The following is a 263,244-nucleotide window of genomic DNA, read 5'->3' as shown; positions in this document are numbered from 1 at the left end:
ACATCATACATGAACTCTTTAAACACCAACCTGTTCAGAGTTTGACGTTATGTTATTGTCAACACAGCTAAAAAAAAAAAAAAAAAAATTACATGTGTGCAGAGCAGACTGCTGCAGTATTGGAAAAATACACAATAGGCCTACTAGTAGGGTTGGGTCGGTATGAGAAAAAAAAAACGGTCCGGTTTTTGTAAAAAAAAAAAAAAAATGCATCAAGTCGGTAATACCAGATTTTCGCCACTTGGGGGCGCAATTGACTCATTTAAAATAAAAAACGACCTTAGGACAACAGAGTGACAGTAACAAGTTGTTTCTTTTATTCCTTACAAATAATTTGATACAAGGCAGGATGGAGCCATGCTTTCATGTTGTGAAATCTGACTCATCAGACCAGGCAACGTTTTTCCAATCTTATATTGTCAAATTTTGGTGAGCATGTGCGAATTGTAGCCTTAATTTCCTTTTGTTAGCTGACAGGAGTGGCACGCCGTGTGATCTTCTGCTAGCCCATCTGCTTCAAAGTTCGACGTGTTGTTCATTCAGAGATGGTCTTCTGCATACCTTGGTTGTAAAGAGTGATTATTTGAGTTACTGTTGCCTTTTTATCATCTTTAACCAGTCTGGCCATTCTCCTCTGACCTCTGGCATCGACAAGGCATTTTTCACCCAGAGAACTGCTGCTCACTGAATATTTTCTCTTTTCCAGAACATCCTCTGTAAACCCTAGATACGGTTGTATGTGAAAATCCTGGTAGATCAGCAGTTTGTGAAATACTCAGACCACCTCGTCTGACACCAACAACCATGCCACGTTCAATGGCACAAGCAGTCCTGGGGTCCGTTTCACAAAGCAGGTTTAGTGAAAACTCAGATTCTGTTAACCATGAAATGAGGGAAACTCTGAGTTTTCCGTTTCAAAAAGGGAGGTAACTCAAACCAGAGAAAGAGGGGTAACTCTAGCCTGTTTCAGAGAGAGAGGTAACTTAAGCTCTCGGTCAGTTACCGTAGTAACAGACTCTATGAACCTAACCTGGTCGGGACCAGGTTTTCTCAATGAACCGAGGAACCTCGAGTTTCTCTCTGTCTCCGCCCTCTTTCAGACCCACACATTCCATTTGATTTCCTCATTCATTCAGTCAGCAGGCGAGTTTTGGCATAGCCTAGTTCTGCCCTCTGTCATTTTAAAAAATCATTAAAGAAATCAGAGTCAGTATATTAGAAGTCCATTGGGCACAGTAGGTGGCGACTTTTTTCACTAACATGGCATGTCCTTTTGATAACGATCCCGTGGATGAAGATGCAGCATTACTGCGCAGAGAATTAAGTATTCTTCGAGAGATGGTTATCAGACCGCGCATAGATGTTTTAGCATTTCCACACAATTATCTTTTTCAGCTGTACCATTTCACATCACACTCCATCATCTACATACACAACCTAATCCGTCCTTACATTTGCAACATTACCAATCGTAGTCATGCTCTCACATCCCAGCAGGTATTGTGTGTTGTGCTGCGTTTCTTTGCAAATGGAAGTTTTTTGTACAATGTCGGAGATGCTGAGCACTTGAGTAAGGCAACTGTATGCAGGGCGGTCAGAAAAGTGTGCTCGTTTTACAGGCATCTGCCTTCTTTCTGTTGGCTGAGTAGAAGTCTGTGTTAGTTTAAATAGGCTTAATTATTTAACAGAACATGATATAGATGAGAAGACATTTATGTGTGTGAAAACAGCATTATGTTGGGGATAAAACAACTGCACAGTCAAACAGCCACTTAATATTTACTTTACAATGTAAAACATGATCAAAATGAGGTAGCCCCATGAGATTATGCCGAGGTCTTACCTGTTTGAACAATGTTTTTATATTTCATCCTAAACTGCTGCCAAGTGTGCTTCTCCCCTGCGGGACTGCACCTAAATTAAATAAATTAATAGGCTACCATTCAAGCAGTTTTCCCCTGTAATATTATTGTGATTGCAAAGGACTACATTTAAACTTATGCACTGACCCGAGGAGCAATGTTCTCCCACGCCGTCTCCCTCTCTTTTGCAGGTGCAGCGGTGTTGCATTTCTTTTTGAAAACGTGTGCAAACTCGCCATATGAGCGCATTAAGATTTCTAATTCTAGTGGGGTGAAAAATGCAGCCCTCCTCTTCCCCGTTGCCATGGTGACTCGTCGAATCGGGGCTCCATTGATGCTGGCTTTTTATACTTGTGGTGCACGCGTTTAACTCCAGGTGAAACTACTCCGAGTTGATTAAACTGATTCAAATCAGCTGTTCTGGAACCAGAAACTCAGAGTTTCCTATCTCAGAGTAGATCAACTCAGAGTTCAGGATTAGACTCAGAGTTTGTTGAACCTGCTTTGTGAAACGGACCCCTGACCTCTAAGCCCGACTAACTCTGCATTAACAAATGCCAACAAAAGAACTGCTGTTGCCTATCAATCCAAAATAAGCCATGATACAATGATGATGATCAGGCTGCATACCCTATAGACCAACGGCCCAGCTGAAGGTGGCACGATAAAAACAAAAGAAAGCATTCAAACAAATGTGAAGACCCACAAGAGTCCTCAGCTCTGTCGCAACAAAAAACAAAAAAAAAATGTTGGTGTCGTTTGTTTCTGCAAACCACAAATACATGTTGTATCAACTTTTATGAAGTGAAGTATATGAGATGACTTTGTCATGCAGAGGTGGAGGGGATGTTGGGTGGCGTGACACCTGGGCAAGATGCCTGCCAAGTTACAGACCACTGTTTGAGACCAACAAACACTGGAACTGGTTGTGTTTTTGAAAGCTATGGCTGTATTTCCAATATCTGTTTAAGCACCAAACTCGGATGTTTTTTTAAAGACCCGTCGCTATTTTTTCAAAGGCAATAGTGCCGGGAAATCTGGGTACTTTTAGCCAAAACATGACCATTTCTCAAAATTACTAAGTGGGTTTTATGCCTAACCTGGTTAACCAAGATTAAATGTCAAGTTTCAACATATCTGCTACATGATAATGTACAAATGTAACATATTGGTGGTTTGCAGACACGTACAATGCCAACATTATTTCTGGACTCCTGCCGGACCCCGTTTGCAAACCAGTACCCATCTGCAAAACTCAACGCCAGGACCAACATTTATCATAAATTATCTTGAAATCAAATCTGGATCTGAATCCGACCCCTTACTATACAGTAGCTAAGACCTGCAGCTCATCAAATGGGCTTAGAGCTGCTGCTGTACTGTATAAGAAGTATACAGTACAGCGGGACACCACTATGCTGTAGGGGCATTCTGCATGTTTCAAATGCTTTAACAGTGCAGAATGTGGCTGTATGTAATAAGATTGTGCTTTTAAAGGACATTGTTTACAAGATCATTTTGGTAGTTGCATTACAGTCATGCACATGTGCACAATTTTCATGTTCAAGAACCCAGAAACCCAGGTTTTCTATGTTGAATCTTTCTGAATCTGTAGATATTTTTCTGGAAATGTGAATGTGACAGTGTTCCTGATTAGCATTGGCAAAGCTGAGTAATGCAGCAGAATCATCTATATGATATTGTTAACTGATGTTGTATCTGGATTTGCTGGTCAGCATTTATACACAGGTGAATCCCTAATATAAAATGCTGAAGCAAGTTGCTAACAGCCTGCCTCTCTCCTCTAACACTGCTCAGTTTTTGTTTAAAGCTGTACAATCATTGCTGAAACCCTTTAAACCTCTCAGTTAAGCACCTGACATGCCAGGAATACTAATTACTTGCCATTAGGTGCACTTTGTGGTTCTGCAGCGTTTAGCATGTATAATATATGCTAATTTATACAACACCTCTGTGATATGAGGTGATGTAACCAGGAACTGTTATGACCGGAGGATTGTAGTCAACAAGCTGCTTATCCAGTTTCAAGCAGCTAACCAATGTGGCTCATCTCTTGAGCGTGTACATGTGAATTGATGTTCCACGCAAACAGCAGGACATTATGTGAGTCTGTCTGAGTGATGAAGAATGCGGGTGGTGTGAGGACAAATGAAACATGGATGCCCAACACTGGTGTTTCTCCTCAGTGTCAGCTCCTACATGAGAGATGGATAAAGTGGCTTTACTTGGCTCAGCAGCTTATGAATGTTACTGATCTAATCAATATTTATTTAAATTATTTAAGGAATACTTCACCCACAAAATGACCATTTGTACATCAGTTATTCATTGCATATTACCTTAAATTTGCCAGGAAAACTTTGTTTTTCTGGCATGCCTCCACAGTGTATGGAGAATCCCAAAAAGGCAAACATTCTTCATGAGTTGAACTAATCAGGGTCCACAGTTAACAACAGCAAACCCAGTGGTGTAGTAGGGGGTATACGCAAGTATATGGGGTATAACCACCTCTTCTTCTGGCTGTTTACAGTATACCCACCTATTAGCCAAAAAGCCAAAGGATAGAAGAGTATACCCACCTCCTCCTCAGTAACCTCCCCATCTACCTAGTATTACACCCACCTCATCAGCTAGCACTACACCACTGCGCAAAACTATACCAAAACATCTGTTCACAAACTGTCACACAACTTGTGCAGTATAATCCAAGTCTCATTATCCATTCATATGCTCACTCAATGCTTCTGAAACACATTTTTGCTAAACCTAACCATTGAAAGCAAGTTAGTACAAACACTCTCATGCACGGCTGAGCAGCGTGCCTGGGCACGCGCGTGTGTTTGAACTCTGCTCAAGTGGAGCTCATACACACGCGCCTGCTCAGGCATGCTCAGGGTACACCACTTGTGGGCTTCAGTGTTTTAAAACAGAATGTTTTGATGAAAATGCATGTGTCTGGCAAGTACTGAGCATACGACTGGATAAATAAGACTTGGATTATACTGTATGTGTTGTGTGAGAGTTTGTAAATGGATGTTTTGATATAGTTTTGCTGTTGTTAGACACGGCCCACGTTGTTCAAATCATGAGGAATGTTTGCCTTTTTTGGATTCTCCGTTCAACATGGAGGCATGTGAGAAAAGAGAGTTTTCTTTGAAGGAAACACAAAGTGAGTAATCGATGCACAGATGCTCATTTTGCAGGTGATGTTTTCCTGTAATCCAATCTGAAACTGTGACAAATGTCCAATCTTTATTGACCAAAGTTTCTTTACATTGGTTAATTTATCTGACTGATTGGTTGATTATTGATTTCTGTCAACTGACAGAAGATTAGTGAGCAACTATTCTGACAGCCATGCAACATTTTTCATGCAAAAATGCCAAACATAGATTCCTATTTCTGTGAACCTGAAGTCATTGCTGTGCATACTGGTCCTGAATAGATCCCTTCTTGTTGTGATTTATAATGTAAGTGAACAGACTTTGTTAGGGTGAAAAATGCATTCTAAAGTTCAGCTAAAACTAATACGAGTCTGTTTAATAAAGTCTTCTCTCTCGGTTTCCCTGGGTAGTGTTTACAAGATGAGCTGCAGAGGACCGATAGTGACACTGGGGGGTTACAACCAGTAGTAATAATGATGAGAATTGAAGTTTATTAAATTTCCTAATGACTGTTTTGGACAGTGGAGAGGAGACAGTGAGGAGGCAGGGCCTAAAAATGTACTACTACACAAATCACACCCTTTATAAGGATTCTGATACAGGTTACCTGTAAACTGAACAGGTGTACATTTGTGTTAGTCCCACTATCAATCAAACTACTTCACAGTAGGAGATGAAGTGTGTGTGGGTAGGTGTGTGTGGGTGTGGGATGTGCAAAAATTTGATGCAGGGCATTTGCTGTAAAATAACCTTTTGCATCTGTGCAATTACTGTGTGTAGGGCACTTGTGCAATAATTTTGTATAAGACATTTGTGCAATGACCAATACACCATGCAATACTAATGTAAAGGCCTACATGTGGGCATGTGTGTATTATAAAACTAGCTGTAGATTTTCTGTTCTCTTTTATTTTCTTCTTTGTTCTCTTTTGCGTTTTGGATTGTTGGTGGGCAAATTTACGATTTGCATTTTCTAAACCATTTTCTGGCGTTCTGATCAAACACTGGGAAAATAATCAGCAGATATCGATAATAAATTTAATCATTAGTTGCAGCCCGAATTTAATGCCTGGTGGTATGACCTGTAAAAACAAGAAAAACTTTGCGTTTGAGATCCTAAATAAGGGAACACGTTGATCACGTAGCCTTACTAATTAGCTCACAGTTATTTACTGTGGATTAACCAGTCAGTATTTTAGCTCCAACAGTGGGCAGATCAGTAGACAAGTGAGGCCAACAAGTAGCATATCTTCATGTGGCAATACGCACAAAAAAACAATTTCACCTTTGGTTAATCTCTTTATAAAAAGGAAAGTGACATCGACACTGATTTGTGATGCCAACATTACAATGTCAAATATCAACCCGACATGTGAGCTGATTAACAGATGACTTACTAAACCTAGTTACTATACTAATGATGTAATTCATTTAGGCTACAAAAGGAGTGTTGAAAACGCCATTACCTTCAGTGTCATGGATGTTTTGGAGGATGTCTTCAGTGTCCAAGCGATTATCGTGGTAGAAAGCGTATGTTTTAATGTTAAAGTCAGCCATCAGATGATAGACTCCCTCCAAAGTGAAGTAACAGTTCCGCTCCTCCTTGTCGTCTTCGTAAACCAGCAGCGCGCTCTTCCAGGTGAAGTGCTCAAACATCGCGGTGAAGGTCTCTGCCATTTTCACGTAAGACGGAGCGATGCGGGTCAGGTGGGAGTATTCGGTGTTCTTGTTGCTGAAGCCGGCAGCCAGGGCACCTGCCGAGATCACCGGGATGTCCCAGTGAGATGCCAGCCTCACCACCGCCGCCGCCTCGTACTCGCACACCGGACCCAAAATCAGATCCGGCTTTTGGCCGCACGACTTGTCCACTAACATGAACAGAGCATCATTGACACAGTTAGAGTTCTCAAACTGGATGTTGAAGTGGAACCCGGAGTACTGTCCTCCGTCTGTCTTCAGCCTCTGTTGTGCGTAAAGGATCGCCGGCGCGACTCTTGTATGTGAAAAAGGGTAGGAATTATTTTGTGGCAAAAATACCAAAACCTCTATGTCCTCGGTGATGGTGTTTGTCATAACTGGCTTCAAGACCATCAAAAAGTACACACACAGTGTGCTGAGATGTGGCATGATGCGACTTCCCAAGTCCCACTTCAAGTAAATGAAGTGTGTTGGAGAGATGTTCCTCAAATGTTTCTTTCCTCAAGTTGGCTCCACTTGGCAGTGCACATACAGCTGCAAACAGAAAGCCCTCCGCTGTGAGTAAATGGCTTAGTAGTAAATAACTGTATTTGTCTTTTAAACAAGCGAATCGGTCTGAATGTGTGTGTTTTATTCTGCATTGAGAGTTCCTTCAAAGGCTCCTGAACCTGCTCAAAATATTCTCCCAACAGCTGATCCTGCCAGGCTCGGAGATTCTTCCAGCTCAGCCAGCAACCACCACACACGCTGGCTCCGGCCTGGAGTTTTGAAGCATCTTTTCAGGATTATTCCTGCGTCATCGGAGCGCTGCCCACCTCCTTCTTAAAGCGACACTGCAGCCGAGCTCACAATGAGCCACTTCAACACAGCGTCAGTTAATGGAGTTAATAGGAATTATGGTTCTGTAAGCCTGAAACAACAAGCCAAATACAGAACTTTCCTAGGTGTTTTTCAAAGGTGCATTTATTCATGATGCGCATATATCGGGCTGCAGCCAGGGTGAAAAAACACTGCTAATGTGTTACACCTTAAATACATTTCTTTTTTCTCCTTCTTTTTCATTTTGGGGTTTTAGGTATTTAGGACACTGAGGAAAACACGCTATTGTTGGTCCAGCTGGCATGTAATGCTATATTACTGACTGTTGATATATAGTCTCACATCACATAGACTATTATTATATTACAAATATATTCTTTATATTAGACACATTAGAGTTAACCTACATTTTGTCACAGAGATATATTTGTAGGCTAGTTGATTTAGTGACTCTCATAGGAACAGCAAGTTTTACTCCTTGAGCAGCTCCTTTGTCAGAAATACAACAAAAGAGAAGTCGTACTATCTGTTTACTGTACAACTTAACAAACTCAGTTATTTTTTGAGAATACCTAAGTCCTCTGTGTTTTTTTAGTGCATGGTGGGCTTACAAGGATAAATTTCGTAAAATTTCAAGAAGGCTACTTTATGTACAGGAACAACAACAACAACAAAGCCTCCTTGGCACTCGAATCTGCATGCAAGGTATTTCACATAATCTAGGGCCGTAACCACATTTTTTAACAGAGGGGGCTGATCCAACTCTCCAGGTAGAGTTCCCCCCAAGAGAAATTTTAAGAAACTTTGCAGCTAAGTTGATCATTTTATAGCATTTTGAAACAAACATCTTAGATCAGGAGTTCTCAGTGCTGTGATGAGACAATGACATTTTAGGGGCCGTAAACATGCATGGAAAAGGGGTCGGGTGCTGGGTGCTACTTTTGTGCCTTTTCTGTGCCAGCTTTCAAGAGCATGGCGGCAAGTTGCGTCTGAGGTTGCTAAGCAACTTTAATAAGCACTGTATCATAGCCTGTTTACCCGAAATCCTGAGTGCAGAGCTGATCTTCTTCCAGGCGCTGTTTGCGTGTAGGCCTATTGTCTGTGGGACAGATGTAAAGCTCTGGCAGCCCTGCACTAAAATGATCAACCCCTTTTTTCAATATTTATCACAGACTGATATTTACAGATGAAGGGAAACATTTCTGTCAGCTGGAATTGGTTGGTCTTTGTCACGTGATATGCGGTGCACTCTGCTGCATTTCAAAAGTTTAACTTTATCTCAGGGCGCAGCCTTCACACACTGAAAAATAGGAGCTCAGGAATGTGTGCACACTGCGACTGCGTCGTTATGACATTTGAGGATGCCTTCCACACATCTACATTAAAAACAATGAATTTTAGGGCACAATACATGTGGCATGTGTACGGCCCCTTAGGGAGCTGGCATATGATTGAGGACCGCACAGTATGACATAGCCCACTACACTATGACTTTTTTATGACTCTTCACAAAACTAAGACAACTCACACTCACCATATCATGTCAACAATTAATGTGAATATCGACAGTTTTCTCTGTGGAAACTGTATTATTAGGCTATTATTGTTATTATTATTATTATTGTTATTATTATTATTATCATTGTAATTATTGTTTTCATGATTATTATTATTATTATTATCATTATTATTATTATTATTGTAATACAGAGCAAATGTAAAACGATAAGATACTGTTGTTTGAATCAGTTCTTAAACCAGCTTCATATCTGAATCAGATACGAAATACTTTGAATGCACCAACTGATATTTATATGAGCATTTTTTTCTGTTTATCCCTCCAATCAATAAAAAAGTAACTAACCCCCGAAATCACTTTTTTTCCACTTGAAAACCAATATATATGGGTATTTAGTGGTGTTGCTGATTGATTCAGGTCCAAGTCTTGACTCGTTAAATAACATCTTGAATGAAAAAACATGTAAAGTTTAAATGTAACACAAGTAGATTAACAATAAATTTAATATACCAATAAATACAGTCCATACAAAACACAGGTATGATGACTGAAAAATGAAGATGTATGCTGCACACTGAAAAAAAAATCACCTCTGCATAAACATAAAACCTACTGATATTTACTTAAACATTTTCTGCTGTGAGCAACCTGCTGTGTGTCACAGGTGAGATACATGCCACTCGTGTCTGAATGAAATTATATATTTGGTGTAAAATAAAAACAAACAATTCATAAGATGTTTGACTGTGTGTGTGTAATGTTATTATAAATCTGTTTCTGAACAAACTGAAGTATGTGGTGCCTTTGGTCACATGATATGTGTCCCCTATACCACAGCTGTGACTGGATCTCTCCAATGAAGCAGATGCAAAATACATTGCTCACTCATCCACTTGCAAATGAAAATGCCTAAATTGGTATCAGTTAGTTTTAATTTGGTCCAGAGCTGGCCTTTTGGGCCCTTCTTCATGATTTGACCAGCAACAGCACCCTACATAAATAACAGACTTGATGCAGTGATTAGAGATTGTGTGAATCACCCTTTAAAGACTATTTAACAATCAATGCAGCTCAACCCAAAACTTCATCAGGTAATATGTTATGAAGTCACATACATGGTGCCACAGTCCCTAGATCAGGGGTAGACAACCTGCGGCTCTTTACACCCTCTCCATTGGCTCCCTGTGGCCTTGACATAAGATTATATGGAAATTAATTAATTATTTTAGGCCTTAAGTGATTATTGTTTTCTACAGTTGTGAAAATGTGTAGCCTATACGTGAAATTTGAAGTTTCAATGTTTTGTCAGCTAAAATGTGCATCATGTGCTACAGCCTGGTGCCTTTTCCTCTAAATTTTGCTGAACTTCAGTAGCTGTGGCTAGCCTGGAGTCTCTCAAGGCTAGCTATAGATTCCAAATCCAAAAAAAGAAAAGTCTTGGAGGAAAATAGAGGATGTAATAGTTTGTGGACAGATTCATTTGCTTTCACCACCAATGCTGCAGAGTTAAAGTACTAAATAATTATAACTAGTTGACTGCAGAGTAGCTGCCTTGTAGTAAATCATATTAACGAATGCTCATTTAGACCTAACTGTAATGTTGATGGGCTAATTTAGATTTATTAGGCTGTTACCTATATTCAAATATGTTTTGCAGCTCCAGACAGATTTTTTTTTTCTTTTTTGGCCAATAATGGCTCTTTTAAAGGGCCAGTGTGTAAAATGGGTTGAAAACAGTGACATCAGTGGTAAAATTCTAGATTGCAGGGCTCACTCGCTCACCCCTCCCGTCGGGTAAATGACGGCGGCCTCGTAGGGACAAAAAGCCTTGCGCACGAGTTTTTCAGGAGTAGGTCTATCTAGCAATGAGGTGAATATTTATTTAGAAATCTAAACCATGTTACGATACTGTAATGAATCCCTCACGAGCGGGAGACCAGAGGAGCGTTTATTTGAGCACTCCAAAAACTCTGGTAACACTCCAGGGGGTAAAAGACTCCGTCCCAAACTCTGACTCTTCTAGCATAACAGACACACTTCATACACACATACTCGTTTACCATGCCGAGTGGGGACCCCCCTCCCCTCTCTGCTCAATCTCCAGCCCGCACACTGACTGACAGTGTAGCCGGTAAACAGAGCTCAGCTGTTTATTTAGCCTAGCAATATCTCCGGACTATAGTAGCTGCAATGGACGACTTTGAACGCGATTTTGAAGAGTTTCTTGTAGCGGACACAGACCCAGAGCCATACCTGTTTGAGCCGGAGGATACAGATGAGGAACTCCATGTGTTTGATGCTGAGCGGGTGAGAAGAGAGGCTGAATGCACAGAATGGGATTTAGTGCTACCATCGTTGGGGAGATATATCATCAGGAGGAAAAGCGCCGCAGAGAGTGCATCACAAGGAGTGAAGTTGCATCTTCTTTTCCTCGCAGATGACGGTTCGGGTTCATTCTCTCCTGTTGTGTGGTAAGTCTGGTCCATTCGCAAACTTTATAACTAAAAAAACTTTTCACTACTCTCCATCGACAAACTACTAACACTCTCTGCTGTTTCCTCCTCCTTCTTCCTTCCTTCCGCTGTCTTCGTTGGTTTATTTATACACGTGAAACGTGTTCTCTGGCTGGCTGGATTGTCCGCTTGGTCTGCCGTACATACATGGCGGTGCAAGATGGCGACCTCTCTAAAGCAAGGCCCTTGCTATATATACATATATATATAAAAGCATAATTATAAGGCTATGAAAACCAAACGAATTTTATTTTATAGCGATTATACACTTGTATAAACATATTAATGGGTAGAAGATTCAGATTCAGATTGACAATAAACCATGCCAAATATTACACACTGGCCCTTTAATAGTAAAGGTTACTGACCCCTGGCCTAGACTCTGCCTTGTGTTTCTAATCCAGCTGTATACCTGTCCCATCAAAGGCATCATCAAGTTGGATACACAACTAATATGAAACAGCTGTGCCAGTGGCTGAAATGTAGAACAATGACTGTTGCTCTGGCCCATTTTAATGAGGTTCCTGCAGACAGTGACAAAGAGACAGCTTACATAATTTTATTATATTTTAGATTTCAGTGTAAGGTTTTCCCACACACTGAGCCGGGCATTGCATGAACTTCTTCCTCTCTTTGCAACAACTTCACACTCTCATATAAACAGTTTTAACAAATCTAAATAAATTTACTGTTGTACCATGACATACAAAATGATGCTGGACATCTTGACAGAGTGTCATAATAGAATAGAACAGAATAGAATACTGTTATTGTCACTTTGTACAACGAAATTTATTGTGCAGCTCTTGAAACGGTCCATTAACATTCCAAACATGCATGCACGCTCACACCCACACATCCACACACACATGCATATCCATGAACACACACACACACACACACACACACACACCTGCTATACAGATGAGCAGTAATAATAATAAAGATAAAAACAAAGTCACATACCAGAAGTTACGATTTATTCATTGTGCCACATACTTTTGCACACCAATAAGATATTATTGCACAATTGAAAGGATGAATCTGGATACTCTATATTTTCCTTTTCTCCAAGTTGTAACAAGTATTGTGTGTGTGTGTGTGTATGTGTGTGTGTGTGTATCTACAGCCTGGCATGTCTTCTTCCTCTGTACCAGAGAGCTCAATTGTTGGTCAAAAACTATTAAAAACACAGCAGTGAGCCACACTGTTGCACTGCGTGACATGGTCCTTACTATAAATATATATATATATAGATTTGTATTAGTCTTCTGTGAGATTTGTTGACAATAATCAAAATATAGCATAACACCAACCTTATGGTGGAGATGGTGGAGATGGTGGAGACCCAAGACGGAGCTACGAGAGCATGAAAATTGGAGTTACATTTATCAGGTGGACACAAAAAACACTGTTGTTGCTCTGTGTCTGCTGGATGTGTAAATAGGCAACTGTTTGCTGTAACAACAGCTTACCATGCTGCCCCCTAGTGGCCAGAAAATCAGTTAATGCAGCTTTAAATAAAACTTTCAGCAAAGTGGACGTGTAGAGGAAAGCTAATTTGAACTACTTTTTAAATTGTTGGGTAGTTTAATCTCTTACGCTTAATGTGTTTACATGCACAGTTAAGTGGAGCTACAGTTACAGCTTGACCAGGTCATTTACTTGGGCTACTGTCCTTGTCCCAGTATACAAGCATGGGAGGGGAATCAGTTTATTGACTGAAATATGTTCCACTCCACTATAATAGGTGGTAATATGCCCCCTTTCAGCTTGTTAGTACTGAACCTTTTTCCAGTGATCTATTACACCACAGACCAAACAATCGACAAACAAGCTAGCCGTGTATTTTAAAATACAAACTCTTTCAGCTGACATGGCATAAACTGTGTCTCCTTGTCCGTCCAAAAATGCACGGCTCCGTATGTAGAGTTCTCCATGTTGTTACCAGCTTCTTCTTCTGTTACGCATTTAATGCTATTCGACTTCCAGGTCAAAGCCCAGGGCAGAAACTATGGAGCATGCGCAGAGTGCCTAGGCCAGTTTGGGTCATCTTGACTGTATACATGCGAGAGTAATTCGACTCCCAACCGCATTATCTAGGTGTGTTAGTCCATATTTGAGAAATTCGATTTGGTATGATTTCATTTAGACTAACATGTTTACATGTATTGTAAAAGTCTGGCTTTAGGTGGACCAACACAATAAATCAATTTTCTCTAATGTCATGTAAACACTCTGAGTGTATTTTCTAGATCATTTTAAGGGTAAGATTTGATACTTTGCAGTAGAAATTGAAATGTGCATCCATCTGAAATATAGTTGACGACAAGTATAAATTTGCATAGAATGGAAATACTCAAGTACAAGTATGTCAGAACTGTACTCCTGTACAGTACTTGATTAAGTGTACTTAGTTACATTCCACCACTTGTCTCTTTATATCAGTTAGGTTTAGGGATTAGATTTGTCTTGTACCAACAGTACTTGTTCTGACTTTATGAAGAAGACGAAACACAGTAATGTTTTAACAAAGCATAGAGGTTCAGTTTTACAGAATGACTGACTTCTGCACAGTCCTACAATAAAAAAATAACATAACTTTCAGCTTGAATCCTCGGCTTGAGCAGCAGCCATGCACTTATCGTGGCTCATTAGCATGTGTCACTAATGACTCACCAACCAAGCCTCTCAGAAGACACATTTTGTTTGCTGGCAAGTGGAGTGGAATTTGCTGACGTACATGCCAATGTTTTCCACAGCTCTCATTACACTTAAAATCATTAAATCATTACATGAAAAGGTAAAGTATTATACTGAATGTGAAGCACAATTCTGTGCTATCTTTATCTGAAATGTCCAAATTGCACCAATGAATACCACTTGGAGATATTCTGCAATTATGGTCATTAAGCTGAACTCAACACCTTGTCATGTAATGACATTTTTTAGCTGTGCATTTAGCTTAGTCTGTGGGAACTCAGTCTGAAAATTTTCCAGGATATGAGACGACATCCTGCTGCACCATACCTGCAGGCTCTGCTCTGTTTGTGTGTTTTAGAATTCTCTGTGTAGATGGCCGTGTTTTTCTGGCCACTAATGTTGTTTTCTTTTTTTTCCAGGCATAATGACTACACCATTTTAATATTTAGTGCAGTGAGCATGTACACTACTTTATATGGCCATCAGTATATTGCCAGCTCCATAAAGAAAAGGTTTTCCTAGTTTGGAAGAACTTGACTGCCCTGCACAGAGTCCTGACCTCAACCCTATCCAACACCTTTGGGACAAACTGAGAGGCAGACTATGAGCCAGTTCTGATCAACCAACATCAGTGTCCTCACTGATGCTCTTGTGTTTGGATGGACGCAAATTGGTGCCATCCATGTGGACTGAGGCTGGAAAAAGGAGTCTTTTTTTATGACATATCTTGGTCTTGGAATGACCTGCAGGCTAGATTCAATCTAGACTCCCTTATCTCTCTAAAAAATTTAAAAGAAGGTTAGTTTTCTTTTGATGCATGCACACACAGTAGTTTTTACTCTCTATTGTGTATTTTATGGTATGTGCGCAATTAACAAGTACTTGACATAACTTTGCTGCCCTCTTGGCCAGGTCACTATTAAAAAAGAGATATTTATGATCATCTTTGTCAGATTTCAGAGACCCAAATCCCACTGAGGCCACATTATTTATTTTAGGTGATGAATGAGACATACATTAGAACCAAGGTCCAAACTAGTATTATTATACACAGACAGATTCGTCTCAGAGAATGGACAACTGAGGGCTGCCCTTAGTCCAAGAATGGGCTGCAGACATGGCATTTGGAAATATGTCCTATATGTAGTTTGGAAGATTGACTAAATGAATATTTTTAAAAAATGGGGCAACTACTTAAACTTTTTAGAGGGTTCCTGATAGTTCCCTTTATTTATATGTGTGGCCTGACTGTGTATAAACAGTATGATCACACTGTAATGCATTCTGCTGCTGGTGAGCAGCAACTGTGACATATCAAGATGTGTTTTTTATATGTATATATGACGGCAACTTACTAGATCATTTCATGACATAATTTACATGTATAATATACATGTAAATTATGTCATCTGTTATTGGATATAAAATGTGTATATTCTGTTTTTTTTACCCTTATATATGTATCACAAGTAGCTCTGGTACAATTTTGGGCTACGCAGGTACATATACATATTTTCTTGGTTTATTGTCATTATGAATATGTTCAACAGGTGTGGCATGTCACCTGACTGGTCCGGGCACTATGGGTATTAAAGATGGTGGCTTTCTGTCTTTTATCAAAAGTCTGAGGAAGAGCTGTGGGCTCCAAACGTCACTCTGCATTAAAATCCCTCTAAATGGATGGATGCTTGGTGTGCAGACTTATTTGTTCTCCACTTCTCCTGACATGTGCCACACTTTGTGGCACTCAGTGCTTAAAATGTATGAAAGTTTCTTCAGAAATAAAGTTCATTAATGTTATTATTATTTTTGTTGTCATTATTATTATTATTATTATTATTATTATTATTGTTTGTGAGGAGTTGCATTTCCTATGCATTGACAAAATATGTTTTTGTGTTGCATTTCCTTGTTTTGCAATGATTTATTTGATGAGTTTTGAGTTGTTTTAAATGCATATGTCTCTGTTGACATCCAAGGCCAATTGTGTGTGTAGTGATGACAAGACTGTGTAGTAAAGTTATGCTAACTGATTCATATTTTTGGTCATTAATCAAATAAAATATGCAACATTTGCTTGTTTGCTTTTGCCTTTAAAATGTGAGATACCTGCAATCCTCTACAGATACATCCAGACATCAAGCACTTATTGTGTTCGAGAGGAACATTTGATTGTGTGGCTGGTGGTCATAAATGTTCCACCTCCGTTAGGAAAATAATTTCTTTAATGGGTTGAGGAATGGAGTGTAACGTTGAAGAAAAAGTGACAATATCCTGGAATGAGCTGTCAACCACTTTGTGACTAGAGCAGAATGGTGAAACACCACATCTCATACATTTACAAAACGCTATGGATTCCACATCACCTTCCCTCTTTCCTGACCTGGCAGAAGTCTTTCATAATTTTCCATGGAATGACAATTGCTGCTCAGTGTTGTATGTCCCTTTTAGGAGTTTGTGCATTTTCTGTTGTATTTTCTATGTCTTAATAGATAAAGTAGAATGTAGAAACTTACAGTGATTTTATATATAACGTTTGGTTGGAAACATAAATGAAACAGTTTTACAATGAACATGCAAAATGGGGCTTAAACATGAGGAGGTCTGGTGGTGGTTGACTTTGAGTGACAAAACTGTTAATGAATTGTGAAAGACCTGGTCACCGAATGCATTGCGTGTCAAAGCAAGTATAACTGATCCTCAGTCTAGTCCACAGTGACTTTTGTTGTGCTGACTGAGTAGAGTTCTGAAAAAAGAAACTCAAGGCTGATCTTATGATGCATGTTTACAGTTGTAAAAAAAAGAGAAGAAAAAAACAAAACTGTAACATACAACAGCAGGAGTTATAGTACCAACTGTAGCAACAGTAACACACAGACAACTGTGAATAGTTCCTCACCTGTTTGTGTGCTTTTACTGACATCTGATGGTCATTTTTTATAACTGGACACTGTCGTAACCATTTTCAGGGCATGTGGTCTGCTGTAAAATGTTTATACTGTGTTCAACTTATTAGTTATTAGAAATAAAATGATATCATGATATAGTTAGAAGCTTCCTATGGAGGAAGTGATGAGGAATAATTAATATAAATTAAGTGTGTGCCTTATAAAACAAGAAAAATGAGGTTTATGCAATGTAAGACAAATTCTCTGATAAAATAGCCAAACTTTTAGTGCATTGGGTAGATTAAAGAGTAATTTAGATTGAGTATAAATAGAAAATATGCATTTATTTGCAACATAAACACAACTCAAACTCCTCTGGCAGTATGGGAAGGTTAATATTTGCAATGCTGTCAATGGAAGTTCCTGGAAGGTTTGATAAAATGATGGGTATCTCACAGTGTTGCACACTGTGGTTTTATCTAGATGTGATTTAACCTGATTTGGCACATGCCTTGCTTTTTAAAATGCATTTATAAAATCTGATTAGTGTGCTGTGTCTGCCTTCCACTAGAGTCCTCTTAAATCATCTGAGACCCGAGACCAGGGGCGTAAATATAGACAGTGCAGGCAGGGCCGTTGCACTAGGGCCCATGAGGTGAGGAGGCCCATAGAGAGAGTGTCACCTTATGTATGCCAGTGTTAAAAGAAAAAACTCTCATTAAACAAAAAACAGTGCACTTTGCTGGGCTATATATTCTTAATATAGGTAATATAGGTATAATATAGGTGTTGGTGTTATCCAATGTCAAGTCTCCATTTGATCATGTGACGAAATGATAAGACTATGCGGAAACTAGTTTAGGCGCATATATAGCAACTATGATGCACTGGAACCTGTTGTAATTACCTTACTCTACTGCCTGAGACAAAGTCTTAACTCTTGGGAACATTGATAAAGTACAGTTTTTCTTAATTGTAAGCATTAGGGAAAAGAATTACATCATTTTCAGAATTTTGAGCTACTGAGCTACATACAACATACCAGCTCTGATCCACAATGTGGTTGACAGAGCTGATAGACAGTCTGCAATTGGCCCTACTATTAGACATACTATCTCACAGACCAGGGCGGCACGGTGGTGTGGTGGTTAGCACTGTCGCCTCACAGCGGGTGTGGGAGCCCTTCTGTGCGGAGTGTGCATGTTCTCCCCGTGTCAGCGTGGGTTCTCTCCGGGCACTCCGGCTTCCTCCCACAGTCCAAAGACATGTAGATTGGGGATTAGGTTAATTGGTGACTCCAAATTGTCCGTAGGTGTGAATGTGAGCATGAATGGTTGTTTGTCTCTATGTGTCAGCCCTGCAATAGTCTGGCGACCTGTCCAGGGTGTACCCCGCCTCTCGCCCGATGTCAGCTGGGTTAGGCTCCAGCCCCCCCCCCGCGACCCTCAAGAGGATGAAGCGGTTAGAAGATGAATGAATGAATGAATGAATGAATGAATCTCACAGACCACAGACCTGCAGCAACACAACATGACCCTATCAGACCTGGTTTGGACCCTGGTACATGTACTAGGAGCTAAGTGAATATATGAGGATCTGTAATGCAAGCTTTAAAGAGATAGTTTTTTTTTTTTTTTTTTTTGAAGTGGCGTTGTATGGGGAACATATCCATAGTCAGTTTTTTACATGCAGTAGATGTCAGCTGGCATGCCCCAAGTTTGGAGAAGCAGACTGGAGTCTGACACAGAAGCTAAGCAATGTACTGCTGTGGATCGAGGTCAGCAACAAAACATATTTTAACCACCTAAAAAAGTCCCACCTAAAAAGTGTATGATATATTGACAGTGTTTTTAGTGCTTTACTTTCCACGAGACAGCCCTTTCCGACAAAGAAGCAGTTAACACCTTCAGTCCATCTATGCTCTTGTCAAAGCCACCAGACTCCTTAGAGAAAAAGTCATTTTAGCTCGCTGAACACAGGAGCTTCTGATCTACCACAGCTTCCATTGTTTAGTTAGTTTATGTTATTGTGTGACTTTAGTGAATTTGAACTTACCATTTTAAATGCCAAAGTCACACAGTAACAAAAAATAACAGATTGAGGAGGTGGTAGATCAGCAGCTCTTGTGTTCGACAATGTTAAATCACTGTTTTCCTTCATGGAGTCTGGCTTTGAAGAGAGAGTGATGTAACAGTTTAATTTTCCAGTTGAAAGTCACTGTCTGATATTAAGTTAAGCAGTGAAAGTACTATCAATATAGTGTACATTTACACTGATATTGATTCTTTTTTTTGGTGGCTAAAATATGTTTTGTTGCTGACTCCTCCACAGCAGTACATTGCTTAGCTTCAATGTCAGACTCCAGTCTGCTTCTCCAAACTGGGGGCGTGTCAACTGACATCTTCTGTTCGTAGTAATCTGTCTTTGGATAAGTACCCCATACAACCCCACTTAAAAAAATTCAAACTTTCCCTTTCAGTAACATTAAATCAATAAAGATAACTCAATTCCAAAGTTGTGTATATATTGTAAAAGCTTTAAAATGTTGGGAAAGACTTTAAATTGTTTGTAAGACAGTAACATTTTTAAAGCTGAGAGTGCAAAGATGTTCAACAACAATCAGTAACAATTATTTCACAAGTTAGCCTGAATGGTATAAACACAAGCAGCCACAGGTCTTTTCACAAACTGACTTTATTTAAAAAAAAACAACAAAAAAAACCAAAACAAAACAAAAAAAAAAAACGTTTTTCAGTTCCCAAAGTTTATATAGTCCAAAGTATATCTATTGTAAACAAACTGCATGTCCCATCTGAAATAAATCATGATTCAGCAATTTATACATCAATAGTTAGTGGTCCATCCAATGTGACCTAATTCTAAGTACAAACACATGTAACAAGACAAAACACAAAATCTCAAATGAAGTCCATCTGAAAATCTGTAAAAAGTGTGAAATTTCTTTTCCTCGTTTCTACTGCTCGTCCGTACCCTGTATTAGAGGGCTGCTTCACATCAGGATGTTTCTGCCTCTGTGCTCATACAGTCAGGACCGCGGCTTGCGGATGAGGAGGTGGTTAGGTCCTTCGTCAGTGGCTTTGATAATTTTCCAGGCATCATGGTGCATGAGGCCCTCCAGAGAACAGCCGTTGACAGACAGAACTTCATCACCAACTTCGATCAACCCGGACAGCTCTGCAGCACCTCCTGTTGTGCGAGTACAGCAATTCAATTAAAACACCTTTTTGTCATATTTGCTGTAACTGTCACTACATCCACACAGTAGTACAAGAGACAGTCTGAAAAATGTCCATCTTCCTGCTCGTAGTGCTTCTAATGGCATTTGCCCAAATTTATCGCAGCTGTTGGAAAACAACTAATCAGGGCAGAGGAGTCTCTAACACAGCTGTCAATCATGTTGATCACTGCTCGGGAAGTGCTGTCAAACTGTCAAACTAGGCAGTACTGATCAAATATGAATCAAGATAGAGTTACTGTATTGCCTACTTTTCTCCTCAGATCTTTTCAGAAACATATTTTAGCGTACTGTTTAGCTGTAAAATGAGAGTTTGTTTCAGCCAGTGGGTGGTGCTTGATTTCAGCTCAGCTGTTAACGTGGCGGCTGCTATGCTAAAATATGTTTCTGAAAACATCTGAGGCAAGAAATAGCATGTTTGATCAGGACTGCCTGGCTTGATAGTTTGACTGCAGTTCATGAGCAGTGGTTGACATGATTGACAGCTATGTTAGAACCTACTCTGCACTGATTGGTTGTTTTCGTTCATGTGCAGTCATGCCATTAGACCATTCAGAGGACGGAGTGGAACATGTTTTTTTCTTTTTCCACAAATTACCTGCTTTGTGTAACACTGTGTGAACATGGTGACCAACTGAGCAAATATGACAAAACTACCAACTACAGCTCAGAGCACAATATTGATATTTGATATCGCTCACACTGCTTTGAGCTACAGAAAAATGTCAGCCTGAAAGTACCTTCAGATGAAACATGTTGCTGTATCATAGCAAGTTATAGAGGCTCTTGTTATCAATTATTTCCACAGCAGCATCCACAGTTCTCAACCCAGACAGCAAAAAAAAAAGAGCTACCCAAAAATACTGACATGGCCAATTTAAATTGAAATATTGTCTTGGTCAAAGGTGGTGATGAACAATGTATGATAATTTAATTTTGGTTTAGTTTCTGTCACTGTGATTCAGGTACGGCCTGCTTCCTTTCTTTATATTCATGTTTTGTCAGTAGCTGGTACAGCCCAAAGGCTTAATTCCCTAGACTAAGCAGCAAATCTTTTTAAGAATACTACTTTTGCCATGACACTATTATAGCATGCTTGCAGATTATGGACATGGCAGATTTGCACAAGTTTACAAAGACAAAGTTGACACCATAAAAGGAGGGTTGCAGGTACACTCCAGTTCACCATGAATTGGCCTACACACCACTACCATGTCACTAAAATACAACCCTGATTCCAAAATAGTTGGGACACTTTGTAAAACCTAAAAACCGAATGCAATGATTTGCAAATCTTTTTTGACCTATATTCAACTGAATACAATCCAAAGACAAGATATTTAATGTTAGGCTGATAAACTTTATTGATTTTTGTAAATATACACTCATTCTGAATTTGATGTCTGCAACACGTTCCAAAATGTTGGGACAGGAGCATGTTTACCACTGTGTGACATCACTATTATTTTAAACAAGTAAGACTGGGTGGCAGTACATTAGGGACTTGGGTTGGGAACCGGAGGGTTGCCGGCTCAAGTCCCCGTCCGGACCAAATGCGGAGCGTGGACTGGCGGCTGGAGAGGTGCCAGTTCACCTCCTGGGCACTGCCGAGGTGCCCTTGAGCAAGGCACTGAACCCCCCAACTGCTTGGGTGCCTGACCAAGGCAGCCCGCTCACTCTGACATCTCTCCACTTTGTGCATGTATAGGTCCTGTTTGTGCATGTGTGTGTATTTCAGACCTGTGTGTTAATGACAACCGAGTGAAAAAACTGAATTTCCCCTCAGGGGGATTAATAAAGTATATAAATCAAAAATTAAATTAAATTAAAAAAAATAAATTAAATAAAACAACACTCAGTAAGTGTTTGTGAACTGAGGACACTAAGGGCTCTAGTTTCCCGGCGCAGCGCAGGGTGGCGAACCCCGCGCAGAGCTAGTTTTGAGCAGCGCAACCCGAGGCGTGCTCAGTCTGGTAGTTTGGCAGACCGAGACCGAGCAGGGAGAGGTGTCGACAGATCCAGCTTGGCGCAGTGACAGTTCCGTGCCAAAAGGCTTCGCAGAAGGTGCGCTAAAAGCTTGCCAACTGAAACCAGGTCTACTGTCAGCGCAGGCGGAGCGCAGCCAGTGTAAGCCGAAGTTTGGCTGACCGGCGGACAGTGCGCACACGTCACCAAAACCTCACAGGCAGGTCTCCAGGATGTCAGGCACATTAACAATGAAATAAATACCCACTATTCAATGCAACTATCTGCAATCAGCACATAAATGTATCTCTATATCGACTGTCCCGTCACATCTGATGTCAGATCAAATAGGATTGGCACCGTTTGGCACGTTTGGCACGCGTAATGGAAACCCAACCTGATTTGATTAACACAGCTGCAAACTAATGAGTTCACATCCCTCTCAGCCAACCACAAACAGCCACAGCATCAGATAGGGAGTATATATTCAGCATCTGTCATCTTAGAAAAGTCAAAAGAAAAGAAATAAAGTGAGACTGCGAGAGAGAAAGAGAGAGTGCCCGCGCACGAGAGAAACGCAACATTGATTTACAATTGTGGTGACCTCCTCCGAGGCTACCTTTGCATCATCAACCCGTGGAGGTCTGCTCGCGGTTCCGTATATTCGGACACTGTGAGCTTGGACCTCCCGGACCAAAACATCAGTTTCCTCCTGTGAGAAGTTTGGCTGTCTGACGCTGCCGCTCTCTTCTGCCATGGCGAATTGAGTAAACTCTCATTACGCCTTCGCGCGGCGCATTTAAGATACGATTTAATACAGTGTAGGAATGATACGATTCGATACGATTCTATGGTTAACATTTGTTGATGTAGACATTAATCATACATTATAAAATAAAGAAGCCAATTCTATAAAAGTGACATTCTTACAGTATTTTCAAATTTGTAAAAGACCACATCCCCAAGCATTGTTGCTGTATGGCACTGGGAAAAATAAAATAAAAAGTCAAACAACAACAAAATCACATGTCAAATGTATTTATTTTTAGACATGGACCAAAAAAAGTCTTGCTGAATGAACATCATTTTGTTGGACGGGATCAATATAAAAATGAGAAGACGTTTTAAACTTTAAGTGAACTTTAAGTAAAATTTAAGTGTTTTAAACCTACTTGTTGTGTTGTTTTTATGGTATTGTCTGTGTTTTTGTATGTATCTTATATGGACTTGAGTCTGGAATAAAGTTTATTATAACACTGTACAACATAAACATAAAGCAGAATAAAATAATAACATGCAATGTAGGGGCAGAATCTGACATCTCCTGTTATTAGTTGATATCATGGACTGTGATGACTAGCAGCTTATCACTGACAGCATGTCAGACTATTTCTCTGTGTTTGCTACACTCTGTTATCTTGTCATTTATAAAAAGATAAATCACTTTTCTATAATACATCAATGATATTTCAATGGAATAAATTACTTATTGACTTATTCATACTTCAAAAACAGCATCAATAAGTGATTAACATAAGGGGGGATCAAAATAAAATAAATAAATAAAATCAAAATCAACCAGCCACCCTCCTCCTCTGACAAGTAAAGAACAGTCCCTTCATAAGTAAAGAACAGTCCCTAAAGTGCAGTGAGGTTTGTGGAAATGTGAACTGCTCGTTTCGCCTCTGACACGTCACATACCTGTGTGCTGGTGCTACTGCAGCTCGGCTGTTCAGGTATTTCTGGGCAGTCATGACACCGACGAAGACTTCTTGGACCTGGAGCCGGGCTTGTCGGTCGCCGGTAAGCCGTTATCATGCGCCGCCGTATTTGACAGAATACGTATTTCTGTCTGTGTCTGTGACCCCCGTTCAACCCACAGCTGGCAGGATTCGCCGTTTAGTTTCTGCTGCGGCTTGGCTGCTCCCTGGTTTATCCAACCAGCATTAGCTTCTGTTCCTCAGCTCCACCGGTCAAGCTGGCGCTGATGTTTACATCCATTATCGTTGTCAGTAATGCCTGCTACGAGCATGCTGCCGTCTCTCGCGTTGTTTTCGAGATGCAAACTGTTAAAGTCAGTCAACCGGTTGCTAGTCTCGCGATACCCGAATCCATGACTCTACAATCGATTCATCTAAGGATTCATGGCTGATTCGTATCGATTGAGGAGGCTGCTACCGACGTAGCCATATCTCTCGCTTGTCAAACCGGATATCCAGTCGTATTGGTTAATCGTTCTCAACCCTAGCACCAACACACCTCAATACCATCACAGATGCTTGAACTTTGAGCTGGGAACAATCTGAATGGTCCTTTTCCTCTTTCGACCAGATGACACCACGTCCATGATTTCCTTAAGCAGTCTGAAATGTGGACTCGTCAGACCACTTCACACTTTTCCACTTTGTGTCAGTCCATCTCAGATGAGCTCGGGTCCAGAGAAGTCAGCAGTGTTTTTGGATGTTGTTGATATATGGCTTTCACTTTGCATGGTAGAGTCTCAGCTAGCATTTAAAGATGTAGTGATGAATTGTGTTTACTGACAGTGGAACACCATTGTGTTCCTGCCCATGTAGTAATATCCTTCATACAGTCATGTCAGTTTTTAATACGGTGCTGCCTGAAGAGTGAAAGCTTACGGCCATTTAGTGATGGTTTTCAGCCGTGCCCCCTACTTGCAGAGATTTCTCGGAATTCTCTGAATCTTTTGATGATATTATTGATTGTAGATGGTGAAATCCCTAAATTCTTTGCAACTGTGCGTTGAGAAACCTGTGCTTAAAACTGCTAGACTTTTTGCCTTCAGAGTTTTTCACAAAGTGACAATCCGTGCTTGTAAACAACTGAGCATTTTGAGGATGCCCCTCTACTACCAATTCACCTGTTTATCAGTAAAATGTTCCACACAGGTGTTTTTTGGAGCATCACACAACTTTCCTAGTATTTTGTTGCCTCGTCCCAAATTTTTGGGAAGATGTTGCAGGCACCAAATTCAGAATGAGTGTATATTTACAAAAAACAATGAAGTTTATCAGTTTAAACATTAAATATCTTATCTTGGTACTGTACTTAATCAAGTATGTCGAAAATGATATGCAAATTATTGCAATTTGTTTTAATTTCCATTTTAAACAGCTCCCCAACTTTTTTGAAATCGGATGGTAGATTTTAGATGAATATTTAGCTTTAACATATACCTCCTGAGAGACTTAGAAAGCATTTTACCTTTAAAGATGCGTTTGACAATGAGAGGCCTGTCTCCTTGGCTTGAGGACTTCCCCCCTTCCAGACTAAAGCCCAGGCCAGCAGAAGACTTGTGAAGCTCCACCGTTACAGCACCGCCTGGACCCACATCCCCTACTGAGAGATATCCAACACCCAGAATTACAAAGGTGACATATTAAAATGGGTAGTTTATAGGATGTTGCTACTGCTTACTTTTGGAGCCAAGTGAACTTACTGCCAGTTGATGACAGCTAACACTGCAACAGCATAGGCTGTTTATAGAGGTCATTTTATGTCTGAAACAGTGAACTGGTCTATATACATGACCTGGACTGGTGGACTGACAGAACAAGTAGATCAGAGTGCTTAAAAATAAGTTTCATAGGTAAAAAGTATTCAAATGCAATGTTACTGAACAGGTTAATGTTAACAAAGACAGGTACAGTAAAGGTTATTAGGTTCAAACACAACACTGGAGGAAGACCTGTTGCTGTGGGGGATAAACTACTTTACTATTATGCAGGTTTGCCTGAATTGTTGCAAGTGTAAGCCTCAGCCTTACCTGCTCCAGGTTCCAAAGAGTTCTTCCTGTCAGAGGTCTTCCTCTTTGGCTGGCCAGCCGAGTCATGTATGTCAGAGACGCTCAGTTCACGGTTCTTGTCTCTCCAAATGACAACTAAGGCTTGATTGGACAACCTTGCTTGATGAAGGCAAGATACAGCCTCTCCATGGGTTTTACCCCCAAGACTTGTGCCATTTATGGATAAAATGCTGTCACCTCTCTGAATCGTGCCTTCAAGGTTCGCGGTTCCTTTGGTGAAGACTCGATGAACCTGGATACAAAGATACGTGTTACAGTATTACCACCTGCTGCTCAGAGAGATTGGCAAGATCTATTAAAACACATCCAGCATTGCTTCACCTACATTCAGTTTCAAAACAATTCAATACACAATTTGCCTCAGAGGGCTTTACAGCATATGACATCCCTCTGTCCTTGGACCCTCACAGTGGATAAGGAAAAACTCCCCCAAAAACCCTTTAACGGGAAAAAAAAATGGTAGAAGCCTCAAGAAGAGCAACTGAGGAGGGATCCCTCTTCCAGGACAGACAGACGTGCAATAGACGTCGTACAGAACAGATCAACATAAAAAATTTACAGTAATCCGTATGACAAAGTGATACATAAAGAGAAGGAGAGACAGAGAGAGAAACTGAGACAGAGAGAGACCGAGAGAGATAGAGTCAGAGAGAGAAACAGGGCAGACAGTAATGACAATAGCTACAATAACATTTATTTTAGTAATAATAATAATATTAATAATAACAACAACAACAGTAATTGAGGTAGCATATGTTGTAATTATATATCAACATATAATAGTATATGTATGTGACAATAATAATCATGTGTATAATAACATTATAAGTATGACTAATAATAACAGCAGTAGTAGTCAGCATCAGGCAGGACAACAGCAGCAGCACAGCCAGGTGACATGATCCAGACATAGCTGCGATTCGAGGGAACCTACGAGACAGTGGAGCACAAAGGCTCTGGGTATCATGGGAGGTCCCCGTCAGACTAGGCCTATGTCAGCCTAACTAGGGGCTGGTCCAAGGCAAACCTGAGCCAGCCCTAACAACACGCTTTATCAAAGAGGAAAGTCTAGTCTTAAATGTGGAGATGATCTGCCTCCCATACATCCCACATACAGTACATTATTTTAACACCTTAACATTAATATCATTTTTCACTTCTAAATCCATTTTACAATTCTAAATGCATTTTTATCAAGCAGGTGATTCTCCTGAGACACTATAACATCAAACCCCTTGCAGACATGCACCCCTTAATGTTACTCTGATTAAGTTAACATGATGGTACATTGCATTCATGAGGATGAGACAGATGCAAGGTCACAGTGACCTTGACCTTTAATGTGTGACCACCAAAAACTAATCAGTTCATCGCTGAGTCTACGTGGACATCTGCTCCAAATTTGAAGAAATTCTCTTGAGGCGTCCTTGAGATATCGTGTTCACAAGGATGGGGTGGAAGTATGGACAACCCGAAAACACAATGCATCCGGCCATTGCTATCGCCTGTGCGAAGGCATAACAAAACTATTTACATACAGCACGTAAATAAACAGAGGGCTGCAACCTTGCATCCTGTCAATAATGCTTGTGCATGATTCAAACAGGCAGCAGAATTCTCTCTCTAATACTAATGTGAAAATGTGTGAAAAGAGGGAGCTAACTTCCTGCACTCACATTGGTCATTAATGAAAGCTTCAACTGCAATATACCATCAACCTGCCAGGGACTGCAGATGAAAATTAGCCTGTATGGCTAAATCTGGCACATTTACGTGACTTAAGTGGTCATGTTAATTAATGTGCACTGTCCCTTCTTAAATAAAATAAACATAAATTTTAAGTGTCCTCTCACATCTAAATAAAGCTGTCACAAACTTTGAGGGGGAAGACGACCACCTGGATTAAGAATTCAAATATGTTATTTCCATGGCCTAGGAGGGTTCAGTCAGTGTTTGTGAACATGAGCTACTCTCCAGATATCAGATATCTAAGTCTCGGACTTGTCTCAGACTTGTCATCAAGTATAAAGTCTGGAGCTGCACCATAGACAATGAAATTTAAAAAACAAAACAAAGGACAAATACAGCTTATGCATAAGTTAAGAATTTAAGCTCCTACAGTATGTGTAGGATTTAAAAGTTCCTGACTTTGTTACCCCCCATCAAAAAAGACCAGAGCAGCTTGCAATAATCAACTCTCGACCCAGTCTCCAAATGTTGGCATTGCAATTTTGTGAAAACCATGGATATGTTACATTTGCATGTTATTATGTAGCAGATACATTGAAACTTAAAGGTTTCAGCAGCACTGTGGTTAACATGTGGTTTGGTTTAGGCACAAAAAACACTTGATTATAGTTAGGAAAAGATCATGTTTTGGCTTAAAATACCTGGTTTTGGGGACACGAACCCAGCTGAAAAAAAACAGGATGGGCCCCTGACAAACACCCACATTTGGTGGCTAAAACGTTGCAAGAAATCCTGAAATGAGTTGCTAAAAAACAACCACTTTTGTTGTTTGTTGGTTTGGAACAGTAGTCTGCAGTGGTCTGCAGCTTGGCAGGTGTCTTGCCTAGGTGACACACCTTCCACCATTTCCTTGACTTCCAAATGACAAAGTCAGCTCATATACTATGTCACTTTAGAAACACGAATATGTTACATTTGCATATTTCATCGTTGGAAATGTGCAAATGTAACATATTCGTGGTTTGCACTAATATACAATACAAATATCTTTTGGCAACTGGGTTGCAACTATGTCCAGTGTTTCAACAGCAAGATTCAGAGTCTCTACAGACTGTACTTACTGTTACTGCCTTCTGCTCAAGGTCGACTCCACCAGCAATACTAAAACCAAGTCCTGAGCCCTCTTCTTTACTTAGGACAACAAGGTGAGTATTATCGTTAACCTGCAGAGAGTTCAGTCAGAGTCAGTGTGACAAAAAAAATCATACAGAAAGTAGGACTGAAACAATATGGTTTTCTGAATGTAATAGATATTTAACTTTATGTGAAATAGGTCTTGTTAATGTATCTATCAGCACTATATAGTTACCTCTGAGAGGGCCCTGGCCTCCTGAAGCAGGGCCGACACATATGATTTCACTGTCTGGGAGGACAGCAGTGTTTGCAATTTACACTGACTCACAGGAGAAGCAGCCAGCCCCTTTAAACTGCAGAAAAAGGAGACAATGTTTTATTTCCTTGACTCTGAATATTCGAAAAGGTTTCTGTACTCATCTTCCACAGCACTGATACACTGGTACCAGCTGTGCTTTCATACTGTCTCTTACTGTTAATGTTTACTGCAGTCATTCTGCTGTTCTCTGCTACTAATCAAGAAAAGTTGCCATTATTGTGTTGTAGCCTTGTTGTCAACAAATTCAAATATTGCTAAACTCTGATTGGTGCATGGACCCACAAAATCTCAGGTTTTTTCCACTGAGCTCTGTCCACTAAAAACTAGTAAGAACAATGCAGAGAAAACACAAATTTAGAACTCTCTTGTGATTCAGAAAATGAATAAATGTAGATGACCTTTATACACTACTAATCCTAGTCATAGAAATTTCTCAGATTGCCATGCCTTTATTCTCTCTATAACTTTTCACATAAAATTACAATACAATATCAACAACATTAATATGACTATTTCTTGTAAAACCGCAATATTATGAACATATTATGAATTCATTGTCAGATTTTTTTGGCCTCCAAGAGTTCCTTTACTCTCTCATAAGCCCTTTTTAATACTGAGATTGCACTATAGGACCGCTATGAAGTCCCTTCTTCAAAGGCGGTGTGCCTTTGCTTTTTTTGCACAGATTCAAACAACAGCAGCATCATGCAACCCCAGTGTATGATTTTTAATAGCATGGTGGCGTACCAGAAACAAATGAGGCATGACAGGTGTGACATGTAACATATGCTTTGGCAACGCTTTATAAACAATAACGGCATACCGTAGCAATATCAATCATTAACCATCCCTGTTAGATAGCGACTGATTTCATCCTCTGCACCAAGGGTAAGGAGCTCCTGGACCCCATTGTTTTCCCATTCCCAACATTTTAGGCTGATGTTCTTCTTCAAGTTAGCTGCTAAGTGCTGCTTGATGCTTTTTAAATCTCCCACAATGGGTCGTCTATGGTCCCATCCTGCTGTCTGTGCATCGATTTGGAATTGTTACTATCTTTGCTGCCGGCTTAAAGGTGAGACAACTCCCCACTACGCGATCATACTTTTATAGAGGAGGGCCAGGCAAAAGAACAATGCAATATTCCTGCCTTGAACAGGTAGTGTAAAAGGGGCTATAGCTTCACTGTAGTCTGCTATAGTGTCTTGATGAAACCACTGGAGGCACTAAAGTCCAACATTTTCAAATCCTACACACAGTAGCTTGAATGTGCTTTAAATATACAGGATTTTAAATGAACAAGTTCCCACCTGATTGACCAGCCAGGTTGTTGCCCATGGCTCTCTGGGTTTCTTTGAGGAGTCTCTTCAGTGGATCCAAGATCACCTCGGCTCACCCTGTTCACATCCACTTCTGTCAGGGTTGCAGCAGGTGGAGAGCTTTTAGTCACTGTGGCTTTCGTAGGCGTAGTCATAGTTGAATCTACATCTGTACCATGGCTGACTGTAAAGTCCTCTGTGCATAGTTTTTCCAATTCAGGCATGCTGAGAGCCCTGAGCTGGCGCAACCTGCTGCGGGGAAGTCTGTCGTGTTTCCTCCGCAGTACCTGGGGGGTCTGCGGTCTAGTCCCATCTGGAGCTTTATGAACTGGAGCCTCAGGATTGTTTTCAGTCATGGGAGCCGTGTTACAGCTGGATTTTGGGAGCTCGAGGTTTATGGAGTTAATGCTTGATGGTGATTTACCAAGAAGAGGTGAGCAGGGTGTGGGTGAGATTAGATTTTCCACATAAGAACTAAAACTCCGCTGACGTGCCCGGCAGTCAATAGAATTAACCAAGCCCATATAACCAGCAATCCTTTGGTTAAGCGAGGCTCTATATGCCAGAGCATAAGACTGAATGTCACTGCTTTTAGCCACCGGCTTGTCAAAGTTAGCCAGGTTTTCAAAGGACTTTATCTTGTGTCTGACAGAGAAGGGGTTGTAGTCTGCAGACAAGGCAGTGTCTGTGGAGAAGCTTCGTCTTTCCATCGTCTTTATGTACAGTCTGGATGTGCTGGACTTCAGGGTCTCACTTGTCTCCACAATAAGTTTTGAGCTATTACTTGTGCTTGAATTAGTTTCTTTAGCAGGACACAGTGAATGAAATACTGTGTTGACATGAGAAAGCATGGGAGCTAATCTTGCATCTGCGTCTCTTTGAGTGGGTTTAGAGTCTTTTGAATTCACTGTCTTGCTGCGAGCCATAACTGGTGATGATGAACCAGAAAAGGAAGACAGTCGAACTTCAATAAATGTTCTCTGAGTGGCCAGGGTGTGTGATTGGCCCTGTGATTTGGCTGGTGCTCTGGAGCCTAAATGGATGTCCTTCTCCTTTGCCAGTTGCGCACTTGGTAATGTGCCACTTGAAGGCCCATGCTCAACTGGAACTTGCCTGCTGTCACTTACTTTAGGCAATGAAAGACAGTTATTCATATCAGGCTGGTTAGTGGTCTTCAGAAGGCTGGCTGTGGTTACTGTTTGTAATTTCGTTGACTGGTTCACGGAACCATTGGTGTTCAAAAGAATTGGACTTTCACTGCTGGTAGGTTTTTGGAGAGGCTCCATCTGGGGTTTGTTCTTATTCTTAATACTAAGGCCCTTCAATTTGGGGGCACTAGTGTTTGGTCTGATTTGAGTTTCAACCTGGAGTTTAGAGTCCCTGCTACACACAGGATGGTCTGAATGATCAAGTTTTACCCCAGAGGTCTTCTTAAGCATGCTAGGGTTTAAATTAGTTCCACTCTCCACTACTTTTTCTTTGTTCATCATTGATGCTGACTTGCTGATGCTTGAACCTGAGGTCTCTGATTCCATTGAGGGTAAATGGGGTATTTGTGTATCCAAATACTTCAATAAATTTGAGGTCACATTTGCAGTCGTACCCTGAGTGATACTGTGCGTATCTGGTGGGGAGGGGCTGCTGGAAGTGCTTTGGCTTCCAGGACCGGATGCCACCATTGCTTTAACTTTGTCACAGGGTTCAATGGCACTGTTAAGGTGGCACTCTATAAAAGACACAGGTATTGTACTGTTGGCAGATTGGCATAGTTGCTCTGTAGAGAGCTGAGAGTCTTGGGTTGTTGTAACAGACTTTTCTTTGTTAATCAGTGAGATTTCAGCAGAGACCTGCAACCCATCCATGGTCTGATCCAGGCTTGTTTTTTGGCTGCTGGCATGCTGAAAAAATGGAGACCTGTTTGGTGACTCGCGTCCCCCAGCATCAGGTTGCTGGGCATCACGGGAACAAAACTCTACTTCTTCCTCATCTGAGGAGGGCTCATGAAGACTACCACTACTGCCGTCTGTCTTATTGACCATTACACTGCTGTCAGTGGTGGAGTCACTGTTTGAATCACTGTCATCTCCTATGGGGTACATACATTTAGAACCAGCATCAGGCCTTCTGAAAGGTGAGCCATTGAAAACAGCGGAGCAGGTTTCCTTTTGTTTGTTCACTTGTGTCATCTCCACAGGGAGCATGGCACTTTTTTCATTTCCTGTATCCAAGATGACAGCCTGAGTGCCAGCTTTCTCAGACAGGGTTACAGTATTTTGGCTTGAACAGCAGGAAACAGGCTCATTAGGTAATGTTTTGTAGGGGAATTGGGTCTGTGCATTTGTATCACTACAGAGGCTCACTTCTGATAAAATGTCATCTATATTGGTGATGGGTATTTGAAAGTCATCGTCTGCTTGGGTTGTGTGGTTCCCTGATTTTGCATGTATTACTTGTCCTTCATCAGACGTCCCCTGAACTGATCTGGCTGGGTTCAGTCTAGCAGCTCCATCACTGCTGCCTGATGACATTATCAAACTGGACAGTCGATCTACAGCTAGGACCAGAGAAAAGAAGGAAGCTGTTTAGTTAGGACTGCATGACAGGGAAGTGTTGAGTTAATCATTTTACATAACATATACATGTTTTTCCAAAGTGGTAAACAGACCGCACTTACAGAGAACTTTTCTACCTTATAACATACAAAGCACCTTACAATCAGCTTCTCACTCACCCATTCGCACACCCACTTTCACACATAGAAAAAACTTCTAAAAACTAAAAATTCTATTTTATCTTACAACATTGTGAGGTTACATAGATGTCATGCTATAGAACACAATAATCCAAAAAGAATGTCCAGGGTGATGGTTTTCAGTAATGCTATGTCTGATCTTCACGGAGAAGAACCTTAGAGACCATAGCACTGAGTCATTCTCCACTGAACAATTCTTTCACTTACATCCTGCAACCTACAGAACATTTAGAATCCCCAAATCTGGTTGTTCTTTATACTGTAGTAATATACACCTCCAGGCAGCAACACAGCTGTCAAATTAAATGGATTTGAATCTGAATTTAAATATCTGTTCACCAAAAGTCCCTGAAAATTTCTTAAAAGTCTAGTGTGCTGGATTTAGTGCCATCAAATGGTGAGGTTGCAGATTGCAACCAACTGAAACTTCTCCTGTGTGTAGGAGAACTATGGTGGTTGACACAAAAATGTGAATGATCCTATCTAGCCAGTGTTGGGTTTGTCTGTTCTGGGCTACTGTAGAAACATCATGGTGGACTCTGTGGAAGAGAACCGGCTCCATATGTAGACATAAAAATAAAAAGTAACAAAGACACTTTGGATCTCATTCATGAAATGTGAGCAGAACAAATTTGTGTGTAAACTGCTGGCAGAAGGAAATTTATATGTATTTAGGCATTAATCAATATGTTAGTAGCTCTGATTGTTTCGTAGGCACTAACAAAATCTTCTCCTGCTTCTGTGTAAATAAAGAATGCATATAAATATTGCTTGTCATTATTAGAAATTACAATTTCACTTCATATTGTGCTGTTATGTTCATAATACACAAATGCCTTTGAAACACATAAATTAAACATGACAAAAGATTATTAATATAACATATTTAGCTTAATTAGTTGGCATTTAGCAGATTTAAACTTCAGATTAGGTTTCTCAAAAATGTCGATGGGTTATTTAAATCCACTTAATACACTTCTACATTTCTGACATCCTGTTCCCACTCCCAGAACTGTTTGAATGGCGAGAATGTGAGACTCATGTTACTGACCAAACACTAAGCTATCAGTGATGGCTGTCAGTATGTATAGAGATTTAACATTTAATATAACACATGTATCACTGTACCTTCTATATATATATAAAATATTTTTTCTCATCTCCACTTCAACCAGGCTAACTTCAGTCTCTGTTTGCACCATGTTTGCTGGTCTGCTGGTTTGCAGCTATATATAGTACCTATCACCTCCACATATGGTAGTCACTAGGTATTCGTGGGCGGGAATGTATGCTAATTGCTGACTAGAGGGAGTGTGCATTTTAAATGGTATTCATGAACATACACACGTGCCCATGATCAAATCTGGGTTTTCTGCGGTGTTCATGAATCCGGTGTAGGTTTTTAGCACCAAGGCTAAATCGACTCTCAGATCTACTAACATTTCATGAATGAGACAGAATGATTATTATTTCTGTGTAGTTATACACTAATGAAAATATTCATATGACTACTGTAATCTATTTCTGCCAATATATCTCCCAAAATCCTACACACTGGACCTTTAAGATCTGTGATTTAAATAGAGGCAAGCTCAAAACCTCTTTAATGGAACTAACTGACAAAGAGGGCTGATTGCAAATTTTTAGACCAGAGCAATAACAATCTGCCCAATGAAACTCACAGGCAGAAAAACCTCAAATAGAATGAGAGCTATTGCATAACAGATTGCTTTAAACATCATTGTAACTTTAGTCAAACTGAGACTTCATATAGACTAAATATATTATTATAAACAGTTACTGCTGGGCCATTGAACTATCAGAATGTACACTTTGGGGATTCATAAAATAAGAAGAAGCCATGCATGCAGGCATATCATAGAACATTGTAACTACATACTATATGCTCCATCAGAGGTGTTAGATTATGTCAGCAAAGACTTAAAATCTGTGTGCATGTGTCTATGGTTGGGTTGACAGAAATTAATTGATTAGTTCAGAAAAAAAGGTACCAAAGACATTGCTGTGGTTGCTCCAGGATGTCACCTGAGTAGTTCTTATGTTGCTGTCTCTCATTTAACAGATTAATCTGATAACATGTAAAGAAGAGGACTTAAGGACCTGTCTGTTAAAAACTGAAAAGAACAGGTATTCAGTGTGGAAACGTTAAGAGTCAGAGGAGTGACATATCTTTTTTCTTTCATCATATAAAACTGTAATTCTATCTGTATAGAGCTACTAAATTAAAGGGATAGTTCAGATTTTTTTAAGTGGGTTGTATGAGATACTTATCCAAAGTCAATGTATTACCTACAGTAGATGGCGGTTGGCATGCCCCCAGTTTAGAGAAGCAGGCTGGAGTCTGACATGGATACAACCCCTCTTCAAAAAATCTGAGCTATCCCTTTAAATTAAACTCTTAAACAGCAATCCAAAAATGTTGGAATTCATGTGTAGATGTTAATTTTTTTTACAAAAAGATTCTAATCTAATAGAAAGCACCCTGTTTGGTAAAATCCTTGATAAAACTCTCTGTTGGCAGCCAAGAAACAGTGATCCACAGCAATATCTATGCTACTCTAAATTAAGATTTACACTACTCCACCATCAAATTCTCAATATGAGACATACAAGGACATACAGGGAGTTAAGCTACGTGGTAAATATGGTATAGGTAACTAAAGGTAAAAGATACTGTATGAAATAGTCACCATGGATAGAAAGCCAGAATCTTGCAGGTTGCTTTGGGGAGGTAAATGAGGGAGGGTTGATCCTACATCTTAGGTCGGCATAAAAGGGAAAGAAATGGTGCTCTATTTAAAGGCAGACTGTGTAGGATTCTGCCACTAATGGCTTGTAAGCACTAGTCAAAAGATGCATCATACACATAAAATAATATACGCCATCACACCACATGAAGGGGCAAGGCTTTAGAAAATAACAGCAAAAGGAAAAACATCTGCACACTGCATCAAACCACAAATTTATTTGAAGTCCAACTGAAATCACATTTAGCCACCCCTTTTTGGGGTCTAAAATGTATCAACATGTTTGTTAAAACCAACATTAACAGTGCACTTTTCCCTGGTGCACGTTTGTATAGTCACTGGCTCAACAAACTAAATTTTGTATATATATTTGTATTATATATATATATATATATATATATATATATATATATATATCTGGGCCAGCTGTGGCAGCTAAGAGCAGGTGATCCAACAATCAGAAGATCAGTGGTTTGATCCCCAGCCCCTCCAGCATGTCAAAGCATCCTTGAGCAAGATACGGAACCCCAATGGCTGTTCCATCAGTGTGAAAACGTGTTAAAAAAACTGAGTAGCAGGTTGCACCCTATGTGGTGGCCTCGGCCACCTGTGTGTGAATGGTTGAATGTGAGTCATAGGGCTCTAGTTTCGCAGACCGGGCGAGGCGGGGGCGCAGCGCACCTGCGCTTTGCCAACTGGGTGTGGCCAGGCGGATTTTGCAAGTTTGGCACACCGTGCGCCTGGCGCAACTACTCTAACCCTGTAAAACCCATTGTTGCAAATTTACAACATCACTTTTAACAATTCTAAAAAAAGGCCTGCAAATGTTTTTTTTTTCTCAAAACCACATTTACATAGTTAATGGGTCCTACTGTTCGTCCTCACAATGCTATTGGATAGAAGAAGTGTTTATAGGTCTGGTCATCTGGCCATGAACTCACTCTACCTGCAAACTTCCCGTTGAGCTCATCTCCTTTTTTTGCATGACTGGATTTGTCAGGATTAAAGTAAGTAAAATTCCTTAAATATTTTTTTTGTGTTTATTACAATGTCTAGAACATGTACATATTTAGTTATTTTGGAAAACATTCATCAAATTTGATTTATAGCTTGTTATGTCTATGTTGTAATTCTACAACGTTGGGTCAGTGTGGTAGTCAAAATAGCCTGTGCTTCCTTACACATTACATAAGGTCACTGCACTTCTCACATGGTCATAAATTGAAAAAAATGTAGTAGAAATTTAAAGTATTAGATGATTCATTGTAACGAAGCTCTAAATGTGCTTTTCTGTTAAATTTTTACTTAGTTTAGCTTAGACCATAATTAAATACATGAATAAATTGTATGGGGTATCTGAAACTCCAACATCTATAGCAGTATTTGAAACTCCCTGTATCTTTGTAGTTTTTTGTTTGTTTTTTAACTTCTAAATGATCCTGAGCTATTTTTCTCAGTGTTGCCCAAGCAGCAGTTTGTAGCATTAGGAGATCGAAAAACGGGTTCTGAATGTTCTGGATTTGTTGGGGGGATGCCTGTTGCATTGTTCAGGGACAGGTGCTAATGGTCTTGAATGTGAACCTGTAAGTGCTCTGGGGGGATGCATGTGTTCCTTTAGTGATTCAGTAACATCTAAAGAACTGCTTTGCCCATCACTACACCAAAGTGTAACAACATCAGCTGGTTCAAACTAACTGATGAACAGAGGCTAATACAAAAGTGGTAAAGTGAGCTCAGCAGTGTGACATCATGTGGTATATAATATATATTTAAACAAGAGTTTAAACTGGAGAAGGATCTGTGGCATGAAAAACAGAAACTGTTTGTAACTTTAGAGTAAATAACACCAGAATTCCTGAAGTCAGTGAAGATGTGACGGGCTGGACAGAAACCAGAGGATCTGTAACCTCTGTGATGATGATGACGATGATGATGGTGTGGGACATGAGTTTCATATTCAGTTTGAATGTCAGAATGAAGCTTAATGACTTCCAGAGAAAGGTATTAGCCAAAGTATTATTTGAACCGTCCATCTAAAGTCATCTGTTAACTGGGTGTTTTGTCTAAAGGACGTTCTTCCTCTGTTTGAGTAACATTGGTTGTACTTTGGCCACGCCGTGTGCCATCCTTCTGTTATTGTATGTAATGTGATATGGTCTTGAAAATGAAAATAAGAGACTGAATGTATTTGCCATCATCCAAAGGTTTTTATCACCTTAATTGGGATCAGTGGACCAACAGTATCTCTTTAGCCCATGAATTTAACGATCCAATGCCTGTTGCATTGTTCAGGGACAGGTGCGAATGGTCTTGAATGTGAACCTGTAAGTGCTCTGGGGGGATGCATGTGTTCCTTTTAGTATGATAAGCAGAGAGCATAATAGGCCAGCCAAACAGTATTGTTTGAATGTAGTAAACCACACTGAAAGTGACGGAGGAAAAAGTTTTGTAAATATATTTTTTTCCAATATTTTTATTTATAAATGCTTATTCATAAAACTATGATTGTTGTGTGATTATTACTCATGATATATACTGTTATGGGGCTAAGTAAGCAATCAACCCTGCAAATGAATACTTAAATGTTCTGTATATCTGTTCAGACAAAATGAGTACAAACAGAAGTTCTGCTCCCAACTATGCCCAACGTTGCAAATTTACAACATTTCCCTAAAAACTTACTAGAATGTAAAAAATTTGAACACTCTTTGATTTCTACATCAGAGGCCTCCTAAAACAATATCTGAGAGGTCAAAAAAAAAATTGCTCATTTTTTTCTATATCTGGGTCTTACAGGGCTAAGCTAAGGTGTGTAGTGGGTTTTACACACATCACACCAATCAAATGAGCCCCTCTCCTCGCCCTTAAATGCACCGCACGAAGCGTGATGAGAGTTTACTCAATTCGCCATGGCAGAAGAGAGCAGCAGCGTCAGACGGCCAAACTTCTCCCAGGAGGAAACTGATGTTTTGGTCCGGGAGGTCCTCCACGGGCTGATGATGCAAAGGTAGCCTGGGAGGAAGTCACCACAATTGTAAATCAATATTGCGTTTCTCTCGTGCGCGCGCACTCTCTTTCTCTCTCGTAGTCTCACTCTGTTTCTTTTCTTTTGACTTTTCTAAGATGACAGTTGCTGAATATATACTCCCTATCTGATGCTGTGGCTGTTTGTGGTTGGCTGAGAGGGATGAGAACTCATTAGTTTGCAGCTGTGTTAATCAAATCAGGTTGGGTTTCCATTACGCGTGCCAAACATGCCAAACGGTGCCAATCCCCTTTGATCTGACATCAGATGTGACGGGACAGTCGATATAGAGATACATTTATGTACTGATTGCAGATAGTTGCATTGAATAGTGTTTTTTGGGGTATTTATTGCATTATTAATATGCCTGATATTCTGGAAACCTGCCTGTGAGGTTTTGGTGACGTGTGCGCACTGTCCGCCGGTCAGCCAAACTTCGGCTTACACCGGCTGCGCTCCGCCTGCGCTGACAGTAGACCTGGTTTCAGCTGGCGAGCTTTTAGCGCACCTTCGACGAAGTCTTTTGGCACAAAACTGTCACTGCGCCAAGCTGGATCTGTCGACACCTCCCCCTGCTGCGCCGCCACACCCATTTCAGCGCACCTCGGTCTGCCAAACTACCAAACTGAGCACGCCTCGGGTTGCGCTGCCCGAAACTAGCTCTGCGCGGGGTTCGCCACCCTGCGCTGTGCCGGGAAACTAGAGCCCATAGTGTGAAAAGCGCTTTGAGTGGTCAGATAACTAGAAGTGCACTATACAAGGGAAGGTCCTTTTACCATTTACCAAATATTTCCCCTTCTGTTCCTGAGATATGACAGTGAATAATGGCCAGAAAAGTGTTTTATGCAGAACATTATGATGTAAAGGTGAAGCTGACCTCTGACCTTTTGGATATAAAATGTCATCACTTCATTTTTTTAGCCAACATGATTACTCCAGGGTGATACTTTCTGTGTCCCTTTCTGTCTGTTGCACAGACTCAGAGATGAGTGCTTGAAATGATTATTTGTAAAACTCTAGCAGGCTTATACAGTTTGCCCAAATAATGCTGTTTTTGTGAGTGCTCATTTCCTCAAATGTACAACAGAGTTTGTGAGTGCAGAGTTAGCACAAGCCATAGAGTCACAATAGTCATACTTTTGGTAAATACACCAGGTTGAAATATATCGGCATTTTGTCCATTTATATGCCAAGGCTAACAAAGGGCATTGCCAGACAACATCACACTGCCTTGTTGCAAACCAGGTTCAACTCTTTGTTTTGATGAGCTTCTCTGCGTTTTCTTTGCCTCTGTCTCTACATCAGGAACCCTGTGGAGTCCTATGGTAACACAAGAGTAGCACACTGATGCTGGATAACTCCAGAGTGAAGTGATTCTAATTCAAGCTCTTACCTGAAACTGGTCTCTTAATTTCCAAAGACAGCATAATGGGAAGGTTGTGCATGAGCTCACAGATTTCTTGGTAAGTAGTGGAGCACACCAATGATTCTCCAATTTTTACAATCTCATCTCCAGGACACAGTTTGCCTGTAGATTCCTAGATGTCCAATTAAACAAAAGAGATAAAATTAAGGTTTTTACTGAGTGAAAGTATCGCCAGTACTTAAGCCGCAAACACCATGACATGTCAAATTAATTTGAAATTGAGAGGTTTGGCATAAGGTCTATTCATTCACTGATACTGGACTGATATGAAGATGAAAACATCAGACGTACCCTTTCTGCTGCACCTCCAGGCTTTAGCCCAGCAATGACAACTTTCAGAGGGGATGACATTATCTCCAAGTCAAGCCCGAACGACTCGTCCTCACTTCTCCTTAGGGTCACAGTGTCTATGGTACAAACGCCTATGAGCTCACTGCCATCTCCCTTCTTACAGTGCTGATGGGGTACCAACCCACCAGGAGTCTGAGGGTTTCTTCCACACTGTGTGGCGTTGGGAGGGGGTGGTGATGGGCCTGAGCCTGGAGAGGGCTCATCAGTTTTGGTCTTTTGCTGCTGAAGCAGGTTTGGTGCTTCAATGCTCATCATACTTTTGACCCTTGTCACTGCTTTATGCTCAAGCTTGGGGGAGCGCTTTGACTCCAATTGTCCATCATCTTGATTTGTATAGTTCTCATTACTGATGGTCAAATTATGTGATCCACAGCCCGGACTACCTGCCACCCCTGCTTTGTGGTCCACGGAGCAGCGGACAGGTATGAGAGGTGACTCAGAACCAGCTGACTCAGAATTGGTAATACCTTCCACACACTGTGACAAACTACCACAGAGTGGTGTTGTCACATCACGGCTTCCACACCTCTGCAAATCCCCACCATTCTCACTATTTCCATTTATATCTAATGATGATGTAGCAGTTACAACTGCTGAATCAGTTTTGGAAATTTCGGATGTTTGGGCATCACTGAAGTTAAGACAGTCAGATTTTGTTGGCCTCCTGAAGAGCCCAGTGTTTCCTGCTGTGTCGGAGTCCTCATCATCGCTGAGCCCATCATCAAAGCACATCACCCGTCGCTGACGGAGTAGTGGGCTTCGTGCTGAGGTGGGGCTGGAGACAGCAGTGGGCTGGCAAACTGTCTCTACATGGTGATTTAGAGGAAATGGGGTCTTGTCTTGTGATGTGTTGTAGACACAGCCACTCTCCACTTCTGACAGAGAGGAGGTGAATGCTGAGAAACAGATGAAGGTAACAACAATTAACAGGTTAACAAATTTTCATTGCCTAATAAATCAGACAAAGTTGACATGATGTCACAAAGCATTTAATGTTGTGTCTCCTCAAGTATGTTAATTTTATTCATGTTCATGTTTAGTGTTTCATATTTTATGTCATGCCTTAGTTTAGTTTCATGTTTAGTCCTTTGTTGTCATGAGCACTTTATGTTAAGTTAAAGTCACTCATGTCCAGTCTCGTCGTGCACTTCCTGTTTTATTTTGTACTCACCTTTTCCCTCTCATTTCAGACCCTGACTTCCTCCCTTTGTGTGATTTTCCCGCCATTGTGATTGTCTACCCCACCCCTGATTGGTTTCACCTGTGTTCCCCTACCTCATGTATAAATGTCTCCCTTGTCTCCCTTTGTCTTGTTGCCAGTTCGTCTTGTTCAGTCTGTGTGATGCCAGGTTTTCATGTTATCAGGTTTGATTCTAAGTTGTGATTTTCTTTTTATCCTCATTGTGAGTGTTTTGTTTTGAACTTTGTATATTCTCCTTGAGAGCGCCTTTTGTTTAAATTGATTTTGCCAAGTAAAATACTTTTGTTAAACCTACTGCTAGTCGTGCATTTGAGTCCACCAGTTTCGTGTCTGAGGTCGTTACATTTAAACCTTTTTACAATATGAGGCCATTTGGGGTTTGAATTAAATCAGGGCTAGGCGATAATGTAGAACACTTACTCCTTCCTTTTAATTTGGCACACACTATGTTTGGATTAATGCCAATTTTGGGCTGTTCCATACAAAAGTTCAAGAAAAACTTTAGACCCAATTTTCCATATATTATACTTTTTGACTATCGGAGACAAGTTTTGAAATTGGTCCAGTATAGAGAGACTGCTGCAGCTGCAGCAAAAGGCTCACATTTTTATTAGAAGCATCTGACAACATTACAGAAAAGACCCTACAGAGATATGAACCTTTTTTCCATACGTTCCATAGTCTCTTGAGAGGTGACTTGTTGCAGGAAAAACAATGATGGAAATGTTAGTGAGAGTTGGAAAGAATTTGTTGTGTTGGAGTACAGAAAGTTTAGCTTCGTGTTATCTCTAACAGATTTTTAATGTCCATGAGATTTTAGAACCAGACGTCTTCTTGAGCAAGACTTAGTTACTCCAGCGAAAGCATGAGCTTTGCTCACCCGTATTTACATCATGTGACACGTGCACCACAGGGAGAGACAACGGTAACCACAGTAGTTAAAAGATAATTTGCACTACGGTCTTTTAGCAAAGGACAGCCCAACATGTCTGAAGACTTTGAAACTGAGGAGGAACAGCATTTCTTTGTTGAGCCGTATTTGTTTGAGCCCGAGTATATGCATGGAACTCAGGCTACTGGACGAAGCAGCCGCTACAGCTCATGAGCCTAACCTTCAGCCAGCCGCAGAATACCGGAGTCGGCACTGGAAACCTGGTGGTGTAGTTGTTTCAAATGCAAAGCAATGCCAACGGATGAGGAAAGTCTTTGCTGCTCAGACTGGGAATTGGCGATGCCTGCACTTGAGAATCTGGACATCAGTACTGACGAGACTGCTGCTCTTCAGAGACCGTGTATCACAGATCACCCTGAGCGCGCACACGTGAGCGCGGAGCACAGAGAAGCAGTCAGAGCTACAGGCTACAGTGAGGCTAAAAACAGAGTTCAAATGACGTTTTTCGAAACAACTTTTTATGTCGGGGCTGCAGCACACTTGGATCACTATGGATGAGCAGTATGGAGATACTTTGTGGATTCAATTTTGTGTTCTTGGACGTTAGTCTGGGGCGCTGTCTGCCATTAGGTGTGCTGGCCGCTTCCCCCGCCGATTTCCGCAAGGGATGTGAGGACTCTAAAACTTCACCAGAGTCTTCCTCAGCATGAGGGTGAGTAGATAATGGCTGAATTTTGATTTTTGGGTGCACTATCCCTTTAAGTTGCCCTTCAACACATCTTTGGCCATCAATCTGCAACAGGGTACCTTAATCACACTGTGGGGTATGCCCACAGATGACTGATTCAGAACTTTGGCGACCAATAACCAAGTCTGTGTTATAATTCTGACAGTGTGAGAAATAACCACATTCGTAAAGTGTGACTGCTGCTATGAGCCACTTATACAAACAAACCAATCACACTGTAGCCATGTTTCCATCAGCCTGTTTAGATGCGCATCTAGAAGGATCACATAGGAAAATTATGATAGAAACGCCAAAATTCGAATTAAAATCCCCTGATTCGCACAAACTAAAATACGCTCGCTTTAGCCGGGTTTTGGTTGATTTGAAAAAAATTTGATTGGCAAAATGGGGGATGGAAATAGTTATGTTCAAATTAAGTTTGACGTAGCGCACCTCTCTCCATGGTGATATCCACACTCCGGGTCGGGAAGGCGGTAATGCATTTACAAGCTGGTTGCCAACCGCCAGAAAACGTAGAAGAAGAATGCAAGACTTGTTTTGTTTCCGGTTCTGTGGAAAACTCGCGCGAGTTCGTAGTTTTCACCATAGTCCATACATTTAATGAAAACACACAGGATTCATATTTCTTGTAATGCGCACATCCCACTGATTCAAATCACTTTTGGATGGAAACATAGCTTGTGACTAAAAATAAATAAAGTAAGTTTGGAACAAGAAAGTACTGTCACACCACCCAGTCCCATAAGATCCACATCCACAGATGCACATCCACTGGTGAATTAATAATTCCTGTATGCCTAATGACAGATTAAGTAGTTGACTGTAATTTTGTGATTTATAACCCTCATTTTAACATATCCACACCAATTTTAGTATGTCTTAAAGTAAAAGGGTAACGTCATTATTTTCCAACCTGGACCCTAATTTCCTATGTTTTTGTGCCTAAGTGACTAACTGGAGCAACGATTTTTTAAATTCAGTACTGAGTAAGGCTGTTGCAGCTGGCAGCCATGAAGCAGAGTGCAATGTAACCACTCAGGGCATGTCTGCACCCTCCACCTTTTGAAAGTATTTGTTTTTGCCACTAACAGGCTCAGATTGTCATTCTAATGGTCTGACAACATTATTGAAAGAATCCCTATAGAGGTAGACCTTTTGGTTAAGGGATAACATCCTTTTTGCTTAACCAGAGGTGGCCTTAAAATCCTCATCACAAAACCCACCACAATCCATTTAAATGAACAGTCATTTAGGCATGTCTTACTGGTTGAAATAAGGGTTAATTTTAACCAAACCAGAGTTGGTGATTTTTGGAACAGTGGAGAGATGAACGGGATTCTCTTTTGAGTTTTCTTTTGCTTTTATTGACTTTGAATGAAGTGTGTTACAATGATAAAAGTATAGTTAACTAAATGGAATCTGTTAGGTTTGGTGATCAAAAAGGATCTTACTCTTTAACAGAGAGGTTGACCTCTGTAAGGCTCCTTTCCATGTTGTCAGACACTTAGAACAATGGTCTGAACCTATTAGTGGCAAAACAAGCACTTTTAGTGGAAGTACATTGGCGGTGCTCAATTGCCCATAAAAGTTACATTGCAACCTGTTTGTAGCAGCTTCACTAAATGCTGGACCAGTTTTAAAATTGTTGTTCCCATTAGTCACTCAGACACAAAAGCATAGGAAAATAGGGTCCAGGTTAAAAAAATGCAGAAACTACCCTTTAAATAAAGTTAAACACTTGCTGTCAATTTTTTAGAGGCAGGTAACCTGATACGGTTTGACAAGCCTCAGTATAGACTGTTTACATCTGGTCAACTGTGGGGAACAGTGTGAAAAACAATCATGAAACAATGGCCTTTCAATTTCACGAGCTAAAGATAAAATACCTTGAGGGGAGCATGAAATGAAAACATGTTTGATTGAATTTAAAGTGATGCTAGAATAGTGAAATAAAAATGCAAAAACAGTCAGTCCTAGTTTAGGTGAATATACTCCTTTCTACTGCACAATATAAAAAATATTGTCATCTGAACACACTCAAGTCTTCCTCAGCATTCTTATTAACAAAAGACATGGGTCTCAGAAACTGGTCATCTAACTGAGTGCAAGGCTCTACAGAGGGCCATCCGTGTTGGCCACTGTAGTTCTCCTACACATTTGGAACACTGGAAAATTTCAGTTGGTTGTAATCTGCAACCTCATTACTAGATGCCACTAAATTATGGACATTAGACCTTTAAACCTGTGTCCACTAAGATTTCATTTAAGACTATCTTTAATCCTGGGGTAACTAAAATCTTCCTTCAGGGTTTCATTTGAGTCCATTCTAAACTGGCTAACCCATACATGACAAAGCCATTTTCAGTTAATCTGGTTTCAAGGTCACTTTAGAGCTAAATTTAGTCCCTGCCCAGGGCACCAGGATTAAAACTTTTCTGTGGTATTTAAATGGGTGAAATTTTTACCATGTGGCTGTGTTGAGTTGTCATCCATTGAGGCACTGCAGCTCTGCTGGTGGAGCGCCTCATCGCTGTTGGAGCCAATCAGCATGGATTCAGACAGGAAGGACTGGCTGGAAGAATCCTGAGAGAAGTACTGAGATAACTCTGTCTCTGAGCTCAATGACCCCTGCTACAGACATGTGAAAATACAAGAACATATCAGGGGAAAGAAAAATCAGAAAAACACACCCACAAATTTTCTAAGTAGTTTTTCCACAATAAGCTATTCAAATGAAAATGTTCCTATTTGGCCAAACATCCACCGAGAATGAACTACTGAACTTTAAATATGTTGCTGGTCAGAAACAATGGTCACAACCTGTGTCTATCAGATGAAAGGCTATCTGATGCCTTTTGATTTTATTCTATTTCTCTGATCAACAACTGTTGGTGTTAATACAACTGGAAACAGCATTGTGCCATCAAGAGGCAGGGAGGAAGAAGACTGCTGGCTGTACCCTTAAAGTGATACCTATGCCAGCAGCGTACTTCATTTGTCACCCATAATGAGAATATAGTGGCTAGGGTTGCCACCCGTCCCGTATAATACAATCAGCCCATATTGAAAAATAAAATGCACTGTCCTTTACTGATTCAGTATGAGGTACAATTTATCCTGCATTACTGTGCAAACCCTTCCCTACTGCACAAACTATGCTTTCACATGCTTGGAATGACATGAGTAATATTAAACCAAAAGAGTTTCAAGAGACACAGCAGGAAAATATCAAATCAGAATTTGCAGAGGAGAATGTCACAGAATGACCAGTCTGTCACTCAGCGTTATCGTTGCCATAGTTACAGAGACTCCGACCCTCAGGATCACGGGTAGCATGCTCACTGACCCGCTGACTGACTGCTGCCTGATAAAGCTTTGAAAAGGTTCCTTATGCCCGGGTATTAAACTACAGAACTTACATGTAGGCCTACTTGCAAACAATCATTGCGGTGATATTTCAGTCATTATTATAAAACACGAGACAGATAATTGATGATTAATTTATAGCCCTCACATTAAAACAGACTTTACAAATTGCTGCAAAATTCAGGATAAAATTAAAAGATTAAGAACATGGAAATAATGGCTTCAATGTAAGTTAATTTAAAATAATGATAATGATAAATTCATCATAAGCAAAATATTTAATTAGGGCTATGCCTAATTAAGTTTATGAATGTGCCTACAGGTAATATTTTACACAACACCGTGCAGACTGCAAAATAATACCATAATCACTAATATTGGCAAACCTACAAACAAGGCGCAACTCTAGGAGGATATAACTGTAGAATATGAAAAGTTATTTTTTTTCAATCAATCAAGTTCAATCAATCAAGTTTATTGAACAGACTCGGGTTCCATAAAAGCACATACAAAATTTAAAAACACACAAAGACATTAAAGAAAAAATTCAATGAACAAGGCACTGGTACCAATATGTCCAAAATTGGGAACCATATCTGACAGTGCTAAACTTGGGGTTAGTCAGCACCTGGATAACACCATTCATTGACCCGTTTAGACGGCATATAAATTTATACATCAAGTTCCTCAGCAGAGCTTCAAAGTTGTGAATTCTGGCCATGCACAGTTCAGTGGCACTATTCCACCTGGACTTGTTTAAGAGAAACCTAAAACAGTCATTGTATGCAACCCGTAGTTTGTGATGGCTCTCCTTCCTAAACTTCACCCACAAAGGGGCAGTATACAACGGTGTACAAAAACATCTAAAAAGAGTGAACTTGACATAGTCAGAACACCAGTGAAATCTCCCAGCCAGCATATTAGCCTGTGCATATAACAAGTGGTGCTGTCCATACATGTCATCATCATCTAGCAGTCGATCAGTTATGAAATGTCCCAGATACTTAGTTTTACTGCAATCAGATAAAATTTGTTCTCACAGCTAGAAAGATAGAAATCTGAGGTCCATGCCCCCCTTAGCCCTACAGATCAGAACCCCACTCTTTTTTGCATTGTATTTCACATTAAATTTAATGCCATAATCAGAGCATATATTCAGCAGTTGTTGAAACCCTGCACTACTAGGAGAAATAATAGCCAGGTCATCAGCGTACAGCGTGCTCTGATTGGCATACCAGAATACCAGGATCCTAATTATGGTAACAGGCACTCCCCTTTGACTCAATTTAACAAATAATTTATGGTGATTTACCCTATCAAAAGCCTTAGAAGCATCAATAAAACCTACTAAAACAGAAGAATTATCTTGTATATGTTTCAACCATCTCTTTTAGAGCATAAATACATAAATCTGTGCTGTGCTTGGGCTTAAAGCCGAATTGGTTGTCTGTAGTAAGAAGAAAAGAATCTAATCTATCTAACAAAATTTTCTCCAGTACTTTGGATAACACACTGGCTAAAGCAATAGGTCAGTAGTTATCTAAACTCCCCACTTTGCCAGCTTTGTCCTTAATTGCAGGAACAAGAGTGACAGAGAGCATGGAGCCTGGCAGTGTGCCATGGGACACATGTTTAAGGTGCTCAACAGAGATGTCATCTGAGCCACATGACTTGTTATCAGCTAACTGGGAGATAGCTAGGTAGACCTCATTGGCTGATATTCCATCAGAGTCATGAGATTCAATATTACCCACTTTAAAGGGGTCACTTTTAATACAGTTAAATAAATCAGAATAATGTTGCCTCCACAACTCAGCAATGTTACCCGCTCCAGAGACTCCATCTATGGTATTAGGTAGAGATGTGTTACTCGTATTAAAGCTTTCGCCTCCTTCCAGAAGCCTGTTACATCATTACCCGGGAGCTTTTCAGCCATCAGTCTGCTCTCATTACTTGTTCATGTTTGCTGACATAACACACTACATTTTTATATTTAGAATTAGTTAACTTTTTATGGTCAAGGACAGGCCCCTCTTTAGGCCTCCCTGTGAGGACCCAGGCCTTATGGGCCTCCTTGGCTACATTGTGATGGGCTGCCACATGTTTATTCCACCCTGGTATAATGTTTTGTCTGTTATTATGGTGGGTGAGGCATGGTTTACCGGCCTCAATAAAAGCACCAACTATACAGTTATTCATAGTACATAGGTTCTCTCGTTGTGCGCTTCAATTACAGTTCACATCAGTACACAAGATGGCGTCCTTGGGTAAGAACACATCACTCAGCAGTATATCTACCCTCCCATAATATAATAAAACATTCTCACTATTGAGCTTGGACCAGTTTAGCTTTGGAGTGCAGGCTGAGCGGACCTCCTGAGATAGGTCAGGAAGAGTCACACTCTACAATCGTAACAAAGGGATCATGATCAAACATGGATGCATCATACTCAATTGTCATTGAACTAATGCTAGCATGGACATCAGCAGTGCTTATACAGTGATCGAGCCAGGATGTGGAATGCCAGGCTTCACTAATAGGAGAAGCTATCAGCAGGCAAGAGCTTTTGGCTAGATAGGATAAGATTGTTATCTTCACAGAGCTGCACCATATGCTTGGCAAACATTGACTTACTATCCTACTACTAACTATACAGACCACCTTTCAAACTACAAAGACCCCCTCAGTGCCACCCGGTCCAACTCCTACTCACAACTCATTCACTCTGGCTCCAATAACCCCAAGACTCTCTTTTCCACTGTCAATAAACTCCTCAAACCCTGCGACAACACCCTGTCCTCCATCACAACTGACAAATGCAACTCCTTTCTGGCATTTTTTCAATCAAAGATCGAAACCATTTACACTCAACTCAGCAACCCCCAAATCATGGCTCAAATCATGCCTCACCGACAGACATCAGTTCATCCATGTCAACAACTGCACCTCCTCCACCGTCCCCCTGCTTCAAGGTGTTCCTCAGGGCTCGGTGCTTGGTCCTCTCCTCTTCATCATCTACTTACTCCCCCTTGGTTCTATCATTCGTCATTGTCTCCATTTCCACTGCTACGCTGACGACATCCAAATCTCCATCTCCACAAAATCCATCATCCCAGCCACCCGCTCGACCCTCACCAACTGTCTGACTGAACTCCAATCATGGCTGCAAACCAACTTCCTCAAACTGAACTGTGACAAATCTGAAATAATACTCATCAGCCCAAAATCCCTCTCTACATCAGCACAAAACTTCACCCTCAGCATCGACAACACCACCCTCTCTCCGGCCCCATTCATCCGCAACCTTGGTATCATCTTCGACAATAACCTCTCATTTGAACATCACATCAGCCGCCTCACCCAAACTGCCTTCTTTCACCTCAGAAATATTGCCCGTCTCCATCCATTACTCTCCTTCTCTGCCGCTGAAACTCTCATCTATGCTTTCATCACCTCAAGACTGGACTACTGCAACAGCATCCTCTACGGCTCATCATCCAAAGTCCTCAACAAATTCCAGTACATCCAGAACTCTGCTGCCCGCCTCCTCACCCACACCCGCTCCTGTGAACATATAACCCCTGTCCTGCAAAACCTACACTGGCTCCCTGTCCCGTACAGAATCAACTTTAAGATCCTCCTCCTTACCCACAAAGCCCTCCACAGCCAGGTCGCCACGGACATGCTCCACCACCACACTCCCTCCCGCAACCTTCGATCATCCGACAAAAACCTCCTCTCACCTCCACACAGGACCAAGCAGCAAACCTGGGGCGACAGAGCCTTCTTCATAGCCGCCCCCTCCCTCTGGAACACCCTCCCTATACACATCCGTGACTGTCCAAATCCATCCACCTTCAAATCACTCCTCAAAACCCACCTTTTCAAATCTGCTTTTAAGCTTTAAACATTAGCTTTTCGTTCTCTGTTTCTCATGTACCCCTCTTTTTTTCTTTGTTTTGCTCTATGCTTTTGCACCTTGTTGTTGTATTTTGTCCTTGTCTTGTTTATCTCTTCGCACTTATATGTATGTACTTCTTTTCTTTGTTTTAAATGAAAGGCATCTTTGAGAGCTGTAAAAAGCACTATATAAATAAAATGTATTATTATTATTATTATTATTATTTACTATCTGACAGGTCAGCATTCATGTCACCCACAACAAAGATGCTCGTGGACTGGTTCTCAGAAATGAAAGAGTTAATAAAAGCAAGTCTGTTCAGGTATTCATCTTCATTGAGTCTGGACTCATATGGTGAGTACACATTCAAGACGACAAACTCACTGTTATTCATCTTTATCTGCACACCAATGCACCAGTCTGCTTTGAGTTGGATGACACTGGCTACGGTTACATGATGGCTTCTCATTTGTAATGAAATAAATCTGAATGAAATCATTCGGAATTAAAGTTTTTCCAGGTAGTTTACATGGGAAATATTCATTCCGAATGAGGGTTTACATGGGAGATCAGTTCAATCGCCTTTATTCAGGTCTGTGCAAGGTTTGGGGCAGGGAAGGTTTCTGATTGGATAGGGGGCGGGGCGGATGTTACGTGTTTACGTTTACCGGAAGAAAACACTGTAGTCCATGCTCCGGATAACAAGATGCTTGACGACGCCGTTCTTAGTGCCTTTTTCGGGCTTGTTTTGCTTATATTCTTGAAGCAGCAGTACGACAACAACCTTGTTCTGCTAATGCTTCATCTGTTGAGGAGGAGAAGGGAGGTAGAAGGTCGAAGAAGGGAGGTAGAAGACCGTGCTGTGGCGAATGGAAACCGGTGAGTGCAACAAGTCCGACTGCTCTATCTCAGCCCGTTGCTATGCAGCCCGTTGCTATGCGCGCTATATACGTCATCGCGCCAGAAGGGCAAGGAAACGAGCATGCGCAGAAAGACCGGAATGAACTTAAAGAGGAATGAGTGTATACATGCACACAAAATTCTTTCATTCGGAATGACGAACGGAATAAACCACCCCCTTTAATCGGATTTAATTTTCAATCGGAATGACCGTTTTTCAATCGGAATGACCGTTTACATGACCACTTTTAATCGGAATGGCCTTTCATTCCGATTAAAAGTGGAATTAAACTGTGCATGTAAACGTACTGACTGACCACTGGGTCATACCTTTTGTGCCAGAGGATGGCTACACCCCCAGGAATTCTTCTTCTGACGATGCGCTGCGAGAAATCAATAGTAGCCTCCCCAGAACCATGAAAGTTAACATTAAAAGAGTTAACCCCCCCCCCCCAAGTCCTGTTTGGATAGAAACGTCTCCTGTTCTTAAAAGGTTTAATTTCAGGATTCCTGCATAAAACCTTCCCTATCTAGCTTCTTCCAAATTTACCAAACAGTTTCTTTTGACAGATCAAACATTTTGCCCATGTCTCTTATCAGATATTTTCATCTTCAATATAACCGATGCAACTGATTACTATAATTGACTCTTTTCCCTTTACATATATTTTGAGAGAAGCATAGGACTTTGAACTTTATACATTTAATAACCCAAACTGGTGCAGAATGCAGGAAACTGAGTGTCTGACATTAAAAATCCTCTTGGGGAAGACCAGGTCTAGGATCAGGCTGCCAGCGCAGAAAGGATCAAATACATCAAAGGTATCGAGTACCAATACCCAGTGTAACAGTCACTGGATCTAAACATGTTAAATGAAATCAAATTTTTTCGAATGTTTTATGCGGACAAAAATCTTCAAACACATTTGTTAGGCCTACAGGATACACAAGTGTGCGTCAGTGAGATATACCTAACAGTAATAAAACTGTTTATATGAATGCTTCTCAATAAATATTCCATTGTTACTCTTTTTTCAGAAATTGAATGCTGTTATTATTTGGGATCAGAAAAACCTATTCATAATAACAATAATAATAATAATACCACTATTATTATTATCATCATTATCATTATTATTATTATTTCAGAGCAGAAGTTATGCACATAGTATGTCCTCTATCATCCCAAGTCACAGGTTGTTTTTTTGTTGGAATGAGGGCTCAGTGAGTGCCTGGGTGAGCGATTAATACTAATGTATTTGTATTAATATTTTTTTTGCCTTCTCCAGATTTCTGCCTAACTTGGCTTTAAGAGCAATAAAACTGAACATAGCATTGTGGGTGTACGAAATAAGCAATAATACAGTGTTGTGTGAAAACTTACCCTACTGGCCGGCTCCAGGAATCTCTTCATTGTCCAGCTGAGAGCAGGGGAACCTTCTCCCTGCTTGTCCTTTGCTGTTGGGTAGGGACTCTTACAGGACACACCTACAGATTACAAGCAAGACAGATCAGATACCCCGAGCCATGCTGCTGAACTTTCTTTCAACAGTTAGCTGAAATATGGTGCTCATATTGTAACCTGGACACCTGTAAAATGACTGCAGTGCAGGAGTAAACAAAAGAAGAGAAAATAAAAAATGTAACTGCAGGTAAAAAAAAAAAAAGTCACACCTTGGGAGTAAGACGAGTGCCTGTTCTTGCTCATTTTGTCCCTGTGTGTAGATCGAGCTATGATGTGATCCATCTCCTGTTCTGATACCTGAAAAAAGACAATGAGATGCAAGAGCTTTATCAAAGCTGGAACAATACAACGCTGACAACTACAAAAAAACAAACAAACACAACAGTAATTAAGGCATCTTCATCCATATCCATCTGCCAGTTTAATATGCAACTCAGTTTTATATAATATGTGTAGTAGGGGGTCACTATTCCATCGCTGTTTGAGCCAAGGGGTCCTTGGCCTGAAAATGTTGAAGAATCTATAAAAAAGAGACAGACATCCTCTTACCTTAGGGTTAGGGTGCCTGCTTATAATGAGACTGACAGGTCCAGGGCCACATTCACTGAGGATGGCATAGGCCTCACTTAGAGCAGCGTGACGGAGACTAACTGAGTCCACCTCCAGTATCTGATCTCCACGACTGCACAGAGGAGCACAGGCATTAGCACAACACTATCAAAGACCTCTCTTTGACCCAACTTAAATGCACACATGTACATTCATATGTAAACATAGAGTGCACCGGGAATGAGTCCTAAAACCCATAACTGAGTTAGCATTTTATCACACATGGTTCCATTGTCTTTGAGTCAGCAGGTTCTTTGAATGGGTTTTTGGTTAGATGCCTGAAAGAAGGTCTGTGGTTATCACAGGCTGAAGAGATTTTCATGGTTTGTTTTACAAGATAAAATATGTCAGTAAATATCCCACTTGTGAACTTTGAAGCTTCTATGTATCTTTAAAAAGGCAGTTGCTAAGAAGTGGCTAAATGAGACTACAGAACGTCATCATGCTGAGCTGCACCCAAAACAGCTTCACAGTCTTGTTATGGTGGTGACGTAAGATTATGCGACAGTATGTTTATAGCCTAATGTTAGCTATTTAATTCTGGCGACTGGATTTAGGCTTCCATAATCATGAAAATGATGCTCATTTGTGAAGATTATCTTGTTGAACAAAATGTGTAAGTATCCGGACGATGCCATGCTAACTTCTGCAACGGCCTTCAGAAAAACATCATCCCTTGAGCATTCTATCACATGACCAATAAAATACTTCTCAATCAATGAGTTCATATGAAAATAATCTGCTTATCTAGTATCTTGGCATCAGTGTGGCTTCATATTAACTTCAATTGCATCCACCAGTTTCAATTCAAAGATGACCCTGATGTTTGTACCTGAGCCTGCCGTCCATCTTTGCAACAGATCCCAGTGCCAGGCTGTGGATGTAGATACTAGGAGCAGAGTTCTCCAGGGTCAGACAGCAAACCCCAATCCCAAGACCAACACCAGGCTCTAAAAAACAAATTAGCCATCATTGCAAAAATCGTACAAGACCTCTGTCTAAAGTTTGACAGCTAACGCACATATGTAATTCATATTGGGATATTATTACAGCCACAACAAGCAGTCATGAATTCACTATACAAAAGCATGAGGACGTACTGCCCTCATCAAAATCTACAGCTTACAATGATATTTAAATCGCAGGGTTCTTGCACATTTTTACCAATGAATTTTCTAAACTTTTCCATAATATTGGGCCTACATGGTGATACAGCCATACATTATTAAACACACACTTCCCAGGTATTTATGGATAAGCAAACTGCTAGTGCTACTTATCTATACTCAATCATTAGACATTCAAATAGCTGCATATGCCCAATAGACCAGAGCGGCACATACAGTCACTTAGCAAAACAACAAGGCCCCGCCCCTTTTAGGGAGAACTGAAAATCATATAGATGTCAATGCAATTTGACATCTGTTTGGATTATAATTTTGACATGTTTGTGTGCATTTATGTCTAATAATTGATTCGTGATCTTGCCTGAACCTAAGCGTATACATGCCTTAATAAATGAAGGTTGATCAGTGTCATGTCCCTTCAGTCTTCCCAGGTCCAAGTGGATCAATGACCCAACATGGTGGCCTGATATTATAGATGTCCAGATCACGATACTTAGAGATTCAATCAAATATGAATATGTGATTGAATCGCTATTTATCCTTAGGCTATCCATCCATCAGTAGTAACTGTCATCAGCATCATTTAGCAATTTACCACACTGACAGTGAATATTCACATATCTTATGTGCCTCAGATGTTGATGTGTAAGCCCTGGTAAACCTGCTACACAACAACTTTTTGCCATTTTCCTGTTTCTCTCCTAATGTGACAGCATGTTTCTTTCCCAAAAGGGGGTGTGGCCTTGGTGATGAAATGATCCCAGTCTGGTCTATGTGTATTATTTGATACTAATGACGTTTCAACAGTCATGCAGCACTAGATCTGAAATTAGTTGTATAAGGGATGTATTTGACATAATGTCAGACATGTTTGGGGATTTTTATGAACAGATATCAAACCTAAACCAAAACAATGCATATTTAATTTTTTGTTCCAAAATATTCTTCCAAACCATATTCAGGCCTTGAAAATAGTTTTTCTTATTTCAAAACTTTTTGAGACATTTTATGACTGTAATAGCGCTCTTCCAACTTCTGTTTCAACATGACAAAATGCCAGCTCCGTTTTCTAGTTTCCTAGTTCCTAGGAAGAATTTCACTGAACCCCATCCAACACCTTTGGGATCAGCTGGAACTCTGTCTGTGAGCCAGACCTGATCACCCAAGATCAGTGCTTTTTCTACAGCTCCACTGTCTTTATGTCTGTGATTGATTTTAGCTGTTTGTGATGCATCTTGTGATACTGCTTGTTGGTTTGACATGTGTATAAATACAACACAAATTCACTGTTTGTCTGTGTCAGACACCAGCAGGACCTCTCCAAACAAGAAGTGAAGCGAAAACCAAGGGCTGCTATCTGAATGTATCTTGGGGTTCTCCATCAAGACAGCCAACCTTTATTAAGCGTGACTTCCATGATGATGCAGTCTTTTGGACCAGGACCGGGGCCCTTGTGGCCATCAGCCTCTTCAAACCCTGAGGGGACAGGTGTTCCTCCACTGGTGTTGGAGTTGGGTGAGCTGGAGCGGCTCAGGAGGGTGGGGGTTGGACAGGGTGTCAAGCTGGGACTGCGCAGACGAGTTCGAATCGTCAGTGTCACAACACCTTTCTTCAGTTGCTGTTGGAAGAATAAAAATCAGGTACAACATTAGGGAAGAAAATATGAAAATGGTCTTAGTTTAAACCTTTAAAAAATGCAAAGAGTAAAATTAAAAAAAATGCTTATTTCAACAAGTCCTTGGTCTTTTCACCCAAAGACATGATCAAGTCAGTTCACTTGCCCACACTGTGAGCAAAAAAAGAAACTTAATAAATTAGTCAAAAACATTCTTTTGTCTGAAGGAAATACATACAGTATTTCATTTCGATAAATAATGAAAAAATGTAAAAGTTTGACTTTCTTCAGCTTTTCATGTCTGATTCAAAGCTACACCTGGGAACTTAATGAAAATAACTTTTTGACAAATTTGCTTAAACTGTTACTATATCTTGACAGTAGTGCATGAGACAGATAACTTGTGAATAAAAAGTCATGTTCCTCCTCTAATGACATTTGCAAGAATCTACCACGGCTCATGCAAAACAACCAATCAGAGCTGAGTAGCCTCTAACGCAGATGTCAATCATGTCAATCAGTGCTTGTGAACTGCTGTCCAACTTTCAAACTAGACAGCGCTTATCAAATTGTGTGACAGTTTAGTGGTAAAATAAGAAAGTTGGTGTTTGCAGTGCTTGGGTTTCACTTGACTGTTTTTTCAATATGGCGGTCGGGTCACAAACAGACAGACAGATCTGTCTCTTGTAATACTGTGTGGACACAGTGGCAGTTTCTGCAAATCTGACAAAAAGAAGTTTAAAGTTACCGACTACAGCTTTAACAACACTGTTCAACAGAACTTATCTTCAATCATACAGTTTACCTTGAAGGTCTGGATGGCCTGTTGGTGTGTGAGTCCCTGCAGAGACTCTCCATTCACCTCCAGAATCTCATCTCCTTCACAGGGAAGCACAAAATTAGCATCAAATGTAAATGTTGAGCACAGTTTCTCTTATGATACATTTTACTTTCCAACATAATCTCTTAATTCCATTCAGTAACACAGAATGAAAGAAGTGATTACCCTCTTTCAGTCGTCCATCAGCTGCTGCAGCTCCATGAGGGAAGATGGTCTTGACAAAAATCCCCATCTGACCACGTGCTGAGTCTTGCCCACCAACAATACTGAATCCTAGGCCCTGTAGAAATTAGATCTCAATTAACACTAGAACCACCGGGGGTCGCTGTACACCTAAAACTGTGAACAGGTTAAATTGACCTGCTACTGGAATGCATTTATTTTTGAGGTACAAGATGTTGTAGAATAAAATAATGAACCTCATCACCCATTTATTTATCACTCTACCACACATGGGTGTATAACTAGATGCCACAGCTGTAGTGACAATATTACTAGAAATATATAATAATAAACTTGCACTGGAAATGTCTAATGCCTGATGTACATCCATAAATCTTTTTCTCTTGTCCATAGTGAAGGTTAGCCTATGACCTATGATGCTGCTCTATCACACATAGTTGACAAAATGCTTTGCCACAGCAGCATAAAATGTTTATCTAAATGTGCAAAATGAATGGTGGGAAAATGAATCCATGTTTCTTTTAGGTATAAGTGGACATTTTTTTTTAAAAAAATCTGGCTTTATCTTGAGAATTCGTAACAATAAAGCGTGCTTCATGACACACTTTAAGAAAAAGTCACAGACTGGGCAACAAAGCAACACACAGTTAAAATACAGCTGCAGGTAAATTTTACCAGTTGGTAGGTCTAGCGTTAATGTCTGAAAGGACTAACAAAGTCACAGCAGTCAGTGTTTATTGATTCTGTTGTTGTTTTTTTCCAGACAATTACTTTTGGGATTTTGTTTTCTGGTGAGACACAAGAGAGAAGGGGATAATAAAGATCAGAGGTTCTGCCCTACAAACCTACATTTCATGCTACCTAATACAGGGTTTTCCTGTATAGAGAATTAAGAGGCGGCCGTCTGTCAAATTTTGTCCTGCCCCCAGCTATCTACAAAACTCTGACGTAGGTCATGACAGAAAATGCTCTTTTAAGTGTTGCACTTAATGAATTTATCTCATTTGTAACTGCAATTGTGTTAGTAAACAGATGTAGTGGTCAGTGGTGTAACAAAATTATGACGGGCCCCAGTGCACACTATTATGATGGGCCCTAGTGCACGCTACCTTGCATGTATTGTCATTATACAAATAGAGACTTGACATTGGACAACATCAACATACATATTACCCAGAAATCATCACTACTTACCTGACAAAAAAATATCAAAGAAAGTAAGAACTGTGTAGTTTAATAGTTTTTAGACTTGATTTATAGATTTTGTAGCTTATGTAGAAAAATCATATAGTTTAGTTTTTTTAGCTAGTTAGTTAGCTGGTAGCAGTTTATTTTTAACATATAAGTAGCAAATAAACCAAAACAGGTTCCTGGGAGTGGGAGGAAGTACAAACTTATTTAGTCCCCCCCTTCTCCATATATCAATAATAGTCAATTATGTAGCTCTCTATTAATTTAAAGCTGTACAATACTTGATTTTCCTAGGGTGTAAATAATTATGAAAATACTTTAAAAGTCCATATATATATATATATATATATATATATATATATCCTATTTAAAAATAATATTATAATAATAATATTAAAATAATATTATCTTTATATCCTTATCCAGTCATAAGAGATATTTTTAGCTTTGTCAAACTATGTATATCCAATCCAATCCACTTTATTTATATAGCACATTTTACAAACGGAGGTTTCCAAAGTGCTGCACAGAAACAGAAATAAAATACTAAGTGTATATATATATATATATATATATATATATATATATATATGTGTGTGTGTGTGTGTATACTAACAGGAAAAATCATCTCATACTCAAGATAAAAAAAAAGAAAGAACAAGAAGAAGAAAACAAACTGGAGGAAAAAATCAAACAATTACACAATTCCTATGCAGCCAACCCCACAGAACAAATACTAACAGAAATTAGAGAAGCCAAATTCCAACTCAACAATATAATCAATAAAAAGACACAATTCATGTTACAGAAACTACGATATAGTCATTTTGAATGTAATGATAAATCCAGCAAATACTTAGCAAATCAGCTTAAAATCAATTATCTCAACTGTCAAAGATTCAACAGGGAACATTACTAGCGACCCGCAAATTATAAGCAACATCTTCAGAAAATTCTACTCTGAGTTATACAGTGACAACAAGAAAAAGAACTTAACAGCAATAGACAACTTTTTAGATGGCATCACACTACCCTCACTAACTAATGACCAAGCAGACTCCCCATTAGCATCCACAGAATATGAAAAAGCACTAAAAAACATGTCAAATAATAAAGCCCCCGGACTAGATGGATTTCCCACTGAATTTTATAAACACTTTTGGCAAACACTTTCACCACTATTCACTAATGGCAGACGAGACTTAAAAAAAAACCAAATCCATCCCTTATCATATGAACACAGCACTAATCTCAGTTTTACTCAAACCAAATAAGGATCCAACTGACTGCACAAGTTATATTTCTTTAATAAACACCGATATCAAAATCATTAGTAAAGCACTAGCAACCCGAACTGAATCAGTAATTTCAACACTAATTCACCCAGACCAAAGATGCAGATGACATACTTTTATTCATACAAAACCCAGACAGATCAGTCCAAGAACTTATCAAAACCATCAATACATACTCCAATATTTCTGATTACACAATAAACTGGAATAAATCCACCACCTTACCAATAAATGGAGATAGCTTTCATACTATGCCACAAATCCCCCATTTACCACCCACTACTGGTAACATCACCTATCTAGGCACAAAATTCTCCTCCGAGCTGTCAGAGTTATTCCACCTGAACTTCACACCATTAAAAACAATAGAAGATGACTTAAACCGATGGATGACACTACCACTTTCCATTATAGGACGCATAGCAACAATAAAGATGATGGTATTGCCAAGAATCCCAATCTAACCTACAGTAAAATGGTTTAACACACTGGACACATTAATAACAAAATTTTAATTGGAATTTGAATTTAATGGGATTATCTGAATCAGACAAATGCACTCATTGTACACTTAATACAACTGACAACTACCTCCACGCACTCTGGTCATGTCCACCAATACAACATTTCTGGCAACAAGTAATCACCACACTATCCCAATTGCTTAGCATTACCATTCCATTATCCCCCTCTCTATGTATACTTGGTGATCTAAATACAATTGATATATGTCCAAACCAAATCATAACACCACTTCTTGTGGCCCTAACTATCGTCAAGGAAACAATACTACTTAACTGGAAAAACAGGAAAAAGTCAATATCTCACAATGGTCAGATCTCCTAACACAACACATATCACTGGAAAAACTATCAGCTTTGCAAAAAAAAACCCAACTTGAACAATTTGATAAAATATATTCAACAATTCTCAGCACTGTCCTTTTGCCGGTGAGCTGATGCCACAATACAATACAATACAATATAATACGGATAAAAAAGTAAACACAATTGTGTAGCTAAGGGAAGGGAAGGGAGGGGAAGGAAAATAATTTTTGTTGTTTTGTCTCTCACAGTCTGTGGTTTCTCCCCAAATTTATCTGTTTTTGTTTGTTTTGTCTTTAAATATGTTTTTTTTATTTATTGTTATCCATACTATTGTTGTTGGTTTCTTACTTTCACATTTACTTGACATCACTCCAGTGTCATTGCTTGCTTGTTGACTTTGTATTTGGCTGTATGTATGCACTTATTGGTGATTAAAGGGTTAATATAAAAAACAAACAAACAAAAAAACTATGTATATATACACAAACTATGTACATACACCCAAACTATACACATACACACAAGCTATGTATATATATATATATATATATACACACACACACACACACACACACAAACTATGCATATATACATACTCACACATACACATGCATACACAAAACTGATGGTACTAAATCATCTCTTTATACCTCTTTTTAAACTGGTTTATGTTTGGACATTTCTTGAGCTTCACATTCAAATGGTTCCATAGTTTCACTCCACAGATGGAAATACAAAAACTTTTTCTTGTCATATGCACAGACAGAGTTAAGTTATAACCCCCTTGCCTTTCAATGAATATTTGTTTTTAATATTTCCTGGCAGTAAATTGTTTTTTGCTTAAAATAGTATTTGTGCTGTCTTAAATCCCACAAGATCTTTAAATTCTAAGAGTTTTGACTATAAGAATAATGAGTTTGTATGATCCCTATATCCTGCCCTATGAATGATCTGAATTGCTGTCTTTTGCAAAATAATTAATGGATGTATTGTACTTATGTAGTTGTTGCCCCAAACCACTTAACAGTATTTTAAATATGGAAGAACTAGTGAACAGTATAGAATGTGGAGTGACTTGTGATCCAGGACCTGCTTTGCTTTATTTAATACTGCAATACTTTTCGATACTTTGGTTTGTACATGCTTAATATCTGATTTTCGGCAGATTTTAGGCATCTATTGTCACCCAAAGGAATTTGATGTCATTAACTCTTTCAATGTTAAACCAATCCAAATGAATCTTTATCCATGTATTAGTTCTGCAGTTCCCAAAAAGTATCAGTCTTTTTTTTGTTCAGGTTCAATGATAATTTATTTCTATCAAACCATACTGTTAATTTACTCAATTTTGAATTGATCACCTGCATTAAAACTTGCAAATCACTGTCAGAGCAAAAAGTATTTGTATCGTCAGGAAATAACTCCAGTTTTAATACTTTTGATACATTGCATAAGTCATTGATATAAAGAATAAACAATTTAGGGCCCAATGCGGACCCCTGGGGGACACCACAAGTAATGTCCAAACATGTTGAACAATAATCACCCAGCTTCACAAACTGCCTTCTGTTAGACAAATAATGTAGTCTGTAGTTTGTGAAGTGGTGTTTGTTCCCAGATTCACACAGAGGTATGACTTTGTATGTATGGTATGACTATTTTCAATTTGTTTGGAAATGTACCTGTTTGAAATGATAAATTACAGATATACGTTAATGGTTTTGAAATTCCCTCAATTACCCTTTTCACAATATCAATGTCATCATAGTCAGTAGGTGTCTTATTTGTATATATAGCAACAGTATCTAAAATTTATTTCTCATCCATTGCAGTGAGGAAAATTTAACTCTATTAATGAAATTATCATTCAGCTCCTCAGTTCCTGGATCAGGGATTTGTTTTGCAAGATCAGGTCCAACACTTACAAAGAATTTAATGAAACTGTTAGCCACTTCATTTATATTATACTTCTCAGTGCTATCAATAATAAAATATTTAGGGTAATTTACTTGTCCAAAAGCACTTTTTATTACAGTGTTCAATATTTTCCATTTACCTTTAATGTTATTCTTATTATAATCTCATAGTTAATTATAATATTCTTTCCTAGTTATTCTTATAATATTATTTAACTTGTTTTCATTTGTTTTCCTGCCTTCTTAGTTTTCTGTCTTATAAATTCTCTATAAAGTGTATTTTTCTTTTTGCAGGCAATTTGTAACCCCTTTGTGAGCTAAGGACAGTCTGCATATTTTAGTCTCCTATTGATTATTTTCATAGGACAGCTTTTATCATATAATCTTCTAAATGTTCTTAAGAATTCCTCATATACATAAGTGATGTTATTGCTGTTGTATATGGTGTCCCAGTTTTGTGCCATTAAGTCCTTTTTGAATGTTATTATTGATTTCTTCTGTTCTCACTCTTCTGTATACTGTTTTATCATTAGGTTATATGGTCTTGTAGCTGTTGTTTAATACTGTAAAAATTGCAAATGATCATAGTCCACTTATTGTGTTGTTCATAATGTCATTTGTGAATATACTGTTGATTAGAGTGGCACAGTGGGAAGTTATCCAGATGGGTCTGGTGATTTTTGGATATAAGTTCATACTGTATATTGTATTAATGAAACCATATGCCATTTTGTGTTTATTCGGATTAAGCAGGTCAATATTAAAGTCTTCACAGATGAAAACTGTTTTATGACTTTTTTTTTTTTTTTTTTTTACAAACATTTCCTCCATCCAGTCCTTGCACAGTTCAATACTGGATCCTTGATGGTTGTAAAATGTGAATACCAACTCCTGTTGTTAATGTGTATAATTTATAATTTACCATCTTTATTTATGTGGTTATATTGTTCATTAGTGTAGTAGCAGCAGTTATTGTTGATGGAGTTGAAGAAGTAGTTATACGGGTCTATATCATGTTCCATATCCAGTAAATTGTTATCAGTGAATTGAATTGTTTGCAGTTCCAGGTTGTCATGCTCACTGATCCTCTGAGTTGTGCTACTATTGCCTCCAGATGTGGAGTAGTGAATTCTTTAAGTGTTTCATGGTTGTGTGTAGGTTTGTTACCTTCCAGTCCAGCTTATGTTGATCATGGGTATTTGTCCAGCTCATTGATACTTCTTACCATCAACATATTTACGCTCCTGTTGGTGGCGCTATCATAATGAGCAGAGTGCAAAGGGAAAGGCGCTGCCAAATTTTTAAAACAGGTGACTGTGATTTGGTTAGCAACTATCGCCCTATCTCTATTCTGCCTGTGTTGTCAAAGGTGCTTGAAAAGGTTGTGGCAGCACAGGTTATTGAACACCTAGAAACCAACCAACTCCTTCATCCTCAACAATCTGGTTTTAGACCAAAACATTCAACTGAAACTGCAATTTTTTTTTTTTCATTGAAAGTATAAAGCAATCTCTTGACAGTGGTGATGTTGTGGGGGCAGTGTTTCTAAATCTTAAAAAGGCTTCTGACACTGTCAATCATAACCTAATTCCCGTCTAGGTTAAAATCTTTCGAATTTTCTAAAGAAGCAGTTGCATTGGTTTGAGTCCTATCTTCAGAATAGAGAGCAGTGTCTAAAAATTAACCAAGAAAAATCCTCTTTTTTAAACAATAGAATGGGGATTCCCCAAGGATCAATTCTTAGTCCACTGCTTTTTATTAATGATTTACCCAAAACCTGTCCTGAGGCCGGCTTCCAGCTTTATGCAGATGAAGCAGTCATTTATGCTCCTGCTAAGTCACCTAGCAAGGCCTCAAACACAGTGGCTGGAACACAGTAATCTCATTTTGAATTTAAATAAAACTGTGTCAATGTGTTTCTCTATAAGGAAACCAAGCTCACATGAAAGTTTAAATGTTAAGATAAAGAATGAAGAAATACAAGAGGTCAATGAATTTAAATTCTTGGGAATAGTTTTAGATCCACAGCTTAAGTTTGATAAACACAAAGAAAATCACAAAAACTGTGAAGAGCAACCTTAACTGTTTGTAATTAGGCATTATATACCAACTCAAGCAGCTCAGATCTTCATGCACTCTATGATTTTTTCTCATGTTGCATATTGTTTGACAGTATGGGCTCAAGCCTCACCTTCTACAGTAAGGAATATTTCCTCATTATACAACAAGGTTCTGAAAATAATGGATTAAAAAAACCATCTGGTGGCATCATTGCCATATACTAAAAAATGCAATCTTATGAGTTTTGTGCATTTGTGTTTTCTTAAGTTAGTATTCAAATGTATAAATAACCTTGTTCCTGAACCTCTTCACAGATATATTCAAAGACAAGACAGTAACAGAGTAACAAGAAGCACAGTAGAGGGAAACTGCAAAATTCAATACTGTAAAACCACTTTTGGGCAGTCAGCTTTCTCAATTAAAGGCTGTAAACACTGGAACTCATTACCAGCTGAAATAAAATCAATAACTAATCTGAAAACCTTCACAACAAAAGTTAAGTGTTGGCTTAAAGCAAACCAGAGCTGTACTAATTTTTAGAGTGTTGTAGTTTAAGTAGTTAAAGCAGCTCTTACCTTTCTTGCATTTCACACAGCACTTAGAAAAAATGTGAACATCCACAACTCCCGCCTCCCTCCAAAGTCCCATCCTACTCCTCCTGCAACTCCACCTCCCTCCAAAGGCCTACTCCCCGCTCCTCCATTACGTCCTCATTACGTCTATGATAGACATAGGCATTGGCATGGTAACGGGCTGGCAGAGGATGTACAGGCTGGCAGAGGATGTACAGCGTGGCTTTAATAAAAAAGAAGTGACGATTGGAGTCTTCTTTGATATTGAGAAGGCATTCGATAAAATGTGGCATGATGGACTTGTATACAGGTTGCTGGATCAGAATCTAAAACTCCCACAACAAATGGTGGTGCTTTTAAACAGTTTTTTAAATGACAGAGAAATCGCAGTCAAAGTTGGAACCTCAATATCTTCCAGATTCAGCCCAGAAGCCGGTGTGCCCCAAGGCTCAGCCCTCAGTCCTCTACTGTTTTTACTGTATATTTGTGACATATATTATCCACCTAGAGGAAAGGGACAGGTCTCGCAGTTCGCAGACGACCTCTGTTATCGGGCCACTGCAAAGAATATAAAATATGCTGCCAAAAAGCTCCAGGTGTGCATCACAGAGATGGAAGGCTGGGCAAACATGTGGAGAGTGAAACTGAATCCTACAAAAACACAATGTGTAATATTCACCAGACACCCACGCAAAAACCACCAAATAAACCTCAAGCTGTATGGAAGAACTCTTCAGGTCACACCAACAGCAAAATTTCTAGGAGTTACCTTCCAACAAAACATGCAGTGGACAGCACATATTGCTGACATGGAAAATGAGGCCAGACGAAGGTTGAACCATCTGAAAGTGCTCTGCAGAAAAGAAGGAGGAGCAAATCCAGAAATGGCTTCAAGGGTGTACCAGTCTTATATTCGACCTCTGTTCGAATATGCAGTGCCTGCCTGGTGTAATGTAGGGGCAGCACAACTAAAGAAACTCCAGACCATACAAAACATTGCAATAAAAATGTGCTACAGAATCCCCAAATACACAAGCAACAAATACACCCACCTTCTCTCTGGCTTCATGACACTGCAAGAACGAATGGTCTATCTGGGAAAAAAGTATCTTCACAGGGCTGAAACAAATCCATCACTCCAACCAATCATTGAGGAAGAAAGAACAAACCTACCCAGATTAATTTGCACCACTCCCCTGTCTGTTCTACTGAAACACAATATAGAAACCCAACACAACCACAACACATTTTAGATATTTAAAGGATTTTGCTCTTACTTTTCTTTATTGTCTTTATTGGGGGGGGGGGTATTACGCGAGCGCTCACGTCTGTCAGAGGCCTCCACGTGGGGAAGACAGGACAGGAGAAAACTCCGACCAGTCATTGCATTCGGTCCGAATGCAATGACTGGTCGGAGTTTTCTTAGAACCATATGAGAATGGTATAATTATGAGTTTTCATCTCTGGTGGAATTCACTTACATTTCAGTGTGCCATCAGCTTATTAATAGCATTTTAACCTAAACAAAGAAAAGTGTAAAATTTCCAGAAAGGTAAGTGTTGCTTTAATTTGTATTGGTTTGTAAGAATTGTTTTTTGTTTGTTTCTCTCTTCCTATTGTTGTATAGAGTTGTGATGATTTTGAACTTAATTTTGCAGGCTAAGTTGTAGGGACAGGAGTCGAAAATTAGCTGTGGCTGTAACTCTATATGCAGCACATCAGGTTCATGCTTTATGATGAAACTATGTTAACTGCATTGTCCCTATTAAATAAATAAATTCAAATTCAAAACTGCCAAAGAGGGAGAAAAGAGCCATCCAAAGTCTTTGCCACCACAACAAAACAAAACAAAAAAAAAACACTAAATAAAACAAGACTTCTTTTCCCTACTGATTGATAACAGATATATATCACCAGTTAGAGTATGTAAATGCTGTAGTAAATGGTAGACTGACTGACTTGGCATTTGTGAACGCTGCTCTGTGTGCACCACACGTAACAGCCTAATGGTGAGGCCAGGTAAAGCCATGGTAGCTTAAATAGTAGATAAATTATTGCCTCCAATTAGGCCACAATGTATTAAAAGCTGTATTTTTTATTTCATTCAATTATAAATCAATTATTAGAACTCTTTAAAGACGTTGCTTGTAAAGTGTGTTTCCTTGAGCCAGTTGAGGGCATGGTACACATGTATGCATGTGCACATGATCAGAATGGTACCTCCTCTGTTTAATTTTGAGCCAGGAAAAACCCTGTAATAATACCTCCCTATCTGGAATCTTACAACACTGTGATGTCGCTGCAGTGTATTTATATGAACTCACAGTCCTGCTACATGACCAAAACAAAATGAAACAGTGTTGCACAGCAGCTGGGCTGGTGTGAGATATTGAGGAGGCTGCTGTAAAGTCAGGGAGAGGATGATGAGAGGATTTTTTAAGGAAAACTTGGATAAGAGATGGGGGATAATTATTTGTTTATTGACTTTCAAAAGTTTTTGTTTTATACACACAAAATAAAGACTGTGGTGTTACGCAATGCAGAGTGGAACACGGGTCATTGCAGTTTGCTTACTTTGTGATTTTTGCATTCATTGTCGTTACATAATAGATATTAACATCCAAAAATATTCCTGGTGAGACCATGATGTTAATAACATCACCTTGTGCTAACTGGGACCCTCCATGTCTTAAAAGAAAATGCCACTGCAGGTTCATCTTTGATAAACACTGTAAAGGATGTAAAGGAGATTTTTTTTCACAATTTCTAGAAGCAAGACGATGCTGTCAAAAAACAGCAGAATGGGTTGGACAGTCTAGGTGAACAGTGAGGATGACTGATGTAGGAGTGTGAAGGAGGATTCTCTTGGTCGGCTCTGGAATGTGACATTTCCCTGCTGCATGTTGCAGCTGTTTGCTGAAGCTTGAGCCTTTGCCTTATTCTGACAGTCAAAGATGCTATTTTCTCTACTTCATCCCACACTGTCTATGAAGTCCACATTATTACTTTTATGTTGTGTAATTTTCCTCCAATCTTCACCAAATTAAACACATCAACTTCCAAATACACAGTACAGTACAGCCTCCTGAGTGATGATACCATCATTCATTCTTGTGTACTACTCCAGGTCAGCGACCCTGCTTTCTGAGATGGACCGACACAAAGTGGAAAAGTGTGCTGTTGTCTGACGAGTCCATCATGGACATCTTGTCCTCTGGGCTAAAGAGGAAAAGGCCCATCTAGACTGTTACCTAGTCAAAGTTCAAAGCCAGCAACTGTGATGGTAGGGAGGTGTGTTAGTGCCCATGGCATCATGGGTAACTTGCATCTCTGTGAAGGCAACATGAATGCTGAAAGGTACATACAGGTTTTGGAGCAACATATGCTGCCATCCAGATGGAATCTTTCTCAGGGACGTCCCTGCTTATTCCAGCAAGACAATGAGACATATTCTGCAAGTGTTCCAACACCATGGCTTCGTATTACATGAGTGCAGGTACTAGACTGACCTGCCTGCAGTCCAGACCTGTCTCCCATTGAACATGTGTGGAGCATTGTGAAGTGTAAAATTTCACTTTCAAAACTACAACAATTAGTGTCCTCAGTTCCCGAACAATTAGTGGGTGTTGATAAAAGAAAAGGTGATGTAACACAGTGGTAAACATGCTCCTGTGCATCTGTTACTGTGAGCTCACAAAACCAATACATACAGAAGTGCATTCTCGGAATTTTATTCATGCGTATGTGTCAAAGGAGTGCACTCACCTTGCCCTGGCCTTTCATCAGCACTATACTGGAGATAATGGATGGCTGTGCCAGTCGCCATGGAGACTCCACTTGGTTGGTGCTCAGGGAGCGGGCTGATTTCTTAATTATCTGATATTCCTAAAAGAGAGATTAATATAAAACAGCAAAACAGTCAAGACAAATCCTGTAAAAACATCAACAAATTTGTGCTGTGATGACATTCTTCCTTTTTTTTTCACTGACTTCCTGTTTATTCTAATAACACATTTGTATTATTGCTTCATATTTTAGGACAACATCTATTTTTTTCTGTCTTTTTGTCACATTAAGGACTGATGCTGCAGCTTCTGGTGGGAAATATGCATCTTGATGAATTCATTCAGCTCTATAGGGTCTGCGGGGATATCACCAACACAGCCAGTGAGAGTCTGTGATGCTGAATATCATACCCTTTTATTTAATTTCCTTTTCTCAATTAACCTCTCATTAACACAGCAGTTAATGAAGCCCTCCTTGTCATTGTTGTCATGACAGTCAGGGCACAGCGAGTGACCAGGCTTTGATCTTGCTCTGTGTACTTGTGTGTAAGGGGGGGTGATAGTCATTGAAATACACGTGTGGTGTTCTAAGCAGTGCTACCTACCACCCTACCATGTGCATGTACATCCATCTACCTCTTTCATCTTTTTTTTTTTTATCAACACACATATGTGCTGGTGATTATGTTGCAGTATACATCCATGTCGCTCCAGACTTATTGAATATTTATTGTGATGACTTTTATAAGAATTCCATAAAAGCTACTACATGTATGTTTTGGTAGAACATAATTGTTTCAAACACATCTTTAACCTGGCAGCACAGAAGATCTAAACAACCAACACAGCCAAGACACCCAAGATTAGTGTCACTTTTTCACTATCAGACCAAATGTCTCCCCTTCTGTTCCTGAGTTATAGTATTGAATAATGGCCACAAAACGTTATGTCACAGTGAAGGTGATCTTAAAATACACAAAATGTATATAAATGTATATAAAATGTCATAACTTCATCATTTTATTCTGTTAGACATTTGTGTGAAAATCAGTGTGAATCAGTGAATTATTGAGTTATAGGCAAAAAATTGTTTGTGAGGTCCCAGTGACCTTTGACCACCAAATTCTAATCAGTTTATCCCTGAGATAATGTTCATGAGAATGAGACTGATGGATGGACAGACAGACAGACAGACCAATGAATGGACAACCCAAAAATAGAATGCCTCCAGCCATAGCTTTGGATCATAGTTTACTGAGTTTAGCAATTTAAGCCCTGTTTAATATTCCTCTTGTATCAATACAGCAACTTGGTGCATATAGGCTTCAGTCACTAATGTCAACATAATATGTTATATATATGATGTATTCTGTATTACTAAAATATTCCTACTGATAGTATTTAGTAGTAGTAGTAGTAGTCATATTTCTTGGCTTTATCCATCATAAATAAGCTCGGTGGTGCACTATAGCCTCACAGCTGGAAGAAAAGTGAATGATAGGTTTGATGATTGTTTCATGGTGGTTATTTTCTTTCTTTCTTTTCTTTTTTTTTAAACAGCAGTTTATATAACAAAACATAAATCATGATGAACACAGAGGAACTTCTGCTCAGACTTTTTCAAAATTTAAGAACTTTGGACATCTTGGGAGAAATAAAGTGTAAATACAAGTGCCATGAAATATATGTTAGTGGGAGACTAACACAATTGCAGTCAATGGGGTTTGCTAGAATGAACATCATATGGTCTTTTGTCCGATACCCCCAAATATCAGGCCATAAGGGTCTTAAGTATTATAACCACTTGGCCTAGAATTTAATGAACACATTTTTCTGAAGATGAAGATATTTATGATATTTATGTTATGGAAAAGATTACTTCATATCTTTTCCATAACATAAATATAATTTACAATATTTAGCTGCTCATATACTGTGGGGGGTTCAGGAAGCAACCAGTGCCTTGTGAAAACTTTCTTGCAAGCAGATATCAAAATATCAAACATATATTTGTCACAGCGCTTTGCTTTAAAATCAGTGATGGTGGTTCTAAACCAGCTGTATGAAGAATGAGGTGATGCATTCACTGACCTGTCTCACTCCAGCAGTGTCTAGTTGTTGGGGTAGCGAGTGTTTACGTCGACCAGGTGGAGGCTTCTCCAACACATCACAGCCACTCACACCATTCTCCACTAACAGCTCATCATCCTCACCCACTGACTGCAGGCGACTGCTTCCCCCTGAGCCAGGAACAATAATCAGGTCATTCCCCTGAACTAAGGTAGCAATTCTATATAACCTGATATGACATACTGAATGCAGAAACTGATACATTTAATACATGTTAAATATGTACTGACAGCAGTCTGGATAAGCGAATATTGTGGTCAGGAAAATACCAAACTCTAGCAGCACTGGTTGGAGCGCCACTATGGAAATAGAGCCCTATAGCACTCTATTGTTGATTCTATCTATCAACATGAAGAGGAGCACGAATCTAATTATTTCTTAAGTGTTAAGATGATGTGTATGCTGGTGTCGGGAATAGATGCACTGTTTCTATTCTGAAAGCCATTTTGATCTTAATGACAAACGTGTTTCTGTGAGGAACCTACCCTGGGATCGACTGCACAGTTTCATGGGTGTGGGGCTGCAGCAGGATCCTTTGGGTGCCTCTCCCTGAGTTTGTCCCTCTAGTTTTGCCGAGTTAGTCAACTGTAAGAACAAAACCACACAGATTTCAGTTAATCTCTTCTTAAACAAATGTGTGACGTCTGGTACTTTCTATGATTCATTAAACCAAGCAATATTTATTTTATTTGTCAATTCATAAACCATTTTCATTTAACATGACCTTTAGTTTGATAACATTCGAATTCTGTTATGTACACTGCATATACTGTATTGACCAGGATTAGGCAACCTTTGGCTCTGCGCTTTCATTTATCATAGGTGTAGGCCTAAAGTGATTCTTACATTCTCCAATTATAAAAATATGTAGCTGTGTACAAAAAAAAAAAAAAATAAAATAAATAAAATTGTCAATTTCACAACTAAAATGTGCGTTGTACGTCTATAACCAGGTGCCTTTTCGCAAGATTTTGCCTAACCTCTGTAGCGGTAGCTAGTAGGAATGGGAATCACCAGAAGTTCATAATACAATATTACCAAGATACTTAAGTCACAATTAAATATTATAGAGCTTGTAAGTTCCGGTAGACACCCATGGGACCTCTAGGCTTGGAAAATATGAATGGGAGTAATGGAGAGAAAATTATTATTTTCTGGTCCCAGTCATTAAATGCCTTGGATTACACAAATGTTTTGTGAGGGTCTAAATAATATTTTTTCATGTTAAGAGTTTGACAGTTCATTGTATGATTCTTCAGTTAAAGGCTGTGGAAACAACGTAATGAGAAAGACTACATGTCGCCAATGTGACGTCACGTCATCACACTTTCCCTCCACTTCTCAACTCACAGTGCTGCTGCTGCGTCTTCTGCCACGATCTACGGAGCCATTAGATCAAGATGCCGGTGTGCTGAAACTTTCCACATGTCCAGACTTGTAGTGGTTTTTGCCACGCTTAAGGCTTTTGTCCTCTTCTTGGAAGAAGGCGGTGAAGTGTACCAGAGACACAGCCATGTTCCCAGTGCGAGTGGTGACGTATATCATAGGCGTCGGGAGCAGCGAAGAGCTGTAGTCCACAAAGCGCTCTCTCACACAAAACCTAACAGTATCAAACTTCTTCCTGCTAAATTGTAGCCTTCTGTGCACGAAAAATTACATTAAAAATTCACAAACAACATATGTGAAATTCAAGGCACAATTCAAACGGGACCAGAAAATAATTTTCATCTAGCCATTGAAACACATTATGAGAAATCGATTTTTAAGGTCCCGTGTACCGGAAATGGAAACACGCAACTTACGAGCTCTATTGCAATTTTATGCTGCAATATGTTGCTATATTACAATTAATTACTTTTTTTCAATTGTAAATTATGTCCCCAAAAGAAAACATCTGTTTTATTTGTTTTATCTAATAAGATACAGCTTTCAGCCTGTTCATCTCACCTCAGCCATTTTTATAACAGCTAAATGTATCTTATGACCTAAAAAAGGAATGATTATATTATTCTAGCAGACTACTAAAAGCCGACTTGTTTTTGTGATATTAATAATTTATATAATGAAAAAATCGATACTTGGCACTGTCTGACAATACGATATTGCCACACAAAAATATCACAATACTATGCTGTATCGATTTTTTCCCCCACTCCTAGTGGCTAGTCTTACGTTTACCTAGCTAGGCTAGCTGTGGATTCCACATCCCCCCAAAAAAGTCTCAGAAAAGAACTAGAATTACTGCCCCACAGCTGTATGCCTCAACATACCAGTCAAATTTTTCTTTTAGTTTACATCCATGTCTGTGAAAATATGGATGCTTCACACACATCTTCCCCCCAGTAGTGCATAAGATCTATACAATCAGCAGGTTCAAGATAAGTGTCATGAATTAAGTATCTGACCAGATGTCTCCCCTACTCTGAGATATGACATTGAGTAATGGGCAGAGAACATTTTGTAGAACATTATGATGTCACAGTGAAGTTGACCTTTGACCTTTTGGATATCAAATGTCATCACATCATCATTTTATCCTATTAGACATTTGTGAGAAATTTTGTCATAATTACTGAATGAGTTATTGCCAAAAACATGTTTTTTGAGGTCACAGTGACCTTGACCTTTGACCACCAAATTCTAATTAGTTCATCAGTCCAAGTGGATGTTCTTGCCAAATGTGAAGAAATTCCTTTGTGGTGTTCTTGAGATATTGCGTTCATGAGAATGGGACAGATGGACAACCCAAAAACATAATGCCTCCAGCCATGGCTAAAGTGGCCACCTCATGGTAAACACAATGAATGCTTATTTTGGTCTATTAATAATTTCAATGGGGTAATTTAGGCTAAGTAGGCTGAATTACCCTCTCTATATGGCTCAGATATGTTTTTTCACTACTGGGAGATTTTTTTTTCTTGCAAAAAATGACTTTTTTGACAGTGAAGGTTGCCGACCCCTGGCACAGACATATGATGTACGATTGCCAAATGAACATTTTGTCGCTGCTCTGTTGTACTGAAAGGAGTCTGCTGAGGTGTGACCAGGATGCACCTTCCATCTGGAAGAAAATTGGATGTGTTTAAATTGGAGTAGGGCCCAGGACAGACCAAACACACTAGAGGGATTATATATCCCATCTGGCCCAGGAACACCTCAGCATCCTCCAGGGGGAGATAAGAACAACAACTGGGGGGAAATACGTTTGGCCTGCTGCCACAACAACCTCTGCCCAAATATCACACTGACCTCCAGCTGGCCATTAATTCTGCTTTGTGAGACAGGTTGCTGCTATCTAATAGATAGGAGTCGACTAATTTAACACACAGACACACACACCTCTGTACTTCTAAAGCCTACTTGTGGGCACCCTCTTTGACATAATGCATTCCCTCGCCCCTTAACCCTTACCTTTAAAAACTAAATTATACTTCTGCGTTGAATTGACACCTTAGCTATGGCATAGGCTCCACATTGACATAGAGCCTACACTGTAAACTACGCCGTAGCCTACACCATAGCCTGACGTGCACCTCCCCAGAATTGTAACTACGTGTCGCGGTGATGCAGACCTCCTGTCTGTTTCTCTATACTGACACCTTTTCCCTCAGAGGAAACGAAGCTTGTATTTTCTTGTATTTCACAGATAAGAAACAATAAATTGTGAAGACAGCAAAGCCTCCACTAAAATAGCATTATAAGTCTTGTCTGTGATTTATCCTTTATGTATTTATACTTCGGGATTTATCCTTCTGCTTCATATGAGCAGAGGAAATCTCCGTTGTCACTAGGCTAATTTATACAATCTAAAATGCCATAGGCTGGCACTAATAACGTAAGCATGTTGTATTTCTTTGGAAAACGTGTTTAGTGTGACAGTTGTTTTGTTGGTGAATGTTACGAGTTGTAATGGAGCCAAATTGAGTGCTGTTACCTTTGTTAAATGTTGCTGTTGTCCCTGGTTTTATTTGAGAAGAGGAAAAGATCGCTAGTTGCTAGGCTTATTTATACAATGTAAAATGCCACAGGCTTGTGCTAATAACGTTAGCATGTTGTATTTGAGAGGAAAATGTTTCCAGATAAAGACAAGTGTTTGTCTGTGAATGCTGCGAGTTATAGTGAAGCTGATTTGTGTACTTGTGTTTGAAATTGTCTCTATAAGCCATACTTAATGTGTGTTTTGAATCTAAATTTACTAAACAAACTAAACTTAACAGCACTTCACAGAAACCTCCACGCCATCTAGCGTTTTGTAGGTCTAACTGCAGAGTGACACAGACACACCACCGCAGAAGTAAAACGGCGAAGGCGATGTGTGTAGGCTATGTGCATAGGGTCCATGCACAACCATAAATCCCCTGTTACCATAACAACTAAGTAACTAACCATACCCCTTCAGCCTGTTCTCCCAGACTGTCAAATGCTGATACTTTGTCATGCCTCTTGACACATGATATCAGTGCTAAAGGCACCCTATGACATCTCTATGGCGGGTTTTCAGCTAACTTCTATGTAAACCCATCCACAGCAATATTTGATGCTCAGAGCAACTGATGTAGTATAAACAGCAAGAAAGTCTGTGCAGGGCTGAAGGGAGGGAAAGTAAACAGGTCAAACAAACACAGACTTTCACCCAGAAGAGACAACTGCTGGTGTCCTGTGTGAAAAGCAAAGTCAGTGCTGTTTAAATGCAAAGTCAACACTGTTGTAACGTGATGTGACGTGACATAGCCTAATGTAACTCATGTCCTTCCATCACATACTGACATCACTCAAGTGATGCATTTAAGTCATGTTGCACACTTATTTTTACCCAAAACATGATGTCCCTTCTAACCCTAACCAAGTAGTTTTGTTATCTTAACCTAACCACAAGCATTTAACAACTTCTACCGCATGTTACAGCGAGTTTCATCCAGGAGACAGCTGTTCATCACATACAGATATTAAAGGATGTGTCTCATAGAGACAGCAAAGGAGACCCTTGATGCTGAATGCATGAGAAAGCATGGGTATACTGTATGCTGACCTGGGATGAGACCATGTTGCCTGATTCTAAACTCAACTTTAAAATCAGGCTATTACCCAAACAGGACTTTGATGGTCTATCCAAAGGTGAGGACCAGCCAAAATGCCCTCACTTTTCAAAAATTTTGTCACTCACACAGACATGAAAACATAATGCATGTAATGTATGTGTGTACCAGGTAGGAGTTCTGTAAACTGGTGCTGCAGTTGGAAGTCTGCTGGGAGGGAGGGGGGGCAGTCTGAGACAGGGAGGAGAAGGAATTGCAGGTGCTGACTAGGTCCGGCAGACTGGTGGATGGGAAGCGTTCAAAACCAACATCTGACTCCTCCTGCAGGGACGGACAGAAAGTTTAGAGAGAGCTTATGATATTATTTTTTTTAATATGTGCAGTCAGTATTAGATATGTAGCTCTGAGAGAGGAACAAAATGATGTGTAGTATGGCAAAAATACATGTTTATTTTTGTAAACTGGCCATCTCCAACAGAACAGTACAAAAAACCTTAGCTGTATCATTTAATGTAGCTATTTTCACAGCAGAAGCCTCTGTATGTTGATGTTCAGACTTTTGTTACAACCCATGTTGGACCTCTGCCTGAAAAGTGACCAAAGTTGTCCCTGTAATGGCTCTTTTCTTAAAGTGGCTTCCCACATGCAATAAATACACCCAAACTTCTTCCCACAGTGAGGACTAAGGACACTTTTTGCACAGCCTCATGCAGCTGGAAGAACTGCAACACTGTTTAGAATGAGAGTGTTGAATATTTTTTTTTCTGGAGAGATGAGGATGTGGAGTGTTCGTGTTTGTCCTCAGTGAGTCCGTAATTGTCTTGAATGTTGTCCAGGGTGATGATTCGCACTGATATCCCCCTGGCTGATGGTAGATGTGAAAGCTCTTGTCAGAGAACCTGCTATGTGTGAAATTGCACACATAGCAGGTTCCCTGCACTTGGGTGCAGCTTTTAGGCAAAACTGTCTTCAAAGTTTTCTTATAATTTTTGGATGTTTGCAGCCTTGTTCCTTGTCCACTGTTTTTACCTTATCTTAAAGGGTAACATCAGCGATTTTTCAACTTGGTCTCCATTTACCCATGTTTTTGTGTCCAGCATTGAGAGACAGAGGGCTGCAGTCTGAAGACATGCAATGCCTGCAATGTAACCAGATGGGTGTCACTGTATCTCCAACAAAAGTGGCTACTGTTGCCACTGACAGGCTCAGATTGTGATTAGCATTATCTATTGTGTCTAAGTCTTGCTCAAGGACAGTGTTGGGCAGTAACACAATACAGTAATAATATTACTTTTCCAAGTAACGAATAGCGTAACTAATTACTAATGAAATTTCAGAGATAATATTACAGGTACCCCAAAACCAAACAACTAGTTACAATGTTACTTTTGTTACTACATCACTGCTGATTTGAAATACAACAATAATATCAGCAGACTCATTTTCATTATTGCCGCGCTGCACAGGCACGCCACAAAGCAGCAAGCTAGTTTGGAGGTTGGAAACCATTATTTTAAGTGGCTGGAAATATTCTCATTACTTTGATTTTGTCGGGAGAAGAGATGACAAGAACACTATTGCTGCAAGTAGTCGTACTAAAACTCTTTCCACTGTGAAAAACACATCCTAAAATCTCCTGTCTGAAACACCTACTATGACCGACAGCACAACAACGTGAAGCTCCAGGAAATACACCTCACCAAAGGTGAGCCCTCCTTGGCCATGGAGGTCGGCTGTAGCGCTACACTGGCTAAACTACCAAAACTAGATATTACTCGTGGGCAGCTGTAGCTACAAGAAGTAATGAAGCTTGCATATGTATTTGTACCGATTTTATGGAGTGTAACGGAAAAGTAATAAAATGAGTAGTGTCGTGAGTTACTGTTGGCAGGGAGTAACAAGTAATGTAATATTATTACTTTTTAAAAGAGTAACAAGTAATGAGTAATATATTACATTTTTAGAGTAATGAGTCCAACACTGCTTAAGAAGATGTCTCATTCTGAAATCTCACAGGATGTGACTTGTTGCAGGAGGACAAAGCTGACAACACTAGTGAGAGTTGAAGAGAGTAGTGCTGTTATTAGTGTGGTGCGTACAAAAAAAATGTGCTATTTCTTATTTGAAATATTAGAAAAAGAAAACAAAAATATGGTTTGTGTTTGCACGTTTCCAAACTGTACCAACAAAATGTCATTCATTCCAGATCAAGCAGACAGTAAAGGTAAAGTGACACTTAAGACACTTATAACAATAATGTGACCCTGTCTGTTGCAAAAATAACCAATTTAAATGGACGTAGAGTGATGCTAGAAAAATTTCAACATCTTGATTCTGGATGTTGTGCAGCTGCCTGCTGTAGCCCTCTGTCTCTCAATACTGGACTGATTTCAAAAATTGTTGTTCACATCAATCACGTAGACACATGGGAAAATAGAGTCCAGGTTGAAAAAGTTACGCTTTAACCTCATAGCCTGCACCTTGGCACCTATGGTAAAGCCACATTATTTTTCTTTAGAAAGACAACTGTGTGTGTGTGCGTGTGTGTGTGTGTGTGTGTGTGTGTGTGTGTCTGTGTGTTTATGCCTGTGTGCATGCCTGCGTGTGTGCACTTACCCTGCTGGCCACCACCAGCTGGACCAGACCAGTAGTGGAGCGGAGGATAGAAACAGCCTCCTGATGAGTGAGACCCACCAGAGACTGACCATTTATCATCAGCAACTCATCACCAGCATGAAGACGACCGTCCCTGAAACACACACACATTTAGACAAAAACTCAGACACATACTGTACATACACATGTGCAAACTAAAGCTGAACTCTTCTCCACCACTTCAGGCAGGTGAGATGTCACGTATTGGATCAGACTACATTAAGAAAGACTACGCTTCTTTAACTCTTTATTATTTTAAAACAGAAAATGTCTTTTAAAAAATGTAACTTGCATCATGATGTGGATTAGCATCAAAAAGGACATAGTGAGTAACACTCGTGAATCACAGATTTGTTTGGTTTTAACAAGTGTAGTAGCTGAACTAATACAAAAATTACAAAAACTAACACAACATAACACCAAATGTCTGTTAAGTCATTTTGAGATATTCAACCATTCAAAATAAAGACAAACAAAAAGGACTGAAAACATAAGCTTCTTGGTGAAGGATTAAATAATCAGGACAATCAAACTGATTGAAATGTACTGTAATAAGTAAAGTTTTGAAAATATAAAAGCAATGAGAGAAAAACATGCCTTTATAGAAACATTTAAGACACTTAATTTAACCAAGAACAGAGATGAATATTGCACTGTAGGGAGGTCCTTATATGATGTAAACCTTGACATTATTCCAAAGATGTACTGGGGAGTTCAGACAGAGATGACGGAATATGAGCTACACTTACAGAAACATCGTACCATAGCAAGACTTAGTGGGGACTGACTGTACCTGTGAATGGCGCCCGCCTTCTCCACATGGGCTATAATGATGCCATGAGGAGAGCGCTTGGAGCCACGCCCCCCTGTGATCTGTATGCCCAGGCCCTCATCACCCTTCACCATGTGCATCTTCCAGATGTGGCTGCCCTCTCTGGGCTGCAAAGGAGCACAAACAAACACACATCAGACAATATATCATTTCAAAATTGGAATACAAAAATATGAAGCTGAAAAAACAACAGCACCAAAATAAATCACCATGTGACCATATTGGCTTAGTCAAAACATGAGAACTCTCATGTGACATGAGAACCAACAGATTATTAGCAAACAATAAATCCAAGATCATCATCATCATCATCATCATCATCATCATCAAAGAACAGAAGCCCAGTCCATAGATCAGGGCTATTCAGTTACAATTTCAACTGGGCCGGATTTTAAAACCAGATAATGTCGATGGGGCCACATTTTTAGCAGCGAGCAACCAATCCACTTTTTTTTTAGCATATATATATATATATATATATATATATATATATATATATGTAGATAGATAGATAGATAGATAGATAGATATGTAGGCCTATATGTATATGTATGTATATACACACACACACACACACACACACATGTATATATATATATATATATATATATACACACATATACATACATACACACACACACGGCCCTCCTCAACATAACGCAGAAACAGAATAAAAAAGAGAGATCAATGCACAGACGCATAATAAGTGACATTAACAGTATCACCACACACTATCCCTCTACCAGCATCCCTCTCCCTCCTCTCCTCCACACACACATGCACACACCTCCTGACATTTTCCTTATAGGTCATTTACACAGGTAGAGGTTTTATTGCACTTACTTACAGTAAGAAGCGTAGTTGTCGTCAACTAGAGTAATCCTGAAGTTATATTCCCTTCATCTGCACTGCGGCCTCTCTGCTGTTGTCCGACTTCACTCTGTTGTGTGTGTGTGTGTGTCTGAGTGTGTGCGCGCGCTGTAAGGAGGAGGTCAGCCCTGACATGCAGAGAGCAGGAGAGAGGCTGCAGCATGATGATACATGAAACTAAAACTTTAAAAAGTAACGATAAGAGCCGATAGCGTCTGAGCTTACTGTTATTATGGTCTTGATTAAATTTGCCTCAGGCCATTTAATACCGGGTCTCCGTACTGATCCCTGCCAGGGCCACTCAAGAGGTTGCTTCTGGGCCGCATGTGGCCCGCGGGCAGCTAATTGTATAGGCCTGCCATAGGGACTTGGCTTGGGAACCAGAGGGTCGCCGATTCAAGTCCCCGTACGGACATGGAGTGTGGACTGGTAGCTGGAGAGGTGCCAGTTCACCTCCTGGGCACCACTGAAGTGCCCTTGGGCAAGGCACCAAACCCCAAACTGCTCTGGGCACCTGTCCAAGGAAGCCCCCTCGCCCTGACAGCTCTCCATTTAATGCCTGGGTAGGTCCTCTTTGTGCATGTATGTGTATTTCCAGCCTGTGTATATTGACAACAAAGTGAAAAAAACTGAATTTTCCCCAAAGGATTAATAGAGTACATCTTGTTCTTAAGTTCCAAAGTTCAAGAGGCTGATCCTCAGGTGGTATTTTTTGGCCTTTTTGCTTTTTGCACTCAGGTGCAAATAACCAAAAGCTATCATATTCCTGGGTGTCCTAGTGACGTTGAAATATGATGTTAACATGAACAGGTCAATTTAGCTATTTTGCCAAAGTTTATATAAACAGTGTCCATTCAGCAGCTTTATACATCCTAAAAATGATAATAATCAGTCAACTTAGTCTAAAAATAACAACTTGGCCCTTGTACAGACATGTATGGACCCACAGGATAAATCCTAGAGACTCTGGTGATCCCCTGATGTTTTCTTTCCCCTCCAAAATCAGGTTGACACGCAGGAAAATGCTTAGATGGATTGCTATGACCCAATTTATGTATATTTCACCTCATCTAGTCTGCACATACATGAACCAAAATAGCAGGTGTGGCTGGAGATGCCCATACACTCTATACACCCAAGAGTTGTGTACTGGCTACGGTGCCTGTGCCATTAAAAGAGGGCCCCTGGTCTTGTTTAACCTTTGCACTGCCACTGCTGACAGCTTTATCAGCCATTTTGACGACTTGTGGACCTTAAAGGATTTATATAAGAGAGGTCATCCCCATCTAGGACACAAACATGCTGGCTACAGACATTATACTTTACAATCCCTCTGATGTGCTGGGATGATGCACCAGCTGTCTGTCTCAATCCTCTGACCCACATGTTAAACCACTATCCCATCACGCTCTGGTTTCCTCATACCAGTTGTTGGAGAGTGGTGATCCCATTTATCCTCTCAGACATCTGTACACCAATCTGTGGACCACAGAACACCTGGCTGCTGGACCTGCAACACCGAACCAAAGTTTCTTCTTCTATGCCATCAATGTGTTAACTGAGCTGGATAAGTTGTGGCCAGTCAGCCTTGCTGCTAATTCACCGGTAGCCAACTGCACTACTGCAGCTAAAACCACTGTCTGATTTTGTAAAAGAGACACATGTGAAAGATGAAATTACATTTAAAAATGTGTTACTTTAACCGAGCCGAGTGCAGTGGGTCACACAACACATACTGACCGCAGGAGGAGAGAGAACTGTCTTGAAGGAGCAATTTATGTCTGTATGAAGCATAGACTGTAAAAAAATGGACAAAGCCACCGTGACATCTCCCATTGGTTTGTGGACTCCTGTTCTGAAGCCTCGAGTCAGGCATTTCAGCTGTCACCATCTTGTGTTTTTTGGTGCCAGAAGTGACCATATCTGGGCAAGAGGCTGGCGCTGTAGAGGAGTGAGGGGTTGATCTGACTGAGAAGCCAAGGACACTATTAGCAGACAGTGTGCAACCCAAATTGGCCCGCACCAGATGAGATATGTAATCCCTCCAGCGTGTTCTGGGTCTGTCTTTAAGCCTTAATAAAATGTAAATGATTAACTTATATAAAGATTCACCCCCTGTATAGTTGTCATGAATGTTGAAATTAGCTTTAGAGACCAAAACCATTTTTTGTACCAGGCTGTAAACATGTTTATTTCTGCTGTAAAAATCCACACTTTAACATGAGGGGTCTATGAAGATTGACAGGTTTTTGGAGCTAGTCTCAAGTGGCCAGTCATAGAACTGCAGTTTTTGGCATTTCCATGTTATGTTCATTTTTCAGCCATGCAGGATGCTGCTTGGTATGAAGGGGCACCATCAATGGTAGATAATGCTGCTGTCAGTTTTTTATTCTCCTATGTGCTGCAATACCCCGCTGGGTTCTATTCGATGTACTCCAACATTCACACTGATACAAAATGTTTGTCTCTTTTAGTTGCTAAGTTTTGTTTTATTCTTGTGGTACATTGCATTTGTACTGGGAAGTCTGAATTTGAGCAGAACCTCACCAACCCTGACATCAAAATCCAATATGCCTGCTCTGCACATCAACTCTAGTGAAAGCTGTAGTGATGTACAGTTTATTAGCCCTTGTATCTTACTTGTGTCTCACTTAAACAGTCATACTCATAATGCTGTCCAACTTCTATCTGTGGACATGTTGCTACCATGTTAGCTATACCAGTTCACTGGTAAAGCTGACGACATCTTGGTTTTCCGAGTTGTACTGGAATGCAATCACCTCGGGTGTGATGTCCCAGCTCCGACCTCTGTGGTACATGAAACGCAGTACTGTTTTCAGTTTAGTGGCAACTGAACTGTTGCCAGTGGCTTGTTGCAGGCTGTTGTGCCTTTAATGTTCTTTGTTTTCTGTGAAGCTCATTTTAGTTTTCTTGACATCGGATGCAATATATAAAGTGTTGCATTCCTGTCAGTTTACAAAAGAAATCAAAATTGAACACACCAAATATATAAAATTTTAAATAAAACATTATTTGAAGATGGGCGGCATGTTGTCGCCTCACAGCAAGAGGGTTCCTGGTTCAATCCCAGGAGGTAGCCCTTCTGTGCCGAGTTTGCATGTTCTCCCCGTGTCAGTGTGGGTTTTCTCCGGGTACTCCGGCTTCCTCCCACAGTCCAAAGACATGCAGGTTCGGGATAAGTTAATTGGTGACTCTAAATTGCCCGTAGTGTGAATGGTTGTCTGTCTCTATGTGTTAGCCCTGTAGTCTGGCTGTCTGAGGTGTACACTGCCTCTTGCTCAATGTCAGCTGAGATAGGCTCCAGCCGCCCCACAGCCCTCAAGAGGATAAGCGGTTACGAAAATTTATGGATTGATTATTTAAAGATATGTTTTTTTTAGTAAGAGAAAAAGTCAATGGTTATTGATTATTTGGATTTTTCAGTGTGGTAAAGGGCTGATTTTACAGTTGATGACTAGTTTAAGTCCTTGTCATTCCCACTGCTAATATAGTCCTCATACTCGTCCTCCACCTCCTACTGCACTCCTTCATCCACAATACTTTTGACTACTCAGCACACAACAGCTCTGTTGCAGAACTCTTTGCTGATGCAAATCAATTCCAAGTGTCAAATGAGGCTGAGAAAGCTTTGATGTCTGATGTCTTATTTTCTCTGGATCAGCTTCATTACCAATGTGCCTATAAGGTAGTAGAGTTAGGTATAACGTGAGAACTGGAAAAAAGAACATAATGTTAGGTTTCCCTTTAATAAAAATTTGTGGAATTCTTTAACACTGTATTGATTCATTTTGGCCACTATGGGACAGAAAAACATAAGACCCTGACAAATACCAACCGTGTCTACTGAAAATTCTATTCATATACAATATGTTTTCAAGTAAATGTATGTTTCCAAGATCCCTTTTGTTCAGTGATGTACTTGGATGGGTTGATAACAAACATATCTGCAAAACATTCACTTTCAATGTATTTCTGGTGTTTTCCTACAATATCTGCTCCTGACAACTAAAGCCTGATTAATGGTTTTGGTGTTTAGTTTGGACAATTCAAAGCACCAAAACCATTTTCCCTGAACCTTAATCAAGTTCGTTAGTAGTCTAAATATAACTGCATGCTCACGTATGCCACAGTGCGGACATTCCAGTCGCCTCTCTGTCAGCTCTGTTAAATTTGTGCTCTTACTTCTATTTTCTGAGTTTTGTGGTGCTTTTTGTGGTTGACTCTGGATGGTGGTAGCGTGTGGCTGCCAGTCACTCAGAATGAGGAAAAATATCAACTCACCAGTTTGTAAATTTCCCTCCTGCTACTTCTGCTAGCTAGCCAGGTTGAGGTTTTCAATTGTAAACATCAGTAAACATCAGGAAAAAGATGGAGAAGATGGGCTCCAGCTGAGCTAGCATCCTGCCAGCCATTTTACAGGCATTGGAAAAAAGAACTGGATATCAGGAACTGTAATATCCTTTGATTCACTGAAACTTGGCTAAATCCTTGACAGGGCCATTCAAACATGTGCCTCTTTTTCTGTATGCTGATGTGATAGAGCAGAGCACTCTGTTCCTGCTGTGGATCACTGCTATATACCGCTCAGAGGTGGCTGCAAAGCAAAGTTGCTGCTTGTGTTTGGGGGAAGCAACCATACAGCCACTTTGTTGGGGTCAGGATGGGTGGACAGTAAATCATTCCACAACTAGAAACCGTAAACATGGACGATGTAGCAAAATAGCAGCCAACAATGTAAGAAGACACAAAAAGACTAAATTACTGTGCACAACGTAAAGCTGAATGGTGCACATTTCACTGGAGTTGTACCTTATAATGCCATGTGACAAATACATGATTGACCAAGTGATTGATTGACTATTCACCCTGACCTCCTCCATAAGATTTCTGTGCATATGTCACATTTCCGGGATTACCAAAAAGGTAATAAAAGGTGAAAAAGCTCTGCAGAGTTGCAAAATTCCTCACCAAATCACCAAAGAAAAATGTCACTGTACGTTTCTATAAATCATCATCATCGGCGATCACTCGAAGTCGAGTATGATGGTCCTCCCTGGGTATCCTTGTTGTGAGTCTTCAGATGGCTGAAGTAGCCAATTCTAGAGCCACAAACTTTCAGCAGTGTGGGCATGGATGTTGGGTGCTGGCAGTGGGATGTGTGGGGGCCTGCTTGGTGGAGAGCCTCTCCTTCCTTTGCTGCTGCTTGATTCTTGCAGCCTGTTAGAGATGATCTTCATGGAAAGTGGCACCTTTATGCAGGCAGGCTCTACATCCAGGTCTTTGACTGGCAGTAGCTTCCCAGTTTGAGCTGTTGATGTTGAATTTTTTTAGATTGGTTCTGATGTTGTCCTTGTAGAGCTTTTTCTGGCCTCCAGGTACACGTTGACCGGTGGAGAGTTCAGAGTAGAGGACTTGTTTTGGAAGGTGGGTATCAGGCATCCGTATTACGAGGCCTGTCCATCTGAGTTGGTGCTTTGTGATGGTGGTGGTGATGCTGTCTGTATTTGCCTCCTGCAAGATGCTGGTGTTTGTCCTCTTATCTTCCCAGCTCACACACAGGATTTTTTGTAGGCATCTCTGATGGGACTCAAGGTTTCTTAAATGTCTACTATAAGTGGTCCATGCCTCTGCACCGTAGAGGAGCGTTGGCAGTGTGCCTGACTTTGTACACAAGCAGCTTGGTCTTGGCAAGTAGGTCAGGATTTTAAAAGACCCTTTTGTGAAGCTTTGAAAAAGCGCCACTGGCACAGCAGATTCGGTGGTTTATTTCACAGTCAATGTCCGCCTTAAAGGAGAGGTGGCTTCCCAGATAAGGGAAGTGGTCAACATTTGTGATGACCCCTGTGTCATCTAGGGGTGTGTCTGCAGTGAGTTTGTCAAGCCTGTCTCTCCCATGCTGACTTGATTGTTATTGTTGGCGGGGATACAGAGGTGTCTGGTGGGGGTTGGTGGAGGACCCTGGTCTTCTTAATGTTCATGGTGAGAGCAAGAAGCCGGTAGTCCCTAGCGAAAGCATTGAGGGTGGCCTGAAAATCTTCTTCTGTATGGGCTACAACAGCATTGTCATCTGTCTGCATATTGTAACTCCGTGATGGAAGTATGGAGACCTTAGATTTAATAAAACACCATCCAACCCGGCAAAAACCTTTCCTCGCCTGCTCTTCCCTCCAACCACCCTGATCATTGGAGACTCCATCACAAGGAATATCCGCTTCTTCAATGCCACCACCTGTTGTTTCCCCGGAGCCACAGTCCCGGTAATCCTGGGAAAATTCCCTGGGCTGCTGCAGTCACTCCCATCCTCCATTACCCGCATCGTGCTGCATGTAGGGACCAACGACCTGGCTCGGGGTGCCTCTGAGCTGACCAAAAGTGCTTTCACCTCCCTCCTGGACCTCCTACGCACTTGTGGAAAGTCCGTTTTTATCTCTGGTCCCATTCCCACACTTGGTTGCGGGGACGCGCGCTTCTCCAGACTGCTCCTGCTGAATACTTGGCTCATGCCTGCCTGCTACGCTCGAGGCTTCAACTTCGTGGACAATTTTAATATTTTCTGGAACCGTCCCTCCTTCTTCAAACACGATGGCATTCACCCTACCACCCTGGGAAGCCGCACACTGGCAGCCAATATTCAGCATGCTGTACATCACGCGCCACGTGCATGACTATTTACATCACACGCCCCCTCCACTGACACTCTTCCTCTCCCTGTGCAAACAGCAGCACAGAGCACAGCCCCGCTCACCAGTGCCCCCGTCCGACCATATCTATCATTAACCCTCCCACCTGAGATATTCCCCATACAGTCCATCATAAAGCACAGACCACCCCGCCCTTACTGCACTAAGACTGTGAATAACAAAAACTTGTGCCCCATCTTCTGCTTTCCTGCCACCCCCTGTGCTACTCAAACCCTACAACACCTGAAACTGGCTCTACTCAACACCCACTCACTGACCAACAAAAGTGCCACCCTACATGAATTCATCACTGACAATAAACTGGACTTCCTCTGCCTCACCGAAACCTGGCACAAACCCCTGGATTACTTCTCCTTAAACCAGACCACATCCACTGACTACACCTACACTGACAAACCCCGCCCAGACGGACAGGGTGGTGGCGTTGCTGCCATCTACAGGAAATACTTTAAAATGTCCACAATCTCCATACCTCCTGCTCAGTCCTTCGAACATGTAGCCCTCAAACTGTCTGGTCCCACTTCCCTGGTCATCATCTACCGCCCTCCCAAACCTAACAACTCCTTCCTCTCAGACCTCGCCGAATTCCTCACCCAGCTATCCGCCGTATCCCTCTCAATTCTCCTGCTTGGGGACTTCAATATCCACATTGATGATCCAAACTGTAAAAGTGCAATAGACCTCCTGGAACTGCTCCACTGCCTTCACTTCACCCAGCATGTCAACTTCCTCACCCACTGTCGCGGCCACATCCTGGACCTAGTCTGTTCCACTGGTCTCACCTTCCACCAACTCTCCAGTACCAACCTCCACATCTCGGATCACCTGGCCATCACTGCGGACTTCAAGACCCCGCTCCCTCCCCCAAAACTCACACGCAACATATCCTTCAGAAATATCAAGTCCATCTCCCCCTCAGCTTTCTCTGACTCACTGGCAAACACGCTGTCCGCATCCACCACCCCGCTGACCCCAAACCCCTCTGACCTGGTTACCCACTACAACAACACACTGTCCCTCTGCCTCGAAAAACTGGCTCCTTTAAAGACCAAAACTGTCTCATTCACTCACTCATCTCCCTGGTACACTCCTGAACTCCGTCACATGAAAACCCGTAAACGCCAGCTTGAAAGACTTTACAATAAAAACAGTCTCACAGGCCATCTCCATGCCTATACAGACCACCTTTCAAACTACAAAGATGCCCTCACTGCCGCCCGGTCCAACTACTACTCACAACTCATTCACTCTGGCTCCAAAAACCCCAAGACTCTCTTTTCCACTGTCAATAAACTCCTCAAACCCTGCGACAACACCCTCTCCTCCATCACAACTGACAAATGCAACTCCTTTCTGGTATTTTTTCAATCAAAGATCGAAACCATTTACACTCAACTCAGCAATCCCCCCCCCATCTCAGTCTCTCCACCGCTCACCACCTCCACCACCACTCAACCACTGTCACACTTCACCCCTGTCTCCCCCCTGGAACTCCTCCCCATCATCTCCAAGATGAAGAGCTCCACCTCCGTCCTGGACCCCATACCATCCTCCATCATCAAAGTCTGCCTCCCAACAATCTCCCCACTCATCACTACCATCATGTTCCCAAATCAAGACCCACCTCCGCTCTCATGAACTATATGAACCATTTCAATCCGGATTCCGCCCTCAACACAGCACCGAAACCGCTCTCCTCAAAATCACTAACGACCTCCTCCTCTCTGCCGACTCTGGCCACCTCAGCATACTCATCCTCCTTGACCTCACTGCTGCCTTTGACACCATCAACCACACCACTCTGCTATCCTGCCTACAAACTTCCCTCAACATCACTGGCTCTGCTCTCTCCTGGCTCAAATCATACCTCACCGACAGACATCAGTTCATCCATGTCAACAACCGAACCTCCTCCACCATCCCCCTGCTTCAAGGTGTCCCTCAGGGCTCGGTGCTTGGTCGTCTCCTCTCCATCATCTACTTACTCCCCCTTGGTTCTATCATTCGTCGTCATGGTCTCCATTTCCACTGCTATGCTGACGACATCCAAATCTCCATCTCCACAAAATCCATCACCCCGGCCACCCGCTCGACCCTCACCAACTGTCTGACTGAACTCCAATCATGGCTGCAAACCAACTTCCTCAAACTGAACTGTGACAAATCTGAAATAATAGTCATCGCCCCAAAATCCCTCTCTACATCAACACAAAACTTCACCCTCAGCATCGACAACACCACCCTCTCTCCCTCCCCATTCATCCGCAACCTTGGTATCACCTTCGACAATAACCTCACGTTTGAACATCACATCAGCCGCCTCACCCAAACTGCCTTCTTTCACCTCAGAAATATTGCCCGTCTCCGTCCATTACTCTCCTTCTCTGCCGCTGAAACTCTCATCCATGCTTTCATCACCTCAAGACTGGACTACTGCAACAGCATCCTCTATGGCTCATCATCCAAAGCCCTCAACAAACTCCAGTACATCCAGAACTCTGCTGCCCGCCTCCTCAACCACACCCACGCCCGTGAACATATAACCCCTGTCCTGAAAAACCTACACTGGCTCCCTGTCCCGTACACAATCAACTTTAAGATCCTCCTCCTCACCCACAAAGCCCTCCACTGCCAGGCCCCCTCCTACCTCACGGACATGCTCCACCACCACACTCCCTCCCGCAACCTTCGATCATCCGACAAAAACCTCCTCTCACCTCCACACAGGACCAAGCACCGAACCTGGGGCGACAGAGACTTCTCCATAGCCGCCCCCTCCCTCTGGAACACCCTCCCTATACACATCCGTGACTGTCCAGATCCATCCACCTTCAAATCACTCCTCAAAACCCACCTTTTCAAATCCGCTTTTAACCTTTAAACATTAGCTTTTCGTTCTCTGTTTCTCATGTACCCCCCCCCCCCTTTTTTTTTTTTGTATGTACTTCTTTTCTTTGTTTTAAATGTAAAGCGTCTTTGAGAGCTGTAAAAGCGCTATATAAATAAAATGTATTATTATTATTATTACCTTAGATTTGGCTTTGAATCTGTTTAGGTTGAATAGTTTACTATCTGCTCTGTAGATTATGTAGACACCACTGGGTGCACTGTTTCCAACAAAATGGAGGATGGCGGCTATGAATACTGTGAACAGGGTGGGGGCAATGATACAGCCTTGCTTGACACCAATTTCCATCTGAAAGGGTTCAGTCTTGCTGCCCTGGCAGAGGACAGCAGCTGACATGTTGTCATGTAAGAGTCTCAGGACCCTGATGTACCTTTCTGGACATCCAAATTTGGATAAGATTATCCAGAGGGCCTGAGGGTTGACTGAGTCAAAGGCTTTAGTGAGATCTATGAAGGCCATGTATAGGGGTTGCTTCTGCTCCTTGCATTTTTCTTGTAGCTGTCTGGCTGTGAAGATCATGTCAGTTGTACCACGGGCAGGACGGAAACCACACTGGGATTCAGGCAGGATCTCTTCTGATAGAGGGAGAAGTCTCTTAAAAAGGATGCGAGCAATGATCTTCCCTGTAGTGGACAGAAGTGATATTCCCCTGTATTTGTCGGTGAAGATTCTCAGTCATCCAGGTCATGGTAAGTGCTATATCGTAGGCAACTGGACTTGCTTGTGTTTCTTTAAGACGTTTCGCATCTCATCCAAGAAGCTTCTTCAGTTCTAAATGACTGGTATGAAGTTGCAGGCTATAAACCCTGTGTGGGTGGGAACCCTTGCAGAGTCGTAGGGGTCACATGAGCGCTTAGTTTCAGAGTTGTTAAGGTCACAATGTGAGTCGTTGACCCACCTGGCCACCATGTGAGTTGTTAGGGTCAGGTGGGACCAGGGGTGAATGGGTGTGTCTGGGGAGGGATCCCAAGACTGCATTGTAGGTGGGGGATAAGTAGTGTCATAAGCCACCCCCTCTGTTTAACGATGGTCGTTCCAGCTTGACGTAGATGGCTTCTTTTACTCCTCTTTCAAACCATCTTTCCTCTCTGGCCAAGATGTGCACATTGCTGTCCTCAAAGGACTCCAGCTGGAGAGCCAGCTCCTCGGGTCGAGACTCGGCTGTCCACTTACATCTACAGGAGAAGGGACACTCCTTTGTTGATAACGAATCAAAAATTTTGCTCAGGTTCGGCCCACTTGACATGCTGCTGTGTTGTGCTATGGTCTATCCAAATGCTAGAATATGTTATTTACGTGATAACACCTGAATGCAACACAGGCTCCACTGCAATTGAGTCTGTGCAGCGGCGTGTTTGACTGTGCGTAACAGCAGCCTTTTGATGGTCAGTTACACACCGTCCATAACAATAACTAAATCAGGTAACAAACTGCATTGGACTCGGGTCGGGTTCAGTCAAGAAAATGCGTTCCTAGCCGTGCTCTAGTGTGCTCACCTGTGTGTGTGTGTGTGTGTGTGTGTGTGTGTGCTAGAGATGCGCGGATGGCGTTTGAGCACACCCGACTCCTTGTGCACTTATCAATCATCCACCCGCCATCCACCTGACGTAATTATCTTCTAAAATTTACAGTATCTCACGTAAGTGAGTACACCCCTCCCATTTTTGCAAATATTTCATAATATCTTGCCATGGGACAACACTTTGATATGACTTAAAGTAGTCAGTGTACAGCTTGTATAGTAGTATAGATTTACCTTCCTCTGAAAATTACTCAAAACACAGCCATCAACATCTAAACAGCTGGCAATATAAGTGAGTACACCCCACAGTGAACATGTCCAAATTGTGCCTAAAGTATCAATATTTTGTGTGCCAACCATTATTATCTAGCACTGCTTTAACCCTTTTGGGCATGGAATTCACCAGAGCTCACAGGTTGCTTCAGGAATCCTCTCCCACTCCTCCATGACCTCAGCTTCCTCAGCAAGGCAGTTGTCATCTACTAGGTGTGTTTTGGGTCATTATAGCTAAAGCTTACCTGTCGAGGAGAAGAGTAGCCACTTTGGCATCCGATTTCAAATTCTTCTCCGCTTTCAACCGTCTCCATCGTTCAAAAGCATCTCCTATATAGACCCTCGCTTTGTCTCAAGTTTTGTATTGGCGTTTTTGGGACTCATAACGAGGTCGTTTGGGTTTAGTTGCACTGTCAGCCACTGTAGCTCAGTCGTAACTGTAACTGATGCTGAGACTCTACTGACTGTGTAACTGGTAGACGGCGGTGGGTGGCGCAACAGGCCAAAACAAGAATTCAAAACATAAACATGATTTGCGGACAGCAAATAAATTTTTTAGATGCAAATATTCTGGCTGTACTATTGTACTATTGTTGTCGGTGAGATCAGTATGTTATATTAACATTATTCCTTAGTCTCTGTGACATATTAGTATTATTTTTACGACTATTTGCTTTAGATTTCTTACATATAGCTCCTTTAAGTGACAATAATCTATGGGCGCTAGAATGATTCAGTATTTGCCCATCTGACTGTGGTGTTTTCTGATGCAATATGATCACAAAGTGGAGTTGTGCATGGGCGGTAGGGGTTAGGAAGATATGGGAAAAATAAAATGAAAAAATAAAGTAAAATAAAATTTTATAATTTTGTTTTGACATATTATTTGTATATTTTAACTGACATCTTAATTATGCCTCCACAATATACTTGTAGGCTTATTTGAGTGTTTTTTTCCCCCTCCTCAACCACTTAAGGCAATCTTTTATTTTTATTCTCTTATATGTTTGTCCTGTTTGTTTGTTGATATGTTTAGGCTTATATGTGATTGTTTAATGTTATGTTGTGTATTGTATTCCTTTTTTGATTCTAAAAGTTGGCCAAATATGAGAATGTTCCCTTTATGTTCACGTAATGCAGACTATAATCTAATACGATTTTAATTCACCCTATGAATAACAACGAGCTGGTTATTGGTAGCTATAATTGCAATGGTTTAGCCAATAGAAAAGAAATGAGTTTTTTAAATGGCTTAAAGATAAAAATATGTTTAATATTATATGTTTACAAGAGACACATTCTATGCCAAATGACGAAACTAAATGGATGAGAGAATGGGGAGGACATATTTGCTTCAGTCACAGGAGTAGCAATAAAAGGGGGGTTTCAATTCTTATTGAGAGAAATACTGAATATGTAATCCATACAACTTTACGAGACTCAGATGGAAGATAGATTATTGTAGATCTCACAATCAAATCTATATGATTATGTCTGGTTAATTTGTATGCACCTAATACTGATGATGCTATATTTTTTGAAAGTATTCAGGAGGCTGTACAAAAATTAAAAGATTGTGGGGCCCATGTTATTTTTACAGGAGATTTCAATATGGTGATGGATTCAATGACAGATAAGTCTGGAAGTTACTCAGTTAATTATCACCCACAGGCATCAAAAGCCATTCAAACTCTTATGTCTTCTCTTGACTTGCTTGATATATGGCGTTTGAGAAACCCTACAAAAATTAGGTATACATGGCGTAGGAAAAAACAGACCAGTTGAAATGATTATTTCCTTGTGTCTTTCTCACTCTGTTCCAAGATATCAATGACAGACATAACTGAACATATGCATTTAGACCATTTCCTTATAACCCTGCATGTGATGACTGATGATTCTCCCAGGGGCCGGGGGTTCTGGAAGTTTAATCAATCCTTATTACAGAACGATTTGTTCATTGAAAAAACAAAAAAAAAAATTCTGATTTCTTTAAGCATAATATTGGTAGTGCCAATCCCCATATTGTATGGGATTCATTTAAATGTTCTTTTAGGGGACATTCCATAAAATACTCTTCTTGGAAACATAAGTTATGTGTGCATTATGAAAATTAATTGCTACAAGAAATAAATAGTTTGAATGAAGAAATTGACAAAGATAATCAAGCACCCCCAGATCTCTATGAGAACTTGGAGACTTTACCATAAAAAAGCCAATGGAATTATAAATAGGTCTAAAGCTACATGGATGGAGAAGGGTGAGAAATGCACAGCCTATTTTTTTTTAAAACTTATGCAACGAAATCAAACAAGAAAAAATATGACTCACTTGGTGACTGAGAATGGTTTAGTGCTATCATCTTCAGATGAAATCTTAGAAGAAGGAAAATCCTTTTCTCAAAATATTTACACCCTAGGAGAACAGAGCAGACCACCACCAGATCTCTACCAATCCTTTCCCTGCTTTATATCACAAAAAATTATCAGAAACACAGAAACAAAATTGTGAAGGTATGATTTCTGAGAATGAGTTGTATGAAGTAATTAACTCTTTTAAATCAGGCAAATCACCAGGTCTAGATGGGATTCCAATCAAATTTTATAAGATATTTTATGACTATATAAAAGATCCCTTGCTAGCATGCTTTAATTACTCATCTGAGACTGGTAGAGTGACTGGAACCCAGATATTATGCATTTATTTTGGTTTTGTCCTCATGTAGCGAGCTTTTGGATCAACTTTAAGAAATGGGTCGCTTTGCACTCAATTATGTTAACTATGTGCCCTCAAACAATAATAGTTGGTGAACTGGGAAATAGATGTCCTAGCATTGTAAACACTGTTATTTTATTAGGCAAGAGCCTAAAAGCAAAGGAAAAGAAAGACTGACTCTTCCCACTTTTCTTGCTTTCTTAAAACATTATTTTATGTTGGAAGGTATTATTGCTAACAGACAGGGAACAAGGAATGATTATGATAAAAAATGGAATTCATTAAGGCCAAGTCTAGAAGAAGGATGCGATTTTTCTATTTATTTGTTTGTCTTTGGTTTACGTTTTGTATGTTTGTGAAGTTTTGTTGTGTTCTCGTTTTAATTGTTGTATTGTTTTGGAGTGGCTTTGTTTTGTTTTTGTGCCATTTCATGATATTTGTCTTGTTTGGATTATGTTAATGTTTAAAATAAAAAAATAATAATAAAAAAACACCGCAAAGGGTCGTTCAGAAACAACCAGTTTTGTTGTTTGTTTGTCTTGAACAGTGGTCTGCAGCTTGGTAGGTGCCTCCACCCATCCCCTTCGCCTCCCAATGACAAAGTCAGCTCCTATACTAAGTCACTTTAGAAATGTTAATATGATATGAATGAAACATACAAATGTTTCCTGGTTTGTAGAAACATACAATGTGATAATTTTCTTCTGGCAGGTGGGCTGAGAATTACATGATAATCATTTGGTTCATCACCAGAGGTTTCCTGTTTCCCTCTAAATAATGCTCAAAGGAGAAGGGCCCACTGCCATAACCTGGGGTTCAATCTGCAGTACAGAGAGACATAAACTCAAATGCTTATTGCTCTGAATGCAAGAAGAGTCCTGATTGTTATACAGACTTATTCCCTACAGACATCTTCAGAGGCCTCATTTATCAATGCGTGTTGTAAGACATGTTCTAAATGTCTGCATGGAAACTGTCTGCACAAACAAGAAAATGTACACACCTACACACAGTGAACAATGATCTCACCTGTTCTACATCCATCTGCTTGTGGATGTACAGACTTATTCACATACAGAAATGGCCCCCAGAATGTCAAATATCACATTATGTATACACTTCTCCATTCCCGCCACCATCTCCTGACAGATTACCTGACATAAGGAATGATGGTGGGCTAAATGACCAGTGGTAAGTTCTGCTGTGTATCTAAATCAAGTCACCCACCCTTGAAAACCTAACAACTCTTCCTGACTAGAAACCACTGTCAGCTGTTTTCCTGCTAAGTCATAAAAAAATGCAAAAAAATCTAGGGACTAAACTTTGGCAACTCATTACAACTATCATGCCAATAACGCCTATTGAATTAATTTGAATTGAGTGAGTAGTGTGATCCCTGACTTGTCCCATGTGATCGTGCATTAAGGCCCTGACACACCAAGCCGACGGTCGGCCATCAGTCAATGTTCATCAATCAATGAGCGTCTGACGCCCTGGTCACTGCTGTGTGTCCCCACAATAAATCGACGACGGTGGTGCCTGTGGGTAAATGAAATCACTCTGATTGGCACTTCAGCTCAAAGCAAAAGAAGAGAAATGGAAGTGGGGAAAGTAAACAAAGAGCTTAAGTCCAGAGGGAGCAAGATCAAACTTGTTCCATGAGGTCAGACTATTTTTCTTTAGCCATTGAGCTCTTTAGCAGAAATGTTTCCTAATGGTTTGTGTTACTGTTCACTGGCACACTGTAAATATGCTCTGTTCTTTCAACTTTCTTGGATTGTGTTGTTAACGTGATAACTGGCTAATTAGCATCAAGACGGTCTTCTGGTTTCCCCTTTTAAATGACGATTACAGACTACCGCCGTCTGCTGGTGTCGCTTCCTCTCATGCAGGCGCAGAACATATATGCTGGTTGGGTGCCAGCTGTAGTCTTTGCAGTGTGTTAATGTGCAACTTTCTGACTGAGACACGGTGATGTCAGAAGACACAGCAGAGGGCCTTTTTCGCCACTAGCTCTGAAAACGGTTTGGTGTGTCTGGGCCTTTAAATCAAAGTCCTGTATGTGAGCAGCGTGTCTTACCTGACTTGAAGGTTCACTGCTGAATGAATCCATTTTGAATTCTATCAGCTGACTGTGACACCTTGCAGGCAGAGTGGCAGTGCCTCCACTGTGTTGACGCTGAGGAACAGTTCTCATTTGAGGAAAGGTGTCCAGGCTTTCCTCATTGGGCGTGTGTGTGGAGAGAATGCAACCTGAGTCATCTCCTGGAGAACTGACTCCTGCATCAGAGGGAATTGAAGAGTTGTAGCCATTGTTCCAGCTCTGGAGCTCTGAGTCAGTACTGTCCCTGTTGTCTCGGTTGAAGGATGATCGTGATATGACACCAAACTTGCGCATGCGTTTGCAGTTTGCCGAGCTGTCAGAGGGCTCAGAGGTAGCTCTGGCCTGCTTCTGCTCTTCACAGCCATCACTGCTGACAGGGGCACTGATGCTGCCATTGACGTTACAGGGAGGGAGAGGAGCCTTTCGCTTGACTCGCCGCAGCATGATGAGGTAGATACAGCCTCCATTCCAGCACTGGTCAGCCAGGTAACTGTAAGAAAATATTGTGGGATAATGTTGTCACTGCATCCAGGTTCAATTATTATAAGAAAAATTACAGTCCTAACATCTCCCCACATTTTCACCTCTGTGGGAATAGATGAGCGCTTGATGCATTTCTTACATCCTCGTCTTACATTTCTTATATAAACTAACATTTTGTTTTTAAACGTGAAAAGTGGACTTGGGTAGGGTTTTACAGTTGGGGCTGGCTCAGGCTTGCCCCTAGTTAGACTGCTATGTAGGCCTAGACTGTCTGGGTGCTTCCATTGATAAAGTGAGCTCCTTTCTCCTCCTTTCTCTCTCTCTCTCCATCCGCATGTATTCATGTCCCATTAATGCATGTTACTAACTTTCCTGGAGTCTTGGCACTTTCTCGCTTTGCAGGTTTCTTGGATCGTGGTTGAGCCTGCTGCCATGGTCCTGCTCAACCCCTACTGCTATTCAACTTTCAATTCAATTTTATTTATAAAGTCCAATATCACAAAACACAATTTGCCTCAGAGGGCTTTACAACATACAACATCCCTTTGTCCTATGGGGTTTGGTATAAGTTTAATTTACCAACTGACCCCATTGATCAGGAAAAAGATGGGACTCAGTGAAAACCCAGTGGCTATTGTTGTTTCTCTGCTAGTTGCTCTCATGGAGGAGCAGGTCAGAGAAGCGACCAAGCTGGGAATCACAGCCATGCAACTCGGGAGTCCACAGTGAGGAGGAAATCTGCAAAGACGGCAACACTCTTTCCCAGACATCATCACAGCTCATCTCCGCTGCACGCTGCACTTGCTTGCTGGTCTGTTTACAGTGGCTCTGTGCTAGCCTATGTCACACGTTTCATTTACTGATTGGTTTTTCGTCTTTCCAACTGCGTGAAGGGGCACTTTGAGTGACAGCCGTTGATACCGCCCCTCGAGAATAGAGGAAATGTTCACTCCGTGTCCAAGACCCATTCGCGTTTTGAGAATGGGTCTTGGACATCTCTATGAGATGCAACAAGCTTTCACTTAACTTCAGTGTAAACCCATCCATGGATGATGGTCTTTGTGTATCTATGTTGGGGGAAAAAATTGATACAGCATAGTATTGCAATATTGTTGTGTAGCAATATCATATCATCACACAGGGCCAAGTATTTTTATTTTTATTTTATAAATTATCAATATTACTAATACAAATTAAACATTAAGTAGCCTACTAAAATAATATAATCAATTGCTTTTTCAGTCCACAAGACACATTTTTGCTGCAAAAAAAAAATGGGTTATGTATCATGAACAGACTGAAAACTTTATCTTATGAGATAAAACAGATGTTGACAAAGTTTACCTTTGGAGTAAGGCTGTGCAATTGATCGTTTGGTGATCGCAATTATGATTTTGAGGTCAAACGATTTCAAAATTAATGAAATCAAGGGTAAAAAATTTTTGGTCATGGACGTCTGGAGATGTTATTTTGAGGGGTTGGTCTGTGTGTGTTTGTGTGTGTGTGTGTGTGTGTGTGCGCACGCATGTGTGTGCATGCACACGTGTCTGTGTTTGTGTGCCAAAATGGGCCAAACTCTGCCGTGCGCGATACAGAGCAGAGGAGAATTGTAAACGTGCGACCATGTAGAGACAGAAATGACATGCCGTCGTGTAAACAACATCACGTGTGCTGCATAATCATTTGCATAATCATGAGTTAATTTTTTTAAAGATATTTTTTAGGGCATTTTTGCCTTTAATTGATAGGATAGTGAAGTGTGAAGGGGGGGAGAGACATGCAGCAAAGGGCCACAGGCTGGAGTCAAACCCGGGCCGCTGCGGCAATGGCCTTGTACATGGTGCGCCTGCTCTATCCACTAAGCCACTGATGCCCCCATGAGTTCAATTTTGACCAAAATAATCGTGATTATGATTTTTTCCATAATCGAGCAGCCCTACTTTGGAGACATAATTTACAGTGGAAAAAAGGTAATAGATTGCAACATATCGCAATATATTTTATTGCAATATTCAGCATATTACAATATATTTAAAATTGCAATATTGTATCATGACTTAGGTATCGTGATAATATCGTATCATGCATCCTCTGGTGATTCCCACACCTAGTATCTACTATCTACTTACATACTTATTTTAATCTAAAACATGATGCTTTTTTCTCACATCAAGTGATTTTGCTGCCTAAACCTAACCATGGGTGTTAACCACATGTTCCAACGTGCTTCACACAGGTGACAGCTATGTGTCACATACAGCTAAAGGGTGAGTCTCATAGAGACACCAAAAGGTACCTTCGGTGTCGGCATCACATTCCAAGGGGTGTGAGAAAGCGTTGGTATTTGATGACCTAGGATGAGAACAGTTGCCTGTGCAGCAAGCGGCTTAATTTTTTGTTTTCTTCCTCTAAATCAGTAGTTTAGAATAGTTCAAATGTGAATCTGGTTCCTCCTGTGCTTGTGTACAAAGCTGTGTCTACAGAGTCACAGCAGCATCTCTGGAGCTCAGCAGTGAAGTTAGTGAGTGAAACTGTATTACAAGTAATAGAAACAAAGAAAGAAGAAGAAGAAGGGAGAGAAGAAAAAGCATTGACTTTGAAAAAGACCCAGATCCACTGCAAAACACTTCAAGCTCATTCAGCAAATGCTTAGTCACACATCACAGTCAGATTTACTTTTCAGCTACATTTCTTAGTTTGAAGAGTCAGTTGCTGTGCTTTTCTTCATGTGTTCACATTCTATGTATACAGCTTGTCATTTGGATTGTCATTACTCTGTACTCATAACATCTATTGCATGTCTGTCCGTCCCTCCTCAGTTGCTCTTCCTGGGGTTAAAGTTTTTTTCTGCCAGTTTTTCCTGATCTGAAGGGAGGGTCTAAGGACAAAGGGTTTTGTAAGCTGTACAGACTGTAAAGCCTCTTGAGACAAATCTGTGATTTGTGATACTGGGCCATATAAATAAAATTGACTTTCCTTGACCTTTTACCACAACACAAAGAACACCAGAAGGTGGGGCGTCGGTGGCTTAGTGGGTAGAGCAGGCGCCCCATGTACAAGGCTGTTGCCACAGGGGCCCGGGTTCAAATCCAGCCCCCCTTCCCCCCCACGCTATGCCTACCTGTCCTGTCCATTAAAGGCAAAATGCCTTAAAAATATCTTTAAAAAAAAAACCAACACCACAAGGTGCTCCCAGTGAAGTGTATGGAGGTAGTGGGGCTAAATCATTGTATTCATCACTATCAGATTATGATTTAGGTCAAAACAAATTAAAAGACAAACATGATAACATATGTTTCCTTAAAACTACAAGTTAGAAGCCAAACTATACACATTGGGAAGCCTGCTATTACTGTATGCTAATCATGTTTGTCAGGTGTCTTGCATTCCTAACAGTGCAGCGTAGAGATGGCAAAGAGATCGCTCAAAGGAACAAACTAACTGTAGTGAACATTTAATTTAACAACACTGCACATGTCAGACGGAGCTGGATATCATGTTCAACCACCATGGGTTATAAAAGCTCTCTATCTTCACTCCCACACAGTGGAAACACCCCAGCTTGGAACAGGTCCACAGAGCTGCTGCCCATGCAGCCCATACTGGATATTACAGGGGAGGAAAGCAGAAAGAACGAAACTCATCTGTATGTAAATTATATTTCTAAATTAAATTTACATGGGGGCTAATACCTTAAATTTGAAAAATAAGAGACGTGATCAAATGGGGACCCGGGGATCGTTAGACCTCTTTTTATAATAACCCAAGTGGGATGAAAAAGGCAACTGAATTAGTGAATGAAAAAAAAAATAAATAAATAAATTAAAAAAAAGAATAACCAACATTTATGATGATCAATTATTCTTTTCAGGTACTTATTAACCAAAAGTGTCAAGACATCACTTTGGCTCTGGGAAATATCGGGGGACAACTATCATTGTTCACTATTATTTGTTGATGTACGTCGAGATGCTGCTAATGTGTCCAATTTTAAACAGAAAATGACAGGTGTGAATGTTTTTATGCTATTGGCTACAACGCCTTAACAAAAAATGTCTTTAGATCAACACAAATCATGAGTGTGCCACTTCATGCATTTTTCATTAAAAATGGAAAAAATAAAAAAATATTCTCATAAGAAGAATAGATAATAAGAACAGAGTGCCCCAAGATTGAGTCCTAAAACCTGTAAATGAGTTAGCATTTTAGTTCCCTCATCTGGGAAGTCAATGGGTTTTTTGAATGTGTTTTTGGTTAGACATCTGAAACAATGTCTGTGGTCAACACAAGCTTAAGAGACTTAAGAGAACCCAACTCATGAATTTTGAAGCTTTTATGTCTCTTAAAAAAGGCAAAAAGGTGGTTTCTAACAAGTGTCTAAATAAGACTGTATCATCACACTGAACATGACTTTACAGCCTTGTTGTAGTCATGCAATTGGTATCATTCATTTTTATCCTAACATTAGCAATTAGGCTTCAAAAATCATAAAAGAAGCGTTCATTTGTAAAGATTACCTTACTGAACAAATCATGTAAGTATCATAAATGCTCCATGCCACAGAGCTTATTTTCTGCAGTAATTTAAAATTCAGGGGGAAAATCTCATAGGCTTTTTGTCCAGGTAACCAGTACCAAGTTAGCTTCTGCGTCAGCCTACAGAAAAAAGTCATCCCTGCGGCACTCTATGGGACTAATAATATAGAAAGCTGGATCTAATAATCTGTCATTTCCCCCTTGTGGGGGATCACTGTATGAATAAGGGAATGTTGCACATCGATAAGAAGAACTACTTTATAGCAATGTTGGATTCACAGGATTGTTGCCTCAATGTGATAAAGTACAGTGATTTGATAAGTAATAATTTCCTTTACCATCTTTTTACATTGAGCTTACAGTATATTATGTGGATGATCATTGCAGTATTTATTCCCTTCACATGATTGGTTTCAGTTTTCATTTGAGTGGTTTTACCTGGCTCCGCTGACATCTACTCCAACCATCAGCTGGCCGTTCAGTGACAGCAGTTCGTCTCTCAGTTTGATGCCCCCACAGCGGGCTGCTGGGCTCTTCTTCCTCACCTCTGTCACCCAGATGCAGCCTACATCCATGATGGGGCCGTGGTCCCTCCTCCTCCTCGGGCCTCCCTTCTTTCTTCCGTCAGGGTCCCCAAAAATAGGGATATTCCCGAAGCTGAGGCCAAACTCAGAGGTATCACCCTCATCTTTACTGATGGAAACGGCATGAACCTCAACATCCAACCCCTCCCTGCAGGAGGATGGGCTGGCTGATGGAGTTGTGTCACCCTCCATGAAGTTGAACTTAATGTACTCCACCAACTTCTGAATGGCAGCCAGACACTGAGACAAGTCCTCCATATTAACACTATTAACACTGCTGCTACTGCACACACTATCTCCTTCCCCATTCTGGTAGGGGTCCTGATCCACATGCTGGAGGAAGAAGAAGAAGAAGAAGAAGAAGAAGAAGAAGAAGAAGAAGAAGAAGAAGAAGAAGAAGAGTGACCAATCAGTGAATGAAGGTGGATAATAACTTTTGTTAAAAAGTCTTTAACAACTAAACATTCACTTCCTATAAAGTAATGATCATGTGTTTTAGCATTCTGAAGTTCTGCATGGCTTCCCTTTTATGGTTCGGTTTTTACCAGGAAAATCATTTACTTACTCAGACTCAATTACAAGAGAGCCATTTACATTTGAGACTTATGCAGGGAGTTTCAGTCACATTTTTCAGTTGTCTTTCTGATGTCTGTCTGACAGAACAGACATTTTCATTTTAACCAGTGCAGCTGTCTACACTAACAGTTACATGTGTTTGACATGTGTAACTTTTGGAGTGTCATGAAGTTGGTCATTTCAAATTTGACATTCAGTACCAGTGACAGTGTTCTTCTACACATAACAACATCTGACAAAACTAGAATTATTGCCTCCACACACCAGTCAGGCTTCTCTTACAGTTTCCATCCACGTCTGTGAAAACATGGATACTTTACACCCATTGTCCCCCCGACAGCACAGAAGATCTATACAATCAGCACAGTTTCAAGGTGGGCACCCAAGATTAGAGTCACCAATTCAGTATCTGACCAAATGTCTCCCCTTCTGTTCCTGAGATATGACATTGAGTAATGGCCAGAAAAGTGATTTATACAGACATACATTCTCTTTGGGTGTTCTTGAGATATTGTGTTCACAAAAAAGAGACAGGTGCAAGGTCACACTAACCTTGACCCTTGACTACCAAAATCTGATTAAATTGTTGTTGAGTTCAAGTGAATGTTTGTGTTAAATTTGAAGAAATACCCTCAAGCTGTTTTTGAGCTATTACGTTTACGAAAACGAGCAAAGTCAAAACAACCTAGACCTTTGACCCTTGACCACCAAAATCTAATCAGTTCATCAGAGTCCAAGTGCATGTTTTGCCACATTTCAAGAGATTCTCTTAAGTTGTTCTTGAGCTATAATGTTCACAAGAATGAGACAGACAAGTTCACAGTGACCTTGACCTTTGACCTATGACCACCAAAAACAAAGGATAACTTCGGTATTTTTCAACCTGGGCCCTATTTCCCCATGTGTATATGTGCGTATGATTCATAGATACAACTCGTTTTAAAATTGGTTCAGTATTGAGCGAGGCGGATGCAACCGGGAGCCACGAAACAAGCTAAAATGGTAATGGGGGCAAATGCGTCCCGTATAAGTTTGCGCATTAAAAGTGCTTTTTTTCGCCACTGACCAGTTCAGATTGCCAGTGTAATCTCTGTAAACAGCATTATACCATTTCCAAAGGTGACCTACCACATACATGGTCAGAAGCAACCATATCAATCATTCACAAGGAAGGCAAAGACTTGACATGCTGTGAAAGGTACAGACCATTAGTCTGCTGTGTAATGATCAAAAGTTGCTGACCAATATTTTGGCAAAAAATATGACAAGACACTAACAACATAAGACTTTACTTCATATTATAACGTGCTAAAAAAACATGCAAAAGTCTATGTTGAGCAGTTTTGACACACAGAGAGCATACTGTGAATTGGCAATTTTGGGATACAACACTGGCCTCTATGGGATTCCACCCAGTGTCTGTGGACTGGGTCAAGGTCATACACAAAATTCAAAAGTCGTGTGTCAGAGTAAATGGGTGCTGCTTGGATTTATTCTGCCTTGAGAGAGGGGTAAGACAGGGCGATTATCTTAGTCCATTACTTTTTGCTATAAATATTAAACTACTAGCAGCTTTAATTATACAAAATAAGAACACCAAGGGTATAAACGATACAAGTCAAAGAGAACATTCACTCTACGCAGACAATGTGTTATACATTAGCCGCTTAATTCTGTTCCTGCTTTGACAGAAAGTCTAAAAGAATAAGGAAACCTCTCAGGGTACCAAATTAACCAATCGAAGTCAGAGGCGATGATGCTGGTGGGGTAATAGCCTGCAGAGCTGACAGGAAAATTTGAAAATTCACTCATCTAACAATGGGTTAGATACTAAGAAATAATTACAATTCCTGAAGCTTCACAATTGTTTACGGCTAATTATGCAAAATTGATGGGAGAAAAATAAGAAATGACCTTAGTAGATAGGAAGTCCAAACCTGGAAAAATATTACTGGGCTGCCCAGCTTAAATCAATGGTTTCATAGTTGTTGCATGGAGTGCACTTGGATACAATCCCATTTATGAATGAAAATTAAATAATCAATAGGCGAAAACTACCTTAAAAATATGATCAAAGGTGAGAAATAAGTTAGGTCTCCCCATGCCCACATCTCGTGCAATGAAGATTGCAGGTGATACTGATTTTTTACCATCCACACTAGGAGCAGGGTTCCAGAAATGGGAGGACAGGGGTTTAACCATATTGGGTCAGTTAGCTGAAGGAGGAGTTCAGATGTTCAGCTATCAGGCTCCTCTCCTGTGGAATCATCTTTCTGTTACGATCCGGGAGGCAGACACCGTCTCCACATTTAAGACTAGACTTAAGACTTTCCTCTTTGATAAAGCTTATAGTTAGGGCTGGCTCAGGCTTGCCCTGTACCAGCCCCTAGTTAGGCTGACTTAGGCCTAGTCTACCCCCCTATAATACACCGGGCACCTTCTCTCTCTCTCTCTCTCTCTCTCTCTCTCTCTCGTATTCTATTTCTGCATCTTGCTAACTCGGCCATTCTCGATGTCACTAACTCAGCTTCTTCTCCGGAGCCTTTGTGCTCCACTGTCTCTCAGATTAACTCATACCGCAGCGGTGCCTGGACAGCGTGATGTGTGTAGTTGTGCTGCTGCCGTGGTCCTGCCAGATGCCTCCTGCTGCTGCTGCCATCATTAGTCATTAGTCATACTTCTACTGTTATTATACACATATGATTATTGTCACACATGTATACTGCCAGATATTAATACATACTTTCAACATATTGTACCACAGTAGCCAGAACTATAACTATAATATTATTACTTTCAATAATGTTGTTGTAAGCTATTGTCATTACCTGCATCTCTCTCTCTCTCTCTCTCTCTCTCTCTCTCTCTCTCTCTCTCTGTCTGTCGGATTACTGTTAATTTATTATACTGATCTGTTCTGTACGACATCTATTGCACGTCTGTCCGTCCTGGAAGAGGGATCCCTCCTCAGTTGCTCTTCCTGAGGTTTCTACCGTTTTTGTTCCCCGTTAAAGGGTTTTTTTTGGGGAGTTTTTCCTTATCCGCTGTGAGGGTCATAAGGACAGAGGGATGTCGTATGCTGTAAAGCCCTGTGAGGCAAATTGTGATTTGTGATATTGGGCTTTATAAATAAAAGTGATTGATTGATGTCCTTAGAACAACTTCGGCATATACTGGCAATATCATCTTCAAGCCCATGACTTCTTTAGATATCTCCAACTGAGACACTATCTACAGAAACATGAAGATTGGGAAAAATTCTGTACTTTATCATCTAATTTAGAACACTATTGATGTTAACAATTAAAGGAACTGTTAAAAAGAATATTATATCACAGATAAATACAATATCACTAGTCCATACCCATTGGTAACTTTGTCACCTTCTACCTATGCCAATCCTCAATGCCTATGTGCAGTTTCACATAGATTGACCACGTCAGTGAGTAGGAAAATGTGGGACAGACAGAATGACTGACTGACAGAATGACACACTGACAGTTTCCGTCATTATGTACAGCATACCATGCCATGACTTAGTCATACCAAAAATAAGAAAAACAAAACATTCAGCCACAGGGGGAGCCACAGCCATCGGTCGCATTTTAGCCATTTTTAAGCATTTTTCTGTTGTTATAGCGCCACCCAGTTGCCAATTAGAGTTAAATTTCTCCAGTCACCTTGAGGCGTCCTGTTCTACATATCTACCAAGTTTAGTAAAAACCGATATGGCGGTTAGGCCTAGATAAGAAATTAGCTCTGTAGCGTCCCCATTTTGTTTGATTGGGTCAATAATGGAGGGGTCCCCTCAGATTATGTGTGGTCATATGCCTACAAAGTTGTGTGGTGATCGGTGAAACCCTTGAGATGTTATACACCTTTATGTGATGAGCCACGCCCTCCGCAATATTCATTGCCTTATAGAAGCTCAGTTTTAGTAAGTTTTCCAACTTTTTCCAAGAGGGAACTTTAGATATTGGTCCCTAGATTATGTTCAGCGAGTTTCATGCAGATCAGTCAAACTTCCTAGGAAGAGATCGATTTGAAGTGTTTTTCAAAAAAATCAAAATGGTGGAAAACCTATAAAACCATAAGTTATGGGTTCTTGAGGCAAATTTATTCCTCATGAGGAGAGGCATCTCTGTGCAAAGTTTCATATCTCTACGACATACGGGGCATGAGATATGCCCATTCAAAGTTTGCAATTTCAATTGGTTGCTATAGCACCCCCCTTTGGCCAACTGATGTAATATTGCGTCATTTGCATCCTCCCATGACCCTCTACCACTGTGCCAAATTTCACATGGATTGACCAAGCAGTGAGGAGAAAAACATGGAACAGACAAACAGACACACCAACAGACAAGAGTTTTCATCATTATATAGACAAGAAGAATCTGTGGATAACAGCTTGGATATTAAGGAAAAATGGGAACTGGAGATGAACATCATGATTCCAGATAAAGAGGGAATTATTCTGCAGAGAGGGACATAAAGTAACAAATAGCCCTAGAAAAAGAGAGAGACAACTGGTAGTTCTGTATATGCAAATGCAGATCAAAATCTTGTGTCGGGTGCTCATGGAGATCAGGAAACAACAGGATCGACAGGAAGGCAATCCAGGCACTCCGAAAAAGACATATAGAAAAACAAGGAAAGAAATATTATAAACTCTTTATTATAGTGGCTAAATCATTAAAAGAGCCAACATGTTTCGACCACTGCAGGTCTTCTTCAGGGTTTTGAACAAATAGCCCTATTTGGAAGGAGTTCAAATGGAGGGGTGTTGGAGGGGCTGTGGCCTGGTCAGAGAACATACACACATATTCTGGGACTGTTCAAAATTAGTCGGATATTGGTGAAACATCCAACATAAGAAACAAATGTTTGGATAGAGAATTACCATTAGAACCTTCTTACTTAATAGAAACAGTACCAAGGGATGTATGTGATAACCGGACATCATTACTGAGAATACTTTTTTTGATTGCAAAGAAGATGATGACAATTTCCTGGCTAAGGCCACAGCGCCCCACAGTAAGGCAATGGAGGAAGACAATTTCTGTATGGAAAGTATAACTGCTAGACTGCAAAACAGATATATTTCAAACTAAATGGGCACCTGTTATTTCGTACCTTTTTAAATGATGTGATCTACTGGACTCTTTGACCTCCCATTTAGACAAGTTTAGTGTTAATTTATAGTTCACTTTTTCTTCACTGTTCACTCTGTACAATGTACACTTTAGTTCAATGTTACGTATGTTAGTTTTTTTTCTGTGTGCTCTTTTTTTCTACCCATTGTGTATTTTCCTTAAACCTGAGGATGGTGGGAATCAAAAATTGACATTGAAAAGATTCCAAGCTCCACGGACTCTTTTGCAAGACATTTATGCATGGGCTGTGTCTATGAACATAATAACTGCACCGTGAGACAACATTTAACTTGTGAAACTATAAATATCAAATAAAATAAATTCCTTTGATGAACTCCTTTTACCCATTGCTAGATGTATTTCAACACACATAACTACTGAGCAGAGGACTCATCCATTTCTCAAGTAAAACAAAGTGATTTTTAAGCTTGTATATTAAATTGTAAACTGTCAGCCACATCACCACCATCCAGCATTTGTCCACAAGTCCGTTTTCCATAAATAGCTATCATGGACAATGAGACTTCCTGTTTACACTGCTGAGTTATACTTAGGGGCTGGTTTAGGGATTTCGTAGTTAGTGTCTTCACCGGGCCTTATTACACCCTTGTGGTACTGGAAGTGATGGAAGAAGATCATATAATCAAGTAAAACTATTGATATCACTGTAAAAATAAATAACTGATTAAAAATGAAAGTCTTGCATTCAAAAAATGGACTTATAAGTCAAGAAAATGCATTTATGTTTACTTACTGCTTCAAGATGGAACTATTTCTGAGTACTTAAATACCAAACCACATACTGCTGAATAGTTTAACCTAAAATAATATGTATTTGTTGACTGTATGTTGAGTGTGTGAAATCTGAATGTGCAAAGTAACTGGTAACATGCAGTCAGATACATGCAGTACCATGTTTCCCTTTGGCCCAGAAGAAACTGAATCCTCAGTAGAAGTGAAAATACAGTAACTATATTTCTTTTCTCATATTATTATTATTATTATCTTTGTCTGTTTTCATGAGGATTGGGGAGAAAAGGAAGGGCAGTGCTATCATCATCAAACAAGTGAGTCCATGTCACAGGGAAAACATTGCAAATCTATTCTATTATTGTGTAGTGCACAGGAGGGTTGCATGTTGATGGTGATAAGAGAAGCACTTTGAGGCTATTTTTAAGTTACTGCAAAATATGTCTGAGTTATAATTGTAAAATCATTTTCCATTTTTATATCTAAATATCATCATAAATCTATGACTGGTATGGGCCTCTTTTAGTTAGGAGCTCCAGGCCTTTCTTGCCTAATGGTACAGTCAGTATTAGATCAATCACATATTAATATACTCTATATTTCAACCTATGTGCCCTGGATGTACACGTCAGTGATTTTCTGAAAGATCTGAAAGTAGACAACATATACACTGAACAAAAATATAAATGCAACACTTTTGTTTTTGCTCCCATTTTTCATGAGCTGAACTCAAAGATCTAAAACATTTTCTACATACACAAAAGATCATTTCCCTCAAATATTGTTCACAAATCTGTCTAAATCTGTGTTAGTGAGCACTTCTCCTTTGCTGAGATAATCCATCCCACCTCACAGGTGTGGCATATCAAGATGCTGATTAGACAGCATGAATATTGCACAGGTGTGCCTTAGGCTGGCCACAATAAAAGGCCACTCTAAAATGTTCAGTTTTATCACACAGCACAATGCCACAGATGTCGCAAGTTTTGAGGGAGCGTGCAATTGGCATGCTGACTGCAGGAACGTTCACCAGAGCTGTTGCCCATGAACTGAATGTTTATTTCTCTACCATAAGCCGTCTCCAAAGGCGTTTCAGACAATTTGGCAGTACATCCAACCGGCCTCACAACCGCAGACCACATGTAACCACTCCAGCCCAGGACCTCCACATCCACCATGTTCACCTCCAAGATCGTCTGAGACCAGCCACCCGGACAGCTGCTGCAACAATCGGTTTGCATAACCAAAGAAATTCTCCACAAACTGTCAGAAACCGTCTCAGGGAAGCTCATCTGCATGCTTGTCGTCCTCATCGGGGTCTCGACCTGACTGCAGTTCGTCGTCATAACCGACTTGAGTGGGTAAATGCTCACATTCGATGGCGTCTTCTCTTCACGGATGAATCCCGGTTTTCTGTTCAGGGCAGATGGCAGACAGCGTATGTGGCATCGTGTGGGTGAGCGGTTTGCTGATGTCAACGTTGTGGATCGAGTGGCCCATGGTAGCGGTGGGGTTATGGTATGGGCAGGCGTATGTTATGGACAGCGAACACAGGTGCATTTTATTGATGGCATTTTGAATGCACAGAGATACCGTGACGAGATCCTGAGGCCCATTGTTGTGCCATTCATCCACGACCATCACCTCATGTTGCAGCATGATAATGCACGGACCCATGTTGCAAGGATCTGTACACAATTCCTGAAAGCTGAAAACATCCCAGTTCTTGCATGGCCAGCATACTCACCGGACATGTCACCCATTGAGCATGTTTGGGATGCTCTGGATCGGCGTATACGACAGTGTGTTCCAGTTCCTGCCAATATCCAGCAACTTCGCACAGCCATTGAAGAGGAGTGGACCAACACTCCACAGGCCACAATCAACAACCTGATCAACTCTATGCGAAGGAGATGTGTTGCACTGCATGAGGCAAATGGTGGTCACACCAGATACTGACTGGTTTTCTGACCCCCCCAGACCCCCCCAATAAAGCAAAACTGCACATTTCAGAGTGGCCTTTTATTGTGGCCAGCCTAAGGCACACCTGTGCAATATTCATGCTGTCTAATCAGCATCTTGATATGCCACACCTGTGATTATATTTTTGTTCAGTGTATATTATCACTCCCATATCTAATGTTAGATTTCTGCATAGCTCGACATCATATTAAAAACTACAAAGGGAATGCCAAGCTAAGCCATGTAGTGACTCTGTCAGAAGTGTGTGAGTAAAACAGCCTTGGGTTAACTGTCTGTAAAATATATTGGTCATCTACCCCTTTTCAACAGTCATGGGCTGGCTTGGCTTGGCTTAGTTTTGTTTGGTTAGGGCCATTAGGGTCATCAACCAATGATGTCGTTTAAAGGCAGGGGCTGATCCACGACTATTCACAATCCTCTGTTACTTTTGCTGCATGTGTTTTTCACAGCAGGGCAGGTAAAAGAGGTTTACCTGTTGAAGGTGAGCTGTTTGCAGGGCACTAAAGAAAACATCTCACTGTGGCTGCCTCTGCTTTTCCGTTCCTCCCTGTGGCATTATTAGACTTGACTTTATTGAAGAAAGGCCCAAGTTTGGCTAATTGAGTGATAAACACATTAATTTCCCATTAATTCTTCACAATAAAAGTCCCCTGTTATTTTGTTGTGTAAAAACTCTTAAGTGTGAAGCAGCAAAATAAGGAAATGTTGAGTTTTCGAGCAACAACTTCATAGAAAGTCTAATACAGCTGATAGCTAATCAAGAAATAGTAAAATAAAACAGATATTTAAAGTAAAAACAGGACACAGGAGAGAAACTAAACTCCAAACCACAGAGATTCAGTTAGAAGCTACAAAAGTACTAAGAGCTGAACACACAAAGACTCTAAATAATGCCTTTCTCTCTGATCTCCTGCAGACAGAGGTGAGGAAAAGGTCTGGAAAAGGTTCATCTCTGGCGCAGCTCAGCATGGCACGGCATGTCTAAACTGATAAGTTAAATCAACTGCGTTTTTTATAGGTTCTTCAAAAGTTATTATTAGTTATTATTTGCTGTCTTGTACGGCGGCATATTGGTTCCACCATGATAAAACCCAATATTCTGCTCACTATCTCATTATAATGAAAAACTTTTCAAGTTTAACAATACTCTTTTAATGCTATAACAACATATTTTTCATGTAATGATACCAAATTATTGAGTTTTTACAACCTCTTTTTTTTTTTTTTACAACAAATCACTTAATTTGATTAAAAAAAACAGCAAAAAACAAACAAACATGTATCTCATTAAAACAAACTTTTCTCAATATAATATGATAAACTGTTGTTATAGTAGGAAACTTCCATATAAGCCTGTCCTAAAAACTACTTTTGGTGGATGATACATTGTCCCAGAAATAACTGCGATAAACAATGCTGAAGACCATTTTATGCCACTGATATTTTGATTATAAAATCGCAAATACACACTCTCAAAAAAATTCATTGGGGATTGGAATATGAAAAAAACTCAAAATATCCTCAATAAATGAAACCTAAAAAAATACTACAGAATTTTTTTTTTTCAAATTGACTCTCTGGTTCTGGTAACAATTTGCACTTAAATAAATACGAAACATTTGGCACGGCGGCATAGACAGTAATTCCTTAACAGGCAAAACTCTGCTGTTTATTCCGGCATCTTGTTGGCTAAAATGTTGGTGACATTCTGATGTAAACACAAAAGCATCTGAACACAAGGGGGATATCGTATAATATATGGACATGACCTCAATAATTTTTTAAGAAGTTAATAAGTCGATGACATAATTATCCTGACAGGCCTACTTACATATGGCATTTACAAGAAGATGGAGAGACTGTAGCCTACATTGGCCAGAAAAAAAACTATAATGTGTGGTCAAAATGTTGTTTACTCTGGTTTTTTCTTTTTTGTTTTGTTTTTTATGCTTGGGACTCAGAAGGATGAAGTACCATCGGGGCTGCAGTGTGGTTGAGCTTGCTCTAGGACAAAAGGGTGTGGGCATCCTGGACAAGTCACCAGTCTATCACAGGGCTGACACAGACAGACACACAAGCTTCTCTTCTCTTCTTCTTCTCTTCGTATTTCGGCTGTTCCCTTTAGGGGTCGCCACAGCGAATTATCTGCCTCCATCTAACCCTATCCTCTGCATCCTCTTCTCTCACACCAACTGACTTCATATCCTCTTCCACTACATCCATCCTTCCTCTAGGCCTTGGCAGTTCCAACCTCAGCATCCTTCTACAGATATATTCACTATCCCTCCTCTGAACATGTCCAAACCATCTCAGTCTGGCCTCTCTGACTTTATCTCCAAAACATCTAACATGAGCTGTCCCTCTGATGTACTCATTCCTGATCCTATCCACCCTTGTCACTCCCAAGGAGAACCTCAACATCTTCATCTCTGCTACCTCCAGCTTTCCCTCCTGTCTTTTCCTCAGTGCCACTGTCTCTAAACCAAACCACATCGCTGGTCTCACTTCCGTCTTGGACACCTTTCCTTTTAATCTTGCTGGTACTCTTCTATCACACATCTCACACCTGACACTTTTCTCCACCCGTTCCAACCGGCTTACACACATTTTTTCACCTCTTTTCCACACTCTCCATTGCTCTGGACTGTTGACCCTAAGTACTTCCTCCACCTTAGTTACTAGTTAGATATGTTATTATTGTGTTATAACAAAAGTTTATTTTTAAACATGTTTCTTGTTAATAAAATGAGTGATGAGTGAATGAGTGAGTTATCTAGTAATAATGAGAGCATATGTCTTAACTGGAAGAATATCTTGCTATGTAAAAGGGATCTTTTAAACACTGAGGAAATGTCCTCATTAAAATGACAAACAGCAGATTTTTTTTCGTCACAATGGCGGCAACGCACTTCTCTATGTTGTATTTAATATTCCATACATAAGTAGAAACATGGGGTTGAAGATGATGAAGTACCTTGTATCCAGAGTTGTCTTGATTTAGGTTGTGGTCTTGCTGTGATCTTGTGCTCTGAGGCCCATGCCAGGTCTCCAGCAGTGGGAGGATGCTGAGGGCGTTGTCCTGAGTGATGGGCATCCTGGCATCCTGGGCCTGTTGGGGAGTCCCTCACCAACAGCCGCTCTGATGCTTCCAACAGTTAGTGCAGACACAGGAACCAGTGTGGGCTGATGGCCCCAAATCCATCTCTGAAAGAGGAGGGCTGCAGAGTAACTGGACAAACTCTACTCAGAGACTTCCAGATGAGCCAGGGTGGAAAAAACTGGATGACTGACTGGATAGGTCTGCAGCATCAGGCCATGTCCTAAAGACAACACAAGAACATTTTACATTGAAGTAGGAGATAAAAAGGTGTATAAAAATAAATAACATCAATGAAAATATTTTTCCAATTTTTTGTTTTTGTAACTCTGCCCATATCTCCTCTTTTTGTATTTAGTAGGTCAGCATAACAGATGTAATGTTAATGAATAGTCCATATTTAAAAAATACTTGATTTTTAAGAATAATTCAAATACCAGATAAAGGCCAATTAGCTAATGATTCACAATTATGAATGTCTGCCAGAATTTTCCAGTACATGTATTTACACACAGTATATCTTACAGTTTACATTTTGCAGAAATCTGAATTTGTGTCAAAGGCAATAAACTGGATGCCCAAGACAAAAAAAACTTTCTCTGGTATAGAATGCCACTGAACACATCTTGCTTTCACTTTTCTTAGCTGAACACGTTAATACTGACCATCCTCAATAACCAGAGCTGGCCATGCCCATTAAACCATGTAGGCAGTTGCCTGGGGCCCCATGGAAAATACTTTTTTAATGAACAAGAGACAAGAGATCATAACAAAAAAAAAGCACAATTTTGTGCTATTTTTGTTAACAAATATTGCCAAAACCACATGCTCAGAGACAAAATGGATGATTTAGGTAGGCTAAGAAAGTAATTTATTGTCCCCCTCCAGAACAAGCACTCCCAGGATTCTGTAGTTTAAAAAAAATCAGTTGAATAAAATTAATAAGCAAGACAACAACAAAAGTCCCAAGCTATTGCTCAACAGATTACCAACATTACAGCCTATGATTTAAATTAAAGGAATAGGTCAGATTTTTATAAGTTCGGTTGTATGAGGTAGCTACTTATCCACAGACAGTATATTACATACAGTAGATATCAGTCAGCACACCACCAGTTTGGAGAAGCTGTCTTAAGTATGACATGGAAGCTAAGCAATCCACTGCTGTGGAGGGGTCAGCAACAAAGCATATTTTAGTCACTTAAGCTTTAGTCACCAGTTTCAATGTACATTATATTTAGAATATTTTCACTGTTTCACCTTAATGTCAGCCAGTGATTTCCACCAAGAAAATGAAGCCATTATATCTCTCTTTAAAGCCAGATTCCATTGACAAAAACTGTATTTTCACATTGCTGAACACAGGAGCTGCTGGTCTACCACTGCCTCGATCAGTTAGTTAGTTTTTGCTATTGTGTGACTTTGGCATATAGAAGTGTAATTTCAGATTCACCAAAGTCACACAATAACACAAACTAACTAACTGATTGAGGAGGTGGTAGACCAGCAGCAATGTTAAAATAGAGTTTTTGTCAATGGAATCTGGTGGCTTTGACGAGAGCATTGATGGGGAACTGAAGCTGTTAAGGTAAAGTGGTGAAAATTACCCTCAAGGTAGCATACACTTAAACTGATAAAGACTTTTTTAGGTGGCTAAAATATGTTTTCTTGCTGACCCCCCACAGCAGTACATTGCTTAGCTTCCAAGTCAGAGTCCAGCCTGTTTCTCCAAGCTGTGGAGGAGCAGACTCACATCTACTGTATGCAATACACTTACTATGGATAAGTATCCCATACAACTCCACTTCAAAAAACCCAAACTATCCCTTTAAATAAATTACATTTGAAGTTCAGTTCAAAAAGACCATTAAGAACATTAAATCTAGTGTTGCTGCTGATAGATCCCACTTTAGTCTTTAACATGCTTATTTGTCCATTATGTTTCCTTAAACCAATATTTACATTACAAAAGTTGGTTCAGTGCCATGTAAGGTTCCAACACATTTCAATGAGGAGGGGCCCCCAAACTGAATCCTGCTTAGGGCCCCCATAAGTCTAGAGCCGTCCCTGGTGTGAACTTTCACTTTATCTGAGGTTGAGCCATGACAACACTTTTTAAGTGCCTCTTATTTTAGTTTATTTACGCTAAGTCTATCCATTTATAGCAATGTACAACATCCTGAAATACACCAAAGCTAAAAAGTGCCTGGTCTCACCCCACTGAAATAAATTAAAACCAACAACTGCCTGGTTGATAAAAAAGAAATCTATAAATGTATGCTTTACTTCCATAACTTATAAGGCTATGCTTTGTAATTGGCTAACAGTAATGTTAAGTTCACTGTAAATGGTGTGAAGCACACTAAACAAGCAAGAGTCCTTCAGGGGCCCCATTCACAATGAAAGGCTCCTAAGTGAGGAATCTGGGTTGACCCTTCATCTCCATGCTTAACTATAGACAGAGAGCTGAGTGCAGCCACATCTGTGGCAGATATAGACAAAAACGCAGGCTACCATGAGACCACACTTTAATGACTATGCAGAGCTTGGGCTTCAAATAAACTGTTGGTCTTTGTGGTACCATCTGCCTCTACTATTCCTGTACACTCCAAGTGAAGGCAAACAGGGCCTGCCCTGCTCTGGCCTGAACTGAACCACAGACTGGAATAGGAGGTGTGAGTTTACAAGAAGGTAGTGAAGGTGAGGGTATAGTAGGAGCTCGGGGAGACGGAGCTTTTACACTGTGTCAACAGTCATATAATAGATGACTAAGGAAGTCCAAGAGATGAGGGGGAGCTTTTCTGGGTTTAGCTAAATATGCAGCATTCTTAAAGGGCAGCTCCTCCCATTCAGGGGGAGATCAGCCAACAGCCATATGTTATGCACATAGTCTGGTACTGGCTCTTTCTTTGACTTTTTTTTTGCATTATTGCTGATCTTATTTCTATCTTACTTACCAATCATTTTCCTTTGTATGACTTATTCTCCTACTTCCACTATCGCTAGCAATCTAACTCCTAAGGCTTAGACCTCCACCACGTCCAGTACCTGAAATATTTAAATCCAATGTGATAGATTATCATTTACACATCTCCAAATCTGTAAGCCGAATATAGTATATGTACAAGAAACAAATCTTCATAAAACAGAACACTGCAGACTTAAGTGGAACTGAAAAGCCCAAATAAATCAATCTAAATTTAATGCCTGAGCCAGAGAAGTAGCAAATACTCATTAGCCCATTTTACACAGAGAGCGCACAATATATACAGGGCCACTAAGAAGTCCTTCCTTTAGTCCTGCCGGCTTCATGGAAGCCAGTCAACATTTGTATGTGTGACCCACGTGCGCTGAAAAATGGGCCCTATATGGGATTACTCACAGGTTCTATAATTGCTTTATGCCAACTACCCAAATGGGTGGGTTTACCTGAGTGGGCCCCACATGGGTTATGCTAGGATTACCAAGTGGGTATGGGCCCAAAATGGGAATCTTATCTGGGGCCCACTTGGGTAAACCCATTGAAGTGGGCAGTTGGCATGTGGCCATCATGGACCTGTGGACAGTCCCATATGGGGCCCATTTTTCAGCCCATTTTCTACCCACATGGCCCCAAATTTAAATGTTGGCTGAGCAGCGTGACGGGTGTGACATGTAACATACGCATCTGCAATGCGTTCTAAACAATAACAATGGCATTAACATGGCAATAACAATTATTTACCATCTCTGTTATATGGCAACTGATGTCCTCTTTTCTGAGAGTAAGGAGCTCCCAGACCCAGAAGCTAGCTGCTAACTGCTACAAGCTACTATCTAAACCATCCGCAGTGGGACGCACACATAACATGTCATCAAAACATCACAATCACATCGTCCATGATCTTGTCCTTCCAGCTTTCCCTTTTATACAGACATTGTTTCAACGCTGTTATTACCCCCGATGCCGCCTTCAAGGTGAGACACCTCTGTCCCCCCCATTCCGCACTTTAAACTTTTATACAGAACACTGAGGTGGCACAACAGTGTGAAATTCCCACTTTGATGAGGCAGTGTGGAAGGGGCTACTTAGAGCTAGAATTACTTAGTCACAGTTGTATATCTCTGCCAACCAGTCAAGTAAAAATTTACATTTATGTTCCTCCAGACTCATATGTAGCCATGACAGTTGACAATGCTTCAAATATGGATGGCGCTGCAAAGATGCTGGAATTTCTAAAATGTGGATGCTTCACACACATCTTCAGCCTAGCATAGAAGATCTATATAATTAGCACCATTTTAAGGTGGGCACCCAAGATTAGTGTCAACAATTCAGTATTTAACCAAATGTCTCCCTTTCTGTTTTGAGAAATGTTTTTGCAGAAAATTATGATGTCACAGTAAAGCTGACCTTTGACCATTTGGATATATGGTTTCATCACTTCATCAATATATCCTATTAGACATGTGTGTCAAATTTTGGCGAAATTAGCACATGAATTCTTGAGTTAAGGCCAAGTGAATGTTTGTGTCAAGGCACTCTTCAGATATTGCGTTCACCAGTACGCAGAAAGACATAGTGACATACATACAGACAGACAGCCAATCCAAAAAACATAATGCGCTTGGCCACAGCTATGCAGAAAACATTTCTAAGTTGTCAATTTGGCTATCCGCATTTCGTGATGGTGAGGGTCCTGTCCGGTCCTCTTCCGAACTACACTCAAACTTACCATCTCCCCTATCTCCTTGTTTTGCTCCCTCTTATTCTTAAAGTTACAAATCCTTAGTTCAAACTACTGTTGTCATGTAGGTGGGGGAAGTGGAGGGATCCAAATGCAGACAATGCAGACGGTCTGGATCCAGGCAGAAGAATTCAGTGATTTATTGATAAACTAAGCTTACAGGCAAGTACAGGTAGAGGTTGTAAAACAGAGGCATGAAGCAACATGGCAACTTGCAACACAGAAACTCTGATGATCAGACAGGGGGTGGAAATGTGCTCATTTAATACTGCAGGGTTAATGGGGGCAAGTGGACACAGGTGAGCAGGTGGGTGGGGAAGGTAAGGTGACTGGGACTGGAGGCTTTACTTCACGAGAGATAAGGGAAGGTGGAAGAGTCTGAGGGCGCCTGGTGGACAGGGAGAGAATGACAATGAACTGGCTTGGGGCAGGGATGCACTGATTTATCAGCCAAATATCTGTACCAGTCAACATTCACATTACTGCCTGCCATTCGCCTGTGTGAATAAGACGACATTCACTGATGGCAGTGGCCTAAGTTTTTCTGTTGGGTCACATTAATTTAGTGCAGGCTAAAAAGCAGGGCTCAAAACTGATGTCACTCATTGTCCCGGAGACAAAAGAAAACATGTTTGGGATGAACAGAGATCTTCCCTGTGATGCCTTTGGAATGAAAGGACACAGGAAACTTATTACTGATGCCTCAGGGGACCAGCATATCATTTCCCTGATAATGCTACATTGAGCTCAACAAATCTGTGTTGAAATCAGCAGGAAGAGAACTTGTTAACCCTAGCTGTTATCTGTTAGCAGTCAGAACTAACACCTGACAGAGGTTGCATTGAGTTATATTATGATGTGTTCAAGCTCTATTCAGTAAAATGAGCACTGAGTGAAAATGAATCACAACATTGTTATGGTGTGTTCAAACTTAAATAAATACAGCTGTTTAAACATAGTGAATGTAGCTTTAGCATGCTGTGCAGCTAATGTGGCTTTGATTGTAAGCCCACACATTAGCACCAAGTTGCTGAAAGTTAAAGTGGTCGGCTGGACAGACAGTGTAAAGCTATATGGGGGCCAATAAGACCATTATGATTCCCATATGCATTTAGCTTTACTGTTATACTAGGGATAATAAGACTCAATTGCAGCTCCATTGCAGTTCCAGTGTAACATTACGAGTGATCCTAGTGATAAGAAAAGAAAAACTGTTTGCCAAACAAATAGGCAGGCAAAAAATGTTCAGTGACTTTGTGACATTTAAACATGTCCTCCAATAGCATGACAGCATTAGTCAGCCTATTGCTCTCTCGCTTTCTTTCTCCTCTTCCTCCTTAATGTAGCCTATGTCTCTGTCTTGGCTTCTTTCAGTAGGCTATCTGGCTATGTCAGTAATTCAAAAACAGAATTCAAAAATATATTTTCACTCAATAAAACCAGAATAAATAAAAGACAGTAATATACACAAAACAAATAACAGACTTTAATGAAAACGTTCCTTTTTGGGACAAAAAGATGAACATGTCCTGCACATAAAACGTAATCACTATGTCACTCTCTCTCACTCCTCTCTTCCTTCTTAATACTGTTCTCTGTCTCTCTAGCTCTTTTCTTGGCCCTTATACAGTCTATGGGCAAAACACATAAGAGACGTGACAAAAAGTGCAGTGTAGCCAATCAGAGGGAGAGTAGGGCGGGTCTTGTCAAAACAGCCAATAGTGAAGCAACAAGCATAATAAACTGAAGGATTAGTATGTGATGTGATGTGGAAGTGCTTCCCTCGTCTACATGCCTCAGTGTGGCTCTGGCATCAGTCACATTACCTATCCTTAGTTTTATTATCCTTACTTTTATCCAGACCTCTGAAAAAAAGAAAAAAGGCTGCTGCACAGGGGTGAAAATCCTATTTCATAGTTGGGGGGGGGGGGGGGGACAATAAACAGTAAAATTTTAGAGAATAATTCCTGTAGCCTGTTGTAGCCTGTCTTTTATACAACATCTTTTACCGCAATTTGACGCTTTAATCTTCTCTCTATCTCTCCAACAGGCAGAGTGAATATCTATACTAACTAAACTAAAACTAAAACTAAACATTTCCTGCAATTAAACTGGTAAACTGGTTTATAAACAGTGTGCTGTGAGATCTGCCGCTGCGCACCTCACAACCGTGCGTAATAGTCGCGCGTAATGACCGCTCCTCGTCTGCACGTCTTTCATGTTTGTCTCACTGACAGGTGGAGAGCCTACAGACAGGTACCCATACGAGCCGCTCCGCCACAACCGTGCGTAATAGTCGCGTGTAATGACCACTCCTTGTCAGTTAGACTGCACGTCATTCATGTTTGTCTCACTGACAGGTGGAGAGCCTACAGACAGGTACCCATTAGCTACGAGCCGCTCCGCCACTGACTGCTCTTGTCCTGTCCTCTCCCTCTTCTTTCTCTCCTGTCCTCTCTATCACTAAACTCTGAGCTTAATCATTAGCTTTTAGCTTAGCAGCACTCGTAATTGAGTAGGCTTTTGAACAATGCAGGAGAAATGTTGCAGACAGTTTATATTATCAGCCTGGGCCTGGGGCTTGTTGTAACAGTAAATGGGATGTGTTGTAACTTGTGTAAGTTAAACTGTGTCTGTGTGAGTGTACATCTTACCCTGCGATGCGCGATGTGGGCAGCGGGTCCAGCCACACGCTGCTACTGCTGTCAAGCAGCCCTGCCCGTTGGAAAGAGTGTGGGATATACCACTACTAGGAATGGGAGGAGGGGACTAAATCTTTTAAGATTTAAATAGCACATTATTGCGCGATTATAATGAGCACCGCTTACATTGTGTTTTTAATAAATACTACATTGTTCAAAAATTATTAATTGTGTCTCAAATGATTCTAGGGGGGTACAGCTTTACTGAAGGGGGAGTCATGTCCCCCCTGTCCCCCCCGGGATTTCCGCCCCTGCTGCTGCACTTAAGTTTTTCCTGGGAAAAAGAGCTTGTAACTTTTGTGGACACTACCACACTACTCAGTCAATTAATCAACTTCCCTACTGAAAAGCTATTTGACTCAGAAAGTAGTGACGTTACAGCCATGCTACTGAGAAATGTAGTTAAGTTAGCAAAATCAGCATTTGTAGTGACGCTACTGCCCAACACTGATAATGAACATGTAAACGACAAATCAGAAATTTGCAACAACATTTTTTTGCTGACACCAGATATCAAACAAAAGCCAGAAACTGTATCATATAAAGTTGCTATGAGCTGTAAATTCCCCACTTCTACACAGAAGGCAGAAGATAACATGATGTCAGAGCCTTTCGGTGCAGTCTCTCCGTTTCCAGGCCGCAGCATTTTGTCCGCAGCTGCCTGTACTAAAGAGCAGCATGAGAATGAAGAGCACTCACTCTGCAGTGAGATCTAGTGACCAAAACGTCCCTAAAAGTACAGTGCACAGCACACTGACTGACAAAAAAAAAGATTGCTCGAATTACAGCAATCTCAAGACTGAGGGGTCTCTGCCTGATGATTTAAATCTCAAATTTCAGGGGGCAGCCCTACTGGTTTAATTTCTCTAGCATAACCACCATGAAAGACAGACAGCCAGACAGACAGACAGATGTGTTTACATTAACTGATAGGTAGTTGTTCACTAGCTAGCGAAAGTGTTTTGTTGTAACTAAACTGCTAAATTGCTCATGGGTTAGGGTCTTTGGTTACCAAAACAAAATATTTGCTTTCTCTGGACTGGAGCAGAGTGGACCTTGTGTCCACTGAGCCCAGAAAAACCAAGACAGAAGCAATCTGGCCAATGGAGACGTGTAATCACAGTGTGTAAATGAGGCCTTTTGGAAAGACTTTCTATTCTAATCTTCAGACAGACATACAGACAGACAGAGGAGACAGAAGCAGAATCAGTTCATCAACTGTTGACACACATCAGTTAAATAACAACAGTATTAACATGACATTTCCAGTAATGGCCTAAATCCCTCTAAATGAAGCCCTTCCCCCTCTGCACATAATCTCTAGCTCACTGCTCGACACTACAGAAAAAGACCCACAGTCTACTGATACACATTCACAGCAGGATTTGTCCGCTGTCTCTTCTCATCCCTGAAAGTGGTACCCATTTCAAATATATCTGTTGCTGGAAACGGTAATAAAATGCTTTGAACCACGCTTAATGTTCCGACTTTCCTGTGCAACAGCATAAATCCTGGAGAAAAGGAACAATTGAAGCAAAGCAGTTTAAATTCTGAGGTTCAACACCTGAGTACAAGTGTGTTCTCATCAAGGACATCTACACATTTTGATTGGTACTGAACCTTTCCTATTCTATTGTCTCCACTCCTGATGTTGACACCATACATCATATCATCCAACAGACAGACAGAATTTGGTGTGTGTGCAGGCCCAGCCACCTTAAATGGTGCACCTATATGAAAAACTGATCGGAAGATAAAGTATATGTACTGTACCTCCAAGCGGGAGTAGCCTTTCTCTCCAACACTGTACTTGTCTTTGTGGACTTATCAACAGCTAACACATGTAATTGCATAAGTTTGAGTGCGTGCAGAGCAAGAAGCAAGCAATGGGACATCTGCAACTTTGAACTCATTTGCTCTGCAACAAGATGAAATCAGCAACAGGGATGCATGATAATATCGGCGACCATCAGATTCGGCTAACATGCTTTTTCTTGTTTTGCACATCCATCCATCCATGCATTTTCATCTGCTTATCCGGGGCTGGGTCTTGGGGGCAGCAGGCCAAGCAACGCACCCCAGATGTCCCTCTCCCCAGCAACTCTTTCCAGCTCCTTGTGGGGGACCCCAAGGCGTTCCCAGGCCAGATGAGCCTCCTACCAGTGGGACATGCCCAGAACACCTCCAACGGGAGGTACCCAAGAGGCATCCTGATCAGATGCCCAAACCACCTCAACTGACCCCTTTCGACGCAAAGGAGCAGCAGCTCTACTGATGTCTATGTCTGAGCTCCTTACCCTTTCTCAGCCACCCCACAGAGAAAACTAATTTCAGCTGCTTGTATCTACAATCTCATTCTTTCGGTCACTACCCAGAGCTCACGGCCATAGGTGAGGTTGGGATGTAGATGGGCCAGTAAATAGAAAGCTTCACCTTCCAACTCAGCTCCCTCTTCACCACAATAGTCCTGCACAGTGCCTGCATCACTGCAGAAGCTGCACCAAACCGCCCATCCATCTCACGCTCCATTCTACCCTCATTCGTGAAAAAAACCCCAAGATACTTGAGCTCCCTCACTTGAGGCACTAACTCTCACCCAACCCCAATCCACTGTTGCATTGAGGCGACCCTCTCATTCTCCACAGAGAACCCCAACACAGTGGTGCTCAGCCAGGGGCTCATGAGTATCCCCACACTCGCCCCGTTCCTCTTATCCTGGGAAAAGGTGAGATTCCAGCCCCTCTCCAGGAGTTTGGTTTGAGAACCTGTGCTGCGGAGGTGAGTCCAACTATATCTAGCTGGTATATCGCATTTCATTTCTCAATCTGCTAGTGGGCAGTCACAATAAGAATATGCATGAATAGTATGATGATATTTCCACTAAATGACTTGTTATATATTGGCATATTGAATATCTGCAAAAAATCCAATACCATGCATCCCTAATCAGCAATAACTTTTTTCCTATAATGACCAAAAATGATAGAAGCAGTGAAAATTTACCCAAATCTCAGTGCACATTAGAGAGGTTCTACAATACTGCCTATATTATCAAACATGTATACAGCCTGCATGTGATGGACTGTATGCTTATTAATAGAATACTAGAACTAGAAAAACAAAGGATGTGTTCACTTTACAAGCAAATATGGCCCAAATCCACAGATAGGATTTTATCAGTGTGGACATAGAATTTTCCAAATAGATCTGGCCTACTTTTTATAAGCTGTCCTTAATCTGAAACATATCTGATAACTGGCCAACTGCTGTGAGAAAGGTCATATCAATTCGTGTTTTTCAATTCATCCTTTTCCACATCATACTTCATTGTGCAGGTGCACATCACTCACCACAAAGGGTTGGAGGAGTACACTGAAACTACAGAAGGCTGCCGTAACCGTACTGCTGCTGTGGTAGGTTGCCCCACATGCCAGTCAATAGAGACTGACTGCCAGACGCTTTCTGACAGGTACAGCTCACCTGCATGCCATGACAGCCTTGTCATGAGGTGCTGACAGAGATACTGGAATGTAGCCCTGGACATCCAAAGGTTTGGAAGAAGTGTTCCTCTGTGGCTGCCCCACCACTCCTGACTCCTCTCCTGGCCACACCCACATCTCCCTCTCCACAGAACAACTGCTGACCGAGCTAGTGGACCGAAAACCCATTTGTATGACAGCCTGTTATCACAAAAAGAAAAACACCCATTTCTCCAAAGGTCCATTTCATGCAACAAAAAAAAACCCTACAAACTCTCCCAAACAGAAGCACATTGCCTATTACTATGCAAAATGATGTCATCAGACATTCCTCCTCCTGCAATGAGAATAAAGCCTGCACTGCAGTGACAGTGTAGAAATAAATATGACTTAAAATGTGCTGCAGTGTTTCCAGTGAATGCTTAATTGGGCCTGCATTTGCATATAATATAGTGTCACCTACATAGAAATATAATTGACAACTATTAGTTGAACACAAAACACAAAACACAGGTCGGTTGCATAAAGCACTTTAAGTTTTACCTTTAAATCGGAATTGAGGTTTCCTGAAGAAAATAAAAATCAGTTGCACAAAACATCCTTAAGTCTTCTCCCTAAGTTTCCTTAACTTTTTCTCCTGATCTTGTTCTTACACTTTAGGAGTTGCTTAAATTTTTGTTTGTTAAACCATTGCACAGAGGACCTCAGCAAGCAAAGTAAGGAAAAAAACATAAAGTACCTCTGACTGCATCTTAACTGCAACATTGCATCTCTGAGTATCCTGAAAAGCGCTATATAAATCCAATGTATTATTATTATTATTATTATTATTATTATTATGGCTTTTGTTTCTGGCGATAAATAAGGAAAATGAAGGCAACCTGAGAAGAGTGTTCCACGACAGGGAGAACTTGATGGACACCCTTAATGATGAGCAACTTATTTTGTATTATAAATTTGACCAGAGGTCAATTTATGATTTGTCTCAACGTCTGAAGTTGGATTACTCAACTTTCTGAAGCTGCGCTCTTTCAGCCTTGTTGCAATTAATGATTGCTCTGTGGCTTTATGTAGCTTCCAATCAGTTGTTGGTGAGGCATTTCATGTATTTAAGTCTACAGTGTGCATTTACCAGGTTTTTAAACGCCCTCACCTGTCTGCTGAACACTTTGGTGAAGTTTTTGTCCTAGCAAGAGAAGGATTAAATAGTGATAACAGGTAGGCTGTCACAAGCGCAAGTGCAAGCAAACAAATGGTCTTCATGGAGACAGTAGAATTTACTTGTGTAAAATCTCTTTCAGTGCAGTAAATGCCTTAATGTCTTTCCGTGACTAAGGAAACCTCTGTGCAACACCCTTAAGTCATTTCCTCAGCTAAGGAAAAACTAAACTTTAAGTGTAATATTTAAGGAGCAAACTTGTGCAAGGTCCAGGGTCCTTAAATTGTTCTCTTAAGTTTCAGTTGCACACCTTGAGCCACAAAACTACAATAGAATTATCCAAGTAATTTCCAAATCAGGTTATAGTAGTGTTGTCAAAATGATAAGGCACTTAAACAACATATTGTGATCTACATCTCTATTACTATTGAAACTTGAAACCATTTTTTAAAATGGAAGTTTGTGTAAAAAGTCTCCTGTTTTGAAAATGACTAAAACATAGTTGAGATTTTCCTTCAAGTTGCATTTTTTGAAAAAAATCTTAGATAGGAAATGGACACAGTATGATAATCGTCAATTTTTATATCACGGTATACCTTAAAACCTGTATATCACTGCAACCCTAGATGTAATACAAACCATTAAGTCCTGTTTCACACTTTTCAATGCTTCACACTTCCTTCCAGGACTTCCTAAGTTTGATGCCACTGCACCTCTTTATATTCAATACTGCACAAACAACTATCCATGGACTTAAAGGTCTCACTGTGTTTTTCAAGGTGTGCACACGGTGCTTTACTATTCGATGTACAAATTTCAATACAGTTTGATACCAAGGATTAGTTCCATACTTATTGTTTTATGTTTCAGGCTGACCTACATGTCTCATCCCACCCCTCCCCCTTTCCCCTGCTCTTCTCCAAGGCACCATATGGCCAAGGATTACAAAAAGCCCCATTTCAGTACATCCAAAATGTCACATTGTTACAGAATAAAGGAGGAAGCAATGCTAATGTGGTCCACTGTAGTCTAGACACTTAAGCCAGCTAGTGACACTGACTTACAAAACATGTTTTGAACCATTTCAAACCCACTTTAAAAGCATTAAACCCTTTTAAAGATATAAAACAAAACTTTATTCCCAACAAAGATTGTTATTCCTGTAATTATTGCTATGAACAGCTGATTTAGCTGCTCTTTCCTTTTGGGCTGTTCTGTTGCTGAGTTATTTTCCAATAAAATGACATAATTTTAGTTATAGGAGGGTTTTGGCACCCCTGCAGTTAGAGTGGTACAGCACTGTCATAAATATAAATTGCACCTGCAGGTTGCAAACTGTTTATGTAGTCCTGATTTAAGCTGTGGTGATCTGTCTCACAGCCAACAGACAATTACTGTGTACATCCCAGCCAATGCTATTTTTGAAAGATTGCGATGTAGGTTGTTAGCTCATGGGTGTCGTCCCTGTCTGTTTTGTAGTTTTCCCAGATAGCAAAAGTCACATTCAACAAGCAGTGGGGATAAGGAGCTGAAGCCTGTTTTTTGTTTTCTTTTCCTTCTTTTCTTCATCTCTGGTAATGCGGTCGAATGTGTGTTAGCATGTTAAGTGTTTCTACTCACATCCTTACTACGATGAAGCAACACCGACACAACATCTTCGTCCTCTTCCACACAACTCTCTCCCCTTTGCTGTTGTAGCTGACCAATCTGCAGGCAGGTCTCCTTGCTCCACCATTTCATTTGTGTTTGTCATAGTGTAACTGGATCACATGCCAATGTGTTTGTTGTTCTCACCTTTGCATGCGTCGCTAACGGCATACCACTAAAGGTTTTAAGAAGGAATTCATGCTTATGGTTCTGCATTACGTGCATTAATCTACATACCACCACTGCTATCCAGCTGTGGCATCAGGCCAGCATCCGACCCAGGCAGCCTAATTTCATGGAGGGGAGGAGGGGTCAGGGGGAAACAATAACATTGTTGGAATCTGATTCAGATTCTGATGAAAAGGAGGGATTTTAAAAGCAAGAGAGGGGGTGAGAGCAGGCCCCCAGGAACGCGGTATTGCAACAAAAATCCCCTGTGGCCCATAAAGCACTTACCCCATAGGCCACGATTATAAAAGAGACATCTGTAAAGCTGTTGACAGGACACCGCGGACTGCAAAAAAGGTCAATTATGATTCTTTCTATTATTCATTTTTGATTAATGGAGGTTTAATATGTGAAAAACTTTCCTGGAGCAGAGAAAAGTGATTTAAAAATCTGTGACGTTTTCACAATGTAAAGCCTATGAGCCGAGTAGGAACATACAAGCATGGCCAGCAGGGCGAAACACTACCTATTCAGTGGGCCATATTCTGCTAACTCTGAAACTAAAAACTGTTTTTGCTGTATGCGCAAGGTTATCCCATCCAGTATCTAGGTATTATTAAAATCTATGGGTAAAAGACTCTGTGTGTGTGTATGTGTGTGTGTGTGTGTGTGTGTGTGTGTGTGTGTGTGTGCGTTAGATTAAAGTTCAGATACAGTGGCATGCAAAGTTGGGCACCCCTAGTTTAAATTTCTTTTACTGTGAGTAGTTAAGTAAGTAGACAATGAACGGATCTCCAAAAGGCATGACGTTAAAGATGAAACATGCTTTTCAACATTTTAATCAAGATTATTGTATTATTTTTGTTTTGTACAAATTTAGAGTAAAAGAAAGGAAAGGAGCACCATGCAAAAGTTTGGGCACCACAAGACATTTGAGCTTCTGAGACAATTTCTCAAGACCTCAAGACGTCTCAGACCTTCATTAGCTATGGGTTGTTCACAGTCATCATTAGGAAAGATGATGCAAATTTCAAAGCTTCATAAAAACTCTGACTCCTGACAATCAGAGGCCATGGGCTCCTCTAAACAGCTACCTAGCACTCTGAAAACTAAAATAACTGATGCCCACAAAGCAGGAGAAGGTTATAAGAAGATGGCAAAGTGTTTTTAGGTTGCTGTTTCCTCAGTGCGTTATATAATTAAGAAATGGCAGTTAATAGGAACTGTAGGGGTCAAGTTGAGGTCTGGAAGACCAAGAAAACTTTCAGAGAGAGGATTGTTAGAAAGGTAAATCAAAACCCCTGTTTGACTGCAAAAGACCTGCAGGAAGATTCATCAAACTCTGGAGTGGTGGTGCAACTGTGCAGCAACTTGAACAAATATGACCTTCATGGAAGAGTCATCAGAAGAAAACCTTTCCTGTGGGGAAATGCTTATATCCAGCAGCTCACATAACTGTATTACAACAGTTTATTTAACTGTATTATACCAGTAGTTTAATTACCTTTGTTATAACAGTACTTTATTTAACTTTATTCCAACAGTACTTCAGTTCAGTTCTTTTTTGCCATCATTGTAACAGTACTTTACTTAACTCTAACAGTACTTTAACAGTATTGTGTCAAAAGTTTATTTAACTTTATTGTAACAGTACTTTAACTGTATTATAACAGTGGTTTATATAGTAGTTTAACATTTTAGTAGTCTACAGTAGTTTGGAGGAGTTTCAAAATTTTAAGATAAATATTTTGCATTTGCGATATAGCCTAAAATATTGCAACATTATTTAAAGTCCGTATCGCCCAGCCATAGCTCAAATCAATTACGATGGGAAAAGCTCACCACACAAACAAAGAAGGCCAATGGGCTCTGTAGATTAAACAGGCTCAATTAAGTCTGACACGTTTTTACCCAAGAAAGGCTGTCAAGATGAAGTTGGTTTAAAGTTATTTAATCAGCATTTTCCTCTCCTCTCTTTAACAAGTTGTAAAATTTGTTATAAACCATGTAGAATGGGAGATGCTTTGTCGGGGGGGTGAAACTAATTCAGGGCTCTGAGGCTGGACAGGGGAACTAGAACATGCCAGGGATTAGAGATATTTATTGTTTCAGGCTGTGGTGAGCTGCTGTCAGCAGTTTATGTGAGCGGTGTGCAGAGGGAGCAGAGCACGCTGATTCGGCCTTGAAACCGAGTGAATTTTCACCTCGCCATGTAAATATGACCACAACAGTCTCTCTGTAGTGTGCATCTTGAACACAACAGCTAGGTGCGTGTGTGTGTGTGTGTGTGTGTCAGATAGACAGTTTCATTCCAAAACTAGCATCCAGGTGTTTCCCTGTTTTCCTTCAGACCCCTTTTGTTTTGGTTCAGTCCTGACTCTGTTTATCAGGTGGAATCCTTCAGCTCAGGAATTGAAACAAGTTGAACCGAGTTCAAATTAAAACAAATTTACCTTAAGCTACTTTATCTTCACCGCAATTTGTGATACCTAGGGGTGAATCTGTAGGCCTATGTACTGACATTCAGGAAAGCCACAGAATTTTTGGGGACCAAAACATGGGGTGGTGGGAGTGCAATGATAAGAGAATCTGTAACCCCTATGGAGGCCAGAGTCAGAAATGCAGGTCAGTTTTGAATACCTTTTCTAAAAGGATCCTCTTTGCTGTTAACACAACAGAACACTCAAAACTAATTGACTTATGAACTTATGACCTATGAACTTATGAAACTTATGAATGTATAGAATAGGTTCAGGAATTTGTTTATATCTGTTTACAAGAGGGGCGGATCATGGACTGTATATACAGTACAGGCCAAAAGTTTGGACACACCTTCTCATTCAATGCGTTTTCTTTATTTTCATGACTATTTACATTGTAGATTCTCACTGAAGGCATCAAAACTATGAATGAACACATGTGGAGTTATGTACTTAACAAAAAAAGGTGAAATAACTGAAAACATGTTTTATATTCTAGTTTCTTCAAAATAGCCACCCTTTGCTCTGATTACTGCTTTGCACACTCTTGGCATTCTCTTGATGAGCTTCAAGAGGTAGTCACCTGAAATGGTTTTCCAACAGTCTTGAAGGAGTTCCCAGAGGTGTTTAGCACTTGTTGGCCCCTTTGCCTTCACTCTGCGGTCCAGCTCACCCCAAACCATCTGGATTGGGTTCAGGTCCGGTGACTGTGGAGGCCAGGTCATCTGCCGCAGCACTCCATCACTCTCCTTCTTGGTCAAATAGCCCTTACACAGCCTGGAGGTGTGTTTGGGGTCATTGTCCTGTTGAAAAATAAATGATCGTCCAACTAAACGCAAACCGGATGGGATGGCATGTCGCTGCAGGATGCTGTGGTAGCCATGCTGGTTCAGTGTGCCTTCAATTTTGAATAAATCCCCAACAGTGTCACCAGCAAAACACCCCCACACCATCACACCTCCTCCTCCATGCTTCACAGTGGGAACCAGGCATGTGGAATCCATCCGTTCACCTTTTCTGCGTCTCACAAAGACACGGCGGTTGGAACCAAAGATCTCAAATTTGGACTCATCAGACCAAAGCACAGATTTCCACTGGTCTAATGTCCATTCCTTGTGTTTCTTGGCCCAAACAAATCTCTTCTGCTTGTTGCCTCTCCTTAGCAGTGGTTTCCTAGCAGCTATTTGACCATGAAGGCCTGATTCGCGCAGTCTCCTCTTAACAGTTGTTCTAGAGATGGGTCTGCTGCTAGAACTCTGTGTGGCATTCATCTGGTCTCTGATCTCAGCTGCTGTTAACTTGCGATTTCTGAGGCTGGTGACTCGGATGAACTTATCCTCAGAAGCAGAGGTGACTCTTGGTCTTCCTTTCCTGGGTCGGTCCTCATGTGTGCCAGTTTCGTTGTAGCGCTTGATGGTTTTTGCGACTCCACTTGGGGACACATTTAAAGTTTTTGCAATTTTCCGGACTGACTGACCTTCATTTCTTAAAGTTATGATGGCCACTCGTTTTTCTTTAGTTAGCTGATTGGTTCTTGCCATAATATGAATTTTAACAGTTGTCCAATAGGGCTGTCGGCTGTGTATTAACCTGACTTCTGCACAACACAACTGATGGTCCCAACCCCATTGATAAAGCAAGAAATTCCACTAATTAACCCTGATAAGGCACACCTGTGAAGTGGAAACCATTTCAGGTGACTACCTCTTGAAGCTCATCGAGAGAATGCCAAGAGTGTGCAAAGCAGTAATCAGAGCAAAGGGTGGCTATTTTGAAGAAACTAGAATATAAAACATGTTTTCAGTTATTTCACCTTTTTTTGTTAAGTACATAACTCCACATGTGTTCATTCATAGTTTTGATGCCTTCAGTGAGAATCTACAATGTAAATAGTCATGAAAATAAAGAAAACGCATTGAATGAGAAGGTGTGTCCAAACTTTTGGCCTGTACTGTATGAAACGTATATTCTGCTCAGACATGACTACACTTGTGTTGTGCACTTGTAAGAACTTGCATTCTGATAGTAAGCTAGAAGCAACTAGTGTCCCTCCCTCTAAACCCTGTTGGCCCTAGCTGAAAAATGAAAATAAATCTCTTAAGCCTGTCTTAAAACAATACCCACATGCCCATATGTGCATTGACACCAGTTTTATTTGCTGAAATCATTCTTCCTGTTCATACTGGTTGCTAATGTAATGTTTAGTGTAACTGTACCTTTGAAAGATAATCACTTTATTTGTCTCAGCTCAGACAACTGTAGTGTCTCTGAGCTGTCAGCTTAATTAAAGAATGCGACTTGACTGTGGATATTTTCTGCCATCTCGGTCATTGGAATAATGCCAGTATATCCCAAAGACCAGTGTGAACAGGAGGAATGACTGCAGCAAGTAAAACCAGTTTTAATGTTTTTATGGACACCTGACTGCTGTTTTTATACAGACATAGGAAAATAAACCAATCCTTAAGCCAGCACTAGACCCTTGCTGATTCATTCCCATCCAGCCTGGTTCTGACAGCTAAAACTTTTCAGCAGACTGGAAGCTGATGTTTTCATATGACAACTCTCCTCCCTTACTTTCCATTTCTGTCTCTGTCTCTGTCTCTCTCTCTCACACACACACACACACACACACACACACACACACACATGCACGCACGCACACACACACACACACACACACACACACACACAGAAACCCTGAGAGCAGGCCAGCCACAGCCTGAAAACACATTCAGTGACTGTAGAGCACCACTGCCAAAACTTAAGAAAGGGAAAATAAACCAATTTTCCCAATTAATACTTATACTTGTGTGTTTCTTCAAGATGTTTGTGAAGCTGTCTCAGCCTGTGCACAAGTGTACAAACATCAAGATATCTTTATATTAATATTGAATGAAAAGTCTATGAATGAAAGGGATCACTAATAGTTACAAACTCACAGAGAAGGACAAACTGTAATCCACTCATCATTACAGGCCCAGCATCAAACAGCACAAAGACACTTTAAAAGGCTCAGTGGTGAACATGTGGAGCGTTTAGCAGATAGAGACAGGTATTTTTCTCTGGACTTGGTAGAGACCAAACCAAAGCTAGACTGTCTTCCCAAAGCTGTCTGATAGCAGAACTTTAATAAACAAAAATAGTTTCCACTTAAGAAGAAAAAACAGTTACTTATAGAGTCGAAAATAATTTGACCAACATAACCACATTAGAATGTATAAAAATTATATTTCACCTACTACAATCAGGGTTGGGCAATATATCAATATTACATCAATATCATGATATGACACGACACTATTTCTTCTTAGATTTTGGATATTGTAATACCATAAGTGTTGTCTTTTCCTGGTTTTAAAGACTGCATTAAAGTAAAGTGATGTCATTTCCTGAACATACCAGACTGTCCTTGCTGTTCTATTAAGCCCCACTAATTTTAGCCCCTTAACCAGCAAGATACAATGAAGCGCCACCACAAATACTGTCCATCTTCACCCAAGCAGCGCTCACACATTGATCCAAATTGGTCCACACCAAGTTATAATAGAGAGTCAGGATAAGTATGTTTAAGTTTATTTACTTTATTAATCCCCCTGAGGGGAAATTCAATGTTTTCACTCTTGCTTGTCAATTACACACAGGTCTGAAAGACACACACGTGCACAAACAGGACCTATACATGCACAAAGTGGAGAGATGTCAGAGTGAGGGGGCTGCCCTTTGGTCAGGGCTGCCCTTTGGTCAGGCGCCCCGGTTGGGGGATTCGGTGCCTTGCTCAAGGGCACCTCGGCAGTGCCCAGGAGGTGAACTGGCACCTCTCCAGCCACCAGTCCATGCTCCATATTTTGGTCCAGACGGGGACTCGAACAGGCGACCCTCCGGTTCCCAACCCAAGTCCCTATGGACTGAGCTACTGCCGCCCTAACCACCATAAAGTTTTCACAGGACCTTCTTGCTGCTTTCTAATGTTTACTAGCCTGTTTTCTGGCCTGACCCTGACATGACACACCTATTTTTAGCAGGTTTACACATGTTTACACAGTGGTATTATTTGCCTTTACCCACTTAGTCATTATATCTACATTACTTCTAATTATTGATTAAAAAAAAATCATGGAGTGCTGCAGGAATGAGTCCTGAAACCTGGAAATTAGTTCATATTTTTGTACTAATAGTCCCCTCATCTGAAAGTCAATGGGTTTTGAATGGGTTTTTTGATACCAGAAATACGGCAAGACCGCAACTGAGAATAATTTGCTCCAAGGCGTAGTGGCTTTCCTGTGGGCCTGGAAGCACTCTATTGTGTAAATATTTCACAAAAGCACCAACATTCAACCCTACAGTTTTGTCACAACATCACTTTTGAGGTATTTGGTCAGAGATGTTGTGATTTATGATTTTCATCATATTGCCCAGCCCTAACTACAATAAAACCACAACCACATAATATTATTTGTCTGATAGATAGTCCCAATGGAAACTAAAAAAGTAATTTTTAAGTGTCATCTTTCTGATTATGTTAACATAAACAAAATGTCAGTCATGTGGAGATTTCTGAAGGACTGAGATTTTGGAGTTTTTACTAAGGTATACCTTAGTAAAAACAAAACCCAAAACTATCTGTGTGATAGTCAGATACCACTAGAGGTAAGAGGAAAATGTTTTCTCTCATTTGAATGGCCCAACTCATTCACATTTCTAGTGTCGCCTCCATGTTCCACTTAATGGCTCATATACACGATGTTAAGTGACATAATGTCCATGCAGAATTTCTGTTAAACTATAAAGCACTTCTGTTTGGTTCCTTAAGGTGGTAGGCTAGGAATGATCAGTGCAGCCTGGATGGCAGCCTCAAGATGTGAAAGCTATCACATTATTTCATAGTGAAGTCATTTTGAAGCTGTAGCCAAAAAAGCTTGAGAAAAACACTGAATGGAGTTACAGAGAGCAGAGGTTTCCTCTGCAGGAATGCAGAAGGTATACTGATCTAAAAGCCATTTGCCGACTTAATGTGAAACATGACAGAGACAGAAGAGACATTTAAATGGTGATGTGGGCCCAGAGAGGAGACAAATGTAACTATTTTTCTGTCATTAATCGTCTGTCTAATTGCTGCACATTTCTTTCAAGTTCGTGGACATAAACATCACTACACATTTAGTATGTACATTTGTTGTTGTTGTTGTTGTTGTTGTTGTGTGCAATACCTCCATTTATCTTCTGTTATTTGCCTTTATCCACCTATAACATGGCTGTAATTATCAGAGGAATGCATTAATACGGAACTTATCTTAACTTATCTTATCTTATCTTAAATAAATTACGCAAGAAACGTTTTATTCACATTTAAGGTCAAATTTAATCTAGACAGCAGATCCAGCAGTAAAGCTGAATGGAACCAACCAGACTCCAGTGTTTGGGGTTGACGATGCGTGTCTTTTGCATCGTGACAAGAAGTTAAATTGTAGCCTGTCCTAACTTTATTCATCTGCCTCCCCGTGGAAAACACGCACTTTTAAAACACTCTGATATGAATTGTAACGTTAGGCCTAATAACTACACTGTAGCTACCAGTAGCTACACTCGCTTCACTGTTACTCTATATTCCAATATGGTCAGACTGCATCATAAAGTCTCAGATACATAAATATCATGCAGAGTCCACCCTACCTTTGGACTACATGGTCATGCACTTCGAAGGCTCCCAGTTCCAGGTCAAACCATTACAAGATTCCATGTTTTTACTGATCCCGAGGTCTGGTCCACCAAAAACTCCACATTCACAATTTATAAACGCGTCTTAACGGTTAAATCCGTGCAAGAATAAAGTAGCGTACGCTTAGCTTGGGAAGAAAAAAAAGTGGCTCCAGAATTGGAAACCCCATTCAACAGATATCCACTGCAGGAAGTCCCACCCAAGAAGCGAAAACAATGTCTTAAAGTACAGCAGTTAATGTGCTGCGTTTCTCTTTCTCCACAGGTATGGGTGATAGGCTTTAGGGAATTGATGAGCTTTCATTCGGCCGCCCCAGTCTCGGCTGCGGAGGGCGGAGTCAAAATGTCCACAATTTGTTGAGCCGGCTGTTTTGCCCTGAACTCCGCCTCCCAGGCACCACTTCCTCTCACACTGTTTGCTGCTCTGTGACCAACCAGGCCACCGTGGATAGCGATGAGGCTACTATCGTATGTATATTAGAATATTTTGGGTGAGTGTTCTACTTTGTAAGAAGAAAAAAAAACCAACTAAATTATGGGATAATGATATTTTTATGTGTTTTCAAAGTTATGAGGGGGAAAAACATTTTTTTTGTCGGCCTACACTTAATTTTATCATTGGGGAAAATTCCACATTAACCGAAAGAGATGGACGGACTCCAAACAGGATTTTGCAGTTCAGTTTTCTATCAAGAACTACAACCATGTGGCACAACAATAATAATGAATAAAAAGGTAATAAAAAATAACTGTTTGAGAAATTCCATGTGAATCAGTGAGACAGCATTCTGCATCTTTATTAGAGTCTGTTTGTTACTTATGAGCTGGTGGTGCAAAAAGGGGGAGGCATATCAAATATTTTTTAAGTACTGGGGAGGGACTTATGTTTTTTAATTTTGGCTTAAAAGAGGGCATAGAACTTAAAATGGCTGTATTTTGCATTTATTTTAATGCTGATTGTCATTAGATTTTCAAATTAACAATGGTCCTTGGTCATATCATAAAGGACAAAAGCTCTATCACAAAAAATACAAAGCCAAATCCAAGCTTAAAGTAGTGATATTTCATCAAAATCGCTTTATTCTACACTTCATTTAAAATTTTATTAAAACTAAACCATTTGCACAAATTAACCAGCATGCACTTTTTTAATTTCAGGATTTTGTCTTCAACTTTCAATCATCAAAGAGTATATTTTTAAAAATCTAATTACTAATTTATGGTCACTCAGGGAAGCTCAAGGAAAATATTTTTTGCTTAAGGGATGGTTAAACAAAATAAAGTCACACTCCAGCCACCCCTCTGATGAGTAAAGAACAGTCCCTTACTTTTTCTTTTTTTTTCCCTATATGTACCCCTGGCATGGAGAGTTCTGTTTGTATATATTGTTAATGTATTTATGTTTGTTAAATAAATCATATATTATTAAAACAAACAAACAAACAAACAAACAAAAATGGTCTACTACACAGATCACATTACATGATCACAAAGGCTCTGGCATTAACAACCATGACAATTTCCTGAGTATCACACATTCAGTATTTATCATGATTTTATCATAATTTCAACCATCAGGACTTATCAATATCAAGAGGACACCAAGAGCTGTATTCTATTAATTCACAGGTGCAATGGGCCCAAATGGGAAAACAGAAACAAGCCGAGACAAACAAATGTGGCTTGCAGAAGTGCTAATGTGTTTTAATGCAGAAAATCATGAATCTGAAATACTTTATTGTTCCCCCCAGGGGAGGGACTGGGACATGTTACAGTGGCTTTTATACTGTATATAGGCATAAAGAAATAGAAAATATAAATATAAATACTAAGTGTGTATGAAAAAAGTTTCAATGTGCAATAATATATAACACAATATATACATATATAAAAACAAGAAACAAGTGATATGTAAGAAACGGCAGGAATGACAGGCTTGTATGCACGGTCAACACATGTGCACATAGGCATATATGAGTTTGATGGGCACAATAAGAGAAGTTGCACCAAGCCAAGCATCTGGCAGGAAGCACCATCGCTCATCTAAAGATGGGTAGCAAGAGGGCATAAAGACTGGGTCTGTTGCTGTTTCTCTACCCTCCCCACTTCAATAATAGGATAACGGTGGTGATCCCAGCTTAGGTTGTCCCCAAACCCTCACCCCCTGCTGGTGAGGACCACACCCATGAGGGAGAGTGTGTTCAGTTCAAATTAGCATATCCATTGTCTGTAAGATTTTGTTAGTGTTTCATCAAGTTAATAAGCCGCTCTCTAACCACACTACTGGTTCCTGGTCAGTGGAGGCCCCTAGTGTTATCAGGCTAGAAAGACATACACCAGCCACACCAGCGTCATTGTTATTATTAGCATTAATAAGAATAGTTCTGATTGATACATTCACATTAGAAATTCTGGTATCATTTTGATACACTTTAGAAAAGTGACATCATAAAATAAAAGGCTTTGTGGGTGAATCAGAAGCCAGCATTGTAACATTGTTTTCCAGACACATGGACAGAATGTTAAGAAGTGATAAGACCTTGTCAGATCTTATATTAGTACTGAAAGCCAGGACACACATTGTCACATAGGCTGTGACAGAAGGCAACAAAGAATAGGCTTATTGCAGGGCAAGGTTGGCAAAATCTGTGTGGGCCACTCTTTGTGATAACAGATTGATATAGTGTTATTGAGCAGAATGCATATTACTGACAATTAAGTATAACTTCCATCTGTTTACTCCATTGTTCAGATGCAATACTGTATTTACTTAAAAAGGGGTAAATTTTTTAGAACTTTTCTCATAATTATGAGATCCAAATCACGTGACTATGACATCATTTTTTCTTCTTTTGGAGATTTGAATCCCGTAATTATGACATAATAAACCATAATAATTACATAAAGAAGTCACATTTGATTTTTTTTTTCCTTTGGTGAATGCAATGCACTTTTGTAAGTACAAGGTAATGTTTCACAAGATTAGAAGCTGCAGATGCTAGTAAAGGTGGATCTGTCTTGTTACACACATTCTACCGATTGTGTGCAAAGTGTTGTCCCTTAACAAAACAAACAAACAAAAAAATAAATAAATAAATAAATAATAAGATTATTCAGACATAGATATTTACAAAGATTATGTTATGACCTATTTAAACCCAGGACATTAAATGAAAAAAGTGATAAGCTAAATATATACACAATCACCATTTATAGGGTGCTTTCTGTTGGGAAGTAGCTGTCCCTAACCCTGACCTCTAAAATTCAATTGATGTAAATATCACTTAAAACATTTTTCATATTTTTTTCAAAAGTGTAATTTGAAACATATTTGTGATTAAGTTTAAGCGGAAAGATTTAGATGTATTGTAGGATTAATTTTTAAATTAAGAAACTATGCTAAAAAAATAGTGTCCCTTGTTTTCATGTCACTACCGAAACACAAGAGTTTTAATGCACTGGTTGAGTCTGGATTTTAGCCACACCCCTGAATTTCTGAGAAGGGGGGTAGTGCTGCACCCCCGTCCCACTCTATAATCTGCTCTACTCTACCCTGGTCTACTCTGCTCTACTCTATACTCTTCTCTACTCTGTTCTGCTCTACTCTGCTCTGTTCTTCTCTACTCTACTTTGTTTTACTCTGTTCTGCTCTGCTCTACTCTACTCTGCTCTACTTTGCTCTACTCTGCTCTATTCTACTATGCTCTGCTCTACTCTATGGTATACTCCACTCTTCTCTACTCTATTCTGTTCTACTCTGCTCTGTTCTACTCTGCTCTGCTTTGCTCTATTCTGCTCTACTCTACTCTACTATACTCTGCTCTACTCTACTCTACTATACTCTTCTCTACTCTACTTTGCTCTTCTCTGCTCTAATCTATTCTGTTCTACTCTATTTTGCTCTACTCTGCTCTACTTTGCTCCACTCTTCTCTACTCTATTCTGTTCTACTCTGCTCTACTCTACTATACTCTTCTCCACTCTACTCTACTCTACTCTGCTCTACTATGCTCTGCTCTGCTCTACTCTATTCTGCTCTGCTCTACTCTACTCTCTCAAAAATTAAAATGTTTTATTAACCATAAAACATTTGTCTTTGTAATATTCCCACCATAAAGCATACATTTGAGGGAATATGATGCAACCTTGACAGAATAATGGTCACTACCGAAACAGGACAGTCACTACTGAAACACTGGGTGTTTTGTAAAAAGTATATTGAGTTATCAACTAAAGTATTATGATGCTAATCGGTTACATTTATGTTCTGTTTCATCAATTATTAACTCTGAAATCAATCTGATCAGCATTATGCATTTTACAAAGAAAGATTGCATTTAGATTTTGAAGAATTCTATAATTTGCACTTCGAAATTTGTTAAAATATTAATTTTTATAGATTTAATTATGAAAACCTTCAGTAAAAAATTGTAAAAATGTAAAACTTTAGACAAGGGAAGGAACAAGCATAACAGGTTGATATTTATTTTTTTGTATAATACTATATGTTTCGGTAGTGACAAATTCTGGAAGAGGAAAAACATTCCAAAACAACTTGAAAATACAATATAAAATTTACAGTCATTTTACTAGATATGTGACCTTTACATATGGTACAATATATATAGGGACAAAGTTTTGGAAATAAAACATACAAAATTTAAAAATTATTCCAGCCTAACTTGCACACATTCGGTAAGATACTGAAAAAGTATTTCTTCCACTGAAATACAATATTCAACCTCTGAACAACGATGACGTGCACAGTAGAAAGCACAAGAAGTGTAGACTACATTTTCCATAGAATAGATGGTGCAAGAGCGCCAATTATTGGTCAGTTTAGAGTACTACCTTACAGCATAGTTAATGTTGATTTTTAATGCAGTTTTTATATCATGTGGGCACCACAAAATAAATTACAGGGGCGAGTAATCTCATATTATAAAAAGGTGTTGGATCATTTGAGTGACCTGGGGGCATTTAGAAACACACGGTTAGCTGATGGTTGAGGTGTGGACACTTTGCATTGTATAAAAATAAGGTCGAGTTTCGTTGTGTTTCTTGTCCTCTTGCCTACTCAATGATGATAAGGGGTGTTAGAGAAATGTAGTAGGTCATAATAAAGCGTGACTGCGCCTCTGGGTAACATAGAAAAAACATGACTGTTATTTGCTTATGAAATTAGCTGATGTGGCAAAACTTGAAGTTACTTGGATGCTGTTTTTGGGTGTTGAGATTATCTCGGCCTCTACCTGCTGGATAAGTTCGGTACCACAATCACCACACGGCGCCATATTAGATAGACATTATATTGCTGCAGACGAAGTCAAGGAAGGGGATCAGTACTCCAGATGACAAGGGTACTCAGGCCGCTGTAGTCAGTTCGCAAAACCCTCGAGGTAACTGCTATATGGTTTACAACAAATAATAGTGTCAAACATCTCGGGCAGCGTAGTCCGAGGCGTCTTGTTTTCGTCGTTGTTTCGCTAAGTTGCCGGCAGACATGACTACCTTGGTTCAGCGGAATTCGGGCCTCGTGCAGAGGCGGACCGAAGCCTCGCGCAACGCCGCTGACAAAGACCGTCCGTCCGGCGAGGAGGACCATGAGCCCCGGCGGGGAGACGAGCAGGACGATGATGATACCGGAGACTCCAAAGAAACACGTCTCACCTTGATGGAAGAAGTGCTGTTGTTGGGACTGAAGGACCGAGAGGTAATAGCACGTAACACTCTGGTTCCGACACTGTAAAATTAAGGTAAATCTATAGACTATGGGACGTTCCCTAAGCTAACGTTAGCTCTATTTCTCTAATAGACATAGCGTTAGTAACCGTTAGCATCCTCGTTTGCTGTAATGCTATAGCTAACAACAATGATGGGCCTCAGAGCCGCAGACCGAATTGGTTCATGTCTTTTGGCGAAACAAGGTTATGTCGAGAAGAAATGTTTAATATATAAACAATAGTGGTGGTCAGTGAATTGGATGTTGTCTTGTGACAACATTATTATCCCGCGACAGATAGTCTGTCTTGTGATGTTTATGCCTATCGGTATACTCACGTTAGGGAGTTAGCATAACAGGATACAGGGAAAACGATTACCAACAGTGGCCAGGGAAATTCAGATAAATGGGTTAATGGTCTGTAGGAATAACTGTAAGTTTCCAAGCATGAATGTCGCACAATTAGCCTAAGCTGCTGCCATGGGGTCATTGTGTAATGTGACCTTATCACTGGTAAAAACAGCAGTCGACTGGAAGAGAGTGGTACAGTACCACAAAAAGTAGTGACACCTCCTTTTACCATTTTCTGTTTTTTTTTATAACCACACGCTATAAGGATTTGTTGAAACTGATCAACAGAAAAATGTGTAAAGCCCAAGTGAAAACCAACAACAATGAACCAACAACGCACTGAAATAATCACTGCTACAGTTATTTTTTTTATAGAACTGTCAGTTGAACATCATCTGTCTAACTGAGGTGAGACCAGTGATTTTTAGTTATAGATGTGTGTGAAAGTTTCAACAGGTGGTTTGTCCATTTCCTTTCCAAAACTTTAGATTAACTACGCTATATCATGAAGACCAATAAACATGCATAACAAATCCATGACAGGTCTACTGCAAATTACCAATCAAGGAAGATTTTTTTTATCACTGTGAAAACATTGTTATGAGTCCTTTTACAGTACATTTTAATTAATTTTAATCTTGCAACCAATGCTGATGCAGTACTCCAGAGAAAAAAATGTTGCACATTGTAACTAAGTACATAACTAAAGGCCTGCATGACCAGCATGTCTTCTTTTTGCATCAAGAAGTCTTCTGCCCTTCACCAATAGACTGACTGAGCAAAGTGATGACACAGTGTTTGATCTATACCAATATTTATTTATATATTTATAAGTATTTGCATTTAAAGTATTATTTAGTGCTTGCACCAAAAGGCTCAACCAAAGCACTGTTGGATATTCCTTAGGCAGTGTCGGAGTGCAATACTGTGATATGCTCAGGTTTGTTTTGCTGCATCAAAACAAAACATAGACTAATAGATTAGAAGGCTGTTCACCTGTCAAGGTATGTAAGGCTGAAGCTGCATCAGACTTTTCAGACTGTGTCTTCTGTTTTATTTACTTTTGTTTCTGTCAAGCTGTCTTTACTTTTTTCTTTAACTGAAGCCACATACAGCCTCACAGGTACTGAGGCATTTGGGTACAAACTACTATTAACTATGTCATACTAACTACTGTCTGTGACTTATGAGCAATTTGTCTTGATCAAAGATAAGGCGTTTTAAGCTATTCACAAATGGGCATTACTTGCCTTAGACTTTGCAGTAGTCTGTCTGCATTTAATATTCAGTCTGTAGTCAGATGCCTAGAGGAGAACATGCACATACAAAGGTGGTGTTGTCAAAATGTAATGCCAGCTCAGCAGCTGTAATATTTGGGCCAGTGAGTACAGATTCGGTGCCATACTAATGATGCCAAGAAGTGTTACTATAATTTCATCTGAGGGTGCTTAAAACATTGTAACTAACAGGCAGGACCTGCAAGTGTTGTTTTAGATTAATGTTTCACTTAGCATGTTTACTCACTGGCTTAATTGGATAGACCAACAGGAATTCTCCTGACAGCCAGTCTGGGTTCAGAGAGCCCTCTTGTTAGTATACAATAGACTGTTGTAATTGCATGGTAACTTATTGACACACCCAGATTCTGATATGTGCTTCCATTATGTAGGGCTACACCTCGTTCTGGAATGACTGCATTTCATCAGGTTTGCGTGGTTGCATGCTGATTGAACTGGCCCTGCGAGGACGTCTTCAACTGGAGGCTTGTGGCATGAGGAGGAAAGGTCTGCTGGCCAGGAAGGTAGGACACGTATTTCTGCCTAATCTTTACTGAATAAATAGTTCTGCTGCTGCTCTTTGTTTTTTACCTCGCCTTAACTCACGTTAGGAGGGGCATTTGCATATTTACAGAAAGGCCTGACCAACTCCTGCACACTTGTACCAACACATGGGCTAAACTCTTAACTGACCCATTGTCCATTAAATTTATTGGCAGCCTGGCATTGCCAGAGCAAATTGCAAATGCAAGCTAGTCTGGAACGTCTGAGTTCATTTTAGATATTTACGGGGCATGACCGACGGCAGTAGATCAAAATGCCTCTTGACACAACTGGATAGAGCTACAACCAATCAGAGCAACAAAATGTATTGCCATTTTTACCATCAGAATTTGAAAATAATATTTCAGAGAAAGTTCCACATCAGCTGCAGCCATCTTGGTTATTTTTGATAATGCCTTTTCAGTGCATCTCTTTACTAAGCTAGGTTTATGCTAGCTGTTGTGTCCCAGGCACAAAAAACGTCACATATCATCACATATTTTGGGTAAAGCATGAAGGCTCCCCTGGTTGTCAGTCATCGTCTGAAACATGCCCCATATCAGATAAACAGTTGTGACTGGCCTGAAATGGGCCGGGTCTGCTGGAAATCTGTCTGAAGGGAAGGGGGAACAGATGCATGAGCTGGCAGGTGTGTCTGGTTTCCAGAATGGGAGTGAACGAATCTATTGACAACAGTTTTTTTTAAGTAAAAATGCCCAATAATCTTTGGTTGTAGCTTCTGCAATGCAAGGATTTTGTGGTTTTCTCTGTTTGATGTCATTGTGAACTGAATATCTTTGGGTTTTGGGCTCTTTGTTGCACAGAACAAAACATTTAGAGATGTCAGTCTTGGCTTCTGGGAAACTGAGGGGCCTTTCTTTCTTTTTTTTTAACCATCTTCACCACAGTTTATTTTAGTTACAGTCCTAGTTGAGTAAGTGAACTGCAGAGCACATGATTTACAAGTTAGCTGTTAGCAGTGTCAGTGTCTGATGTGACAGTGAATGCCACTCAGCAATGTGAGCAGAGCCTTGAATTGAAAGAAAAGAGACATTTTGTGTGTATTTCAGTGACTGTCCTCTGATAACAACACCTTGTAACTGGCTGTCATTTTTCTAAATGTAATTCGCAGGTGATTTGTAAGTCAGATGCTCCAACAGGTGACGTGCTCCTGGATGAAGCACTAAAACACATCAAAGATACACAACCGCCAGAGACCGTGCAGAGCTGGATTGAACTGCTCAGTGGTGAGATCAGCTGCTTCATCGGCCCACAGCCTCACAATGTTTCTATATGTGTAAAGAGATCTATAAACAGTGACACCAGACTTTGTGGGGATTCTCAACTTAAGGGCAACAACTGGTGCTGGGCAATATATTGATATCCTGATTGTGATGATAGATTTTGTCTTTGATTTTGGATGTTGTGGTATTGTAAGTATTGTATTTTTTCTGGTTTTAAAGTAAATATTTTATTAACCCTCATTGCAAAATATCATTGCAATATTAATATTGAAGTATTGGTCATAAGTATCATAATGTTTTATTTTCTCCATATCGCCCAGCACTATCAACAAAATTAACACCCTTTGGGACCAAATAATACCTGACTGATAGGCGGTAAAAACCTTAAAATGTAAAACACGACAAAGCAACATCAGAGTCATTGTGTTGTTTTACGGTTGTGTGTGTGTGTGTATATGATGTTTGAATATAAGTTGCGAATGAGACATACACCGGTGGAACAGCAGAAAATGTCATAACAGCAGACTTCAAAGAAGTGACCATGTTGAGTGAAGAAATTATTTATTGAGTGTTTTTATTTATTAATTTTTGTAAATTTCTGCTTTAGTACAAAACCCCCATTGAACCTCTTGTTGACCTCCTGTCTTTAACGTGTCAGGAAAATCTCAGATCAGTGATAGTATTGGAGCACCATCGTTTCATTGCAGCTTTAATGAGTTATGCCAGTCGGTGGGTATGATAGGTGTGATGTCACAAAATCCGTCACAAATCCATGTTGAAATCATAGAAACAGTGGTGTTAGTCAGGGTTTTCCCTGGGTTTTTTCGAGACCAAGGTGGCAAAGGCCTGTGGCGGGGGCATCTTAACAGCTGTACTTTTAGATATGGTCCCCCCTCTATTAAATATGAAAGGAGGCCCCCACATGCTTGAGCTTTACACTGCTGACTTGTATAATCAGAACACACATGTCCTGTGATTTTCAGCCTTCTATGATTATATTTACCCTTTACAGCAGGCACATCCTGACAGCTGAGAATATTACTGTCAGGTATTGTCCCCCCTCTATTAAATACAAAAGAAGGCTGAAAATCACAGGACATGTCTGTTCTAATGATACAAGTCAGCCTTCCTGAAATGTGTGTTTCTCTTCTATAATACACATTCTAAATCTCGGAGGCGACGTCTTTCCACATACGGGCTTCCTTCGCCTTTCAAACGGGTCAGAGCTCCGTGGGAAACAGTAGAAGAGACACAGCCCGAGGGGGAACCGGGATCTGACACAACACAGGAGGGAGAAGCAAGTCCGTGGAGCTGTGCGCCGGATGGAAAAAACAAGCACGTCACACCAAATGCGTGCCGCTAAGGCGTCGCTTTGGTTTGGGAGTGCTCATGATGCGCGTCTACATTGAAAGTAATGGGTTTGTGCGAGTGAAAGACGATACGTCTGAATTTCCGGCACAGAGCTTTAATGTTGAAGTGCTATTTTTTGCTTTAGATTGAGTGACTAATAGACAACTATTTGACAGAGAAAGCAAACTAGCTCGACGACATGGCCAAATGCTAGTATGATGCTTAATATTATTAAACTGTGTGGACCTCAAACTAATGACAAAGGAGAAGTCTGGACCCTGGGGCTGGACTAGTTGGGAACCACTGATTTAGACAATGCCGTTTATATCGATATACAGTCAAGTTGCGTTACGTAACGCTGTTCTTCCAAAAAGCCATGCCAGTGTGCATCTCTCCTCTGTCACACTCTCTGCCCTCACTCACTCACTCATTCTCCAGCAACACTCAGAAGGACAAGCTGCTACTCTGTTTAGTCTGTCTGTTAATTAGTTTACATTTTGACAGCAGTCTATATGTTGCACGTACTATACTAAATCAGCCTGTGTGATGAATGAAAATATTGCAGTTAGGGCTGTAGTCAACCAAAGAAAATCTTGGTCGACTAAAGTCACACATAATTTTCAACTAATCCATGAGTCGTGAGGAAAAAAATCTGCACGTTATTTTTACTTCTGTGGTGGTGTGTCTGTCACTCTGCAGTTACACCTCCAAAACACCAGTCGGTGGTGGAGGACTGTGTTAAGTGCAAGTACAAGTACGCAAACTGGCTTCACTATAAATCGCAGAACTTACAGACAAACACTCGTCTTTATCTGGACACATTACCCCCACTAATACAACATGCTAACGTTATTAGCACAAGTCTGTGGCGTTTTACATTGTTTAAATTAGCCTAGTGATCTTTTCCTCTTTTCATATAAAACCAGGGACAACAGCAACATTTAACAAAGGTAACAGCATATAATTTGGCTCCATTACAACTCACAACATTCACCGACAAAACATCTGTCTTATTCTAAACACGTTTTCCAAGCAAATACAACATGCTAACATTATTAGTGCCAGCCTATGGCATTTTACATGGTATACATTAGCCTAGCGACGAGCAGAGATTTCCTCTGCTCCTATGAAGCCAGGATAAATCACACACATGATTTAAAAAGGCTAGTTTATTGAAGGCTTTACTGTCTTCACAATTTATTGTTTCTTATCTCTGATAAACAAGTAAATACAAGCTTCATTTCCACTGAGGGTAATGGTTTCAGCTTACAGAAACTGACAGGAGGTCTGCACCACCGCGATGCTGAGCGTGAGGGTGGGCGAGTTCAACTTTTTGTCAACAATGGGGGTGTTTTGAAAACACCCCCATTTTCACATTTTCCTGTCCCCCCCGCTGCAGAAAATAATGGATTCATCCTGGAAAGCTATTGATGTAGCATTTTCTCCTTATGAAAGTAACACAGCGATTATTCGACTAATGAGAATTATGGTGATGGTGATGCTGCACCATCCCAGAACCCCCACCAGATCAGCATAGTTTCTGTTGCTGTGTCTCTGGAGCTGCTCTTTTCTGTGAATGGTCCAGTCAATGTCTGCCCAGTTAGCACGAGCCAACACAGTAGTGGGTAACATCTTACACTGAGCTGTTAAATGGTCCCAACAAACTCACACAGACCAGCTCAACTCTGGCGCTTAACCTGTTGATAACCGTTAAGCAACATTAGTAGTGTGATGCTAATGGTTAGCCCTGTCACTGTGTGTGTGCAGGAGGGCTCTCTATCCCCAGCACTCACACTCTCACAGCAGCAGCTAACGTTACAACCCATACAGTCTATGGTGTGGTGAAGTCAAGCGTTGTGTATTTGATTGAGTTGGCAGTTCCATGTGCGGAGTTGCCACCAAAATGTTTAAAAGTATGGCTATACTACACCCCACTCGATTTGCATCATGGGTATCGATTGAAGTACGCTATTGGTATTGGTTTAATTTTTTTTAGAGGTGACACCCAGCCCTACTAACTACACTGAAAACCTATCAACATCACTGCATTAACACTCTTTTTTCTTACTGGCTTATCTTTAGGAGAGACGTGGAACCCCCTGAAGCTTCATTATCAACTGCGGAACGTCCGTGAACGGCTGGCCAAAAACTTGGTGGAAAAAGGCGTCCTCACCACTGAGAAGCAGAACTTCCTGCTTTTTGACATGACCACGCATCCTCTGACCAACAACAACATCAAGCAGCGCCTCATCAAGAAGGTCCAGGAGGCTGTCCTGGACAAGTGGGTGAACGACCCCCATCGAATGGACAAGAGGCTGCTTGCGCTCATCTTCTTAGCCCATTCCTCTGATGTCCTGGAAAATGCCTTTGCACCGCTGCTAGATGACCAATATGACCTGGCCATGAAGAGAGTGCGGCAGTTGCTGGAACTGGAGCCTGAGGGGGAGAGCATGAAGGCCAACGCCAACGAGCTGTTATGGGCTGTGGTGGCCGCCTTCACCAAATGAGGCAACCACAAAGAGGACAGCAAGCAGTTGTGGCATTCACGTGGCATTGTACTTTGGGGTAGGAATCAGAGTACTGACCCCAAAATGGTGACTTGACTGAATTACAGTTGACCCCTTCCTGGACTATTGGAATGGGCTGCCCTCTTTTCTCATGCCTCTCCCTGCTTCATTTTCTTTTCCTTGCAGGTAACTGTCGACGTTGATCCTTCATGGCCCAGTCCCCTCCTCCCCCCATATGCCATTTGTGTTCACTTTTGCTAAAAAATTAATAACTCACATGGAACTCTAAATGAAGTGGCTGGTGATGATATGGGTTAGGCCGAAATCAAGATGTCGATTCATATCCTCCTTATTTTCTATTGGGTGTATCTGTGGAACTGTTTCTTAGAGGTACGATATGTATGGCACAGGTTACTCATAGTAGCATTCTGATACACCTGAGAATAAAATAACGAGCTGTGACGTACATGTACAAATCCATGTACAGGGCAGTAATGCTGTGAAGGAAAGAAAGGTTAGCTGATACTCCTGTCAAGTCTTTAACTGGATATCTTTTACAAAATGTGATTGAAATGTATGGATATGATGTATTTGGTGTCTCAGCATTCTTTTACTCTGAAATTAAGTACTGGGAGAAAACTAATGTGGTCAGATCTGAGAGTCTGAGTCCACTACCTAGTACTGAGTGTACTCAGTTGATGCCTCTTAATCCATCCATTATATATACCTGCTTGTCCTGTGCAGGGATGCACGGGGCTGGAGACTGTCCCAGCTCACACTGGCTGAGGGGAAGGGTACACCCTGGACACGTCGCCAGTATACCATAGGGCTGACACATGGAGACAGACAAGTCCACCTGCAGGCAATTGAGTTTCCAGATCACCTGACCTGCATGTTTTTTGACTGTGGGGAGGGGGTGGGGGGACCCAGTGCAGGCACTTGGAGAAAATTCCAACTCCACACAACTGCCTGTTGGATTCAAACTGAAGATTTGCTTGGTGTGAAGCAACAGCGCTTTCCACTGAGCCACCGTGCCGCCCTACATTCCATCCCTTCTGGTCAAAAGTTGCGTGGAAGATCATTCGTTTGTCAACAGGACAATAAGCCTGCACATGCATGGACACTTGCAGTCCCAGGAATATGGAGCGCTGACTTGGGTAACTTATCAGTTACTTTGACCACAGCCCCATTGAATATTTCTTTAAAAATGAAAAGCCAAATTATGGAGAACATCATTAGACAGACTCGTTTAGGGCATTCGGTAAAAAACGTGCTGGAATAATACAAACTCTGAAGTTCTGCAAACGTAGAATTGATGGGGCGTATGATAATGGAAGAAAAATAAAAATACTAATATTTAATGAACCTTTCTGTCATAAGTGAAAATAGGTCATACAGTTTTAAATGTCCTCCGGCTAACAGTTTTTTGTTTGTTTGTTTGTTTTTAATTTGCAATGAAACATGGATTTGGTGGAGGACTTGGATTGTATGTCATCTAGAGACACTGTCAAAACGTGTGCATGTCTAATATAAACCAGGTTACATTCAGGATTCCAGTATGTAATATTTGACAGGTAACACATCTTAGTCTGGGTCCAATTTCATCTCCTTGATAAAACAAATGGCTCTAAAATTGTGTAAGCTAATTTATGGGACTTGGTAGCATCAGCTAACACAGCTTTTAACTGTGTGAGCTGATACTTACTAGGGCTTAAAAAAAAGAATAAATATTTTATGGGCAGAAACAAACTCAGGAAAGTAGACCTAATCAATGCCAGCTACCTTTGTTGGCAAAATTCAAATAGACATTTTGTTTTCACTTATTAGTGAGTTTAAATATAATCAAAAATGAAGTAATCAACAGGTCTTGGTGCAGAAAAAATGCATTTAGGATGATCTTCTCTTCATCTTTTGAGTTTCTGTATTCTACCTGGTCTTGATTTAAAAAAACAAAAGAAAAACACCTGTAAGTCTTTGACTCAAGACATTTCGTGAAAAACTTGCTTATGAATGTGAAGATGAATGTGAATTTCAACTCTTCTCCAATACAGGGAGAGGTCAAGGGCATGTGAAGTCCCTTTAAAACAGACTGGATCACACACAAAGTGCTACCACAGCTCCTTCAAAGATATAATTAAAGGGAAACTGAAATTTTTAACCTGGACCCTATTTTCCCATGTTTTGGATCTAAGTGACTCATACCCCTTTTCCACTAAAGTTAGGGCATGTACGCAGGCTTTTTAAACATGGGCCAATTTGCTAAAAATAGGCTGTAGACTCTTCTGCCATTGCTAGTAGACAGATGAATATGCCTCTCTGTGTGCATATTTTTATTTTACTGGTGTGTCACGTTTAATGTTACTGACAAGCTATTAATCAGTAGAAAGCAGCATGGAGGCATGTGAGACCTTTATGGAGGTTACTTCCGTTTATATATCTCTTACTTATGCAGTCTCTCTTTCAAACTCAGTGCAGACTAATTTGGATCAATGTTTGATTGCTGCAGAGACCACCGGTATTTTGTGGTGGCGTGTTATTGCATCTTGCCAGTTAATGGGGGTGGGAATCACCAGAGGCCCCATGATTCGATGTTGTTATGGTACGTAAGTCATGATACAATATTATTGTGATAGTAAACATGCTGCAATATGCTGAGTTTTGTGATTAAAGTAAATGTTAATAATAACAGTATTTTTAACTTTAAGTTATGTCCCCAAAGAAAAACTTTGTCAACATCTGCATTATCCAGTAAGATAAAGTTTTTAGTCTGTTCATCTCACTTCAGTAATTTTTATTGCAGCAAAATGTTTGTAACAGACTGAAAAAGCAATTGATTATATTATTCTCGAGAGCTAACAAAAGTTTGATTTGTATTTGTTGAATATTAATCATTTATGTAATAAAAAATTGATAGTTGGAGTCCGTTTAACAATACCATATTGCCACACAAAAAAAATCACCACACTATGGCGTATCAGATTGTTGCTCCAAGTTTATCAGTGTAAGTACAGAAAGTGTAGCTTAGTGTTGTCTAAAAAGAACGTGACTTCTCCTTTAGTGCGGCTCGGTTACATACACTAACGAACAGACTGGATCACTGAAAGGCAAGAAAAACATTTTACTTCTCTGTAGTGTCCTGTCTAAGATGTTGTCAGACACTTCTAATAATCGTCTAAGCCTGTCAGCGGCAAAAACAAGCACTTTAAATTAGGGATGCATGATAACATCGACAAGTCATCGGTATTGGCAGTAAAATGAAATATCAACATCGGCTGATGTGCTTTTTTTTATTTTGCATACATTGAAAGGATTTTATTTTATGTCTCTATCTGCTGGTGGGCCATCATGATAAGAGTATGCATGCATAATATGATGTTAATTCCACTGCAGAAGAGACTTGATCACTAAAATTAGGTTGGGGAAAAAAAAGTGGATATATCGATATCTGTATTGGGTATCAATCAAATAAGTTGGTATATATCTGCATATTGGATAAAGGCAAACAATCCAGTATCATTCCTTCCTACTTTAAATTAAGTCAATTGATGGTGCACAGTTTCCACAGGGATTACATTGCAGCCTGTTTTGCTACTGCTGTGGCGGCTTCAGCGATCTTGCCAGTACTGGACCAATTTTAAAAACGGTTCATTAGTCATGTAGACCCCAAAGCATGAGAAAGTAGGGTCCAAATTAAAAAATACCAAAGTGTCTTTAAGTCTTGCAATTTCCCAAACTCTCATTTACATGATTTGATGTCTTGTCTGTACTTCCGTTAATGTTTTTATTGAACGTAAGAGCCATTTCCTGACCAAAACCCGCTGTGTGCATTGACAAACAGCATCCCAAAAGTTCTGTTTTCAGTGTTGAGGTTAGAGCCCTGTATCAATTAATGTCAACAAACCCAATACTTGACCAGATAACACACCATATCTAGTATGTAAATCAGGCTTCTTCAGAGTTGTTTTAAGTGTATTTTTTCACTTAATGGAGCTAGGCAAGCAGTTTCATCTGCCTCCAGTCTTTGTTAAACCTGGCTTAACATATTCCAGACCAGACCTTGAGTGCACAGAGCTGAAATAGATATTGATCTTCTCATGTGAACGTGGGCTTAGTGGCAAACAAGTGCATTTCCTGAACTGTCAGCGATGCTTAAATGTTCAGTTTTTCTTTGCAGTTACTTGCGAATGCTTTCAAAATAAATCCACTGTATTTACTAAACTTTTAAAAAATCTGATGGATGATCTAACTCGCTCACCAAAGTCTAATCAGAAGAATCAAAGGATGGGCTCACATTCCAGATGTTGATGTATATACTTGTGTATTTGTATCCGACACAAATTGAAACAACATTTTGTCACAATTGCACTGTCAGCTTTCCAAAATCCTTCATGGTTCAGCTGCACTGTCTTGTGGACATTGTGCTCTTAAACATTTGTCAAAGCCTTCTCACCATGAACCATACTTTGCTCTTAATTTCATATTGCCTCAATTTTATGACTTTTATTTTCGCATTTGTTTAGCTGTTCTCTGTTTTCACACAACTTTTGCTACTCAACCTCATGGATCTTGTGAAAGACATTTGCTTTATTACAGATAGCCTCCCTCTGATATTGTATGTAGCAAAGGGCTGGGAGTGATCAGTCAGTGATTGTGGGAGAGGAGGTGACCAAGGGGTTTATGCATCAGAAAGTCACCTCAAATTGCAGAGTGAATATGAGAGATTATATATGTTATCTAAATAAAGGGACCTCTAGTCTGTGTACTTTCTTTGACCCTAGAAAATAAACCAAGAGCTTGGAAGTGCCTAATCATACAACTGATTTTAAGTTTTATTTGAAGGTTGTGAACACGTCTTTGTCCTTTGTGAAGACTCAGGTTTAGCTCATGCTAATTTATTGATTTTATCATGTCATAGGCTCAATCCCATTTCTTGTTTTTACTCCTTCCCCTAGTTTTTGAGTGCCCCTTTGCCCCTCTGAACAGTTATAAGGGGAACTGGTTGAAATCTTCACTTATGAAATGGGACAACCCCCCCCCCCCCCCCCCCCAGACTTTGGTATGTCATCAGAAATGTTAATCGTCATGGTGTTTAGGCAAACATAATGACATTTTCTATCTGATGGAGACAGAAAAATATGGATGCTCACGGTTCGTTCAAAACTTAAGTGCCACATTATCAATTGATCACACAAGTCATCAAAATAAGGAATGCAGACTGCTTCATTACCAGACCAGTAGAGGTGCTCAGCAGTCCAATGCTAGCAATCCATGCTACCACTTCCCCTGCCAGTCTGCACTATTATTAGAGGAGCAGTAACAAGTGCAGCAGCTTCACTGCAAGACTTTAAAATTCAGGCGTCATTTTAAGTGTTGATGAGGTTACTTTGGAAATGTAATGGTTACAGACTACCAGTTACCCTGTTTAAAATGTAACAAGTAATGTAACTATTTAGATTAATTAAATTAACATATGTTTTAAGCAGGGCAATAAGCTTAACAAATTCCGAAAATAGCCTTTGTCCAAAAGAAGACATTCTTGCATGGCAAAAACGATGCAAAGCAACAGAATGAATCTTTTATTCTACATATAAACTTTTTAACCAAACAGAATATATTCCCATGTGATCCCTTTGTAATCACTGACATTTTGATTAGTAACTGTAATTAAATTACATATTTTTCTAAGTAACTGATAACAATAACATTTATTGTAATTTAGTTACTTGTAACTAGTTAGATGTGTGAGTCAATACTGTATTTTCCAGTTTTACTGGCAACATAATAACCAGTTGGACACATTAATAACATTGTGGAATACAAATCAACTAGGCTGTAGTTTTCTGAGAATAATTCCACCATGACAATAACCACTCTCACCCTGGCACAAGATGCAATGTGTTTCCTACCACTCCAGACTTATGTTTTTATGTGTTGTTTTTTTATCACTCACTGAACCCCAGTGGGGGCGGGACGGTGGTGTGGTGGTTAGCACTCTCGCCTCACAGCAAGAGGGTTGCCAGTTCGATCCCGGGCGTGGGAGCCCTTCTGTGCGGAGTTTGCATGTTCTCCCCGTGTCAGCGTGGGTTCTCTCCAGGCACTCCGGCTTCCTCCCACAGTCCAAAGACATGCAGATTGGGGATTAGGTTAATTGATAACTCTAAATTGTCCGTAGGTGTGAATGTGAGCGTGAATGGTTGTTTGTCTCTATGTGTCAGCCCTGCGATAGTCTGGCGACCTGTCCAGGGTGTACCCTGCCTCTCGCCCGATGTCAGCTGGGATAGGCTCCAGCCCCCCCGCGACCCTCAAGAGGATGAAGCGGTTAGAAGATGAATGAATGAATGAATCCCAGTGGATGCAATTAGAATTTTTAAAAAGTCTGTACATATTGACCATTTATTTAATCACAGATATAGAACACATGATCAGTGATTGCCTATTCACCAATGTTGCTGTAAAGCAATAAGTTCAGTGCAGTTTATGTTATTACTGTGTGATAAGTCATTTTAAGTATGTACACTTCAGTGAGGAAGGTCAAACAGCTGATTGGTGAAGTGAACATTTCAAACAGTACTGACACGTTCACTTTAAAGTGTCAACAAGCAGAACACTGGTCTGAGAACAGTAAGGACATTTATTTTCAAAATGCTGCAGCAGTACATCTGAATCCAAGTAAGTGATAGAAGGAAAGGTTCATGGGAGGTATGCTGATTGTCTGATATGCACTTAATGGAGAGGCGAAGTCCCTCCCCATCCAGTGTCCCCGATAAGACCATATTTTGGAAAAAAACATGCACAGTAGTCAACAGTGAGAGACAAAAAATAGTTTTGACTTTGTTTAAATTGTGAATTACATACACTTATGATGTTTGCCACTTTAAAAGATTTAAACTGAAAATATTTAAAAGGGTTGTCTAAGTACTACTAGTTTTGTTTGGAACCGCTCAGTGAACTACATCTTTCATGTCACACATTATATGTTACCAACACCAGTAATGTTAGCTAACATTCATTGCTTGACTTAGCTCTGTTTTATACACAAATGGAACCTGATGTGTTTTATCCAGCAACTTGTCTTTATATCAGCAGGGAAACAAAAGAATGAGCGACCGTTGCTTATGTGAGTACATCCCGCATGTCACTTAAGCAACTTCTGGATGTATAGTCTTCCAGTTGTGTAATAACACAATCTTTCACTTCAAAAGTTTAATGACAAACTGCAACTTTCGTGACTTACAAATTTATCTTTTAAATTGACAGACATCAGGTGTCAAATTATTTGTATGTTTGCATATTCTTTCCAAAATAAGGTCCCATAGTGGTTCGCTGGAAGGGGAGGGACTTCACCTCTCTACTCAGCACAGACCACAAATATGTTAAATTATCCAGACGAACATTTCACACAATAAAGGATTTAAACCTATGAGCCAAATGAAGTGACAGAATACAAACTTGAGTTATCATTTTTTTTAACTTCTAGAGTACACTGAAGTGACCGTGTGGCAACTGGGAGTGAAATAGTGTCATACAATGCCAACTCCAGAAGTCCCTCCACCAGATTAGACCACTTACACACAAAGTTTAAAGAACCAGCAACAGGCCAGTAAGAACTGACTGATTTTTCAAATCAGTTTTTACATAAACTAAGCACAAAAAGTAAGGAAATTTGTGTTTGGTATATTATTTCTTTGTTGTAAAAATGCTTCTTGGCAATAGATCTTATACCATTGGAAAGCCTGTTTATTTCCCTTTTCAGTGGTGCCACATTTGTAAGGAACATGCATTTGCAGCAGAGCTGAAAATGTGGGCTGCACCCATGAAAAATTTGCCACAGCAGTGTGTGACCAGGCTGGTGACCAGCATGAGGAGGTGGTACCAGGCTGTTGTGGCTGTGTATGGTTCTTCCACATGCTACTGAGGCTCCTGTTTGTTAAATGAATAAATTGTTAAATCGCCAATATGTCTGGTTTTTTCAGACTTCAATCATCCAGATTGGCAAATTTTTCATGGGTGCAACCCACATACTCAGCTCTGCTACTCATCCCACAAATGCATGTTCTGTACAAATGTGGCACCATTTAAAAGGGAAATAAACAGGCTTCCCAGTGGTATAAGATTTATTGCCAAGAAGCATTGTTACAACAAAGAAATAATCTGCCACACAAATTTCCTTACTTTTTGTGCTTAGTTTATTTAGTGAGTTCAAATTAGATAATTTCCAACATAAAACAAAAAATGTCGACAAACAATAATGCCAGAACAGCCACAAGAAAGAAAAAATGATGAAAAACAAAACTGGGGAACATCAAAGTACATAACAAAGTACATTACAATGACACTAAGTATCCCTCCTCGTTCATAGTCCTCTGTGCCATAATCCCTGGATAATTTTCCCCTGTTTCAAAAATAATCCCGTCCACTTTAATATTACAAAACATCTCTGTGCACACTACAACGCAAAAATGACACCAGGCCAGGGGCGTGAATATAGACGGTGCAGGCAGTACAATTGCACTGGGGCCCCTAGGGTGGAGTGGCCCGTAGAAAGAACCGGTCCTTGTAAGTGATTCAGATTGCCAGCTTGAAATATACCTGTTTTCAAAGATAAATGATAACAAAAAGAATATTGTTAACTTAAATAAGTTAAACAGTGCCATTTGCTATATATGTCCTAATAAAGGCAAACCCATCCGTCATGGTTCTTTTTTTTCTTTACATTTTTTTAAATATGCTTTTTGTATATAAGCTATAAAATCTATACATGTACTACAAAAACTATTCAATTAAATGATTAAGTTCTTACTTTCTTTGGTATTTTTTTCAGGTATGCAGTGATGATTGCTGGCTGGGTAATATGTATGTTGATGTAATCCAGTGTCAAGTCTCTATTTGTGTCAAGATACAAATAGAGACTTGTGTGTGGGGCCTGTCATAACTTCCTTACGCCACTGTGCCAAACACTTGCAGGTGTTAGCTGCCTTCAACAGTCTACCTTGTCGCAAGGTAATTATAGCTCCATTTCCCACCAAGCAGTCTGGTACAGATCAGGTCAGTTGGGTATGAATTTTTTTCTGTCTCCACTGTGAAGAATTGTGGATGGTACCAATGGAACCGTTCTTTACCGCATTTTTGGCCCCTCCTCTGTTGGGGTACCTAGCGCACAGATCTGGTACTAAAAGGTGCAGCTAGAAACACTGCAGTCACTCTTGCTTAGGGCTGAGTTTTGGTTGGTTTTGAAACTTATGTAACCTCTGTTCATACCATGGAGTTTTACATATATGAGTTAACTATAACTATAAAATGAAATGATGTTTTGCTGCCTCTCGCAGCAGCTGTAGACTAAGAAAAAATAACTTAATTCACTAAACCGACTGCCGGCAACTTTAAAGGTTGAACATTTATTTGTAATGTTACTCAATGCATGAGTTGATGATATGAATCCATCAGCACACCTTAAATTTCATTATGACAACTTTGACCATTCCATTTGATTTTATTGTCTCTCTTGGATGACATATTCTAATCTTTACTTGGTGAAAAAAAAGTATTGGTGAGCATTGTTCCTGGGGGCTACAACAACACTAAACCTTTATGCTTGTCTGAGAAGAACTAAATACACAAACCTGCTATTTTTAAATATCCCACCAAGACAGACTCTCACTGCAGCCTGTTCTGTTTTGTTCTGAAAGTGAACAATAAATGAGGTGCAGACTTCCAGCTGTGTCACTGCTGATGAGGAAATACAGCGAGAGCTGGATGGAGCAGTGAATGATAACAACCCCGCCCACATTTAAGAGGACTGTTTGCAGTGGAAATACTTGCTAACTAGTCCTAGGGTCTAGGTATCATGTCAGAGGGGTTAGTTTTGGTTCCAAAGTTACAATACCAAAAGTGTTTGTTAAAGATGGGGCTATAGTGTACAGGCTAACGTTCCTTCTTCCAAAACACCTACTGGAGCTCTCATCACTGTTGACTTCCATTCAATTTTACACCAAAGTAGCTCACTCAAAGATGCGAATGATGCTCTTGACATGCAAAAGTTTTTCTTCTACTTCTCATTGACAACAATCCCACTCTGGAAAGTGTCCCATCTGCTGGTTCGACTGGGCCTGATCCAAAACCACCATTTCTGGCGGACTTTAAACCGTGGATGCTGAGGTGGAGCAAAAACGCTGGGTACAGTTTGTACGTGAAGTGAAGTAGCGTTACTAAGTTTAAGTTTAAAGTAGTCGTTAGATCAAGCAGTGCTAAGAAAACGTTAGCAAACTGGTAGTCTGCCATTGTTGTTTCTAGTGTATGCTCAATACACAAATCAAGAATGGGCATGCAAATACTCCATTTTACATGTTCAGACTGATAAACAGTAACCAGAGTTTTGAAAAATCTGTACCTTAGAAGGCGTCATGTTAGCTCTACATAGACAAACCTCAGTAACTTATTCAATTCCTTTGGCTTTCAGTTCATCTCGAACCCGGCTGAGATAATCAGGATCTGGGTATCCATAGCTGCAAATACAATAACATAAATCCAGTCACTTCATATGGACAGTTTCTCAGTCAGGTGAACATCCTATGAGTTATAGTAGTGTGCATTGGCCCTGTTGTGTGTTCCCTGTGAAATCATATCAGACTTATGTAGTAATGATTACACTTAGGTCACATAAATAATTATTCTTGCCATAAATACAAAGATGTAAAAAAATAAGCAATGAATACACACCAGTTCATTGTACAGTGCACAAAATATTTTTGTGTCATTACATGATAGGCACAAATTTGGGCGGCAGGTGCATTAGGTAATAATGTGATACCCATTAATTCAATGTAATGTTACTAAATAAGAGTTCTTACTGAGTAGGTCCTCCATGTGTTGAGGTTTTGTGGTGAATATCATTCCATGTGACCACATTGTTCCTGCCACTGGTGGTGGAGCGACCAACAGTGAAGATGAGTCTCTGGTCGAAGGCTCGCCTCAGCAGTTTCAGGATCCTTCTGCCCTCAGGGGAGTCTGGAAGGTAGGCTGTACGGGACACACCTTCATACGGCTGACCAGGGTTGGGATGCTCCTCCTGCAGACACACAGTAGAGGTCTCTCTGCTTAATCATGTTTTGTCAAGATGAAAGTTGTAATGGGCTTTCAAGTAACTGGGAATCAACAGTAGCTTTATTGTGACCAATTATTTATTGTATTTGAAGAAAACATGATCTCCACATGATGAAAATACAGCCTGTTTATAATGTATGTGCTGAAATGGGAGCCAAGGCCTGCATGCTTTGCTAGGTTCCTTCTGCAGATGGAATTTAAATAGAGGAATTTGGTGTCTGGCCAAATTTAAAGATATGGGCTAATATGAAGCTTTTCCATATTAAAATGTCTTAAAAAGACTAAACCAATGTTACATATTTTGTTGAGTTGTGTACTTACATTATTCCAATTTTCAAACCCAAAGAAATACGTTATTTTAATTAAGGACACGCTCCATGTCATTTCATCGCTGTTATCTGTCAGTGGTGCCATATCCCCTTTGCACATGCATTAGGGTTGAGGTTGTCTGCAAGAAGCTCTCATAGATTGACGTTTGATCTAGTTTTGAGGCACATTTTTATGATACACTTCTCAGATCTTGGTCATTTTTAAAAATATGTTTTAACCTGATAAAGGATTTTAAGTCATCAAACATCTGGATCTTTAGATATTGGAGAAAAAAAAGGTGAGATTAAGAGGTGGTGGGCTAGCAGTCCCTCTGCGATGAGCAGAACAGCATGAGAGAAACACTGATTTTTCATTTGAAAATGATTTATTCAGTATTTTTACAGATTTTAATCACCCGGTCTTTTTGTTTTGGAAAGAAAGAGACCTCTGCAGATAATTCAATAAACAATAAACACTGAAAGAATCAGGAACCAGTGAAACTGACACCAGGAGAAACTGACAGCAGTGATGGCAGTGCTCCACCTTTTGTTACTGTTTTGATTGATAGATGCCTAGCAGCAGGAAATTGCATATTGTACATTTAAGACTATTGTAAATTTGATGGTAAATAACTAATTTGTCTCTGTTCTTAGTTCATTCTAACCTTTTTAATATTGTTATCTGCCTTTTAGTGTTGTTTTACCTCTGCCTGATCTGTATAGCTTTTTTCTACAGCTTTTTCTGTTGCCCCCTTGCTCAGGTCTCCCTTGAAAAAGAAGTTTCCAACCTGGTAGAAGTGGAAACATTTAGCGAGAACATTTGAGGATTTTGTGTCTTTATTAACATTTTGTTTGCTACCTGAAAGTGTGCTCATCTCAAACAAATTCATTACCAATAAAAACAAACAAGAAGCTTAGTAACACAGCATTACCAAATATTCTGTCTTGCTGTTAGAAGACTTTTATTCAGCTTCTATTGATCTTACATGTATGTACCATCCCAATTAAAGTAGCTACAGGTTGGACTCCGAAGCTAACGTTGTTTGATATATGTTCTGAATTTGTGTTAATTGTTGTGATCACAACATTAACATCCTAGAGGGGCTACATATCATTAATGCACTGCAAAAAATTGATTCATAACTGGTTTGTAAAGCCGAGAAAAACTTAACCTGCTTCCTCAACAGCCTCCACTTAAGTTTAGTGTGGTGATGCCAGCATTACTACACAGGAGTGGGAATGCCTAGAACAATACCACATGTAATGAGTTTGTAATGGAATGGTAAGTAGGAAATGCCCTGCAGTGTGATCTAACCAATCATTTGCTAAGGATAAACAACTCCCAACAGCTTTGCTTGCTGTGACAGGCCATTGTTCTGGGGCACCTGTGGTCCTGTGATGTGTGTGTATGTGTGTGTGTGTGTGTGTGGGTGTGTGTGTGCACAAGTATGCTTGTTTCTGGCCTGCACAGAAGGCAGAGATTACCATTCAATGTAGAGATACCTGGCTGTTTCACTGGTTGCGTAAAGGCAGCTGACACCTTGATTTGCACTGCTGCCTTGCTTTGCCTTGCTAGCTGTGTTTGCTTTGTCTTTGGTATGGCATCAACAAGTCTGTATTCAGTTACTCTGCTTCAGTTGCAGCTTTTCATTTATTCAGTTAGGTGCCTTTAGTTGCTTTGCTGTTAGTTAGTCTGCTTCAGTTTTGCCTTTATTTGGGTTTGGCCTGTCTTTAGCTAGAGTTGATTGATTGACAGTATTTTTGGTTTTGGTTAGTTTGGTTTTGTGTATTTCATTCCACTGATTTGCTGCTGTCCTGCTCAGAGTTGGTTTGTAAGAGCCAGTGCTAAAACTAGATGATCTGCTCAACTTTGCTCAGTGTTTCTTTGATAGGGTGCTCTTTAAACATAGTGTTGTAATTAATCAGAGGGACCCTAGGTGACGATCAGTTGCAGCAATGTGTGCACGGGACATATTGCACAGCAGGTGATCTTTGTCTGAAAGCTCTTGTGTATCCCTTCCCCTAGTGTGCTCATTTGTTATTAGTTAATTTTCTTTTTTTGTTTGTGTCCTAGTTTGCAGTTTATTGAATTTACAGGGCGCCTGCACTTCAATTAACTCTGCTGCATTAAGCTGCAGCCTTTCCCTGATTAGTGATGTAGATTTTAAGAGATTCCCAGTTTAGTGAAAACACATATATTTTTAACAGTATTTAATAAAGAGTGTTATTTTAAATTTGTTTAATAATTTTTTTTTTTATCTTTGGTACATCTGCCTTTATATTCATTGTGGAGCTTGCCTGTAGCTCAAGGGGGAACCTCTTGTAAAGTGGTGGGAGAAGTACTGCTAATAATTACTAGTCTTTGGGTGAAAGTAGGGGTGGGGGAAAAAATCGATTCAGCATAGTATTTTGCATGGAGACATTGTATTGATACATGGACGCCAAGTCTTTTATTATATACATTATATTTAATACAACTTTTGATAACAGAACAATAAAATCAATTGCTTTTTTGTCCACTAGATGGTGCTGATGGGTTTTTTTCCTGTTAAGGTCAGCGGAAGTCCTATGCTGTGTCTCAAATCGCGTACTTCCGTTAGTACACTTCCATGTAGTATACTATGTGCACTATGTACTTATTGGCGTAGTGCACAAATTTTGGCAGGGTAGTGTTGTCTCAAACCAAACACTGCCATTGTGCACCGGAAATGACGACTGCAGCTGTTAGCTAGTTAGCAAACTAGCATTAGCATTCGCGTTATAGTTTGCGGTACCAAATCATTACAGACCGCTAAATTAACCCAATAAACATACTGCTGGCTTATACCCAACAACAGTAGCTATAGTGGTGCTTAGTTCAAAAAACACATGTATATTTGTATAATGCAGTGACGTTCATGGTCACACAGTCCTCTGCCGCCATTTCCAGTTTGAAAAGTGGTCCCTCCCCTTCTACTACGTAGCCAAGATGGAGACCATTGAGGGCGAGAAGTGTCCGTTGTTCCACACTCAACTTGTTGACCGTTGTGAGTGCACCATCCGGGTACTCATAGTGCACTGCATTTTTCCATACTTCTCAGTGTGAACACACTTATGCACTCAAAATATTAAGTGCAAGTACAGAAGTATGCGATTTGAGAGCAATAGTCAGCAGCATTTGGCAGGAAGTTCATCAAAATAAAGATAGAGGCACTGGAGAAAAAAAACAGAAATGTGCCTTTGGCATTTAACGTTTGGACTTATTTTGGATTTTTTAACATTGAAGGAAAGGAGGATTTTAATATGACACATGCAACTTGCAAGCAGTGTCATATGAGAATAAAATACTCTGGGAATACTACAAACATTAGAGCTCACCTCACACACCACCATCCAGAGATGGCATTAGCCGCTGATGGCCAAGCTAACGCTAAACCCACTCTGCCTAAAAATCACTGGACTTACTTAGCTTGACAAAACTACCATCCAACTCTGAAAGAGCTAAAAAATAACACAACCCATCACCTACTTCATGTGCAAAGATCTGCCTCCATACAGTGTTGTTGAAAACCAGGGCCGGCCCAAGCCTCCATGGGGCCCTAAGCAGAATTTGATATAGGGGCCCTCTATTACTGCCATTAATACTGATTATTGATCATTCACACACCTACTGTAACTTATTTCATGTTCTACTCTGTCATTACGGATACACTTGTAAAACTAGATCTGAGAACTTTTTGTTGTAGAGATTGTAATCCACAGTGATTAAGGCCATGGAAGCAGACAAAAGATTTGCAAACTTGCATTCAAATAAACACAAGAAGTTTGTGCTCTAGAGAAAGGATCAGCACTCAGTGAATAACCTCCTAAGCCCTATGATAAGCTATTATGGCAAGGCTTAACTATACAGACCAGTGAGCAGTGATACCTAACATGTCTTTGGGGTCATCGGGTGGGAACCTCCTTTCACCAGTGTTTTGTCTAGTTGGTCCCAAGACACCTCCAGGAGGCTAGACAGTGATCTCTGGTGTCCCAGAGACACTCCCCCAATGCCAGGTCTCACTGCTCCCCGCACCAACCCAATAACTTCCTTTACCTTACTTACACATGGCTTTCTCAGCCCAAACAGCACTGCCAGCTTCAACCAAACCCAGGCTCCATACATGCGAGCTCCAGGTAGAAGCAGTGCTGATATTACCTTTCCTAGCACATTCACCATACTGTATTTCACACGCTACATAGCATAACTACAATATAAGCTAAAGTTAAAGGAGATAAATAAACTTACAGGATCAGCAAACACACTCACCTTGCAGCATGGTCTCAAACAAAAGGGATTCAAATAGGCCACTCCCACACTTAAATAACCTTCCTCTTCCTGGATTTCCTTCCTGGAGAGGAAGTGGATCTCTCCACCTGATCTCAAAGAGTTATGTACCCTGCTTAGTAGTTCCCCCTGCTGGCCCCCAACTGACATTATTTCTTCGCTTCAAGATCCATTGGCTACATCTAACTGCTTCATCTGACATTTCCTTCACTGTCTTGCTCAAACTCTGTCCCAACACTCCGAGTTCCCCATCTTGCTATGAATCCCCTACACCCCACTTCCACTGGACAAATCCTAGTCTTCCATCCTCGCTGCTCAGCTTCTGCTCCTAAGTCTGCATATCTAAGCTTTTTTCTTTCATAGGCTTCTTCCACTGAGTCTTCCCAAGGAACTGTCAGCTCAGTGAAATAAACTATCCGTTGACTTACTGACCACAACACTATGTCAGGCCTCTGCTTGGTACAAACTATTTCCTGGGGAACAAGAAGCTTTCCCCCTAAATCTACTTGCATTTCCCAATCACAAGCACCTTCTAGGCAGCCACATCCTTGCATCCTCACTAACTTATCCCTTCTGTATTTCTCCCCCTCATGGACAAACTGAATTGCTAAACTCCTATCCTTAACACCTTCTGAATTCACCTGTCTTCGTTTCCCTTCGATGCCTGCAGCTAAACATTTCAACACCTGGTTATGTCGCCATGTATATCGGCCTTGTGACAAGCTAACTTTACAGCCTTACAAAATATGCTTTAAGGTTGCAGTACCTGAACACACTGGGCATGGGTCCTCATTTACCCACAGTTTTAGGTTCTGGGGGGTTGGTAGCACATCGTATGTAGCCCCTACCAGGAATGTAATACGATTCTCCTCCATACTCCAAAGGTCCCTCCAACTAAGCTTCCTCTTCTCTACACTTCCCCAATTCAACCACTGTCCCTGTTTAGCCTGGGCCACTACCTTTGCACCCTTTAATATCTCCTCCTGTCTACGTATCTGTTCCACGACCAGTTTTCTTTTATCTTTGAGACCTGCTTTATTCTAGGGATCGACTGATATGGGTTTTTTAGGGCAGATACCGATTATTAGTAGTCAAGGAAACCGATAACCGATATTTAGAACCGATATTCATTTGCAGTAAAAATTACAATTTTGGTGTCAAAATTTAGAATAACACACCTGGGATTAGACTGAAAAAAAAACAGTATACTGTTTGTTTGTTTTTGTACACTGAAAATCTGTGATGAAAAGACCTTAAACATTTGTAGAATAACACAAACTCTGACGCAAATCTTGGTTGAAATGGTTGGTTGTTTTATTATATAAAAAACAAAAAGTGCAGAGATCTCTTAAAGTTCACTGAAAATGAAATGGCTTTTTTATAAGATCAAAGTAAAAACTGAACTGCACAGTACTGAAATTTGAGTCTCGGCAATAAGTTAAATTATCTAAAAACAAAACGTTCAGGGATCTTCTAGCAGCATTTATAAAAGTTCACTGAAATAAATAAAATAGCTCCCTGAATTTGTATAAAATCAATAAAGTAAACAATGAACTGTAGTACTGAAATTTGAGTCTCAGCTATTAGTCCCAATCCAGTAGCACCAGACTGTAGTGCAGATAGCAGAGCTGCTCAGTATGCTCTCCTGTGAGACATTTCCTGTTAAACTCGAACACAAATCTTACTTGAAATGCCTTTAAGCAATATGTTAAATTATCTAAAAACAAAAAGTGCAGGAACCTTCTAGCAGTATTTATAAAAGTTGACTGAAATAAATAAAATAGCTCCCTGAATTTGTATAAAATCAATAAAGTAAAAATTGAACTGTACTGTACAGTTCTGAAATTTGAGTCTCAGTTAATAGGCCCAATCCAGTATCACCATATTGTGGTGCAGAAAGCAGAGCTGCTCAGCATGGTCTCCTGTGAGACGGCTTCTGTTCCTCTCATAAATTGCAGAGACTTCACTGAAGACACGCTCGCTCGGAACAGAAGAGGGTGGTGAGCAAAGAAACTTTCTTGCTTGTGTGGTAAGTAGCTTGAAGCGGCCTTCATTTTGTTTCCACCACTGGAGTGGATCCTCCTTACGCCTGTCAATGACTGGCTCCTTGAGGTACAGTTGTAACTCATCATCAAGGCAGACCTTGGCCAACGGCTCACCAGTGTGGGGTCCTGGCAGAGAACTGAACATCTCATCAATACGGTGAATACAGGATACAGGAGCATGTTCTTCTTGACTGCTCTGTTTTGCCGCACTTTCCACATCCTCATTCAGCCATTCTTTGGCCTTGGACAACGTAATGTCAGAGGAGAATACATGATTCTTGTAACGAGGATCTAGGAGACATGCCAGCACCACAGATTTCATGTCTTCTAATTTTGAGAAGCATTTGATCAAGCTCTCCCTCATGGCTTGCCTGAGTGTTCCGATGCCTTGTGTCAAGGGCCCACCATCTTGAAGTAGCATCTCTAGCACGGCCAGACAGGGAATAATGCAGGATGCTGATGCACTGTTAGAGCTTACCTCTAGTGTCACTTCCTCTATTGGGATGAGAGTCTCGACCAAATTGGACACAATGTCCCACTGGTAAGCAGTAGGATATGCAAATCCTCCATGCTCACCAGCGTAGATGTTAAGAGCACACTTTTGCTCCAGCGCTCTTTGCAGCATGTGGAGCGTTGAGTTCCATCTTGTTGGAACAGCCTGGACTAGGTTGTGTTGTGGCAGGCCAAGGTCCTTCTGAATGTCTTTCAAACGTTGCTTGGCAAGAATCGAGTGGTGGAAATGGGTGGCACACTTCTTGATGATTGCAATGATATCTGTAACTGCCCTTTGACTTGACAGACCATCATTCACCACGAGTTGCAAAGAGTGCGCTGTGCAGCTGAGATCTGGAAGTTCAGCGAGCCTCATTCCTTTCACCATATTTGCTCCGCTGTCTCGAAGCACAAGTGTGACACAGTCTTTGTTTATGTTCCAATCCTGAAGCATGCCCAGGAATGTCTGTCTGATGTATTCCCCCGTGTCGGATCCATGCATTACCTTTGTGTTCAAAACAACCTGCTTTCTGTTCCATTCATTGTCAGTGAAGTGACATGTGAGGCTCTGTAGTCTGTAGTGAAAGAGGGTGCATGGCCAGCATTCCCTGGTTGGATCAGGGCTTTTACCTTCTCAACAACCTCTTGGTGAACTTCTGGGAGCATTTCAGTGCGATAGTACTTCTCACTTTTCAGTGAGTATTGTGGTGCTGCTGCTCCCATGAGGCGCTTAAAACCAACATCAGAGACAACTGTGAATGGCTGGTTGTCAGTGATTATCATTTCTGTTATTAGTTTGTCAATCAGTTTGGATCGTTGATCTGAATTTGTCCACATTCTTTGTTTTTGAAACAGCTCTTGTACTATAGGCTGAGATAAAGTTGTTGTCCCTGCCTGAGATGAAGTTGCTGTCCCCAGCTGTGACTGTGCAGTTGCATACAAGTCACTGTGATGGATCCTAAGATGGGACCACAGGTTTGACGTATTAAAACATTTTTGCCCTTGTTCCTCCTCCCATGCTGACATTTTCTTTGCAGGTATTACACACTGCCTTTCCTGGGGTTGGTTCCTCCTCTTTGATCCATCCATCTGTAATGAGGATTTAGAAAAAGACAGACATAAAGAAAAAGTGAGTTAAAAAGTGAAAATGTATATACAATATAAATATACTTAATTTATTATAGCAAAACAGCTTTGGAAAGTCTCTAGTTGGTTTCAATTCTTTAAATACAGTAGTGGAAAGAAACATTTACTTAAGTACTTTACTAAAGGATCATTTTTAAGGTACTTGTACTTTATTTTTCCATTTGATGCTACTTCACTTCCACTCCACTATATTTAATAGAGAATTGTTTTACTTACTTTCTGCTCTTATGATATATGAATAACAGTTAATTAATGATGTCTTATGTTCTCTCTCAGGTACATCTGATCCAGCCTGATTAAGCGCAAACCAATAAAGAGGGTGGCAGGAACAGGAACCTTGGCTCACTTCATTTATTGATAGCTTTAGCAGTTATTACTTTTCAGATTATTATTGTTTTTTTTTTTTTTTTTTACATCAAATAGCATAATTAGTTTATAAATAAAGATTAAACTTTCAGTGGTTACCAGACTTATTTTTATTAAAGTAATTTGTAATTACATGTATTTAATATACCAGTCACATTTCATTTTTTCAGCAAAATGAGTACTTTTACTTTAATGCCAAGTAAATTTAATTGACATTCTTCTATACTTTTTAAATGCATGTCTAAATGAACTAATGAAGCCTACAAAACAACTTCACATCAGTTGCTGAAGCTAGCGTGCATGTACACAGACACACACGCACGCGCGCACACACACACACACACACACACACACACAGAGTCCATGTCAACATAGCTGCACACAGACAAGTTTCTTCTCAGCGTGACACACACACACACACACACACACACACAAGCAAGCGCCATACCGACCATACACAGCTGAAATGCACTGAAGTAAACTTCTACATGTCCGTTAGCTTTAGCAGCCGATGTGAAGTAGTTTTAGACGACATTATTGTTTCCAATGGCTGCCCGTTGCGACTCGCGAGCAACTGCGTGAGGGGGGGGGGGGACAGACACTGAGATACAGTATGAAGATGGCGTGTTTATCAAGCATCAACAGTGGTGTCTTTAAAACTTCAGCATAGAGGATTTCTTATTGCAACTTCGACATTTTCTGTTGCCTTACCTTCAAACATCACACTGCTGCTTCACGGAGCAGTCCTCTCTCCCCTCCTCTCTCTCTGTGCCGCTACCTTCAGTGTTGATTGGCTGTCACTCACTTGTGCCGTGTAGCCAATCAGTGGGGGCTGTAGGTAGGACATTTGTTACACAGCACAGAGTGGAGACTTCAGGCAGACAGGCAGAGAGAGACGGCTGCATGTGAGCCAAAGGAGCGCATTTTAATTAAAATAAATGTATTTTAATTAAAATAAACATATTTTATCGGCTATCGGTGGAAAAAACGGCCGATGCTGATTATCATAAAAATGCTGAATATCGGCTGATATTATCGGCAGTGCCGATTATAGGTCGATCCCTCCTTTATTCCATACCGGTTTGCCTGAGCCAAGCCCCAGGCCTCCCCGGCCAAACTGAACATTACTTACAATCTCTGCATGCCTAAGAGCTGCCTCTGCCTCCTGAACTGCCAATCTTGGGTTCCATTTCCTCCCCTTGGTTGGATTTGGAACCACACTCCTAACTACCACGTCCTTACTCCCAGATAACAAGAGCTCTGTCCTGACCTTGGTACATTTAAATTACTCTGTTAAACTAGATACTGGTAGCTGAAGTATCCATTTTCCATACAATGCAACACTTCTTAGGCACCTAGGAGCGCCCAACCACTTCCTAATATAGGAGCTAACTGACTTTTCAATTCTCTCCACAACGGATATTGGAATTTCATAAATTAACAATGGCCACATTAACCTAGGATATAGCCCAACTTCACCACAACACCACAACTTCAACTTTCCTGAAAGTTCTGATTTATCTATTCTATCCAATCCTGCCACATCTTTTCTAAATTTCACCACCTGTTCCTTATCATTCAACTCCACATTGTACCACCTACCTAAGCTCTTTACTGACTTTTCCCTAATTGTTGGGATTTCCTCATCATCATTATCGAGATGCTTCTAGACTTACTAGGCTTGATCTTCATGCTGGCCCACTTGAGGTTCTTAGTTACCTTCTCTAGTAGCCTCTTTGTACATGGCATTGTTGTGGTCACCAGTGTCATGTCATCCATGTAAGCCCTAACTGGTGGAAGATGCAACCTGTTCTGCCGTCTCTCTCCACCTACCACCCACTTAGAAGCCCTGATGATTACTTCCATCGCAATAGTAAATGCTTATGGAGAAATTGTACACCCTGCCATAATGCCTATTTCTAGCCTCTGCCAACCTGTTGTGAAGCCTGCCATACTTAGACACAACCTAATATCCTGAAAGTATGCTTGCACTAAATTGACAACTACCTGTGGCACTCTGAAATAGTCAAACGCACTCCAAATGAAGCTATGCGGTACTGAACCAAACGCATTTGCAAGATCTAAAAATATTACATGCAGGTCCCTTTTGTTAATCTTCGCTGCCTGAATCTGGTGCCACATCATCCTAGTATGCTCTAAACACCCTGAAAAACCTGGTATTCCTGCCTTCTGCACCATGATATCTATTAAGCTATTCCTTTCTAAGTAGCTAGCTAATCTCTGCGCAACTACACTAAAGAAATTCTTCCCCTCCACATTCAAGAGAGAAATCATCCGGAACTGGCTAAGGTCCACAGACTCCTTCTCCTTAGGAATGTGGACACCCCCTGCCCTACACCATGCTCTTGGTATATGCTCTTGCAGAAAAATCTTTCAATTAATATCTGGCAAAGTCAGCAACTCCCCCTACTGGCCACACAGAGAATCAATACATAAAACCTCAAAGAATAACCCGGCATGTTTTACCCATTTATGGTTTTTAATCTGAAATGGTAGCAAATTCAGCTACAAGAGCAGCGAGGGTTGATTTACACTCAATACTCAAAGTGATATAGTACTAAGTGGGATACCAAATGTCATCTAGGCCAACTAAAAGTAACAAAATAAACCATTTACTGTAAACACAATCTGCTTTATTATTTTTTTGTTTTAAATAAACTGCAACACAGAGGGGACAGTGGGCACAGTGGATGGAGCAAAGGCTGGAGATGGACCTAAGATGAAAAACAACAACAAAAGCTAGTCATGTTAGATGTCATATTACACTTGAAAATGATGCTGCTTATTTTCTAAATAAAATAGTACAGCTATAGCTTGAAATAAGAAAACAATCTGCCAGTGGAATAATTGAAAATTGCTTGAGAAGTTTTGAAATAATATGCATTTGTCCTTTTCGTATGATTATGTCTTATATTGAAAATTATTCATCTTAGAATGTTCCACACTGAGCAATTACAAAGGCTGTTTTTGTTACCAGGTACAGCTGAGGTTGCAGCAGAAATAGAGGAGACAGTGGGCACAGTGGATGGAGTGGAGGATGGAGATGGACCTAAGATGAAAAACATGTCCCTTGTCATATGATTATATCTTATATTAGTATATCTTAATCTTAATGAGATAATTTGACAAGAAATTAAATATGGTGACAGTTTTTCCCTCACTTGATTCATTATCCTTGGCTGAGCCTGAGGAGGTGGACTGCCCCTGGGCTGAGTCAGTGCCTCCTCCAAAATACTTTAACAGTGCTCCTGGGGAAGTTTCATATAACTTATGAGCATAATAGGGAGTTAATGTAAAAGGAATATGTTTATTTATTCACATAAATTACTATGCTCTTCAGCAAACAGTTGCAAACAACATATCTCAAACTATAAGTTAATTAAGTTAATTCATTAATGCAAAAACATATTGCTAGCAAACGTCACTGCGTTTGTAATTAACGTTTGTTAACATTTGCTATCAAACGTTATCAAAAACGTTGTTTTGATGCCAAAAAGCGACCCAGAATATATACATATTTATATATATATATATATATATATATACAGTACAGGCCTAAAGTTTGGACACACCTTCTCATTCAATGCGTTTTCTTTATTTTCATGACTATTTACATTGTAGATTCTCACTGAAGGCATCAAAACTATGAATGAACACATGTGGAGTTATGTACTTAACAAAAAAAGGTGAAATAACTGAAAACATGTTTTATATTCTAGTTTCTTCAAAATAGCCACCCTTTGCTCTGATTACTGCTTTGCACACTCTTGGCATTCTCTCCATGAGCTTCAAGAGGTAGTCACCTGAAATGGTTTTCCAACAGTCTTGAAGGAGTTCCCAGAGGTGTTTAGCACTTGTTGGCCCCTTTGCCTTCACTCTGCGGTCCAGCTCACCCCAAACCATCTGGATTGGGTTCAGGTCCGGTGACTGTGGAGGCCAGGTCATCTGCCGCAGCACTCCATCACTCTCCTTCTTGGTCAAATAGCCCTTACACAGCCTGGAGGTGTGTTTGGGGTCATTGTCCTGTTGAAAAATAAATGATCGTCCAACTAAACGCAAACCGGATGGGATGGCATGTCGCTGCAGGATGCTGTGGTAGCCATGCTGGTTCAGTGTGCCTTCAATTTTGAATAAATCCCCAACAGTGTCACCAGCAAAACACCCCCACACCATCACACCTCCTCCTCCATGCTTCACAGTGGGAACCAGGCATGTGGAATCCATCCGTTCACCTTTTCTGCGTCTCACAAAGACACGGCGGTTGGAACCAAAGATCTCAAATTTGGACTCATCAGACCAAAGCACAGATTTCCACTGGTCTAATATCCATTCCTTGTGTTTCTTGGCCCAAACAAATCTCTTCTGCTTGTTGCCTCTCCTTAGCAGTGGTTTCCTAGCAGCTATTTGACCATGAAGGCCTGATTTGCGCAGTCTCCTCTTAACAGTTGTTCTAGAGATGGGTCTGCTGCTAGAACTCTGTGTGGCATTCATCTGGTCTCTGATCTGAGCTGCTGTTAACTTGCGATTTCTGAGGCTGATGACTCGGATGAACTTATCCTCAGAAGCAGAGGTGACTCTTGGTCTTCCTTTCCTGGGTCGGTCCTCATGTGTGCCAGTTTCGTTGTAGCGCTTGATGGTTTTTGCGACTCCACTTGGGGACACATTTAAAGTTTTTGCAATTTTCCGGACTGACTGACCTTCATTTCTTAAAGTAATGATGGCCACTCGTCTTTCTTTAGTTATCTGATTGGTTCTTGCCATAATATGAATTTTAACAGCTGTCCAATAGGGCTGTCGGCTGTGTATTAACCTGACTTCTGCACAACACAACTGATGGTCCCAACCCCATTGATAAAGCAAGAAATTCCACTAATTAACCCTGATAAGGCACACCTGTGAAGTGGAAACCATTTCAGGTGACTACCTCTTGAAGCTCATGGAGAGAATGCCAAGAGTGTGCAAAGCAGTAATCAGAGCAAAGGGTGGCTATTTTGAAGAAACTAGAATATAAAACATGTTTTCAGTTATTTCACCTTTTTTTGTTAAGTACATAACTCCACATGTGTTCATTCATAGTTTTGATGCCTTCAGTGAGAATCTACAATGTAAATAGTCATGAAAATAAAGAAAACGCATTGAATGAGAAGGGGTGTCCAAACTTTTGGCCTGTACTGTATATACATACATATATGTGTGTGAATCAACTTATTCAAAGTATTACACAAACACAAAAACATTAGCTTGAATAGTAAGCTATCTAACCTACCAGTTAAAAGAGAAATTTCTCTAGTTTTGAACTAACGTTAGCTAGCTAATTTGCTCTTATAGGCTAACGTAGTTGGAACAATATATCAACAATAATTATGGACTTTACTAATTTGAGGAAAATTTTCAAAATCTCCACGACACCAAATGTTACATTACCAAGACATACAAACATACCTTTATCTTGTCGTTTTTCTCCTCTTCCTCTTTCTTCCTTTTTCTTTTTTCCACCCCTGAAGGGTATGTCCTTTTTTGCGACATTATAAGGCCGTCCACCTGCTCCTAGCTTCTTGGATGCGCAGTGCGCACTGCACAGCTGGATGCAAACACATTACTAGCGGAGCTCTGACATTTAGAGCAGAGAGGCAGTAGGAAACTACACTCTGTTAACATAATATTGTCTTTTTGTACAAGAACGTACATTTGATAATATATGAATCATCATCACTCACACATGGAAAAAAATAATGAATTACTTTTTTCTTTTTTTAAGTTAATTGCTCTTGGGGGCCCCCTAGTGGTCACAGGGCCCTAAGCAGGTGCTTAGTTTGCTCATGCCTTGGGCGTGTGTTGAAAACAAAGGCTTTTGTTGCATGCTAAAAACACTGGAACCCAGGTATGTGACTCTGTCCAGACATTTTTTCGCCGACACAGCCGTACCCAAGCTCTACAGAGAAGTGAAGTATAAATTCAAGGACTCTTTGACAACAGCAGGAACAGTGGCATTAACTTGTGACACCGGGACTTCAAGGTCAGGGAAAATATACGTGACTATAACAGCACTTTATCTCACAGAGGACTGGCGACTGCTGTCTCACATTTTCCAAACTAGCGCAGTACATGAAAGTCACATTGCAGCAAACATTGCAGACCTCATGCAAACTGCAACACAAGAATGGGGGATTGTGGTTGTAGTAGACAACCCTTCTAACGTAGGTGTTGCCATTTAGTTCACAGGATACCTGTGTATGAAGTGTTTCACTGATGCGCTTTGTCTGTCTTCGCACAGGGCGTTAAATCTTCCAACAGTTCAGTCTGTCAGGTGTATGCAGCATTTCTAACAGGCTTTTATGATGATGTTGGTAAGTCTGTTTGCTTTGTATCACATTTTACTGCAATAAAAATGATTAAAGTCAGAAGAACAGACTGAAAACTTTATCGAATGAGGTAAAACTGATGTTGACAAAGTTTTCAGAATGTACTTGTACTTCTTTACACTCAAAGAAAGGGCACATTTTGAAGGAGTTGTTATTTATAGATTATTATGTTACGGTTTTACTAGTCTGGCCCCCTTGAGGTCAAATTGGACTGTATGTGGTCCATGAACTAAAATGAGTTTGACAGCTCTAGACTGGATACTCTGACAGTCAGGCCATGTAAGAGTCTCACTGGGATGCTTCTGGTGGTTCCAGTTGATCCCCCCTGATGATCCCCTGTTATCATGTGACCAAAGTTCCATTCATCAGTAATGACAACTGAGATAACTCCATTCACTCATGTACACTGTGAGATGCAGGTGAAATCTCATGGAAAAGTGAGTACCTTAAGTTGAGTTTATTTACTGTTTCCAAGGTGGGGAGTGAATAGGTCAGTGTTTTATCAGTAGTCTTACCTTTTGGATGCCACTTGGAACGTAATAGCGAATTGTTATTGTTCCATACTTCTCATATCCAGGCAGAGATGAAGAGCTTTCGGTGACATCCATTCTGCCTCCATCAGGTTGTGTTCCTGTCAAAATGCCATATAACTGTCCACATGTCGGGCACACAGGCTTGTAGTCAAAGGCTGTTTTCAGACAGCTTCTGCAGAATGAGTGCTTGCACCGCAGAGTCTCTTTCTCTGTGGTGACTATCTGTTCCATACAGATTGGACATGATTCTCCTTCAGGATCTTTGCTGTGTGCAGGTGAAGGACCTGAGGTTCTGCTGCTTGGAGTGTCCGCTGGACTTTTTTTCACTGAACTCTTTCTTGAGCTCAGTGTATTTTGTGAAAGGAACTCTTTCAATTTAGCAACATGCACAAAAGGCCCAGTCACTGTGACTTCAGATCTGTTGTGGCTGGGTTTAAAGAGGAGGTGTGGAAATCTCCGCTGCAGGTCTTTGTGCTCATGTGGACTCACAGGGACAGATGTGACCTGCAGGTCGGAGGCAGTTCTCTGGTAGAATGTGATGAATCGCTGTCTGACAAAGTCCCCGTGAACCCGGTCAAAGGAGACAGGTTGTGGTCTGAAAGTTACCCGTACTGTGCTGTTGGGTTTATTGTGTCCTGCTCTGAGGTTAGGCTGTGTTTCAATGACAAAACTGTTCCCTTGAATTTTCTTTAGTTCTTTGGAACAATTTTGCTCAATGTAGGCCATAACAAAGCTGGATACATCCACAGGTTTGACATGGGGTGAAGCATCTCGCAGACTGGTTCGTCTACGTGTGACAGGACTGGAGTGATGCCTCCCAGCTGACAGTTTGACTGAAAGGTTCTCCACCTCCTCATAGGAGGTTCCTCTCACTATGTAGCAGGAAGCTTTTTTCTCAGGACTGTAAGATTGAAGAATCTTCATTAATCTTCCATTGTCTTTGTAATGTGCTGCATCAATGATGACGGTGATGTCAGTGATAAACTGCAACAAGACATGACAGCTGAGGTTAGCTATTGGCTACATACCGCCATCTAAATGCAGCATGGTACATCATAATGGGGCTTGAATGATTACTCAAGAGCAATAATGATTTTCATAAAGAGCCAAACTCTCTGCATTAGAACTTTGTTTCAAAGTCTGTTTCATTGAAGTGTTGCACAGCACAAGAGTGAATGGACATTAAAAGAATACTTCACCTGCAAAGTGACCATTTGTTTATCAATTACTCACTGCGTCTTACCTTGAATTTGTAAAGAAAAATTAGTTTTTCTCACATGCCTTCACAGTGAACGGGGAATCCAAAAAAGGCAAACACATTTTTAAATATTGAAAGTAAACTGGTACTGCATTTAACAAAAGCAAAACTGTATCAAAACATCTGTTAACAAACTCTCACACAACTTGTGAGGAATAATCCAAGTCTCATTTATGCAGTCGTATGCACAGACTGTAAAAATAATGGACGTAGCTACGGTGATGTCACCTATTGGTTTGTGGACTGCCGTTTTGAAGCCTCGAGTTCTGTATTGTGGCTGTGCCCATCTTGTTTTTTTGAAGCCAGAAGTGACTAATTTTGGGTGAGAGGCTAAAGCTGTGACCGAGGGGTGGATCTGACTGAGAACAAGCCGACAGCCTGTTACTCAAAGTGGCCCACATTTATTTATGCCTAACTTTAAGCCTTAATAAAATGTTAGGGGGTGACTTATATAAAAATTCACCCCCTGTACGGTTGTCATGAATGTTTAAATTAGCTATGGAGACCAAAACCGTATTCTGTACCAGGCTGACAACATGTTTATTTCTGTTGTAAAGTGGGGTATTTTAACATGGGGGTCTGTTAGGATTTACTGGCTTCTGGAGCCAGCCTCAAGTGGCCGTTCTAAGTTTGTGGCACTTCCGTGTTGGCTTCATTTCTCAGCCATGGAGGTTGCCGCTTGTTTGTCTGCTCAGTACTTCCCAAACGCATGCATTTTTCCTAAAACGTTACAATATAAAACACACAACACCGTTATGCACAGTGAGCTAAATTCTGCTCAAGTGGAGCTCAAACACATGCACATGCCAAGACACGCAACTTATCTGTGCATATGACTGTTGGTACTGATGTGCTTTCATTGATAATGTTTTAGTAAAAATGCGTGTGTTTGGAAGGCACTGAGCATATGATTGGATAAATAGACTTGGATGATACTGCATGAATTGTGTGAGAGTTTGTAAACAGATGTTTTGACACAGTTTTGCTGTTGTGGTCCCCATTTACTTCAATTCATGAAGAATGTGTGCCTTTTTAGGATTTTCCGTTCACCGTGAAGGCATGTGAGAAAAACACAGTTTTCTTAATGAATTCAAGGTAACATGCAGTGAGTTACTGATGTACAAATGGTGATTTTGTGAATGAAGTATTCCTTTAATTACTGTCTAGTGGCTGATACTCTTGTGTTGACTGTAAACTCAAATGGAGAAATGCAAAATGAGGAGACAAGGAGTAAAAATGCCACAAACTATCAGGGTTTTTGTTTTTATAAATTGTAGGCTTCTCTAATCTTTGCTTTTTGTAATTTTTTTTAACTCTTAAGGCCTCAAGTAATTATATAAAAGAAACCATTTGAAAAGTTTAGAGGGAGAAATAAGTCCTTGGCGGAACTTAAGCAACGAGAAGCTTTTTTTTCTTTTTTTAGTTTAGGGCCACATGTCAAAAAGGTTCGGAGCAGCTCGTGTATTTGTATTTTATAAACATGTCAAATGTTTTAATGTAAAATCTTAATCTGAACAGAAATTCATGCTCTAAAATTAAGTATTTCCCACTGACATGTGGTGGAGTAAAAGTATAAAGGCATAAAATGAAAATACACAAGTAAGAGTATCACTATTACTTATGAGTATTCCCAATGCACTTCATTGCACTTTAATGTTGTCCTTTCAAGGGATGCACAATAGCATCAGCATGTCATTGGTATCTGCCGATATCAGCTTTAAAATGAACTATCAGAATCGGCCAACCTGCTGGTGGGTCATCACAAAAAAAAACACCAACATGGTGCATCTCTTGTCCTGTCCATGTTGAATGTCTTGTTTGCCATTTATGTTCTTTACTGACACCTGGATTTGTGAGTAATTACATTTTGTTCACTGTATGCTGCTGTATATTGAGAATGACAGCAATAATTAATTGAACTGAACTGAGCTGAATAAAGAAGGTAGCCTACAGGTAGACTTTTTTTTTTCTTTCTTAAATGTAGGCCTACTCACATCTGATAACAGAGTTTACTATTTTTGTACAAATGCATACTCAAAGATGACTTCCATAACAAATTTACAGTATGAGCTGAGGCCCTTAATTTTAACTTACGATGCGAAACATAGAAATGTATGAGGGTCATGGTTTATTTATTTGATGACGAGCTTTTATTTTGTAGTGCAGAAGCCGAAACCGGAAACCTTACTTGAAAGTTTTCCTGCCAACTTAAAGCACTACTGCCCGTCGAATATCAAACATATTATTTAAGTTTGCTTTTGTGACTGAATCAAATAAAGAGCTATCAATTTGCATCGCCTTTATACGTATTTTTTCAGAAAAACAACAACAATAACGACAGTGAATCTGCTTACTGTCAGGTCGTTAAAACCAAACTTCACCGACTGTAAACTCTGTTGCTCCCTTCACATCTCCCCTTCCTTTAGCCTGGTCAGGCTGTTGTAAATGTAGGTTAAATATGTAAGACCTACCTCCATCCTGCAGAGCTGTTGTAAAACTGTAGCAACACTGTGTTGTGTGTCTGAACATAGTGACGACTTGACTGCCCTTTGCTTTCACTTTCAGGTTCATGCTGTCTTCACTGTCCATCACGTGTCTTCTAGCGAACCCTGTCGGTGATTAGGCGAATGACATCCAACATAAATCCACCAGTGAAGAATGCAGTGTGACTAAAAAATATTTGTAGTTGTGTGTAATTACTATTGAGTAGAAACAGAATACGTTGCAACTGCTATTATTAAAATTTAGAGAACTTTTAAGTGCTTGTACTTGAGTATTTCCATTTTATACTATATACTTCCTTTCCTCTACATCTCAGAGGGAAATATTGTACTTTTAACATGTATTTGTCTGATTTAGTTACTTTGAAGACTCAGATTAATAATAAGAAAACATAATCAACTGATAAATGATGATGATGTGTTATTATATATTAAACTACCGAGCAGAATATACTGCATTTAAAAAAGAGCTCAACCCTTACCAGCTGCAACCTTAAAGTGCAACTGTGTAATTTAAGTAATCCCTTCTGAAACGCCTTTATAAGACACTATCATATAATTGTATTGTAATTTACCTTTTATTTTACCTCTTAATTTAAGTTATATATGTGATACAATTAGGATTTGTGACATGTCAAAAGTTTTTTTTTCTTATTCAATGTTTATGATATAAATTTTGGGGGGGATAAAGATAGCCTATATAGTTTGCTTGCACATGCTAAAGTCCTTTTTGGTTAAAAAACAACAACAACAACAACAAAAACTTTTCATTTTAACCAAACACATCCAGTTTATTACAGATAGTCCTCACAGACTGCATATAGTCTGATAGTTGTAGTCTACAAAATGAATTAGTGATGTTATATTCATAGATGAAACGTTTTTTGTTTTTTTTTGTTTTTTTTTTGAAGATTTGCAAACCAGAGTAAATCCAGAATCCTGCTTCCGTTTGGCACCTACACAGTTGTGCATTAGAGCCGGGTTAACTTCTGAGAGCCACTGTTCCAGACTCTTGTTTAGTACAACGCTCATTCAACGCATGCCCCAGAGCCGAAGACCAAGTGAGAGCGCTCAGATTGCAAAAGGCACGTTTGTGACGGCTATAGGTTGTGTTTGTATGATAGTGGCATGTAACGGAGTTGTCCATTTACCAGAGTGAAAAAGCTAGGTAGTAGTGAACTTGCCACCCGCACACATCTCCCAGCTGGAGCTGGGGGGCTTGTTCATGAGCTGGTTCACACTGGGTTATTTAAAAGAACTAGTCTTCTCATCACTGATGTAATTTTGACTTTTTTCAATCTTGAAGTATCTTTAAGCATGATGTGAGAATTCTTAAAGTAATACCTGATGAGATGTCTAAATATCTAACAAAGCAATAATGAAAACTATCAACTTGTTTTTACTTATAAGACATAAATCTAAAGTATTAATTTGAGCACTCAACCATATTAGACCATGGTGATGTGATTTACAAGCATGCAGCCTTGTCCTTACTTAAAAAAACTGGATTCTGCAGATCATGCTACATTATGCTTTGTTACAAATGCAGGCTCACGCACTCACCACTGCATTTAGTATGAATCTTTGGGATGCTCCTTTCTATACGAGAGGAAAATAATGCACACATTGCTATTCATTGCCAAGGCATTATTAGGTAAACTGCTTATTTATATTTCCAGCCTTCCGTCCTTTCACACTAGCAGCTATTGCACTCCGTCTTTAAATGATATTCTTTTAAATGTCCCCAGGGTGCACACAGAGCTCAGTAAAACTGCCTTATCTTCTTATGCACCCTGTGTGGAATGGGCTCCAAAATGCAGTAGGCTACCTTCCCTGAACATCTTAAAGGTCTTTTAAAAACTGCCTTGAAGCAGGGGTGTACTGGGGATCCAGGGGTGAAGGGGCCCATAGAGAGAGCAGGCCCTTGCATGTGATTCAGATTGCCACCATGAAAAAATACCTGTGTTCAAAGATAAATTATAACAAAAAGAATATTATTAATTAAAAAGTAGAGAATTGAATTAAAACGCTTCAATTAAATTATTATTATTAGCTTACCTTCTTTGATATTTTTGTCAGATATACAATGATGTATGGGTAATATGTATGTTGATGTTGTCCAATGTCAAGTCCCTATTTGTGTGAGGACTATACATGCACTAGGGCCCATCATAATAGTGTGCACTGCGGCCCGTCGTAACTTCCTTACGCCACTGCCTTGAAGGAAATATGTTGCTGCTCTGTATATTCTATGGCCTAGGTGGATTGTGTATGGACGTCATTGGTTTGGCCTGCATACCCCTTTTCTTTTAATATTTTTTTCCTCGTGTTGGTTAATGAGTGTAGCCTATGTGTTTTAATATGTGAAGAGATCTTGTATCTCAATGGGACCTTCCTGGCTAAATGCAGGATAAATAAATAAATGGAAATTTATTCTAAATGGTCATGATGGTATCATTCGCATGACGTCAAAGGATGTCGTAAAAATGTTGAAAAAGAAACCATGACTTCTTAATCGTAGCAGAAAATTGAAGTGTCCAAACAGCACATGAAGGCATCATCCCTTGCAGTGTCAGTGTTTGTCCAGCAGATGTCAGTGGTGCTCTACACACTGATGTTTCTCTGGTTCAGATCCACAGCAGTGACGTTGCCGTCCACCATGTAACCGTCCCAACACACCAACAGCTGGCTTCTCCATCAGGCTCATTGTGTTTACTCCACACTGGGTCTCCTCTGTATTGTCACACGGCATCCACTCATTAATCTGACTCTCAGCTGGCGGAACACAGACTGCCACTTGTCGGCCATGGAAGGCGGCTGTCCTGTTGCTGTCTCTCTGCTGGCGACTTCTCATCGGTGGTTTCAGTCCAGCCGGTACAGACTCTCGGACTTCCCGGTCTCAGCACAGTATGTACGGACAGTGGACAGCAACCCCATAGATAGCAGATGGTTTGATTCACAATTGAAGCTTTAGAATGTACTTATCCTGTGTTGTTTATATGGGCCTATTAATATAGCTATGTCCTGTTTAGATTTATGAACAGTTGGTATTGTAGGCTAGTATTAGTAGTAGTAAAATTGTGAAATTCCTGTTTTAACAGTCTGTTAATTTCCCGCTTTCTATTATCCTAAATATATATATATATATATATATATATATATATATATATATATATATATATATATATATATATGTACATACCGTTTTTATTAGTTTGTCGTTTTAGGCTATGGTAAATTATTATGGATAAGGATATCAATTTGTGCAACAAATGAGCGTGAGTGTGATATTGGAGCAATTCAGTAATGTGTCGTCAAAGACTTTAAATCGTAAAATAATAAAAATAAAAATAAAATAGCTAAACAATTTTATTTAAGAAATTGTTTTTCACAAATTTATCAATCAGAATTGTACTGGTCTCGACAAATTGGTCACACGCCCCCCCACCCGCCAAAACAAAAAAAAAAAAAAAAAAAAAAAAGGTCTATGACCCGAATTTGGCGTCCTGTCTCCACGTGTTTCCGCCCACAGTGTTTCGATAATACCCAGAGAGAGAGCTTTAACAGCATCAAAGTATCAGGCGGGTCGGGTGGACGAGGTTTAGACATCTGTCGGATTCAGCCAATATACATTAGTAATATTGAAAAAGGCGCAGTGGCAGCAGAGATTAAGTCCAGTTTCTAATCTGATCACAAATCAGATGGAAGCAAAACAACGCCTCCAAAGCCTCATGGATAGCATAGAAAAGATCAATGTGTGACGCATTTTCACATGCAGGCACGATTTAAGGTGGGCATCAGGAGAGGGACAGCGTTTGATTTTATTCAGTGGATGTTGAATTAAAATGTGTTGAATTACAGTGCAGATAACGGCCTTTGTATCAGCTGTGCGGCCGGTGGGTAACACCGTGTCAGAGCTGCCTGTCAAACATCATCATCCTCTCATCTGAAGGTCAAGCTACGTTTCGCTGCTGGGCTGTCCCAGGAAAATCCAGCTTTGGTCATTTTTCAGTTGGAGATGACTGCTGTGTATTGAGAATAGTCTTCTTTTTGTCCACTTAATGAACCCTAGATTTTCTGCAAAAATCACAATCATCAAATTTAAATTTTCTTATTTTCTTACTTCCTGAAGAATCTCATTTTATTGTGGAAATTCTCTTGTGCATGTCGCCATGTAGCAGCACAATCAGTCCCTCACAAATCTGATGCTGTTTGGCTGCAAATTAGGTTATAATTTTGAATTTTTACATTTATACACTCCTACAGTTGTGTAAGATATCATGTTTCGTAGTTCTTAGGTATAAATGCATATTTTAATTTTAGCCAGATTCGCCAATTTCAGATGTACTCAAGAGTTTTTACTTTTATTTTTTTAACTGAGTTTTAGCTAAACATAAATATAATTTGGCTGTTGAAACCAAACACGACTTAAACTGTAACCAGCTGATTTGGAGTGATTTAGCTCATTGTCAATGATAAGATAAAATACACCCATAATTATTGTGGTATTCATTTAATCTATGCTGCCCTCTAAGTATAATAAAGTATAAAGCAGTGTTTGTCAGGCTCTTTTGGCCTTTGCTCTCTGTCAGTTCTCTGAATGCTGGTCGGGAGCTTCACATGATGTAGCTCCTAAAGTAGTTTACAACACTGATTTATTATTTACTATTTCCATCCTCCTTCTTATACCCGTTAGAGCCTTTGAGCTGCGGCTCCTGCTAAGGAGGATTTAATTCAACCTATTTAACTCATTACATCCATGCGCATCTTTTCATCTCTAGAATTCAAAAATGATTTGCTCGTATTTCTCTGCAGAGCCTTTTTTTTTGCTTTGTCTTGTTTTTCTGTATTATTATTATTGATCAGGGCACAGTGGTGTGTCCAGACTTAATGGGCATGGGGCTAAGTGGGGCACTAACTTATGCAGAGGGGACATGAAGTGTAGGCATGTAACATTCAGGACTGTTCTGTACTTATCAAAGGAGGGAGGTGGCTAGGGTGTGACTAGTTCTTCTTTTTTTCTTTTTTTTTGCATTTTGATCCTCCCCGAACCTACAAATATTTTTCCTTGAGCCTCCCTGAGTGACTGGAGGAAAATGAATGATCCTACCTTCATCATATATTATATTTTCAAAAGTTACCCATTGAGGTTTGAAAGTTAAAAGTTAAAAGTTGAAGATGAAATCCTGGAGTTGAAAAATGGCTTGGTTTTTCCACTCTTATTGTGCACACTGTCTAGTTTGAACAAATGGTTTAGTGTTAACCAAATTTGAAATGAGACGTAGGATAAAATGATATTGATGAAATATCAGTATTTTTAGTTCATCATTGCACATGATATGATGAAGGGCCATCTAAAAAAATTGAAAAGCCAATGATAATTTCTTTCTTTTTTTTTTTTTTTTTACAGTTTGTGGCTGTGATAAATGGTGTAATTTTGGTGATTTTTAAATAACACATGTTTAGAAGGCACATTTTCCTATAAATACAAAATACAACCGTTTAAATTTGTTAGCCCCTCCCCTAAGCCAAAAAACCCACATAAAATACACACACACACACACACACACACACACACACACACACCCTCCCCAGTGCTTAAAAAATGTATGACTCTTTTGTTCCTTTGATAAGCAGCCATAGCATAAAAACTGTTACACACGAAGGAAATGCCACAACACAAATCGTTGTCTGCTGTTAGCTTACTGGTCTCCACTGATATTATGTGACAGTGCAAAACTACATTGTATATAATCCAGTTATTTTCTGCATTTTAATGGCGTGTGATGTTCGAGATGTTTCTCCTCTGTTAAAGGAACATTCCTGCAGCTAATACATGATACAGGTACATGATTTTCACTGGATGGTGATAAAACAGAATTGCAGGAGATTTCTAAGATTAATTAATTGATATTATGTAATTATAGTTATGAAAGGATTGACACAAAGAAAAAAATATTAATCAAACCTGAACCGTCACACACATTTGCTTAAAGGACCAATACTACATTAATTAGGTTTGTAGGTCATACTTTTATCAGCAAATATGTTTTGCTGTGTTTCACTGTTTCACCTTTGACATTATTCATGTAAACAAGAGTTTTTCAGCATCAGTTTTTTTTACATGTCTTCAAAGACAAAAAAAATTGTGTCCACAACTGACATGTCATCCGGTGTGTAGCACCAAAATTACGGCCCTACGCATAAGCAGTCTCTATGGGGCCCCCACCCTTTCCCCTCTTGATCCATGTATCTCTCACGCATCTTAATTTTTTTACAATGTCAGTTTGCTTTCTTTCTTTCTTTACCTCGTTGGAACCCCAGTTTCACATTTTTGTTGAAGAACATGACAGTGTATGTTGGTGCTCCAGCAGCATAAGCAGTCATTCAATCGACTTTAGCTACGTTTAGAGACGAATCCTAATGCAGGGGCAGACTAAACCATCTTGCGCTTTTAAGGGGTTGAAAGATGAAGATGTTTGTAGGAGCCTCAGAGAAATTCCGATAAAAGTTTTTTTTTTACACAAAGTTCAGTCTTTGAACCGATTTATTCAGCCAATTTAAATTTAGTTATGGGACTTGTTACACAGAAACTAAAAAATGCAAACAAAACCAAACTTTTCATCTCAGGCTTTTTGAGAACCCCCTCCCAATGAGGCCCTGGGAAATGAGTCACTTTTCCACCACTATAACACTCCTTTCCTGTATGTCCGGCTCATGTCCAACTTAAACATGCTGCTCTTTCATAAAGACAGAATACTGTACATAACAATATTCTTTGTTGCTAATGCTGCTGTCACCCTCGCTGTTGTAGTTGTTTTCTTCTTTTAGTGAGAAGCAACAGAGACAGGGTGACTAACAGGCTGCTGTTTGTTGCTGCGGGCAGCAGCCATTATTCTGAAGTGTGGCTGTGCTCTTTCACTCAGAGCTGCTCATTAACTCATATTCACAGAGCACTAATTGATGTTGTATGGGTATTTGTTTGCAGTGTAGGCTGCATGAGTGCTTGTGCATGCTTTTCAAACTTGGTACCCTCCCACCAAACCACATGGCAGAGCTAGAATCATAAATCAGAAGGTGATGCGTTTATGGCAGAGGCTGATTCCGGATAGGCTGTGTGAGGTGAAGCTAGCCACCTTCTGGACTGAAACACTGAAAGGCCTGGATATGCTGAGCATCTGTCCTCAGAGAGAGATATATTAACATGTTTGATCTCCTGTGTTACAACCATTACACCACTGATGCCAGTGGGGGATTGATAATAATATATCATTTATTTATTTATTTATTTATTTATTTATATAGCACTTTTAAAAACAAACAAAGTGCTACAAAGTGTTTCAAAGTGCTTCACAAGACAATAAAACAGTTAAATGAAGCAAGAGTATAAACAATGAGGTATCTGCAAAGAGTAAAGTGGTAAAAAATGATAAAAAATAAATATGCATTAACGTGTATAAATATGTACATGCATCCACACAAACAGGCACGTGCATAAATATAGCCACACACACACACACACACTGTGCACAAGCTTTAGCACACATATACACAAAAACACAAATATACATATACAGATACTTAACATTGGGACTTTATAGTAATGCCATCCTCAAAAAGGTGTTTGTAAATGTTTTTTTAAAGGTGGATACAGATGTAGATGACTGTATCTCAACAGGAAGTGCATTCCAGAGTTTGGGAGCCCTGACAGCAAAAGCCTGATCCCCTCTAGTTACAAAATTTGTCCTGCGAATAGCAAGAAGTAGCAGACTAGATGATCTCAGAGCACGTTCAGGCTCATAGGGTGTTAAGAGATCCATTCTTAAGAGCAAGTCCAAGTCATGCTTTGAAGGTGAGTAATAAAATTTTAAAATTAATTCTAAAATGGAGAGGAAGCCAGTGTAATGATGCTCGGACAGGTGTAACGTGTTCCCTTTGTTAATGCCAATGAGGAGTCTTGCAGCAGAACTCTGAACCAGTTGTAGCTGACTAAGGGAGGAATATGCGGAGTTGCAATATTTAAGTCTACCAATTTCCATCTAGATAGGTGTAAAAACAAATATATAAATTATGAAGGAAAACATGAATCGTTTATTCTGTATGTTTTCATACTTGACATGCATCAAACAAACTGATCTCATTTTGTATGTGTGTATTATTCAGTCTAGTTTGCCTTATTTTCCAAGCTTTAGAAATCAAACTAGCTAACTAACTAGACTCAGTCCAACTTCTCATTTTCATCAAACCAAAATACTTCTGGATTCAGCCCCTTCAGGATGTTGCAAATGCAACATTTAACTCAAATTTAGCCAGTACCTGTAAATTCAGCATGACCTTGTAATTTTGTCCAATAACCACAACTTTACTGCAAATTTGAGTTTTTAAAACGGGTCAAATCTTATTTCATTGTAGAGCAGCATGTAGCGTATTGATTTACTCAGCTCTTCCTTGTCCCTCTCTCTTTCTGTTTATCATGGGACTGTCTGCTGCGCCTGGGACAGAGTCACACACACACAGGGATAGCTGTTAGTATCACACGGCTAACGTTACCTAACTTTTATCTACAGGTTTACTGACACAGTTGAGCTGTTTCAGTGTTGTTGTGAGATTGTTGGGACTGTTTAATGGCTGAGTGAGATGTTAGCTGCTACTGCTGCTGTGTTAGCATGTGCTTACTGGGCAGAGAGCACGAGGAGAACAGCTCACTGAGAGAATCCTTCAGTGTTGCATTAAATGGCAGCAACAGCTGATCATCAATGATCCCCCTACCATCATAAATAGACTCTAATTCTACAGGAAACACTGAATGCTCATAATAATAGGCCCCTGAATCTGAGACAGTATCACAACTATTTTTTTGTTGCAATTTTAATTTGCTCCTGCAATTTTGTTGCAACAAAACACATATAAACATAACAACATGCTTGCATTTTTTTTTTTTTTTTTTTTTTTTTTTAGAAACGCTGACATGAAATAAGGCATTTCAGGCTGCAACATTCACAAAAACAGCCTATAAAATCCTGGAGGAACTGAAGAATTTTGCTCTGCATTCTTTCTTTCTTTTTTCTTTCTTTCTTTCTTTCTTTCTTTCTTTCTTTTATTATAGCACTTGCCTAAGCGTGGCTACTCTTCCTGGGGTCCATCTCATGCTCATGTGCCAAATCATACACATCTACATATAATACACATACAGTAGCCACAACAAACAAACTACAAAACATACAACACCACAACATACAATATCACAACATAATACAAATCATACACATCTACATACAATACACATAGAGTAACCACAATAAACACACAATAGATCACAAACATTTAGAATCAGGTACAGTATTGAAAACACCTTTCAGAAATCTATACTTTCCAGTATTTTACATTTCATAATGTGTAACAATAATCAAGGGTTTATTTTTCACAGATTTTTCTTTTCCCATAATGAAAAATTCCCTACCCCATAGATGAGCTTAATTCATCAGCATCCAATATAGTTAAAGACATCGTTCAGTTTTACTGTTTATCAACTGAACAGCACTTTCCTAATGAAGGACCAAGGGAATTTACACAGCTTTTTGTTTTTGTTTTTTGTTTGTCTTTCCTCTTTCCCCACATTTAAATCATAGTTCCTGAAATATTAGAAAGTATTGTTTTAACAGCATCTTAAATCTGTCCTTGGAATTTTCTTGCACAATATGAACTGGCACTGAATTCCACCTCACCATAGCTCTATACATGACTGTTTTCTGTATGATGCTTGTGTTGACTTTGGGTAATATTAACCTTCCTTCTGTTGCATGTCGTGTTTGATGTTCATGTTGAGCAAAATGAGAAAGTAACTTTCCATACAATATCCTTGGAGACTGTGTTACCAATATGTTTCTAACAAAATTTAACAAAACATAGTAGGACCTCTGTCTTACAGTTAACCATCTCAGGCTGTCATGCATGTCTTTCACATTAGTTCTATATGAACAGTGTAAAGCACAGCATTCTGCTTTATTTTGAACAACTTGCAATTTTGTCATATCCTTCATCAAAGCACTAGACCATATTACAAAACACTAAAGCATTAAGAACCTGTTTAATGACATCTGGTGGTATACCTTTTGAAACTCTTCTTGTAACTGACACACCTCTTCCCATTTTGCTCACAATGTTATCAATATGCTTAGATCATGATAGAGTATGATTCAAAGTGATACCCAAAAGTTTAGTCTCTTGTACTTGATCCACAGGAATGTTGTGTATATATAAGTTAGTTTTTGGTTCAGCTCTCAGTTGATACCTTGATCCAATTACTATAGACTTTGTCTTAGCAACATTAAGCACAAGTTTATTACATGTTACCCATTCAACCACTGATTTCAACTCTCTCTCTAAGATGTCATTAACTATTTCTGTTGTTGATCCTGCTGCATATATTGTCACATCATCCGCATACATAGCAATTTGAGCTTTATCTAACACCAAAGAAAGATCATTTATGAAAATAGAAAACAATAAAGGCCCCAAACAACTCCCTTGAGGTACTCCACAATCAACTTGACTAACCTTTGAAAAACTACCATTAAAGAAAACTGTCTGCCCTCTAGTTGTTAAGTAGCTCTCCATCCACTTTAGTGCAGTAGAAGTGAAACCATAATGTAATAAGTTTATTCAATAACAAAAAACGATCTATATTGTCAAATGCTGCACTGAAATCAAGAAAAACAGCACCCACTAATTTTGCATCATCCATATTACATTGCCAATCATCAGTCATTTGTGTTAAGGCCATTCATGTACTGTGACCAGACCTGTAGGCATGTTGATAATCTGTGTTTAAATTGTTTATATCAAAATACATTTGTATTTGTTCAAAAATATCTGTCTCCATGATCTTTCCTAATGCTGGTAAGAAACTTATAGGCCGACTGTTTATGCCAGAAAATGGACCAGCTGGATTTTTTTGAAGTGGGATAATTTTCGCTGTCTTCCACGCCTGAGGACAGATACATTTTTCAATACTCAAATGAATAATATGACAGACGGGAACAGAAATTAAATTTGCAGCCATACTGAGAAATTTTACATCCAAATTATTAACCCCTGGTGGCCTGTCCTTACATATATTGAGAAATAATCATTAAAATAATTAGCAATATGAGCTGGTTTGGTCAAATTTTTTCCTTCTACTTCTAGGTGGGAAGGGCAGGATTTAGGCTGTCTGCCCATCATATCGTTCACTACATTCCACATCTTCTTTTTGTCATTTTTCAAATTTTTAATTTTCTTTTCATAGAACAATTGTTTTTTTCGTTTTGTTCAAAGCTGTGACATAATCTCTTAACTTCTTATAAATTTGCCAATCAGACTCAAAACCCAATATAATAGCTGCTTGTTTTGCTTCATCTCTTTGTTTCATAACTTCTCTTAACTCCATCCAACCAGGGTGATTTCAAATTCCTAACTGTCTGTTTTCTAATTGGAGCATGTTTTTCAATTACATACACAGGTGCACGCAGGTTATCATATAAAGTATATTTGTGCATTTATTAGCTCCACAGAGCTCGCCAAAGTGTGCACTATAAAATACAAAATTTTTGGGAGCCCAGTATCAGAATTTTTCCCCCCAGCAGCTGAAGGGGCATGGCATTGTCTGTGTTTGATTGACAGATGCTGGTAGGCTGAGCCCCAACAGGGAAAGGAGAAACAAAGTGAACAAGCTTTACCTGAAGCTTTCAAGTCATGGCTGGGCACTGTGTTGTTAGCAGTGGTGTTCAAAAGTAGGGATCACACCAGCATCTAAAGTGATGCTTGAGTTGTGTAGCAGGCTGTTAGCCAGTGTGACAATGATAGAGAAAAGACGCTACTGTTTTATGTAAACATGGTCTAAAATTAAGAGGTTTTTTTTTTATCTGTACCAAATATTTTTAGGTATGGATTTAAACAGTACACTACAGAGAAAAGGGAGGTGGGAAACTGAAATGATTACCACCGTAACACAGGACATATGGGAAGAATTAAGCACTGAAGCTCGGAGAGAATTCAAATGAAAGATGATCATGAGATTTTTTATTGAGACAAAGAGAACCCCACACATTTAAATAAATGTTGGAGAATAAGGGTACACACATTGGCAACCATATTCACATATTTTGGATATTTTTGAAAGAGGTCCTTAAAGAAGTGTTCCATCTAATCTCATAAAAGATGCCAAGGTGGCAATACTAGAAATAAAACTGAAAGGCAGTAATGGAGAAGTTAAAAAGTACCTTTTACAAATATTGTTAATAGCAGGAGTTAAATGCATTACAATTGAGTGGTTAAAATCTGACCCCCTACCTATCATATATTGACTGAGACAATGTCGGATGAAACAAATAACGCACTCTCTGAGACTTCAAAAAGATATATTTATTAAGAGGTGGAGCCCTGCCATGGCTATATTAATACAGTAAAGTGATCTAATTTCTTCAAGACATTCTGAATAATATATGTTAACTTGGCTCCTGTCCTTATGCACAGACTCATGCACACACTCATAACAATACAAACACTCACACCCAACTCCCTGTCCTGAACCCTACCCCCACCCACTGTTTCTTTTCTTCTTCTATTGCTTTTTTTTCATTGTACCTCTGTTTTTTAAACTGGTGTTTTGGTTTTTTTTTTATTAATCTTTGGTTATTATTATTATGAAATTTTTAAAATTTGATTCTGTTATTGTTAAATAATCTATATACCACATAGATACAGTGGAGAAATTATATTTAAAAAAAAAACTGTAGGCCAAATTGTGAATATGATTGTATAAGTTGTTGAAACTGGAATAAAACAAAGTAAAAAAAAAAAAAAAAGATTGTCTGAATATGAGTATTCCCACAAATGTGTGCGACCGTCAACAAAAAATATATAAATGATAAATTTCTTCCTTTTGTTTTGAGTTTTTTTTTCTCAAAGGCAAACATGTTTATGTGTTTACAAAGAAGATATGTGTGCTGCAGCACAAACAAACAAACAAACAAACAAACAAACAAACAGAAAACCCATGCAATTTGATTGCGAAGAGATGGTAAACAGAATTTGAAATACTGTTTCCATCTGGGTTGAACAGACAGAAAGCTTTTACCTGTTGGTAGATGGTGCTGTTTTTTGGATTAATTGATTGGTTGGTGTTATCCATAGAAAACACAAGTGACATTGTTCACAGATGGGAATGTGATGAAGGTTAATCTCCCAGAGTTACAACTTCAAGTTGTTGGTCATCACAATTTCACAGGGTTTGGGTGTAAAAATGGATCTCTATGTGCTCTTGGTTAAAGATTCACTCACAATTAAGCCAAAAGCTTTGTTTCACTGACCTCTCAAAAGATACTGTAAGAGACATGGTAACAGTATCTGCACTATCTGGACACTAATATCCTACTGTTTTGGGTGTGGCAAACTGAATATACTGAACATAATAATTTGCAAGCTATAAAGTGGTAGAGAGGTAGAGAATAACTCATTAACAGGGTTTAGGAATATTTTTGAATACAGTATTAGTAATATTAGACATTTAAAATGTGTTGAAGGTGGTGAAATCTGCATGACACATCCTTATAGGAACATCATTCATCATGGCATGGATATTGCAGGAATTGTCAAATGAAAAATGTAGTGAATATAATATAAAATATAATCTGGGTTTGTGAAATCTTCCAATTATCCACATTGTGTTTGATGAGTGGTTTAGATCGATGAATAGCAGCCCTGTCTCCCTCAAGTGACCTTTATCCACCACTAATTTGTTTTCCCAATTATGTTGTGATCAAGATGCAACCTTCGGAACTTAATAATGAAGCCAACACTGGAGTGAGGGTGCAGCCTCTTTGAGTGACAGATGGAGGTCGTCTGTTAAGAAGTCGCTACCATAGTGACAACGTTGGTTCGGTAACCTAACCATGGCGTTCACAGAGCAGAGTCCTGCACGGGTCAATTTTTGAAAACTCACACCCGTCCATACCTGTAAAGCTTAGTACTAGAACCAACCTGTTACCCATCATTATGTCTAAATCAAAGCTGCATCCTCCCACACCCATTAATTAGATTAGATTAGATTAGATTAGATTCAACTTTATTGTCATTCCACATGTCACAAGTATAGAGCAACGAAATGCAGATTGCATCTAACCAGAAGTCCATAAACAGTAATTAAATAACATATATAGCAGTAATTCAATAACATATGGACAGTGTACAGTATAATATACAGGGTGGAGGGTATGAATGATATATAAATACCTGTCTACATTAATGTCTGTGACTATGTCTATGACTATTGCTACAGGTATGTACATGCTATGAATAGCCTATGTCTATGAATAGTAGTACATTATGGAAAGAGTATTGGTAACTATACAGTATATACAGTTGTGCACATTGTAAATAAAAATATACAGGATTCAAACAGTATGTACAGTAGTACAAGAGAATGGATTACATTGTATACAGAATTAAGCGCTATAAATGTACAGTAGTGGCTAATAGTCCAGAGGTGACATAGAGGTCTGGTCCCGTGACCTTACCTACACCTGTAATTAAACACACACAGGCGACAGTCACTCACATTAATCTGGGTTCTCCGTTCTTGAATTACAAATCCAGCAGAGGAGAAGTCTGTTTCACTGGCTGCACTTGATGCTGGGATGGCAAAAACATTCTGGGCAAACACTGCCAGGTTAGGAAAAAATTTAGCATGCTCCTTTCACCACCATAAAACCTCAAAATGATCCTCCTTGGGCAAAAATTTCATGGCTGGAGTCTTCCACATCGGTGAAAAATTTGTCATTGGGGTCAAGGAACTTGTGTCACTGACTTTCAAAAAAAAGAATTGCAGCTTGATAAAAGTGATTTAGATGTCAAAATATTACACATATATTGCACATGTTTTTCATTTGTTTTATTCTGAAAAATAAAGAATATGTTTTTGCTCTGCCTGCCTGCGACTTACACAGCTTTTTGCAGATTACCTGCTGGGTTCCCGTGGATACCCGACCCGGTGTAGGACTCTGTCATAGAGGTGTAGCTGTAGCTGTTGCTATTTCAGTGTGTTTTCAGCTCATGAAAGTTAATTCTACCATGTTGGTCACCTTAAAAACTCTTGCTTTGCATTTGGTTGTTCTCCCTACTCTATTCCATCAAGTGAAAATATTTCCACATCATTTTTGCCACATTTTCCCCCAAATTCCACCTGGCATATGTAGTATATTTGAACACTTTTGATCTTCACAAGAATTTCAAAGTTGGGATTCGTTTTTGGACAAATAACTGTGCACTGCCCGTGAAATAAGGCTTTTAATAGGTAGGAAGGTATATACACATATTGACACCCTGACATGCATACATCCCTGCTGTTTGATCACATTTTGAGGCTGCTGAATGAACACAGTGTGATCTACTGGTCCGTCATTTGGCTGAGAACTGAAGTTGATGGAGTTCATACTCAGCAGAACTCCACTGTAGCCTACTGCAGGAAGTGGAGCAGTCAAAGTCGGGTGGGCCAAGTGGGGTGAACTCATTTTGCTGATTAGAGCTTCACTGGAAGTTGGGAGCTAAGAGATCGCCTCTCGTCTTGTTAATGAGAAGCATAATGTTAATTAACACTGGTTCAAAACTGGCAGGCAGAAATAGACAGCCTCTGTCTGGCTTGTTGTTCTTCTAATGAAGCGGTGACCAGTCACAGCCTGGTCTCACTGAAATACTTGAAATGACTTCGACCTCTTAACATTGCATTACAGGGTGGTGGCACCTAAATGTTTGTGGCATGTTTTGAAAATACATAGTGGTGCCATGAAAACATTGCCTGTGGAAAGTCAATTAGGATCATTGGCCATGGTGGATACATGAATTCCCTGCATGGACAACTTCACACAATAGGTAGTATAAAGAGCGATAAGGTCGCATGAGACGAGAGGGGGGTGGTGGATGGGTCAAATAAACACAGGACTTTTGCCAGGAGGCCACTGTTTGTGTCCTGTGTGAAACCAAAAGTAAACATTAAGTTATTTCATTAATTTATTCATTTTCCATTACCGCTTATCCTGTTGGGGGTCGTGGGAGGCTGGAGCCTATATCAGCTGATACTGGGCCTGAGGTGGGGTACACCCTGGACAGGTCGCCAGACTATCGCAGGGCTGACAAATAGAGAGACAACCATTCACACTTACATTCACACCTACGGCCAATTTAGAGTCACCAGTTAACCTGCATGTCTTTGGATTGTGGAAGGAAACCGAAGTACTCAGAGAAAACCCACGCTGACACTGGGATCAGGAACACTCTGGCTGTGTGGCAACAATGCCAACCACTGCACCACCGTGCTGTGTTGTGCCATGGTGGGTTATTTCAGCTTTACCTAATTATGCACATCATGTGATGTATACATGACATTATGAATTGCTAACGTCATGTGCTAAATCTAACCAAATATTTTTTCCCCTAACTGAACTCCACTTGCTTTACAAGGTTAAACCATGTTTAAAAATGTGACATTCCAAATTGACTTTCCATTGACATTGTTTTTGGAGTGCCCACAAAAATGCGGTGTTAAGGGGTCATGGTCATTCGTGATTTCTCTAAGAAAATTTTTGTAAACCATGAACTCAGGAGGTTTATTGCTTTTAAAGAATGGTTACTACATATACCTGTTTCATAAAAACAGACTGTTGTCATAAGCGATATCATTTTTGTTGTAGTGTAGCCTGGTGACTTGCTGAGTAACCAAGTTAACATTTATGCTGTAATGAAAATGATATCGCAAGCAACTGACTGCATAGCCAGAGAAAAATGTGAACATACGCTATAAATAAAGACATGCAAGCTAGCTAAAGTTACATTGTTAACTTACCATAGATGGTTGGTGTAAGTTGTGTTATTTGGATGGAGATAAAAGGACAGTGAATTGGGCAGCAGCAACAACGGGACACAGTGGGTTTCCTGGCTGCTCAAACATAAATCCTTGTATTCACTCTTTGTTTCTTTTATGGCATATTTGTGGTTTACTTGTGCATTCATTGATTGACAGCATTAGGTTCTTCAGATAATGCTTGTCCTAGAGGATGATTATTTATTTGGGCCTTAGTTGGTGGTTGCCCTCTTTAGCTTTGCGTCCCATGTAACAATCAGTGACTAATTGGTGTAGTAATACTGAAACTGTAATGCAGTCACAGCTATGTTTAAAGAGTATTTTCCAACAACTGTGGACCCGACTCGTTCTGCAATGTCACCATAGGTGTATTATGAGACAATGGGCCCCTGAGCACAGATGTGCAAAAGGCCTCACCACCTCTCCTACACAGGAGCAAGACACACAGACTTTGTGATGGTTTCTGCCTCTTTTGTGTTGTTTTGCGCCTCCTTGTGGTAATTTTGAATCCTTTATAGTCATATTGTGTCTCTTTCTAGTTTTGCCCTTTGTGTTTCTTTGCAGTTCCTTTGTGTCTTTTTGGTCTTTTGTATCCTTTGTAGTAATTTTGAGTCTTGTTGGTGGGTACATGTTAATTTGAGAGACATTTTGCAGGTGAAAGCCAGGGGGGGACTGACACCTGGGGCCCCTGGGCCTTTGCTTGGGTGGCCCATCCAGTAGTCCATCTATAGATCTGACATCCCTATCAACAGGATGACATCATTTGTCAGTGCCTTCCAAAACTTCCAAAATGATACACAGCTGTTTTCTGATCTACCACCAAAATAGTCAACATTTGGTTAGATTTAGGTAACTAAAACTGTCTGGTTGAGGTTAAAGGACTATGGCGTGAGAAACCAACAACACTGCAACCTAGCTGGAAAAAGCCATCAAGAGTCTATAAATGCTATTACAGCAACTGTAACTTGTATTGTTTTTTATATTGATTGTAGTCTTTATTACCGAGACAAAGTGTTTTAGTTGCCTAACCTTAACCATAGTTTATTCACCACAGTCTATAGTGACCATAACCACAATCTTTCCCCAGCCTCAGACATCCCATAATTTCCATGTGTTGACCCTAACCATAGCTTTCAGACACCATCTAGTTTTGACACTAAGCAGAGTCCTCATCACTTACTCCAGGGTTTCCCCCAGCCTAAAGAGAAGTCATTCTTCATGAGCACTAAGCCTCTGCCTGAGGAAACTTGAAGGCATCACTTAAAGGTGGCAAAATGACAATCTGACAGATGCCCTGTTTAGACTACCAGCCTGTATGCACCGATACACATTTCCTTAACAGGCAGAAGATACAGTTACTAATGGACCTCTGTCAGCTGACTGCTTTCGCAAAGACCAAGGAGATAGTTCCCATGGAGACAGGCATAAATTAAAGCTCTTAAACGAGCAGGGGGGTGTCCTTGTCCTTTATGCTCTACTTGTTTCCCCTCTAAAAGGTACAAAATTTATGATGGTCAAACAGAGGAAGTAACTTTTCAAGCAACATTTGACGTTGTGGGCTCAGATAGTGTATAAAGATGCCAAGATTGACAAATTGAGACAACAGCCAGTGCAGACCTTGAGGAAGGCCTCAAACATGGCACAGCACTCTGCCATTTTTCATCTCAACAAACACTGTGAGAGCTCAAGAGCCCTTTACAAACTGCAACAGATAAAATAGGAAGTTCTGAGAACAGTGTAAATAGCTCTCATTATCAAGTCTATGCTCCCTGCCAAAAGGCCAAATAATGTTTTGTGTGAGAGGAGAGAACATTGTTTACATGAGAGCTGTCAGCCACTGTTGTTAATCATGTCTCTGTGAGCTGCAAGATGTGCATGTTTCAGTGTGCTGAGGTGTTTTTTTACAGTATCAACATGGATTGAAATCTCGACATACATATACATCTGTTTATTAAACAAAGTTAAACTGATAACATGGTACTCAGTAAGCCACTTTGGACAAAAGCATCTGCTAAATGAATGTACTATTATGTCATTTCAAAAACTGTCTGTGCAGAATAGATGCCAAAGAAAATAACAGGACTATATGTGGAGCATATGTGGAGCTTGGTTTGACAAACAGCGCCACACATTTGGTGCCCTAAGTGAGTATGTCAGGTGATGGCATCCAACAACCCCTTACTTTCACCCGGGAGGCTGGTGTCACTTTCTGTAAGATTGTAAAGCCAAACCTCGTCCTTTTTATCTAAACCCAACCACGGGCATGTGTTGGCTAAATGTAACCATGTGCGTTTGTTGTTGAAGGAAAAAAGATGTCAATTTGTGGTGTTGTACCAACATAGTGCATTTATTTTCCATTAATGTTTTCACATAACACCTTTTAGAATCTCATGCCAAAAAGATACTTTTACATTGGCCTATTGTTGTTTCTGAATAGAAATTAGCCCACCTGAACATGTATTTATGCCAAAACACAACTTTGACAGTCTTGCAGTTTTCAACAGTCAAAGTTGGAGTGAAGTACAAGCTTTTTTCAAATGTAAGCTATCAATCACAGTGTAATTCATTTAGAACATATATGAGGTTTCAAATGCTGTAATATGCTGTCCAGTAGATCATCTATACCAGAGGTTTTATCACTGCATATACTCTCATTTTAAATTCTTCAACCTATCCTTATGCAATGGTCTGTATGATATCCTACGAATTAGCACCCCACAAATGACATTATATTCTTAATGTACAGTTACGTAGTTAACGTAAAGTTACAGAGGTTAGGTTTAGGCAAGTAAAGTTATTGTAGTTAAGTTTAGAAAAAAGAAACATGGTGAGGATGTACCTTAAAATGACTCAAAGTTCACACAGTTCACAACACCGGTCCCGTGGGGGGAAAGTCCCAGAGGAAAGTTATGTGTTTTGTGTCTCATCCATCACTCCAACCTGCCTCCTGACTGGGCCACTCGGGACTGCTTTCTCCTTTTCTCCTGTAAACACACATGATTGCAGCATTCCATAATACGTAAGCTATACACAAATTACTGGCTCATCATTAGGTGGGATATGTGCGAATTTTGGTGGATTACTTTTCGTAGGAAAATGTACACACGGTGCATGAGAAAATCTGCTTGTCAAATTACATTTTAACAGGGCTAGGTATAGTTTTAAGTATCACAATACCAGAACTGATACCAACAGAGTACTTAGTTTGATACTTTTTTCTCCCCTACTTCATTCAGTGCCCACTGTGTGAATGGAAGCATCATTGGTGTAGTATAGCCACGCTTTTGAACATTTTGGTGGCATCTCAGCAAACTAAACCACCAACTCCATCAAATACACTGGCTCAACTTCACCACGTTACAGACTGTGGTAGTGTGCCAATTGCATTTCATGTTAAATTGAAAAAACGCTTGTGGTGACTGGCTGTGAGCAAAACCATACAAACAGTCATTTCCCCAGGTTTGGGTACCAGAAGGATCAAATGCAGGTATTGTTTGACCAGTGAGATTTTGATTGGACTTGGTACTGTGTCATTTCATTCGCTACCTTAAAGGTATCGAGTAATAATACTCACCCCCACAGTGCCAAATGATGTGATCAATTTTAGTGTGTATGACTCCTGGTTTCATTTTGCATCCAAATCTGTACAAATGTTACAAGACAATGTACAATTATATTACTGACTGGGGATCACCGAGGATTTAGATTTTGGTGACATTGCAACAATACTGATAAATATCAGATCAAAACATGTTTTAATACGGAAAATAATTTTTTGCACACTTAAAATAGTCGCAGTTGACAGATAAGCAGGAAATTAACTTCATATCTCAGCAGACAGCAGGTCTTCCTCTGCTCGCTGTCTTCAGAGCTGCTGACTTTTGGATTTGGCAGTTTCGGCTCATATCAATTCCAGATGAGAGCAGAATGAATCTAGATAATGTGACCTAGAAATGAAAAATTATCTTTTTAATTGTCTAAGAAATGTCAGGCTACTTCTGGAGTAAAGCTATGAAAATGATATGACAGGGGAAAGCTGCTGGAGCTACAGCCAGAGTTGTTGATAGTAAAGACAACATGAGGGATGTTGAAGACAGTCTCTCCTCCCATATATTTTGTAAATCTAGCCTTTTCTAGTGCAAACCTCCTCCACATCATTATCACTGCTCTCTATTACAGTGCATGAAAGAATGTAAACATATTCACTCTAGATATACAATATAATAATGGAGCGCTGACAAATCATGTTCTTTTCAGCTGCTTAACAAATTTGTATTTTGTGATTTATATTGTAATCCCTAATTTTCTTTGTTAGCTAGAAATACACACTGTTGTATATATATATATATATATATATATATATATATACATATAGTGTGTTGTTAGTTTATCAGTGTATTGTTAGTTTTTTAGATTTTGAAGGACCCCTTTGAACCCATTTTTTTATTTGCTTCAAATTGTGAAGTCTTGTATGGGACAAGACTGTTTTCTGGCACAGGGCAAGTTTAGAAGTAAAAAAAAAATGAAAGCAGATCCAAATACTTTATAAATCATGTTTGTTTCACACATATAAATCTTTCAACAGGTGATTGTCAATATTTTAGTGACCGCCCCCACGGCAAATTTCAGGGGGGGGCTCATGTCTTATTACAAGGAGACAAGTTCCAGCTCCCCCCCGGCTCTCCTGTAACAGACTCACTGAAGCCACCAGAGACAAAGACAGTAGAAACATGCATCAATACAACAACTCAAGATGAGCCTCAACTATCAGAATCCTGGGGAATGCTGGAATGATGAGCACAATATAATACAATCAAAAGTAGTGTGCATGTAAACATACCCTCTGTTAGCTTTCAGATCACACCTTTATTTTGTTTTGTGCTGACTCCTTAGTTTTGTTATTAATATGATTCCATAGCATTCCACATGCTGTGATATGTTTTGCTCTGAAGGTCTTATGACTAAAACCTGTTCAAGTCTGGAGTGTATACAGTGTGTGACTTCATCACCTTTTCCTGTTTAATTAAGAAGTTTTCCTGTGGATAACATGTTAACAGATGACGTGTTTTACAGCTGCAATGACACACGATGACATTTTTAGCAGCATTAGTGTAGAATGTCTTACAGTAGCCCCTGACTGGCTCCTCAGCTTTGTTCAGCAGCTTTGACTTGTCCCAGCTCATGAATAAGCTTGCCCTCAGTAACAGTGCAGCGTGATCCTGAGGAGGAGAAAGCAGCCTTGGCCAGCCGCCCTCAGCCTTTCACATGGACATGTTGTGCTGATCCCTAACTGGAGGCAGCAGAGCAAGACACTGCATCTATTCAGCAGGAAGCTGGGCTTTTGATTTGGTTCATGGGGATCACTTCTAACTGCAGACAAGCATTAACACTGAGTGGGTCGTCATCTTTGACTTGATCAACCAATGATAGGGGAGCAGCGGCGCTTCAGCTTTAAAATGAGCTGAAGTAAAAAGGGTCTCTGTGCCACCAGCGCCCGGCTGAATCAAAATGTTGTCTTTTATTCCAAACCCATTAGCAACCTCCCGACACATGCTATAATAAAAATACACATTTATTTTGGTCAAAATGGGATGAAAACAGCACTTCAAAGCTCTTGGAGACTGAAGTAGCAATTTGGATGTTTCATTTTTTTCCCTCTTTCATTGCATTGGTGTGGTTTTGGTCATGAGGAGACCTATTCACAAAGCCTGCCCATTCAGAAAGATGATTCTTTAATGAAGAGATATCATTTCTTCTATTAATGTACAGACTTGCGTGGGTGCGTTCTCATGTGTGTGTGTGTGTGTGTGTGTGTGTGTGTGTGTGTGTGTGTGTGTGTGAAAGTAGGCTAATGGAGCTTCAGGCTGCTAGACTTTCATTATGTAGCCTACTCATTTCACCAAAAAACAAAACAAAACAAAAAACATAAAACTTTTTTTTTTCAAAGGGAGTACTGTGCTGTGTTTAAATTATTTTCACATGTATACAATAAATACTGAAATTAATCAGTCATGCATAAGCAACATTAAAATAAGCATAAATACCATCTCCAGAATGCAGCATGCTATTAAAGGAGCTATATGTAAGAAATCTAAAGCAAATAGTCATAAAATCCTCCTAATATGTCACAGAGACTAAGGAATAATGTTCATATAACATACTGATCTCACCGACAACAATAGTACAACCAAAATATTCGCATTTAAAAAATTTTTTTACTGTCTGCAAATCATGTTTATGTTTTGAATTTGTGTTTTGGCCTGTTGCGCCACCCACCGCCGTCTACCAGTCACGCAGTCAGTAGAGTCTCAGCATCAGTTACAGTTACGACTGAGCTACAGTGGCTGACGGTGCAACTAAACCCAAACGACATCGTTATGATTCCCAAAAACACCAAGATAAAACTCGAGGCAAAGCGAGGGTCTATATAGGAGATGCTTTTGAACGGTGGAGACGGTTGAAAGTGGAGAAGAATTTGAAATCGGATGTCAAAGTGGCTACTCTTCTCCTTGACAGGTAAGCTTTAGCCAAAGTTGGCTAACTAGTATCATAGCTAGACGGGGATGGACATTTCGAATACTTTCAACTGTTATTCATTTTCGAACATACATTGTAGCCCATGTGCAGGTGGGTCATCGACCCGACTGATGTTTTTGAGAAACGTTAGCAGCACGGCAAGCAGCATTAGCAGTGTCCCAGTACATAGCATTAGCAGCCGGCTCCTCCTCAGCTGTATCCTGGCAGCAGCATAAGCAGCAGAGAAGCTGGACTTGCTCAAACGGTCCGCTGGAAAACTGAAGATCAAGGACGCGGCGATGCAGCCCTGCCACGGCAGCCGCCTGTGGGCAAACAAATCAGTCTCCAGCCTGCCGCTGTCCAGCAACCTCGTATCTGTAGGGGAGGGGGGGCGGACACCACTTGCGGCAGTATTTTGAATTTGAGTGCAGTAACCATTTTGGCCACATTCTTACATACAGTGCCTTTAAGATTCGTTAATGAGGGTAAAACTGTTACTAATCCTCTGTAATCCCAAAGCATATGTCACTGACTTTTCTATATCAATGCTCAGCCCATAGAAATAAAATGGATAGAGAGGACATTAAAATTTTTACTGTGGTCATTTGACTGGTACCAAAGAAAATGGCAATTGTTTTTATGGTTGGCAACACATCAGTGGGTTGTTAAAATGTATCTTTGTGACTTTAGTTAGCATGACTTTGCAAACTCTGCTACTAAGTGCCTTCATACTATCTAATGAATAAACATTGTATTTCAACAAACATGCAGATAATGGCTAAAAAAGAAGAAAAGAGGAACATTCTGTCGTTCTTGGACGCCATGTCAACTTTGGCCTGTTACATGCAATGTGTGTTTTCAAAATAGACTTCTGTTTTTGCATGGAATGTACACTTTGCATACAGTCTCTTTCAAAAATAAATGCACTACCTCAGTACAATGTGGTTAATTTATATTTTTTTAAATGCATGTGGTTGGGTTTGAAAGTCAGTGATTGTTGGACCCATCCATAACCCCTTCCGTCTGCCCTTCTTGGACTTCTGCCACCTTAACTTACAGTAACTGGGTTTCCATCCAAATGTATCGCAAATTTTAAGCGAATTTTGTGAAAATGCACAAAAGAAAATGTGAATTTATGCACGTTTCCATTCATTATTGTTTTGCTAGTATTGGGAGTCAACAGGTCGAGCAGAAGGTGGCGCTTCTCATGAAAAATAAAATGCAAAAGAACACCCGTAGAAGAAGAGGGTGCCGTGAGATGACGTCATTGAGAGCGTCTGGTCTCATGTCCACAACTGATGTAAACAATTACCGGCACATCCATGACTATGACGAGATGGAGAGATTCCTTGGGAACTTCTTGGCTATTGCGAGAGCTCTCATCACACTCATATCAGCGTTGTTAGCGTAGCCTACATAATGCTGTGATGTCTGTGTTGGTACACCAGGCAGCGCACATGATGCAGCAGTATTCAACACATCCAGTCTATTCAGGTAAGCTGTGAAATAGCCTACACTCACCTGACACTGGAGTAACTACCTCTCTCTAAGTTCACACAGGTGTGTGTGTGAAGTAGAAGTAGGATTCGGTAGCCTACGTCATTGTTTATTCGCTAAATCTGTTTCCATTGCCAAAAGTCACATTTTCCTAATATCGATACCCTGACTTTTCCACCCCCTCCAAGCGTAAAACTTTTTTTGCGATATTTCGGCCTTTATTCAAATTTCTGGGATTTCCATTCAAGTTTTTTTTCGCAATTGTTGAAAATTCAAATAAAAATAGGTGGATGGAAACCCGACTAGTGTTGTTCCGCTGCATTTCCCCCTGACACCGCTGGGTATCGTTAGACAATAACGGCAACTGGCTGCATATCATGCTAATGTGAAAGGATGGCTTTTCTTTTTGTTGGTGTCTGACACCGGAAATTATTGACCAAGCGCTGGTTCCTGACCACTTGGAAGTGAGACCAGGTTGCTTGATATGATACATATAAAACGTAAAAAATGTAACTTACTCATAGTTTGCAGTGACAAACAATAACACCATTTTCTTCTGGCAACTGGGTGGCAGTACTGTATATTGTACAGACAGAGGTATCAGATCACTGTTTAAAAGTGAAACCAAGCTCTAATAAATTATGCCATGTTGGAACCCAGTCATGACCTCAAGTCTCCAAATTCCCTTTCAGGCCACTGAAATGTTTTACATCTTTAAACTCTTTAACAGAATTTTAAAATATGAATATAAATTTTAATCATTCTTTTTTCTTTTTTTTTTTTTTTTACTAAGAATTGTTATGCCATTATTCATTAAATTCATTCATCTTTCTGTTTCAAATCAGTTACATACAGTCATTTCTTCATGGCCACTCTTATACAGGACTGTGTGGTCTAAAAGGTTAATAATGAGGGCTGTACTGTATATTCAAAGGATTTTGAGCTGCCTCAAAGAGAAAACGGATGAAAGAAATGGTAAATAATCAAATAAACTGTCTGCCTTTTGGTCCCAGTTTATTCTGTGACCTGTGCTGTCAAACCTGGAGCGGGGTCTATGAGTACTGCCTGTGTTACTGCTCTTTTCATGGAATTTACTGATGATCAATTATTCCGTTATTGTAACTATAATACTTGATGAAAACAATGTGTACTGTGCAGTTTGCATCCCTGGTTAGAACATAAAAAATGCTCAAAATTGGAGTTGGAGGTTTTTTCCTAAAAGCGTCTATATCCAAGTGTGCATCTCTTGGCAGCCACATTTTAGCAGTCCCAGGCTCTGCTGGTGCATACCTTCGAGTCCTGGTGTAAAGCCATTTTAACAGCATCAGGGTGATGTTAGCGTATGTAGCTCCAGGTCCCAGCGGGTCTAATTCAACACTTGTTTGTGGCACTGTGGCACCTGGAGACCAGCAGTCTGATGTCTGACATGCTGTTGCCCATGGCTGCTTTCCAGCTCAGCATCAATCGGGGATCAGCAGCTGTGTAAAACAGGCCCACGCGACCTGAAACTTTAATGCCGACACAAAGGCTACCAGGATCCTGCTCATCCCCCATCCTGACGTGCTGTGAGACTTCCCACAAGTCAAGATGGTGTGTGTGGTGGGGGTGGGTCCCACCTTATTCTTCATCAGAAGGACATGGTAATGAACACAGGGGACTACTTTTCAGATGTCGCAACAAGTAAGATATGCGAGCGGTGTATTCAATGTTACCACCTCCCTTACCCCCCCCCCCCCCCCACACACACACACACACACACACACACACACACACACACACCCTGCTCCTCGCTTCTGCCTGACTTCCTGCACCACACCACCGGCACTCTGTGAGCAGCAAGCAGTTAATTATTGAGCACCTGAAGAGCAGCACAGCTCTCAGCCTGCTACTGTCTGGTTGTTTAAAATAGCTCTCCACACAGCACACACTGTGCAGCTTGCACACTGTTAACACCAAATCACATATGATGCTGCATTTTCAACATATGTCACTGTCCTTTGTCGGCCATAGCAGAAGCAGTGGCTTCTATTCAACCTGCATCATCCTAATAATCATCATCATCATTTGCTACTCTTGATTTCTGCATTGAGAGGCAGCATTGGCATTAAGATGAAATACCAGATCACAAATCTCTTTTCAGCATTTTCACTACATGCCAAGTAGAGCTGGGTATCACCACTGATCTCGTAAATCAATTTGATTTTGATTCACAAAGTCCTGATTCGATTTGATTTCCGATTCGGTTCAATCTGATCCGATATAGATTTGATTGGGGATATTTTAGTTACAATACCAATTTTTGCTAGTATGTGAAAGACATTCTCAGATAGCCTAACTAATTTTACTAACTAATTAATTTTAGAATTTTTTTAATTCAAAACAGGAAGAAAACTGAATATTTCATAACTAAATGTTGTTTCTAGAGCAGCAACAGTGTATAAACTTAACAACTCACTTTAAACAAATCCAAAATATAAATAAGATAAATCAGATTCCTGACACAATACTGAGTGAAGTTTATAAAGAATGAGGAACACAGACATCAGTATCAGTCCTCCTGTCCTCTCTGCTGCTGAGGAGAGTCACTGCCTGCAGGCCACATTACCACCAGTAAGTGTTAAGGTACGTGACAAACTAAGCAAAACGATTAGACATTAACAGTTATTGTTGTTTCAGCTTGTTGGTAACAATTTGCAATGGGGTGGAAGGCGCTCTGTGCTTGTTTATAAGATACAGCACAGAGCAGACTGAAGTATCACTTTTCTACATGTTGCTAAACAGGTGTATTGATAAAGTATTGACTTTTTCCTCATGAAGGTTTTATTGCACTCACAGTAACAAATGTAATTGTCCTCAGCTCAAGTTATCCTTACTTCTCTGTGTCCACCATGACAGCTTTACTCAGTGTGTGTTCTTTTTTCTTTTTCTTTTTTTTTTTTTTTTTACAAAAGGCTGTCATTTTCTAACAGATGGTTACTGTAGTTTTTATCAAATGTTACCCAAACAGGTGGAAATGGAGCATTTGTTGGGGACTATGTTCAGCAGTGGATTAATCCACATTTGCTGTTCTAGTGAGCATTTGAGGCAGCAGGAATCAAAATAAACTACAGTGTGTGTGTGTGTGTGTGTGTGCGCGCGCACGTATATGTGGCACGGCAGCCCCGACGCACAGACAGCAGGAGGAGAGGTTGCTGCAGCATGATGATGAATTACACCAAAACGTAAAAAGTAAGCTAACAGTTACAGAAAAAAAGAGCTGGTAACACCACAGCTTCTCAATACCACAGTCGTTGATAATTTAGCGCCATGGCTCATATACTACTGCCAACATTACCAGGGTTAAAGCTTCACACATCCGGGGGAAAAAGCCTATATTAAAAGATCTCAGATTTTACGAATCGATATCAGGTCATTCAAATGAAGATCAAGTTGATCAATTATATAAACCCAGCCCTAATGCCAAGTAAGTGGGATATAATGAAAGATTACAATGTCAGGTGCCCACAGTACAGGGATTCAAATACCCCTTTTCCACCAAAATTAGTGTGTGTATGTGAGGTTTTTTTTTTTAAATACGGGACAACCTGCTAAAATAGGCTATAGGCTCATTTACCATTGCTAATAGACTTACAGCCGTGTACATGGCTCTGCAGCAGATACTGTAAGTATGCCTATCTATGTTTTGTTACTGGTGTGTCACAGCCCGGCCGTAAAAACTCTTTTTACATATCCCTTCCTTATTCAGTCTCTCTTTCAAACTCAGAGCAGACTAATTTGGAACAATGTTCAAGTGCTGCTTGGGCAGAGATGGACGATATTTTGTGGTTAGGTGAGATGCATCTCACCGGTTAATGGGCTAAAATTAACGCATTCACCCAGGTCTTGTATTTCCATCACTACCAATCAGAGCCGGGGCCAATAAATAAATGTGACTACTGTAGAGTCATTTGACCTGGGTATGAGGGCTGACTAAAACCATTCCCACTGCATTAAAAAGCAAGTAGTGTTTTGATCTGATTCAATTTCCGATTCAGTGTCTGGCACCACCAAGAAAGAAAGCAAAGTCTGTTTGTGTCAACGTCGGTTCCTTTTTACCATTAAAAAGCCATTTAACCCTCCAAGGGGCTTAGGTGCCATTGGTCCCTCGTGAGCAGCTACACTAACAGCAACTTCCACTGATTTGTATCTTCAGAGCTTAGCTAGAAAAGGGCTACCTAGAAAAGGAAGTCTGCTGGTGGCCAGGCCTATACCATTGCAGCCTGTGCTTTGTGGACCCAAAACCTGCAAGTGCAGGCAGAGAGGTCAGGGAATGACAATTCATTTTCAAAAGAACATGAGTTCACATTTTTCTTAATATTTGGCTGCCATTGCTTCTTCCAGCTATAGAACATGATAAAGGTTTGTGCTTGATACTCAAAGTTTCCCACATAAAGTGCTCCATCTTTCTAAAAGAAAACCTCCACAGGCATTAAAATATTTCAGCTCACACATTTTCTTAATCAGGTCTATTTGTTGTCCATAACAACATATTGATAACAGTGTGCTGATGTGAAAAAAAGAAAGAAAATAGAGCTGATAGATCTGCTGTGATCATGTGGCCCCAGTCAGGGATTAGACATACTGATACTTGCAGCTGCTTCCAGGTTCTCAAAGAAACTTTCTAGATAAACACGTTAAAAAAAACATATAATTGTGATTAAAACATATTTACAAAAAGCCCTTTTTTCCACTGAATTAAAGCCTGAAGGAGTTATTCTGCTGTGTCTTCACAACAAATATTCACTGTGCTTAGCTCAACAGTAAAGATTGAAATAAGCTTCTTCTTTCAAGATACACATTAACTCTCTACAAACCTGCAGAAAAAGATATATATGGATAATCTCAACAATGCATTGTGCAGACCTACACCCCAGGCAAGCTGATTGGTTGATTCTGTTGTGAGGCGAGTCCAAAAGGAACCTGGCGAAGCAGGTTCCAGTTTCACCTCTTTATTCAGTGAAATTAAAAATCCAAGCAAAAAGCTTGTAGCCTGGAGGCGTGCTCTACGGCCTGTCTTTTACTGTTTATTATAAATATAGTGATAATATGTTTACAGGGTTACTGTTGTGGATGACCATCATACCATGACTGGGACGTATGGAGGTCCACGTATAAAGACAGAGACCAGAGTTTGTGTTTGCTTTGTGTTCTTTTGTGTTGTCTTGTTTTTTTCCAGGATCGTATGTGTACACGTGTGTGTGTATTTGTGCATGTGCATGTTTTATATGTTTGTGTGTTTACCTCTGAGGGCAGTGTTGTCTGTCTCATGTTTTAACTAGATATGACACCCAGTCTATTCCAATCAGTGTTTTCATGAGCTGCTCTACTGAGGAGGTCTGAGCAGATGCCTTGGACTGCACAATGATTCTGCTTCTGATTTGGTGTGTGTGTTTTGTATGTATGTGTGTGTGTGTGTGTGTGTGTGTGTGTGTGTGTATGTATATATATGCAGACAGAGAGGATAAAGAGAGAGAGAGAGAGAGAGAGAGAGAGAGAGAGAGAGAGAGAGAGAGAGAGAGAGAGAGAGAGTAGAGAGAGCATCATGCATGCAGCCTCCAAAAGGAAAGAGGATCTTTAATGTTGCATTTAGAGTAAATCAGGCAGGCAGAGAAACAGGCAGACGCTCCCCAGTGACCTGAATGGGGAGTCACGAGAGAATACCCGTACGAGCTGCTCTCCGCTAAATGCACTCTCATATTAATATTTTATAACCACCCATAATGCTGCTGGAAGAAAAAAAAGAGGAGAGATCCAGAAAGAGGAGGAGGAGACATACATCAATTTGCCCAAGGTCCTCACTCCAGGAACTTGAAATAGAGGGATATTTTGCCATTAGATGAAATAGCTCATTGTGCTGGCTTCTCAGGAGCATAAACCATCGCTCCACACTCTCTCACTCTCACTCACATACACACACACACACACACACACACTCGCACAATGCAGAGACATGCATTATCTGCCACAGCTCAATGAAGAATCCAGCCACACCTTGACGTGAGAAGGAAAACACTAGTGTGGTCATCAGAGTACACAAAAGTCGTTCAAACATTTTCATGTGATGGAAAATAATATTTCGTTTGTGATACTAATATAAAATGCTTTGTTTTCTTATGATCAGGAATTCTCTCTCAACCTCAGCATACATTACTGCTTTCTTGCACTCACTGGATGAAACTGATTGTGATGTTGTAATCATCTGATACAGAGCTGCTACAACATCATCACATGTCACAAGCTGTTGCAGCTGCAGACAAGTAACATCCGTGTGATGTTTCCATGATATTCTATACAATATTCCTAGAAGGACTGATTATGTGCTTGTGGTCACTGTGATTCCAGCAGTTCATCAGCTGTTAAAATGTCATGAGCATACTTTTAGTTCTAAATAAAGCTAGAAGAGCATGCACACACTCAGATCTATACAATATTCTCTGAAGTGAACAATAAAGAAACTTTGCTGTGTGATTAAATGACACAATGATTAAATCTTCATCTCCAACTCAGTTTACAGTGTAATAACCGATTTAGACATAAGGCGACCCTGTCTTCTACAAACAAGATTTTATGTGCTTCTAAAAGATTTTTTTTTTTTAATTATAAAGTACATCACATAGATTAAAGTTACTAAAACACACTAGGTTAGGGAAAATAATATTAATATTTTAAATCTAAATCTACTTTATTTAAATTATAATACATATCCCATCTCGAGTCAGAGCTGACTTTTTCCAAAATTGTAATTTTGAAACTCCCAGATTCCTAATTTTCACTAATAAGCCATTTAACAATAAAGGCTATTTACCAAAACTCTAAATACTCCTGCTCTCCACACGAGTATCTGAACTTTGCTCTCGCCTTAATTTTTTTCGCTTAAGTCTGACTCTTTCACACACATCTGACTTTTTCGCACGTCTTACTTCTTTGCACGTGTCTGACTCTGCCAAAGTTAAATCAAGGCCAATTTATCCCATCCTAAGCCTTAAATAAGTGATTTGGGTTGCTTAAGTAAAACTATAAAAACATTAATCTCACTTTTGGGATATTGAAGGCAAATGAATCAGCATGCTGAAAATGTGTATGTATAAATGTAGCTATATATCAGGGTGCAAACTATGGGGGAGCCAGGGAGCTTGGATCCTCTTATTAAGACATGAGCACCCCTGAAATCATGATTGTGAAATTTTGGGAAGGTCAGTAAAATATTGATAATATATCATTTTGCAGTGCATTTAGATATTTCTTTGCCTTCATCATCATGATTCATATGTACAATTAGGCTGTTATTGATGTATGATTTATACATGGGTGATTCATCATTAATTCATCTTAATAAAGGTATCTGCATGCATGCTGTTCTTGCCATCGCCAGTAGAGCATGGAGGTGCAATATCACAACTTCACTCATTTTATTTCAAAGACAAGAAAGACACCAAACTTCTGTATGTCAGAGGCTGTCAGTCTCTCTTTGAGGCACGTGCAAGCAGCACCCCAATTAAAAAAAACAAGCTTCCCTGAAAACCAGGGAATAGGTCACACACTGGTATATATGTTCCTTTATTATTGTACTGGTATATGAAGTGTTGTAAATTAGAAGTAAACATGCTTTTAAGCCAGGGTTAGAGTGATATCCATGTCAACAGTTCCTTAAATTTACTATTTATTATTACATATGATAATAATCATTGGTTTTCCACAATCAGTAAACTGCACTTCAAACCAAGGGCAGCACTTTTTGTTATAGCAAAGCCCAGCCCTGTCACCTGCATCTGACTGCTAGAAGAAGTAATAATAATTAAAACTGTAATATAAGTTAATAATTGTAATAAAAGTTAGCCAGTTTATTATTAATAATGGCAAAACGGTTAAACCCCCCCCCCCCCCCCCAAAAAAAAAAGATGTTGCTGCCTGATACGATCCAGGCCAGCTAGAGGAAACCGAGCGGTCCTCTCAGTGCGCTGGCCCTCCATCCATCACCTTGCTGAATAGTTACTTTTACACATGTTTCATGCGAAATTCATTAGCATATCATTGACGGTGACCGTAATTGTTTAATGAGTCGTTAATAAGTAACACAGTAATTAGCATCAGTGGCATAATTATGTGTAGTGGGTGCAGCATTTTGTTTGGAATAATTATCACCATTGACAGCCTTTTGCACAAACAAGCAGAACCCTGAGAGGCAGTGGAGGGTGTACACAAACAACACACTCCATCTGAGAAGCAACGGGACTAAACACAACACACAAATAAAACAGCCATCACAAACATGCTGAGCCCAGTTCAGTGCCAGAGCTAGGATTTTACAAACACGGAGGTCATCACAAGTCCTGACCCAGCTGCGCCTTCCACCCTGCTAAGGACTTTAAACACAAATCAAACATGTTTACAAGCTGGGATTTTTTTTTCTGTACAATTTATTATTCATTTAAATCCTATCCTATCCTATCCTTAAATCCTACATTTTATTTTTTTTCTCAAATTCACAAATGGCCAATATAAAAAATATTGGTCCTATCCTTTACAGTAAAATACTGACTTGGGGACACTTTTAATTAAGAGCTGGTTTCTGACTGTATCCATTATTTATACATTAACATAAAAAGATAAAACATAAGAAACATACATAAAAAACATGACAAGAACAATGCATTACGAAAAAAGTCCTATGAATTAAGATCAGATTGTATGTGCCATCCCTGGACTCATTTGCTTCTATAATTATCATATTTGTTTTTTTGAATTGTAAACACCTTTTCCCATTTTTAGTTAGCCTGTCATGCGCTTTATGCTAATATGGTCAATGTGATATTGTTGTGTGTATAATTTTGCATTAAATGTCCTGTCCTGTCTATTCAGTGCTTTATATTTGAACTGTGACCTGCTGAGCAACTGCAAATGCAAACTAATTCTGGCATTGCACAAAATAAAAGATGATATATTGGTATATATTTGCAGATGAAAGAAAGGAAAATATTTTATTTATTTTTAAAATTTGCACTCTGATCATATTGAAAACAATAAAAAATGTTTTGAACTCAACATGACTGAGCTATCTCTACCATTCGTTTAGGTATGTTACACTAAAAAATTCCACTAGATGTCGCTGTGTCTTTAAATAGCACACCTTTGCAGTTTTCCTCCTTCAGGAAGGTAGTAACAGAAAATAGCATGCAACTGGGCCCTAGTAACTACCTTAGGCCACTGGATACATTTAATGTATCTATTGTATACGCTGAAATAATTTCACAAGTATTATCTTTTTTACATACACACACACATACACACATTATACTAACATATTACTAGCATTGTAACAGTACATGGTTTGTAATGTAGATTTTTTCTTTCTGTTCAGAGGCCTGTGTTTGAAAAACTATGGGGTCTGTTAAAAACAACAATATCAAAGATTTTTGTTATAATTGTCCCAAGAAATAAATAAAATGCAAAAAAAAAAAAAAAGGAAAAAATGAGGGGTTTACATGATTGAGGTAAAACTCCCCGCACATGTGTACATACATGACATATCAAACATTTGTGACTTAAATTTATTATAGTCCTCTGTACTGTGTGTATTAAAGGAGCTGTCCATAAATTTGGAACTAATAGCAGCACTCTCCCTTTGTCCTATGCACTGTGCCTTTAAAGAGACTGGCAGCAGCCTCACGCTCATAATGATGAAGCAAATGTAGCTGAAAACATTTGGGGGAATAAATGTGATAGAAGCACTGTATAGCCTGGTTTGTTTCAATAGGCCTACAGCTCTGCGAACGTGAAATTTATTGACTGTCCACAAAAGCATTTCTTGGAAAAATAAAAAAAAGACATTCAGCAAAGGAAGGGCCAACTGTAGACAGATGAATACAAACACCAGGATGTTGGCTGAGCAGACAAAGACATTGGAAACATTCTATAAAACCCATAGCACTTCAGCTCAGTCTGTCTGCTATCTACCTCCTCTCCTTTGAAACACAATTATGTGACCATTGGCAAACACTGGCGCCAAACATAGCCATTTTTCCTCCTTGCCACCAGATGGTTCCATTGAGAATAGATGCACGGCCAGTGTTTGTCTTCTACTTAGAGCTGTGGTTGTAATGGAGTCGCTAATGATTATAAAACACCTGCTCTGGAAATAAAACAAACAGAAACGCTGGCCAGGGCCGAGAGCTAAATACCTATGTGATCAGGTTGAAAAGGTGCTGGGCTCGTGCTTGCTTGGTACTTATCCAGGGACACAAACCCTCAGCAGATGTCCTACCTATAGAAGTAAGAGTCTGCAACCTCATCTACAAAAAGCAGATGCACACGTATCCTCGCAGTCAGTCTCAATAATAGCTAATTGGCTGTTTGCTCAATGGAGAGAAAGGCTTGTTTCCACAAAGGGGTCATGTCTGTGATGGTCTGTGGTCTCTTCAGATGCCAGGCTAGGGTTTCATGTGGTTTGGAGGTTATCAGTGCCCCAAAGCTGCCTTACAACGGACATGTTTGTACAGTGGTATGACAGCCAGGAGACTGCTGCCGTGAGGAGACACAACTTGTGACAACAAGCAGGAGGGCTGAGCAATAGAATGACATTAATGAGTTAATAATTGCAACATGCGCGCACAGCAAAGCACCAATTCCATTTTGTTCACATAATAACTGAAGAGCAGTGCTTTTTCTCACTGTACCAAACAGGCCACAAATCTGGATTTGAAATTGTGATTGGATGAGAAACACTTAAGATTATTTTATCTAATCTCCTCAGTTATACATGTGACCGTAACTGTAATTTCTATCGTCAAATAGATAGGGAGTATAAATTATACTGAATGCAAAAAACATCTGCACACTCAAAGCTGTGCAAAAACCTTCACAATAAAGCAAGCTTTTGGTCAGAGACTTTCTTTAAGGCATGAACCTTATAAAGATTTCTGGACAGATTTGAGTGTGCAGATGCTTTTTTCATTCATTTTGATTTCCAAAGCTCCAGCAACTCAACTAAGTGTGATACCAGGTAAGATTTTTTTTCTCTCTCTCTCTCTGCTCCTGAGTCTCCTATAAATTATCATATAAAATATATCATATAGTTTAAAAGCACACTCAGTAATTTAAAAAGTAAACCAGAGGTTGGCCCCTGCACCTGAACCCTACATTCTGTCCCAAATGAATAAACATTTGTTAATACACAGGTATTAACTTAAGGCAAACACTAAACGAATAAAAGAAAACTAAACCTAAATCATTGCTGCTACTGTTATAGAGTAACAACACCAAGCTGAAGAGAACATTTAACAGAACTTTCTGGTTTAAAGTTTCAATTCTGTTGCGCCCCTGTTTGCCTGTTCTTCAACACTTGATGGTGGTAACCTCTTTAATATTTCAAAATTTTGTCAAACTAAAACAAGGTGGAAATGCACATGTTCGAAACACTGACAAATCTACACCTATGACAGAGAAACACTGACATTGCTCATTTTCCATTTTCCATGTAACTCTTCAGGCTTGAAGTACTCCGATGGTACAAAAATTTCTTTCAGAAACTGCAGAGAACGTTGCTCCTATCACTAGTTCCATCTGAGCATTTTTTAAATGTAAACGTTCCATTCACGAAGTCAAACAGCGTCGTCTTGTCTGCCTCCATCATGTGACAAAGCCTCTGTGGCCTTCAGCCCTTATATACATATATATAACTTTCAGTTTTTTAAACTATGCAAATATGTTGCTGTGAACTTTGAAAATACACATTTGGTATAAGCGAAGTTTTTATGTGTTTTATTTTTTAAATCAGGATTACCAATGATCAATTAAGGAACATGCTTACAAATTGCAAGCCTATTATTAACCAATATTATTTCCTGAGCCACCTCACACAGCAGATAGTGTTTAAAAGTGTTTACTCAGTAATCCTTTAAATAATTTCACTAATGTTTTAATTGATATATATGTATTTTGTGTAACATATTTATTTCATAATGTCTTGTTCACTGATTTAGTAAAAAACATTTTAAATGCTAATTTAATATTTTTCAACATACTGGTGGGCTTAGGATCTCACTATTTATGTAAGTAATGTAATTATGTAAGTTATTATGTGAATAATTGTTTTAGAGAGACTGCGTATAGTCATTATGATAGAAATGTAACAAGTCAGTGTAAATATGCATATTATGTCTTAATATATGAATATTGGTCTATTGACTACATACAATATTTAGCAATAACTTTGTATCAATTTATTGATTCCTAAAATGTGTTTTTGTGCCAACAATAAGATTAGAAGCTCTAACATTACTGATAAATCTTGACCCTGCAGCAGGTATAGAAAGTGGATGGATGGAAGAAGAACATTAGCCTATGCCACCACTGAAAATCATCAGTTTATGACATTTATTATGCGAAAAAGAGGAAAGGAGTCCACTTTGAATATTTTTTGTGGCTGAAAACAAAGCCCTGTCTGTAACCATGCAACATACAGATTAACAGGCTGCAAATCTGCATGTGGGGGGGCGGGGGGGTTGAGGTGGCACTGGAGCTTCCCCTCCCCTCTGGTCTTCAACATCTCAATCACGTCTCCTGGGCCCCGCCCCTTTGTATTAGCCCCCAGAAAGTGATGGACATCCTTTCACTGGCTGCCTGACCTCTAGTAATCCTGTTTCACAGACCAGCTCCCTGCTGAAGCCAACACAATGGCAGGCGCTCAGCCTCCTCCCAGTCGATATTCCGAGAGACTTGATCGAGCAAATTAGTATCCTTTGGTAAGGGCATGACCAAAGACCTTTTCAACACCCTACCAGAATCAATAAAGGGCAGTGAACAGCATGTTTCTTTCTTCTTTGTCCTTTTACTTCCCTTCCTATGCTACTTCCATCCAGGGTTCAAGCTCTTGTGTGTGTTTCCTACAAACGGCCTCTACTACAGGGTGGAGATCAAAGGTTAAAACTGCAGACAGTCAGTGTGTAATCAAGATTTCACTCCTGCTTGTAGTAAAAGAGTTGTTACATGATGTATGACTGAAGGTGATGGGAAAAAAAAGAAAATTGTAAAATGAGAATTGAAATTAGCTGTGTTAGCTGCATGTTATGGGAACCAGGTAACTGTACAATATACTGTGCATATTTTTTTATATTTTAAGTTTCAGTAAGTCTGGTTATTATTTCTTATTATCAACAATCTCGTGAAAAGGTGAAAATCCTGCAATGAACTGATCCTGCAGCAAACTAAACATGTATTGTGCGTGTATATCTACAGCCTCTTCTTCATCTGTGCCATAGAGCTCCACTGTTAGCAAAAACACATCAGTGAGGGGCATTGGTAGCAGGCGCCCCATGTACAAGGCTGATGCCACAGGGACCAGCCTGTGGCCATTTCCTGCATGTCACTCCCCCTCTCTCTCCCCCCTTCACACTTCACACAATCTGAAAATATCTTAAAAAAAACACATCAGTGAGACACACTGTTAAACTGTGACAGGTTCCTTTATCATTACCAAGAACACACACACACACACACACACACACACACACACAGTAGTTTATTTTGATTCCTACTGCCTCAAATGCTCACTAGAACAGCAAATGTGGATTAATCCACTGCTGAACATAGTCCCCAACAAATGCTCCATTTCCTCCTGTTTGGGTAACATTTGATAAAAACTACAGTAACCATCTGTTAGAAAATGACAGCCTTTTGTAAAAAAAAAAAAAAAGAAAGAAAAAAGAAGAAGGTATAATTGTGTATTTGGTGACAGTAAAAAAAATATCAAATAACATTTACCAGCTGACAAGGGTAGAGTCATTTTCAACAATATTTCGTCAATAACAATCTCATAATAAAAATGAAATAAAGACTAATGATTATACTGTAGAACTGAACTGCAACTACTGTTTTTTTTTTCATTGTCAATTAATCTGACAATTTCTCTATTAATGTATTAGCTGTTTGGTCTATCAAATATCAGAAAATGGTGAAAAATGTCAATCAGATCAAGATGAGGCCCTCAAATGTCTTTTGTCTGCAATCCAAAGATATTCAGTTTACTGTCATAGAGAAGGAAAGAAACCAGTAAAAATTCACATTTAAGAAAGTGGAATCAGAGAATACTGATTTTTTTCTTAATTGGTTATTAAATAAGTTGGCAATTAATTTGATAGTTGATGACTAACTGATTGATTAATTAAGTTTCTGTTTGTGTCAATACATGCAGGATAATGTGCACTGGGGCCCATTGTAACTTGCTTATGCCACTGCTGTACATAGAGTCTGTTCTTGTGTGTGTAAGCACGTTTGTCTTTACTGCATGCTAAATACACATTTCGTACATCTATAGAAGTCATTTTCACTATCACACTGTAAACAACACTGTTAACACTGTTAAACATATTTATTTCTATTGTTTTCTTTTCTCTTCGCATGTACTGTATATAACAAATGTTGTCCACTGTAGGTAGACATTGGAATGACACTGCAAAGAAAGACAGGTGTACGGTACAACATCTATCCCTTTTCTAAACAAAAAAGATATAAAAAAAGACAAACAGGTGTTGTAAGGTCAAACATATTTGTTTTTGTTGAGTTATTATTACCTTTTTGTTCAGTGAAAGAGAGAAATAAAGACCAACATATAAATAAATCACTTTTTTTTCAGGTAACCAAACCCCCAAGAGCATTGATGTACAAATAGCAGCAACAGTCAAACACAGTGTGAAGTTGTGCCTGCTGTTCATGAGCTAAATTCCAACTCATTGTGTTTCACATGAAAACAGAATCAATGAAGTAGCTTTCCCCTCATTTTTCTATCACATTCATAACAGTGTTTCTTGACTGCAACAGATCAGGGTAATGATGACATGGCAACAGAACATGTCTATTAAGTTTAGCACAAAAATTAATAATGAGTAATGAAGTGTTTATAATGCATTTAAGAAAGTCTGCACAATTTGAAATCTCATTTGAAATCTCTTTTTTTCATCATGCTGTGATTGCTTTGTGAGGCTTTTACTATGAGGCTGTATAACCTTATACAACTAATTATTTCTATTATGATTTTTCTGGCTTTTTATATTTCATAATAAAGGAAGACCAAATACAACATCACTGGCATCATGTTGTATTTGCAAAGTTAATGTGAATTAGTTTCTAACGAATGGTAGCCAAGTCTGTTGCAACATAGATAAAACTCAAGAATCTTATAGGAATAATATATATCTATACAAAAACAGCTAACCCCAGTATTTCAAAACTGGAAACACAGTATTAAAAGCTGCCATCACTCTCTGACGGGTCTTAATACACAAAGTCTTGTTAAATAACAACTCGGTCTGAGTTATTAAAATTTCTGATGCTGCTGAATGTTTATTTGCATGAGTGATGTTTGTAAACACAATGATCATATTTAAACTGTGCTAATTGAGACACACTGCACATTACAGGGATCTTAAAATTGTATAACAAAAACAGACTACTTAATATCAGTGTTGCACATCTCAGTTCAGTGGAACCACTTCGTGAGCTGGGCTTGTCTGACATCCTAAGTAACAAGAGGATGGTGATGATGTTGTTTTCTCTTTCGCTCTTGTCTTTCTTTTCCCTTCTGTTAGCCTGATTTTATTTGTTTTAAATGACACGATGTGAGCATCACACTGCATTTGGAGCCCATTCAACTGCTGCTGACAAAACCATGTGCACCTTTCAGAGGGATGGAGGGGACTCCAATATTGTTATGCCTCCTTTGGGGCTGCAGGCATTGTTTTCAGGTTGTCCGTCCGTCCATCAATATGTCAGTCCATCAGGTTCTTGTGAGTGCTATATCTCAAGGTTATTATGAGGGAATTTCTTCAAATGTAGCACAAATGTCCACTTGGACTTAGCAATGAACTGATTAGATTTTGGTGGTCAAAGGTTACTTTGACCTCATTGGTTGCATTCTTGTGAACATGATATCTCAAAAATACCTTGAGGCAGTTTTTAAAAATTGGGCACAAACATTAACCTGGCCTCAATGAAGAACTGAATAGATTTTAGAGGTCACAGCTCAGAGGTCAAGGTCAATGTGACCCTGTATCTGTCCCATTCTCATGAAAGCCGTATCTCAAGCACACCTTGAGGGAGTTTCTTCAAATTTGGCACAGAGATCCACCTGGGCTCAACAATATACTGATTAAAACTTGAGAGCTCAAAGGTCAAGGTCAATGTGACCTCCCAAAACATGTTTTTGGCCATATCTGAGAAATTCATGTGCTAATTATGACAAAATTTCACAAATGTCTAATAGGATGATGACATTTTATATCCAAAAGGTGAAAAGGTCAACTTTACTGTGACAACATAATGTTCAGCAAAAACACTTTTTTGGCCAAACATTTACATTTGTGAGGCAGTAATTCTAGTTTAAGATACAATTCCAAACACGAGTTAGATTATTAAATTCCAACAAAATGCTGATGTGGCCTGACAACATCAGGTTAGTTAGCATTTATAATTGTTGCTATCATTCAGCATTTAACAACAAAAAAAGAAAAAGTACATGAATGCATGAACTGAAATTAATTTTATGATGTGAAACAGGCAAATAATCCCACCGCTGCGGGAAATTCTCAGAGCACAGACTGATTGTTTCATTTTCCCTGCAACTGAAAATAACATCCAGTACAACGAACCAGTTCCACCTGAAACTGATGTAATTCTGCTCTGTTGTCTTAAGATGCCTGTGTTAAAGGAGCTATATGTAAGAAATCTAAAGCAAACAGTCATAAAATCCTCCTAATATGTCACAGAGACTAAGAAATAATGTTAACATAACATACTGATCTCACGGACAACAATAGTACAGCCAGAATATTCACATTTAAAAAACATTTTTACAGTCCGCAAATCATGTTTATGTTTTGAACTTGTGTTTTGGCCTGTTGCGCCACCCACCGCTGTCTACCAGTCACACAGTCAGTAGAGTCTCAGCATCAGTTACAGTTACGACTGAGCTACAGCAGCACGGCAAGCAGCGTTAGCAGTGTCCCGGTACATAGCATTAGCAGCTGGCTCCTCCTCAGCTGTATCCCGGCAGCAGCATTAGCAGCAGAGAAGCTGGACTTGGTCGAACAGTCCGCTGGAAAACCGAAGATCAAGGACGCGGCGACGCGGCCCTGCCACAGCAGCCGTCCGTGGGCAAACAAATCAGTCTCCCGCGTGCCGCTGTCCAGCAACCTTGAATCTGTAGGGGAGGGGGGCGGACACGACTCGCGGCAGTATTTTGAATTTGAGTGCAGTAACCGTTTTGGCTACATTCTTACATACAGCACCTTTAAGTGCGCAGCACACAGACATCTGATAAAGCACCACACTACTGCCTGCAAATTCATCTCCAGCTCCCTCTGCTCTCCTCTGTGTGGGCTCCTCCATTTTCACCCAACTTTTTATGGACCAGTCTAACCCTGCGTAAATTAACTGTCCCTGATGTACATTATTATTATTATTTATAAATTCTGCTTATCACCAGCATTTTCCCCGTATCTCTCTGCCATTTCAAGTAACATTAATTACATCGAGCCTATGTAACCAACACAACCTTTTCAGCATCACCACTGAGCTGTAATTGTACAGTTTTAAGTGCAGTGCATGCATAATTTTACTCTGTGTGGTAAATAGCACTCTATCAGTGAAGCCACAGCTGTTGTTGCAGAAATGTTCCAGTGTTAATTAACACCATGAACTAGTCAACATGCATCAGTTATCATGTGCAGACAAAAGGTCTCCTGCATTTTACAAAAGATGGTGACATGACACAATGCAGCACAGAGCAAAACATGTTTCTGATGATGTTGGAGAGATTTTCACTGTTATGATAAAATGATAAAAGAAAAGAGGGACAGGTGTCACAGTGTAGTTTTTGTGCCATTGAATTAAATATATTCAGAAATGCAACAAATCCTATAGGTTAACGCTATATCTTTAGACAACAAAAAGAATCAGTGTGATATTCCGTATGTTTGTGAGTCAAAGTCCAAATCATTATCATTTTACATGAAAACAAAATGATATTTGTGGGGCTCTTAAATATGCAAGTGATATTTTTCCTTGTAAGAGGACCCTATTTCTGCATGTGCATGTTTAAGCCCATGTTAAATGTTAACTCTTTTCCAAGCATGCCATAGTGTGTTTTGACTGTAGTTTAAACACTGGCTGCCATTTATTTCCATATGCTGTAATAATAAACTTGCAGACACCTGAAACATGCCTGTGTTAAAGGTCCAGTGTGAATGATTTAGCGGCATCTAGTGGTGAGATTGCATATTGCAACCAACTGAAACTTTTCCTGGGTGTCAAGCGTGTAGGACAGGTGTCTTCAATGTTTTTCAGGCCAGGGACCCTTTAGGTCAATTAAGAGACAGAGCAGGGACCTCCTACTACATATATAGCCTAGTATAAAACTGAGTTGCACTTGAGATTATTCTCAATATTTTTGGGGTCTTTTCTCAACCTCACCCTCTACACCAAAGTGAGTCTCTTGCTCAAAAATTTACAAAATTATCTACTGTTGCTCACAAAAATATTTGCACACTTAGAATAATAATACAACTAATTGGCTAATATGTTATGTATATTTTAGCTAACGAGTTTTAGTAACGAGTTACTGTTAAGCTATAGTTAAGTGCTGCACACTGAATTAGCATTAGTTAGTTCACATGACTGCGGAGCTGCAGTGGCCAACATGAAAATGCAAATGGCCCTTTCTAGAGCCAGTGTTTTGTTTGTCCATTGTGTAGAACAACATGGCGAACTCTGTGCTGAGGCTCATTTACACTCAACATTAGAGATGGAGATAGATGGAGCCCCCTGTCCATACTCTGCAATCATTTTGTCCCTATTTATGTACGTTTCCTGAAAGCTTACAGATCGTGAAGTGAGTTACAACCTTAAGAGACGAAGAAGATGAAATAATGGAGGAATGGAACATATTGGTAACATTATAAAAAGTTTTTTCTGTCTACATGTTGTGATGTATTTAATGGCTGCACAGACCATGCCATCTACAATGCTGCCTCAGTTAAAGAGTCATTATTACAACATCCTGCACCATCACCTTGTTTGTTGTTGTGTGAAACTTTTGACTCTGCATTCGAATGCAACATACTGGCTGTATCTATGCCATCATAAAGGACACATAAACGTATGAGGGCAGTGACATTTACAACGTTGGAAACAGACATATTTATTTTCCTACGTAAAGGGAGTATAAATGAACCTTAAGAGGACCTGTTCTGTATATGGATATAAACAGCTCATTCTGAGGTTTTCAGGTGATTATACACACACACACACACACACACACACACACAAAAACCCTGTTATAAATAGTATATTCCATTCTGCCAATGTATACCCCTAAATCCTACACACTGGATCTTTAATTAATTGAAGTTAATCTAAAAAACAAAACAAAACAAAACAAAACAAACAAACAAAAAACAAAACAAATATAGGTAATGAACATTAATATTAAAACATAAGAACATAAAACATAAGAAAAGAAGACAGTAATAATAAAATGCCCACACTGTTTCTTGGCTTTGTACTGTTTACACTGAATGTAAATTGCCCAGTGTGAACCTAACTGTTAGGACACTGGCTAGGGCAAAACACATTTAAACAGTCCATGGCCTGCAATAATGAAAAACTGATCCTGACTTTCATTATGAGCTGAAACGGGCACTGTCTTTGGGTAAAGGGGCTGTCGTGAACAACTTTCAAAACTAATGACGGTTTCAGGGAGACCAATTACACATGCTTTGGGCTCCATGGCACATTTATGACACTGAGATCCTCCCCTCCTGTTGTTCAGCTCCTTTGTCCCTGGAGGAATGTCTCTCACTTGTCAATATTCAATAATCAGCAGCAGGGCCCCACAGAGGGCTGTCTGTTCAGGCAGATGTTAGGACACTCTGCAGTGGGTCACTAGCTCACTCTGTCAGTCTGTCCTCTGCTGAGCACCATGCTCAAACACCAGGCCTTGTCCACCAAAGACACCAATACATCACAGGAAAACTACACATGTGATAGGACCCCAAGAGCCAACAATGTAATGTACCCGTGGGATGGGGGCTAATGTCCTTATCTTTTTTTGAGAAAAAAGAGGAGCTGTTCAACATGTTGATACACTTGGCTCTCAGATGTTTTGTATGCTTTGAGAAGTATTGTTTGCCCTGGGTTTAACCTCTCAGACGATATACAGCCTGCATGTTCTTGCTGCAGTTTATTAGGACTATATACAACAGTTTTCTTCTTGATGAGATGCTAGAGTTGAACATTAATCAAACCTAAAACAGTAAAGCATAGTGCTCTTTGTGGTAAAGTGGCAAAAATACAACCATTGCCTGGAAGGCTGTACATTTGGTGTGTTCAGAAGGCTCAAAATTGCTTAATGCTGTAACACACACAAAAAAAGTGTATTTCCTTTGCTTATCTAACAGATTCCTTGAGAGTTTTGATTCCTGACTAAAATGAACATTTATTTTTCATGATAACTCTGGTCTACATCCATAAACACTTGCTTTTCTTCACTACACTCAGGTCTTTATATGCGAAATAACTCCAAAATGTATTTTACTTAATACAAGGACTGCATCTGCACTCAGTTTCTAATTTGTTGAGTTAAGAATTGAAATACAATACAAATACTATACTCAAAAAGTGCACCCAGTAGAGTGCAGATCTCTGTCAGGTCAGATCACGACCATTACAGAGAATTCTGTTACAGCAGATATGCTGCACTTTTCAATAGCATTCCAGAAGCTAATAAAAATATGCACCCCATCTAGCATGTTGCACTGAGCTGATTGATTTCCCTAGTTTACAGGCACTCTACATAAAACATAGATACAACATAAATATGAGAATGAATATATTTTCAATAACCAAAACACAGCTACAAATCTTTGGTTCATATCACTTATGAGTGGACTTTGAACAATATTAACTCTGTCTGTAGGCTACAGCACAACCAAGTAGAAAAAAGCAATACACACAGATAAAAAGGAACCATTTAAAGATTCAGTTACTCAATAATGGTAGAAGCATAAATATCAAAGAAAAATCTATGAAATCGATCAGACAGGCTGTGTGGTATGACATTGTGTGGTGGATGGAGCAAAAATGGATTGCAGCCATGAGAGCCAGAACACGATGCGGCTGCATCTGGTGGAATTGTCCCCCTCGGCTCCCTTACGGACAAGATGGAAATGTTAACAAAGTTAACAAAAACGGGGACTAATTAATCTTGTAGCATGTTTAACTTTAGAGGATCATAATATATCAGGTATGGAGTTATTCTGCAGATGTTGTGGTTAAAAAAAAAGGCCAGACTTTTCTATGGATGCCACAAGGTGGCCCGCAACAGATGGTAAGGCTTGTTGCTTTTAGCTGAGCCAGCTTGTGGAAACTTGCAGCCCCAGCCGTCCGGTTTAGAGGAGTGAGGAGTCAGCAGTCAATGATAGTATAAAACAGTCAATAAAACAGGTGTTTCAACAATTGTGAATCCCTGCAACCATGGAAAGTCCTTCAGCATACAGTCATATATGTGCATAGAAATGCATGGGCCCTCCAGGCATAATAAATGTTTGAAAATAATATAAACTAAAAACATGTATGGCTGTTTTGAATAACCACACCAGTCATTACAAAAAACTTAAAATAATAGCTGTCTATTGTTTTTATGTATATGTCTGACTCAAACAGGTGAAGCGTGGGGGTTAGAGAGGGGGACCTTGCACAGAGGTATATACGTTTGCATTGTTGCACTTGGCTGATTCCTGAGTGTATGGTGAATGCCACTTGGTCAGATATTTGTGAAGACAAGCAGCAGGACATTGACAGTGTTAACTGAGTGTACTTTGTCACAGCAGATAAATGACACCTTTCCCTCTGAGCTATGAACCTGTCTACTCTGATAAACAATCAATAGTGTGGCTGCTTCTCATGGGAGTCTGCCTATAGGCCGATCACTTTTGTTGACAGTATGAGGCTCTGCCTTTGTAAATCCAAACAGTAATGGACACCCATCCATTCCTGCTGCTTACCAGAGTCTGGGTCGTGGTTACATTAGGCTAAACAAGGTAGCCCAAAAAGTCCTTCTCTTCAGCCCAAGGTTTTTAGTCCACAGTGAATATGTAACCCCTCTATTGCGATTTGGGTCTGCCCCAGGCTCTACACAGAACATGCCAGAAAAACCTCCTGAGGGAGCCATCCAGAGAGCATCCTATTCAGATATCCAAACCCTGGGGGTTAAGGTAGATTCAAGTTCTTGCCGTTACTACTACTCCAACCTTCATGGCTTCATCATATTTTCCTCCAGACTTTAGCTTCATGCCTTCCTGAACACAAGCATTCAATTTTTTAACACCTGTATGGTGTAGAAAGAAATTAAAAAAATTCTTGATGACACTTGTATAGCATGATGAAATTATTCATTTACATGGTGAAAGCACCACAGAATTGTGAATGCTAACAAAATGTTCAAAATCCTAACATTTTGTTTTGTTAAAAATAAAGAAAATGACAAAGAGTTTTAAGAGTGAAGTTATTGAATATTTTATATTTTTAATGAAAAGCTCCTAAATTATGCAAAAGCACATTCTATCAAAATGAGTGTTGTTCTATCACCAACAGCAGACCAGTATGTGAAATATTTTTGGGCACAATACACTGCATAGGTTTTTTTGTAGCATACTTTGTAGACAGTCTCTGCACACTCATCTCATCATACCTGGGAACAAGGAGTGACACATCACTGGGTGTGAGAGGGGGCTCAGGGCAATAACTGATCAGAGAAGTAACTCAGAGTGAGGCCTCTCAGGGCTTTGTAAGTAATCAATAGCACCTTAAAATCTATTCTAAAAGCAACAGGTAGGCAGTGTTAGGTAGCCAGGATTGGTCATGTTTACTAGCCCAATTTAAGATCCTGGCTGCAGAATACTGGATTAGCTGAAAGCAGGAGAGGGATTTTTTATGGATGTCAGAGAGCAAATAATTACAGTTATCTAGGAGTTATGAAGGCTAGGACAATATTTTCCACATTTTTTGTGGAAAGTACTGGTTTCATTTTTGCAAAATTTCTGAGATGATAAAAGCAGGACTGAACCATTGATTTCACATGTTTGTGTCAACTTATGTTTCAAACAAAAATTACATCAAAATTTCTGGAATGTGTGTTTATTGAATGGGACATTAACCTAAGGCTGTTGGATATTTAGGAACTTGCGTTATCTTGACCTATGATCAATACTTTTGTTTTATCAACACTTAGCTGCAGAAAATGTGATGACATCCACTTGCAGATGTCATGAAGGCAGTTTAATAGATCAACAGTGTTCTGGTAGTTGTTTGCAGGGTCACGTCTTAGATAGATCTGAGTAACATCTGCGTAAAAATGTAACATGATATCATACCTATGTATAAGGCGGCCAAGAGGAAGTGTGTAAGTGGAAAAGAGAAATGGACCCAGCACCAGGCCTTGGGGCAACTCACAGAGGACACGTTTTTTTTTTTAACTGGTGTGTCATGTTCAACATTATGAATGCACTGGAAAACAGGTTAGTAAACAACGAAAAGCAACATGGAGGTCAGTGAAAATGTTTCAGTAGTAACTTCTTTTTTCTTTTTTTCAATCTGTCATAGCTGTAATTTAGAGTTCTCCTGCACTGTTTGGATGGAGACGAACAAATGTATGGTGGTTTGTTAATGCATCATGCCACATGAGGGGTGAAAATAAGCATTTCCACCTAGGTGTCATGTTGCCATCAATGCAGAGCTGGAATTGATTAATACACATAACTAATGCAATCATTTGTCCCAGGAACGTTTGCCAATTGTCACCTTTCTCACTTAAGACAAAAGCCAAATGTTAATTGGTGTGAGCGTTTTTTTTGTCCAGTGGGAAAGGGGCTATACAGAGCAGCATTATTGTTCAGCTTGTTTTGAGGAAAATTATGTTGTAGCTGATTGTTTACCTTACTACAGTTGGAAAGAAGGGTCATTTGTGTTTTAACAGTGTTTTGCTTATGAGTTATTGATCATAGTTCATATCTGCAAATATTTTTCAAAATGAACTGAACTGGTTTTGGCAGGCAGCTGCTGTCCCTCTTCCCCTTATTGTGTACTGGCACAAAATTATTTAGTGGTACGGAGTGCAAGTCTGCATTGGCCTACTTTCACACCTGGCTAAGTGGACCTAATAAACTGGTAACTGAGTGTATATGAAGACTTGAATCTCATGCAGTCTTTGGATAAGCATAACAATGCACCAGTGTTGATGAATCCTAGCACAGTTAAGGCCCTTGGCTGCTCTGCATTTATTTGTGTTTGCCTCATGAATAAAGCTGAAAAGCTGATGGGAGCTCGGGGACTTTCTATCAGAGGCAAAGGTCAAGCAGCTATTGTTCACTGGGAGCATTGCTAATCACAAACCAGGCCCGCGTGAACAGCATTATGCGCACCACTGGGAGCCTATGGACCAAGACTAACTTAATAATTGATTAAGGTACTCTACAAACATATATAGCCTATACATGAGCCTATATGTAGTACTATACTTTAACATAGGATTTAGTTGTACTCAAAAATAATTGATTGCTCCTTTGTATGTGAAGACTTTTACAAAGGTTATTGACCTATGCTCTGTAAAGGATACATTTAAAAACACGCAACAAAAACAGCACATGCTCATGGCCATATACACAGTGATTACTGTACATATGGTATGTAGGAATCTTTTTTGTTTTCATTGCCAATATGATACCTGATATCTAATCTTATTTTATTTATTGAAATATGAAGCCACAGTCGTCAAATGTTGTACATGAATGTTGCCTTCATTAAACAGTAAAAATGACAACATTTTTACTTAGCCCTTTAGAAATGGACATCCTCTAGATGGCCGCAGGATGTCGCTTTTTGCACGATCCTGTTTGAATAGATCTAAAATAACAACCATAATAGCTTAAGCATTCATTCTTTTTGTAGCAGAAAGCTAAGGCGTCTATCTTTTCTGTCATCACATCATGACCTTATGTTACCGTACTTTACCTGCCATGACAACGTGGTATTTCGCCACAATTACGTTGGTATTTCTCTACATACATATATATGTATATATGTATATCTCTGTTGTTGGCCACACAACACTGACCTCTAAAATTCAATTCATGTAAATAACACTTAAAACATTTTTCATATTTTTTTCAAAAGTGTAATTTAAAACATCTTTGTGATTAAGTTTAAACACAAGTTGAAAGATTTAGATGTATTGTAGGATTAATTTTTAAATTAAGAAACTATGCTAAAAAAATAGTGTCCCTTGTTTTCATGTCACTACTGAAACACAAGAGTTTTAATGCTCTGGTTGAGTCTGGATTTTAGCAACACCCCTGAATTTTTGAGAAGGGGGGTAGTACTGCACCCCCGTCCCACATGGCTGCATGGTAAGTTGCTGACTCCCATCATTTTTTAAATAAATGTCTTCCAAAGTCTGAAAATCAGTGTGTAACTTTTAAAGTTGTCACTACCGAACACATGTTCTCTTCAATTATGTAAAAATTTGGGGGATTTATGCAAAATATTATGTTTTTCTGTGTGAACAACTCTTCAAACATATGCTTGTTAGCCATGTAACTGCTAGCATTCTTTAGTTATCCTGAAAAATAGCTAGGATTGTCACTACCGAAACAGTCACTACCAAAACCTATGGTAAGGTTTCGGTAGTGACATGATCATTATGGTAGTGACAAAATGGAATGGTCAGTAGTTAAACCCCATAATTTTGTGGTCCAAAGTCTTGCTCTTCTCTGCTCTGCTCTGCTCTGCTCTACTCTACCCTGGTCTACTCTACTCTGCTTTACTCTATACTCTACTACTGCTCTACTACACTATACTTTGCTCTACTCTATTCTGCTCTACTCTGCTCTGTTCTACTCTGCTCTACTTTGCTCTACTCTGCTCTACTCTACTATACTATACTATACTCTGCTCTGTTCTGTTCTACTCTGCTCTACTCTACTCTACTTTACTCTGCTCTACTATACTCTTCTCTACTCTACTCTATTCTGCTCTACTCTACTCTATTCTGCTCTGCTCTACTCTGGTCTGCTCTACTATATTCTGCTCTACTTTGCTCTACTCTACTATACTCTGCTCTGCTATACTCTATTCTACTCTGCTCTACTTTGCTCTACTCTGCTCTACTCTACTATACTCTGCTCTGTTCTACTCTGCTCTACTTTGCTTTACTCTGGTCTGTTCTACTCTGCTCTACCCTACTCTTCTCTACTATGCTCTGCTCTACTCTGTTCTGCTCTGCTCTACTCTACTATACTCTGCTCTACTCTATAATCTACTCAACTCTGCTCTGCTCTACTCTATTCTGCTCTGCTTTGCTCTACTCTACTCTACTCTTTTCTTCTCTACTCTGCTCTACTCTATACTCTACTCTATTCTGCTCTACTCTGCTCTACTCTATTCTGCTCTGCTCTACTCTGCTCTACTTTGCTCTACTCTGCTCTACTCTCCTATACTCTGCTCTACTATACTCTGCTCTACTCTGCTCTACTCTACTATGCTCTGCTCTATTCTACTGTGCTGTGCTCTACTCTATACTCTGCTCTACTCTACTCTACTCTCGTCTACTCTATAATCTACTCTTCTCTACTCTACTCTACTCTACTCTGCTCTACTCTACTCTACTCTAGTCTGCTCTACTCTATACTCTACTCTTCTCTACTCTATTCTGCTCTACTCTACTCTACTCTACTCTACTCTACTATATTCTGCTCTACTCCGCTCTACTATACTCAGCTCTACTCTACTCTACTTTGCTCTTCTCTGCTCTACTCTATTCTGCTCTACTCTGCTCTACTCTACTATACTCTGCTCTGCTTTGCTCTATTCTACTATACTCTTCTCCACTCTACTCTACTATGCTCTGCTCTATTCTGCTCCGCTCTGCTCTGCTCTCTCAAAAATTAAATTGTTTTATTGACCACAAAACATTTGTCTTTGTCTTTGTAATAAGGCATACATTTGAGGAAATATGATGCAACCTTAAAGACAGTATAATGGTCACTACCGAAAAACAGGACAGTCACTACTGAAACAGTGCAGTCACTACCGAAACACTGGGTGTTTTGTAAAAAATAAAGTATATTGATTTATCAACTAAAGTATTAGGATGCTAATCGGTTACATTTATGTTCTGTTTCATCAATTATTAACTCTGAAATCAATCTGATCAGCATTATGCATTTTACAAAGAAAGACTGCATTTAGATTTTGAAGAATTCTATAATTTGAACTTTGATGTATTATATAATACTATATGTTTATAATACTATATAATACTATATGTTTTGGTAGTGACAAATTTCCAAAACAGTCTGAAAATACAATATAAAATTTACAGTCATTTTACTAGATATGTGACCTTTACATATGGTACAATATATATAGGAACAAAGTTTTGGAAATAAAACATACAAAATTTCAAAATATTTCCAGCCTGACTTTGCACACATTTGGTAGAATGCCCTATATATATATATATATATATATATATACATATATATATATATATATATATATATATATATATATATATATATATATATATATATATATATATATATATATATATGTATATATATAACAGGTTGATATATATTTTAGTTTATGGTTTTTGGATATATATTATGGTTTTTATTTAATATACATACACACACACACACACATATATATATATATATATATATATGTGTGTGTGTGTGTGTGTGTGTGTGTGTATATGAAATAAAAACCATAATAGCAAGAGTGTTCATTCTTTTTTCAGTAGAAAGCTAAGGCTTCTGTCTTCTATGTCATCAAGTCATGACCTTATGTTACCTTGCAGTACGTGTCGTACAAACTTAGTATGTCATTGTAGTCACAACAGAATTTCCCAGGGGATTTCTGTGTAATGGCTGCGGGAGATTGGTGTTTGCATCATTTTTTAAATATATTGATGTAGAATAAAAACCATATTAGCTAGAACATTTTTTGCAGCAGAAAGCTAAGGCCTCTCTCTTCTGTGTCATCACGTTGTATGCTTGTAATGACGTTGCTGTGCTACATTTTGTGTGGTGCAAAACCATGTGAAAACACGAAGCGGTGCCAAAGGATTGAATGATGATTCTATCAGAACACCTTTTCACTCTGCTCATAAAAACGGGCATATCTCAAAAACTAAAGAATGTACATAGAGCAAAAAACCTTTGAAGTGTTTCTTTTGTTTATGCTTCTACATTTAAAAGTTTTTTGAATGAATATGTTTTGTGTTTTCATTTTGTAAAATCTAATGAAAAAATGTCTAATTTTTGTATTATATTTTAATGACACAATTTAAATCCCTAGCCCCTTAATGTTAGCCTAATGTTTTACTGTCAGTCACTTTTGGGATCAACACTTTTTGTTATATCTAAATGTTTACAAAAATATATCAAGGCTGGCCCAAACCTTTTAGTGCCCACAGTACAATTTAAGCAGCAACTAAAAGTGATTCCCATACAGTCTTCAGTAAACTAAACAAAAGGAATTTAAATACCCCCAAATGCCAAAATTTCCTCCATGCTTTTTAAAAGACAACATAAAGAGCAGTTGCGAGGAAATAAGCCCTGTCCCCAGTCAAACCACGAGATAAAATCAATTCCCTGTCATGTCCATAAGCAGCAGTTACAGAAATAAGGGAAAAAATAAAGAAGCAGAGGAACCCCCTCAGGAGTTTTATCAGAGCCATTCTCTGGACTTGTCATCTCCCTTAAGAGGGTCAAGAGTGGTGAGCAGACACTTTCCTTTCTGAAGGAGGCCAGCCAAACAAGCTCAACAGAGAGGCGCTCTCCAGGGAGCTGAGAGGGGAAACTCTAAAGAAATCCTGGATTTATTGTCACACCTTGTATAATCACTGTTGCAGCAGTAACAATGCGTTTAACAATGAGTTTAAGGTGAAGAGTTTTTTTCTTTGTTTATGACCAATTTGAAGATATTTGTTGTTAGAAAAGGAGCTACATATCAAAAAATCCATCCAAAAGTTCCATTCTTTGCACTCACAAATGTGGGCTCTGGTGATGTTGGGATTAGACACTGGGCTGCACTGGGTGAATATTTATTTAAAACCTTGTAAAGTGGGAGTCTGAAAAATCAGGTGGTGACCTTGGGTCCATTTTCTGTGGGGCAGCATGCAGTGCGAGTGAATGGCCGGACGCAGCGGGGCTTGCAGGCACCTGGCCGGACAGCCCGGGCGCTCCACAATGCTGTCTGGGGGGTAATTACCACAAGGTATTCTTTAAAAAGACCAGATGGGGATGAGGTCCTACCCCACCCCATCATTTACAACAAAACCCCATTCAATGACATACTTAATCCACCCACCAGTTAGCTCTTTCAGAGTGTGCTGTTGTTGTGCTTGTTCCTTTATGCTAATTCAGACTCACCCCACACCTCCCTCACAAATAGAGAGAGGGAGAGAGAGAGAGAGAAAGTGAGAAAGACATAAGTGCCTCAAGGGACTCAAAAAGCATTATTCATTTTCAAATTGTTTCCGCCACAGCAAGTACAGTAACATTTGTACCTCCCCTCCTCTCATTTCTGTCTGTCCGCTGCCCTGAAGTGCTGTTTGGCTCTTTGAGGAAGACTCACTGAGGGGAAGCTGAGCGACAGCGGGAGGAAAATAAAGGGGGAAGGGTGAGAGACCTAAGCGGAGACAGAGAGAGAGAGCCTTTATGGACAAGGTCAAGTCAGGGTTCAGGGTTCGCAGTGGCACCAGCTGAGGTTGGGAAGGGGGGCACCTGTTATTTTCTGGGCACATATCTGTTTCGTTTCCAGCTGGACTCCTCCCCTCTCCCTCCCCAGTGCTTTCCCAATCTAGTTAACCAGGACACCCCACCCCCACCCCCCCCCCCCCCACCCCCTCACCCCAACTTTCAGCATCCCCGGAGAATACCTAATCAGATCCTCCCTCTTTTTAGAGCCATGCTCTCCCCTGCCCATTGCAGGCTAATGTTTCATAGGAAACTATGATGAGAACATATCGCAGCAGCAGCAGTCAGCAGTTTCCTATTAACTTTACAGTAGGCCTATTTCAATAAGGAATAAATAGATGGCAATTAAAATTTTGATCAATATATCTGAGTCATATTTGAGAGAACTGCAAGAACATGTCAGTGCTTTGGTTAAAGCCAATAGGACATTTTTCAACAAACAACAATTACAGGGAAGAAAAAAAACAATTAATGATTAAGTTAATACAGCTGATAGACTGAAGGTCCAGTAAAATTAACCTAAATTCACCTATAACACCCATCCAAGGCATGAAAGCTGTTCTTGTTTCATTTTTAGTACATGCATGGTCTCATTTTAAAGGGATCACTTAATAGTCAAAATAAATTAAGTGCCTCTGCCATTGAGTTATGTAAGTTTCAACACACTGAAATAATATATATATATATATATATATATATATATATATATATATATATATATATATATATATATCACCTGAATATTTGAAAAACAGATGCTCCAGATGACTAGAACTGGGAGCTGGAAAATTAGCTGAAAAACAAATCATGAAGCAAATAAAAATATAACAATAGTAAAATATAACAGAAAATAAACATTTTACATATGTAAAAAGAGGTTAAAAAAATGTACTGAATGTGTGAGTGAAAAACTAATTAACACAGACAGAAATGTCTATTTCCGCTTCTAGAAAACCTAAATTGATGAGGAAGACTGTTTTTTCCCCACAACAGTCTATGATGACTGTAAAAAAGCCTGAAAAAGACCTGATTCATGCACACCTTGACGAAGTCCTGAAGACCTAAGTGTATTTATTTTGTGTGTGTGTGTGTGTGTGTGTGTGTGTGTGTGTGTGTGTGTGTGAATAAACCATTCATTCATTCAAAGGGTTAAAAACTTTGAGCTATGGAGTGTCATTTACTCAACATATCCTCTTAAAATGGTTTGCATGATATCGTATGAATATGCACCCCACGAATGATATTATATCTTTAACAGAGAGTTATGTAATTAGAATAAAGTTACTGAGGTTAGGTTTAGGATAAGGCACATGCGAGGATGTACCTTAAAATTACCCAAAGTTCACTCAAAATTCCCACAGTTCCCCAACATACATCTCCAGAGAAAGTCCCGGGGGAAAGTCTGCTCTTTTGTGATCAATCCAAGACCCCAACCTGCCTCCATACAGGGCCGCTGGGGACTGCTTCCTTACTTATTCCAGTCAGCACATTTGTCACATGAATGCAGCCTTTTAAAATATGTGGGATATGTATGAATTTGGGTGCATTACTTTTCATAGGAAAGCATACAAAAAGTTCGTGAGAACAGCATTAAAAGCTCCTATTGGCTCAAGTGAAGAGTCAATTAAAAGGTGAAGAGTTCGCCTCCATTTTGAGCAGTCAGCATGTTTAAATGCATACGTAAGAAATTATGGATAATATGTTGAGTAATATGAACATTTGAAAAGATACAACAACAGTTTGTGGATAGCTATAGATGTAGCCTAATAATATGTTCAGACTATATATTTCGCTGAGTTTAGATTGTCTGGACCTTGGGGAGTGTGTGAGAACTGTGTCAGCAGCAATTCTGTTGGGATATTAGTCTGTGGATTACAATATTACCTCATAGGCACTGGCGTCTACGCTTACAGGCAAGTAAGGCAAATGCCCTTCCACTTTTCAAGGTAAATATGATTTTTGGGGGGGGTGCTCCGGGAGTATGGGGTTGGTGGCCCCTTGCTAAGGGCCATCCAGTCCCTGTACCGAAGAAGCGTGAGTCTGGTTCACGTGGCCGGACCTGTTCCTGGTGAGGGCTGGACTCCACCAGGGCTGCCCTTTGTCACCGGTTCTGTTCATAAATTTCATGGACAGAATTTCTAGGCGCAGCTGAGTGGTGGAGGATGTCAGGTTCGGTGACGAGAGGATGTCGTCCCTGCTTTTTGCGGATGACGTGGTCCTCCTAGCTCCATCGAACAGTGAGAGTCAGAGTGCAGTGAAGTTTTGTGTATGTATTCATGGTCTCCAGCGGCTTTAGTGACCCCCGGATTTTTCCTCTAGTGCCCTTCAATAAACATGGTCCATGACAAGCTTTCTAAAGAATTAATGGACAGATTTCTCTGAAATTTGTTGTTAAAAGTTGACCTAGTTGGCATTATATGTTTCTGCAAACTATGAATACGCTACATTTCATTTGTGTTATATCAGTGTTTCCAAAGTTTATACCAAGTATATAAGCTGACTTTGTCATTAGGGGGTGAAGGGTATGATGAATGGCCAAGCTGCAGGCCACTGTTCGAGACCAACAAACGACAAAAGTGGTTGCGATTTAGCAAGTCATTGTGTTTTGAGCAGCTTTTTAGGCCCTAAACATGGGTGTTTTTTAGCAACCTGTTGCTGTTTTTCCAGCGGGGTAGTGGCACAAAAAGCAATTGTTTATTACAGAGACACTGATGCTTTTTTTGTAGGGATTCTGTGCCCAAAACCGGGTATTTTAAGACAAAAAGCCCTGATTTTTTCCTAACTATAACCAAGTGCTATTTGTACCTAAACCTAACCACACATTAACCACAGCATTGTTGAAATGTAAAGTTTCAGCATATCCGCTGCATAATAACAAGCAAATGTAATCTGTGGTTCGCAGAAATGTATGGCAGCACTTTTTTGTTATGATAGACATGGGGCATAATTCATGGCAAAGAACCAAAGCGGGAACATTTGTTTCATGAGGGGAATCTTATACATTACATAGCAGCAAGCTTTTCCTTCCTGTATGTATTTGAAAATGTGTAAGTGTAAGAGTTAAAGTGCCTGTAAGAAGGATGGGGAGACATTAAGCAGTTTATAAATTGAAATGAAAGCAAACACAAAGATTGCGGCAGAGGTGACAAGCCTGAGCATCCTACATACAGTACCATGGAGCAGCTTCTTCTCCAGCCAGGCTATTTGTATTCTGATGATGAATATTTTATTGTTTTCCAAGTGCTGTTCTAAAATCAGGCCATAAATGAATATCCATAGTCAGCGTTGCTCTTGACTAGCATTGTATTGTCTGCCAAGTCACTGAGTGCCTCCAAAAAAGACTTTTATATGAAAATCAGGGAGCTTGGGATGAAAGGCAGAAACACAACAATATCCTGCAAATTTTGTCCTTTGTCTGAGAGGGATTACTCCATTAGGGAAATTTATGGAAATGCAGACAATTTTACTTTGTTGAACTTTCATTTATGGAGCAATATCGTTTTAAAACCTGAACAAAAGTATGTGATTTATTTGGAATTAAGATAAGCAGAGGCAGTTATGCATTTGGATAGGTAATTTTGTGTTCATACAAAGTAGCAAACCTTTTGGCAGTAACTTCCTGCCGTCAGATAACAGGGGTCACCCTCAAATTATCTGCAGCCCCGGCAGTTACTGCTGTACAGATGAGAAAATGAGTGTTCTGATGTCATCAGCATGCTGAAATATAACACTACACCCAGTGGCTGTAATGAGCCTCTATGCCACTGCAGTTGTAAGTGGCCCAAATGGGATTTCTATCAGATTTTTCCCTCAATTCTTTTAATGACACAAAGGAAAAGTCTCACAATAAAAAAAAAAGGAAAAAAAAGAGTCTTGCAGGAATCAATAATGTTGAGGAGTGATGCAATAACATTGCAAAGGTAAGTCCTGTTCATGAAGTACACTTACTTCAAAAAGGAGGACCTGAATTTAAAATAGAAACTACCGGAATTACCTTGCAGTTATGTGCCTTGCTGAACCAGTCAAATTGCCAACCTGGTCTCACTCTGAAGTCGTCAAAAACTGCTGTGTAGTCAATCACTTCCTGTGTTAGACGCTGATGAAAAAAGCCATCACATCAGCATGATACGCAGCCGGTTGCCGATATCGTTTAATGGCACCCGGCGGCATCAGGAGGAAACATGGCGGGACCACAATGAAAGTTATGGCAGCGTAAGTCCAAGTAGGGAGGGCAGGAGGGTCGGTGGATGGGTCCAACCACAGACTTTCACCTGGCAGGCCACCATTCACTTCCCATAAGTTTGTAAAGCCAAACACTGTTCTTATTTCGTGAACCCAACCACGTGCATTTGTTCCCTGAACCTTACTACGTGTGTGTGCTGGCAAAACATAACCACGTGCATTTGTTGTTGAAGAAAAAAAAAGTAAATTTGCGGTGTCATCCCGACATAGTGCATTTATTTTGAAAGAGAACTTATGCAAACTGTACTTTTCCTGTGAAAACAGAAATGTCCCTGAACGTCAACAACCAATGCACCGAGGGTACCTTGCACATCATATGTGGATGTGCACAGTCCATGACCAAATGTCTATATGTGACAAATATGTGGAAGTGAGAATGTGTTGAAGTTGCAGTTACAGTTTACATCCATTCCAGTCCAGAGTCATATGTAGCCATGACAGATGACAATGCTTCAAATGTTGCTGCAATGACGCTGGATATTCTAAAACCAGTGTGGGAGTTAAGGAACTATAAAAGTAACTAATTACCTGGAAAAGTAACTATAGTGTTACTTTTTTATAACATGCTCAAATATGTCAAATTACTGGGACCCCCCCCCCCCCCCCATGGAACTGTATGTAATGAAACAACTCTATGTACGTAATAGAATAAATCATTATAAATCATTGTGCACTTATCCACACTACACTGCATTGTTGTGTTAGCCTGAGTGTCAGATTGAAGCTCCCAGAACCTTCAGTCTGACATCGCCTCCATTGAAGGTGATTTACAAGGGGGAGGGAATTTGATTTTTCCCTAACCAATCAGTAGATATCAACGACACCCAGAATCTGACGTCATTAGTATCCATGCCTCGGGGGTGCCGAAAACAAGCGAGCACTGCCCGTATAAAAAGTCTCCGTCGTCGTGCACGCCCGCCCCCACCCCCGGCGTTCATTGGTCCTTCCATCTTTTGGACGAGATAAATCGCAAATTCATTGCAGTATGCCAGACCAGAGATGCAAGCCTACTCAGTTGAGTGGGCGGGGTCTATGGTATGGGACCACCTAACAGACACAGACAAATTCAGTATTCAGTAGTACACTGCCTTTGAATCATCCCCCTCTTGAAGTTGAATCTTTTAATCCTCTCTCTTTCTACAAATCTTTATTGTATTCTTTCCATATTTCGCCCACTTGTTAGCAAAATAGTTAACGAACCTTCATTAATGTGTGTATGCTGAGAAGGAGAGGGGCGGAGGGAGCGGAGCTGTGGAAACTTCCTGCAGTCTTACTATCATTCGTTTAAATAACTTATTAGATGGATATATATATAGAAAGGCGATGTTTAGAGAGCAAGCCCAAATAAGCCAATCCACTTTAGAAACAAGCCCAAAAAACCACAACCCGTGACTACCAATATTTGAAAGTGACTTTACAAAAAAACAAGCCCAAAGTCGCGGCTAATAAGCGGACCTGACAACCCTGCTTGTGTGCTTGTGAATACCGGCCCTACTCTGCCTCTGATTGGTTTATGATGAAATTTTACTCTCCCTAAGCCAATTATCATTTATGCGGTTGTCTCTCCCTCCCTTCCCCCTCACCTGCCCTTACCAAAGAATAAAAAAACGTAAGAGCTCCACTGAGAAGGAGCTTGCTTGGGTGAAAGCCGCTTCAGTGAACTCAAGTAAGCCTAGTAACGGCGCATTTTATTGTGAGTAATGGTAACGACGTTATAACGGGGGAGACAGTAACTTTTTTGGATTACTCGTTACTGAAAAAAATAGCACCGTTAATAACGCCATTTATTTATAACGCTGTTATTCCCGTCACTGTCTAAAACATGAATGCTTCACACACATCTTCAGTTCCACTGTACAAAAGATCTATATAATCAGCACAGTTTCAAGATGGACACCTGAGATTAAGCCACCAATTCAGTATCTGACCAAATGTCTCCCCTTCTGTTCCTGAGACATGGCGTGGAATAATGGCCAGAGAGGTGTTTCTGCAGAATATAATGATTTCACAGTGATGTTGACCTTTGACCTTTTGGATATGAAATTTCATCACTTCATGATCTTTTTCTGTTAGACATTTGTGTACATTTTTTGTCATAACATATTAATTCTTGAGTTAAGGCCAAAACATGTTTTGTGAGGTCACAGTGACCTATGACCTTGGACCACCAAATTCTAATGAGCCATGAATATGAGTCAAAAATTAATTTAAAAATGAACTGTAAAACACCCCAGTTCGGCTTGACCAACCAGTGGAAGAAATGGGCAAAACACAACAAGCTGAAATTTGCAAGTAATTATTTTATTAACAATTCAATAGATTAAAAAAGAGCTAAAAATGGGGGCCCAAGTTAGAGGAGAAAATAGATAAAATGGGGCTGGAAGCCAGTTCAGTTGAGAGGGGGAATAAATGTCTGTGGCTGGGTGTGCTGTCCTTGTGTATGGCGAAGCCAATATTCTTACAACAAGGTCGGTGTAGCTGTATCTGGTCGCTGCTATGTGGCTGGTCAGGTCCGGCGTTGCACGACGCTTCTAGTAGTTCTGCCTGACTAGGCAGCTCTCCAACTTGACCCAGCCATGTGGTAGACCCACAGCCCTCTCAGCACACCCAGAACTGTAGAAGAGATTCACAGCCAAAATGAACAAAACTCAAAACAGCAAACATAGCTCAACATACAACACAACATTCAACACACTGGGACAACATTTCGTTGTCCCAATGACCACAGTACGATGACACACTGGACACACTGGCACTAAAAATCATAAATAAATAAATAAATCACTGCAACCAAATGATACAAGTCTACCCTGTTACAGAACTACATCCGTTGTGCCTTAAAATCACTGCATACAATTCTTTGAATTAAGATTATAAAGCTAGAAGCCACTTTGGTTTAACGTTTTCATGAAATCACTTTGGTGTTTAAGTGCAAAACAAACAAAGAAAAAAGAAGCAAGAGGTGACACACAGATGGGTAGAGATGACACATTCTTGGCTGTTGTGTGGTCAGTGGTGTGTGTTTTTGGTTGTTATGTTCAGTGATAGAATCAGATTGGTGTTAATTCATTTCTTTTATTAAAACTGTTGGAAGAGGCTCTTCAGAATTTTCAGGTCTTTGGATTTTTTTGGATGAAAGAGCATCAGGGTCCATCTGTGGAAATGCAACAGTGTCTTAGTAAAAAACAACCACTTTTCCAGGCACTTTCCCTGGAAAAACAGCGATGAGTCCTTAAAAGCACCTACATTTGCCCATAAAGCTGATTGTTTTGTTGTTAGTTGGTCTCAAGCAGTGGTCCTCAACTTGGCAGCCGTCACACCCAAGTGTAACGCCATCCACCATCCCTTCAACTTCCAGATAGCAGCTCACATACCATATTACATCAGCACCACTGATATTATACGTATGAAACATACAAATGTAATGTAATTGTGGTTTGCAGGAATGGGCTGGGCAGGGGCTCTTCAAACTGTTTTGATCTTATTGGACCTGTTGACTCAAATTTAATAATACAGCCCAAATTCAAAAAATCACAGTTTGCCTTAGAGGACTTTACAGCATACGACATCCCTCTGTCCAAGGAAAAACTCCACCCCAATTACGCTTTAACTTGGGGAAAAAAAACAACATTTTGACAAACTTATCTAAATGTATGGTCCACTAGTTTACTTAATCCAGAGCTGTACTATAACCATATTACACAGTACAGCTGTGTCTTTTGAGATGATTGTCCATATTCACAATGTTGTTATCCCAAGTCGTCACATATCACTGCTTTGTAAGTGGACTCACATTTACACTGAACAAAAATATAAACGCAACACTTTTGTTTTTGCTCCCATTTTTTTGCTCCCACCTGTGCAATAATCATGCTGTCTAATCAGCATCTTGATATGCCACACCTGTGAGGTGGGATGGATTATCTCGGCAAAGGAGAAGTGCTCACTAACACAGATTTAGACAGATTTGTGAACAATATTTGAGGTAAATGGTCTTTTGTGTGTTAGACCCATCCACCACCCCTGTCACCTACCCTACAGGGCCTTTCCAGCTCCTTATATAACGCCGCCAACAGCAGGGTTTCAAACTGACTTTAGACCAGGTTATTGTGGGTCACTGGTGCATTTGCTTTTTACGTCACCTAACTAGCAAGACGCCATGACTGCACCTGACCACTCCTCATTTTTAGACCAACACACCCAGAGAAGCGCAAGTTCATTTGCTAGTTAGACGACGAGGACGCAGGGCGTGAAAATGACAACTGCGCCTGCATCTAAATAGCAATGACACTTGCGACATGGATTATGCACCCTCCACCGTCTGCTTTAGACCATCTAAATAGGGCCCCATATGTCAGATCATTATTATTGTTTAGAGTCCTGTGTGTCATAAGGACCTGGATATACAATCAAAGCCCACTATTAGTGTTGGGGGGTAAATCTAACCAGCCATATGGGCACAGAGAGGTCAGAGGCCACTCATTTCAGTATAACATGTCTGGAGAAGAAAGGTAGTGTGTTAAGTGTTCAACTGACCATTATATGAAATGGTGTCTACAGAGGAGTAGGATTGTTTATTGATGGTGGGGGCTGCTATTGGTAAGATGTTACTGCATTTGCCTTCAACTCATTGTTCAGCATTAAAAATTCAAGAAGCTGTCAAGTTCACTTTCTCCTTTTTTACCATTTCCACCTTCTCTCACTGTCCTCTGAGTTTGATGGTCACACAAAACACATCAATGTAATACTGTTTAACAGCCAGTGCTCCCTCACGAGCATAACTCAGCCGAGACTTTGCACTTAGTAGTTTGCACTTTTATCTACCCTGCAAAGATAAGCTAAATCTAACAGAAACAAACAATATCAATCCTTAAAGTTTCTGCATTTGACACTCAGATCATTAACATAGCAGCAAACCACTATTTGCTATGTAAAGATATGGTGGGGGAGTGTCATCCTGAGCAGAGAATAAAGTCACGCTAACTCCATCTGTGGTGTAATCCAAGATTCTCGATGGTTTGTTGTGGTAAGTCGGTTTGGCAGCATGTGCATGTTAGTGCATGTGTGTCTCCCACTGGCTAGCTTATTGTATTGCATGGCACTCACGGTTACCTCTGTTAGCGGGTTGTCGTTGTCACAGAAGCATGGCATCCTCCAGTTTCCCCCAGTTATTAATGTTAGCTCTGTCAGCACTGTTGCCATTGTTTAGCCCTGTTTATGTAGTTAGCACTGTTAGCTGCTACCCGCTGGCTCAGCCACCTTCATGTTGAAAATCGTTTCCAGACAACTCACACACTTTGAATTTAGTGTGGAGCCCCTCATACACAAATAGCAGTATGACACTCAAAGGAGTACATAAAAATACAATTAACTGAAACCTTTAACTTATTTATAATTTGTTGATTGTCCACGCAACAGGGTTGCGTGACATTTTCAGAACTAAAAATAAGAGGCTGAAGTATTTACCATCTCTGCTGCAAACAATGTGACATTACAAAATAGCAGTTATGGGCACTGACTCCTTGTTAAGCAAAAGGGATTATTCTCTACTGACCAGTTAATGGACTGCAATGTTTTGGATTAGTGTGCAAGGTACTACAAGGGGTAACAAAAAACAGGATGGAATGGAACAGTTCTATTGGTACCACCCATAACATTTGACAACAAAAATCCAAAAATAGCTGTTTTAATGTGTAACGAACTAACCTGTACTAAACCAGACTGCCTGCCGGAAGGCTTATGATACAGGAGACCACTGTCTGGAATAAAGTTTATCTATCTATCTAATAGTCAACATTGGCTTTTCTAATCACGACCATCCTCTGTCCTGAATCTTGTCCAAATAGTAAAGAGCTCCAGGGATCTTTTCTTTTCTTTTCTTTTTTTTTGTAGGCTGACGCTAAGGTTAGCGTTGCTTTGTTTCTTTTGTCAAAAAGCAGATGGGGTTTTTCCATTGGATTTTGGATTTCTGCAGAAAATAAGCTCTGTGGCAAACAAACATTTATGATACTTACATGTTTTGTTCTGCAGGATAATCTTCACATAACACTACTTTTTATGATTTTTGAAGCCTAAATACAATAACCAGAAATAAATTACACAACAGTTGCATGACTTAACATCCCCACCACAACAACACTGTAAAGCCATGCTCGGCATGCTGACATTCTGCAGTCTCATTTCACCACTTGTTAGCAATCGCCTTTTTCAAGACACATAAAAGCTTCAAAGTTCATGAGTGGGGTATTTACTGACATTTCAATTATCACAGCAGAAACCCATTTCAAACAGCCATTAGCCCTGTTTCCACCAAGCAGTCTGGCATGGTTCAGTTCAGTTCAGTACGCATTTTTTCCATTTCCACTGTAAAAAGTTGTGGATGGTACCAATGGAACCTTCATTATTTTTCCCATTTTCTGTTGGGGTACCTAGCACACAGATCTGGTACTATAAGGTGCAGCTAGAAACACTGCAATCAGTTGATTGGTCAATGGAGGACAGTCACTCTTGCTGAGGGCTGAGTTGTGGCTAGTTTTGAAGCTTAAGTAACCACTGTTCATAATGCGACAAGTTTTACATTTATAAGTAAACTAGAACTATAAAATAAAAGGACATTTTGCTGCCTCTCGCAGCTGCTGTAGTCTGAGAAAATATTACCTTAAAGCTACTCTTACCTTTCTTGCATTTCACACATCAAAAAATTTGAACATCCACAATTCCACCTCCCTCCAGAGGCCTACTCCCCCCTCCATTACATCTGGGGTGTGTGTGGGGGGGGGTGTTACGCGAGCAGTTGCGTCAGTCAGAGGCCTCCATGTGGGGAAGACAGACAGGACGCTCGGCCAATCATTGCATTAGGTCCGAATGTAATGATTGGTTGAAGTTTTTATCTAAGGTGGAATTCACTTACATTTTAGTGTGCCATCAGCTTATTAATAGCATTTTAACCTAAACAAAGAAAAGCGTAAAAATTTCCAGAAAGGTAAGTGTTGCTTTAATTCACTGGGCCGACTGCTGGCAACTTTTAAGTTGGAATGTTTACGTGCAATGTTATTCAATGCATGAGCTGATAAAGTGATTTTAATAAAAAAAAAAACTTAAATTTCAATATGACAACTCTGACCATTCCATTAGCTTTTATTGTCTCTCTGGGATGACATACACTTTTAGTAATGCGTGAATGAGTGTTTCAAAATATATATTAATTTTGATGGGAATATGTGAACTACATCCTCACTTGGAGAAAATAAAAAAAGTATTGTGGAGTGTTGTTCCTGTGGGCTACAGTAACACTAAACCCCTGCACTTGCCTGAGGACTAAATGCACACACCCTCTGTTTTATATAACCCATCGAGTGAGACTCTCATACCAGCCAGTTTTTTTGTTTTGAAAATGACGGCATACAACCGCGTTCTGTGGATGATAAATGAGGTGCAGACTTCCATCTGTCTCACCAGTAATAAGGAAATACAGTGAGTGCTGGACAGAGCAGTGAGTGACAATAACCCCGCCCATATTTAAGGGTACAGTTTGCAGTGGAAATGCTAAATGGACCTCGGGTCTAGGTACCATGTCTGAGGGGTTACTTTTGGTTCCAAAGGTAATATACCTAAAGTGTTTGGTGGAAGCGAGGCCATTGACTTTAAGACGAGGGAACCGGGAGTTCTTAAATGCTAACTTATTTCTGAGTCTTAGGACTCACTCCTTGAGCACTCTCTTTGCATGCCTACACCTGACTAAACCTTAAGAGGTGCAGATAAAGAAATGGCCACATTAATCATTCTTGTAATGCCATATATGTTTTGGGCTGTGCTGGCTGATGATCTTATCCTGTTGGCATAAACAAATATCAAATTACCTATTTTGTTGTTTAGTTTCCAGGATAAACACATTCAGCAATCTACACTGTTTTATGCTTGTGTAAATGTTAGTAAGTCACCTCAAATAGAAGTGATTTGTAGAGCTAAAGCATGCAGAAACACCTGTTTATCTGTGGATGAAAAGCAGGACAGATATGGTTTTCAGTAGATTATAGCTGTGTTGTCATCATGGGCTTTTCAGTATAAACACTGTAACACTGAACCCATTCAGAAAGACATAAAACAACATTTGTGCTTTGCTGAATATTGTATTTATACCCCCCTTCACACACCACCACCCCCACCGTAAAATAGCCGGCAGCCATGCAGGGCAGAGGGCTGATCTCTAATACCCCCTCCACCACCATTACCCCCCCCCCCCCCCCCCCCCCAACCCCCCCCCGTCAGCCCCACCCCAACAGAACTCCCCCTCATGTCCAGCCTTCCCAGCAGGGTGTTTACCCTGCCACCTACTTTATCAGTAAATAAATAATGGCAACATAAAGTGCAGTGTGGAACCGGTGCTGAGATTGGATAACAGTCGGGAAGGCGTGGCAGACTGTAAAATATTAATGATCCTGATTACTTTCTGCAGTGGTGACACAGGCTTCCTGAAATGCTTCATGACAGAGATGGGCTTTGTTGTGGATGAGCTGCAAATCAGAATAAAGAGTTGTAAAAGACACATCGCAGAAATGTAGAGAAACGTCAGCATACAAATAATACAGCTAAACAGAATAAAGATGGAGTCATCTGGTCTTTTGTAAATTGCTGTCAGCTTCCTTTGAATGTTCTCTGCTTTCAGAGGAATCCTTATTGTTGCTTGGATTGGGTTTGGCTTTAATCAGAGTTTCTACAGTTTAGTAGTTAGATTAAATACTTTTTCAATGCTAGTAGGAATGAAATTTAAGAGTAATTTTACAATAACCAAAATTAAAAAAATAAATAAACCAACATCAAATACGTAGGGTTAAGGACAATTTTGCCCAAAATATTTATCATAATATGTGGCTTGATTTGTTGGCAGATTTTCTGGCCAATTTTGTGTTTCTCACTCTGCATTCTCACACTGCCCTGATTCACATCTAACAAGGTTGTAAAAAATTCATAAAAACACTGAGCCTTGTTTAAGCCATGCTGCAAAATCTTGGCGAAATAGCCATTTTTCATTTAATTCGGACTCCCCCATGTCGTTCAGGGCACAATGACAGCAAGCCAGCAAACAGTAGATCCTCTGCTCAGAGCATCCCAACCATCTGTGTGATGTTAATGTGAGAGGAATCAGTAAATTATTAAAAAAAAAAATTATATATACACACACACATATATATATATATATATATACATATATACATATATGTGTGTATGTTACCAATTATTTTGAGATTGTCTGAGTGTTATATAGGGCATTTTAATACCTTTAACACCTTATTTTAACATTAATGAATTTAGAGTAACTTTTTCAGGATCTGCAGAAGTGTAATGCTTAAAACTGTACTCCCCGTTCAGTAATGTCATTGCAATAAACAGTCATACTTTAATTTTTCTTTTTTTAACTGAACTAAAGTTACCTTAGGTTGGATGAATATCACACAAAAGAATGCTTTTTAGAAATAACTGACAATAATTTAAACTATGTGTGACTGTGGTTAATGGGCAGAAACATGCAGTGAAGTCAGTAGTCCCAGGCGAGCATCCTCAGTATAAATATCACTTTAGCTGAGGGTGTTAATGTGGAGGAGGTCCCTACATTTCATTGTGTGTCACAAGTAGTTTTATCCTCAGTAGACCTTGTTCGGGGCCCCACTGGAGTCTCCAGATGCCCAATGAAAAGAGAAACACAATGTAGACAAGCCCCCTGACAGAACAGGGCCCCTCTGAATTATCACCCCACTCCTCCTGGCTAATTAAAATTTTGCTTGTAACTTATGTCAGCCATTTGAAGGCTGACAATTCCCTAACCTCCCCCTCATTTTAATTTGTGGCACGTGTGCATAAATTGTTACAAGGGGAGTGGCAGTGATGCCGGGCACAAACCGAATCACGTTTTTTAGCCACTCTAAATGCTCTGCCTCTCCCGAGGCGGGTCTGGCTGGGTTTAGAGGTCCTTCACTCTGCTGAGGACGACTTGATTGATAAATGCCAGGGAGGATTTGTCAAAGCAACTAGACTGCCCCCAGTGGGACATCAATATGGTTCGTTTAGACTCCCACTAGGCTCAGACTGCCTGTAGAGAGGAGATGCTACAGAGACCAGTAGGGAAATGTGGGTTGAGCCAGGCAGGCACTGCTGCTGCTCTGTGTACAGGCTAGTGTGCTACAAGAAAGGAAATGGCTAACTCCTGTATGTAAGGATAAACCAGCAGGGAACAGTTCCCTGTGTGTGTGAGTGTGTGTGTGTGTGTGTGTGTGTGTGGGTGGGTGTGTGTGTGTGTGTGTGAGCAGTGACTGAGAAAGCAAGAGAGAAAGAGAGAAGAAAAATGTTGAGAAAGCCTGGCAAAGCTGGGAGGGACTTGTGTGTGTGTGTGACTGACTAAAAGACAGCAAGAAGCTGCGTGTGTATAGGTGTGTGTGTGTGTGTGTTTGAGGCTGGAGTGCTCAAGAGCAGGAGTGAGGGTGATCCAGGGTTCAGTGTGTGATTGGCTTGTCTCAGCTGGAGGAGCTTTTAGTCCATTTCCCAGCAGCCTCTAGGACAGATGCACTGCCCTGAGCCATAATCTGTGTCTCGCTTCAAATGACAAATGGCACAGTGTAGAATATTGCATTATATATTAAGTACCAGCAGTCACTAAGTTATAGGATGCTGCTGCTGCCTGCAGCACTTGTCGCTCACTAAGCAGACTCTGTTTTACAACAGTCAATTAGATCCAGACCATAACCTGCTACTAAATCTAGACCATAACCTGCTACTAAATTCTGTCCTGCTTAAACCATTCATTTATCTTTGTACTCACTGTGAAATAAACATGTCTGTCTGAACATATTTGCTTGCTTAAAAATTCCTTAAATACTTAATTTTAAAAGGCTGACCTAGTTTAACAATTTTAAGGAATCACTACAGTTATTTTGATCTAATTATTGGTTATTAGAGTGGTCTAAAACATTACAAACACACACAGATATTTCTTCCTGTAAATTCTAATATGCCTGAACAATATGGCTAAAAATTTGATCATCATAAAATTTTTTATATCAGTCAATATCAAGCTGAAAGGGTTATTTTTGCTCCTGAGTTAAAGTTGAAGAAACCAATGCAGAAACCAACAGTTAACTGTGGTTTCAGCTATCTTTTATTGTCAGAATATGACAAACATTTGCCAAATGGCAGAACATCTGAGGTAGATTCATAATAGTTATAATCAAAATAATGTTAATAAATAAAACAATAAATACACCAAGAAATCTTAATTCTGGTCAGCAACATGCGAAACTCTTTGTGCAGACTGTTTAAAGCATTTTGTAATAATGAATAACTAGACAAAAGAAAAAAATCTCAGCTGTGGTCAGATTTAAAGCCACAGTATCTACTTTCTGCTGTTTATCAATCAAAACAGTAACAAAACTTTGATGAGCTCTTGAAGTAGTGAGGGATCTTTCATTGCTGATGGAGGTCTGTTTGACATGACTAAAGCAGATACCACAGTCATGGATAAGTTAATGTATTACACTCCTATTCATGCTACATTTAGTCACATTTAGTCACGTTTAATCACGTTTTAAATCTAGTCTCGAACTCACTTTTACAGAATGGCTTTTCTTGTCAACTGATTGACTTATGTTACTATACTATATCTATTTTACTCTATCATTCCTATCATCATCACTATTATTATTATTATTATTATTATTATTATTATTATTTCTTCAAAAAGAGTTTTTTTTGTGTGTATTTTTTACAGATATCTGTATATGTATGCATAAATACATAAATGTATGTGTTTATGTGTATCTGTGGGTGTATGTATGTTTTATTAATATTCCTTTTGTTCTGTATTTTCTGCATCCTGGCAAAGCACTTTGTGGTTTGATTTGAAAGTTCTTTATAAATAAAGTTATTTTTCTTATTATTATTGTTCTTGATCTTCTTCTTATGTTATTCTAATGAAATAGCAGTAAGTCAGTCATGCTAACTTGGTAACTTGAGCATGAGCATTAGATGAGTCGACTAACTATACACATACTGTAGCTGACGTTATGTGGTGGACTCAGTTGTGGGGTAGACAAGGCTGTTATCCCTGACCAAAAAAATCATACTAAAAATAATATTGAGTGTGTTAAATGCATAGACTGTAAAAATAATGGACATAGCTACCATGACGTCACCCACTGGTTTGTGGATTCCCATTTTGAAACCTCAAGCTCTGCATCCCAGCTGTCACCATCTTGTTTTTTTGGAGCCAGAAGTGACCATATTTGGGAGACAGGCTGGAGCTGTGGAGGAGCGAGGGGTTGATGTGACTCTATCTGCAGGCAGTCTGTCACTGAAAGCAGCCTGCCATCAATTATGTGTAACTTTAAGCGATAATAAAATGTAAATGGTTGAGTTATATAGAAGTTCACATAGAAATTCACCCTTGGTACAGCTGTCGTAAAGGGAGGAATTAGCCAGACAGACCAAAACCATTTTTTGTACTAGGCTGTAAACATGTTTATTTCTGCTGTAAAGTTGGGCATTTTAACATGGGGGTCAATGGAGACTCACTCTTGGAGCCAGCCTCAAGTGGTCATTCAATGTCCTGCAGGGTTTTTTTTGTTATTTTTTTAATGCACTTCAGTGTTGGCTTCATTTTTCAGGCCTTTACATTGCTGCTTGGTTGAAAGCTGTTGGAATGTTATAATGTAATGTACACATTAGCTTGGGGGCTCGTCTTGTCATCCTCTTCATCTTCTTCGATGACAACAACCACTACTATTTCTTCTTCTACAACTGCCATTTCAGCTGCATTACCGCCCCATCCTAAGATGGAGGGTGACACGGGAGTAGATTTTCACTCCTGTACCACCCCAGTCCCACAAAAACAACTCCCATCCCAGTCCCGGAAGAATGACTCCCATCTCATGTTGTGTTTTTAAATAATACAGAACATAGTATTTATCCATATTAGAACTGCATATTCATATATGAAAAGAAAAAGAAACCGAAATGGAAGCGAGGAATGTGAACAAAGAATTAAAGTGGAGAGGGAGTGAGGTCAAATATAAGGTAAGATTATTTTTCTTAAGCCATTGAACTTTTTAGCAGAAACGTTTCCTGATTGTTTGTCTTATTGTTCCATGGCACACAGTAAATATGCTCTATTCTTTTAACATTGGATTGTTAATGTGCTAACCAGGCTAACCAGTGTCAAGACAGTGTTCTGGTTTTCCTTTTTGGGTGACGATTACAGATGACGGCCATCTGCTGGTATTTTTCACTTGCCTGATCAGACAACTGAATGAGGCATTCCACTTGTCCGAACATTAATATGTTGCAGCCCGTTCTCATTCCAAAACTGTCCAATACCACTGCTTTGTCAGTGATTTTGGCATGCGGGAGCCTAGTGGCCACTTCCTGAAGGCCAAATCAAGATGTTTTTTCTACACCTAACTACGTGCATTTGTTGCCTAAACCAAACTATGTGCTTTTGTTGATGTCCAGGTGTTGGTAGCGCGTCCTGGAATGTCCACATCAAATGCCGAAGGATACTTAGTGTGTAATATGTAGACTTGAAAGAATGGCAATATGTGATGACTTGGGATGAGAACATGTCGTGTGGCCCGATCATTAAATTAGCTGAATGAAATGAGGAAGATCTCCCATAAAAAAGAACTGGTGATGCTCATAAATTTGGCCAATCACTCATTAGCCCCTTTTCCACCAACATTTCTGTGAACTTTTATTTCCAGGAATTTATTTCCTTGGGTAAAAGAATTCCTGCTAATCTGTGTGGCTTGCATTTCCAGCGCACCTCAAAGTTTCGAAAAATTTTTTCAAATCAGGCTGATGATGTAGGGAACTGCCCATTGGTTCGACATCCCATTGTTCCGACCATATTAAACTCATTGTTCCGAAGTCCGTTCCGAAATCATCATGATGCCCTGTGGTTAAGGTCTGGTTAGGTTTAGGCACAAAAACCACTTGGTTAGGGTCAGGAAAGGATCATGGTGTGGGTTAAAATGAAAAAGAAAGTGACAAACACATAAGCCGTGAGCCTGCTCCGCCTCAAGCCGATCGCGGCGCACCATACGCCCGCTGCGAGCCGTTCAGCACCGCGGACAGTCGGACTAATGGGATGTCGAACCAATGGGCTGTCGAACCAATGACATGGACCCATGATATAGATGATTCGGCGTATGCCCTATATTTAGCTCCACCAGCTTGTTGGCTGGTTGTGCTAGTGTAGATAGTAGGGGCTGCTTCACTTCATTACCAACAGGGCTGCTCGGCTGTTCACTGGATACCTTGTCGTGTAGGCGTCGGTGTGTGTGTGTGTGTAGAGGAGTTCAGCGCTGGCACAGAAGGCTGCAGGATGATAATGAATTTCACCAAAATGTGTAAAAGTACAGATAAAAAAAGTGATACCGTTAGCGCTTATCAATACTACGGTCTTTAATAATTTAGCCCCGGGGCTAATTTAGTACCAGGTTTTTTTTGTAGAAATGAAATAAAGTTTGCAGCCATACTGGCATGGAAGTGTGGAATGCTGCAAGTGTGTGTTCCACCAATCAGTGTTCTTCAGCAAACAGCCCCACCCCTCAAGAATTCCGGGGAATCTGAAAAGTCCTACCCCCCCTACTAGGTACTTCTTTCAGGGAAAGTTTGGGGTTGAGGGAAAGTTTTTTCCCCGGGTAATTTCGGTGGAAAAGCGCCAAGGTTTATTTAAAACTTTACCAACAGGATTGAGCTGTTTTAGTTTCTGTGTGCGTCTGTTGGGACTGTTAAACAACTCAGTGTTAGAAGTTAGCCGTTGCTGCTGTGTTAGCCCCTGTTAACCTGCTAACTGACTAGGGTGAGGTGGTCCTTCAGCGTTGCCTCTAACCTATGTAATCTATGTTAACTTTATTTATGGTTTAACAGGCTAAGGGAAGCCTGGTTGTTCAATAAATTAATTTCAAATTGTTCTTGTTTTCCGTTGTTGGCAAATTTATATAGTAACATAGTGTAAGTATTCTTACATTTAGCAGTAGAAAAATGATGGCCTGATGAAGCTGTAAGGAAAACGCGTTGCTCTGCTTTATTAAATCGTGATCCAAGGGCATAGGTTTGATTTTCACATTGGTATGGACATAAAAGTGCTCCATGGCGGCGACCTGTACGTTGATGATTTTTTAATGCAATTTCACATCATGTGAAACTGATCACTGCTTTATAATGAATATTTAGATATCTACACTAAATACAAGAATGTCTTGGTTAATGTATTCTCTAATGTTATCAGTTATATGAATATACACTGATAACTTCACCACATCTGTCCGTATGTGCTTCCCAGGGTAAACTATAATAATAACAATAACAGTATACTCCGAAGGGGCTTAACTTCAGTACCAGCCTGTGGTCTGCAGTTGGGTTGGTAACAGTGATCTGAATTGATATTGATATTGGGTAAAAACATATATTATACATGAATCAATATTTTTACTTACCACTAATCATAATGTTGAATCTCACTATCAACATATATCCTTCACGATTCAATCTCACCTGTGAGGCTCCTGTCTCTCCTCTATCTCCCTCTGTCTCTCTTCCATTTCCTTCTGTCTCTCTTCCTGCCTCTCCTCCTCCATCTCCTCCAGTCTCTCTCCTACTGGTCATCTGACAAAAAATATATTGATGCAAGACATGTGAACAGTGGGACAATCTGAGATGCAGCAGTCATAGATTTTGATTGTTGTAGCCTGAGGAAAACATACTGTATGTTTTACAATTGTGTAATTCATTAAACAACATCTGAATGTATATAGGCTAAGAACAGCCATAATGTCAACACAAGTTAGTCAGCTTCATCATGTTAAACATAAATAAAGTAAATCAACAAAAATGTAAATGCTCCAAAATCATTATTATACAACTGTATGCAAAATGTTGCACTTACACCCAATATCTATTACATGAATATGACTCAGTGTTCTTACTGGGTGTTTTTACTGGGAGCAGTGGATCTGTATTCTTCTAAGTCTCTCCTTCACACACCATGGATGCTGAAGACTGTCACTGAAGGAGCTATTATTTATAGTGTTTACACTTTATTTACTTTATTTATTCAGACTGTTTATATCATGTCATCTTACCACAAACATTAATTTGGGGCGGCAGTAGCTCAGTCCATAGGGACTTGGGTTGGGAACCAGAGGGTCGCCTGTTCAAGTCCCTGTCCGGACCAAAATATGGAGCATGGACTGGTAGCTGGAGAGGTGCCAGTTCACCTCCTGGGCACTGCCAAGGTGCCCCTGAGCAAGGCACCGAACCCCCCAGCCGCTCAGACCGCCTGTCATGGGCAGCCCACTCTGACATCTCTCCACTTAGTGCATGTATAGTTCCAGTTTGTGCATGTGTGTTTGGACCTGTGTGTAACTGACAGAGTGAAAAATTGAATTTCCCCTCGGGGATTAATAAAGTATATAAAAAAAAAAAAAATTAAAAAAAACTGTGTCATCACTACATGACATCTATGATTGCTAATGGAGCATGTGAAGTGGAATTTCATGTTCTCTGGCATATAATATTGATCTAATAGTTGCCAAACTCAGCTCAGCTAGTATTAGCTCGTTAGCATCTCATTACCTAGCAAAGAGTTGCCAAGGAACACCATTCAGTTAGCCTAACATCAACAGGTGTTTGTTTAGCTAATTTATTGAACCAACTGACTCACCGTTCACACTCGGCGGTCCGCTGTGCAGCGCTAACGGTGACGCACGTGTATGTGTTGTTCCCTCACGAACTGCCGTGAACTGTACTGTGACGTGCACCCAAAAAGTCAGTGGAGAGAGCGGCGCTGGGGAGGACCAATCACACGTTACCAAAATAACGGTAGAGCCAATCGATGAGCAATACGAGGTTAGAGGCAGGACGTATGGTAGACACCAACGATTGTTAACCCTTTGTGTATCATATTGAGCGGACACCGACAGCCAGTGTTCATATTGGTAGGGACAATACAGAAGGGGCTGAATATTGGTAGGGACGTGTCCCTACCGTCCCTACACAATCCTACGCCTACAGTACAGGCCAAAAGTTTGGACACACCTTCTCATTCAATGCGTTTTCTTTATTTTCATGACTATTTACATTGTAGATTCTCACTGAAGGCATCAAAACTATGAATGAACACATGTGGAGTTATGTACTTAACAAAAAAAGGTGAAATAACTGAAAACATGTTTTATATTCTAGTTTCTTCAAAATAGCCACCCTTTGCTCTGATTACTGCTTTGCACACTCTTGGCATTCTCTCCATGAGCTTCAAGAGGTAGTCACCTGAAATGGTTTCCACTTCACAGGTGTGCCTTATCAGGGTTAATTAGTGGAATTTCTTGCTTTATCAATGGGGTTGGGACCATCAGTTGTGTTGTGCAGAAGGCAGGTTAATACACAGCCGACAGCCCTATTGGACAACTGTTAAAATTCATATTATGGCAAGAACCAATCAGCTAACTAAAGAAAAACGAGTGGCCATCATTACTTTAAGAAATGAAGGTCAGTCAGTCCGGAAAATTGCAAAAACTTTAAATGTGTCCCCAAGTGGAGTCGCAAAAACCATCAAGCGCTACAACGAAACTGGCACACATGAGGACCGACCCAGGAAAGGAAGACCAAGAGTCACCTCTGCTTCTGAGGATAAGTTCATCCGAGTCACCAGCCTCAGAAATCGCAAGTTAACAGCAGCTCAGATCAGAGACCAGATGAATGCCACACAGAGTTCTAGCAGCAGACCCATCTCTAGAACAACTGTTAAGAGGAGACTGCGCCAATCAGGCCTTCATGGTCAAATAGCTGCTAGGAAACCACTGCTAAGGAGAGGCAACAAGCAGAAGAGATTTGTTTGGGCCAAGAAACACAAGGAATGGACATTAGACCAGTGGAAATCTGTGCTTTGGTCTGATGAGTCCAAATTTGAGATCTTTGGTTCCAACCGCCGTGTCTTTGTGAGACGCAGAAAAGGTGAACGGATGGATTCCACATGCCTGGTTCCCACTGTGAAGCATGGAGGAGGAGGTGTGATGGTGTGGGGGTGTTTTGCTGGTGACACTGTTGGGGATTTATTCAAAATTGAAGGCACACTGAACCAGCATGGCTACCACAGCATCCTGCAGCGACATGCCATCCCATCCGGTTTGCGTTTAGTTGGACGATCATTTATTTTTCATCAGGACAATGACCCCAAACACACCTCCAGGCTGTGTAAGGGCTATTTGACCAAGAAGGAGAGTGATGGAGTGCTGCGGCAGATGACCTGGCCTCCACAGTCACCGGACCTGAACCCAATCGAGATGGTTTGGGGTGAGCTGGACCGCAGAGTGAAGGCAAAGGGGCCAACAAGTGCTAAACACCTCTGGAAACTCCTTCAAGACTATTGGAAAACCATTTCAGGTGACTACCTCTTGAAGCTCATGGAGAGAATGCCAAGAGTGTGCAAAGCAGTAATCAGAGCAAAGGGTGGCTATTTTGAAGAAACTAGAATATAAAACATGTTTTCAGTTATTTCACCTTTTTTTGTTAAGTACATAACTCCACATGTGTTCATTCATAGTTTTGATGCCTTCAGTGAGAATTTACAATGTAAATAGTCATGAAAATAAAGAAAACGCATTGAATGAGAAGGTGTGTCCAAACTTTTGGCCTGTACTGTATGTCTTGATCCTCTTCCAAAGTCCTGTCTTGTGTGCGGTATGTAGCCACAACATATGTGTTTTTTTCTTTACATAGTTATTCTTACATTAGCCATCACTTTATTTTGTATTTATGTATGATTAATGAATAATCATGTTATATGTTTGATGCAAACCATTTATATCTTACTATATTGACGTATATACAGTGCCCTCCAAAAGTATTGGAACAGTGAGGCCAATTCCTTTATTTTTGTTGTAGACTGAAAATATTTGGGTTTGACATCAAAAGATGAATATGAGACAAGAGATCAACATTTCAGCTTTTATTTCCAGGTATTTACATCTGGATCTGATACACAACTTAGAAGATAGCACCTTTTGTTTGAACCCACCCATTTTTCATGAGAGCAAAAGTATTGGAACATGTGACTGACAGGTGTGTTTTGTTGCCCAGGTGTCTCCCAATTACATTGATTATTCAAACAATAAATAGCACTGAATGTCTGAGCTCAGTTTCAGATTGAGTATGATAGGTTTTGCCTGTGCAGACTGCATTTAGAGGTGGAACCAACATGAAAACTGAGAGCTGTCTATGGGTGAAAAAGAAGCAATTGTGAATCTGAGAGAAGATGGACAATCAATCAGAGCCATTGCACAAACATTGGCCATAGCCAGTATAACCATTTGGAATGTCCTGAAGTAGAAAGAAACCACTGGTGTACTAAGCAACAGATGTCGAACAGGTAGACCAAGGAAAACATCAGCAGTTGATGACAGAAACATTGTGAGAGCTGTAAAGAAAGACCCTAAAACAACTGTTAGTGACATCAGCAACAACCTCCAGAGGGCAGGAGTGAAGGTATCACAATCTACTGTTCGCAGAAGACTTCATGAACAAAAGTACAGAGGCTACACCAGAAGATGCAAACCACTCATTAGCAAGAAGAATAGGAAGGCCAGGCTGGAATTTGCCAAAATGTACAGAGATGAGCCTCAAAAATTCTGGGAAAAAGTTTTATGGACTGATGAGACAAAGATTAACTTTTTCCAAAGTGATGGAAAGGCGAAAGTTTGGAGAAAGAAAGGATCTGCTCATGATCCCAAACATACAAGCTCATCTGTGAAACACGGTGGAGGTAATGTCATGGCTTGGGCTTGCATGGCTTCTTCTGGGACGGGCTCTTTCATCTTCATTGATGATGTAACACATGATGGCAGCAGCAAAATGAACTCACAAGTCTACAGAAACATTTTGTCTGCTAATTTAAAGAAAGATGCAGCCAAACTGATTGGGAGATCCTTCATCATGCAGCAAGATAACGACCCAAAACACACTGCCAAAACAACAAAGGAGTTCATCAGGGGCAAGAAGTGGAAGGTTTTAGACTGGCCAAGTCAGTCTCCAGACTTAAACCCAATAGAGCATGCATTTTACCTGCTGAAGAGGAGACTGAAGGAAGTAACCCCCCAAAACAAACAACAACTGAAAGAGGCTGCGGTGAAAGCCTGGGAAAGCATCACAAAAGAAGAATGCAAAAGTTTGGTGATGTCAATGGGTCACAGGCTTGATGCAGTTATTGAAAGCAAAGGATTTGCAACTAAATATTAAGTCTCATTCACTTTAATCTATTTTAAGTTTATATGTTCCAATACTTTTGCTCACCTAAAAATTTTGTGTTCCATTACAAATAATGCTATCTTCTAAGTTGTGTATCAGATCCAGATGTAAATACCTGGAAATAAAAGCTGAAATGTTGATCTCTTGTCTCATATTCATCTTTTGATGTCAAACCCAAATGTTTTCAGTCTACAACAAAAGTAAACGAATTGGACTCACTGTTCCAATACTTTTGGAGGGCACTGTATCTGTTGGAGGGTTTGGCCTGTGGGCCTCTTTTGCTGATCCCTGCTGTACTACTTCTCATTTTACAAAATCCAGATATTTAGAGCTCCCCATTATGTGTCATTTAAAAGGACTAGTTCTTTTATCATCACGCCTTGACAGTTTAGCTTCTTTGATCAACCACAGACATCACCCACCCCCATTAACAATTGGTGAATTCTGTACTGGGGTGGTTTAAAATGCAGAGTCTGTTCAGTCATGGAAACAAAGCCACTTTTTTGTCTCTATTTAGTATTTGCATATTAAAATAAAACATTAAATAAATTTTCATGTGTCTTCATGACACTCGATCTACAAAGATAACTAGGTGTTAAAATCAGAGTAAACAGAGAAACACAAACAGAAACACAAAAAGTGCAAAAGTGCTTCCAGTGACTGCTCAATGTATTTCACTTCACATCAGTGCATTTCATCAGAGCTTCTGACCCTTCGTCCTCGCCATGACCTCACCACGGTAGGATGGCCTGCATCACAGCTCCCTTCCAAACAATTAGGCACAGTTGCTGTCACCTTAGCCTGAAAGGGCACTGCAGGATTTGGGGTAGACAGACAAGCAGAGGCTTTCTCACTGAGGATCCCAGTAGGTAGATAAAGTGAGAAGAGATGCCTAGAAAACATCTGACCTACATGAAGGTCTCCTCTGGTCACATGCATTACAGAGCTCTCACTAGACCCACAAACCCCCCCCCCCCCCCCCCCCCCCGAGACTAACAGGAAGCAGTGCCTCTGTTCCATCAGCAAAAATGGTTCTACCTGAAAAAAAGATACAAAGGATAGTGAAATATTTATGTAAGACTTAATGTAAAATTAATAGATATTGATTGCATAGTGATAGTCTACAATGAAATGAATTACATAATTTATTATTTAGAGAACACTGTGTGACAACAACATGTGAACCACCACATACTTTTATTTTCACTTGAAGCACCAACTCGTCCCTTGCAACTTGTTTCTAACCCACTGGGAGAAATCAAAAATCTTTTTTTTTTTTTGTTGCACAGTGACAAACTGGGTCATGCAGCACTAACAAGTACATAAATCGGCTTCATTTTTTACTTGTAAGGTTCATGTACAAAACACTTGCCTTTCGCTAGACACACTGACCCCGCAAATACAACACGAAGTATAGGCTCCTCTTTTATGATAACCAGGTTCTACACATGAACTAACTTCACTGCATATTAGAGTAAAATGAATGTGAAAATTTAGTGAGCTGCACTGGTGATTGGCTTTGCTCTGGTTCGAAAAATTTGCAAAGTTTAGAGGTTAACAAATCTGTTCTTGTAGATGCTAACCATTACACTATCACCAGTTAAAATGGCAAATGGCAATATTTCACATCAGCTGTTGCTAGTGTTGATTCCATGATGTGGATGGCAGCCCAAAATAGAACTTGGCTTTTGTCTCCTGTTTTCTGTGTTTAGGCAAAGCATCTAATTTGTAAAATAGAGAAGTGCACTCAGTGAAGTGCAGATCTCCACCAGGCAGCCACCGGAGCTGATCATGGCCACTTTAGACAACGCACGCAGAGCAGTGGTGTCTGGTGGATATGTCTCTCCTGGCTCCCTGGCTACTGTCAAGATGGTGGCAAATATAACAAAAGAGGGTTTTCTCCCATCTCGTATTGTGCCTAACTTGATTGGTTCATAAAAAATAGGGTATGTAATTAATCTGCAGATACTCTAGTTAAAAATAACACCAAACCTTTTTGTCTTCTGTTTGACAAAGGCCAAAATGTGGCCTGCAGCAGACAGAAGGGCTTCTTGATTTTGACCTAGGCATCTGCCGAAAGTGCCTTATGCTCTGTGCTTTTGCTAGATGATTTTGTTGAGGACTTGTGGCCCTACTGACTGGTCAAGATAAGTGAAGAGCCAGCATTTCAATAACGGTATAAAGCAGTAAATAAAACAGGTTTTTCAACCATTGTGAGTCACTGCAAACATAAGAGGTCCTTGAGCACACAATTATAAATGTGCACACAAATTATGTGGGTTATTGGTCCAGTAGTTTGTGAGGTTAGTTGCGGACAGACAGATACACACACTAACGCAAGCATGCATACATGCACACTTGCATGCACACATGCACACACACAACCAAATGCAGGATCCCCTCCAAGCTTACACCTGGCAGAAATAATAAATGTGCTTTGGAGGAGACAGGGTTGAAAATGGAGAAGTCAGACTGCAAACTGAATAAGAAGAAACTTGAATGAGTGTGAAATAGGGGTGATTGCTGCACAGGTTAAAGCAGACAGGCTGTACTGTTTGGTGGTCATAGTTGATGCATCAAATTAGAGAAAATCTGTTGACTGGCAGCATGTTAACAGCAGTGTCATTTGCCAGCTCAGAGAGCTGAACCACTCCAGAAATTAAGAGGACATGTTTAGATACCAAAGTTGATGCCAAGAATTGTGTCGCTGGGCATCAACAAAGCATAGGTGCCACCTGAGGGGGTCAAGGGACAACAGAGCTCACCCACCTCAGTGTTAGGCTTTATAATTGGACACTAGCTTGTTTCAGAGAAATGCTGAAAAGTTGCTGTGTGGTGGGCTGCACGGCCAATAAGGCTAAAAACCCAGAGCTTAGCTTTTATCAGCTGCCGAGCAGAAAAATGGAACCTTGTAGAAGACAAAAGTGGATACAGGCAATAAAATGTGAGGCTTCAAAAGGGAAGAAATTGTGGGATCCTGACACTTGGTATGCCGATGTGTGCAGCAGACCCTTGTCAAACCCTCCAAATGTATTTTTTAGAATAACAGTTAACTGTATTTATGTATGTTAAGCTAAAGCATTGACAGTATGAATGCAACTTCTGTAATAATTGTGCCCAGCGGTCCGCGATTCAAGCAGTCCATTCCAGTGGTCCGCTCTAGCACTTCTGTCAATCTACCAGCATGTAGAGGCATGTCTCAAAACAACAACACGTGCCAGTAGTAGGAGCAGGCTGACGGCTGAGCATGCCGAAATGCACAGCTTCACATCATGTTTTTTCCAAGACAAGCAAGGTAAGGACGCAGAAGGGACACTGAGGTAGACCGGCAATATTAAGCTTATCAATATACCGTTGCCTCTCTTGTAGGCATAGCGTGCTAAAATAATCCTTTGCCATCTTATTATTAGCTAATTATTAGCAAGCTATAGCTAATAATTTTAGCTAGCTAGCTAGCAATTCACTCATGGAGACTTGAAGGCGTGGCCGCGGAGGCAGAATGACAACGAAGAAGCGGAGGAGAAAGTAGGCCTCGTTTCCCCTTTGGGGGCGTGGCTTTCAGATTTTGACGCGTTGCGCTCTGTCTCTATGCATTAAATAGAGAGATGTCAGAGCGAGGGGTCAAGGTAACGCATGGTGAGTAATTGATAAACTAATTATCATCGTAGGGGTGAGGTATTCCTTTAGGCAGCCACCTCAAGTGGCCAACTTGGTATAGGGAGTCCGCTAAGGGTAGGAGGGTCAAACAAAAACAAAAACTTTCATCCAGGAGACTGTTGTTCATGTCCTGTGTGAATCCACATGTCAATGTTATTATTTTATTAAAGTAATGTAGTATGTCATGTGATGTATGTTACACAACATGCTACATTACTTCATGTGACCTATGTGAGGTAACCAAGTAGTTTGTTACCTAAACCTAACCACGTAGTTTTTGTGCAGTCATTTTACAACATTAACCATGTCTGAAATTGCAGTCATTACCGGTCATATACCAGCTATTC

The 263,244-nt window shown here is 39.9% G+C and overlaps 5 protein-coding genes across 12 annotated transcripts in view; 1 reads left to right on the top strand and 4 right to left on the bottom strand.

The window, feature by feature from the left end:
• The window catches only part of npr3 (natriuretic peptide receptor 3), a 43,402-nt gene extending 36,228 nt beyond the window's left edge, over positions 1–7,174 (bottom strand). The window contains exon 1 of the mRNA XM_033618460.2: positions 6,514–7,174. Coding sequence (XP_033474351.1) covers positions 6,514–7,174 — 661 coding nt within the window. The remainder of the gene's footprint in view (positions 1–6,513) is intronic.
• Positions 7,175–19,863: 12,689 nt separating this feature from the next.
• Positions 19,864–136,838, bottom strand: pdzd2 (PDZ domain containing 2). Of its 4 annotated transcripts, none has more exons than XM_033620026.2 (26): positions 136,477–136,838; positions 114,319–114,664; positions 102,734–103,212; positions 97,254–97,767; positions 80,125–80,270; positions 79,293–79,425; positions 76,845–76,997; positions 72,126–72,225; positions 71,602–71,750; positions 69,491–69,610; positions 57,846–57,960; positions 57,645–57,718; positions 56,620–56,842; positions 54,930–55,047; positions 54,038–54,170; positions 53,698–53,785; positions 53,408–53,511; positions 46,321–46,486; positions 40,955–41,910; positions 40,631–40,775; positions 30,684–33,246; positions 29,293–29,410; positions 29,045–29,146; positions 26,196–26,466; positions 25,634–25,768; positions 19,864–20,394 (listed from the first exon to the last, which is right to left on the bottom strand). In XM_033620026.2, exons 2-26 carry the CDS (start codon positions 114,436–114,438, stop codon positions 20,234–20,236), a joined length of 7,386 nt encoding a protein of 2,461 aa, XP_033475917.2. In that variant the 5' UTR covers positions 114,439–114,664; positions 136,477–136,838; the 3' UTR covers positions 19,864–20,233. The 4 variants fall into 4 exon arrangements, with proteins under 4 accessions (XP_033475917.2, XP_033475918.2, XP_078027097.1 ...); XM_033620027.2 differs by having other exon boundaries at positions 46,321–46,483; XM_078170971.1 differs by lacking the exon at positions 136,477–136,838 and adding an exon at positions 125,351–125,482.
• A 4,862-nt stretch (positions 136,839–141,700) lies between these two features.
• Positions 141,701–151,364, top strand: golph3a (golgi phosphoprotein 3a). The gene is made up of 4 exons (XM_033619883.2): positions 141,701–142,234; positions 144,264–144,395; positions 145,547–145,661; positions 149,091–151,364. The coding sequence occupies exons 1-4, from the start codon at positions 142,025–142,027 to the stop codon at positions 149,513–149,515; spliced, it is 882 nt and encodes a 293-aa protein (XP_033475774.1). The 5' UTR covers positions 141,701–142,024; the 3' UTR covers positions 149,516–151,364.
• A 4,762-nt stretch (positions 151,365–156,126) lies between these two features.
• LOC117251951 (E3 ubiquitin-protein ligase DTX3L) lies at positions 156,127–180,033 on the bottom strand. 3 transcript variants are annotated; one of them, XM_033618544.2, is made up of 5 exons: positions 179,924–180,033; positions 176,177–177,178; positions 160,363–160,580; positions 159,903–160,017; positions 156,127–158,104 (listed from the first exon to the last, which is right to left on the bottom strand). In XM_033618544.2, exons 1-4 carry the CDS (start codon positions 179,927–179,929, stop codon positions 159,948–159,950), a joined length of 1,296 nt encoding a protein of 431 aa, XP_033474435.1. In that variant the 5' UTR covers positions 179,930–180,033; the 3' UTR covers positions 156,127–158,104; positions 159,903–159,947. The 3 variants fall into 3 exon arrangements, with proteins under 3 accessions (XP_033474435.1, XP_033474434.1, XP_078027093.1); XM_033618543.2 differs by having other exon boundaries at positions 159,939–160,017; XM_078170967.1 differs by having other exon boundaries at positions 156,127–160,017.
• On the bottom strand, positions 166,535–176,165 carry LOC117251954 (zinc finger BED domain-containing protein 4-like). Of its 3 annotated transcripts, XM_078170970.1 has the most exons (5): positions 174,742–176,165; positions 172,461–172,547; positions 172,274–172,348; positions 169,990–172,013; positions 166,535–168,855 (listed from the first exon to the last, which is right to left on the bottom strand). In XM_078170970.1, the coding sequence occupies exon 5, from the start codon at positions 168,266–168,268 to the stop codon at positions 167,087–167,089; it is 1,182 nt and encodes a 393-aa protein (XP_078027096.1). In that variant the 5' UTR covers positions 168,269–168,855; positions 169,990–172,013; positions 172,274–172,348; positions 172,461–172,547; positions 174,742–176,165; the 3' UTR covers positions 166,535–167,086. The 3 variants fall into 3 exon arrangements, with proteins under 3 accessions (XP_078027096.1, XP_078027095.1, XP_078027094.1); XM_078170969.1 differs by lacking the exon at positions 174,742–176,165 and having other exon boundaries at positions 172,461–172,773; XM_078170968.1 differs by lacking the exon at positions 174,742–176,165 and having other exon boundaries at positions 172,274–172,773.
• Positions 180,034–263,244: the final 83,211 nt, after the last annotated feature.

This window comes from Epinephelus lanceolatus, chromosome 9 (genome assembly GCF_041903045.1).
Source record: "Epinephelus lanceolatus isolate andai-2023 chromosome 9, ASM4190304v1, whole genome shotgun sequence".
Taxonomy (NCBI): domain Eukaryota; kingdom Metazoa; phylum Chordata; class Actinopteri; order Perciformes; family Serranidae; genus Epinephelus; species Epinephelus lanceolatus.
Note: the sequence above shows the minus strand (reverse complement) of the source record. Positions and strands in the feature narration are given on the sequence as shown.

Excerpts from the sequence above, each read along its gene's own strand:
- golph3a (XM_033619883.2), top strand. The coding sequence starts at position 142,025 with ATGACTACCTTGGTTCAGCGGAATTCGGGCCTCGTGCAGAGGCGGACC. Across the intron at positions 142,235-144,263 it reads TGGGACTGAAGGACCGAGAG|GGCTACACCTCGTTCTGGAA; the intron begins GTAATAGCACGT and ends TCCATTATGTAG. Across the intron at positions 145,662-149,090 it reads CTGGATTGAACTGCTCAGTG|GAGAGACGTGGAACCCCCTG; the intron begins GTGAGATCAGCT and ends GCTTATCTTTAG.
- LOC117251954 (XM_078170970.1), bottom strand. The coding sequence starts at position 168,268 with ATGCATGGATCCGACACGGGGGAATACATCAGACAGACATTCCTGGGC.
- LOC117251951 (XM_078170967.1), bottom strand. Across the intron at positions 160,581-176,176 it reads TTCCAAGTGGCATCCAAAAG|GAGGAGCATCCCAACCCTGG; the intron begins GTAAGACTACTG and ends GTGTGTCTGCAG. Across the intron at positions 160,018-160,362 it reads ACACATGGAGGACCTACTCA|CTATGGATACCCAGATCCTG; the intron begins GTAAGAACTCTT and ends TTGTATTTGCAG.
- pdzd2 (XM_033620026.2), bottom strand. The coding sequence starts at position 114,438 with ATGCCCATCACTCAGGACAACGCCCTCAGCATCCTCCCACTGCTGGAG. Across the intron at positions 54,171-54,929 it reads AAGATGGACGGCAGGCTCAG|TCGTGGAGATCAGATACTGG; the intron begins GTACAAACATCA and ends TCCTCTGTGCAG. Across the intron at positions 53,512-53,697 it reads GCACTCGTCTTACTCCCAAG|GTGTGTCCTGTAAGAGTCCC; the intron begins GTGTGACTTTTT and ends TGTAATCTGTAG.